Source organism: Eptesicus fuscus, chromosome 12 (assembly GCF_027574615.1).
Source record: "Eptesicus fuscus isolate TK198812 chromosome 12, DD_ASM_mEF_20220401, whole genome shotgun sequence".
Classification (NCBI taxonomy): Eukaryota; Metazoa; Chordata; class Mammalia; order Chiroptera; family Vespertilionidae; genus Eptesicus; species Eptesicus fuscus.
The window spans coordinates 37,352,215-37,628,307 of record NC_072484.1 but is presented as its reverse complement, the minus strand read 5'-3'; the positions used below and the strand labels follow the sequence as shown (position 1 = coordinate 37,628,307).

At 45.6% G+C, this 276,093-nt stretch overlaps 2 protein-coding genes across 2 annotated transcripts; both read right to left on the bottom strand.

Moving 5' to 3' along the window:
• Positions 1 to 23,596: 23,596 nt before the first annotated feature.
• VSTM2L (V-set and transmembrane domain containing 2 like) lies at positions 23,597 to 55,971 on the bottom strand. Its single transcript, XM_008149633.3, has 4 exons — positions 55,851 to 55,971; positions 35,825 to 35,994; positions 34,199 to 34,249; positions 23,597 to 23,869 (listed from the first exon to the last, which is right to left on the bottom strand). The coding sequence occupies exons 1-4, from the start codon at positions 55,969 to 55,971 to the stop codon at positions 23,597 to 23,599; spliced, it is 615 nt and encodes a 204-aa protein (XP_008147855.2).
• Positions 55,972 to 80,671: 24,700 nt separating this feature from the next.
• CTNNBL1 (catenin beta like 1) lies at positions 80,672 to 259,839 on the bottom strand. Its single transcript, XM_028157740.2, has 16 exons — positions 259,693 to 259,839; positions 217,110 to 217,298; positions 211,569 to 211,675; positions 197,505 to 197,644; positions 188,238 to 188,335; positions 177,929 to 178,022; positions 174,214 to 174,305; positions 166,984 to 167,056; positions 166,689 to 166,747; positions 165,103 to 165,251; positions 143,041 to 143,222; positions 105,989 to 106,086; positions 103,506 to 103,586; positions 89,800 to 89,937; positions 89,487 to 89,559; positions 80,672 to 80,857 (listed from the first exon to the last, which is right to left on the bottom strand). Exons 1-16 carry the CDS (start codon positions 259,720 to 259,722, stop codon positions 80,769 to 80,771), a joined length of 1,692 nt encoding a protein of 563 aa, XP_028013541.2. The 5' UTR covers positions 259,723 to 259,839; the 3' UTR covers positions 80,672 to 80,768.
• Between the last annotated feature and the right edge of the window lie 16,254 nt (positions 259,840 to 276,093).

Genomic DNA, 276,093 nt, shown 5'->3' with positions numbered 1-276,093 from the left:
TCTAGCAGCTAGGTTCTAGCTGACTTCCCCAGGAACTTAGGTAATCCCCACGCCCCAAAAACCCAGAAGGCGGTCGGCATGGGGACACACTGCAGCAAGGATCCCCAGCCAGAGCCGGAGAGGCCGCCGCATTTCCTTTGAGGGCAGTGGGATGTCCGGCTTGGGTCCAGGTGGCAGCAGCCTGGCTTCTGGTCTGGGGGACCCTCCCTCTCTTTGCACCTCACTTCTCCCTCCTGCAAAGAAGAACTGAGCCCGAGGGAGAGTGATTAACCTTTTGGGATTCTGGGCCCCTTCAGGAAGCTGATGAAACGTGAGGACCCACTCCGCAGAAACATTCCTCCTCGTCCTGCGTCACTCCCAGAGGGCACCGCATCCCCCGAGGCTGCAGTCGCGCACCATCTCCTCATCTCCTGGGTCTGCTTGGCTGACCTCACAAAATCCTGTGTACAATTCCAGAGACTGCATGTATGACCCTGCAGGGACCCCAAGTTAAGAACCCCTGAAAGAGAACCATTCTTCCAGTTTTAAAATCCTGGGATTTTTTGCCGAAACCGGTTTGGCTCAGTGGATAGAGCGTCGGCCTGCGGACTGAAGGGTCCCAGGTTCGATTCCGGTCAAGGGCATGTACATTGGTTGCGGGCACATCCCCGGTGGGGGGTGTGCAGGAGGCAGCTGGTCGATGTTTCTCTCTCATTGATGTTTCTAGCTCTCTATCCCTCTCCCTTCCTCTCTGTAAAAAAATCAATTAAAATATATTTAAAAAAAAAAAAAATCCTGGGATTTTTTTTCCTTTGGAAGAGGGGGAAATGCCCTCTAATTGAGGAGATTGTAAAGGGATTGACAGCATTGTTCCTAATTCCACCGGGCCACAGTGGGAGCTAATTCAATCGCTAGGTCCTCACAGGTGCGCAGAAGGGTCAGAGGTGGCGCCTTCTGTGGCACATTAACCAGCTCCCGGTGGGATTAACGCAGCTGCCTTCCCAGGCGCCTGGGTGTGGCGGCGGGCGTGCACCGAGAGGCAGGGGCATGCACACCCGTCCTGTGCCTCGGTGGCACTGGGCCCGGGGAAGCTCCAGGAGAGAATCCGCGTGGGAGGGTTCGCGTGCTGTTCCAGAAACCCGTCCCTTCCTCAGAGTTAAGACATCCCGAGTTGCGTTTGGACTCCTGCAGGCAGATTGTTGCACTTGATTAAAAAAACCTAATTAGAGTGCCTCTCCGGTTATTATATTCGGGCAACTTTAATTTCAAACCTGTCCAGCTGATGCAGTGCCGTCCTCATTAACGGAGGCCTCGCAAAGTGGCCGTTTCCCCTGTTAAAGCCTGCCGGTGCGGTGAGGGGTCCTTCACTCAGGTTTGGCTGGAGGAGGCGTGAACAGGGGAGGGACTGATAGGTACTAAGGGCCTTGAATTTCGGGTTGGGATGTTCGAGGTCTGGCCTGCAGGCAGTGAATCTGGAGGATCCGGGAAAGTGGAGAGCTGGGTACAGGCGTCCTGGGAAGGGTTGGGTGTGGTCCTCAGGAGGCGCCCTGTGGTGGAAGGAACATGGATGATCTAGAATTCATCCGACCTGGGGGTGACTTCTGACGGTGTGACCTTGGGCGACTCCCTTCACTTCATTTTTCCATCTCTCAAGAGGAGTTGCCGCCTCTGCCTCTTGGGGTGGCTGCCTCGGGAGGAATACCTGCGGTAGTGTCTATAGAGTCTCTAGCAAAGGGCCTGGGGCTCTGATCACGTGTATTTCTTCCTCCCTCCGATCCCACTGCCCATGGCTTTGTTGGGGATGCAATGCACGTACCTCCAGACAGTTACAGCTGAGGAAGTGGATGGTTAAGTCTCAAAACTACCCAGGAACTAGGGGGCCAGTGGCGGGGGGGGGTGGGGAGGGGGAGGGCGGGGAGACAGCAGAGGAGGAGGTGAGATCGTGGTAGGACAAGCAGACTTCGATAGGCAGAGAAGGTACAGGGCATTCCAGACACGGAAAAAATAGCACGCCCAGAGGCTCCCGGGCATACCTGCCAGTATCTGTGCTCGTCATAACTGCTTCAGTTGCAACTGACAGGAGACCCAACTCAAACTGGCTTGAGCAAAAAGAAATGTCTTGGCCTCACAACCAAAAGGCCCCGCTGGCTCCCGGTCCCACAGCCGTCTCCGTCTTTTGATTCTGCTTTCCCCAGAGTCGGCTGTCTGCTCTCCCAGCCTGCCTCTGTGAGTGTCAGAGATGGCACCCTGGTTCCAGGCTCCTGTTCGTTCCGTTAACCTAGGAGGGTGTGCACGCCCCCCGGACAGCTCCAGCTCAGGTCCCGGACCCGCTCTCCGCAGCTCGGCTGGTTCTCTGCCCGCCCTGCACCAAGCCTGGTGCGCTGCCGGCACACTTCCTCTGGAGATGGCCAGCTGGTGAATATTTTGGGCTTTGCAGGCCAGAGGGTCTGTCTGGCATGTTCTGCTTTGATTTTTTTTTCCAACATTTTTTTAAAAAATTATTTTTAGCCTAAGGGCAGGATGGCATTTTTTTGCGTTAGTTTTGGGGGACCCCTAATCTACAGCATTCTCATAGGCAGGCCTGGGGGCAGGTGGGCAGGTCAGCTCACCCAAACTATAAAGAGCTGGGGCGGGGGGGGGGGGGGGGCGGGGATTGGCATCCCCCAAGAGGTAGCGTTGTGTTTGGTTACCAGGAACAGAGATGCTGGGTAGGGAGGGGCAAACATGACAGGCATCCATCCACCCCCCGAAATTTATGGGGTGAAACAGGGAGGTGTCCTGGCAGTCTGGGAGGGTGTGTGTTAGAGATTAGAGGCCACATTCACAGAGGGCCTCAACTGCCCATCGGGGGGACCCCGGCCTGAAGAGATCAGGGCGTGGCCTCGGAAGGTTCTTAAACAGATGAGTCGAGTACTGGAGCCGCGTTTTAAGAATATCCATCTCGTGGCGGCAAACCGGAGACACCGGAGAGATTGGAAGGGAGAGAGACTGGCGAAGAAAATGTGCTTCCCGAAAGTCCCAGGACGAGAAAATGTACCTCTTCCATCAGCCCCAAACTGTTTGACATGCCGTGGTTCATGGGCAACTTGAGGCACATAAGTATGTTCTTTAAAGTTTAAAAGTAAGAAGTGAGATGAATGGAACCTCTGACGAGGCTTCCTCCGGCTGGAGGCGGAGAGCCGAGAGGCCCTGGAAATAACTGTTCGCAGCTCCAGCGGGCGGTGGGCGGCGTGGGGTCCCTCTGGCTTTGTGTGCCTTACCCCAGCCTGGGACGGGCCTGATTGGAAGCAAAGTGCCCATACCGCCTTTCCTCCCGCGTGAGGAATCGCGGCCAAATTTCAGAAAATAATTCTGAGTGATGGCTGCCTCTCTCGAAGCGTTGATTGCTTTATAACTGGCATTCTCCTCTCTGCGCCCCCCGCTCCCCGCCACCACTGAAGTTTGGAGCCAGCAGCTTTTCAAATTACGCCTGAAAAGCAGCCTGATTTCCCACAGGAATCATCTCCTAGATTAGGAGCTGTTCTACCTTTTCCGACAGTTTTACCCAGAGTACAAAGCCTGTCTGCAAAGGGCAGGAGGGAGCAGTGCGTCCTCCCTTCAAAGCCTTCAGCACAAACCATTTATGAAAACGTCTCTCATGGCCGCCGCGGGGGCCGCCAGCTTTCGCAGCCGGAAAGGGTTAAACAGCACTGATGAATGGCTGCCGCCGCCACCCCATTCCGGTTTCCTTCCTTATGTAATTTGCCATTCTTCTTGCACAACAGCTCCTGGGTCTCAACCTGCTCTCTCAATCAGTACCCTCACGTCCTCAGCTTCCTCCCACACAGGCGGGCTCAGACGTAAGGAAAGGAAGGACCTTTCAGAATCTCTGAGGCTGTTTCCAAGGGAAAGGATGTCGGAGGGGGTGGGGGAGGGGGGCAGTCATGGAGAAGAGTCAGAAGTTTTTCTTCTTGAAATGAAACATGTTGCCTTAGCCAGTGTGGCTCAGTGGATAGAGCGTTGGCCTGTGGACTGAAGGGTCCCGGGTTTGATTCTGGTCAAGGGCACATGCCTGGCTTGATCCCCAGTAGGGTGCATGCAGGAGGCAGGCGATCAGTGCTTCTCTCTCATCATTGATGTTTCTATCTCTCCCTCTCCCTTCTTCTCTGAAATCAATAAAAATATATTTTAAAAAAAGAGAAATGAAACATGTTGCATTCCCCAAGGCAGAGGTGCAGAGTAGACAGACCTCAGTGCACCCCACCTCCCCTTCATCCCACCTTCGCACCCTTTCTCCCCTTATGGGCCCACCCGGGGCTCACACATTTCACTCAGGACACTGCTCAGTTCCCTGGAAGAGGCCAGGAAGCCAGGAGTGGGAATCACACCGCGCCACGGCTCACAGATGACCTTGGGCACTGCCTCCCCTCCTCGGCCCGTTTCCCTGTCTGCTAGGGGAAGGGTTTGAACAAAGAGTCTCCCAGCATGTCCCACCGCCTTAAACATCTGTGATTGGATGATAGCGTTGGCAAATAGGTGGGGAAATGGGTGTGTAAATTGGTACAAGCTCCTTAGAGGTCAGTTGGCAGTAACTGTCAAATTTAAATGTGCAAGCCTTCCCACCAGCAATTCTGCCTCTAAGAATTTAATACTCACGCATGCAGTAAGATCACACGCATGGGCAATTCACCGCAACGTTGTTTTTTACAGAAACTCACAAATGTTGAATGCCCAGTCTGTGCATTAATACCTCAAGAGACTGGAATCAAAAGATAGGAAATAACCTCATCATAGGACTTAGACATGCACCCAGATGAGACTGAAACCCTCCCCACACCATCCCCACCGCCCAACACAGAAATTCTCTACTGAAGAATGGACATCAGCAGTCATGAATGCTACTGTTGACTATTTCCTAAAACTAAATGTGGAATTTAAAAGAAAGCTGCAGCAGGTGTTGGGAGTGAGGAGGGATGGTCTGTTTAAATGAACTACAGGGTGGGGCAAAAGTGGGTTTACAGTTGTTTGTTTGGAAAATAATACAATAATCTATATTATTCTATATATATAAAAGGCTAAGTGACCATCGCATCTGAAACAATCGAATGGACAACCAAACAGGCTGTGCAGGGCAACCAGGCCAGCAGGGGGGTTAGTGAGGGGCGACCAAATGACTGAGCAGCAGGCTGCATGGGGCTACCAGGCCCACAGGGGGGGCAGTTGGAGGCAACCAGACCTGCAGGGGGTGCAATAAGGGGTGACCAGGCCGGCGGGGGGGGCACTAAGGGGCAACCAGGCCTGCAGGGGGTGGGGAGGGAGGGCAGTTGGGGGCAACTACGCCTGCAGAGGGGGTAGTTGGGGGTGACCAGGCCAGCGGGCGGGGGGGGCAGTTAAGTGCAATCGGGCAGGCAGGCAGGTGAGCAGTTAGGAGCCAGTAGTCCCAGATTGTGAGAGGGATGTTCCAGATTGGAGAGGGTGCAGGCTGGGCTGATGGGGACCTCCCCACCCCCCCCCCAAGCACGAATTTCGTGCACCAGGCCTCCCCGCCCCCCCAAGCATGAATTTCATGCACCAGAAATAATAATACAAGAATAAACTATATTTTCAGTACTTACAACTATAAACCTATATTTGCCCCACTCTGTATGTTACGTCCATATAACAAAATGAATAAAACAGCAATGGCTCTCAGAACTTACAGTGCACATACCCTTGGACTCAGCAATCCTGCTTTTAGGAATTTCCCTGTCCGTGTGCAAAGACGATGAACAAAATGTTCATTGAAGCATTGTTTGCATTAATAAAAGATTGAAAACAGCCGAAAGGTCCATCCAGACAGGCCTGGCTAATTAAGTGCCTTACTAACGTGTAGTGTGCCATGTAACCTTTAAAAAGAAAGAGCTAGCTCTCTGTGTATATATATTATTAAAGAAACAGTAGCAAGCAGAACAATGCTACTATTTATGGGGAGCAGGGGAACATTGTGTGTGGAATTTCTCTTAAAGAACGACCAAGTGGCAGCCTCTAGGAAGAGTAACAGGACCAGTGATGAGAAGTCTTTTCACATAATACCCTTTATGCTTATTTTTAGCCATATACATGTGTAACTTACAAAATTGTTTGTTATTAAATAAAAGCATTTGTGAGTCTAAAATTCTATGGTAAACACATTTTGATGTTAGGAGCCTAACATCATCTGTTCCCCTCACCTGTGCTTTGCATTTCTCAAAGAGAACTAGGGATGGGGGGAAGGGAGCCCTAATTACTTAATCCAGATAAGCACAGAGGATGCCCTTCAGGGGTTGGGTTGTGTGCTATGTAGGCGGCCACCCCCTGGCCCCCGTATGCATGCAGGGAGATGATCTCCCACTCATGCCCTAGCTCATCTGAGCCTCAAAGGCTTTCCTGACTGCCCAGGCAGAATTCAGGGATCCTACTAAGTGCCCTCTGTTCAGCTCCTGCCACAGCTGTCTGGGGCTACAGCTTTTTCCCCTGCGGAGGGGTCAAATTCATACTTGCATCTTCAGCACCTTGGACAGCGCTATGACTTGCACTTTCCTCTCATTAGGATGACTGACCTATCTATCCATTGATGTGCCCAGAGGCATCAGGTAAAGAGGCAAAGTTAGGATTCGAACCTGAGGCTGCTGACATCACATGATGAGTCACATGACCAGTTACATTAGGACAACAGAATCTAAAATAGGCGTGTTGGAAACTTCAACCGGCATTTTTTCCAGGCTTTCCATGTGCCAGGCCCAGAGACAAAAGGACATAAGTGCTGCCTCCTAGTGATGGGGAAAATAAGACATTTGGCGGGGGGGGGTGGGGGGGGGTTGTAATATGAATCTGTGCCAGTAACCTAATGTACATTCTTGATAGCCTATAATTAAGTCACTGCCCCTTTCTCCACAATCTGGTCTTTCAAGACCTGTTTACCACCTAAATACTCCCATTTTACAGAGGCCATAAACCATGAACAATACACAACCCCCAGAGGAGGTTATCAGTGCTGGTGCCAGGCCAGGCCTTTAGGTGTGGTCTCACGGCCCCATCCCAACACATGGGGCTTTTTGCAAAGCCTGTGAAAGGTCCGGAAGCCCCATCCATATTTGGGGGACAAAGAAACCAAAGGGTATAAAGGAAGAGCTTCCTCCATATTGGTTTGCTCAGGATTTGGAGAGGAACAGTCTACCCCGAGTCACTACTAGTACATGCGAAACATCTGAAAATAAATGGGTTTTTCCTGTATCTCCAAGTACCCCTGTGTATTTTTTGGTCGCCTGGTAAATTCTGTCACACTAGGAGCTCGGCTCAGAGGAGAGCTAGCCAAGACAAGTCATCCTGAGGAGGCCGTGATGAAGTCTGTATCGGAAGGAGGACGGGAGCAGCAGTTAAGAGCACACCCTCTGGAGATGCCAGCCTGGGTGAGAACCCTGCCCCTGCTGCTATGGGCAAGTCTCTTCATCGCTCTGAGACGTGGTGAAATGGGAATAGAAATCATCTCTCCCTGAGAGCAGGGTGCGAATTAGGCTAATAAAGTGCTAGACAGACGCAGGGCCCAGCCCCTGGGCTGTGCTCTATAGGGGTTGGCCATCACCATGAAGACGATGAGGTTGAACTGAGAGGAGACTAAGGCTTCTGGAGGAGAATCCATCCAAGCTAGCTTTGCAATGTCTGCTCATTACACACGGAGGGAAGGGTTCCTCCGGGCAGAGGGAACAGAGCGTACAGAGGCTCATACTATAGGTTCAGGGTGTTTTTCACATCAATGGGAGGTGGGGACAGGTGACTGAAGAAAAGGTGAGGCGTCAGGGAGGGAGGCTGGTCTATTCAATGCCCCAAAGGTGTGTGCTGTGCAGGCGGCCACCCCATAGCCCCCATTAGAGGGAGCTACACAGCTCCCTCTAACCTTCACGACTAGCCATGAAATTGAATATTGTGCCCATTTCACAGGGCTCTACCTCCAGTGGACACTTACTAGGTGCCTGAGGAACGGGCTGGTAGCACTGCCCTGGGGAAGTTGCTCTCTGGGGCTTTTCTGTGGGGCCCTGGTTGGATGGAGGGCGGAGCTCACCCTTACCAGACCACTGCCAAGTCCTCCCAGAGGTGAAGTACATGGGCTCTGAAGGAAGGCAGACTGCCTTTGTCCTTTACCACACTTACCAGCCCTGTGACCTGGGCAAGTCAATTTCCTCATCTGAAGAATGGGGATAATAGTCGCTCACCCCTGTAGAATTTTGGGGAGGGCTCAATGATTTAATGCAGGGGAAAAAGCACTGAGCACTGAGGCCAGTATGTAGTTAGTGCTCGCGCAAAGGTGGCTGTTGCATTTCTGCAGAGCACCAGGTCCCTGGGAACAGGATGAGTAAGACCCACCTGATGGAGCACCGACCGGGGAGAGCAACCATCTCTGTCTCAAGGATCAGAGACAGCTTCCTGGAGGAGGCTGCTCAGCATGAGGAGGAGAAAAGGCCCTGGGCAAGTGCCTCTTCTCTCTAAACTTCTGTTTCCACACTGCAGATGCAGATAATAATAATGGCTGCCTGGTTTGTCTTGGTACTTGGAGTCAATGAGCTAAAATGCAAGGTGAGGGTGAGCACACGTGGTCTGCGAGCCTCCTCTAAACATGGGCTGCCTATAAGGAGAGTGGAACCTGTTGTTAAAATCAATAGAGTTCAAGACAGTGGTCAGATTTCTGGTGGGGCTGCCGGGTAGCAACCATCTCAAGGCAGACCCCGACGGGCTATGCGCAAGGTAATACCAAGGTGTGCCCTAACTGGTGTGGCTCAGTGGATAGAGCGTCGGCCTGCGGACTGAAAGGTCCCAGGTTCGATTCCGGTCAAGGGCATGTACATTGGTTGCGGGCACATCCCCGGTGGGGGGTGTGCAGGAGGCAGCTGGTCGATGTTTCTCTCTCATCAATGTTTCTAGCTCTCTAGCCCTCTTCCTTCCTCTCTGTAAAAAATCAATAAAATATAGGTTTAAAAAAATTTTTTAAAAAAAAAAAGTAATACCAAGGTGTGAGCTGACACTCCTGGCTGCCAGCTCCCTCTAACCTTCACCACTAGCCATGAAATGGAAGATTGTGCCCATTTCACAGGGACAGAAACAGAGCTCAGAGAGCTGAAGAGGCAGGTTCCTAAGATCCTGCTTTGAGGGAGGACTGGGGTCCTAGGCCAGGCTATTCTCAGCTTGTGAGTACGGGCTTTGCTGACTTCCGGCAAGTCTCTACAAAAGAGGGGGTGAGGCCCTTGAATTTACACTCCAGTGTGGGAGGCCAGACTTTCCTGAAAAACATTTTCATTTACTAATGGATTTAATGAGTGCAGAACTTCCTGCTTTAAACAAACAAGTGATTAGCATTGACTACAGACTTGAAAGTGGATCCTAATGAATTGCTAATTAGCCTCCTCCTCCTGGGGTCCTTCGCTGGTAAATTCCCTCTCTGGCTACTGGGAGTCTTAGGCAGTCTGACTGGAATTCATTCATTCATTTATTCATTCACTTAAACATGCATTTCTTGAAGACCTACTATGTGTCGCTGTGAACAAGACAAACAAGGTCACTTACTCAGTCTCATGGGGAAGACAGTGTTAATTAACTAACCTCACAAACATAGAATAACACACTTATAGGACAGGAAGCTGGGACCTCATGCAACAGGACTTGAGTGGGGGTATGGTGTCCCTCAGAGAAGGGTACCTAAAGGAAGGGATGTTTGAGCCAAGATCTAAAGAATAAGTAGGAATTAACTAGTTAAAAATGGATGGGAAAGAGTAGAAGAGTATTTCAGACACACAGAACAATACATGCACAGTCCTGTGGTGGGAGGGGGCAGGGTGGGCCTGAGGAGAAGGAAGAAGCCAGTGTAAGAGGTATGTAAGGTGTGTGTGTGTGTGTGTGTGTGTGGGGTGTGTGTGTGTGTGTGTGTGTGTGTGTGTGTGTGTGTGTGGTGTGGTGTGTGTGTGTGTGTGTGTGTGGTGTGTGTGGTGTGTGGTGTATGTGTGTATGTGTGTGTGTGTGTGTATGGTGTGTGTGTGTATGGTGTGTGTGTGTATGGTGTGTGTGTATGGTGTGTGGTGTGTGTGTGGTGTGTGTGTGTGTGTGTGGTGTGTGGAGTGTGTGTGTGTGGTGTGTGTGGTGTGGTGTGTGTGTGTGTGTGGTGTGGTGTGGTGTGTGTGGTGTGTGTGGGTGTGTGTGTGTGTGTGTGTGTGTGTGTGGTGTGTGGAGTGTGTGTGTGTGGTGTGTGTGGTGTGTGTGTGGTGTGTGTGGTGTGTGTGTGTGTGGTGTGTGTGTGTGTGGTGTGTGTGTGTGTGGTGTGTGTGGTGTGTGTGGTGTGTGTGGTATGTGGTGTGTGGTGTGTGTGTGTGTGTGTGTGGTGTGTGTGGTGTGTGTGGGGTGGTGTGTGTGGGGTGTGGGGTGTGTGGTGTGTGTGTGTGTATGTGTGTGGTGTGTGTGTGTGGTGTGTGGTATGTGGTGTGGTGTGTGTGTGTGTGTGTGTGTATGTGGTGTGTGTGGTATGTGGTGTGTGGTGTGTGGTGTTGTGTGTGTGTGTGGTGTGTGTGGTGTGTGGGGTGTGTGGTGTGTGTGTGGTGTGTGTGGGGTGTGGGGTGTGTGTGTGTGTGTGTGTGTGTGTGTGTGTGTGTGTGTGAGAGAGAGAGAGATGAGGCCGGGGGGAGGGGGATAAGGATGCTGGGCTTACTCTTCTGTAGCAGACAATGCTGAGTACCCAGCCATATCCTTCAGTTCTTACCACCTCAATGTGCTCCAGCCAACTTCCAGCCGCCTCGTGTTTGCATCTCTTGGCCTGAGGACTTTCTCAAGTACAGAAGGCCTCTGTCTCCATACTTGGCAGGCCTAGTGCGTTCTAGTACCTGGAAGCAGCCCTCAGCCAATGACTGATGAATGTGGTGCTCCCCACCCGCTGGCTGAATGACTGACTGCTGCTCTACACTGGCTCCCAGCGATCCCTGGAAGGCTGGAGCCCACGTTCACAATGCTCACTTGCCTGACCACACACACTTTCCCTGTCTCACGTCCCACTTCCCTGCCAAGTAAACTGCTTGCCCTTAAACCTTTGTCCCAGCATTGCTTCTGGAGGAACCCGTGCTCAAACATCCTTTACCCCGGTTGCCCTTGTCTGAACCTCTTCCCCTCTCTCATTCGCTTCCCCCTGCAGAGTGTGGAACCCGTGGACTATGGTAGCCCAGCCAGGCTCTGCCTGGCATAGCCCCTTTCTTGTACTCCGCCTCCGTTAATGGGGCAGTGCTGTCCGATACAACTTCCTTCAGTGATGGACATGTTCTTTATCGGCTCCATTCAATATAGTATCCGCCAGCCACGGTGTCTACTGAGCACTTGAAATGTGGCTAATACTAGTATAAATGGGGAAGTAAATATTTATTTATGTTATTAATTTAAATTTAAATACATGCATGTGGCTAGTGGCTACCATGTTGGACATACAGCTCTGAGACATGCACATCCCCTGCTAAGTTTCCTGGAGCCCAAGCCTGAAGGACAGTGGGAAGGGCAGCTGAGTGAGCCCAGCTCTTTGCACCAGCTCAGCCACAGGGCTCACCAGAGCTTCCTCAGTAGATGACCCAGAAGGTAGCCACCCGGTCCCAGGGAGGTCAGCAGTGTGGGCTGGTCTGCAGAGCCCATCATTACCCCCCCCCCCGCCTTCTGTGCATGCATCGTCCTTCAGCTGCTCCCCACGCCTGTAGCTGGAGCAGACAGCCTTGAGGGAGGGGCTGGGTGGGTGGCTGATTTGCGTGGCCCTGAGGGAGACAATGGCTGTGGCCGGGTAGTGAATTGAAAGGTTCTCTCTGGAATAGTATATTGAGCTCTACGTGCCTAGAGTTTAAGACAAATCAGGCTAACTGTACGGCCTATTAGAAGTGATCCAATATCTCTCCTCCCCTTCTTCTAAGTAAAAGAACCCCGGTACTTATCTAGTCACACAACTGGTCAGAATAAAAGCCACATTTTCCTGTCTCCCTTGCAGCTACAGTGACTGAGTTCTGGCCCATGATAGTTAAGCAGAAATGATCTTCAACTTCAAGCACATAGCCTTAAAGAGAAGGTGTGTGCCCTTCTCTCCTTTCTTCTCCTTCCTGCTCACTGAAATGCAGACCCAGTGCCGGGAGGTAGCGTGGCCATCTTGAGCTGGAGAGAGAAGCCAGGCTGAAGGGGTAGTTGACCTCAGAGTAATGGGGTAGAAATGCCAACTCGTCTCAAACAAGGGTCTTGTGAAATTTAGGAAAGGAGAAAACAGCTCAAAAAAAACTTCCTTTGGTTAACTAAAGTGCAGTAAGTCCAAACTTTGACTCAAGCCTTATAAGCTGTTACAGTTTGTCAGAGACAGATCTTTATTCATTGATTCATTTATTGAGTGTGTGCCTGGAGCCAAGACCTGGGCTAGGCATTGGGGATGCAGGAGTAAACAGGACACTGAGAGTCTGTGTCCTCATGGAGCCTCCATTACCGTTCCTGACGTTTCACAGCTCAGTGCACATTCTAAAGTGTTTTTACAGTCACCTCCGGTTAAGGTGGCACTGAGTTTATGCTCTAAAAATCCTGCTCCTCAACTAGAACTCTTATTGCAGATGGGAATGCCAAAGGATACCGCCCCTTTGTCAAACAACTTGGAAGTTTCTCATAAAGTTAAACTTACCGTACTGCCCAGCAACCCCACTCTTATGTATTTATCCTAAATAAATGAAAACATGTCCACACAAAGACTTGTATATGCATGTTCATGGCCGAGTTGTATACATAGCCTTAAATTAGAAACAACGCAAATGTTCACTTATAGAAGAACAGATATTGTGATGTATCCACACCACAAAATACTACTCAGCAGTAAAAAATGGAATGAAGTATTGGCACACCCAATGTGGATAAATCTCAGAATCACGAGGTTTAGTGTGAGAAGCCAGACACAAAAGAGTATATACTGTCTGATGCAATTTCTATGAAATTGTAGGAAAGGCAAAACTAATCTATCAAAAGCAGATCCGTGGTGACACGGGGGTGGAGTTTGGGAAAGGGGATTGGTAGCCAAGGGGCAGAGGGAAGTTGGGAGGTTGATGAAAGTTTTCTTTTCTTGGTTGCAATGTTGATTACTATATTCTCTAATAATTGACAAATATGCAAATTGACCATACCTCCGACATACCCACAAGCCACGCCCACAAGCCATGCCCACCATCCAATCAGAGTGAGTATGCAAATTAACCCAAACCAAGATGGCTACAGCCACAGAGAGCAAGGTTTCCTAGGTAACAGAGGAAGCCAAGCTTTCCGCCTGCCCTAGCCAGGCCTAAGCCTCCACTCAAGCTACAAAGTTTCAATTATAGAAGGTAAACAAATTCAAACAAATGGCGGCAGAATGGAGCTTGAGAGAGCAGGCCAGAGTTGCCGCCGGCAACAGGGGAAGCAAAACTTTTCGCACACCCTGGCCAGGCCCACCTGCTTAAGGCAACAAAGTTTCAATTATAACCCCAACACAAATGGCTGTGGGCCTTGGAGGGAGCCCCAGGCTTGGCTCTGCTCCAGGCTACAAAGTTTCAATTGTAGAAGGAAAATAAATTCCAGATACCAGGGCCTGCGCTTGCGTTGCCAGGGGGCGTGGCTGGCCTGCAAACCACCACAGGCCCCTCGCTCAGGCCGCCCCACACCCTAAGGGAAACCCCACCTGATCCGGGATGCCCTTCAGGGCAAACCAGCTGGCCCCCACCCCTGTACCAGGCCTCTATCCTATCTAATAAAAGAGTACTATGCAGATTGATCATCACTGCAACACACAATATAGCTGCCCCCATGTGGTCAAAGATCCTGCCCCCATGTGGACACAAGATGGCCACCACAAGATGGCCAGCAGGAGAGGGCAGTTGGGAGGCACCTGGCCTGCAAGGGCGGGCAGTTGAGAGGGACCAAGCCTGCAAGGGAGGGCAGTTGGAAGTGATCAACCCTGCAGGAGAGGGCAGTTAGGGGTGACCAGGCCGGCAGAGGAGGGAAGTTGGGGGCAAACAGGCTGGCAGCAGAGTGGTTTAGGGGGTAATCAGGCTGGCAGGCAGAAGTGGTTAGGGGCAATCAGGAAGGCAGGCAGGCAAGCAGTTGGGAGCCAGCAGTCCTGGATTGTGAGAGGGATGTCCGACTGTCCGGGCAGTCGGACATCCCTCAAGGGGTCCCATATTGGAGAAGGTACAGGCTTGGCTGAGGGACAACCCCCCTCCGTGCACGAATTCCGTGCACCGGGCCTCTAGTATATTTATAAAAAAAAATTTGAAGTACACTTAAAACTGGTGCTTTTATTGTTTATAAATAATACCTCAATAAAAACTGGCATAAGAAAAATTAATCAGATTGTCATGAATTGTGGAGAAAAATAACCTCTGTTCATACACTGCAATATTAGGTAAGTTATATGTTTTTTGTTTTGTTTTGTTTTTATTGATTTCAGAGAGGAAGAGAGAGGGAGAGAGAGCTAGAAACATCAATGATGAGAGAGAATCATTGATTGGCTATCTCCTGCATGCCCACTACTGGGGATGTGCCCTTGATTGGAATTGAACCCAGGACTCTTCAGTCCGCAGGCCAACGCTCTATCCACTGAGCCAAACCAGCTAGGGCAAGTTATATGTTTAAATCCTATCTAATAAAAGAGAAATATGCAAATTGACTGTCACTCCAACACACAAGATGGCCACCCCATGTGGTCAAAGATGGCCACCCCCATGTGGACACAAGATGGCCACCACAAGATGGCTGGCAGGGGAGGGCAGTTGTGGGCGATCAGGTGAGCAGGGGAGGGCAGTTGGGGAGACCAGGCCTTCAGGGGAGGGCAGTTGAGGGGGGATCAGGCCTTCAGGGGAGGGCAGTTGGGAGAGACCAGGCCTGCAGGGGAGGACAGTTGGGGGAGACCATATCTGCAGGGGAGGGCAGTTGGGGGGAACCAGGCCAGCAGGGGAGAGCAGTTAGGAATGACCAGGCTGGCAGGGGAGGGCAGTTAGGGGCAATCGGGCTGGCAGGGGAGTGGTTAGGGGGTGATCAGGCTGGCAGGCAGGCGAGCAATTGGGAGCCAGCAGTCCTGGATTGTGAGAGGGATGTCCCAGATTGGAGAGGGTGCAGGCTGGGCTGAGGGACAAACCCTCCCCCCCAATACATGAATTTTGTGCACTGGGCCTCTAGTAAATAAATAAAACTGTATAGCCACGCTCACAAACATGATCAACTTCTCTTGGGAATAGAAAGGGAACAGACACATGAAGTAAAAGGAGGCTGAAGCCCCAGGCCTGCCAGGCTCTGGGTCTGAAAACAGGCAGAAGTGACCAGGAATTCACATTCTGCAGTCAATAGGGAGCATAAGGATTCTTTGAGAACTGGAGGTCTAGTGTCAGACTCACTGCTTGAAACCATATCTTAGGTAAATGGGAGCAGATGCAGGTCTGGCAATTGGGACCTGAATCAAGCCACCTTGATTCATTAACTGCCCCTGGGACATCTCTGATATCACCCAAAACTGGGAATCCTGAGCAGCCAATAGGAAGCCTGGTTTGGGACTAGGGTCCTGAGGGCCTGGGTTCAGACAAGTGCAAAGAAAGCAAGTGGACAGAACAATTCCTCTTCAACATAATCCTGTAAAACAAAATTCTAAAGCATGTGAAGAAAACTGACACCAAGAGAGACAGCCAAAAACTCAACTCTTAACAGATGAGTTCACTTGTGATAAGTGCAAACAATAGAGCAATCTGGGAATGACCTCAACACAAGTTTAAGACCCTAACAAAAGTAAAGAAAGGAGTGAGTTGTAAAAGAAAACAGTCACGAAATAAAAGTAGGTATTAACTATTGATGTGAAAAAGAAACCATGAGAAATCCTAAAAATGAAAAGTATCATTCTTGAAGTGAATTCAAATAGGACAAACTCTAAAGCAGACACAGTTGAAGAAACAGTTAGTGAATTGAAAGATATTCCTGAGTAATTCACCCAGAAAGCAACACAGAGAGATAAAGAAACGGAAAGTATGAAAGAGCAGTTAAGACGTGGTGAGCAGATTGAAAAATTGCAACATATATGTAATAGAAATTCCAGGACAGAATAAAAATGTAATGGGGATATAATATCCATTGTGCAATATTCAGATGATGGCTGAGAATATTTTAGGACCAAAAAGGAAGTCCTGAGATGGAAAACACTTTCCATGTGCTAAACAAGATGATTAAAAATAAATCTGAGCCAGAAACATTGTAATGACAGAGCAGAATGTCAAAGATAACGAGAAAAATCTCGAGTTACAAGAAAAGAAAATTGCCTACAAAGGAATGCCAATTGAAATGACAGGTTTCTCATCAATAGCAATGGATGACAGAGACAGAGAAGTAATACTCTGAACAGGCAAAGGGAAAGTTACAATTAACCTACCTCAATACACAGGTAGATGAACAGTGAAAAAAAAACAAAAAACAAATTACAGACATTTTCAGACTTGCATAGATTAAGAGAGTTTTCCACTCCTACCTTCACTGAAAGAATTACCAAAGTATATACTTCAGCAAAAGGGAAAATAAAAGAAGAAAAAATTAAGTACAGAAATTGGCCAAATATATTGGTAAATCTAATTAATGTCTGACTATATAAATATGATTTTTTGTGATAAATAGTGGAACTAAAATTCAAAACAATAATAAGGAAGATGGGATGGGGCAGTTCAGTTGGTAGTTACATAGTGTTAAAAGTGTTGTCTTATAAAGAGGAAAATAGAGATACTGAATAACTTTATATTGTTAGGAAAATACATAGTTAAGTACTTTAATATTAAAAAATTAAAATGAAATCACTGAAAGAAATGTGATTTACGACCTTCAAATCACTTTTGGGAAGGAAAAGGGGTGGGGTGCTAAAGAACATTATCTATCAAAAGTCAAGAAAGAAAGAAAAGGTAACCACATGTGCTTCCGCCACCCCAAAAAGAAATCTCATGGTAATATAAAACACAATGCACACACACACGAAAAATAAGATTATAGGAAATAAGTCCAAATAAATCACTAATCACAATAAATATAAATGGATTAAACTTACCTATTAAAGACAGAGACTATCAGATGAGATCTTTTTAAAAATCAAAATTCAGCTATAAGCTGTGTAAAGAGATATGCCTAAAACAATGACACAGAAATGTTGCAGATAGACAGAAAAGATATCCCAGTTGAATACTAACTAAAGAAAATTTGTCTAACAACGTTAATCTAAGGTAAAATAGAACATAATATGAAAAGCACTGCTAGGGATAAAGTGAGCCAATATATTTCATTATGTCGAAACCAAGAATCACACCAAGAAGTCGAAAAGTCATGAACTTAAAGCCTTTCCTAGCATTTGGATGGAGTCCTTTTGCAGCTACATTTACTCAAGGATTGATGACTAATCAACTTGAATGTTCTTGCAGGCATGAGTCCCTTAATGTGGAAAAGGATGAGGCATGAAGGAAAAAGAAGATTAAAAAATAAGGTTGCTTACTAAATTATTAACCACAATGCTACAGGCTAAATCAACATAACTGCAACCAGGACGATAAAGGCCCAGCATACCCTAAATCACTTGGGGTACATTTGCATATTAAATTAGAACATTTAATAGCTGTAGCCTAGAAAATGGCCTTTATTAAAACGTACCCACAGTTAGCACTTTCAGATACCAAACCCATGTGGGTGCAAATGCAACTCAGCAATCCTGACCTCATTTGGGGGGTGGGGAGCAAGGGGGCATGGCAAGAGTCAGGGCAGTGAGAGGGCTGAGTTTCAGGTGAAAGAGAAATGGGAGATTCAAGAAACCTGGGACATTTGACAAAAACCACATTTGATGACCTTGTAGACAAAAAAGAGAAATGAGCTGGATGAGGTGCAATTAGGTAAATTTGTCTTGGGCCTCAAAGGGCAGCTGATTAATAGATGCTGTTAAGCAGGAGAGAGTTCTTAATTACAGAGTTCTATAACCCAGGCTTAAATACTGGGTCCCTCATTTATTTACCAGCTGGGTGACCTTGGGAAGTTTTTTTGTTTTTTTTATTTCTCTGGGCACCAGTCACCCCAGAAATAGATAACTGCCTATTTCAAGGCTTCTTATGATAATTAAATGAGATAACTCATTAAAGTTCTTGGCACATAGCCCTGGCCAGTGTGGCTCAGATGGTTGGGCATCATCCCATGCACTGAGAGATTGCCAGTTCGATTCCCAGTCAGGGCACATGTCTAGGTTGCAGGCTCAATCCCTGGTAGGGAACATGCAGAAGACAGCTGATTGATGTTTCTCTCTCTCTCCCTCTCTCTCTCCCTTGCTCTCTCTCTAGAAATTATTTTAAAAAAATTTTTTTTTTTTAAAAAGGCCTTAGCACATATATTAAGCACTCCTCAAGTGATGCTTCCCATTCTATAGAATGAGAGTTTAGGATCCATAGATATAAAGGTTTTCAAAGTTTTGGCAACAATAGAGTTCAACAGTATGAAAAAGCACTTTGTAATTTAGGCTGAAATAATAGGAACAAACTGTTGACATTGAGGGAGGAAGGTGATAGCTCTATTCTGCTTAGCACTAATCAAACTCCATCTTGAGCAGTGGTTTCATTTTGGGGAGCCATGTTTCGAGAGGGACCTAGACCAGAGGTTCTCAAACTGTGGTCCCCAAGACCAGCAGCATCAGCGTCCTATAGGAATTTCTTAGAAATGCAATTTATCGGGACCACTCCGGCCCTACTGAATGAATCTAAATCTGTGGGGGTGAGACCTAGAAATGTGTTTTAACAAGTTAATGTTAACAACCATCAGCATGATTCTGATGCATGCTAAAGTCTGAGAGCCACTGACCTAGATAGACATACACGTTAGGGGGAGATAAAGGTCTCCAAACCATGGCTGTTGAGTCTAGTTGAAGGATCTGAAGATGTTCAGCCTCAAGGAAAGAAGATCTGACCAGTCCAAATAAGGATCAGATGGCAGGAGGAGCTGGGTGGTTTCCCCATGTCAGTCCAATGACACTTAGGTCAAGCGCGGAGAGCTTCGGGCGGGAAACTAGCAGAGTGGACGAGAGAAGGTGCTCTTGGCTGCAAGTAAATGACAGCTGATCCAATGGGCCTAAATCATAAGGGGCCTATTGACCAGAGGAGTCCAGAGGTAGGGAGGTTCCCTATCCGGCTAATACACCAGGTCAGCTACATCCTCAAGGACCAGGCGTTTCCTGTCCCTCCTTTCTGCATCTCAGTTGGATCAGCTTCTCTCCTTCCGGTTGCCCAGTGGTGGAAGAACTTCCCAGGTCTCCTGCTCATACAGTAAGAGGCAGAGGAAGAAAGTAAGTCTTCCTTGTCTCTCCCTTTAAGGAACCTTTCCCAGGAGGGACGCCCCTCTCTCTCCAGCAGATGTCCCCTGGCATCTCATTGTGAATTTGACACCCCAGGTCACCTGACACTTCCTAAGCTGGTCCCAGGCTGGGATCCTGGAATTGCTGATACTGGCTTAGACCAGGGCTCATCCACCATATCTGTCCCATGGACCCCTTCCACAGTCTGGCCAAACCTACAGACCCTTCTCAGCATAGTGTCTTTAACGGCATAAGACAAAAGGATAGGGTTACAAAACAAACCAATTGTATTGAAATATGGTTTTCAAAATGTATTTCTTAAAGTGTGATACAGGAATAAACTCGCTTCTTTATTAGCACATTAAACAACAAAACCCAGAGGCAGATCTAATAACAACCGTAAATTGAAGTTGTGATGAGTGTCAACAGCGTTCTGAGATCCCTGGAATAACTGTTCTGTGATGTGGAGGTATCTGTGCTTTCACTTGGTGACAAATCACAAGTTACTGCTAATGCTGCTGTGGTTTGCTGCTTACATTCACGATACAAGGAAATGCTACATTTCAGTGGGAGGCTAGTGAAAACAAAGTAGCTTCCCCTCCCTCCCCGCTTCTTGCAGGTTTTCGAATCCCACGCATTTCTTCCGCCACCCTTGGTTGGGGTTTTCTGTGGACTTCACAGTAAGAGCCCCTAGCTTAGATTCATCAAGATTCACACTCCGGGGCTGGGAGTGGGCAAGTCTTTTCTAAGACAAGTGGTCTTTTCAAAGGAGTGTGAATACCTAAGCTAAATCACAACCCAAAACAGAAGTACCCACTGGGTGTAGGAGGAGGGTGGGGGAGTAAGGTGGAGGAGGGGTGGGGTGGGCCTGGCTCCAGGGTCTGCTCCATGCATGTCAGCGAGGGCTGCCTTCAGAGGGAGAACGCTTCTCATCACCCGAGGAAGAGACCTCGTCCATGGGAGGCAGACACCAGATGGGGCCCATACCAGGATTGCCACCAACCTCGGCCTCTTCCATTTCCCCCATTTTATTTTCTTTTGTTTCCTGGTTGGTTTTCTTTAAATATTTATATGCATACCAAGTGATAGATAGAATACTTGCCCTTGACAAATATTCAGCCTACTGGGCTCCTCCTGCTATCCCACTTCTTAGAAGCAACCACAGCTCAACTTGGTGGGTGTCTTTTCAGACAACTTGCCGTGCACACGTGCCATCCCAGCAGCTCACACACTTCCTTTGCAGAGAAACTGGTTGGCAGAGCAGGTTCCTGGGCCCTGCCCTCTCCCACGCTGGTGAATGTGAACTTAGCTCACCGCGCCCCTTAAATTCTGCAAGGAAACCCGAAGGGTCAGGGAGGGGAGGTGGGCCTAACATCGCATTCCTCGCAAGTGGCACAGCTGAAATTTCAATGCATGTCTATCACACCCCAACATCCAGGCTCTAAATGCCATCCGTAGCTGTTGGCTTCCAGAGCTATACACGAAGGTGACTAAAATAAGCATCGGTCCAGAAATGTGTTTTTTTTTAAGGGGTGGAGTGGGCATACTCCTAGAACCTGGCTTGGAAGGTGCCCACTTGAGATGGGCATTCACACTGAAGTGTTTGGGTGCCTCAGCAATAAGTCTTGAGTATCTTAAAACATTCACAGGAGACTCCAACCGGCTACTCACATGCCAGCACTGGAAACAGGAGGCATTACATTCAGGTAAAAGATGTCCTCTAGGAGTTTATATAACTTAACATCGTCCTGGAGATATTGGGGACCATGCTTGTCGAGTAAAGGCTGGCTGCTGACCCGAGAGGACCACAGGTCAGAGAGCATCTAGCCCTGGGATGCCTGGGTTCTGCAACAGGCTCAGAGCCCCGCCCGCATCCTAGCCTGGTGTGTTCATTTCCTCCTCCACCCATTCATCCATTCACCATCCTCCAACCCACCCTTCTCTGAACCTGTTTCCTCATCTGAAAACCAAGGATATAAGCCTCCCTTCAGGGCTGTGGCGATCAGCACAGGGCCTGGGGCACACAGCGCTCCTCCCACATCACCCACCGTTTCAACAGCTCCCAGTCCCCGCCCTGGAGGGGGAGGCTCCTTCAGTCTGGCTGCCAGGAAGCTCGGAGACAGGCAGGGCCCTGCTCATCGGCTCATCGTGGGTGGTACCTGTGGTCTCTGCACAATGGGACCAGCTGGCCACACTGGCGACCAGGGCTTGACCTGAGAGCCCCAGAGGGACACGCCTTCAGGCAGATTCTCAGCCCCACCACGGTGGGTGGGACCTCCCACTGGAATGAACCCAGGGGAGTCCAAAGCGCCGGGCATGATGGGAGAGTTCAATACCTCACGGGAGAAAAACGAAATCCCTGAAGTGCAGTCAATGTGCCCAGCCCTCCGACCTGGCAAACCCACCCGAGAATCTCAGGCTCATGTGCCTCAGGAGACACGGTGGTAGCACTCAGACGGGAACAGGTTCTTGTCGGCAGCAGAATGGATACATAAGTTGATGCATTGTGGGATGTTCCTGCAGTGGAATGCTACACAGCAATAAAAATGGGCAAATCACAGACACGTGACAACACGGACGAATCTCACAAACACAGTGGTGCATCAAGAATAGAGATGGTAGGATTCCATGTATAGAAAGTTCAAAAAGACAGGCAACACTCAGCTATCGTGCTGAAGATGACATGCATATAGGTAGTGAAACTGTAAAAATAACAATTAATATGGTGACCTTAAGAGTCAGGGTGTTACTTACCTGAGAGAGAGGGGAGGGGCTGTGATCAGTGGGCCTGACCCGGGGGTTCTGTTCTGGGGTGCGGCTTGGGGGCAGTGGCTCGCCCTTGTTTGCTTTATAATTTACTTATTCACAAAACAGTGTAAACAAGTCTCATGCGCTCTTCTTTACTTGCGATTACTTCAAAATCTAAGAATAATTCAAGTGCCCGGTGCTGGACAAAGGCTGGTTTTCCTTCGCCCTCTCCCTGTGCGCCTACCAGCTCTGGTTCCGTGCTTGGGAGGAGAAAGCGGAAGTGAGGAAATGCTGAGGGAGGCGTGGGTGTGAGCTGGGAACCCCTCCCTCTGTCCCCTCCCCCTCCCCTGCTGTACTGCTCCCAGACACAGATGCCCCGTAAAGACACTGCCCAGAGGTTTTCTTAAACCACTTTATTCAGGTTGGCTGGTAGTTACGGATTGAACCATGTATATAGGGTTACCCCCCCACCCCCACCCCACCCCCCAGGGCAAAGCCCTTGGCCTCTCCCACATCCCCCAGGCCACTGCTGAGGGGTGGCCAGAGGTTAGAGCCAGTTCTGAGGGGGTGCTGGGCCCAATAGAAATATTTACACATCACCAGGGGTGGGAGTCCCCCCTGATCAGGAATTGTGAGGGGATTGGTACTGGGGTCCCTGGGGTCCCAACAGCCCCAGGCCCTTGGGTGGGCTTGGCATGGACCCTAAGAGAGAGGGCTGGGACATTGGGAGCTGGCAGAGGGGGCTCCTGGGAGAGCCTCAAAGACCCTCAAAGGAGTCCTGCTGGTGCAAAACTCTGCACGGGGCCATGGAGTCAGAGGGCTAAGGCCCTCTCCATGAAGGGGCAGAGATTCCTGGTCCCCCCCCTCCCTAGAGGGTGGGACAGGGAGCCTTTTCTTAGGTACAAGGAGGCTGAACACGAATGACCCACCAGGAGGCGGTGGGGTGTCTCCCTTTCCTCCCAGGGTCCCTATGAGTGACCCCAACAGGCCACAGCCCCAGAGCAAGGCTCTCCTGGGGGCTCTTGGCTCCTCTCTTCCCCAGGGGAGAGGCCCTAGCTCTACTCAGAGATTCAAGTCCAAATCTGGGGAGGGGTTGCTGTCCACATCCCCAGGCTCAAGTGGGGGATAGTGGAAAGGAGGGAGAGTAAGGCTGGGAGGCCTGGCTAGGGACAGGACTGGGGGACAAGCAAGCAAAGCGAAACACTGGACTCCACTGAAGCTGGTGGCCAAAGGGGGCAGCCTGCCCCAGCCCCGCCCCCATGTTTGGAGTAGTTGTCCCCTTGGCGCCCAAGGCTACCTCCTCCGAGCCAGGTCAGGCCACCGCGCGCGAATCTGAAAAGGAAGGGCTGAGTGGGGCTTGCATGCTGAGCAAAGGGGTGGTGGTCGGAGGGCCTACGTGGTGGCCACAGGTCTCAGGGATGGGGAGGCGGCTGGACCAGGCAGTCCCGTCCCCACGGTCCAGCAGCTCCTCATGCACTCTGTACAGCCTAGGAGCGCGGGCGGGCACGCGGCGGGGTAAGCGTCCGTCTAGAGGCTGCAGGCCTCCTCGTCCACAGACCGCTTCCGCAGCTCCTTGCCCGGCTTGGGGGGAGGCGGGGCGGGCGCGGCGGGCGGGGCTTCGGGCAGATGCAGGACCGAGTTCTCCCCGGGCTGCACCCGCAGGTAGGCCTTGACCTTGTGGTGCCGGGCCTTGCCGTCGCTGAAATCGATGACCCGGCACTCGTAGGTGCCTTCGTCTGTGGGCTTCACCCGGGACAGGCGCAGCTTGTGGGAGATGTTACTGCCCACCACTTTGACCACCTGAGGGCGACAGAGAGACCGTGACCTGGCCTTGGGGCAGCGGGAAGACAAAGAGAGTCAGCCCACTGCTAGGGTGGGGCCCCAGAGACACTCGCACCAGGGCACAGGGAGTTCAATAGCAAAAAATAGAAGCACCTTAAATGCCTATCCGCAGAACAGACACCTAAGCGGAAGTCAGTTCATTACATGGAACACGGCACAACAGTTAAAAGGAATACCCCTAGAGCCAGGCATGTCGCAGCTCAGTGACACGCAGGAAGTGAGATCTCATTGCAAAACTCCTACCATTTCTGCACATGAACACATGAAAACACTGTATTCTGGTTTTGGAGACTTGTGTGTGTACAAGTTTAAAATACACAGCAGGGAACACTGGCCTCATAGCAGAGGCTGCCTTGAGGATGCAGCCCAGGGGAGGGCTGTGAACCTGGGGTGGACTGCAAAGTGAGTTCTTAGCTTAGTCCAAAATGTCTTATTTAAAAATAAATAAATAAATAAATACAGCCTGGCCTACGTGGCCCAGTGGTTGAGCATCGACCTATGAACCAGGAGGTCATGGTTCAATTCTAGGTCAGGGCATAGGCACAGGTTGCAGGCTCAATCCGCTCGATGATTTTCTCTCACCATTGATGTTTCTATCTCTCTCTTCCTTTCCTTTCCTCTCTGAAATCAATAAAAATATATATTTTTAAAAACACAGGCTGATCACCAATGTATGAGCATTTCAATAATTGTTCATCCCTGTTGGGGTGAACAGAATGAGTGTCTGGGATATTCGGCTTTTTGTTTATGCCTTTGATTGGGATTTTAAATTTTATTTTAAAATTGAATTTTAACTTATACACAGCAAAGTGCACACTTGGTAAAATTTTAAAAGTGCACACAAGTGTTTCCTTGTGCAACCACCAACCAGGGCAAGGCAGGACCATTTGTAACCCTAGAGCGCACCCTTGTGGCCCTTCCTCACCAATGTTCCCCCCGTGGGGTGAACTGCTACTCTGACTCCTATCACTATAGTTCGGGTCAGCCTGTTCTTGAACTCTTTCGTGTGCAGCTTCTTTCACACAACATAGGATCAGCGAGATTCTCCATGTTCTTGCATGTCTATGTTTGTTCTTTTTCATTGCTGTGTAGTATTCCATCATGCGATCACTGGGAAAGCTAGGTGAAGGATATAAGAGACGGTTTTTGCAACTTCCTGTGAGTCTATAATTCAAAATTTAGAAAGTTAGAAAAAGGGAGGGGGGTGAGCCTGTGGAGAGGAGGGTAATGGTGAGCGGGGCTTTCATCCTTCCCTGCCCCTTATTACTTAGACCCTTCCCTGCCCCACCTCCAAACGCCCCCACCCCACCTAGGCAGAACATTGGCGATCAGTTCACACTGCCAGCTGGTGACCCCCTTCCCAGTGATCTCACCCCCTCTCACATACAGGCTCTCCAGGCTCAGGTGGGAGCTGCATAGGCTCCAGACCTGGGGCCCTGGCACTGAGCCCCACTGGCCCCCTCAGCTGGTCGGTTCTCGCCAGGCCCCAACTCCTGGAGGGGGAAGCCCCTGCTGATCACCCACACAGTAAGGAGGCCAGGATGAGAAGGAGGACAGTCTCTGACGGGGTTCATTCACTCTGCAGACGTGTTTCAGAGACTATGCTGGGCACTCACACATGTAGCTTCCAATCATCTCACTAGTCTGCTCTGGCCTCCCTGGTCCCTTCTCACCTCCTCCCAAATGTTAAGCTCTTTCTGACCCCAGGGCCTTTGCATAGGCTGGTTTCCCTGCCTGGGTGCTCTGCCCCATCTCTCTTCACCTACGTGACTCCCATTCATTCCCGAACATCACCTCCTCCAAGAAGCCTTCCATCACAACTCTGCTTGTTTCCTTCACAGCAGTCATCACAATTTGAGAACCATTTGTCTGTTGATTTGTTTTTAATTGATTTGTCTGTTGATTTGTTTTTCTCTCTGGCTCAACTATAAATTCCATGAAGACAGGAATATCTATTTTGTTCATCTTAGTGACCATCACAGGGCCTGGTACCCTGTAAATAATAATAATAAATTGCTGGATGAATGGACTCACTATAGTTCCTTCTTTCTCCAAATGAAGTGGTACCCAGGCTTGCTAACTTGAGGTCACATACACACAATTCTACCCACTTTACAGATGGTGAGACTAAGGCTCCAGAAGGAGGAGTGACTCTCCCACGGGCACTGAATCAGTGAGTGGCAGAGCTAGGAGCTGAACCCAGGCCTGACTCCATGCATTCTATCCCTCAAAACGGTGTGACAGGCCCACACAGGGTCACCAGGAGCTGGCAGGGCCATGGTGAGGGGGGTGCTTCCCAGGCTCCGGAAGGGAAGAGGGCAGGTGGGCAGCAGCAGGGAGCCTGCCCATCCTCCCTGATTCCGAGCACTGTGGCTGGCCATCATCCCCAGGAAGCGGGGAAAATGTGGGCTGTGGCACGGCAGGAGGCACGAGGTGGGCCGTGGGCCACAGACAGAACTTCCCAACAGCAAGCCGTGGGGAACCTTCCAGCAGCCCTCCTGGTGTGGGGGCCAGGCTGGGCCCCGCTGGAGGCTGTCAGCCCTGCTGATTCCGTCACCTCTGGCCAAGGGCAGCCAGAGGTCCTCTGGCCCTGCCATGCTCTCGGGGAGTGAGGGGATGCTGTTGCAAATGCGCAGCGGGAAATGAATTACCTCAACATCTGTTTCCCTCACGGATATTAATTATCCTTCATTTGTCAACCCTACAAGGCGCTAATGGAGTAATAATGCGAAGCGCTGGGAGCAGCCGCTCCTAGGGAGGGAGCACGGAGCGCGGCCACCCCTCAGCCCACCCTCCCTCACCCAGGGCGCCAAGGCTGGGACGGGCTCCCTCCTCCCCCGGCTCCCTCCCGCCCTGTCACCCCTCTGCCAGCAAACACGTGTGGCTTTCAGAAGCTCTTCCCCAGCCCCTCCTCCCCCGCCCCAGAGGAGGAGGGGAACCGAGCACACGTAGGGGTGCTGGAGGCTGGGCTCTGATCCTGACAGTCAAGGCACCCTGGCCCTGGTTTTCTTGGGCTAGATCATCCATTCACTGGACTCACATTCATCAAGCGCCCCCTCCGAGCAATGCCCGCAGGGGCTCACGGTCACAGGGAGGATCCAGACCTCACTCCTGTCATCCAGCCCCGCAGTAAGCGGGCGTCTAATAGGCCAGAGGACACACACACACTGCTCCCTCCCCGCCCCGGGGATCTGTGCCAAATACTGAGAACGGGAACAGTGATCGTGGTGCTGGCAGCTAGTGTTTATGGAGTGCGTGGTCCCTGTGAGATGATGTGCTAAAGCGTCACACATCTTATCTAAACCTCGAGATAACTCCGTGATGCAGGCACTTCGGAAATACCCCACATACCCATTGTAGGAGTCAGGAAACCGAGGCTCAGAGAGGTGGGGTGCTTGGCCCAAGGCCCCAGCTGATGAGAGAAACCAGGCCTTAAACACAGCTCTGGGGAGCCTCCCAGCACCAGGGAACCTCAGGTCTGTCTTTTCACCCCTGCCCCACCTCATTCCCCAGGCCCCCAACCCTCCATGCTTTAGGGGGGCCCAGCCTTCTCTCAGAGACAGCCTGTGAGGGACCCCATCATCCAGCCCTGCTTCCTGGGGGTGGCAGAAGCAGCCTGTTGGATCTCATCATTCACAAATTGGGCAGAAAATCCTGCGGCCCAGACGTCCAATGAGACTGAAGAGGCCAGGAGAAGAGACCCTCACACGGCCGCGTGGCTGTAAATCATAATCACTGCAGCACAGGCATCGACAGGCCCTAGTGGTGCAATTAAGCACCTAATTATGCTGAAAGAAACAAGGCGAGTCCACACCGTGACCAGGCTCAGCCTCTCCCCTGCTCGCCTGCGGCCCAGGCCTTTCCAGGCGCGGCAGGGCCCCTGGGCCCTCCGGCAGACAGGCTGGCATTTTCTCCTGAGCACCGTCAATTTGGGTCCCGGGTGCCAGACCTTTCCTACCTGTGGCCTCATGGCTGAGGCCTAAGAGGGATGTGGTGGCCCCGGGAGGTGCTGGGGTGGGGAACAGGGGTCAGATGGTCCCTGTCCCGGGCCCGCTCCTGCTCAGAGCTCTGCCACTCCCGGGCCTCCATCAGCAACACCCAGCCACTCCACCAGCCTGCCGGCACGTTCAGAACCCAACTCAGGGTCTCCCCAAATCCGGGCCTGAGAAAGCCTCACCCCCTGAAGCCTGACCTCCCAAGTCATATTCCCAACGCTGCTTCCACACTCAGGCGCAGTCCATCTCCAAATCCCATTGATCGCTCCTCTGAACATCACTGGGCCCCTCTCCGTCCCTCCAGGATCCAGATCCTCGTGCACTGGCCAGAGCAAGGCCCCAGCTTGTCTCGTCTGGGTCATCACCCCAGCCTCCTCCCGGGTCCCTGAGGAGCCACTCTGGCCTCTTCCAACCTGTTCTCTCATGACAGCCAGACAGATCTTTTCAAAATGCCCCCAACTTAGAATCCTTCCTTCGACTGCTCCCTGAAGTGACTGTCAGGAGGGGGAGCACTTTGGGGTCTCATCCCTGCCTCTCCTCAGCCACACCAGCCCCCAATCGTTCCTCCAACACGCACAGCCAGAGAAGTTCCCTTTTCTGCTAGTCAAGTCCTCTATGCTTCAGTGCTCATCTCAAACGGCACCTCCTCCAGGAAGTCCTCCAGGCCCCCCCAGTCTAGGTCAGGTCCTGTTACTGGCTCAGACTCCCATGCAGCTCTCCTCCTCACTGTGATGATCACAATTGTCGTTTGATTTTTCATCGTGTGATTACTGGGTTAACATCCATCTCCCACACTGACTGGGAGCACCCTGAGGGCTTGGGTGTGTGTGACCATGGCCTTCACAGAGGCATCTTCATGGCCCTCAACTGCAGCCTGGCTGCTCTACGGATGTTTCACGGGATTCCCAGGATGGATGTGATACTGTTGTAATTAGCCTAGTTATTAATAACAGGAAAGGAGCAAAGGGAAGGCCAACTATTATAGGCATGTCATTTGGGCAGCTTCGCCAGGAAGCTACAACTTTACACCCCCCCAGGGGAAGGGGACGGGAAGATAGACGCATGCCCAGTAAAGTGGGGGTGACATCAGGAATGTACTTGTCTGTCAGTCACATCTGGGGACAGGTCATTGGCCAGAATGGGCATGGCCACTGCAAGGGTGTGAAATTTGAGATATTTAATCCCCTAAACCCGTGGTGGGCAAACTGCGGCTCGCGAGCCACATGCGGCTCTTTGGCCCCTTGAGTGTGGCTCTTCCACAAAATACCACGGCCTGGAAGAGTCTATTTTGAAGAATTGACATTAGAAGAAGTTTAAGTTTAAAAAATTTGGCTCTCAAAAGAAATTTCAATCCTTGTAGTGTTGATATTTGGCTCTGTTGACTAATGAGTTTGCCGACCACGGCCCTAAACACATGCTTCCTGGCATTCTCCCGTGTGGCCCACAGCCATGTGGACCCCACACACAATGGACGAATGGACCGTACCTAGCCTGACGCTGGGCTGGACCCGGAGGCCACATGGAACAGAAACTCTGGACACCGGCTTTGCTTCTAGCTCTACCGAAGCCCCCGCTGCACTTCCTCTATGACTGGGCTAAGGGGAATGGGACTTTGGAAACCCAGGGGTGTCATTTCACACGAATAAAAATAACTCATCCTCCCGTGTGAGTCTCAGAAAATTCTTTTTCTGGAGATACTGTAAGGACTCCACCCCAGCACTCAGGGGGGAGAGGGATACCTCAACTTCCCCGGGAACAGATGGAGTGATTTTTGCCTCCACATGAGTCTCGCCTCGCCTTCCTTGCAGACTGCAGGACTTGATGCCTATGTGTGCTGCGAGTTACTGCAGGAATTTCAAGAAAAGATAGAAATGCCTACAGCAGAAAATGAAGTCACAGGGCACCGTGACCCACCCTTGGCCTGATAACGCAGACTTGGTGGACTGCTCCCGGCCCCCACCCCGAACCCCACCCGTGCGGCACCCACAGGTGCACCACCGTGGGGGACAGCCAGGCAGGGCAGGAGGGGCTTGACCTGCAGGCCGCTTGGGTGATCTGACAAACACAGCTGCCTCTTCACGAACCAATGATGGAGATTCTCGGTGGGGCTGCAGAGTGCTTCCTGAGGCCTCTGGGGCTGTTCCTGGCTTTGGGGGTTTGGCTGGGGGGGGGGGTGGGGGGCAGGTTAGGATGAGTGGGCCAGAGCACTAAGCCACATGTACACGGGGCCTGGGCTTCCCATGGCTCTTTCAGACGGAGCAGGTGACATGAACTGAGTCTACAGCACAAACAGCTTCAGTTAGGCCAGTGGTCGGCAAACCGCGGCTCGCGAGCCACATGCGGCTCTTTGGCCCCTTGAGTGTTCTAACGCCACTTCTTCAAAATAGACTCGCCCAGGCCGAAAACCGACTTCTGCGCATGGGCCACGAAGTTTCAGTCGCACTGTCCGTGCGCGCCCGCACGTGGTATTTTGTGGGAAGAGCCACACTCAAGGGGCCAAAGAGCCGCATGTGGCTCGCGAGCGCGGTTTGCCGACCACTGAGTTAGGCGGAAGGAGGAGCTACGGGTGATGAAGGCAGCTGGGCCCACTGGGAACAAAGGTGTGCATGGAGAACTTCACCTCATCTCCAAGTTAGGAAGTTGGGAACCATCTCTACTTGCAAACCTGGTTAAGGGGAAATTAACCTAAAGTGTAAAACAAAGAACTTCAATTAGATCAAAAGAAAAACTTCCAGAACTTGAAAATGGCCGATAAGCAGGAGGATTTGCCTGAACCACAGGAATGAGACTCCGATGGTGGCAAACCACCCAGGGAGATGTTTTTAAGGCCAGAGCTCCTCCCCAGACCCCTAGCTAAGTGAGATAATTCATGGGAAGCACTCAGCATGGCTCCTGACATGCTAAGCACTCAATGAATGGTAACTGCATCATCATCATCATCATTATCATCATCATTATTATTACTATCTTATCCCAGGTGCCTGTCCTCCCACCCACATAAGCGATCCCTTGGTTCCCCTCCGATTTCCTGCAGAAAAGCTGGGCCTCTTTCACCGCTCCAACCCCCTTTTGTGGAGGCAAAAATCACAGTGTGCTGGGAATAGGAATCTGTGATTTACAAATTCATGTTGTTTCCACTCTAGTAACCACAGTCATTCACACGGCCATATCCATAGGACTTTACAGTTTCCAAAGTGTTTGCATGTAGGTGTCGGACATCAGTGAGGGGGAAAGGGAGGCGCAGGGAGGTGGTAGAGCTGGAGCCAGGACTCAGCTCCCGGGACCTCAGTGCTGGTCCCAGTGTGTCCTCACAATCCGCACCCTCCCCGGCCCCCCCCTCAGTACAGCTCCTCTGCACCCTCCGAGGGTTACCATGCGGCCCCCACAGGTCCCTGAGCACCATCAAGCCCCCGGAAGCTAACTGTACTTCCTCCTTCAGAACCCCAAGGCTACCCAGCCGGTAGACTGCATTGTTTGGCTCCCATGGTGTTTCCAAAAATCAAATTAGGTCCCAATAGTTAAAAATCAGGAGATATTGCCATGGCCGGGTTGACTCTGTGGTTAGAGTGTTGGCCTGTGGACCAAAGGGTCTTGGGTTCAATTCCCAGTCAAGGACACATCCCTGGGTTTCAGGTTCAATCCCTAGCCCCAGTTGGAGCACCTGCAGGGGGCAACCAATGATGTCTCTCTCACATCAATATTTCTCTCTCTCCTCCTCCCTCTCTCTCTCTCTTGCCCGCCCCCCCCCCCAGCCTCCCTCCCTTCCACTCTCTGAAAATCAATGGGAAAAAAATATCCTCAGGTAAGGATTAACAACAACAACAACAAAATCAGGAGATATTCCACTAAAATTGGGATTTTTAGAAGACATGGAACTGTTGGGCCGGAACAGCGCCTGGGTTCTGCTGGACTTGAAGGAGTGAAGCCCTGCATGAGTCGTTCACTCCTTCACATCACCTGTACACATACATGTCCTGGCATGGGATGCATGTCACGTTGGTGTGTCCATGTGTCAAAATCTGTCTGGGTTTATGCCCCCATTGGCCTGAGGGTGTGTATGTATGTGTAACAGTCATTTGATAATTTTTTTAAAGAATAGTTTATCGATTTTTAGAGAGATAGGAAAGGAGAGGGAGAGAGAGAGAGAGAGAAACATCAATGTGAGGGTATAACATCGATTAGCTGCCTCCTGCATGCCCCCTACCGGGATCAAGCCCAAAAACCGTGGCATGTGCCCTGACAGGAAATCAAATCAGCAACCTTTTGGCGCACAGGATGATGCCCAACCAACTGAGCCACACCGGCCAGGCACGGTGCTAGGCTCTGGAACTGTAACAGTGAATCAGGCAGGCACAGTTCAGCCCTACTGTCTCCAGGGGGAGTCACAGGAATGGATAATTACAAAAGGAAATGCAGCCAGCAGGGGAATGGAAGGTGCCCGCTGAGTCACAGGGTCAAGGGAGGCTTCCTGACTTCAGCGCTAAAGGAAGAGAGAGGAACAGACAGGGACTGGCCAGTGAGAAGGCAGAAAGGCAGCAGGGTTGGGAGGGGCAGGGGAGCCAGGTCAAGCAAGATGAGACAGCCCAGAGGGTGAGCAGGGAACCCAGGGCCTCGAAGGCGACAGGGAAAGTCCTAGCTTCTCCTAGACTGCAGGAAACCCGGGTGGGCATCTACTGATGGTGCCGCCAACTAAATGTCCATGTATTTAAGAGCAGTCACGTGTGTGACGCTGTCTGCAGGAGGAGCAGTCTGTGAGACCCCAACCAGACCCCGAGAGCCCCAGCTGGAGCGGGAAATCAGGGGCCAAGGTCGGGGGAGAGTGGTTGCGCAATCACTCTGAGCACGTTTATTTTATTATCTAATTAGCATCTTTGCATTCTCCTCACGTGGGTCCAGCAGCCTCTAATTCTAATCCTCTAAAATCAATTAGATTATTCTCTCCTTTGCCTGAGATGCTCCTTAAACCCCAAACAAAATCATAGGAGAGAGAATTGTGATAAGCGGGGGGTATATAAATATACAGAGATCTCTACCTGCCTGGACTTATCAGGTGGTGTTTGAGCAAGAAGCATATGGATGTGCCCTTGGCAGAGAGGGTGAGGGTGAGGGGCCGGGGGATGAGGGTGAGGGTGAGGGGGAACCAGCATCCACCCTACACCGGAAAGGGCTCAAATTTCTAGACCCTCAACTCTGAAAGGCCCTGCAGCAAACAGCCCAAATGATGCTTTTACGGCCCTCTCCTCCCAGGCCTCCTGCCTCTTCTCTGCCACCCCATCCCTCCCAGTGCCTGCTCGACACTGTGACTTCTGCTGTGGCTCTTCGGTGCGTCTGTGTCTAGTCACCTTTGGGGTCCCGAGATCCCCAAGTCATTGAAAAGTTGTGGAAGAAGCAGCAGAAGAACGAACTTGGAGGCCACTCCCCACGCGTACACACCCATACCCTGAGCACCTGCACTTTCTGAGTGTGTTGGTGTGGGCTTCTGGCTTCCTGCCAGGATGACCTCCTGCCCCAAGCGCAATCCCAGCCTGGTCTCATGGCCACATGGATCCCCAGGCTGTCCCTTCTGCTCAGTCCCTTTCGCCTCCTTTCTCAATTCTGCCTGCCTCTCCCGGGCCCCTCTTTGGGTGCCCCTCCACCACAAAAAACGGTCCCTCTCTCTGGGTCCCCACGTCCCTGGGCTCCAGCACAGTCTACAGACAAGGCACTGGAGTCAGCTCAGTCACACCATGCCCTCTAGCAAGTCTCTAGGCCTCAGTTGCCCCACCTGCAAAATGGGTGAGTGCTTGTCCTTCCCCATGGAGGTGTAGCCATGAAGAAACGAGTCAATGCATCAAAGGCCTAGCCAGCCCTCAAATCCTTCGGCACAGCTCCCCCACCCGCCTCACCCCAGGAGCCAGGGGACCCAAGTGACCGTGAGAGGCTGCGGCCGTCAGTCGTGATGGGCCGAAAAAAGCCAGCTCAGTCTCACTAGGCCCTGTTGGTTCCCCAAATAAAAAATGCTGCTGAGACAGACATGAAGCATCAGGGACGCACACAGCCTTGGTTCCCGACAGGAGAGAATACGTCTTCTCTTCCCCTGTCATTTTTTGTGCCTGTCATTCAATGAACTTGAAAAATCTCCAGCTTTTAAAAAACAGATCAGAGCCATTCCCCCCCCACCCCCCACCCCCTCTGTTTTTCTTCTTCTCCATCCTCTTGCCCAAGCTCCCTGCAGTACTGGACCAAAAATTTTTTTTAAATTACAGCTGTGTCCTCCATTAGAGCCCTTGTGAGAAGTCATTATAGAACTCACACTTATTTTGGTCGCGTCCTTCCCTGCGTCTTCCTGCTGAGATGCTTTTAGCTGTTGGGAGCAGGAGGGGCGGAGAAAGCAGAGAGAAGCCATTAGCACCACTGGGCGGGGGTTCGGACAACAGCTAAGATTCTAGCAGCAGGTGAACTCCGGGGACCCTGGGATCCAGCGCTGGGGGTCCCTCAGCTCTGTGTCCACTCAGGGAGTGGAAGTGAGTCAGTAAAACCGGCTGTATCTGGGGATAAATGGGGTGGGTACGCGTGAAGGCAGACCGTGAGTCTGCGCGGTGTGCCTGTCTGTACACCTGTGTCTGTGTCTGTGCCTGGGTTGTATTTTCAGGTGTCACACACATGAGTGAGTGTCTGCAGCAGACGCTGTCGGAGCCCTGCCCACAAGCTGTTCCCTGAAAGCTGGCCCGGAGGGACCCAGTTGCAAAGACCAGCACCTCGGCCTCAGGGCTCTCTCTGAGCACTGGAGTCCTGTAAGCCTGTGTGGCGGGGAGCCGACACTCCCAGGAGCAGGACAGAGCTTAATACACATTTGTAACTATGTGAGAGGCTCTCCCCTGAACCTGCAAGAATGTGTGACCACCCCCATGTGTGCACAGGGAGGTGAGTGAATGTACGTGTTCATATGTGAGTGGGTGGGCAGAGAGGGTGTGTTTGCATATTATTTGCGTATATACAAATGTGAGAATAAAAGAGTTTCAGCTTGGGTTCCCCCAGATGCAGCCCCAAGACAAAGACTTGAGTGCAAGTAGTTTATCAGGAGGGGATCCCAGGAAACATCAGTAGGGGAGTGAGTGAGGGGGACAAGAAAGGGAGGAAGTCAGTAATGGGTGCATCAAGCCAGTACCCACCGTGGGCAACTGGAACTTACTCCCCCTGGGCACCTCAGGGAGAGAGCACAGACCTCTTCATTTATGCCAGCTGAGGGGCGGGGGCGCTGGGGGACTGACCTCCAGCTCCTGTGCTCACGGCGGAGTGCTGCTCCGGCCGGCCTCGCTGACAGCAGGCTCTGTGGTCCACAGAAAACCCTCAGACAGAGGCACGGGGTTGGCTGTTGGCAGTGGGCCTGGTGGCAGGGGGTGGTGTATGCCCGGGTGTGTGGGCAGGGACATCAACAGCATCTGGTCCCGTGGCGGGCACATATGAACGTGTCGGTGCGTGGAGGCAAATGCATGCACGGAGGCGGGCCGCCGGGGTGTGCCTGCATGTGTGTGGAAGGGGGCATGCCTGGTGCTCGTGAACTCGGCAACAGCGTCTGCCGTGTTCGCAGGGGCCTTTCCAACACAGCTGTCCATGCAGCTCGGAGAAGTGGCGGGAGGTGAGTCAGATCACCTGGAGCCAGCTTCTGGGCCCCTGCCTCAGTTTCCCCACCTGTACACAGAAGTATAGCTGCCGTGGCTGCACTCTGTGCTCTATGGAGGGCTCTCTGGTGGTGCCCATCCCAAGTGCTCAGCCTGGCTCTGCCTCCTGCCGGAAAACAAGCCTCCATTTCAGGAAGAAGGGGGGTGGGGGTTGGGGGGAGAGGTGAGTGCTGCAGAGACAGAGCGGGAGCCCAGACCCCTCAGAAGAGATGAGGGGCAGAGACACCCCACCCGGGGCCGGGTTCTGGGCGGAGTACCTGGTTCGTGGCCCACGCCTGCTTGTCGGTCCAGTCCCTGTGGCTCCGCACGTACCACCACTGGATCTCCAGCGAGTAGGAGGGGGAGCCGCTGCCGCGGAAGGAGCAGGCCATCTCCACGTCCTCGCCCGTCCGCGCCGTCATGTCGTGGGGCGTCTCTGTGAACAGGGCTGTGCGAAGAAACGGGGGAGGAGTAGCCGGAGCTCAGGAAACCGGGGCCGCGGGCACAGCGCCGGTGGGTGGGCGAGGGGGAGAGGTGGGAGCCGCCAGGCCTGTGGGTGGGGCCCCTGGAGAAGTCAGCGAGGGGTGTGCAGCAGCAGCTGGCAAGACGGGGCATGAAGGACTTGGCCTAGGGCCCCGAGTGCCCCACTGGAGCCCGGCTTCTGTCCCAGAGCCGGTGGCACCACCAGAGACTCTCGCAGGGAGCAGTGGGTAGAGGAGGCTGGGTTGCAAGGTGTGAGCAAGGAGGCGGGGAGGCCGGGAAGGAAGCTGCCCGTCTCATCAATTCCTCCAGATTTCTCCGGGCGGCTGCACCCCAGTCCCCTCCGGGTTATTCCCAGCCCCAGTGCTCAGTGCAGCGGTCACCCAGGAATGCTGCCTCCAGCGGCCCTCCCGCCCGGCCCCATCTTGCCACTGCAGCCCTCGGGGCCCCACCCAGCAGGGCAGAAACACAAGTGGAAGGAAAGGCTGAGATGGGCTTCCTTGGGTGGGGGTGGGGCTCCATCAGGGGGACCTGGGGAGGGGGGCCTCCACCCACCTCATTCAGTCTCCCTCTGGCCACCGGTCTGCCCAAACTAACAGAAAACTCGGACCCTGGGCCACCAGTTCCTTTCACTGATGCAGAGCTCAGAGAGGGCAGTGTCTGGCCTGGGACTGCTCAGCAGCCAGGGGTCACAAGGTCAGGCCCCAAGTCCGTGGCCAGCCCTCTCACCCTCAAAAGCCCTGGTGGGCCCCCCACAGCCACCTCTCCCCTCAAATCCCAGCAATGGTCACAGAGAGGACTGTCCAACAGGCAGAAACACGTTCGAGGCACACAGAACTTTTAAGTTTCTAGAAGCCACATTTAAAGAAAGGTATTTTTTTAAACAGGAGAAATGAATTTTAATAATGTATTTTAGTTAACCCAAAATATCCAAAATATTATTTCAAATAATAAAAATAATTAATGAGATAGTTTACATTCTTTTGTTTTGCTAAGTCTTGTAAATCCAGTGTGTGTTTTACACGACCACACGCATCTCAGCTTAGACCAGGCACACTGCCGGTGCTCGGTGCTCGGTGCTCGGTGCTCGGGCCACCTACGCTGGCATCCCAGCAGGGGGTGCTCCGTGCCGGCCTCCGCTCCTCCCCCTCACAGGGCCCCATTGCTGAGGCGGCAGCCGTGGCCCAGTGCCACGGAGTGACCCTCCCAAGGCCACGCTTAGAGTTTCGATTTGAACCCAGGCGTGTCTGACTCCCAAGACCCTTCTCATCCCATGAATTCAAATTATTTTTGGTTGTAGAGCTCTTTTTCCTTAAAGAGAAACCATCTGAAGTGGCCAACCTTCCAGGCTCCTGTGGGGCCAGAGCGGGTCTGTTTGGTTCTGAGAGCAAGGCCTGGGCAGGCACAGAGGAGACGTGCCACCCAGCCTGAGGCCACCTAGGAACTGCCTAGGTGGGGTGAGGTGGGGTGGGGGAGGGCCCCTCAGGAGGTGGTGCCCAGGCAGTCCTGAGTCAGGAGTGGGCAGGGGTGGCTTTTGGTCAGAAGACAGAGAGAGAGTCTGGCTCCAAGACCTCTGGGGCCAGGTGAGTTGGCTGTGGGTGTGGGCTCTGGTCCTAGATTCTCTCTGATCCCCTGGGACCCTCCTAGGAACTGCCTAGGTGGGGTGGGGTGGGGTGGGGAAGGGCCCCTCAGGATCCATTGGCTCCAACCTTAGTGATGAAGGGGGCAGGATGTCTTCAGGACAAGTGGAGAAACTGAGGCTCTGGGCAGTGGATGGCATATCTGAGTCTTCCTGTTCACCGGCGGCAACATGAAGACCTGTTCCAGGCACCTCCCCGAGGACCCACCACCGGGACCCTTCACTCGGGGAGAAGTCGTGTATTTGAGAAAGCACGGCGAGCGCTGGACTGGGAGCCGGGAATGGAGAACTGAGCCTGTGTCTGCCAAAGACTTGCTGTGTGACTTTGGGAGAAGCTTTCCTCCTCTCTGAGCCTCAATGGGGATTAGAATTCATGGATGGAGATCCCCACCAGCTCAGACAATCTGAGGGATGGGTCACTGCTGCTTGGGGGGAGGGGAGCTGGAGGGAGGAGGAGGTGGGATGCCAGCCGGGCCCTGAAGGACGGGTGGCAGAGGCAAGAAGAAAGGGAGTGTTTGAGCCAAGGCAACAGGAAGAGAAAGCCAGAGGCCTTTAAAAAAAAAAAAAAAAAAGCACAACATTCATTGAGCATCCTAGCACCAGGCAGACACGGTCTCTAATCCACTCACTCCTGTTCGACAGATGAGGAAAACGAGGCTCAGAAAGATGACATGACTTGCCCAAGATTCACAGAACTGGGTTTTGAACCTACATCTGACCAGCAGTTGTGACCGAGACCCAGGGATAAATCAGCCTCAGAATCTGGTCCGAATTCTCAGGTGAAATTCAGCTGCCAGGCTCCACCCTTCTGCATCCTCTTCCTAACTGACAAGGGCAGCCCAGTTCCTCCCACCTCCCCCGGAAGTGGCAGCTCTAACTGGCGAGAGGGTCTTGCTCCCTCTCCTAACCCTGTGAGTGGAAACATCCTATCGGCACCAGAAACTGGCCGGTGACCCGCCCTGATTCTGATGATGATGATGCAATAACAAACTCTAATAAATTCGGAGTCCCTGGTTTGTGGCAGGCACGGAGCCAAGCCCTTTGCACACATTTCTCATGTTCCCACCAACATGCTAAGGAGCAGGTGTGGTCATTATGATGCCCATTTCCAGGTGGGAAGACTGAGGCTCAGAGAGGTTCAGAGTGAGTAGGTAGTTACATCTGCACCCAGTTCTAGAGGGCTCTAGAGTGGAAGCCAGTAATTTCTAGAACTTGCTCCTGCAGCTCTTTTTCCCGATCCCCCACCCCCACCTCCTCCCTCCAGCCACCCAGACCCCCCAATCTCCACAGAAGCATCCCTGCTGAGTTTAGGACATAAAATCCATGTCTCCTCTTTGACTTCCGCCTGTCCCTGAGCCCTCCTCCCTGCCAGGTGACTCCTCACAGCCAGCCCCTGGGGAGGCGGGTATAATTATAGATTTTTTAGAAGGACACAATTGTGTTCTGCAGCCCCAGGGCCCGAGCAGGGCTGGGCTTGCTGGGAAGACAATTAAAACCACTGTCGGCAAATTAGGGTTCTTCAGGAAAAGGCTTGATTGTATGCAACATCTTCCTTTCTGCTTTTAATTGGGGGGGGGGGGGGGGGGTATTTAATACCCCCAGACCTGGTTATCAGGGCATCACCAGCAGGAAAGAGCTTGTGGCCCTAGCGCAGCCCCTCAGTTTGGCTTCTGGAAAGGCAGGGGTGACCTTCTTACCCGCCCTTCAAGAGCAGGGCCCTGACCTTCTTCCGAACCTCCCAGACCCTAGAATACCTAGGGCTTTGCCTTCAGGTCTGGGTTCAAATCCTGTTTCCTCTACCCCCCAGCTGTGTGACCGGACAAGCCCGTCTACCTCTCTGAGCCTCAGATTCTTTAGCGCATAAAGTAGAGAATGAGGGGACGAAGGGGAGGATTTCACAAGGCAACATACGCCTCATGCACATAGTAGGTGCTCAAGAAACAGCACTGCTTTCTCTCGCCTTCTAGCTCAAAATTCTCTCCCAAGAAAGATTTTAACGATGCCTCTTTGTAGCCTCATTAGATTATGCAGTGGACACAACATCTGTATTTCTTTCACACCCGGGCCCCACAGCCTCTCATACATCAGTCCTGTATCCCCTCAGCTTCCTCATTCCTCCCCCAAGCAACCAGTGGGACTCACTAGGCCCCAAAGGGGTTTGTTGGACAAAGGCAGTCCCAGCTCAGGCCCCAGCTCCCTCTGTCTCTGAGTTCAGATTCCTCATCACAGACCCTCTGGTTCAGCCTCAAATCTCCTTTCCCTCTGCACCGTCTTCCCTGCTGTTCCAGTCTTCAAAGCTCTGGTTTGAGGCTGCTTCCTCCAGGAAGCCTGCAGGAGTTAGACCCCAGCCCACCCATCAATCTCTGCCAGAGTGAGAGCAGGGGGACTAGTGGGCGGGGCAGCACCTGGGCAGGGGAACCAAGGCGGAGCGGGAGCGGGAGAGAGGAAGGGGAAGCGAGCAGAGAGAGCCAGTGTGCCCTGTGGGCCCTTGGTTACCCCCCCCCCCCCCGCCCAGGCCCTCCTTGGTGTCCCCGGAGTCTCCGAGTCCTCCCCTCCCTGCCCCCCCAGAAAGTGTTAGAGGAAGAGACTGAGTGTCTCTCTCTCCCCGTCCCCTGGGAGCTTCCCCAGGACAGGGCCCCTGCACTGTCCAGCATGGAGCAGGCACGTAGGAGGTGCTATTAGGCATTTGTTGAATAAATAAAGAAATAGCCCGACTGCATGGCTCAGTGGTTGAGCGTCGACCTATGAACCAGGAGGTCACGGTTCGATTCCCAGTCAGGGCACATGCCTGGGTTGCAGGCTCAAACCCCAGTGTGGGGCGTGCAGGAGGCAGCCGATCAATGATTCTCTCTCATCATTGATGTTTCTATCGCTCCCTCTCCCTTTCTGTCTGAAATAAATAAAAAATATATTTTAAAAAGAAAGTGAGAGAGGTCAGACAGAAACCCAGAGAACTTAAGTTAGAGACTGTAAGAGAAAGAAAACAAAAAAGATAGACATCATTCATTCATTCATGCAACATTTATTGGGCACCTACCCTTTGCCAGACTAGTTTTCGGGGAGACTGCACTCATAAGAGGAGGGACGGGGACAGACATATGGGCACAGGCAACCCGGGAGGTCCTGATGAGGTCCCAGCAGGACAGCCCCTCCTCACCCTCCCTCCTTGTGGCCCTCACGACCATTGGTGCCCAAGCTGGCTTGGCCCACATGGGCCCAGCCGAGGGGGTGCCCAGCCAAACTGATAGGCAAGCTGGCAGCTCCCCAGAGGGCCCATAAAGTTGTCATGTGACGTGCAACCAAGAATGAAATGGGAACGAACAAATGGCGGCCGTGCAGGAAGGGCCGTGGCTGCTGTGCCGGCCGCTCCCCACCCGGTCCAACCTTGCGGTCCATGGACCAGCCCCATCAACCCTGTGGGCCATCTTTCTGAGCGGAGGCCCCCAAGCCTGATCCCACAAAACCCTCACAGCAACCCGCGGGGCAGGGGTCACTGTCCCGTTACTACAGGTGGAGAAACGGAGGCTCAGAGAACCTGGGGGCCGGCGTGGCCAGTCCCCTGCCCCGGTGCGGAAGGAAGGAAACCCGCCTCTGTGCCGGGCACCGGACACAGGGCCCACTCCATCCTCCCAAAGACCTTATGAGGTGGCTCTATTTTAAAAAATGTGTTTTATTGCCGAAACCGGTTTGGCTCAGTGGATAGAGCGTCGGTCTGCGGACTGAAGGGTCCCAGGTTCGATTCCGGTCAAGGGCATGTACATTGGTTGCGGGCACATCCCTGGTGTTTCTAGCTCTCTATCCCTCTCCCTTCCTCTCTGTGGAAAATCAATAAAATATATTTTTTAAAAAATGTGTTTTATTGATTTTTTAAGAGAAAGGAAGGGAGAGGGAGGGAGAGAGAGGCATCGACGTGAGAGGGAAACATCGATCCATTGCCTCCTTCCCGCACCCCGAACAGCATGAGATGACACTCAAGCCACTGAGCCACACCGGCCAGGGCCCGCGGTCCTCTTCATGGTCAGCCCCATTTCACGGGAGGACCAAGGCTCAGAGAGGATGTGTTGGTGCCTGACGTCGCACAGCACGAAGGAACAAAGTCAGATTTCAACCCCAAGGCGGACCACAAAGTTTCCCAGCCAAAACCTGAGTCCCCTCTAAGCTCCTGCCCCCCTTCAGCAGTAAAAAGTGCGACCCCGTGGGGGCCATTTCCAGAGCCTGCCTGCTCTGTGCCCTGCGCAGCTGGGTGCTGGGGCTGGCAGCGTGTGGCCACCTTAACGCCCAGTGGGAGGCAGGATGGGCGAAGGGCCACAGAGGGGGTGTTCAATGACACCCAGCTCCCCGGGAATCTCACTGCACCCCTGAAATCAGGAGAGGTAAACGTCCATCTGGGAAGAACCTAGATAAGCGGATGGAAAAGCCCCCAGGGGCTGAGAAGGCGGGCCACAGCCAGAGCCCCACCCCTCCCCCCCAGGGATGGGTGCAGCGTGACTGCCCTCGATGGGCCAGGGGAGGCACTGAGCGTTCTCTTTGTTCCCTCCTGGGCCCTGGCAGGCTGCCTGCAGCAAGAGGAATCGAGGTTGTGAGTCGATGAAAGGTTGTTTCATCTTGGAGTGGACACATTTCCTCTTCTCCCGAAGCGGAGAGGGAGGCGTTGTGTACAAAAGCCTGCAGAGCTGCAGTGCTGAGTGGAGACACGCTGGTCTCGGCAGGCAGCAGAAGCTCGGGGGAATGGCCCCCCCACTGGGCCAGGCTCCGTGCTGCTGGGCTTCCGAAAGGCTCAGACCAGGCCCTGCCCCTCAAGGAGCCCACAGTCCCCCGGAGACACACGCCAGGGACTGCTGTGTGGACAGCGAATGGCTGGGACTGAACCCAGACCCTCAGTTGTCCAGGGCGTGCCCCAGTCACACAGCCGTGCAGGTGCCAGTGCTCGGAGGGGCCACGGCCAGCCTATGTGTGCCTGGAGAGTCAGGGAAGGCTTCTCGGAGGAGGGGGCATGCTTGAACTTGAGTGGGGTCTGAACAATCAGGGGGGGAACTCAGAACAGGAAAGGACCTACCAGAGAGAGGGCTTCCCAAGTTCATCCTTTTGGGGGCCACCCTCACAGTCTCTGCAGAATTCCTGTACCACCTGCACTGTCATTTACTTGATGTTTATTTTCAAAGCCTCTTTCCCTTTTTACTTAAAAAAAATTCAGCTTAAAAGGAGACTTTTATTACTGTCATAAACAGAAAATCAGCATCACTTGCCATAAATAGAGGGTAAGTGTAAAAATAAACACTATGAAAACCGAACAGCGTTTGTAAATTCTAGCCAGGGAAGGTTGTTTATTGGAGGCTGCAAGCCTCAATCTCCGTTTCTCTCATTAACAAGGGAGACGGGCGAGAGTGAGGTGTCAAATTCAAAGCAGCAGGGAGCAGACTTTCTTCTTGAGGAGAGGGGTTTGGATGCAGGTCCTGCTGAAGGCGGACACCAGCGGGCAGCCACCTCCACCACCACCCCCTCCACCACCGGCTCTGGCTCCCTCGGCCACCGGGAAGGAAGCCTTCCCAGCCACTCACCTACCAGAATCCTACCGAGTCTTCCCGTCTGGCTGGCGTCTGGCTGGCGGCGCCACACCCTTCTGACTCCCCATACGGTTCCCTGTGCCTTCACGCGGTGAGGACTAACACCTACGTTAGGAGCCAGGAGGTCCGAATGTGTGCTCGCAGGATGAAGGAACAAAGGAATGAATGGAGGACGCCCTTATGGCACTTCCCGAGGCACTGATTTCCCTCCCCCAAACGGGAAAGAACATTATTTTCGTCTTAAGACAAACATGAATATATTATGGAACACAATACAGACTTTATGAATTTTAAATGAGATAGGAGACATCAAAGAAACGCTGGCCCCGGTGGGAGCTGTTTACTCTTCTACATGGGGCGCAACCTTCTCCCCCCTCACCCCACAATCGGGGCCTCCTGACCCACACAATCAGAGATCTTGTTCATGGGGTCCTCAGACCATGCTCTGTGCACAGGAGTGTTGCTGTGTGGGCTTAAGGGGGAAGGGACCAGGAGGAAAGAGAGGGAACGGGGAGGGTGGAGCCCAGGGTTAACAGGTGAGGATGCTCACCTGTAAGTGGCAGCTCGCCCTGACTTGCTGTGTGGCTTCGTGTCCGTTGCTTCACTTCTCTGAGCTTTGGGTCCCACGTGTGTCGTGGCTTAAAGGCTTATTGTGAGGATGAAATGAACTAATACACGTGAGGAGCCTGTTTCAGGGTTTGGGGCACAGTGGCGCCTCAGGACCTGGTGGCACGAGTCCCTGCTGAGATCTAGACACACACAGGCACCGTCACTCCGGGGGGGCCCCTGCTCAGCCCAATAAAAATTAAAACAGCTGACATTTTTGAGCATCAACTATGCACTAAGTACAGTACCTGGTGATGGTGTGTCTCAATTTCCTCATCTGTAAAACGGGGATAATGATAACTACCTCAGAGGGTTGTTGTAAGGATGAGATGTGTTAAGATTTATAAAGTGGACTGCTGGGCACAGAGTGTATGCTATAGAGGTGTTTCCTTATTTAGTTAGTTCCAATTGAAGTGAAATACACATAACATAAAATTAACCATTTTAAAGTAATAAATCAGTGGCATTTAGTGCATTCATAGCATTGTATAACCATCCCCCTCCATCTTGTCCCAAAACATTTCATCCCCCCCCCCCCCCCCCCGCTCCCGTCCCCATTAAGCAGTCACTCCCCAACCCCTGGCGACCACCAGTCTGCCTCCTGTCGCTACGGAGTTGCCCGTGCTGGACAGTTCACATAAATGGAATCATAAAGTCTATGGTCTTTCGGGATTGGCTTTTTTCACTTAGCATAATGTTTTGGAGGTTCATCCACATTGTAGCACATATCATATTTCATTCCTTTTTATAGAATTGTTTCTTGAACAAAATGAAATCTCTCACTGAATCCCCCCCGCAAAAAAACCTGGAAAGTAGCCACTATCCTCATTCTCTTTACAGGTGGGGAAACTGAGACACAGAGAGGGAGGGGACCTGCCACAGCCAGGAGGGCAGTGCTGGCCCCTGGGGCTGGGGGCAGGGTGCCTCCCAAGGCCACGGGCACAGGTGGCGGGAGACGGCAGTGGAACTGCCAATCCAGGAAGATTGGAGGAGAGTGAGAATATCCTGGCACTTGCAGGAGTGCGGGAGTTGAGCAGGTTTCCCCCGTGGAATTCCCGCCTCCGCTCCCCACACGTCTGAGCTACAGGGAGGAAAAGGGTTTGGGAGGGAGAGAGGCAAGTGTGGGAATGTGCAGGGATCCGGGGGAGGGGGAAGGCACACAGGCCCCTCTCCTCATCCTCACCCGCACATCCTGCCAAGTCAGTGGGCGAGCCCATGGCACCGATGGCTAGTGAGGCTCAGAGAGGCTGCGTGGGGCCAGGATTGGAGCCCATGCGTGTCTGACCCCAAAGCCCAGGCATGTACTCGTCCAGGCTGCCTGCCAGAGGCAGAGAGGGGGCGAACAGAGGAAGCAAAGGAGGATGCATCAGCCACAGGGATAAGCAGGTGTCCCAGAACCCCAGAAAGGAGCACCCCCCGATCCACTGAGGAGAAAGGAAAGTGAGAGATGTGGGGAGGCACCCTGGGTGACGCCACGGGGGACAGAGCAGAAGGGGAGAGGCAGAGATGAGGGCACCAGAAAGCCAGGTGCAGAGACCAGGAGGAGGGGAGAACTGAGGCAGATCCCAGGGATGCTCCCAGAAGGCACGGGCAGAGAGCAGAGTGGCCACGCTGCCCTTCCCTGCCAGACCTGGCCCGCGTGGAGCCCCTCCCCCTCCCGCCCCGGTGTGCTTGGGAAGCCTCAAGGTTGCAGCAGTAAATAGGCGGGCCCAGGCTGAGCCAGATTTGAACCCCAACTACACTTTCTCGTGGTGGGCCAACCTCTGAGCCTCAGTTTCCTCATCTGTAAAATGGGTGCTCTGGGGACTCACCAGGCTCATACATTCCTGTGTCTGTCACAACAGTGGGCTCCGTGGAGCATTATCATGGTGGTGATGACCAGGCTGCTATTCATGCTGCCTCTCCCTGGGAGGTCTTACTCCAGCTTCCGGCCCCAAAGCTCCCACCTCCCTTTCCTAACCTAGAAGACTAGCCTGGCCTTTTCAAACGCAAAGACTTATTCTAGGACTAGTTGAAGGGTTCTGCCCCTCCCCAGGGCCTTTGCACTTACTGTTTCCTCTGCTTGGGAGGGGATTTAACAGCAGCAGCAGCAGAGCAGGGTGGGGCTTGGGCACCCAGCACCTAGCTGGAGTTCAGGGACGGCTCCTGGGGTCTCTAGGGGCATAAAGAGACCAGCTGGTGCGTCTCAGAGCCCCTGCTCCAGCAGCCTCCCGTCAGCTGACAGCCAGCCTGCCCTCCCCCTCCCTTGCCTCTGCCTGCCTGGGACCATTAGTGCTGCTTCGTTTTGAGCGCTATTTCCACTGCCATGCGCTCTGGCCGCCGGCCTCCATTAGGGACCCTTTCTCTGGCCGATGACAGCCAGCAAACAGCTCCCCAGTGAGCTGGCCGTAATTGCTGCCGCCTCTGAGGCTGGAAATGATTTTTTTAAAACCTCACAAAGCAAAACAGACACTCTGCCCCTGCTCTTGCCTTCCCTGCCCTCAGCGGGGAACCAAGCCTGAGGGTTCTAAGAAAGGGGGGTCAATCAAGACCCCCAACTCCAAGAGACACCTTTACCATGCCGGGCTGGGAGAAAACAAAGTTTGGGCTTTGCCCCCTTGCTCTGAACTAGGTGTGGGGCCCCTGGCCCGCTGTACCTCTCTAGGCCTCAGTTTCCCCTCTGCAAGATGGGTATGTTGATGGACGCCTGGGCTGCCTCAAGGGGTGGTCATGAGGAGGCTCTGACAGGAGGTCATGGGCCTCTCTGAGGAGCTACACGAAGCATGAAGGAGAGAGTGAGAAGGCAGGGGAGGTCGGAAGAGAGGCTGCCAGGGGAGGAAAATGCTCGGGAAAAGGCCCCGAGGAGGAGGGAGCTGGGGGTGCTCAAGCACTAGGCAGGGCACCGGTGTTCTGTACACCCAGGCACACTACACACCCACGATTCCATCATCCCCTGACACTGCGGCCAGCCCAGCATCCTGAGCCCACAAACTCAGCCCCTTCCCCAGGGAGCAGCTCCTCCTCTGGCAGCCGCTCCACCCTCCAAGGCCCTTGCCACTCTCCACTTACACGGCCACACCCACCCAAACACCAGCCACACCTTTCCCTCCCCACTCAGGAACCTTCTGAGGCTTCCCCTGCCCTGGAGATCAAGACCAGGCTCTACGGTCGGCTTTGCCAGATACATTCGACTCTCCAAATGAAGCCCCTGCCAGACCCAGGCAGTCAGGCCAGGCTCTCAGCCCTGGAGGTCCCTTGGATACTGGCTGAGAAAGAGCCCACCTCCCCCAGGAAGTCTTCCATGACTGCACCAGGACACAGCAACCATTCTCCCTGGAAACCTGCAGGGACCTCCCTTGGGATGACTCACCTTCCCATGCATTTCCTGGGCTCTCACCTCTGGTTTTCTGTCCTCCATTGTCGCTCCCGAACACCCACCCGCTGAAGAGACTCATTCACCAAGGGCTCGCTGGGGAAAGTGAATGAAGCTTCTTTCCAGGGGCTGCCCCAGGTCACGTGAGACAAATATGGGGGAAGGGAAGGTTCCAGGTCGACGCCTCCCCTGCTGCACACCTGCCCTGTGTCTTGGGGCCAGCCCTGGCTCCTCTCTGGGCCTCAGTTTCCCCCCTGGTGAAATGAAGGCTGCTTCTCCTGAGGACCACAGGTGGGCTATGGCACCTCGGCAAAACAAGGTGGTATTTTTTCCGAGGAAACGATCCAGTTTTCATCAGATTGTCAAGAGGACTGTGTTCTCCAACATAGTTAGGAACCACTGGTCTACACGAGTTCCAGTGTCCCTTGTAGCGCCATCATTTGGTCGACTGAGTGCCTGCCATGGCACTTCTATTCACTTCATTCATTCAACTGATATTTCTTGAGTGCCTTGTCCGTGTGGAAGTCATTAGATATACAGAATATATGTATGTATAATCCGAGATGTCATCTGAAGAGAGGTGTGTGCGTGCGTGTGTGTGTGAGCGTGTGTGTGAGTGTGAGTGTGTGTGTGTGTGTGTGTGTGTGTGTGTGTGCAGAGAGGCAGAGAAAGGGAGGACAGAGGTGAGAAGAGGGAGGGAAATGGATACAGCAGACACAGAGAAAGGAACAAAGAAAGATTTAAAGACAAAGATAGAGAGCAAAAGAGGAAGAGACAAAGAGAGAGAGAGAAAGGGGGGGGGGAGAGAGAGAGCGAGAGAAAGAGAGATTGAGAGAGAGAGAGAGAGAGACCCAGATAAAGATAGAGAGAAACCATGGGAGAGAGAGAATGAGGGACAGCAGAGCATTTGCCACAGATGGGCACTGTCAGCCCCCCTAATTGATAGCTCTGAGTGAGGCCCCCCTCTCCCAGCTCCAGATGCTCCCAGAGCCTCTATGCTCTGTCCCAAGGGCAACAGCTTGCGGGGGGCGGGGGGTGGGGGGGGCAGGGCAGGGAGGCTGGCATTGTAGCAAAGGCTACTGGGCAGAGGAAACCAGCCTGGCCAGGACGCTCAAGGACCACCCAGGCTCGTTCCCACCCAAACACACTCGCTCCACACATTCGCTCAGACAAAAACGCCAGCCCCTCCTAGAACACCCAGGCGGGTGCACCCAGGGTCGCACGCATGGCCCCGGGTCCCACCACTCCACACCCACTGAGACTGTGCGGGACTTAGATCTAGGAGCCTAGACTCTCGGACCCTTGCTCTTTCCGCCAGGCCCAGGCCTTCTCAGCATGTTGGCAGTGTGAACCCTGAGAGGATCCGGTGAAGCCAGAGCGCGCTCCGGAACAAAGCACCTGCCCACACACCCACCTGCTTGGCAGCCAGGAGCGGACAGATGAGCGGCCGAGAGCTCCAACTCTGAGTCCCACAAGCTGGGCTGAAGCCTGGCTTTGCCATTCAACATCTGTGTGCCCTCGGGCAAGTGGCATCGCCCCCAGAAGCCTCAGTGCCCTCCTCTGTAGAATGGGAGTGCCCTCCTCATAAGGCCGAAGGGGATTACATGAGAGGGGGGAGGGGAAGGGGTAGGCACCGAACATGCTCGATGAGCGCTGGCTGGTATTTCAGTTCACAGACCCCCGAGGGCCACTGAGAGCTGAGCGCCAAGTGCTGGATGGAATTATGTGCCACCACCGGCCCCACCCTCACATGCTGATTGGAGGACAAAGGATGGGGCTTGGAGCTTGGGCGAACTCAGCATGGTTCTGGTGGGGAAACTGAGGCCCAGGGAGGAGCAAGGACCTGCCAGCCACCCAGAAGGTGGAGTAGGGGAGGGTGGATGAAAAACCAGGGTCCATTTCCCGGCCTTCACGCTAGCACTTTACCTCGGAGCTGAAATGAAGTCACAAAGGAGTTGCTGCGCCCACGCCTGCACACGGGACGGCAAAGGGCCCCACCCCGCCTCCTCCCGTGTGGGAGGCCAGGCATCCTCCGCCCACGTGGGCCTTATCCCAGCACCATCACCGAATTGCTGTGTGGCAGACAGAGCTCTATTAAGCTCTCACTGTGTTCTGGCTCCTGCCCACTTCACCAGTTTGGGCTCCTTTGGGAAATAAAGCAGGAACCCCCTTTGTAACATCTCCAACTAATAACTGGTGGGGTCCAGCATGCGTGCGCTCTGTGATGAGCAGTTCACTACTGAAGACCCTCACTGCCCGGGGCTGAGTGCCCTTCTCCGGGCTGAGCTTCATCTCTGCTACTTAGCAGAATTTATGGATATATTTTTATAGGTTTAGTTGAGCAAGACACTTATCTGTCTTCTTCACTGATATGTCTCCAGTGGCTTACAGAGCCTGGTACACGGCAGGCACTCAGTCAATGTTTGTTGAATGAATGAATGAATGAACGAATGAATGATTAAACTTCCAATTCATGGCAGCAGCCCCTGGTCGGCCAGTGGTTCCCCGTCTGAGAAGTAGGGAGCATGAGGTGGGAGGGGTGGCCTGTGGGCCAGCACGTCCCCAGTCCTGTCATTCCCGCACGTGACGTGCCTGTGTACCACCTGTACTCTTATGACCTTAATGTTTTCCTATAAACTAACCCACTATTTTTTAATATCCCCATTACCGTCATTCTAAGCAATCATATCCGTGAAATCACAGCTTTAATGTGCTGGTTATCTTTTTCTAATCTACATTAAAATAGATGCATAACTATTACCACAGAAGAGGAGTGTTTGGATTCTGCCTAAAATCATCTCTCCGGGAGGACCCGATCTCGCTGAGGGTCCCCGGGGGACGTGAAGAAGGGTTTCAACTCGGGCTGGTAGAGAGGTGGATTTCTTCCCCTAGTGAGACCGCCACCCTTTTGCTGATGGGAGAGTCTCATCAGGGTCTGAGAGCGGGGGACACACCCTGGAACCCCGTTCCCGGCCAGGCTATAGCATCTCATGCACCCCAGGGGCTGGGCCTGCTCTGCCAACCGCAAGGTGGAACCAGCCTTACCCACCCCAGACGTCCTTGCCATGGGCAGTAGGATGAGGAAGGGTCCCAATCTTGTGGTTTTTCTACTAAAAAACCTGGATTCCTTATGAAATTAAAATTACGTGTATTAACTTGGAATGAGCAAACGTTTAAGAATTCTGACCTCAGACCTCTGCCTTGTGCTTCTTGCCATCTGTTCACTCCCTGCCGCCTCCCTGTGCTGGGCATTGTCGTGGGTGCCAGGACACCAGGGACCCTTGACCTGCCCCTGCCCGGGAGCCCCCAGTCATTACAATGCGGAGGCGGGGAGGGTGAGAGGGCCCAGGTTCTGGCCCTTGTGTGCCCAGCTGGCCCCAAATTCCCTTGGAGGCTCACCCTTGCCACCATCCCATCAGTAACGGCTTTGTCCCCTAAAGTTCGAAGTCATGGCCAAGCGCCTGGAGGTGGGCTTGCTTCATGCAGCCACCTTGCCCCTCCTCCCACACCCCGCCTCATGTGGGTGCTTCTGTCTCTGTCACATCTCCTCCCCCCTCCCCACCCCTTTGCTTCTCTCAGCCTCCAGGGCAGCTGTAAGGTCACTGGGGCAGCGTTTTGGTGGAGGTTGGCCGCTGCTGCTCCCCTCCCTCACCCAGTGCAGAATGTGGAGGTCACCATGGTCCTTGGCCCTTCCCCTGTCCCTCCTTCTCTCTGGGGCCTCACCAGCACGGTAAGCACGCACGCTGGACCACATTCCTGGGTTCAGATTCAGGCTCCTACACTTGCTCCGTGCATGACCTCGAGCAAGCCTTTCAACCTCCCCTCCAGGAAAAGTCCTCCCTCTTAGGTTTCTTTCGAGGATCCTATGAGATAAGGCCATTTAAGGCCCCCCCATGACACTCAAACATTTGCTTCCATGTATTTCCCTCCCAATTTGTACAGACTCGGATAAGGTGATTCCAAAAGTCAAATACCTCCCAGGAAATTTCGGGGAAATGCTCTCTTGCCCACGGCCTCGGTCTTCCCCGCTGTGAAAGGGGTTGAGGAAGATGGTTCAAGGCGCCTTGCTGGCTGGGTCTGAGCCTTGGTGATTCATTCCAAGTGCTCCACCTCCTGCCCTGGCAGCTGGTGGGTTGGAAGGGACCACTCTCAACCCTGACCTTTCCAACACCCACCCTTTGTAGGAGATTTCCCCAACACCCCCGCTGTCACCATGGTGATGAGCCGAATTCCCCATCCTGCTGGCCACCCGCAGTTCCCCTCGCTCGGGGAAAGGCCGCAGGAGCCGCTGATAGGCAAGGTGTCAAAGCCAATTGGTGTGACGGACTTGGGGAAAACCGCTTGTGAGGGCCAATTCCCCAAAGTATGCCAGGAAACCCTCAGCCCAAGGCAGAGTGTTTACGGGCGTAATTGATAGAATAATCACTAACACCCAAGACAACGGCGGACACATTCTGAACATCATAACCTTCGGAAGACAGTATTCAATTTTCTCCGTCTCCCAGCCACCAAACTAGCCAGCTTACTGACGGCGAGATACCAACAGTTCTCGAGGAACACGAGAAAGCCAGAGCCATTTTTCAGTACACAGGCTGTTTGCCAAATGGCCCAGTGGCTCCCACCCCTCCCCCAGCACCCCACTGCTCCCTCCTGGCAACAGAGAGAACCTCAGGACAGTGATTCACTCAATGGACAAAGCACCCGGCCAAGTCAGGATCTTTGTCTGCATTGGGGTGCATTAATAATTGAAGGTGCTGGCCTAGGTGTGTGTGTGTGTGTGTGTGTGTGTGTGTGTGTGTGTGTGTGTGGCAGGGCGGGGTGGGAGGATGGGTGTTTGTTGCAGTATAAGGCTCCCTGAGGCTCCTCTCAGGATCTACATACCTCCTCCAGCCTGGACCTCTCCCTCTCTTGCAAAACCAGACCAAACCTTCAGCTCCTGGCACCCGGCAATTTCCTGCCCCCTATTGTGTGAATACTTAAGACAGTGGCTCCCAAACTCCAGGCTGCAGGAGAATCATCTGGGAAGTTTATTAAAATGCAGGTTCCAGGGTTCCATAAACAATCATTTTGGCCAATGGGCCTGGGGAAACCCTGGATCTGCATTTAATAAACTCTCTGGGTGATTCCAAGGCAGGGGGTCTGCAAAGATCCTCACAAAGACCTCCTGCCGGGCCCCCGCCTTGGGCAAGCTCTGGAAAGATGACTTGGTCTAACTTGCCCGTGGCCTCAGCAAGATCCTGTCACCTTTCTGGTTCCTCTTGGGGGAACCCACTGCCTTACCAGTCCTCTAGGGAGCTGGAAGGGGGTGTGCTTGGTAGGGACGGTGCCGGGGAACAAGTCTTGTCACATGACCTGCCAAGCCCACCTTAAGGCTGTCCTGAAGCAGGCAGGCCCAGACCTGCCAGGCACACCTTTAACCTAGGCACAGCCCTCCAGCTCTCTGTATAAACTCAGCGACCTTGGGCAAGTCACTGGTCCTCTCTGAACCTCAAGATCCTCTTATGTCCAACACCAGCCTTCCGTGAATAATGTCAGCATTAGTGACTTAACACTGGCAGGATTTGGCAGCCACTAGCATACAGTAGGTGTTTCATAAATGTTAGTTCCCTTTCCTCCCACCCCTACTGTGCTCATGGCAGTGAGCTAACCCTCTTTGATAAGGAAAAAATCAAGATAGCTGCTATTTACTGAGCAGACACTGACGGTACCACCCCGGCCTCCAAAGTCCTAATGCCTCCCTAAAAGGCATGACCGTTCATGCCCCAATTCATTCTTCATGCCTTCAAAAAGCTCTCTGCGAAGTGGGCTGAAGGGAGGCAACAAGGAGATGGGAAGCGAGACAGATGTCCTTGAGGACCCGTCTGACCACGGGCTCTCCCTGTGACAAGCCCTAGGTCGGGCAGGCAGAAGGCGCTCGCTGGGCTGCCGGGCTCGGCTCGGATTGAGCTGGAGAGGTAAGCGGCCAGCAAGCAGTCGGAGTCAGTGGGCCTCTCCCCAGGAGCCCCTGCTTGCAGCCTCCACCCCCACACCAGACATGGAGACACCTTCCTAACCCGGCCACATTTCCTGAATCAGCTGAGGACATGCGGAGCCCAGGAATAATGAAACGATCAGGCTCCAATCTGCTAAACAGCAATTTCTGGGCTTTTTCAGCACACACAGCTTTTATCAAATTGGTATTCTCCTCCTGAACACAAATGGCTTATTAGACATGACCCACTTATTCACCGCGTCTCACTACCATTAATAACAGTTTCTTTTTGTGATTAAGTGAGTGGCTCCAAACCCTCCCTATGGTGGCGGGCGCCTGGCCCCGCAGAGGGGCAGCCGTGTGGGCTCCTCGGCAGCCACTACTTGGTGACTTTGAACCTTGCGATGCTGGGGAAAGGCAGTCTGGCCCCTGCAGAGTTGCCTGGCCTCCTCGTTTCTTGAGAGACAAAAGGAGCCCCAAAGGGGTGACTCACTTGCCCAGAGCCACATCGGCAGTGGGTGAGAAAAGTCCGGTTCCCCAGCAGTCTGCCGCGACCTTTCCATCTAGCCCCGCCCCCCCTCTGGGCCACATAGCTGACCTTTCCAGGGTTCAGAGGGACATTACAGCTGGTGGACAGAGCTGTGCCCCTAAGCACACCTGGCACCAGTGGTCAGGTGGAAAGTGCCACACAAAGGACAAATCCCGCTTCCCTATAGGGGACCACCTCTGGAACTCAGAGTGAGAGTGGCACCCAGGTCCTTGGGGTCTGGTGCCTCAGGGACAGGTGACCATAAACCTCAGAGCCCCAGTCCTCAGATCTCTCCGGACTGCAAACTCAGGAAAGCCCTTCCTTGGAAAACCCTCCCCGAGTAAGTTTCAACCTTGCCAAGGAAATGAGCGGAGCAAGGAGGGGAGCGGAAGGAGGAATTCCCAGTTTCCCTTGAATGGGAGGGAATCTGACAGGGAGATGAATGTCCTGGAAAAAGCGCTGTCTTTTCCGACAGACCCTGGGGCCAGTCCCAGCTCAGCCACTCATTCACTGTGTGACCTTGGGCCAGTCCCGTCTCCTCTCTGAGCCTTGGCTTCTCCATCTGTAAACTGAGGGTTAGAATAACCGTTCTCCTATTGACCATTGCTCCAAACAGATCGGTAGAAATTAGATGAGGGATATGAAGGGTGCATAAATGATACACAGAGCAGTCACTATCAAACCTGGTAAGGCAGAGAGGGTGCAGGGAGTCATAGCTGTCAAAAAAGAGACACCCCAAGAAGAGCTCTGGAAGCCCCCACACCCTCTGGAGAATCCCACTCCTGCGTCACACCCCAGTCCAGCCAAAGCTGTCTCTCATTAGCTATCCCCACCCCCACACGTCCCAGAGCTTACTCTTCCCCATAAGAATAAATCACCCAGTTCTCTGCCTTTTGTGCAAACCTCCCCCCAGCCCTGAGCGTACAGTGCCCAGCACTGATGCTGCAGCTTCCCCCACCAGATTGGGGGCCTCTGCAGGGAAGGAATGGATGGAGGAAGGGTCTCCATTTTACCTGCACTCTGGTGGCCCCATACAACAGCCTGCCTCTCAGGGGACAGGGGCCCCCCACAGCTGCCGCCTTAGATGATCTAACTCTGCTGCCAACTTGGATTCCTCCGGGGCTAGAAAGAGCTCTGACACTTAGGCAACTAGTGCTGGGAATGCTTGCTCCCCAGCTCCCGCGGCTGGAGTTGATTTCCCACATTTCAGTCCTCCGAGGCAGAGGATAATGGTGAGTCGTGGTACCCTATGGAGGGATGGCAGGGCTCCCTGCCCACCCCCAGAGGCAGACAAAAACATCTGGCTGGTATCCTTTTTCCTCGTCTATGCCTTTGGCTGGAAGCAGCAATCCCAACTATTCCAGTGTCTTTGAGGGGCTCCCACCAAGCCTCCGTCCCTGGGATACACCCACCCCACAGGGGCAGATGCAGCCCAGGCTACCCGTTCTCTAGAGGCAGAGTCTCCCTCCCTCCCCGCCCCCACCCCCAGATTTCCCAGTGGCATAAGGGACAAGGGAAGAGAGGGAGGGGACAGGGCAGCTGTGGGGTTACACCCACAAAGGGGAAAGGCAGATGGGCAGGAGAGGTGGATGAGCAAAGTGTGTTCACAAGTGTGTATGTGTATTTGCCAGTATGTCTGCGGGCGGGCGGGCAGGCAGGCAAGAGTTGTGCAGAGTGTGTGAGCCCGAATGCCAGCTGGCAGGGTGTGAGCCTCACAGCACAGTGCCTGATGTGTGTGTGGAGTGGGCATAAGTGTGAGTGCTTATGAGTGAGGAGGGGAACTGAGAAGGTGTCTGGAGATGTGTGAGGGTAGGTGTTGTGAGTGTGAGAAAGCAGTGAGTGTGGCTCTGAGCGTGCCTCTGGCTGTGGATCGTGGAGATCGTGGAGGTGTGTGTATCAGCGAGAGTGGGTGTGTGGGGGGGGGAGGAAGGGGCTCTCCGCGAGAGCCGGATCCTGGGTGCGCACGGGGTGCCCCCTCCTCTGCAGGAATGGCCAGAGTGCGGGAGTGGGGGGTAGGTCCGTGGACCCAGCAGAGGGCGCCTGGGACTCCCGCCACGGCCAGCGCGGGTTCGAGCCTGGGGCGCGCCAAGTTGGAGCGCGCAGCCAGGGTGGGGTTTGGTGGGGGAAGTCCGCCGGGGGGGCGGGGGGAGGCGACGAACTCACCGTGGCCGGAGACGTGGTTGTCCCAGGGCGCGTGGCCGGCGGGCCGCGTGGCGCCGCCGAGTTGCAGGAAAAGTGCCAGGTAGTGGAGGGCGCCCAGCGCCACCGCGAGCGGGGCTCCCATGGTGCGCGCTCGGGCCAGGGGCGCCGCCGCCTCACATCGGGGCTCAGGAGACCGCAGACCCTGCGCCCGCCGTCCCCTGCCGGGTGCGGCCTGGCTGCCCGGCTGCGACCTCTGCCCCTTGCCCGCTGAACCCGACCCGACCCGGCTCCAGCCCTCGCCCGGCTCCGGCCCAGCCCCAGCTGCTGGTAGCGAGCGCACGCCCAGCCGGCCGCCTCCGACTGCGGGACTCTTCCCTTCCGCGGAAGGCCACTGTGCGCGGCTCGCCGCCGCACCCCCTCCTTCCCACTCCTCCCTCCCGCCCCGAGGAGGCGGTGGCGGAGGGATCTGCCGCTTGATTTATCATCAAAGTTTTGCCCAGGCTGGAATTTTTAAAGCGGTACCCTCAACTTTCCCCGCCCCAGAGCACAGGTAGGGGGCGGGATGGGGTGGAGGAAGCCACCCCAGGGACCCGGTTCCCTCAAAACATAAAACCACTGGCTTCAGCAGCAGAAATACTATCCAGCGGGATAAGAAAGGAAACCAATCCACCTGCCGCCAGACCCAGCGCGCAGAGGGACTCCTCAACTTTGCTAGCAGGACGGTGCCGGGTCAGGGGGGCAGGTCGGGGTGGAGGTGACAGTGAGGTAGGGTAGAAATCAGGGCCAGAGCCCAAGAGACCTGGTGATAGTCCTGCCGCAGCCTTTGGAATCCTGTGTGATCGTGTCCGGGTGTCCACCCCTGTCAGAATCTCTTGGTCTTCATCTGAGAAATGGAAATAATAGCTACCTCCAGAGGTCGTGGTGAGGATTTACGAAAACGTGTGTCTAAAGCACTTAGCATAATGCCACCGTCATGGTAGGAGCTCAATACTTATCGTTGTTGTTGTTCCCCTCCCTGGGACTCAGTTTTCCTGTCTGTATAATAGGAGTGAGGTAGGCCAGCTGCTGGGGCTCCTTCTAACAGAATTGCTGGGCTCCGTGCAGTGGATTGGATCACTCCCTTCTGGACTCCAGGGCTCCCTTCCTAGGACGACTGGCCTAATGGAATATTAGGGCGGGGAGAGGGGATAGCTAGCGAAGCCACTCTCATTAAACAAGAGCAGGAATCCAACTAGATCCTCTCATCCCTTCCCTGACCGGTTTTCTGGGGCTGTTGTGAGAGACTTTCAGTACAGACACACGGGTGGACTTATGGCCCCATCTAAAAAATGAGGAAGCACATTAATTAGAGAAGTGTCTTTTCCGAGGTCCTACGGTGCGTCTGGGGCGAGGTAAGTCCCTCCTTCGCTCATCCTTTGTCCTTTTCCAGGCCGCTCTGCTGAGGTTTCAGCACCACGGAGGAGGACAGCGCCAGCCCAGCAGCCAGCCTTTAGGCCTCTCGGACTGGACTGATGCGAGAATTCAGCACTGTGGACAGAGCTATCGATTTCCCCACCAGCCCTCGCGGAGTTCAGCACCGCAGATGCGCCCCGCTCTCCCTTCCAGATCACAGGCGTATCCTGCGGATAGCCTTGTGGACAGCGCCCCAAGTTTGAGAATGGCGTTAGAACCCTAGGGACAGCCCCCCGCCGCTCTGTCTTTACTCTGTCCTCTCACTCTCCCTTCTAATGTTATGACGGGCAGACACCCGATGGGGCCTGTGGCCGCCAGCAAATATCCAGTTCATCCAAAAACTAGCCAGCCTCCTGAAGTGTCGTGCACTTACAAGTAATGTTTCAACACAACTGACGGCCCCCACAGGACCAGCGGCGCCGCGCTGTTTCAGCACCATAGACAGGTCCTGGCCGTTTTAACCAGCGTCTGGAGCCCACATTCACTAGAGGAAATGGCCGGTTTTGTTGTTGTTGTTTGTTTTTCCGAATTGATTTACTAATCGCTTCCTTCCCACACAGGAGTGTCATGGATTCTACAAAAGCGGTTTTTCATTCATTAATTCATTTGAGCCCCGCTCCCAACGCAAAGGACTCCATCGCCCCCATTATAAAGATGAAGAAACTAAGAATCGTGAAGATCACATAGCAGTGCGAGATTGATACTAGGACTCTTTTAATTCCTGCCTGAAACGTGTCCAGAAGAATGTGGTGGCAAAACTGGCGCTCACATTCAGGCCTTTCTTCTCACAAACCACAGATTGGGGGTGAGGAGGGTGGTGTTAAGAAAGAAGACAGGGAGAGAGAGGAGATTAGAAGAGAGAAGAGAAAACAAAGTGATTGCCTGGGGGCTGCAGCGGCAGGAGGCCAGGAACCCACTGGCTGACCTTCAGGAGTCCTTTCTCCTCATAGTCTGGGACAGGGCTAAACCCAGGAACCTCTAAGATTCCTTCAAGGACAGACCTCCAGGGATTTTATGACTTTGAAAAGGCTCATGCTGTAATGGCTTGGCTCAAACCCCTCCGATGGCCTTGTTTATTTGAGAAATCCTGACTTCTTTAGTTTGCATTCAAGGTTCCAGATTCACCTCCTGCATATACGTTCTGCTCCAGGCACAATTCCCTCCATGTTCCCTCCCTGAACAAGCCCTAACTTCAGCATGTCCTTACCCTTCCTAGTGCTTCTCCTCTGCTTGCATGCATGCCTTCTCTCCTATCTAGCTGAGTCCCCACTGGCCACGGTCCAGCCTGAGTCTTCCGCAGAAAGTAATGCCTGCTGCCTTCTCCTAGTCTCTGGGCCTCTGTTGGCCCATCACTGTCTACTCAGCACTATGCTAAGAACTTTAATTACCGTATCTCACTTATACTTCAGAACAACCAGGTCATATAGTGTGATTATAAGTGTGGACTCTAGTTTTAAAGCCTGCCACTTGCTAGCTATGTGACCTTAGACAACTTACTTAGCCTTTCTGTGCCTGAGTTTCTCATCTGTAAAACTGAGATAATAATGCCTCTGTCACATGATTATTGTGAATTAAAATGACTTGCTACATGGAAAGGTCTTAGAACAGCCTGACACATAGCAAATTCATGATACATGTTGGCCATTATTATTAATAGATAAGAAAACATGCTCAGAGTGGTTAAGAATCTTGTCCAATGTCACACAGCAAGACAGTTGTAGAGCCGTATATGTTCGATTGCAGGGCCCATGCTCTTCGGCCTAATACCTAAGCACGTCTAGTTCCATGTACTCTCTTTGCAGCTTAGGAAATTAAGACCCAGAGAGGATGAGAGAATTCCTCAGCGTTACACAGCCAACCATGACAAAACTAGATCCAAGTCCTCTGTCTCCCAGTTCACGGCTCCCCCGCTGTACCATTCTGTCCCATCTGCATTTCCTGCAGCACCTAAATTGCTCTTTACAGTTTAGAGATCACATGCACATCCACGATCCAGCACAGGTTGCACAATGAGGTGGGGCAGAGGCTGGATGTGACAGGATGCATCCTCGGCCCGTATTCCTCCCCTGTGTCATCCTGTCTCTTTTCTGCTTCACTGATCCAAGTGCCAACTGCAGGCACTGTGTGCGGAAGCTGGGAGCCTAGTGAAGGCTGGTGGTAAACACAGACTTTCCCGGAAAATAGTCTCTGGGAATTCACTCTTGTCACTCATCTCACTCGGGGAACGCTCCAGGAGATAGTAAGCTTCCCATCCCTGGAGGCAACTGAACAAGCATCCCATGGTCTGGTGCAGACCAGGAGGCAAATATCACGGCTGTTTCCATTACCCAAATGAAGCTCAGAAGGTGAACATCATGCCAAGCACTTCTGTCGGGAAAGATGATCTTTTTAAAGTTCCCCCCAAGCAGGGCCTCTCGCACTGTCCCCTCCTCGGACCCAAGCTCCCTGGAGAGCCCGCACCCTCCCCTGACTCAGGGAGGCCACCCTCCCTTCCCTCCTTGAGAGGTGTCACTTGAGCGCCACGGCTCTGTCAGTGGTAACAGCCGTAAGATTTGTCCTTTTAATCCAGAATCAATAGCAAATTTCATTTAAAAATAAATTAAACCAGGCATTGGAAATCATTCACCGTGTGGGCCAGCACCCTATATAGTGCCGTCTAAATGGCTTCCTTTTGCTCATCTATCAATGCCAAGATGGGGGAAATACCTAAGCTGCCTGATTCATGGAGAAACTACTTAAATGTATCAGCCCCTAACAATGAGCAATGTGAGCCTGGAGTTGCACCTTTTAACACACCAATAACATGTGGAGCACGGCTTCATAGGAGCTTATCAGAGACCCCTCGGTCACTGGCTTGGAGGGAACCCATTTATAAGGGGGAACAATGGCTTCAGTATGTAGCTGCCTAATTTCCAGAATGTATTACTGAGCTCAGAGAAGCAATGGAATCCTATTAAACTCTTATCTGCCATGGGAGGGCTGAAGCCGGCAGGGGAAGCCAGACTTGGTATAGACATGCCCAGAAAACACCAGGGCTGACCCCGGGAGGTGGGGGAACAAGCCCAGAGGGGGTAGGCAGGCGGGGCCCCAGATGTGTGAAAATATGTGCATTAATAGGGCTCCAGTTTCCAGCGATTACGTTTACATCAGTGAATAAAACTTGGCAATAAAACATCGGAGCTTCGTCTCAGACAGCATTCCCTTTTACAGCCTGGTGTATTTCACTCATTATAACAGGAGGCAAGGAGCTTGAGGTGTCCCCATTTCTCCCCCTTTAATTAAATTTCCTAAATTACTGCCCAAGATTTGGATAAAGGGAGAGACTTACGGCTCTGCTAATCGCCATCGCTGCTCCCGCCCCATCACTGGTGGCCCTGACTGTACCAGTTCCAATGTTATTAAAGTGAAATACTGTGGGCATTGCCTGCCGAGGCTCTGGTTTGTAAAAGGAGATGCAACCTCAGGGGAGAAATTGGCTCAGGTTCAGGAAACAGGCTTGGGTTCTAGGACTGGCTTTGCCATCACCTCGCTGTGTGACCTTGGGCAAGTTACTTTTCCTCTCTGAGCCACACAAGCTTCCCTATTCGCCCAAACATCCACCTTGAGGCTGTTGGAATTGATTTGGGGTTGGGGCAGCCCTTGAATACACACTGAAGTGACTAGGGGAGTGTTGAAAGAATATTAATGCTCAGGCCACACCCCAGAAATTCTGACACAATCTGTATGGCCTAGGTTTTTAAAAATTTCCCCAAGAGATCCCAGTGCACAGCTGGGGTTGAACACCACTAGTCTAGGCTCAGAATTTTGAGATGTTAGTGGACTTTAGAAGCTCTAGGAGGCCAGAGGTGCCTGCAGAGGCCAGGTCCCACCCTGGGTTATCTTTCAGCCTGGCTGGGGGAGTATCTGGGAATCTGCCGGCCCTGCATGTACCCACAGTACCCAGGTGCACCTCACGCAGGCATCCACGATGGGCCACAGTGTGGACTCCAACGGGGGCGAGGACAGGGACTCCTCCTCTTGTGTTCCTGGAATTGGGCCAGCCACCTACCCCCGTCTCAGGAATCTCAGGAAACCGAGGACAGCTCAGGAATCCGACCTGTGACCTCCCACCGGGTTTGGGACACTCCTCTCCTCTCATAATGGATTTCTTTGTCCACATCCCCACAAGCTGGGCAGGAGCCCCTGGAGGCCTCTTCAGTCAGGCCCTGTCCCCGTCATATGAGCCTCCAGGTTGTGGCCCTTTTGCCCATGTGGCCCCCCCATCATGCAGACCCAGGTCCTCCATCTGCGTGGATTCTGAGCCTTCATCGGCCCTCTGCCTCCTCAGAACTCGTGGGCCAATGAGGAAGCCTCTGTCGAGGCTGAGGGCTGCGCCTGGGCCAGAGGCCAGGGGGAGGAGGACGTCATTTCAGTCTGGCCGCTGCCCCTGCCCCTGCCCCTGCCCGGCTTCATACCCCCATCAAGACCCCTGGGGTCACTCTGAGGTGTTTTTTTTTTTCTGGATTCTAGCCTGGGTGTGTCACATAGAGTGAAGATTTTGTCTAAAACCTAGAATTTAAAATATCTGTTGTTGTTGTTCTTTTTTTTTTTTTTTTACAGAGAGGAAGGGAGAGGGACAGAGAGCCAGAAACATCGATGAGAGAGAAACATCGATCAGCCGCCTCCTGCACATCCCCCACAGGGGAAGTGCCCACAACCAAGGTACATGCCCTTGACCGGAATCGAACCCGGGACCCTTCAGTCCGCAGGCCGACGCCCTATCCACTGAGCCAAACCGGTTTCAGCTAAAATATCTGTTTTTTTAACAGAGAAGGATCATCACCACTGCCCCTGTTGTACAGAGAGAGAAACTGAGGCCCAGAGAGGGGTGATGACAAGCCTAGGATCTCACAGGGAGGAAACGGCTGAGCCAGGCTCAGGACGAGGGCTCCTGACCCCACGTGAGGTCTTCACGTGTCACTGTCTGGGGAGGGCAGACAGGATCCACTGTCACCTCTGCTGTCAAGCAGCTCTTTCAATTCTGTGGCCTCCCAAAGGGGGCACCTCTCCAAGGTCCAAAGAATCCCTGTAGGCCTTAACTCTCAAATTTGAACGTGAGCCCGTAAATTGTGTTCTACCAAGCCCGGTGACGTGTCCACGTGGCATGTATCCGTGTTGTCCCAGCAAGGAGCCTAATGATAATTCTCATCAAAGGCAATTAATTGCATCAGAGAGACGGGGTTCCTAGGGCCCTTCACCCTGCAAACCGGGTGCTTATTAAACACGACGGGACAGCATGGTCTCTGCCAATTTCAAGGCTCTGCTTGTGAGAGTGTTTTTAAAATCCTGAAATGACTTTAATGGCGTGGTTAATGCCAGTCTAAATATTCTACGACTGTGAGTCATTAGCCAGACCGGCACTGTCCAATAGAAACCAAATGCAAGCCGATGTGTAAGTTTAAATTTTCTTTTTTTTTGTTGTTGTTGTTAAAGAAAAAGCAACAAGTGAAATTAATTTATTAACATATTTCATGTAACCCGATGTACCAAGCGCATTGTCATTTCAATGCGTAGTCAATATAAAACATTATTCATGAGATACTTTACATTCCTTTATGTGCCAGGTTGTCAGAATCCGGTGGGTACTCCACACTGGTGGCACATCTCAATTCAGACTGGGCACATTTCCAGTGTTCCACAGTCACACGCGCTCACCACTACCCTGTGGGCAGGGCAGAGCTAGACCCTTCCAGGTGAGGCCTGGGGCTGGTATCTCCATAGATCCCGCCCAGGAAGAGGGAATGGGCATCTCCTGAACTCTCACTGTGTGCTGGGCTCTGGGATTTGTCTCAATAAATCCCCACAACAGGGCTGGGAGGGAGGGGGTATTCAACCCACCTCATAGCTGAGACACCCAAGGCTCGGAGAGGTGAAGTGACTGGGCTGAAGTCACACAGTGGCTAGAACCAGGGTCCGCTGCCGCAGGCCTCTGCCATCCGTAGGAGCCCTCAGGTGGCGGCGCAGGCCCGAGAGGAACAGGGAGGGGCCAGCCGGGGCGGGGCCTGTCTGCAGAGCACACTCCCTGGGGAGTTATTTCCTTTCCGCTTCTCCCTCTGAGTCGCAACATCTTTTTGAGATTTCCCGCTGCAGAGCTCAGTGAGCACCCAGAAGGGTTCACCCAGCCTCACCCTGAGGTGCGCTGAAGGTGACACAGCAGGTGGCCGCCAGGTGGCCTGTCTGTAGGGCCTCAGCAATTGAACCACAAGGAGGTTCCTTTGTCTCTAAAGGTGTTGTTTGGGGCCCAGACCTCAGCTGGGTGAAGGGGAGAGGGGAGCCCAGCCAACTCCTTCTGTTGGGGTTTGGTTTCCTTCCCCCCCCGTCAGGTGGAGCTGGGAAACAGGCACACCTGGCCCTCCCCAGGCCCCCCACCTGAGTTCCAGGCCACCTCTGGCAGCCATCCCCTCCGACCGCAGCTTTTCCCATCTCTAAGTGGGAGCGTGCAACTTGACCATCGCTGCAGACCCTCCAGTCCAATGCTCTGAAGGAAAGGTGGGACGGTGACTTGACCAAAATACACGATTTCCCACAAAGAGCTTCAGAGACCCAGGCTTTGAAATCAGAGCCGGAGCATTAAACCCAAGGAATGACATTCTAATGGTGAGGTTTCAGGCAAGGATGGGGGCGGGGAAGAGGCTGGGTCAAACTGACCCAGGCTGCTGGGCCCGGATCTTGGCAGAGAGGTTCTCCCAGGGGTTCCTGCTAGAGTGGCAGCACCATTGGGTGTCCGGGGCCTCTCATAGTAATCATTGATTGGCAGAATGTGGGTGGAGGTGCCAAGTAATTATATTTAAATGGCTGGAACCTGCTCCATTCTTTCATGGCGCTCGGCAGGGCCTGTAAATCATGCCACAGCAGCTGAGGAGGGGATCAGTTCCCCTCTGATCCGAGACATCTCCAGAATGCAGCACAGCATCCACGGCGTGCAGAGCCTCCCCACCCCGGGGGAAAGCGGCCTGTGGGAGCAGAAGTGGGTGTGGGGTGCAGGAGGCTGAGCAGAAGCCTGGACCAGAAGCCTCCCCACCCATGAGAAACCAGGTTAAGAGCAGCAAGGCAGCTTCAGAGGGTTTGTTTCCAGGTTTGTGCACGTTTTTCATTTTCCTGTTTATCCACCCATCCTTCCCTCCATCCAATAGTGATCATCTGTCCAATATTTGCTCTTGGTTGGTGTGGTGCAGTGGTGAGAGCACACCCTAACCTGTGTGACCGTGGACAAGTCTCTTCACCTCTCTGGGCCTCGGTCTCCTCATCTGAGAGAAGTGCACCTCTCCTCCGTCTAGCCCCAGGGCTGTTGCAAGAGCGGATGAGATAGAAGCTTGGCACCCATTTAATAAAGAGACACAGTGCCTGTGGCTTTAAACCTATATCTCATTTAAACTGCCCTTGGAGAGGGGCTATAATTATCCCCATTTTATGATGGAGAAACAGAGTGGAGGGGGTGAGGAAACTTAGCTAGAGTCACACATTTGCTTATTCTTGCTAACATCTACCCACGCCTTGTACTTTTCTTCTCATATTCTAGTCCCTGCCTTTCCCCAAAACCCCACCTGCTCGAACAGCTTGCGGGGCGTGGTTCTTCTCCCTGGGTGGGTGGGTGAGCTGTGAGCGGAAGGCGTACACTGGCCTTGTTTGAAGCCAGTCAGGGGTGGGTTTGAATCCAGCCTCATCCCACCCCAGCTGTGTGATCCTTGGAAAGCTACTCAGCCTTTCTGAGCCTTGGTTTCCTCATCTCTAAAGTGGAGATTATAATCCCGATCTTCCTGGGTTTTGTGAAAATTGAGACACGCAGGACCTGGCACACAGTCGAGACTCCATAAATGTTAGCCATTGATTTGTCTTCTCTCTCTCTACCATCATCCATAGCTGCCAGGGACTCTTGACCCCACCTTATTGCACTACCTCATTGCACCAGTGGGGAAACTGAGGCCAAGGAAGGGACTTCCGAGGCCACACCTCCCATGGACGGGCAGAGACAGGCCCAGACCTCGGGGCTGCACCTCCCTCCATCACCGCCCTCCAGCCTGTGCCCTCCTGGCCCCTCTCAGCCAGAGGACCCAGAAGCCCCAGCACTGACCAGGGAGGAGGCTTGAAGGCCCATGTCCCCCAAGAGGCCACCTCTGCCCAAAGGCCAGGAGTGTTACCCATGAGCCCCAGTCCAGCCTTGGCCTCAGCACTTCCTGCATCCAATTGCTGTTTCTGCTTCCCGGGACCCTGGAGTCTGAACGCAGGAATCAGCCAGGAAGTTCCTAAGGATTAGCATTCCTTCCTCAGTGCTACTGTTCCTTCAGCTTGTGCGGTGTGGAAGGCTCCAATGCCCTCTGAACAGGGGCTCTCCCACACACAACCCCCAACTCGAAGAGGCTGGGGAGACAGCCCTGAGTGCATGCTGTGGTCTGGGTTTGGATCCCGATTCTGTCTCTTCCGGCTGTGCCACCTTGGACCCTGTCCCTCGCTGAGCCTCTGTTTCCTCATCTGTAAAATGGGAACAAAAGCATAGCTTATTACCAAGGATTGATGTACGAGTTAAACATCCATCACTCACTAAGGCTCCTGTGGCAGCAAGCGCGGGCCCCTCAGCGAGGGAGCAGTGACTCACTGGCCACCCGCTAGCCAGGGCCCCGCAGGGCCTGCCTTCCTGTGTCACTGGTCTGATTCTGTGGCCGTTCTCCGGGTGCTCGGCCCGGGGCTGGAGAAGCCTGAGCAGGAAGAGAAGCTGAGAGTCAAGTGAGGCCCAGAGCCCGTAGGAGGCTTCCAGCCCCACTGACCTCAATGGGGAGCACACAGCCTCGAGCAAGGGAGGGTGGTCGGCTCTGCTCTGTCCAGCTTGGTCTCCTCCTCCCCTGACACTGACTTGCTGACCAGGGACGGGCATCGGGAAGGGGTTTGGAGCACGCGTTTACAGCTGGGTGAGCTCGTCAGCGGCTGGGAGGACCCCCGAGCCTGGCTCTGGCTCTCAGCAGCCGTGACCCAGGCCTCACTGCCTATAGCCAGCGCCTCCTGAACTGCTCCTGCAGCCCAGCACGCCCCCAACGCAAGTCCTATCTTCCCCTCAAGTCTTGCCCTCCTCACGGCTTCCCCATCTCGAGAGTAGCCCCCATGCATCCACCTACCCTGCACCCCGGGGTCTCATCCCGCCCTGAGCCCTGCCCTCTCATCCCTCTGCCTCTCCCCCTGCAGGCCAGGTCTGCAGCCCCATTTCTCACCCGCTGCGGGATCCTCCTGTTCCCCTCTGCCCCGCCCCCGCCCCATCCCCACAAGAGCCAGAGGGTGCGCTTTTACCAATGCAAATCCGATCATCCCCTTCTGCTTAAAACTCTAAATGGTTTCTGCTGCTTAGAATAAAATCCAAACAGCTTCCTTCTGTGACCTCACCTCCCACGAGCTCCCCCTCACTTTCACTTCCAACCACTTTGCCTTCTGGCGGTTTCTGGAATGTACCACACTCCCTCCCACCACGGCTCCCTTTGCCTGGAGTACCCTCCCACCAGGCCCGGCTCCAGCGCCACTTCCCCGAGGGGCCGGCCCTCCCTGTCACAGGCGCTCACCCCGCACCCCTCTCCTTCCAGCCCTGATGCCCCTGACTGGGCTAGGAGCACCTCAAGGGGGTCTGATCTCCCCCACTCTTTTGTTCTCTGAGCCCAGCACATGCTGGCCTCGTGCATGTCCTTGATGGGGGAGGGGGAGAAGTGATGGAAGAATGAACAGAGTTGTACCCCAGCCTGGGGAAGGAGATGGGGCAGAGCCTGATGGCTGTACTCAGCCACAGGGCGTCCGGGCCCTGCAGGGACACCAGCTCCCTGTGTCTCTCTGGTGTTTCGGTCCCTCTCTGGGCCTCCATTTCCCCAGGAGAATGAGTGAGTTGGGTGAGACCTCTAAGGTTCCTCCCAGCCTGGAGGACTCTGTTCTGGGATGTGAGAGAGGTGGGCAAGTGGCACAGCAGGGCCCTGAAGGTGGGGCTGGAGGGAGTTAGGCAAGGTCTACACAAGGACACACAACCTACAGTCAGAGCTGTCCTGCCGCTGGGCAGGCTGCCTGGGGGCAAGCGGGGAGGAGGGGTGAGCTCACCGTGGCTGGAGGTATGCAAGCAGGGGTGCTGTGGGAAAGGACCCAGAGGCCAGTCGCAGCTTCGCTTCAGCTGTGTGACCTTGGGCAAGTTGGCTCGGCTCTCTGTCTCCCTGAGCACCTAATGTAGAAAACAGAGGTCCAGCGCCGACCTTGCAAGGTTTTGAAAAGATGCACGGGGCCTGGAGCGGTGTGTTTGATAAGCGTCAGCATCTTCCCCAGCCCAGTCTGCACACCCAGGAGAAAAATTCTGGCCAGACACAGGCCAGATCGGCTGCTTCACACCCCCACCGCCCAAGTCCAGCAAGGGCCTGGCCCCCAGCTACAGGGTCTTTTGGGGTGCTCTCCTGGGCCCTTGTTCCGGGGGGCTCTGGCCTTGACCCTGGAGCCTAGGAGAAGGGGCAGGCTTGAGTGGCCTCTTCCCATGCGTTGTGCCCCCTCCAGATCCAGGGGCCTGTGGATTTTCTCTCCTGCCCCCCTCCCTCCTTCTCCTCCTCGCGGGGCGCCCCATCCTTTCCACGCCTCCCAATCACTGCAAACTACCTCATCAATCATGTTCTCTCTAATTAACTTCTAATTTACCTCTTTAGTCAAATCTGTTTACAATCAGAGACAAGAAAACACGAAGCAGCTCGAGGTGCAGATATGCAGACTGGCCCCGGGGATCGCAGGGGATCAATCAACCTTGACCTGGGTGGGAGCCTTGGGCTCCCCTCCCCCAGTGAGGACTGGGGGCTCTAAAGGGCAGGGGCAGAGAGACCACTTGGCCCAGTCAGTGCTCTGGCGCCCAGCAGCCTGGCATCCAGCATCCCTTCCCCCCAAGGGCTTTCCTGCCAGGCCACCCGCCACCCGCCACCCGCCCCAGCCTCCTGCAGATCCCCTCTCTCTGGCCTTCCCGCCTCGCTGGGTGGGCAGCTCTTCACGGGCAGACATCCTGCGCTCTCTGGCTGCGTGGCCTCAGAAAGTGACTGGACGCCTTCTCTTCCCCGTTTGCAAAGTGAGGGGTCAAATGGCCGCGCCCGCCTTGCAGGTGTCAGTAGGAACGGCTTCCCCAGCAGCAGCCGGCCCCGCCGTGCCCGGCCTGGACTCAGCTCAGCCTTGTTTGTTTGGTTTCTGTTTCTGTATTTTGGATGTTTTAAATTTTTAAATGTTGAACATACAGAAAAGTTGCAATCACAGTACAGGATACGCCACCACCTCCAAATGGTTTCGTGGGCATTTTCTAAAACAAAGACGCATTCTTACATAACCACAATACACCCGCCCGAATTGGAAAATTTGTGTTGAAAACATCACTACTGTCTAATCCCAGCCAGGCTGCGCTCAGACCCGGAAAGGGGTGCTGCGGTAACGATCCGGTCTCGCCGGGCTGTGTGTGACATCAATGAGCCGATGCCGGGGAAGCACCGTGATGGAGGGAGTGGGGGCGGGGGAGCTTGTGGAGGGGAGGTGTACTGTCACTGTCGGTGTTAGCGGCGGGAAGCGGGGCTCGGGGGGCCCAGTAACTTGTTCCAGGTCACACGGCATGAGGGCCAGAGTCAGATCTTTGGAGGCAGAACCTCGGGTCGTGGGTGGGTCTCACACTGTCCATTCATCGACTTTTCCCTTAGGCCCCTGGGTTGAGGGACAAGCCAGCGGTGGGAGTGAAAAGCAGGGAGGAAGGAGAGGGGTAATGATTATTAATGGCACAGCAATAATACTACCAATAAGCAATGAGCAAAGTCACCTTACAGAGGCCCGTTGGGGTGGCCTGGAGGAGCTTGGGAAGGGGAGGGTGGAGGGAGGAGCCGCAGGGCCGAGGGAGGGTCCCTGGGCTCTCGGAGGGGCCAGTGAGCCAAGGGGACACAGACCCCCCAGTGGAGAGCTCGGGGCACCTGCCCGGCCCGGCTCCCGGCCTGTCTTGCCCCAGCAGACCCTCCTCTGCACATTTCTCCGCCACTCACTCGCCTAGGCATCCACCCACGGGCTCCCTCCGTTTGCACGGCTCCTCTGCGTGGACGTTCCTCCAGGTCCTGCTCCTTCAGGCCTCCGCTCAGACATCTCCTCAGAGAGGCTTCTAGAACCACCTTATCTCAAGTAGACAGCCCCCCCCCCCCCCCAATCCCCGACACGCACTCTACTCTGCTCTTCATCTGTCACTTGTTTTTTTCCTCCGTCTCACTGGCTCTGTCTGGGATGATATCACTTGATTCTCTTCCTTCGGCCGGGTGGCTGGTGTGTCTGTCTCCCCCTCAGGTGCGCTCTGAGACAGGACTCTTGCTTTGTTCCTTCCTGTCTCCCCGGAGCCCAGCAGGAGATGCTCGGGATGAATTTTGAATTCAGCCGTTTATAGTGTCTGCCTTGGTGCCTGTCCGTGTGGGGGACGCGGAAATGGAAGCAGACAGGGTCCTGCCCTCACCTGCTCACAATCCTGCCCAATACCTAATCGCACCATCTCTCGTGGGTCAGCACGGCCCAGCCTCTGCCCCTGGCACTACCAATGAGACAAATCCTCCGGGACGGCCCTCGGGTGGGGCTGCCGGAGGAGGGGCCATCTTCAAGGCCTGGCCAGCGTGGGCTCCGGGCAGCTGGAGACCTGGAATGACACCTGTTTGCCGGGGCTGGAGAAGGCTCGGCCATGGCTCACTGCTCCCCCCCAGGCGCTGGCGTGTCTTGGAGCCGCAGGCGGGGTGTGTGTGTGTGTGTGTGTGTGTGTGTGTGTGTGTGTGTGAGGCTCACAGGGCTCAGCACAGCTGGCCAGTCCCTTCCCGGAGCCGGGATCCTGTTCACGGACCGGGGGATGCGTCCTGTCCTGAGGCCTCGGGGGACGTGACAGATCTGGCGAAGAGGAGGCTGGGCGGGGCATCTCCGCTGTCTGCTGCACTGTTTGTTCATATTTCTATTTCCCTGCCTGTGTTGCTCGTTCCAGACTGTGTAATTAGGTGTCCAGGGGTGTCTCCGATTCTGTTCCGATAGAATTTGCCTTGTTTAATGGTAACAGGATGGCTGCCTCTGACAGCTGTTTTTCCTAGAAAAAAACAACACAGAGAAGGCTGTTTGGGATGGGGTGAGCTGGAGATGCTGGGAACTGGGCTTCTGGGCTTGAATTTGCCTTCACCCCAGGGCCTGTCCCCTTCCTGGACCTTCGTTTGCCCATTTTGTAAAACGCTTTTAAAAATTGATTTGAGAGAGAGAGAGAGAGAGAGAGAGAGAGAGAGAGAGAGAGAGAGAGAGGACTTACGTACTCATTGGTTGAGTCTTATATGTGCCCTGACTGGGGATTGAATCCACAACCGTGGAATATCAGGATGATGCTCTAACCAACTGAGCTACCGGCCAGGGCTTGCCATTTTTAAAACGAGGAGAGTTGAACCTTGTGATCCCAGCTGTGACTCTGAAACACAGGGGTTGGCTGTATACCTACTGCGTGCACAGTGCCGCAGTGAGGGCTGGCCTGGACTCATGGAAAATCACTCCTTGAGGATGCTGAGAAGACGCATTTAAACCCAAGGTGGCATTTTATTCATTGTATTCTCAATTGTAATTGCCATTTAATTAGGTTAATGATAATTAATAACACTAATAATGTACTGTCCTTTGTCTGCGATGATGACATTGCAGACCCACCAAGCTGATGTGGAGCTGGGCTGAGCCCCCTCCCTCTTCTCATCTTCCTGCATCCCAGCCTCCCAACTCTGTCCCCCGTATCCCATGTGCTTGGCACCCTGGGCTGTGACGGCATCTGTCACAATAACCCCATTAGACCATGAAGTGCTGCAGAGAGTGAGGGACCGGTCCATACCCTTCCCTCACCAAAATAGAGAGGGGATTGGCACAAAGAGGGGACTGATCCATGGAAGGAGAAGTGGGTGGGTGGATGGGTTGGTAGATGAGTGGATACATGAATTAATACTCTGGCTAGAGAAGGTGACCGAGGGAATGGACCCTAGGGGCTCCAACCTCTGCATTCAGACTCCCCATCATCATTTCTCTCTTCTGTTTAAATCCCTCCAGTGGCTTCCTGTTGCCTGTGGAAGAAAATCCAAGCTTCTAACTGTGGCTGACAAGCCTCCATGTGCGCTGGTTCCTGCCCACCTCTGTAGACTCATCCACTCAGTCATATGGCACATCTGGCTGCTCCTCAAATATGTGACTCACATTCCTGCCCCAGGGCCTTTGCACTTGCTGTTTCCTCTGCCTAGAATATGTTCCCAGCTTTCTCTGGCAGTTGCTTCTCTCATCAATCCTGCTCAACTCCAACATTACCTCCTCAGAAAGGCCTTCCCTGACCATCCAGACCAGAGTAGCCACTCTTTCTTCCAGCCACTCTTTTTAAATTTGTTTTTATAGCTCCTGGCACCATCTCAAGCTGCTTTTCTAGATAATCTCTTGCTTGTCTACTTCTGTATCCTTCTGCGTGGAAGGAGCAGGGCAAGGAGCCTGCCTACCTTCTTTGCTGCTCTGTCCCCACAGCCCAGCACAGGGCCTGGAAAACAGCAAGTGCTCAGAAAACATTTGCGGAAGAACTGTTGCAGAGCACCTACTGGGTGGCATGCCCCGTGCTGAGGGCAGCAGCGAAGAACTGATGCAATGCAGCGCCCTTTCCCTCCCACCCTTGGGCAGCTCACAGGGCAGTGGGGAGAAGCAGGCCCCCCAGAAGGCTCGCTGGAGGCCTGGGGAATGCAGGGGCTGGGGCGAAAGAGGATCTGGGGGCCTCAGGGCTGAGGGCAGAGTGTGTGGGTGTCTTGGGGACCTGTGCTTGTCATGCTTCAGCTGGTGGAGGTTGTATCTGCCTTTGTTTCCCCCAAGAGGCTGGGCACCCCCGGGGGGGGGTGTGTGTGTGCTTTGCTCCTGCTTCCCAGAGAGGGTGGTGTCTGGCCCCGAGCAAGTCTAAAGCCGTGAGTAGACTCAGCAAGGGAAGCAATGGGAAGTGGGCAGGTCAGAGGGGAGGACGGCATGGACAAAGGCACTGGGGAGGAAGCATCGGCGAGGGCGGGAGGCAGCGGCTGGACAGTTGCTCAGGCCTCCAGGGCACTGTGGTGCAATCCCAGCCCTTAAAGAGCACTTACTATGCCCAGGCACACTGCCCACTCCTCGTTCCTGAGGAGCCATGGTTTGGGTGTTTGCTGATGGGTGGGCTGATGCGCGTGGGTTTGTTCATTCATCCCGGGAGGCGTAAGTAAAGGCGAATCAGCTCACAGTCTGGTGGAGAAAGTGGCTAAGGAACCGGTAAGGTGAGGCTGTCGGTAGCGATGATGTGACTGCTGCAGTCGGTCCGGCACGGTCTGTGCATCAGCCTGCTGCAGGTCTGGACAGCGACTAGTGCTGTGCAGCACGGTCTCCCCATTTTACAGATGAGAAAACCAAGGCTCAGGGAGGCGAAAGCCTCACCCAGCGCCACACAGCCAGGGAGTAGCAGGGCCAGATTTGAACCCAGGCAGCTTGTCTCAGGGTCCCTGTGCTCAACGTCCGCACGGGCCCACGGGGCCAGCCCGGGGAAGCTCGGCCTGTGTATCTTTTAATCTTCCCCAATTACAGAGAGACTCTGGCACGTAGCTGCTGGAAGCAGGAGCCTGTCCTCGGGCGCTGCTCCCAAGAGAGCTGGCGTGAGACGGGAGGGAAGGCCGCTGGTCTGGCCGCGTCCTGTCGTGGCCCACTTAATGAGCTTAACTGATAACCAGGGGCTCCGGCAGGCAGCCAGCGGGCCTGTCCACTTGGCCGGCCTGTTTTCCCGTCCTCACACCCACTGGCTGAGGGAGGGTGGCCGTGAGGCCGAGGGAGGAGCCTGCGGATCCCCAGTTGTCTGCAGTGCCAGCCGCCAGGCCAGCAGCAGCGACACAGCTGTGTGACCTTGGGCAAATTCCTTGATCTCACTAAGCTTCCTTTTCTTACTTGTACATGGAGGTGAGCATGGCAGCCTTGCAAGATGCTACAGGGATGCAGCCAAGTGCTGGGGACAGCGGCCTTTCGTTCAGAGACTCCCTCACGCATAGTAGGTCCTCAGAACTTCCCATCCCAGTCTTTCAAAGGACTCACGCTGAGAATTTATAGGCTCAAGGAAACAACCCCAGCCTCACCCTACTTGCAAAGACCAGAAGAAGGCTCCTGTGACAGGCCAGAGACCCGGCTGCCACCAGCTGATGGGGTGACTGGGATCCTAGTTCCCTCCGGGCCTCAGTGCTCTCATCTGCACAATGGGATGGAGATAGCCTCCCCGTGCCATTGAACAGAGGTTCAAAGAGATGGTGCCTGTCAAGTGCTTAGGACAGAGCCAGAGCCAGGCATTTAGTTGGGGCTGAATAATGCAGCCGACGCTGGTCATTTCTGAGGGCTGGGTCTGCTGAACTGTCTTATCTTAGGACAGGCACCTACTTTCACGAGGCCTCTGTTTCCTCATTTGTGAAACTGGGCGACTCCAAGGCGTGCTTCCCCCAGCTCTGTTGTTCCAGGGTCGCAGAGTCGGTTACTGCTTCCTCTGAAACCCATCTAATCTGCATCTGGTGGGGAGGCGGTAAAAGTGGAGGCGGGAATTATTGTGCCCACTTCCCAGCTAAGGAGACTGAGGGCCTGGCCAGTCACACCCACGCTGCCTCTTGCCTGTTCAACTTGTGAGGCTGGGCCAGGAAGGCCCAGACTCCCCGGGGCCCCAGGAAGTCCTGGGGAGAAGGGCCTGGGTCTGGGTCTCCAGGGAGTGGAGCTGAGTCTGCTGGGAGAGGAGGCAGGGCCTGAGGGTGGGTGGGCAGATTTATTGCAGCCATTCCTCTCCCCCTGCAGCGCCTGCTTCTAATGAAATTTTACAGCAGGTGGAAATGATACGACTCTGCCAGCCCTAAAAGCACTTCTATTTATTCATTAAAGATATTTATATACTGAGCAGCTCTCTCTGCAGGTCCCACCCGACTCCTGCTGGGCCGGGGATATTGCTCCCGGCCCTTAGTGCTGGGGGAGCTGGGGCCAGGGGCCCCTCCCTGCACCAGGACCCATTGGCACTGCCTCAACACACCCCGAATTCCCTTGTCTGTCTGTGACCTGCTATCTGCTCCTGGCCCAAGGCACCAGTAGCTCCTCCCTGGATGAGTGCACCAGCCACTTCTTGGGTCTCCTGCGTCCACACTGCCCTTCTAGTGTTGCCCTCCATTGAACAATTAAGGGGAACTTTCCAAAATCAGATCGCCTTTCTTCCCTGCTCCAAACTCCTCCGTGGCCCCCTCAAGACCCTGCAAGACGTGGCCCCTGTCCCTCTCCAGTTCCCCCCCCCCCCCCATTCCTGCCTCCCTCTTGGGTCCAGCCAGTGGCTCCTTTTGCCTTTTTGTGGGAGAATGATGGTGCTCTCTCTCTGCCTCAGGACCTTTGCACCTGTGCCTCTGCTTAGAACCTCTTCCCCCAGCTCTTGGGCTGCTCTGTTGCTTAACGTCATTCAGAGCTCAGCTCAAAGGCACCTCATCAGAGAACTTACCAGACCCCAACCTCACCGTTCCCCGTTACCTCGTCTTCACCACTTTGCACGTTGTTTGCTCTTTTATAACACGCAGCATGTGTGTTTACAAACTCATTGTCTTTTAGTCCGTCCCACGGGGATGTGAGCTCATCCACGGCAGGGACAATATCTATGTTGTTCCCCACACAGTTATGGTGGGTGCTCAATAAATGATGGGGTGGGGAGGGCTGATTACCGAGGTACCATGAGCTGGTCCCAGGCCCCGGTCTGTGTGGGAGACCCAGGCTGGCTCCTCAGAGATCCCCTCATTCAGACCCTGATTGAAGCACGAGGATGCAGAGGGTGAGGCTGGCCGGTCCCCTCCCTTCTGCTCCTGGGTGGGCTGGATCACTGAGGCCTGGAGCTGGGCTGGAGCCTCCCACCCACCTCTGGCTGCCCTAAGGCGGTGGCCGTGGTCCTCGCGCAGCTATTCTCAGCGGATCCAGGGTCTGGGCACTTCCTGGATGACTCTGCAAGGCCCGTTCTTGATGAAGCTTCATCATCCACCAGTGAAAACTGTTCCCCTTATGCCCTGCTCACCTCAGATCCAGGGAGGTAACTGATCGGACCCAGGTCCTCAAAGGCCCCGTGCTTTCCCAGGGCCCACCCCTCTGCCTCGAATGACTTCCCACTTCTTGTTCTTGCCATGCATCCTAAGGCACCTGTGACAGTCACTCAAGACACAGGGCCGAAACCGGTTTGGCTCAGTGGATAGAGCGTCGGCCTGCAGACTCAAGGGTCCCAGGTTCGATTCCGGTCAAGATACATCCCCAGTAGGGGGTGTGCAAGAGGCAGCTGATCGATGTTTCTCTCTCATCGATGTTTCTGGCTCTCTATTATCCCTCTCTCTTCCTCTCTGTAAAAAATTAATAAAATATATTAAAAAAAAAAAAGGCACAGTTAGGGCCCTGGCTAGTGTTGCTCAGTGGTTAGAGTGCCATCCCGTGCACGGGGGTGGGGGGGTGGGGGGGGTGGTGGTGCGGCGGGGGGGAAGGTCTCGAGTTTGATTCCCAGTCAAGGGCATGTACCTGGGTTGAGGGTTGGATCCCCAGTCAGGGCACGTGCGGGAGGCAACCGGTCGTTGTTTCTGTCTCACATTGGTGTTTCTCTTTCCTTCCCTCCCTCTCTCTAGAACCGATGTAAAACATGTCCGTGGGTGAGGATTGGAAAAAGAAAGATACAGCTAGGGTGCAGGGTCCTATCTCTCCCGATCCCCCCTGTGTCACGCGGCTTTTGCTCACGGCTCCTGTGAGGCCCCGTTTGGCTGCAGTGGGGAGTTCAAACTGCATCTCAGTCGGGGTGCATGTGCCCAGTTCCTAGCATGGGGCCCGGCACAGGGCAGGTGCTCCGCCCAGGTTTCCTGGGAGGAGGCAGTGCCGTCTAACCTGAGATGAGGGGTGCAGAGGGGGAGGTGCTGGGTGAGCACGGGCTGGGGACGGGGGTGCGGGGGCATGGAGGGAGGAGGTAGGCAAGGACCCTCACTGCAAGGATGCGTGAAATGGCCCCTCCTCCTTGTTATTGTAGAGGGAACAACAGATGTTTCTCGGACTCCCTTCTTCTCACAGGAGAGCGGCCAGGCCACAGCCACGTGACTGCCCGTTCGCAGCCAGGCACCCCCAGGGTCCCCACGCGGGTGAGGAGGGCCCAGCGCCCAGATGGCAGGGAGCAGGGCCCCCAGGCCACGGTGGCTTTAGTCACGAGGCTGACAAAGGGCTGCTTCTCTGGGGCGTCCCGCACCACTCCGCTGAGAGCGTCTGTGCCCCAAACCCCTGCAGCCCCCCGAGCCCCTCCCCCAGCAGTTCAGTGACTCAGGTCAGGGTGGGCTCTGGACCTCGTCTCCTCCTGTTCCACCCCCAGCCCTGCCACTTGGTAAGCCTCTGACCCTCTCCATCTGTGTCCTCATCTGTGAAATGGGTTGATGATAAAAGGAGCCGCACCTCAGAAATGAGGGTTAAATGAGCTGATTTGAGCGAAGAACTTAGCTCATAGGAAGAGCTCAGTATTAGCTCATATGGCACCCACTCGGTAAATTCATGCCTAGGTGACTTCCCTCATAAGAGAAGTGCAAATTTAGATGACGAACAGTTCACACGGCTCCAGAGGAGGGCAGAGAGGAAGGTGGCTCACACCCCGTGCTGGGAGGGGTGACTGGGAAGGAGGCCGAGGTGACAATATTCATGACAATGACACACTCTCTGACTTAGCAATTCTGCTTGGGAATTCAAACTCACACATGTGTGAAATGCCGTTCTATACAAGGATGCTACTGCAGCAGTGTAATAGCCGAAGATGGGAGACAACTAAACGCCCATTAATGCGATTAACTAAATTACGGCACAGCTCGGCCAGTGAGCCCAGCTATTAAAGGAGCGGGGGCCCTTGTGCTTGGCGGATGTAGAGTGAAGGCAGCAAGGTGCAGAAGAGAACATGGCAGGCCACCGTTTGTGTTAAATATATTTTTATTCGCTTGGAAGCAGGTAGGACTTTGAAAGGATGTTGCAGTCATTGCCAGGGTTGTTTCTGAAGGAGGGGCACTGGGTGGCCAGGGGACACGACTGGCGGAGACTTCCACCCTGGCCTCCCTTATGTACCTCCCGAAGTTTATGCCAAGGGCATGTGCTACCTAATCAAGAGAAAGGTGGCTGGAGGGCAGCTCGCCATTTCCAGGCACAGACAGCGAAGGCCCACCGCTGCGATACCACCCACTTCCCGTGTGTGCCAAGGAGCAAGACAGATTGAAAAATGTGGCTCCGCGTGTACCTCTACTGTAGGGTAAGCAAACCTAATCAAGGGGTGTTTGCCTTTAGGAAAGCGAGGTTTGTCTCCCTGTTGACACTAAATTGACGCTGTTGGTCATGGCAGAAGGTGCCACCTGGGCGCTGTGCTGCTGTGGGGGTGACTGAAGGATGCCTCCGAGCTTCCTTGACAACACACTTCGCTCAGATAGAGAAGGATGCAGCCTGCATGCAAATCTCTCTAAATTAGACATGCCCATCTTGTCGCCGCTGAATTCAGGCGTGCGGGCCGGCACAAACGGGGCAGCGAGCTGCCGAGGAAGAAGAAAACGCAATCCTCCTTTCCCCCGTGAAGAATTCTGGATGCAATGCCCGGCGCCACTCGGCTATGGGCACAAGGATGGACATGAAGTGGGGAGCTTGGGAACCCCAAGAATGGCCGACACAGAAGACAAGTTCAGAACCACAAGGCGAGGGCAGCCTGACTGGAGGCAGGCAGTGTCTCGGTGGGCCGCAAGGGGTGGGGCTACACCCTGGAGCCCGTAGGTTAGCAATGAGGATCTTGGCCTCGGTCTTAAAAGCTCCTCTTTGCCGTGTGTGGGTGATTAGAGTTAGAAAGCAGAGGTTTAAGACTTCCCCACATCCTTTCTCCTTGGTCCCCCTGGAACTGTAATCTCTTCGGAATCCTAAGGGATTAAACCTCAGGTTCCCCCCAAACCCTCTTGCCACAAAACCAGTGGAAAGGGGGACCACTTCCTCCTTTGCAAAGTGAGGTGTGAGTTCCAACTTGCTCTCAGCAGAGGGACTTTTTGGTCAAACGAACTCTTAGGAGGTACCCGATATACGAAGCAGGGCCAGGTGAGCCACTTCAGGCAGCGTGGCCTGGAGCCCCCGCCTCCTCCCTCATGCCCCTCCGCCTCGCGTCTCGGCGGCTCTGATGCACTAGCCCAGTGGTCGGCAAACTCATTAGTCAACAGAGCCAATTATCAACAGTACAACAACTGAAATTTCTTTTGCGAGCCCAATTTTTTAAACTTAAACTGCTTCTAATGCCACTTCTTCAAAATAGACTTGCCCAGGCCGTGGTATTTTGTGGAAGAGCCACACTCAAGGGGCCAAAGAGCCCGCATGTGGCTCGCGAGCCGCGGTTTGCCGACCACGGCCCTAGGGAGCCGGGGTGCCGGTGGACCAGCTGGACAGCTGCTGGACACAACTCTGGACGGACAATCAGGTGCCAGCAGTTGCCTCCAGGGACAGGGAGGCCTGGGGGTGGGGCCCGAGGGGAAACTCCTCACTGTGTAACTTTCTGTTAAGGTTTGAACTTCGGTACCAGGTAGAAGCATTACCTGGTTAAAAACAAATAAAATTTAAAAAGAAAATAAAGCTCAAGGGCTGATGATTTCTAAAGTACCAACCTTCGTTCAAAAAGTCCACGATTCTATAGGTTACCTCTAGCCATGCTTTATTCTGTGTGAATTCATTAGCCACTATCCTCAGCGAACAGACTGAGGCGCACGGCAGCCAGTGCCCCGTGACCGCCTTCCCGACGGGGCAGCTGGGGTGGGGGAGGGCTGTGGAGTCAGAGACTCACTCGCTCTGCACAGGGCCTTGTGCAAGTCCTTACCCTCTGAGACCTCAGGCTCGGCCTCAGGAAATTGGGGATAATAGCGCCAGCAGGCTGTTATGCAGGTTAGAAAGAATAGATGGAAAGCAAGTAGCACATAGCAGGTGTTCAATACATAGTAGCTATTACAGTTACAGGAAAGTGAAATAAAAAAAAGCCAACTAAATCCCAATTGTGACTGTGTGGCAATTCTGATTCTGTAATGGGCCTGGAACGCACTCCCGCCACCTCCTGCTGGAACGCATTCCTTGTGGCTCTGACGGGCGCACTGTCCATCTTCCCGCCAGGCTCAACACGGGCACCAGGAGGGCAGGGTCTGTCAGACCCACTGTTCCATGGCCAGCCCATGCTGGGCCGACGCGGGTGCCACCTCATTCGGAGTGCTCTCAGGTAGCTGCCTGGGGCCCTGTCCCTGGGGTTCACTGAGAAGCCAGAGCTGTGGTATCAGCCATGGCACAGCGCAGGGTGGGTGGCGTCCCTGGCCCAAATATTTCATTTTAACGAAATGCAGCTTTTCTTCCATGTCCTCAGGATGAAAGCATCCTAAAGGACTGTGGACTTGTGTGAAGACCAACTCCCTCATAACCCATGTCAAAAGGGTGAAATCCCAATTCTTTTGAAGCCACAGGTGTGAAAGGGAAGGAGAAAGGAATCACCATTTATAATGCACCTACTGTGTGCTCATCAATGCCTGGCATGCTTAGAGGAAGATGCCACCCTCACAAGCATCAAGTGGGTATTAATGACTGCCCCCACTCTGCAGAGGCAGGAAGTGGACTCAGGAAGGTAACGTCACAAATTGCTGCAGCTGGTAAGTGGCACAGCTGGGGTTTGGACCCACGGCCTGTCTACTCTAAATCGTGGCTCTTATCCTGACGCAGGGAGCCACCCAGGAGCTTAACATAACACTAGCGCCTGGGCCACCCTGAGATTCTGATTTCATCGTTTGGGGTGGGACCCAGCACTGATGTGTTTTTTAGTCCCCCGCCGCCCAGAGTGATGCTGAAGTGCGGTCGCGGTCGGGCTCAGAGGCTGTGCTGCGGGCTGCGCTCTCTGTGGCTGGCCTCACCCGCCACAAAGGCCTCCCCAGGGTGCTTCCGCATGAGACCTGGTCCTCATGGGACACATCCAGACTGTGTGTCAGGGAAAAGCCCCAGGGCGGTACTCGTCCATGCCTCCCTCTTCCTCCCCTTCCCAGTTACAGCCTCACCAGAGACAACCACAGGGTAGCCACCATGATCTGAGCTCAGTGGCCTCCCTGGCAGAGTGAGGCCAACCACCGACCTCCTCCGCCGTGTCCGTGGCGGCCGCTGTGAGAGTGCGGGTGAACGTTAGAGGGTACTGCTTTGCTACAAAGAATGCCAGCGCATCGGGGTTTCGTACGTAGCAGAGCAGCTCCCTCGCTGCGATCTATTGAAAGTCAGCCCTCGACACAAGGGTTTGTAAAAAAAAAAAAAAAAGAATGCCAGCCCAGGAATAAAAAAACACTAGTTTAATTTGTCGGAAAGTCACACTGAGCCGAGTAAAAACTGGGAGGAAGGCCCGGAGAGTGTCCCTGCCGCCCGGGGCGGGCCCTAGAAGTTGTCCAGCAGGCCCAGGATGCGCTTCTGCTCGCTCTCCCGGAACTCCGGGCTCCGGCCGTCCCCGATGTTCTCCGCGTACTCTGGAGAGACAAGCACAGATGCAGGTTAGGGGTGAATTCGCGGCGTGGGGTCCATCCTGCTGGGTCACTCCACTCCTTTCCCTGAGTCCCAGCTCCCATGGAGGTGCATGCTGTTCTGATGCCTCCAACAGCCCCAAGGTGGCAGCTGTGCCCAATGCCTTGGTCTGGCATCCTCGGAGAAAAGGGCCAACTCACCTTTCCATGTTCCCATTGCTCTCCCACCACACCCTTCACTCCCAGTACACTCCCAGGGGTCAGGCCAGTGGTTCTCAGGGGGACCCTGACTGGTAGCCTCAGCATCACACAGGAACTTGTCAGAAATGCAATTTGGGGCCCAACCTAGACCTCCTTATTAGGAAACTCGGAGGATGGTCAGTAGTCTGTCTGAACGAGGCTTTGGGAAATGCTGGGGCAGCTCAAGTCTGAGGGCGGCTGTCAGAGGGAGGCCTCACAGAGGCGGGGAGAAGGCCCGAAGGCACTGTGTGTGGGGACATCTGGGAGCGAGTAGCCGAGGGACAGCCCGTGCAGGGGCTCTGACGGGGAGCATGCTTGGTCTGTCTGATGGGGGTGAGCGAGGAGGTCAGGGGAGGGGCCGGACACAGATCCTGTGGGGACTGTGGCCACTGTAAGGGCTTCTGGGTCACCCTCTCCTGTCCTCTCTCCCACTAGGCTGGCGCTTCCCGAAGCTGGGGGCTCTGCTCCCTTTTAGCTGAATTCCCAGCAGAGCCTGGCTGAGAGCCAACTATGGGCCTGGTGTGGTGAGGAAACGGAGCAGCTGATTAGGACTGCTTTCACAGCTGCCCCTGCTCTCCCTTCCAGCAGCCTGAGCTGGAACAATGGAGCCTGCTCTTTAAGAGGCTTTTGCATAATAAAACATCTGCAGATCCCAATCAGACAAAGACCTGGGAGAGCTGAGAGAGCAAGCACCCCTCCCCCTCCCCTGGGCAGGGGGAATAATCTTGCTCCTGCCACGTCTCCATCTTCCCTCCTTCCTCTTTATTACGTTGGACACATGCTGGAAAACGGGGTTGGGATTCAGGCATGTGCCAGCTGTGTGTCTCCCCCCGGAAATCATTCTCTTCTGTTGGGCCCATCCATCACCTCTAACAGCAAATGGTTGTGATGCCTTCTCTTCGGGCCCCTGAAGGAGGGCGGGTGATGGGGAACAGGAACTGGGCTGCGGGAGGAGGCTACGGGGCTGTGTGAGAGGTATCTCTTACTCACATGTGAGTGATCTGGCTGCTGCCCCAGGAGAAGGAGAAATGACCATTACAGCATTTAATGCCCCCAGAGGCATGATCTGGAAGCAAGAGGCTTAATGGACTGAGCTAACACTTTGCTCTCCTAATGTACTCGCAGACCCAGAGGGAGGGAAGCGGAGAAACAGTCTTATCCTTTGGGGCAGTGATTTTCCAAGTGAAGCCAGCTTCCCTGGAGGGGCCTAATCTCTTTCCAGGGGTGCACACAGTAGAGGCAGCCAAAGTGTGCAGCAACCCCTTTTGGAACCACCTCTGCTGAGCTGTGGGAAAGCACAAGCTGCTTCTGCACAGAGTACCTCCCCAACCCCCTGGAGGTAAGCCTCCCACAGCTCCACCTGCCCCGGGAGGGAGGAAACCACAGTCAGCAACCTGTCCTGTGGAAGGGGCTGTGGAGGGAGGCAGTGAGGTGAGGAAGGGGCTGTGGAGGGAGGCAGTGCGGTGAGGAAGGGGCTGTGGAGGGAGGCAGTGCGGTGAGGAAGGGGCTGTGGAGGGAGGCAGTGAGGTGAGGAAGGGGCTGTGGAGGGAGGCAGTGAGGTGAGGAAGGGGCTGTGGAGGGAGGCAGTGAGGTGAGGAAGGGGCTGTGGAGGGAGGCAGTGAGGTGAGGAAGGGGCTGTGGAGGGAGGCAGTGAGGTGAGGAAGGGGCTGTGGAGGGAGGCAGTGCGGTGAGGAAGGGGCTGTGGAGGGAGGCAGTGCGGTGAGGAAGGGGCTGTGGAGGGAGGCAGTGAGGTGAGGAAGGGGCTGTGGAGGGAGGCAGTGAGGTGAGGAAGGGGCTGTGGAGGGAGGCAGTGCGGTGAGGAAGGGGCTGTGGAGGGAGGCAGTGCGGTGAGGAAGGGGCTGTGGAGGGAGGCAGTGAACACTGGTCTGTGCCAGGCATTTGTAATTGCTATCTCAGTTAATCTTTGCAGTAATCCCACAAGACAAAAATGCCATCTCTGTTTACAGATGAGGAAACTGAGACTTACTGGAGCTAAAGCAATTTGCTCACGTCTAGAATGGTAGAGGAGCTGAAATGTAAACCCCAGAACGTGTGTGAGTAGTAAAGAGGCACGTGAAAGCCATCAGGGGTGGAACTGGTTCCCCCTCCACCCCCCCCTCCCCCCTGGCAGGGCTCTCAGAAATGTATGGCACCCCCTCCCCCCGTGTTTCTCCATGCCCCTGGCAGCTGGCATCAACTGTGCACCTCACCTGCTCCTCACCCTCCACTCCTTACCCCTCCTCAGTCTTTGTTTCCAGAGGAGAATACTATTTGGAGCAAATTTTGGTGGTACCAGCTACCTCTGGTTATTATAGCTGCTGCAGCAGTTTATAAATATTGAACAGATTCCTCCCAGAGGTCTTACAAAAGAGTTCTCTTTGGTGTGTGTATGTGAGTGTGAGTGTGAGTGTTGAAAAGAGGAAGAGAGAGCTCAAGAAAAAAAGAGATAGAAGGGAGAGCCACGGGGCGTGGGGGTGTGGGAAGAGTGAGAGAGGACTGGGGAGAGAAGGGAGAGAGAGGAAGAGGATGAGTCGAGGACACATCAACTTCCTCCTGTTTCCCCAGCATTTTCCGATAATAAAGGCTTTGATGGAGCTGAAAAGCAGGAAGCAGTGCTGAATGCATAAATATGAGAGCAAACTTTAGACAGCAGGTTTACTATTCAGACATGGAATATAAGCTGCTCTGTTTATGTTAAGAGGGAGATGGAGGGGCGCCACGGCTGGTGGGTGGGGAAGAACTGTCTTCCAGGGCACAGACTGGGACCTGCGGTCAGGAGCCTGGTTCAGATCCCTGTCCTTAAACTGAAATGCTCACCCTTTAAAAAAATGCAGGAGGAAAGACGGGGGTGCCAATATTTTCACAATGAAAGGCCTTGAAGACATAGGAATAATAACAAAATACAAACTGGGGCCGGAAAGTCCTTCAGGCCCAACAGATTCCTAAGGACGATGATGAACTGGGAAAGTCTAACGCACACCACGAACGCACCCCGCGTTACAGAGCGCATCTCAGGTCTGCTTATCACTGGACTACTCGGATGCTAACCACAGGAAAGGCACCTGATGTCGTCAAGCACTTACTACGCGCCAGCCATCACGCACGCACTTCACACACAGTGAGTACCTCATCTAAAGTCCCACAGCAACCTCTCGGGCAAGTACCCCCATCTTACAGGCGAGGGACCGTGGCTTAGAGAGGGTAACACACAGGCCAAGGCAGTCGTAATCTGCACAAATCACAAGCATATCAACATATGCCACCAAAAGATAAATTCTATCAGCTTCTGCAACTTTGAGATCACAGAGAAAAAGCTCAGGTTACCAACAGCCCCAAATCAATATGGAAATACTTGTTTATGAGCTTCTAAGAGATTTCAAGCCATAAAGAACACAAGCAAATCAAAGGGCCAGCAGCCAATTTCTGAAAGCGGTTTGAAGTCTTCGGCTCAGTCTTCTCGTCACCAGTGGAAGAGTCTGGAGCCAGTAATCCTCCAAGCTTTCCTCTGCACAACAGCCCAGCACCCACACATTCTTCCCACAACTTGCACCCGTGACTAAACACATTTAAGAGGTGGTAGGTAACTCTTGGCACAAGTATTTATACTAACAAGTATGCCCAGGTCACAGGCCCTGCTCCATGTCCAAGGAGAAGACCACTCAGCTTCCGCATCTGCTGTGAGCAGCCCCACCTGACTTAGTTCTCGGCTTCACCGAGACAGAGCGCACAGGGTGGCTGTGAGGGGCTGGGAGGAAGGACTAGGGAGTGAGTGTTTACCGGGCACAGATGAAAATGAGTCCTGGGGGTAGGTGGTGGTGATGGCTGCAATGGTTAAAATGGTAAGTCTTGTATATATTTTACCACAATTTAAAAAAGAAAAGGAGAGTGCCTCCTCTGTGTTGCACGCCAGCCCCTGTTCCTCTCCTGCGGAATTAACTGCCTCCTGATTCCACTCCACACAGCAGCACTGGCTTCATTCTGCTTCGTGTTGTGATGATTTCACTCTGATGGGACTGGGCCTCCTAAGTCTCATTCATGTGTTAGGTGCCCAGCTGGCAGCCTGGGATGCCAACTGGGTGCTCTGTGAAGGTAAACGCCCTTTTTGTTCTCAAAGGCTGGAGTTTACCAGCCAGTCAACAGAGTGTTCCTTCCTGCTGTACGGCTCTGCGTCTGGACCCCGTTCCAACGTGAAGAGTGACTTGGCTAATGTCCTGCCTCCTTTGGCCTCTGCAAGACTCGGTTTCCTTCTCTGCACATGGAGAGTGTAACCTGCTTCTTAGGGTTGTTGTGAGAACCAGAGAATGTGCCACATGAAAAGCCGGCACAGAGGGTGTGCTCGGGAGTGACCCCTCTACCGGCTGTGGTCTACGCCAGCCGCAGGCCAGGCACCAGGAGACAAAAGGCACCTCCTGTGGAGCCCTCAGTCTGATCCCCCTCCTCTAGCGAAGACACCCTCGTCCCTACACGGGCACCACAGGTGCTCAGGCCCAGAGTGGCTACCAGTCCCAGGGAGGCCGGGCTCAGGAAGCACCGAGTAAGCAAGCAATCTGCATAAAGAGGAACTTGACTGAGCCATCAATTATTCCCGGTTCCCTTAGCGCCCCCAACAGATTAGGACAGAGGGAATCTTGAGAAAGGGGACCCAAATACATATCACAGCAAAAGGCCCTGCTGGGCTTGCCTCATCAGCGTTTTCCTGAGACCTCAAGGGATACATCAGCTGTCATCCTGCCAGCAAAACTTAGGAAATATGTAGGCCATAAAATCAAAGAAAGAAGCTTGCATCTAATTAGTATGTTAAAAAAAAAAAAAAGCAGCAACCCAAACTGAAAAACAAAATTAAAATCAAAGAGGACAGACTGATGAGCTGGTTTTCTTTATGAGGCTTTGTGCTTTTTGATGGAATGAAGGGTGGAGGAAGGAGGGGGAGGGAGTGAAGGCTTTTTAAGAGGGGGTTTGAGCGCAGCCCTGCGCCAGCCCCAGGCAGCCTCCCCCCTTCTCCCACCTCACTGCCCAGGGTGCTGCTGCACAGAGGCTGCAAAGACCCACCACAAAGCACTGCACAAGGCCTTCCCTGAGCCGGGGGAGCCAGGGCAGGGGCATGCCAGCAGAAGGGAGGTGGCGAACCCTTGCCTTAACCTTCCATCTGGAGAGAACTTTTTCTTTAGTGGTCACTGTCCTGGGAGGGCCTCTTTGACTGGGCAATGGCATCCAGTTCCCTGGCTTTACATATCATCTCCACACTAATGACTTCAAATTGCCCAAACTAGCATCTGTCTTGAGCCCCAATGAGAATGTGTACTGTCTGCTGCAGTCACTACCTGTACCCCCCAAACCACGTGGACCCAACAGAACTCAAGAGCCTTGCCCAGCAACACTCCCAACCCCACCCAATGCTGCAGCCCTTGCTGGTATGGCTAGAGTCCTTACGAAGACCACTGATGTCCTGTCCTGCCTCGGGGAACCTTTCCCTCGGGATTCATGGCCTGGCCTGTGCCTCCATTACCGCCTCCTTCGCCCCCCCCCCCCCCCGCGCACACTGTTCAAGACTTCCACACAGCACGTATCACGTCACAATTAGAGAATCTTTCCCCACTAGACCGTGAATGCCTCAAGGATAGGGTTCTTGCTCATCCTTCTTTGTATCTCTAGGACTGGATATAGAGCCGGGCACCCAGCAATGATAGCTGAGCAGTTGTGGGAACGTGTATATCATTCAGCTTGAGTTATGGTTGGTCACTTCTACATCTAGGTCCCCCAGGAGACGAAGAACTCCGTGAGGGCAGGTGCTGAGCGATACCTTAGTACCAGTCCGTAGCACTGCTCGCCCTGAGAAGTCTCAGTCAACATTTGCCAATTTAAACTCACAAAAGGTAGGGTTTATTCAGTGATGTTTGAAATATTCGCTGGGTTCCCATTATGTGCCCGGCATTGCCCTGGGTGCTGAGGAGACATGAACAAGCCAACGCCCTGACGTCGTGTAGCGACATGATAAATGTAGGACACACAAAATGAGTAAACAAAGATATAAATAAAAACAATCACAACTGTGGTAAGGGCTAGGAAGGAAGCAAACTGGGTGCTATGATGGGAAACAGCATATGGAGAGAAGTGGATGGATTAAAGATTGAGTTTGGAGGCAGAACAGGCCGCTGACGGTGGGCTGGCTGTGAAGGGTGATGGAGAGAAAACTGAGGGTCTGGACAGAGGAGGGGAAAGAAGGTAACAGGAGAGAGGAACAGGAGTGGGGAAGGAACAAACACGGCTTCTGTGCAGGCCGCTCTCCTGGTCACTTGCCCAGACCCTCTGTCAACAAATATCTATTCAGCCTCCAGTACGTGCCGGCCCTTTAAAAGGCACTGGGGGAACAAACCATGACCGGAACGAGACAAAGGCTGGCTCAGAACTGAAAATTCTGGGTAACCTGAGGTATACTGTTATATGTGTTAGGATTTCAGAAAAAAACATCCACCCACTACGAGTCAGCACCCATTAAAGACCCATTCTTGCTCATATCATTGTTGTGATTACAGGGATGGAGGTGTAGGGAGAAAGTAGAGCTTCGAGTAATAAAAAGTTCTAATTGAACATGTGGGCGTAAAAAGTAAATGGCATTTAAAGGCTGGAGTTGCCAATCACTGCAGCTACACCCTAGGGAGGAGGCGGCATGCCTCTCTGAGCAGTTAATTCATGCGAATGTGACACTGAGAATGAGAAGGGGACACCCAGACAGCCTCCATGGAAGGCAAGATACTGGGCCAGGCTCATGAAGGGGTTCCGCCTTCCCTCTTTCTCTGCGGGAGAAAACAATAGACTCCCAATGCCTCATATTCTCCATCTGCAAAATGGGCACAATCCATTCACCATTCCCACCTGCGTGGGATGGCTGCACAGAGCATGTGATTTCCAATCCCCATGCCTCCACACACACTGTTCCTACCTTCCAGGACTTGCCCCAGCCTCTAAGACCCAGCTCCATGCTACTACTCTCACAAGCTTCCCATGGGATTTTAGCCATGCCTCACTTATAATAATGACGATGATAATTATCACAATATTTCATATTACTCGTTATAGCTAATGTTTACTGAGAACTTATTAAGGGTCAGACGTTCTCCATATATCATCTCACTTAGTCCTCTCATCCATTTTATGAGGTCACAGAGCAACTGGGTAAGTTGCTCGAGGCAACACAGTAAATAGCAGAGCCAGCATTCTGTTCTAGGAGCCAGATCCCATGGTTCTTAACTTCTCTTCACTTTTCATCTCCCACCTGTAATGGGAATTATAAGCCACTTACAGGCAAACCCTTTGAGTACAACTAGCCCAGTGGTCGGCAAACTGCGGCTCTCGAGCCACATGCGGCTCTTTGGCCTCTTGAGTGTGGCTCTTCCACAAAATATCTGTGCGATTGAAACATACAGTGCGATTGAAACTTCTGGCCCATGCGCAGAAGTCGGTTTTCGGCTCTCAAAAGAAATTTCAATCGTTGTACTGTTGATATCTGGCTCTGTTGACTAATGAGTTTGCCGACCACTGATCTAGCCTCATCCCTCATCTTAGAAATGGGCAGAACAAGGGCCAGAGAGAGAAAATGATTTGCCTGCTATTACTCAATCCGTCATGACTCTCTGAAGTCTGGTGTTATCAGTACTATAAAGTCCAATTCGGCCTCCACCGCCATGTGTATTAGTCTGTGCTAAGTGGCTGAGGGTGGGATACATCCCAGAGCTCAGTTCAGGCGGCCTGTCTTGTGACTGAGCCAGCTAAGTCAGGTCCAGCCAAAGATGCAACAGTGTTTGAGGGCCTCCCTGGGGTAGGTGGGGAAGAAGGAAAACTCGCCCGACTGAGCCCTTTCTGTGTGCCAGGCACTAGACTGGACGCTGTCGTGTAGTATCTTCTGAACCCTTGCAAACTTTATTCTGGACCACGCTCCCAGCTGGGGAAGGGCACAGCTCAGACTGGAAGGTAGGCGCACCACCTCAAACTCTCTTCCTTCTGTCCCGTCTAATTCCAAGCATTTCTTGTTACTTTCTTGGGTTATCCCCCTGCCCCAAGAAAGCAATTTCCTTCTACTACATGCAGTTAGGAACGAAATTTTTTCTTTCTTGTTTTATCTTTCTTACAAAACAAACAAGCAAACATTTCCAATCTCTAGTGCTTCTTGTTTGCTACGTGTTTTTTAAATTCTGGAACTGGAGGGTCAGAGGCAGAGAATAACTAGGTTAGTCCATGGTATTCTGACAACGCTGACCTGGACACACAGTGGACTGGACAACACACTAAGGTTGCAGGGCAGAGAATGTTGTGCACCCAATCCCAGGGATATTGACACAGACTCAGAAAGGAAGCACAGAATTCCCCGGAGCCCCAGACACAGCAATGGCCAACTCACCCTTGATGATGTGCCTGACAATTTTGATGGAGCTTCCTCTCATGTTTAAGATCTGATGAACCCTCTGCCGAATCTAGTAAGGAAGGGGAAGAGTGGGAGAGAAAGAAAAAGTATCGTTTGTCCTAGAAGACACCAGAATACACCATATTGAGAGTATTCACCTCACCCCCAACCCTGAAAAGAGTGAAGGCCCACACAGAGTGAAGGAATTCAAGGAGAGTGTGATCCCTTCTTTCTTGGAGAGTCTCTAGCTAGGCAGCTGCTGAGGAAGGAGGCAGCGATGGACAGGCCCACCCAGGGGAGCCCCTCCCACCTGGGGGACGTTGGCATTGCAGATCTCCGCCATGATGTAGCAGATGTGCTGGAGGACAAAGAGGCCTGCGTCCAAGCGCCGGAGGTAGAACTCATCTTCAGAGTCGTTGTCTATGATTTCCCCTCGCCGGACCATGTCCTGAAAATGAATGGACATTGGAAACTGAAGCTGGATGGTGAGCAGCGTGGGAGAGGATAGGGTTCTAGTCTACCCGTAATACACACAAGAATAGCAACTACAACAGCAACAAAAGAAAACCACTCCACCTTGATTTACCTCCTATTATTCTAACATCTTTCTTACGCTCATTGTTAATGGACTAGAGGCCCAGGGAGAAAGGATTAAAGCCCATTTTTTTTTCTATATGATGAGTCAAGGACAAAATGATATCATCTACATATTTAACCTAAAAAAAAAAAAGCTGACAGGGACACAAATCTAAGCTACTTCTCTGTTTCCACTCATTCTTTCCTCTTTGGTTCTGGCCTCCATAAATAACCCCTCTACTAGATATACGTAACGCTCTTTCTCTTCCAAATCTAGTTAAACATAGAGAGGTCCCTCTTCTCCACAACTCTGCCTTGGGACCCTGGTGAAACCAACGGCACAGGTACCCAACTTACGTATGGTATATGTGTTACTTTGGGCTGACATTTTGTCAGATGCAAATTCTGCCAACCTGTCCATTTCCAACACTCATCTAGGCCAGAGCCCTATAAGTGACGGGAGTCTCTTTCCTAAACCTTTGTTACCCCAGGCCTATTAGACTTGCTGTCCCCAAATTGATTCCTCTATAGATTAAAAAACAAAACAAAAAACAACTTCGAGAAATAATTCATATACCATACGATTCACCCACTGAAAGTGTACCATTTAATGGCTACGGGTATATTGAGAGTTGTACAACCATCATCACAGTCATCATCGGACATTTCATCACCCCTTCCTTCCCGTCAGAGCCCCTTATGTAGTGGAGTATGACCACCTCTGCCGAGAGAGCTCTTCTCCCCATCTCAGGGCCTTTACTGCCTTCCAGGGATTCTCAAGCTAGCACTGTTTTTAAACAACCTCTTCCTCAAAGCCTTTCCTGATTATTTAGGGCTAACAACTCCTCCTCCTGTAATTCCTGAGAGCACCCTCGACAAGCTACTTCACGACCTGACCTTCTTGCGCATCATATTCATACTGGTTTCAGCATCACCAACTCCCCGCTTCTATAACTCCCTTTTGTAAAGTAGACTGTGAGCTCTGTGAAAGGAGGGACTGGATTTTGTCTTTGTATCCCAGCTCAGTAAACACCCACGCTGTGAATGAAAGGAAAGACATCCCCGGCTGGGCTGTCAGCTTTCAGAAGGAAGAGCTGGGTGAGGGACTCCTGCACGACTCGCAGACTGTCCCAAGACGACAGGTGCTTAATTCGAGCTCCTGATGACATCTCTCCATTTCTTAATTCTGTCAGGAGTTTTATGGCCATGGTTCCCTTTGACAATTCAGGCTCCTGTCACTGACAGAAGCCCTTGGGACTCTGCTTTCCACTCTCCCAAACTCGAAGGACTTACCGCGGTGATCATCAATCTCCACCAAGAATCCTTCTAGACTATTTAGACGCAGACAATGCACTTTCTTATTTGCCCAGGGGGCCAGCCTGTAGCAACACAAGGCTACTTTTCATCCTGCTCCTAAAGGCCTCTGTCTACGAGGCAAAGGAGGGCTGAGGACTGGCCAGGCTCTGCACCTGCCAGGTCACCACCATGAATTCCGAGCTTCGTTTAGGAGCAAATTCCTTGGTCGTCTGGTAACAGTGTTAATGTCCACGGAGTGGTCATGACTGCGTCCATGAGCTAGCACTGGGCCAGTGTCCAAGGAGTTTAAAAATAGGAGAGCCTCTTTAGTTTCTCACTTACTCATAATCATAATGTCCTGCTCAAGAACTCCTATGTGGCCAGCGGCTGGGGGCACAGGAAGGAAAATTACTCCTGACTTCCACTCATGCAAAAAGCATTTGGTGCTAACAATTTACGTTTCTATAATGCTGTAGAGTTTAAGTGTTATATACATGGTCCTTACTACCAAATTTAAAGAGAGCAGGGAAGGGATTAATCCCATTATACAAATCAGAAGACACACAGAGGGCAAGTTGCTCGTAAGTACATAATTAATGACCAGATACCAGAATATGAACTCCCTGGTTCATCTCTGAGGGAGACATGGATAACATGAAGCAAGTGTTCAGATCCTGGTCTTGCTTAGTGACTGGTGGGCAAGGACACCTTTCTAAGCATTGAGATAAGGCAGAACAAGAAGAAAAATGGAGGTAAGGAGATGTCCTGGTCTTAATCACCAAGGAGCTGAATGTCTGTCTGGGGCGGGACATAGGAAATGACCAAAAAGTAAAGGGATACATACAGTGCACCCACAAGTTACAAATAATTGTAAGTGGTGGGTGCTGATCAGGGCTGGTTAAAAGGTCAAGGCATCTGGGAAGAAGTAACTTGTGGGTAAGGTTTCAAGGCTCCTGAAGGGCAGACAGCCAAATGAATGCCTTAAGAATGAAGGCCTCCCTGAGGCCTTGTGCCAAATGCCTTTTGCTGTTCATAATTTCTGCTCACTAGTCCCCCGCCCACACACACACACACACACACACACACACACAGGCCTGCCCTCCGCTTTCTGGACTCCCCGCCTTTGTTTGTAATGTTGGTATTCTCCCCCCAATTTCTATCATAATAGAAAGCCTAAAATGTGATCTTCCTTACAAAACTTTTCCTAAGATCTTTGAAATATTTTCAAAGAGTTTCAACTGAATGTGATTTCCAATCCTTAAAACTCCCAAGCCTCGGATTGGTACCTCTGTTATGGTACCTCCCAGGGCCTGCTTTGTGACAGCTGTTCACATGTGTGCCTCTTTCCTGTGCTGGCTCCTTGGAACACGAGTTGTGTTTCCCTCACACCTGTGCTCTAGAAAGCACCTTGCATGGCACTTTTTACACAGGGGCCTCTTGGAAAGACTCTGCTAAGCAGGGCTGACAGCAGAAGCTCAGCGCTATTTAATGAGCTGTGCTGCTGACTCGTGTGGATGGGAGAAGGGGAAGCGTCAGGAAACTGTGAGGGACATGGCTTTGAGAGCTCGCTGGTGGGTGGATGAAATGCTGGCCAGAGAAGTGAGACATGACGGGAGCAGACTACACTGTGTAGGAGAAATGTCATGAACAAGAACATGCAAACACCTGTATGATGGACACATGGTGTAAAGCATTGAGAGGCAGGCAGGGGCCACAATAGCAATCTATGTGAGAAGTAGATCAGATGGGGAAAAGGAGAGGAGAGGGGAGGGGAGGAGAATAAAGGGGAGAGAAGAGAAGGGGAGAGGAAGGAAGTGGAAGGGAGAAGAGATGAATTCCTTAGAGGTGTGCAAACATGGGAACTTGGAGTGGAACACATTCATTCACCTACCTAGAGAAAGATATCCTGAACACCTAACTATGGCCCAGGTATTATTTTCCATTGCTTACTGCACACTGGGCATTGTATGAGGCAGCCTGAATAATAACCATTGCTCCCACTGCCTATCTACCAGGAGGAGCAGCTCGTGTTTACTGGGGGCTTATCAAGTGTCAGGCTAGTGCTCAGTGCTTCTCATATATTTACTCCTTTTCTTCTCACAAGTATTGGGAGGTAAGGATTATTATCCTCATTTTAGGTGAGGAAACTGACTCAAGCAGACCAACCCCCTCAAGGCTAATGGGTGGTGGACCTGGGATTCCAACCTGAGTCTGTGCTCTTTTCACACTACCATGTTTGTGCAGGTACAGACTTTAGAGCTGTCTAGAGAACAAAGGAAGATGCTAAATAAGAGTGGTAGGAAGGCTTAAGAATGAAGCTTAGTGAAATTAAGTTTTTCCAATTAGGTCAGAAATGCCCCTGATGAGTTTTCCTTTTTCACACTCTTCCCCACAATCTGATCTCCTTTTAACCAGGTGGGTACATACTGTACTTTCCTGTTTCTCTAAATACTGTCACCTAGACAGGATGGGCTCAAGAGAGCAATGCCAAACCCCATTTTTCCTTTCTTCAGAACTTCAACTCTGACAACGTTCAAGTCGACATTCTACTTTTAGACACAGGGCCACATGATTTGAAAGTGAAATTTTAAAATGTAGATCTGAGATACAACTATAGCTCATCCCAAGAAAGGCATCACTGCTGCGCTGAACACGCACAAGATGAAACAGAGATTGGTTTCTAAGACGAAGTTTCTGCCCTGACAGTTTTAGAAGCATCACAGAAACCAACAGACAGAGAAGGTGGCTGCTGTCAGGATAGCACCTTATCTAGCCTGTTACAACTCCGTGCTATGGAATATTTACTGTTTGGTGGAAGTGTGCACTCTGTGTTTAAAGGGAAATAGCCAAAGAAGCAGGATTATTATGTGTCATTCTGGTGGAAAATAAGAAAGTTTGGGTACAGCCTTTTTTTCTTTTTCTTTTTTTAGATTTTAACTAACTTTTAGAGAGAGAGGAAGGGAGAGGGAGAGAGAGAAACATCGATGTGAGAAACATCCATTGGCTGCCTCTTGCATGGCCCCTACCTGGGATAGAGCCTGAAACCTGGGAACCTGCCCTGACTGGGACTCAAACCAGCAACCTTTAAGTGCGTGGGATGACACCCAACCAACTGAGCCACACCAGTCAGGGCTCGGTACAGTTCTTTTAGGAACATCTTCTCAAGTTCTGGTCGTTTTAAAAAGGAGTGGGATGGCATGTCACCTTTATTATCCACTCCTGTCTTATTATGTGTGGATAGGGACAACTTATAACTTGATTAATAAATTTTTGGCCCCTTTTCTGGGTTTCTAATACACTAGATAACAAATTGATCTTGGGATAAGGACTTGACATGGCTCGCTGGATCTCTGGGTATGAGAAAGTGGAACTGGACACCTGAAAAAACTCCTCAGGATATTGGAGACTCCAAAATGGCTGTCAGTACAGATCAAATCATGACCATCTAGCTAGGACTGTCTTTGGAGAAATAGTATTAAAGTAATATAAAAGTTCTAGGAACTAAAAAATAAATCATCACAAACTTCTACACCCCATTACTTCCCTTATGAAAGGTTCCAGAAGAACTAAAGGACTCTGCTCCAGAACACTCTGGTGGTTATGCACTAGTAATGTACAAGTGGACTTGCTTCACTGGTGGCAGGGAGGAACTCCCCCATAGTGCCGGAATTATTGGGATAAACCTCATAAATGATTCAACCTGTTTCTGCTCAATTGGCTGAAGCAGTGACAGGCAGCCCGGACCCATTGGTTGCCCGGTTCCATGTCCACTGAATATAAAACGGAAACAGTGGCAACTATCCAAGTGGAAGGCTTTGCTGGTTACAGATTACTCCAATAATGTAATTTGAACTGAATGCGTAGAAAATTATCAATTTGTCCTGCAGACTCTTCTAAACAGGAGTATTTTTCTGTGTTGAATATAGCTAGTTATGCCAGACTCTACATAGTTAAATATTTTTGATTATGAGGCTAGTCATAGAGAAAACAAAAATTAGGGTTAAAAATAGGAGTTAAAGAATAATGTAGAAAACCCAGGACCCTCTATCTTTCTTAATACCCACAGGTAGAATGGAGCATCAAGCAAATGGGATCAGAACCCAGCTCTAATGCTAACTTACTAGTGTCCAAGGTAAAGTCATTCAACTTTTCTTGGCCTCAGCTTCTTTGTTTGGAAATAAGAAGCCTGATCTGGATCAGGACAGAGAAATAGGGTTCACTCTGAAGGTCAACTCTAATCTACTGTAATGGTTGTAGAGTACTACACTGGAAAAGGGCGGTAAAGCTGAGCTGGAGTTCAATGGGGAGGAGCGATGAAATCGATTAGCAATGTCTGCACTGACCGCAGGATGGGAAGTGGTAGTGAGCTTCACATTTGTCTTCCCTAATCTGGTGCTCTTGAAAGTTCCTTTAGCTTTGATAACCTGTGACAAATCCAGGACTGAAGCACTTCCATAACCAAATGAAATGGATTTCTGCCTATATACATGTATATGGATAGACTGAAGCTGTTGACTGACAGGGCTCCCAGATCTTTAGAAGTACAGCTATGAGAAATGCCTCCAGTAGGAGACAAGAACTGTCACCTCAATAGGACATGATGGTCAGCACAATTAGATCATCTTTTTGTCAATAAATTAAACTTCCCTGCAAGAAAGAGTCAACATCTGGATCTGCTGTTACATCACACAGGCAATTTAAAAACAATGTGGGCATGTAAATCAGGTGCTCTTAAAATGCAAATATGATTAATGGAGAGTAAAGAGAAATTCCAAAATTCCAGTACCTCCTAAAGTATTGTAAACATGTCTTACTTTAAAATTTCAGAGTGAAAATTTATATATACGCTGAATTGTATATGAAATAATACAGAAGAGTTAAGATTTAAAGGGACTCTTCCACAAATTAATTCACTCAACTCTCACCTTTGAGAAGAGTGAAGGTGACTGTCTTTGTGAAGCAATGACAACTCAACATGCACGTACAGCATTCTCTACTTTCCCAAGCAGCGTATCTGCATTAACCTTACTTGCCGTGTATGCCCTGTGTTGGGTATGTACAGCAAATATCATTTTCAGATTTCACAGACGGAAAAATTGAGACAGGTGTTAAATGACTGTCACTGAGTTTTGGTTAGAGATTTGAGTGGAACACGATTTCTAGTCCAAGACCTTTTTCTATTAGTCCTTTCACTCTGGCAAGAGATGGGCAGCAAAAATGGAACAATACCAATAGCAAAATTTCCTGTATCTTTACTGTGTGCCCGGCACTGTGCTAAGCACTTCCGTGGACCTTTCATTTTTCCTTAAACCCTAAAAGGTAAGAACTATGACTATTTCTACTTTTCAAACGGGAAACTGAGGCTTTATTAAAGACAGGAAATTTCACAAAGCTCATGGTTTGAGTAAGTGTTGGGAGATGAGATAAAAACCCACACAACTTTGGCTCTAAACTTGTGATCCTATCCACAGTTCAAAGAAGGAAAAAGCCTTTGTTTTATAGACCTTCTTCAGTATTATCTTACCAGCAAAAGGATGGGATTTTTTTCTTTATGCCACATCTGGGGACTACTCAAATGAACAGCATTAAATGTAAGGTCATCTACCTTCTTAGCCTGTATTTTCCTTATTAAAGCTAAGAAACTTTTTAAAAAAGGGAGGGGAGAGGGGAATCTGTAACTAGACCAGCAAATTGCACGTGCAATTTGGAAGAGTTTAAAAAAAAAAAAGAGATACTCTGAAAGGTTTTGTTTTGTTCATTCCATAAGAGAGGAGTAGAATAAAAACTTAGATGGTAATTCAGTGAATGGCACATTAAGTAGAACAGATTGCAATTCGCAGTAGCATAAGCCTGTTTGGGGGCTGCTAAAACAAACAGATTCATCTCCAAAGATACACAAGGAGGTGGTATGTGTGGCATCAAGGTGCCATTACTACAGGGTTGTGTGTGCTTTCCCCTCCCCCAGCTACATCCTCACTTTAAATGTTAATCTGTCTTCCAGAGCAGTATCAAATCCCCACCTTTCCACGGCTTCTTTCTCTCAGCAGGCAAGTCACAGGCCTCCGAATGAGCATGTGGATGCCATTTCTAATCTGCCCTGTCAGGCAGCAGAGCTGCCCCTGGCTGATGGAAGGAGACAGTCATAAAAGCAGCTGCTATGAAGCCAATAGGAATCCCTCTCACCTTAATAAGAGGGGACATGACTCAGAGCCCCAACAGGGGTCACAGTTACTGTCTGCAGTCATGAGCAAGAATTGCCCCACCATTTAGAAAAGGCCAATTTCTTTTTTTCTTCCAAATCAAGAGAAAATTTAAACCATGGAAGAGACATGTAAGTAGAGATGAGGGAGGCACAAACACCAGCAAAACAAAATCTCCCTCCAAGAGCTTCTAAAATAGGGCAGACTGTTAGAGAGAATGATCCTAGAGACTGCAGGTCATTTTCCACCGGGGCAATCAAGGCTGGAGAAAGAGTAAAAGGGATTTATTTATTGACTATTTTTGGAGAACACCGAGCTAACTGACAGCAGCTCTCACAAGAATCTGAGGATCTCAGGCCAGAGCTTTGTCGCCAAAGGAGAGACTGACTACATGTTAGGCTGGCCTCAACACATGACCATGCGCCGGGTTTTTACAAACACCTGCATTAATCTTCAAAATAACACTCTCAAATAAAGTTATCATGAAAACTAGAGCACACACAGGATGATACATTTCCAAAAAGAATAGAGTTCTTGTGTGGCAGAGCTGGGATTTAACCCAGGGCTCATGTCCCTTTCATGTTATCATAATGCCTCCATCACAGGTGTGTCTTTAATTTCTAAGTTTACTAAAAAGCAACTGAAGAAACAACTACCCAGACTTCTCATAATATAAACCAGCCTTGAAAGAACCAGGCCTTCCATGAGTCTGTAGGGGAGAGACTAGGAACCCCACTGAAGAGGACAGAAAGGATGAAAACAGCAAAACAGTGCTGAGACCACAGTACAAGGTAAGTGGCAAAGGCGTCCAACCTCCCATCTATAGAAAGGATGACTGTGACTGAGAAGGGGAGAGGTAGGGGCAGGGAGGCAGGAGAGAGAGGGCAAATGGCCCTGTGGCAGAATCTGTGGGTGTCTGGAGAGGGAAGCAGGAGAGGACAAGCACCATGTCACCCCTCCCGCACCGTCCCTGGCCTCTTCTAGCTGTAAGCTGTGTTCTGGCAAATTCACGGCCTGAGAAGTCTGGGAACCACTGGTTTAAAGAACAGCTGAGAGGAACTCTCAGCAGGATTCTCTTTTTGTAAGCTTGCCCCAGAGCTTCCAGAGTGGTTAGCAGAAGAATCAATGGCAGCCTCACACTTCCATTGTGGGCATACTCACCACCTAGTGCTTCAGGATCACCTACCCCACACTTTCATTCCTGCGCGTTCCCTGTTTTTTATACAAATGTCTGAGTTTCAAATGCTAAGGAAATAGTCAAAGTCTGTTTTAGACATTAAGTCCTGTGGATACTCTTTCATTACATGGAATCCATCTTTCTCTTTCCAGGATGAAGCCTGGAATAATTTAACTGTGGCAAAATTAGCATGCAATTTGTAAGTCATTATGGTGCAAAGTATGTGGTAAGAACACTTTATTGAATAAACCTGCTGAGAATAATTTTCCCAGGAACTAAAAAAGGGAAAACCCTCTCTCCAAGGCTCTGCTCCCTCTTTTAAAATGCCTGCCTATATAATTATGTCTTTCTCCTGACAACCAGAAGCCAGGCACCTCTGAACATTTAACCAACAGAAGCCAGAAGGAACCAAGGAGTCAGGATATCGTCCTTGGTATTTCCTGTTGTATGGGGATTCCGGTGAAATCTGCTGAGCCAAGTATCCTAGATATTTACAGATCACAGAGAACTGCTGCTCACTCATGCCTTTTAAAAGTTCAAGTCACCAATTAAAAAAAAATTCTTAAAAAAATAAAAAGCCCTGGCCAGTGTGGCTCAGGTGGTTGGGCATAATTCCATGCGCCAAAAGGTTGCCGGCTCAATTCCCAGCCAGGGCACGTGCTTGGGGTTACGGCTCGATCCCATTAGGGGATGTGCAGGAGGCAGGTGATGTTTCTCTCTCTCCATCTTCCTTCCTCCCTCTAAAACTGAATTTAAAAAAATCTTTAAGAGTCTCATGCTCTACCGACTGAGCTAGCCGGGCACTTCTTAAAAAAAATCTTTAAAAGTCAGGTCAAATATTGTTAACCAGGAACCCCAAGAGTATGTCTGTTAGGGGCAGAAAAATAATATTGGGGACTAGCTATTAATTATAAGAATTATTAATCATACTCTCTTAACCGTGATTGTTTTGTTGGAATTAAAGAAAGCATATTTTAACCTGGCTGGGAGTTGTAAGCCCGGGACCTGGGGACAGGGGTGCTACTTTCTTATGGAGATCATGGAAAACCTTTCTGAGGAGGTGACAGTTAGGTTGAGACTTGATGGCTGGAGGAAGCACCAGCAGGAGCAGAGCCAGGGCAGAAGGGAGAGCAAATGCAAAGGCTATAAGGCAGGAATGCAGTGCACGGTGGCAGGAGAAGGAAGAAGTAGGGAGAGCTCAGATCAAGCAAAATCTCGCAGTACTTGGGAAGAAAATGTGTGTGTATGTGGAGGGGTGGTGGTGCAAATGGTCCGTATCAAGAAAATGAAAGGTTCTCTGGCCACCCCTCCATGCCAGGCCCTTTCACGTGTGTGATATCTATGCCACTAATCCCTACATATGTAATTCCTTAAAGCACACAGTTGGGACATATGCCTTAAAATTAAAACACCAGTAAGGAAGAAAAGAAGGCTGGGGCAGTTAGGCTATTTGTCCACAGCCGGAGAACCAGACTAAGCCTGGCTCCAAAGGCTAGCCAAACTCTCCTCCGACACCTTCTGCTCCTGGAACTTAACTTAGCTCTTGCCCCCAAACTTAACTTGCCTTCCCAGTGCCCCTCCTTGGCTCCTGTTTTCTCTAGATTGGAAATGCCCTAATGTCTCTACCTTTTAAGGTTCAGCTCGAATCTCGCCTCCTCCACAAACTGCTAAGGGTGACTCTACGTGCAGGTGACTTCTCCCAGCTCCCTGGATACCTCTAGCCCTCAGCACCACTCCTGGGGTCCATGCTTTTATTGGCACTTTCACCTTCCTCCCCCCACCAGTGCCAAGCCCAGGGCCTGGCACAAAGCAGTTGCTTAAGAAACATCTGCCGAATGACTGGATTCTCTCCAGTGAATCTTGGTCAACAGCAAACCATGAACACTTGCCCTGTACCCATGGAAGTCTGAAGTTTACAGGGAACAGGATGGCTCTGAGACACTAAAAATGTCAATACCCGATTCCCATTATCTAAGATTTGTTGTTGTTGTTGACTTGGCAAAATATGTGAGATATTTATTACTGATCTGTCAATGTCATCAAATGCCTGAGAAATAAGCATTCAATATAAGTCAACAAATATTTGCCCAGTTCCCAATGGGTGTAAGACACCCAAGTTTAATGGAGGTGGGATGGAGTGAGGCGATCCATCGTTTATGACTTAACTGAGAAGAGTGCATGAAGGAGAGGTGAAAATGAGGTCGTTTGTTCTAAGTCACTTTACACCGTGAGGCGGCTTCATCTGCCAGGATGGAGCCCGAGTGCTGGCAGAAAGCACTGCTCACAAATGCATCCCTCGCCCCCACCCGCCCGTCTCTCTGAGCAACACGGAGGTTGCTGAGTGCTAATGGCCTTGGAATGTTTGCCTTGCCCAGCAAAACGGCCTTGGCATCCAGGAGACAGATGTTTGTCAGGGAATGGCAGGGGCCTGGTGCCTGTGGCACACACACGCTCCATGAGCGCTGGGGAGAGTGGCTGCAGAGATTACTCTCTGTCAGTGCGCATCAATTTCACACCCTCTTCAATGCTGATAATAGATAATCTTGTGGGAAGCAGGCCAAGTTTCCTAACAGCTACAGGCAAGCTGCAACCTGACGGCCAAAAGCTTACCTGGTCCCCTCAAAAAAAAAAAAAAAGAAAAAAAGCAAAAGCCTATTTTGGTTTCCTTTCAAACGAAGCATCTGATGGTACCAGCACTCTGGTCTGCTAGAGCGACTCCTCTGGGAACCTGGCAAGGAGGATGCTCTTAGGAAAGGACTGCCTGGCTTACTTAAAGTTACACAAGAATTCTAAAGGAAGCTGGGAAAATCTAGCAACAGCAGCAGCTCTCAGTTACTGAGCAAGGTACTTTATATACCATACTTAGTCTTCATAACAATACTGAAAGGGAGATGTTATTTCCATTTTACAGATGAGAAAACCAAAGCTCAGAGAGGTCAACACATTTGTCCAGGGTCTCAGAGCTAGAAAGTGGCAGAGCAGAAATTCACATCTACTCGGCTGCTGCTCCTCTCCGTAGAAGGCTGCTTAGTCACCAATCAACAGCTCTTAGTGCTCTTGATCCATTCCATTTTTAAAAAATAGCAGTTACCAAAGGATGTTCACCTGAACCTGAGGGAAAACATTAAGCTGGAGGGATCTTAGAAATTGCCTTTGCTGATACCGTGTTATGGTAAGAAACCGGGGCTACATGAGGCTCGGTGACAAGGCATGGCTAGGCAGTGGTTTAGAGGTGGTGGTACCTGTACTAAACGTCTAGGTCTCCTGGCTCCCAGGTGCTCCTCTGCCACCCCTGAAAAATCTCCGTCAGCAGATAACATGGGGGAGTCCCCCAGACCTGTTGTTCCAGCTATTTCCTTACAAAAGTCTAGGGAAATTTCAATTCGTTTCTAATTATCATTCAGACAAAGAGAAAGAATGTATTACTCCATCACTTTAATGATCACTAAGTGTCCATCATGTACAAGTTACTGCAAAGGGAATAAATGATGGAAAAGGAGAGCTTAATCAAAGAACAAAGAGGGGGTGGGCGTGTGGAATGAAAGGACTATGTGTGGGACATGCTAGAGCCTGAAGTCCAGCCTCAGAATTTAGAGCCTTTGCCTTTTCTCTTGTAGTAGCATCACTGCATAAAAGAATAAAGTCCCAGCCAATCAATCCAAAGTCTGAGGACTCACTAGGCCTAGGGAGCATGGGGAAATCTCAGTTGCCTGTCTACTGGTATTCATACATGAAGGTGTCTTTCGCGAAAGGAGAGGCAAAGAGAAAAGGGCACAGACAGTCTTTGCCAGCCCTGGTCTCTCACCCTGGCCCGCAGCCCAGCTGAACTGCCCAGCATAGACGGAGGCGGGCGCTGAAACGGCTCCTCCACCAGGGAGGTTCAAACGCCAAGTGGATCTTTAAGGCGAGAAGTAAAAAGAGAATGGAGCGATACAGCAAATCAAGATCACAAGGAAGATGAGGTCTATTTCAGACTTTGAAAAAAAGCAAGAAAAGGATCATTATGCAATGTGACCAAAGACTAAGGAATGTGAATATTAAATATGAATCGAACATTAAAAATATTCAAAATATGAATCGAACATTAAAACAGATATGAAAACCTGCCCTCATTAAGGAGCCAGATGAGAAAGCTACAGAGGCCAGAGATAGCAGAGAACAAAATGGAAGCAGGTAAGTAACACAGGAGGTAGGATAACACCATAGTAAGCAAAGCCCCACAGGGAAAAAGACTAGCAGGTTTCATTTCCCTCAGCAACCATTAGCGTAAGAAAATTAGGGTCAGTTGTGTAGAACCGGTGTGGGTTTTGCTGAAACACACCTGAGCTTCCCTTTTCGAGTCTCCAGCTTTTCATCTCTGGATCCAACAACCTCGCAGTCTCCTTTCAGCTCTTACAACCTGTGATCACCCTTCCTTCAATGCTTCCCTGTGACCACAGACACCAGAGGGTGTGTGCATCAGCACGCGCTGCCAAAGTGGTGCAAGTCCCAGCAGTGTACTTGGGTTGACTTTCTAAGAGAAGCTCTTGTCAAGGGTATTAGAACGATCCCCCAGACTCGGGCCAGACCTGGCTCAATCCCACACAGCCTTCCTCCTGCAGGACTTTCACTCCTTTCAGAGGAGCTCCACTCTTGCAAGATGTTAGATGACATAGGAAGGCAGACGGCACCTTAGCCCTTCCTGTCCTGCGGGTAAATATAAGGTGCGCAGGGGACCCAAACGGAGTGCAAGCCAGCAGCTGGCGAAAGACAGGCAGGGATACGTACATGCTTTTCCCCTTCAATCTTCTTGTCGGCCACCTGCATTGCATCCAGATATTTAAAATGCAACTCCATCAGTCTGTCAACCTGAAAGAGAGATATTCCACAGGCATGAGTGAGAAGGAAAGAGAATGCCAAGGCAAAAGGAAGGGGGAGCTCTGATTCATCTCTGTCACTCCTTATAAAGGGAGATCCCCTCTACCACTCCTACATGGGAGATCAGCTTTGCTTATGGACACATCAGGAATGGATTAAAGAGCTGCACCGAACAAAGCAACACAGTCCCATTCCTCAAAGAACGCGATGCATCCCCAGCCTTTCGAGGACTCCAATGAATTCAAGTTGTTAAAAACAAACAAATAAATAAAACTTCAAACCCCTTCGTGCAAAGGGAAGGAGCTTGAAGTTACATACTTGATATTCACTTAGAACTTTACAGAAAAATTTTTTCCCCGAACTGAAACCTTTCATGTTCAGATTCTGCCCCAGAGCTGATCTTTTTTTAAAAAGGTCTGAGTAAAATTTCTTTTAGTTGCTTTTGAGTCAGAAAAGAGTGCAAGAAAAACTCCTTCAGCAACTTAAAAAGAGCCTGATTTTTGCTCAGTTTAAACTTAACAAAAGTCATGCTTCAAACATGGCCTGAGGAACACTCAGTAGGTCTGAAAAAGTTTCCTTTTTCCCTAAGACTTCTGAAAGATTGAAGGAATACCATGAAGCCAGCCTAGATTTCTAACCCATCTTTTCACTAGGTTGGCAACCAGGTGTTTACCCAGGAGCTGTTAATGGTTAATGGCCGAAGTTGCTTCAACATGGCATCAGAGAGTCCAGGAAGACTGTGCCCAAACCCTCTCTGGAAAACAATGATGGATCTAAGATCTTAGATATATTTTTATGTCTATTATTTCCTTAGGCCTTACAAAAACCTGACAAGGTAGGCAGAGAAGATCGATTACAACCCTAATTTCAAAGGTGAGGAAACTGAAGCACAGACATTAAATGTCAGCAAGGTGACAAGATTGCTAAGATGTTCTGTGCCCTGACCTGATGGCCTTTTCACCATGCTACACTGCTAGTGAGAGAAGAAAAAATGGTTAGAGGTAGGCTCAAAGAGACAGTCTTAAAATCTCTCCAAAGTGGGGGGAAAATGTAGCCTTATCTTGGACATAGGAAAGAAAATTATTTTAAGTTAAAAAGGGGTTTTTGCCTGGCTGGTGTGGCTCAGAGGTTGAGGTAAAAATTAAGGACCAAAGCCTCCCCTTTTTTTCTTTTTCTTTTTTAATGTGTGTGTGTGTTTTTTTTTAAATGGATTTCAGAGAGAGGAAGGGAGAGGGAGAGAAAGATAGAAACATCAATGTTGAGAATCATTGATTGACTGCCTCCTGCACACCCCCTACTAGGATCGAACCTACAACCCAGACATGTGCCCTGATGGGGAATCGAACCGTGCTCTCCTGGTTCATGGGTCGATGCTCAACCTCTGAGCCACACCAGCCAGGCAAAAACCCCTTTTTAACTTAAAATAATTTTCTTTCCCATGTCCAAGGTAAGGCTACATTTTCCCTCCACTTTGGAGAGATTTTAGACTGTCTCTTTGAGCCTACCTCTAACCATTTTTTCTTCTCTCACTAGCAGTGTAGCATGGTGAAAAGGCCATGGGGGAATCACCTACTTATGTCTAGTATGATAAAAGTCCACAGGCTTTCTGGACTTAGGCAGCCTGAATTCGAATCTTAGTTCTGTTTTTTAACTGGGTGATCTTGGGTAAGTCATATAATGTCTCTAAGTGTCAATTTCCTTACATGCAAATGTGAATAATAATGTATTACCCAATCCTAGTAGTCACCCACTAAATGGTTGTTCTTATTACTCTTAAAACACGTATGGTTTGGCATGCTAGATAACTATAAAATATTTACTTAATCTCATTTACACAGTCAGTCCCCTATTCCTTAGCCCATCTAGAATAGGCTCTATCATTTCTTTTAGCATCATCTTCATTTTCATTACCACCACCTACTAAGACTTCATTTGATCTTCATTTCATTGACTCTTCAAGATGGGTATCAATGTTTTCATTTTAAAGCCAAGGAAAATGAGGCTCAGAGTAGCACACATCTCAAAAGTGGCAAAACCAGTCTCAAATCCATACATCTGAATCCAAAGTGCATGCTCTCAGTCACACTGCTATGTCTCTCCCCACCCTCCCCACCCCCAATCCTATTGTAATCCACTCTCGTGGGGTCTAAAAACCCCCTTAAAGTGCTAACTGATACTACCCTATGGTGTTACTATTCCCAGGGGAATGCATTTGGAGATGAAAGGCAGAATAACCAGACAAACCTTTCTCATCCAAAGCAATGGGGCCCAGATGCTGGAGAAGGTATTTCAGGGCAGGAACAATCAACCCAGCACCCTTCAGACTGCATCAGGTAAGAGCCCTTCTATCACCAGTGGTCTGGTCCCATTTTTGCAGTCCAATAAGCACCCACCTTCTCACTGTCATTTTCAGTGAATTTATTCAGCAGCCGGGTTCGCTGTTGCCCTCTCAGGTTCCGTAGGAGGGAAGCCAGGATCGAACAGACATGCTCTGGGTTGGGAAGGAGGAAAGAAAACATGCTGTGGTCAGAGCAGTAATTATTACCTCTTCAGGCTTGGTCTGGTTCTATTGAAGGGAGTAAGGAGGACTTCCCTGACTGCTGCTATTGATTAATAAGACAAGAACCTAAAGTGTGTCATTGGAAACTGAACTGATCTTCACGTACTGCACGGAAATGTATTCAAAAGGGATGATACCTTCAAGGCCAACTTGAACAAATGCATCAAAACTAAGTTAGAATCTCTATTCGGCCTGGAATTAATTGATTTTTATTGTCCACAACAGAACTTCAAACTAATCCCCCCTTTACAGAAATAACCTGTAGACAGAGTATGAATACTGGCCATGAGATGAGCATATAATGAATAAATAAGACATGTTTATCATATTCTCAAATTACTTATCACTTTCCCGAGTAAATAAATATCCCAGAATTAAATAAGAAATATGATAGGGCCCCAGTGCAACCATTTACATTCTGGTGCAGCTGAAACCCCCACTTTAGGCTGAAAGCAGCTGGACAGCAAGTAGTTCAAAAACGGTAATAACGCTTTTTGAGTTCACATAACCCATGGGCTTTATTATGAGATACTATTCTTCTACCCCTGGGAAGAAGAGGGTAATTGAAGGGTATACTAAGGCTTCAGCTGTAAAGAGATTCTTTTCTTTAAAAAGAATTTTTTAAAATCAAGAATAATGACCTTGGAAAGGAAGTGGCAAAAGTCTACTCATGGAAAAATGGCCAAGTTTGTTTTGAAATAAAATGCACATGGTGTGGACAATACTATAAATATTCTATTTGATAAGTGACTGAAGGGCATCTTCAAATGCCAAAGTTACCTTGAGTTTTCTCAAAAATCACTTGACTATTAACTAAAGTCACAAGTAAGCATTCTTATTGTAGCATAGATAACATTTTGTATTTGTTTTATTTCCTCACTTGTATCAGAAGCATTCCCCACCTCTTCATTTCCCCATTGTCTTAATGCTGGAGTTATTTAGTCCTTAGACTATTTTCTACCCACATTCACTTCCATGGGGATCTCATTTAGCCCCATGGCTTTAAAAACCATTTACATGCTGACAACTCCCAAATTTGTTTCTATAATTCAGTCCTATTCTCTGGATGCAGACTCATACATTCAACTGCCTGCCTGCTCTATCTATTTGGTTGTCCAAGATCCTTTAAACTGAACATGTCCCAAACCAAGCTTTCGATCTTCCTCCTCAAACTTGTTCCGTGGTCTTTCCCATCTAGTTAATGGCAGCCAGGTTCTCCAGTTTCTCAAGCCAGAAACAGTAAAGATATTCTTAATTCTCTTTTGTCACATGAACCACAGGAAACTTTGTCAGCTTTACCTTCAAATTATATCCAGAATCCCATCTCTTCTTACTAAGGCCCCACAGTCACTACTCTGGTCCATACCACCATCATCTCTTGCTTGGAATATTCAACAGCCTATTTGTGGGTCTCTCTCTGTTTCCACTCTTGCCCTCTTTGGCCTAATCTCCATAAAGGAGTCAGAATGATCCTTTTTAAACCTAAAGTTGAATCCCATCATTCTTCTGCTTAAATACCTTCCAATGGCTCCTTCACTCGCTCAGCCTAAATGCTGTTTCTAATGCCAGGCATGCTCCCCGAGCCTCCGCACTTGCTATTTCCTCTGCCTGAAATGCTCCTCACCGGATTACCTGCATGGCCTAATCTTCAAGTCTACTTTTACTCAACTGTCATCTCCTCAACGAGGCTTTCCTTTGACTACCCTATTTAAAAATGCAATGCCCAACATTATCTATTCCCAAGTCTTATCTCTTCTCTTTTTCTTTAGCATGCATTATCTTCTAAAATACTATGTTTACTTATTTATTTTGTTCACTGCCTCTCTTCAATTAGAATATAAGCTCCACAAAGGCAGGGATTTTAGTCTGTTTCGGTTATTGCTATATCCGAGGTCCTAAAACAATGCCTGGCACATAGTAGGTACTTTGAAAAATACTTGCTGCATGAATGGGAAGAAAGCAGGCTCTCGATACAAGTTTTTGGTGGTGGTGGTATGGGGGTGGGGGGAGGGCGCGAACAGAACAAACCAACCAACCATTCTTGAATTCTGGATACCTGTCAAATGCCTTCAAAGAGCTTTCACCCTTTTGTATATTTTTTGCATTTGAGATTAGTGGAGCTACAATTTTCAATAAAACGAGAGGCCCAGTGCAAGAAATTCGTGCATGGGTGTGGTCCCTAGGCCTGGCCGGCAATCAAAGCACAAGCATCTGGTATGGAAGGGCAGGTCCCAGCTGGCCTCTGCGTGCCCCCCTCCACTTGAGTCACGGCGCCTGAGTCCCTAAGCGGAGATGTGGTGAACGCAGCCAGATGTCCCAGGCCAGGGCACAGCATGGGCCTCTGAGCCGCCCAATGGCGCTGCACAGAAGCTGGGCGGGCAGCACGCTCTCTTCTGTAGTCTTGGCGGCTGCGGCCTGACTCACCCGGAAGACACTGCGTGGGTGTGGGGCGGGGTCCTTGCAGGCACCTAAGGGAGGGAGGGGGGCTTCCCTGGCAGGTGAGCCCTGGCCTCCTGGGGGAGGGTAGCAGGGGGAGTGAGAGCGAGCTCAGCGGACACCCCACATTCTCACTGCACCTCCATCCCAGTCGCCCCCGTCCAGGTAGCCGGCGAGAGGTCGCAGTGAGTCACCAATGCCCGTCATGTTCCGCGCCACTCCTTGGTGGTCAGCGCACGTCATAGCCAGTGGTCGAACGACCACCCGAGGGGACAATTTGCACATTAGGCTTTTATTGGATAACTCTAATCAGTAGATACAATTTTTTAAGTATAAAGTTTTTCTTAAAATATATCTTCATAAGACCCAATATCTTTCAACTTTGGTGTAACGCTGGGATCGAGGTGGTGTAATCTCCATCTTGAACAAAAGGAAGGGAGCAGGGAATAGGGAGTAGGGTGGGGTGAGGGTAGAAGGTGGAGTGGACAGAACAGGCCCTGTTTTCACAGGAAGGTAAACAACATCATGAACCCAGGGTAAGATCAGTGAACCAAGACAGCTCAGTACAAGGCGAGAAAGTAAGATAAGAAAGGGAGGCCTTTGAGGTACATGTCAGGGAAAGTCCTCTGACCTCTGTATGCCAAGGAGAGAAGACTAGATAGAGGAAGAAGGAGTGGGGGATACATCAGTTCTGCAATTTGGGGCCAAGCCAAGTTAGATATGGCTCTGATTTCTTGAGCTGGTGAACAGATGCAGGACAGGCCATAATAAATGCAGTGAATTCTAACAAGCTCAGTTCTGAAACTTTGAAATTAGCATGACAACTGGTAACAATTTCCATGAATATACAGGACAATCTGACAAACATAGAGGAAGAAAGTTCTCATAGATTATCTGGGCCAAGTCTCTCATTGTATAGGTAAAAATATTGAGGCCCACAGAGAAGTGACTTGTATGCACAGCTAATTGGTGAAAGAGGTTGAACTAAAACTTCAGATTACTCAGTCAATCATTTACTAACCACTTTTTTCTGTGCCAGGCAAGCACTCAGTGCTCAGGGCCCCGGAACAAACAACACAGTATCCCTAACCTTAAGGTACTCTTTATTTAGTGGGGTAAACAAAATCATACCTGGTAATTTCAGTGCAGTGTGACAAGTTCCTTCCGTGAGGTAGGCATAGGAGACTTGAGGGGCACAGAATAGGGATATCTGACCTAGATGGATTCCCACTGGAGGTGACAAACAAGCAAAACCCAGCCATGGCCAATGGCTAGGCAAAGAGGAGAGAGCATTCCAGGCAGAAGGAACAATATATGCAAAGGCCAGTGTGGATGGAGTGTCACATACAAGGGGTTGAGTGGGGAGGGGAGCGAAGGGCAGTAAGATGGGCAAAGGCCAAATCATGAAGAAAAGTGACAAGAATCCACCGACAAATTTTAAGCTGTAGAGAGACAAGATTCTGAGTTTACACCAATCCTGGCAACTATACTAGTATTCCTTTTAGAGATCAGGATCAGGAAAATGTTTTCTTCCTGATGAATTTTTTGTACTTCTTATTAGGGTTCCCTTTTTACCTTGGCTATTAGAAAACTCAACCACAGGAAGCAATTTCTTATTGATGCCCTCTATCCTCTACCAATGCATTTTAAAATAAAAGCAATGGTAAAACCAAACTATACAAAAAGTTATAAAATAGACTCAACAAATACTTATTGAGCATCTACTAATATATTTCTTTTCCCATACTCCTCTCACTACCCCATTCCTCTCTCCCAAGTAAAATAACCTACAAAAGTATACTGTGTACATTTTCAGAGAAGAAAGTTATAATATATATATTTTCCATATATTCTGTACTATATCTTTCCATATCAGCACACACTTTTTTTTTTTTTTAAAGCTATCTATAATTCCACTGAATCTTGTCATAATTTAACTTGTGCCTCAATCTTTGGCATTTTAGGTGGTTTCCAGTTTTTGGTTGTATTGTTTTTGCTATTAGAAACAATGCTGCAATAAATATTCAAGTACACAATTTTGGCAACTTTTGCATGTATATTCTTAGGGTAAATCCCTAGCAGTGGAATTGGTGAGTCAAAAGGTACTGATATATAGAATGTTAAAAGACACTAATACTTCCACTCTCTCTGTCTTCCCAAAAGGCTGTATCAATGATGTTTCCACTCCACACATAGAATAGAAAGAATAGAAATATGGAAGAGTGTGTGTGTGTGTGTATTTGTTTTCCCATATCCTCACTCAGATTGAACATTATTCAACTTAGAAATTATGACAACCTGATGGGTGAAAAACAGGATCTTCTTTTGATTAGCATGTTTTTGTTCTTGTCATGAATAAGGTTAAGCACCTTTTGTAATGTTTACTGACCATTTGTATTGCTTTCTGTGTGAATTGCCTGGCCTTATCTTTTGCCAATTTATATATTTCTATGAGCCCCTTATAAATTAAGAATATTACTCTTTTGTCATATATATTGCAAATATTTTCGTTAGACATTTGTCTTTTGACAAATTCATATTCAAAGCTAAGATTTAGTACCACCATATTGTTTTGCTGTGAGCTGCTTCAAATTCTTATTTGAAAGTAAGTAGGGCACAGTAATAACTTCACCATTTTTATTGTGTATCTATGACAGTAGGCTTATTTGAGTCTGTATACAATTTTCCCATTGTTTCCCAATCCTCACTACTAAGCAAGAGAAAGGTACTATTCTCATCTCTAGTCTATAAATGTAGAGTCCAAAGCTGAGAGAAGTTTTTAAGTTATGTAAGTCATCATGTCCTTGAGTAAGTGGTATGAGCTTAGACTTGAACCCAAGTTGTCTGACTCTGAACTGTAAGCTTTTCATACTATATTACATGCTTCATACATATAAAAGGTAATCATCAAATCTTTTAAAGGAAAAGAGACCAGAAACTACACCATGCAAAGTCTGAAAACCTGCTTCATGCGGGGCTCACTGTGTCCAAAAGATAGGCACTATGTAAATTTAAAAAATATTAAACAGTTTAATGAAAAGAAAATGAAGCAAAAGGCCATATGGAGTAGGATGTCAATAACAACCTCCCTCTCTCTTTTACTGAATTACTCTTTCCAGAAGCAATTTCTACCAGAGTCCAAATAAAGAAGAGACTTTGGGTTTTAGGCAGTTCCACAAATACTGAACTTCTCAATCATTTTCTCTTTTAATCTTGCTGATTAAAAAAGATGAAAAAAAGCTGGAAAGAAGGTTTTTTATATACCTCAACAAGTCAGGGAGTGGGGCACAGAGAGGGGATCGGAGGAGCTGTAATTCTCAAAAGGAAAATGTAATATACAGAAGAATCCGTTTTAGGGGGGCACTAGATCATATTAGCATGTATTTCCATAGCTTATCCCAGCCTGGAGCAGGAGATACCTTAATCAATTGCAGTGGTATTCTAAGAGCAAAGGTCATTTACCTATTTGTTTGGGATTTTAAGTAAAGTACAGCTTGTCAACTTCAGGAGACCTGAAGCTGCCTATGTTCCTTCCATCTCTGGGTGTTAGGGGTGGCCATTCATCACCAGTGCCTGCCAGATAGGAAAACACTTCAGCCACCCCAAGTTTTATACACACACACACACACACACACACACACACACACTCACACACACACACACACACACACTCACACACTCACAGTTTCATTAGCCACTAATAAATGTAGCTTCCCTAGGAACAGATTTCAGCCCAAGGTGGTGTCAATTTTTCAAGCACCAAAAAGATGGGGAGAGCTGCTGGCATAGAGAGCAGGAGAGATAACAGGTTTATCTGCTGGCCAACACTGCTCAGCTACTCTGTCATTTCGACAGGATAAAATGGAGGTGAAGGATAGCTATGGAGTAGTCAACACAGACCAGGTACACGTAGTGGCTCCACTGCAGAGAATAACCTCTCCGGCAGGCCCAGGAAGAGCAGAACACGAACACACACCACCACCACCACCACCACCACCACCACCACCACCACCACCAATCCACACTCCCTTCAGAGAGGGAAGGCCAAGAAAGTCTACATTTTCAAGTCACTAGGTAGGGAGGTAGAGGCCTTGGTAGAGTATTAGAGAGAAAGTCCTGAAATTGTGCCAGTGTGAACCCCTGCCTGCTGCGTGCCATGCTCAGTAGTCAAACAACCGGCTGATTAGTGAAACTGCCTAAGGAGGTGGCTCTGGTCCACTCTTCCCCCAACTCAAATCTCTTCAGGGCCTCTTAAGGGTAATTAGCAATGGGTTAGACCCCTGGTTATATGCTAAAAAGTTGATTCTCTAGGGTCAGTTAAGAGTTCTGTAATTTCAGAGCAGGGAGGAGAACTAGAAATCTTAGAATTCAACTTCTCCAGAGTTCTGAGTATAGAAACAATAGCCCTGATAAAGGATGTTATTTTCTTTGGGTCAAAAGTAACTTTGTGGGCCACTGGAATCTAGATCTACTGACAGACACTTTTGAGAATCTGATGGACCCTACGCGTGCTATCTCTTCCAAAATATATATACTAATGTAACATTTCCATGAAGTTTCAGAGTGTTCCATTTTGGGGAAGGCTCCTTGGTTAAGAATCCATGACCTGTATACCCAGATCGGAGGTCTTTCCAGAGTAGCACAACTAGACTGGCAGTCACTCCAACCAGTCTCTGTGTGTACCTTTTTTTAAAATTAAGAATCGCATGGATTAGAATTTCCCATCCCATTCTTTAAAAAAGTATGGTCCAACCCATATATTTGCTGTCTACAAGAGACCCACCGCAGAACAAAGTACTCACATAGACTGATAGTGAAGGGATGGAAAAAAAATTTTGAGGCAAATGGAAATGAAAAATAAATAAATAAATAAAAATGCTGAGATAGCAATACTGACAATATAGACCTGAAAGTGAAGGCCATAATAAGTGATAAGGAGGGCCACTTACTAATACTAAAGGGAGCAATTCAACATATATGCACCCAATACAGGAGCACCCAAATACATAAAAAAACTTCTGGAAGATATCAAAGGAGAGATTGAGAGCAACACAATCATAGTAGAGGACTTTAATACCTCATTGACACCACTGGACAAATCCTCTAAACAAAAAATTAGCTAAAAGAAACAGCAATCCTAAATGACTCACTAGATCAGATGGAATTAATTGACATCTTCAGAACATTCCACTCCAAAGCTAAAGAATATACATTCTTCTCAAGTGCACATGGGACATTTTCAAAGATAGACCACATATTGGGACACAGGCAAAGACTCTTCAAATTCAAGACGATAGAAATCATATCAAGCATCTTCTCAGATCACAATGGCATAAAATTAGAAATCAACTACAATAAAAACAATAAAGAAAATTAAACACTTGGAGGCTAAATAGCATGCTATTAAGCAATGATTGGATTACCAAAGAAATCAAAGAAGAATTAAAAAGCATCCTGGAAACAAATGACAATGAAAACACAACAATCCAAAATCTATGGGACACAGTGAAAGCAGTCCTGAGAGGGAAGTTCATAGCTCTACCGGCCTACCTAAAAAACAAAACAAAACAAAACAAAAACACAAGAAAAAATGGTAATAAATTACCTAACCCTACAACTTAAAGAATTAGAAAGAGAGAGCAATAGGAAAAGCCCAGAGGAAGCAGAAGAAAGGAAATAATAAAGATCAGAGCGGAAATAAATGACACACACACACACACACCCCCCGATACAAAAGATCAACAAAACCAAGAGCTGGTTCTTTGAAAGGATAAACAAGATTGATGAACCTATAGCCAGGCTCATCAAGAAACAGAGAGGACCCAAATAAACAAAATCAGAAATGGAAGAGGTGAAGTTACAACCGACCCCACAGACATACAAAGGATTGTAAAAAAATACTACGAACAACTCTACTCCAACAAACCAGACAACCTAGAAGAAATGGACATATTCTTAGAAAAATACAAGCTTCCAAAACTCAATCAGGAAGAATAAAAAAACCTGAACAGACCAATCACTACTGATGAAGTTGAAATAGTAATAAAAAAAACTTCCAGCAAACAAAAGCCCTGGTTTGGATGGCTTCACAGGGGAGTCTTAACAAACATTCAAAGAAGAATTAAAACCTAACCTCCTCAGACTATCCCAAAAAATTCAAGAGAAGGAACACTTCCAAGCTCTTTCTATGAAGCCAGCGTTACCCTAATCCCAAAACCATATAAAGACACCATAAAGAAAGAGAATTACAGGATATCCCTGATGAATATAGATGCTAAAATCCTCAACAAAATTCTAGCAAATCGGATCCAGCATTACATTAGAAAGATCATACACCATGACCAAGTGGGATTTATACCAGGGATGCAAGGCTGGTATAATATCCGCAAATCAGTAAATGTGATATATCACATAAACAGAGACAAAAATCATATAATCATATCAATTGATGCAGAAAAAGCATTTGACAAAATCCAACACCCTTTCTTCAGTCCACAGGCCAACGCTCTATCCACTGAGCCAAACTGGCTAGGGCCCAACACCCTTTCTTGATAAAAACTCTCAGCAACGTGGGAATAGAGGCATCATACCTCAACATAATAAAAGCCTTATATGACAAACGTACAGTCAACATCATACTCAACGGGCAAAAACTAAAACCATTTCCCCTAAGAACAGAAACAAGACAGGGATGTCCACTTTCACCACTCCTGTTCCACATAGTACTGGAAGTGCTAGCCATAGCACTCAGACAAGAAGAAGAAATAGAAGGCATCCAAATTAGAAAAGAAGAAGTAAAACTGTCATTATTTGCAGATGACATGATATTGTAAACAGAAAACCTTAAAGACTCCATCAAGAAACTACTAGACTTAGTAAATGAATTTGGCAATGTAGCAGAATACAAAATTAACACCCCAAAATCTATGGCTTTTTTATACACCAACTAGAGGCCCGGTGCATAAATTTGTGCATGGGTGGGGTCTGGCCGGCCCCGCCCCTGATGGGGGGCGGTTTGTGGGGCAACCAGTGGGGGTGGTGACTGGGGGGAGGGGCCACAGGCGGTTGGCTGGCCGGCCCTGCCCCCTGATCGAACTCCTGGTCGAGGGTACAATTTGAATATTAGCCTTTTATTATATAGGAGGATAATGAACTCACAGAGAGAGAAACTGAAAAAACAATTCCATTGACTATTGTAACAAAAAAAAACCCCCACTAAGATACTTAGGAATAAACTTACCTAAAGAGGTAAAAGACCTATACTCAGAAAACTACAGGACATTGAAAAAATAGAGGAAGACATAAACAAATGGAAGAATATACCATGTTCATGGATTGATAGAATCAACATCATTAAAATGTCCATACTACCCAAAGCAATCTATAGATTCAATGCAATCCCCATTAAAATACCAACAGCATATTTCACAGACTTAGAACAAATTTTTCAAAAATTCATATGGAATAAAAAAAGACCCTGAATAGCTGCAGCAATCCTGAGAAAGAGGAACAAAGTTGGAGGGATCACAATACCAAATACTAAGCTATATTACAAAGCCACTATTCTCAGAACTGCCTAGTACTGGCACAAAAACAGACATATAGACCAATGAAACAGAACAGAGAACCCAGAAATCGACCCCAACCATTATGCTCAGTTAATATTTGAGAAAGGAGGCAAGAGCATACAATGGAGTCAAGACAATCTCTTCAATAAATGGTGTTGGAAAAATTGGACAGATACATACAAAAAAATGAAACTAGACTACCAACTTACACCACACACAAAAAAAACCTCAAAATGGATAAAAGACTTAAACATAAGACGGGAAACCATAAAAATCTTAGAAGAATCCATAGGCAGCAAAATAGCAGACATATGTTGTAGCAGTATCTTTACCAATACAGCTCCTAAGACAATGGAAACTAAGGACAAAATAAACAAATGGAACTACATCAAAATAAAAAGCGTCTGCACAGCAAAAGAAACCATCAACAAAACAAGAAAGCCCACTACATAGGAGAACATATTTGCCAATGTTATTTCCAACAAGGGTTTAATCTCCAAAATTTATAGGGAACTCATACAACTTAACTAAAGGAAGATAAACAATCCAGTCAAAAAATGGGCAAAGGACCTAAATAGACATTTTTCAAAAGAGGACATACAGAAGGCCAAGAGACATATGAAAACATGCTCAAAGTCACAAATCATCCAAGAGGTGCCAATCACACTTGTCAGAAAGGCTATCATCAACAAATCAACAAACGACAAGTGTTGGCGAGGATGTGGGGAAAAAAGAACCCTCATGCACTGCTGGTGGGAATGCAGACTGGTGCAGCCACTCTGGAAAACAGTAGGGAGTTGCCTAAGAAAATTAAAAATGGAACTCTCATTTGACCAGTAATCCCACTCCTACGAATATATCTCAAGGAATCAGAAACACCAATCAACAAGGATATATGCACCTCTATGTTCATAGCAGTACAATTTACAATAGCTGAGATTTGGAAACAGCCTAAGTGCCCATCAGCAGATGAGTGGATTAAAAAACAATGGAACATTATGCTGCTGTAAAAAAGAAGGAACTCTTACCATTTGCAACAGCATGGATGGACCGAGAGAGCATTATGCTAAGTGAAATAAGCCAGGTGGAGAAAGATAAATATCACATGATCTCATTCATTTGTGAAATCTAATGAACAACATAAACTGATGAACAAAAATAGATCCAGAGACATAGAAGCATCGAACAGACTGTCCGACCTCAGAGGGAAAGCAGGGGAGGAGGTGGGGGGGCGGGTAAGAGAGCAACCAAATGACTTGTATGCATGCATATAAGCATAACCCATGGACACAGACAGCAGAGGAGTGAGGGCGTGTGCGGGGGGTGGGAGGGTGGGAGGGTGAGAGTGGCCGGGGAGAGGTCAATGGGGGGAAAAGGAGACATATGTATTATTTTAAACAACAAAGAATTAAAAAAAGAAAAGTACAGTCCAAGTTCCAATAGGTTAATACTGCCTCTCTCTGTGAGGAGAGCTACTTATGCATAAACAGGCTTGTTTACAACTCAGCCTGTCAGTGTCCCATTGCTGAGAAAGACATGGGGATACACTGAGAGGATTAACTCCTAAATCACCAACTAGTGAATTAATTAACCTTATGCGGAACTTTAGAATGAGATAGACTTGGAGTCAAATCTTGCTTCTGGCACTTAGTAGCTGATTAGACTAACCATGATTAATCTGAGTCTCAGTTTTCTTATTTATAAAAGGGGCTATCTGTTCCATCTATGAAGTCCATTGTATCATATGAGATATGTGCATAGTAAACACTCAACAGATATTAGTTTGAGATCTGCTGTACTAAAAGAGTATCGAAAGAGTCTCTCTCACCTATGTACCTATCATAGATCACCTATAATCTAACTCCTTCCATATTGCACTCTGATCACATGTCCACCACTGAACATGTTTCGGTCTGCCTGGGTCATCTTAACTAGCTCCTACTGAGAAACATAGGAATTAAGCCCTGGCCAGGTAGCTCAGTTTGTTAGAGCATCATCCCTATATGCTAAGGTTGCAGGTTTGATCCCTGGTCAAGGCACATAGAAGAATCAACCAATAAATGTATCAATAAGTGGAAAAACAAATTGATGCTTCTCTCTCTCCCTCTCATATAAAATTTTTAATTAAAAAAAGAAATATAGGAATTTAGATTGCTTTACTTTCTTAGCTGATAAAGCTATTTTCTATAATCCTAAAATGGGACAAGACCAACTTCACTCAGACTTCTTCTTCTCACAGTAAATTAAAATATTGTGCTTATGTATGGTTGCTTATAAACCCAAACAATACAAGATTCTGGAAGACCTGCAGACAGCACTGAGGTGGGTAGTGGCTATTTACTAGTAGGCTAAAGGACACAGCACAGCTAAGCAAAGATGATCTTACATAAATGTACTTGGCCATGGTAATCATTTGCCTTTTGATCTTGCTGCAAGAACTGAAAGCATAGCACATGTTCTGTAAAGGAAGTGAAAAATACCTTCTCCTTTATTAGTTTTATAACCACAGGACAATTAATTACAGGGTATGAGATGGTACATATAGCAACCACTCCTTTTTTTTTTTTTTTTTTTAAATATATTTTATTGATTTTTACAGGGAGGAAGGGAGAGGGATAGAGAGCTTGAAACGTCGATGAGAGAGAAACATCGACCAGCTGCCTCCCGCACACCCCCAATGGGGATCTGCCCGCAACCAAGGTATATGCCCTTGACCGGAATCGAACCCGGGACCTTCCAGTCCGCAGGCCGACGCTCTATCCACTGAGCCAAACCGGTTTCGGCAGCAACCACTCCTTTACTTGAACTTCTGAGTACCTCTTATGTACAAAGTACCAAGGACTGCAGAGATGAGAGAAGACGGTCCACTTTAGAGAAGCTTGTTGTCTTATGAGTAGGGCTAAGAAATACACAGCTACAATAAAGTACATAATTAACTGGCATATGGGATATGCATAGCACATACGTGAAGGGCCTCTAATCAGCTGGGGATTGAGTAGGAAAAATGAGGGAATGGGTAGGGGTGGCTAAACAGATTAAAAATTAGAAAGTCAGAGCTGGATTTATTACATGGACAGGTGAGTGGCCGTGAGCTCTCAGCTCTAAGTTTTTGTTAGTAAAGTTGGTAGACATATAGAAGCCAAGATGTTGGGTTCTCTGGGCACATTTAATTCTGAAGCATAGACCTGGACCATATATTCCTGAAGTCAGGGATAAATGGAATACTACTACATTAACAAGTCCCCCAAGGTGGGTAGTGGGATAGGAGGTAAGGAAGAGAGGGACGAAGGTGACAAGGTGCACAGTAACAATCTCTAAATGTGACGTCCCCATCCTCTGTGCCAAGTGAAGTGGCTCCAGATTCCAGAGATAGCCTGCTTGCATCTCTGTAGAAGTGCTGGTCCCATAAGATAGGGAAGATTACATTTACCACAAAGGAAGAGGAGGCACCAGCAAGCTGAGCTGGGTCACAGTATAAAGCCTCTAGGAATCTTTGGCAGAGAAACTGACACTGAATCATCCATTTCTACTAATAATAGCCTAGGGCCATCACGACTGGATGGACGACCGAACACCTGGGTCCTGGTGGCGGCGGAAGAAGTCAAGCCTGGGTCCCAGCAGCAGCGGCAGCGGTGGGAGTCAGGCCTGTGTTCCGGCGGCGGCGGTGGAAGTCAGGCCTGGGTCCATCACCAGTTAGAAGGCATCTCAGGGTGAGGACCATCACCTCAGCTAGAACTCAAGATGGTCACCTGGTCTGGCCTGGCCCCAGTACCAACCTCCTCTCTCCTCAGCCCTCCCCACAGCTGGTGCTTGCTGCAGCTCCGTGTGCCTTACTTAACCACCCCTCCGTCCCCTGTTCCTACAAAGGAGGCTGCATCTTTGTATGTTATATTCATATAAACTTTGTAATGTTTTGGAAAAACAAACAAACTAAAAACTAAACGATGACCAAGAGAATGCTGTAGTCAACATCCGGAGTCCAGCTCAGGAGAACAGAGAGAAGGGAGAATTCCCTAAGTTGGCCAATGCGAAGATATTTCTGAGTGACTGCCTGGCGTGTGACAGTTGTGTGACTGCAGAAGAAGGAGTTCAAGTTTCTCAGCAGAACACCAAGGACTTCTCCCGTGTTCTGAACCTTTGCTTTGGTTTTTAGAATTCCCTGCTCCCCATCTGTCGGCTCCCACCCTCTGAGGGGCACTGTCATCGTCACATGGGTGCAACTGGAATATTGTATCTCTAGAGGATTGCCCCAATGTATGTATCCTTTTATCTGATGATGCAAAAATCCCAAAGAACAAGAATGGAGATAGTCTACTGTCCTTTAGGCTTAAAAAACACCTCGAAAGTGTCCTGCGAAGAGCTGAGGCTTGGTTCTGTTCATACACCTCAGAGATTGGATGAATAAATGGCCCGGTTTGGCCCTGACTTTACCCACTTGTGTTACTCTTAAAGGTGTCTTTGCCACAATGTGAATTAACTGCCACCTTTTGGAATAGGGGCTCATACGAAAGTCTGCATTCCCAACTTTTCTTGAAACAGATCTATGTTCTGCAGCTGTGGCCACCGTCCTGAGACCAGGTCCTGTCACTGGGAATCAGGGGGCCCTGGAGTGGGAAACCCCCCCGCCCCATGCCCTTTTACATTCAGGGATTGAGCTGAACTCACTTTGGGGGAGGCCTGGCAAGGGTGACAGGTGTCACAGATGGAAGGATGGAGAATGGAGAGGCAGACTCTCTGCTCGGTTCCTCCATGGGTGGGGTCAGGCAGATGAAGGCCAGCCAGCCCTATAATTGGGTGAGATAGCGTCCTCTGTGTCCACCTCTCACCCCGTGGGCCCCACCACTCCCCTCAGCTCCGGGCAGCCCTCTGTGTTCCACGACAGCACGCTCTGCCCTTACATGCTGCTCGTCCTAAATGAGAAGGAAGAGAGCAGTTGGCCCACAGACAACTACACAGAAAGATAGGGCTCACGGCTGGCGAGCAGTGGCAGTGGCGGGAGCCTCTCCTGCCTCCATGGCAGCGCTAAGGAGCAGTGAGCCGAGTGGTAAGGAGCAGCGAGCAGGCGGGCGGTAAGGAGCGAGGGGTCCCGGACTGTGAGAGGGATTTCCAACTGTTGGGAACGGGCCTAAGCTGGCAGATGGACATCCCCTGAGAGGTCCCAGACTGTGAGAGGGTACAGGCCAGGCTGAGGGACACCCCCCCAGTGCACGAATTTCATGCACCGGGCCTCTAGTTTATTCATAAAACAGAATCCTACAAGGTATAAGATAAGTGTTTGGGGACAGAAACAATCAGACACTGATCCTGCCCCCACAGGTGCTTGAGGTCTATTCCATCTAAAATTACGTGACAGAAGGGGATAGTGAAAGGGAAAGGCAGACACTACTGATGGAGAAATACTCTCCCAGGCTGAGGGTCTGGGAAGACTGGTAGGCAAGGTGGCACTTGAATTGAACCTTGAAGAAGAGAAAAGGCAAGAGGAGAGCCTTGAAGAGAGAAAGAGCCATGGAAAGAAGGATATTCCAAGTAAATGGACAAACTTGAAGCAGAGGCATTAATCTGGAATACACAAGGAATGAACCGAGAAATGAAAGAGGTAAGTGTGAAGGGAGGGAAGGGAGAATAAAGGTAATGAGACTGGAAAGGTGGAGGAAGGGTGCAGATATAATATAAATGCTGGACTATGGGAAGTGGACCCTAACCAAATCCTGATGGCCTGGCATTTAGACACTGGCCCAGCCTGGCTGGTTGGTAAATGAATTCAGGGCCTTTCTGCCCACACAACTTCAGAGACCTCCAGCAGCCCAAATGGTTACTATATATATATATATATATATATATATATATATATATATATTTCAGTCTGAGTTCTATTCTTAGTAAAGAAATGGTCCCTGCACTTCAACCATCAGACCCATGTCTTGGCAAGATTTTGCAGGGCTACTTGAATTCAAGGTCACGCTGCAAAGCTACTTTTGTTTCCACGGAACATCTAAGGCTATCAGCTCTTTTGTTTTAAGGAAATCACACAGCAGTGGTCTTCTCTCATTTCTAAAATTAAACCATCTCTTTTTTATTGATGCCTACCCCCCCTTCCCCACCCCCACCCCCGCCCCGAGCACCCTAGATAGACAGACATCCTGCTTTCTGGTAAGACTCTAGATGTGAACAGGATATTTAAAATACCCTAATTATATCGATCTTGACTTCAGCAGTGGTGTGTTAGAATACAGAATAATGTGTTCCATGCCTGGCACTGGCAACTGAAGGAGCAGGAGGCCCTGTCAAATCAAGCCTTAACATCACACTCCTCTGCCTTTATTATTATTTTTCCCTTTTTACATTTCATTATAATGGACATCTGCCTGACAGGAAATGTGGTAACCCAAAAAGAGTCACGCATGTGTGCTCAGCCACTCCAGCTGAATATTGATGCAAGTCAAATCAAATGCTCTTCTCAAGACAGATGGATCTGTGTATCTATAAATAGCCCCTTTAACACATACACAAAATACATATATTCCTATTCTTACCAACATTTACCAAATACTGAGCATGCAGCAAGCCCTGGGTTAGATAATGGGGACTTAAAGAGGCAATAGTTACTGTAAACCTACTATGTGCCTATGTATGCTTTATACATGTTGCATAATTTAATTCTCACAACAATCCTATGAACAAGTTCTATTATTCTCCTTATTTTACAGATAAGAAACTAGAGATTCAGCTGAGAAAATAAACTTGCCTCCCAGGTTTCACAGCTAAAAAGCAACTATTAGTTCTACTATAGTAAAACTTGATTATTTTCCTCAAGTGTTAAAAACACCCAAAAAGTGTGTGTGTGTGTGTGTGTGTGTGTGTGTGTGTGTGTGTATATATATATATATATATATATATATATATATATATATATAAAATGACATTCAACCACTAGTTCTGCAAATAAAATCATGAAATAGTCATTTGATCAGGTTTTCAAAATAACGAATGCCTGAGGACTGTGGGGTGGTTAAGTTCTCCCACGCTGCTGCACACATAGGCACATAATAGGTTTGCAGTCCTGAAATCACTCTGCTACATGGCTCTCCCCAGCAGACGGTAAACTCCTCAAAGGCAGGGCCCACATCTTATTCATCTCTACATCTTCAATATCTAGTCCTGTGACAGGAGTTTAACCACTACTAAATCTGACATCCTAAAAACACTGTGGTACGAGTTAGCTGTGGGAGCTTTGAACGACCCCCGAGAGAGGGTCTGGAAGAGTCAAATTCTGAATAATGAAAAGGAATTTATCAGAAAGTCAAAGTGGGAATGGCATTGAATAATGAAAAGTAATTTATCAGAAAGTCAAAGTGGGAATGGCATTCCAGACAAAAAACAAGAGGTTTAAAGGTTTGGAGACACAAAGGAGCACAACATAGGAAAGGCTACAGGGTGTGCGAGGGAATGGAAGAGGTGGGATGGAAATAAGAACCTTGTTCATTCAACTGAAGAGTCTGGACTTTATATGTACAGGAATGTGTACTGAAGAAGCAGAGTCAGATCTAGATGGTAAGAGAAGCATATGCACATACACAATATACTGCATCTGGGTATATGTAACAGTGAATTAATTCTCCCTAAGCAAAAACTGAAACAGTTAATGATCTTTCAGAAAGAAGTCCAGTTTCCTTGCCCCCTTCTCAAGGGAAAAAGGGAAGTATGACATAAAGAACATTAGAGTAGAGTTAAACTTTGAGGAAAATCTTTTATGTGACTCTGAATTGGTCTCTTCTCCACCCACTCTCTGGGCCTCAAAATCCTTGTTTCTAAAAAATGAGAAGTGGCCTGGATGATTTATAAGATCCTCTCTGAATTCAATGATAAGATTCTAGTTATCAAAAAAAGATGTGAACAATTATGTAATGACCTAGCAATTCCACTCCTAGGTATTTACTTTAGAGATAATGAAAACATATGACTACAACTTGTACAACAATGTACATTGCAGCTCTGTTCATAATGGCCAAAAACTTAAAAAAATAGTTGGTCAATAGGAAAAATATATCGGTAAATATTTTTTGGACTACTACTTGGTAAGGAAAAAGAACAAACTACTGATGCATACAATACAGATGAATCTCAAAAACAGAAAGCTTTTCCCCAAAAGAATAAACACAGTATGAGTCCACTCGTGAGGTTCTAGACGAGGTTAACCTAATCTGTGGTGAAAGACTCGGAAGAACGGCTACCTTTGTGAGGTGGGGGATGAACTGACTCGGGAAGGGCATGAGGATAATTCTGGGTGGGATAGAGCATGTATTTGTCCAAACTCATCAAATAGTGCACTCAAGATCTGCACATTTCACTCAATGCAATTTTATTTTAAGAACTGAACTCTAGGTTAATGATATTCATGTTTAAGGGTGAAGTGTTCTGATGTCTGCAACTTCACGCATTAAAAAATAAAATGGATGGATGAGAGAGTGACAAAGCAAATATGATAAAATGTTAACTGCAGAATCTAGGTGGTGGATACATAAGCATTTGTTATATAGTTCTTTCAACTTTTCTGTTTGTTTGAAAATTTTCGTAAGAAAATGTTGGGAGGAAGAAGGCTAATAAAAAAAAAAAAGAATGAGAGATGTGAGCTTGGAATTTAAATGATGGAGATTCCTGAAGGCTATTTTTTCAAAGGTAGATTTTAATATGTCTGTTGTTTAAAATTTTGAATGTATTTTCCTTTGAAATAGGCACACTGAAACCTATTTAACCTAAAATATAGCCAAAATTAATTCAGTATTCTCAATTTTCAGTTGCAATGAGATTCCACAAACACTGTTTAAACACCTACTGGATGCAAAGCAATATGATAGGTGTTGCTTTTGGTTGACTTATTTCACAGTTTCCATGGGATTTTCCCCCTCCTTTCAGAGTTCCAGCAGCACTATGGATTTAAGAAAGTGTTTACATGCTATCTTAACTAACTTACAGCCCTGTATGGTGGGAAAATGTGCCTTGCAGCAAGAAAGAGATATGTATGCTCAAGAAAAACTTTCTACTACATAGTTATTCTCCAAGAGTGCAGAGAGAAAAGAACAGAATGATTGATGTGGCATCTAACATTCCCTCTCAGGGCTTGAGCCAAAAGCATGAAGTTCCTTAGGTCAAGTGTTCATATATCAAGGAAGGCCCATATCTCAGATGGGTTGAAAGAGAGATCCATGAAGCTTTAAGTACCTGCCATGTGCGTACACAACCATCTCCAGTAGAAAGTGATTCCGATCTAGTTTTCTCTGGCTCCTACAATGTGAACCAACTCCATCACTCCAGTGTGACCTGGGGAACGGTGCTGGTTCTGGGGAGCGCCCATGAAGAATGAGCTAGCACCAAGGACTTCAGGGACTTTGAGAAGGCCTGGCCAAACTCTGACTGAGACAGATGTATACCAAGTGGCAGCATTCTGACTAGCTGAGACTGCCAGCTTCCTATCCAATTTCTCCTCTTATTTATTACTAATAGAATTCATATTTATTTGGTAATATGTCCAGCTTAAAAAGAAAAAAACAACAACAAAAACTGCAAGCTTCCCTTATCATATGACCTACATGTAGGTATGACTGTGTGACCAACCCCAGGTCAGAGATTTAAGATGAAATGGTATTTGGTATTTGGGACTTATAGGAGGCGACATGTCCCCTTCTGCCCTACCCCTTCCTCTTTTTGTTTTCCTGTTGTTGGAATATAGACATAATAACTGGGACTCTAGTAGCCATCTGAAATCATGAGGCAATCTTGAAAATTGAAGCTGGTTACTTTAGTAGGTGCTTGCAGTACATGAGAAGCAAACATCCCTGACCCTGTGATAAGGGTGGTAGAATAGAATGACAGAAGGAACCCGGGCTCCTGATGACAAGGTGAAGCTGCCAGTCTAGTCCTGCTGACCTCTGGGCTTATTTTACGTGCAAGAGAAATAAACCTCTATGTGCTCTTATTTTGTTTAAAACAGGATTGTTTCCAAGTCTCTATTACCAGCAGTCAACTGAAATTCCTAACTGATACACTCTTCCAGTAAATTCTTTCCTAGGAAATCCAAAGAGAAACTTTGCACTCTGAGCATTCAGGTATTTACCCCAAGAAAGCTGTGTACAATCTCCCTTGTCTTTGGACCAGCCAAATCCCAGGAGGAAGTCTTAGAACCAGGAATAGCTGCTGGGGAAAGGCACATTCCTTTCTTTTTACCCAGCTGTGTCAAAGGGCTTCCTTCCAACACTTTCCCCTTAGATTCTGGAGAACCTGGCTGGAATGACAGCATTTTTATTAACCCCCTCCCCGTTGTGATGGCGGAAATAACTGCCTGGAGTTTCAGCACCTGTTTTACCTCTGCATCCCCACCAATACTCACATTCCCAGCACCCACACCCCGCAATGCTCTGAGAAACTGGTATGAGACAGCCCGGGGTTTCTGGCCACCTGACTGAGTCCTTTGGTGAGTCCCTTTGATGAAGACAGCTGTACATCAGGTGGGGCTGGTCAGTTTACTTTCCTATAGCATAGCACTTTTAGGAGTATTTCATTTAAATTGATTTAAAAAGACTCTGTGGCCTAGAAGCTCTTTCTCAGGGGTTGAAAGCATATTATATACTCTCCTCTCACCACCCATGCCCAACAACAACAACAAAACATAAAAGAGTATTCAGATCCTAAAATGAGACAATCACCCTGAATATTTATACTGTGATTTTATTTTTTCAAAGCATTCTTTTCAATTAGCTTACTGTTTTCTCAAATAGTCCTAAAATGTTTCAAAAGCAATGACACAGTTCTTACCTAGATCTGGATACACCTAAGGTTAATGACAAATGCCAGAATTCTTGCACACTCTCAGTGATTTCGCTGCTATTCCAATTTCCCACTTTCCAAGTATCAACCTGCCTTGACGCAGGAGAGCTGATCATTACAGACCCAAAGCAAGGGAGGTGTTTTCACACTCCTCTGAAAGCCATCCCTGGGTGTCTGTTTTAGATTAGAAATTCAGTTCAGAAATGAAAGACAGAAGAAAAAGAAAGAAAGAGAGAGAGAAAGAGAGAAAGAGAGAAAGAGAGAAAGAGAGAAAGAAAGAAGAAAGAAAGAAGAAAGAAAGAAAGAAAGAAAGAAAGAAAGAAAGAAAGAAAGAAAGAAAGAAAGAAAGAAAGAAAGAAAAGCCTGTTTCCAGGCTGTTCGGGGAATGATCTAAACCTACCTGCTCACTGCTTTCATCTCACCCACCAGTCCTGCCTGTGCACTCTTCAAACAGCCACGGTGTCCTCCTCCTATTCTTCCTACATTTAGCAGCAAAGTCTCCTTTAAAGTGCCACAGCCTCACCAACTGTTGAGTTCCACACACTTCCTCCAGACTCCAGGGTTTCAGCTGATTTCTACATAAACCAGCAAAACCTTCTTGAAGACCCAAAGGAGCCTTATGTTCATTTTCTTGAAGCCTGACTTCTTACCCCTTCTTCCCTCAGCGACACAGTGAAAGGACAAAAGGAATTTCCCTACTGCACTAACATAGCTCTTTCATTTCTGGTTTAAGACTAATGAATTAAGTAAGCCATTATATAATCTTGTGCACACAAAAACTACTAGAAAAACACACAGTCAGCCCCATGAAAATGCTTCAGGATCATATTCTAACAGGATCAGACTCGTAATCAGGAGAGAAAAGAATCTGGTTAATCCTAAAAAACACACTGCATTTGTGAAGAACGTTTCCATGCTCTGTTTTACTAACAGGATATAATTACCAATTAGCAAATATGTGAAGTACTTTGCCATCATCCTTTTCTCACAAGCTAACCTTTCCAATACACCCAGCACAACCATTTTACAGCTGTACAAATAAAGAACTAAGAGCCTGAGAAATCTACATGCCATTACCAATGGGACTTTATTAAGAGGGAAAAAACATCTATTAGTGTTACATGCCAGACTACTGTGCTTCACATACAAATTCTCAATATTCATGACCACCTCTGGAGTAGATTATACTATTTACAGATGAGAAAAGATAAGGACCAGAAGGTTATGTGTTTTACCCAAGTTCTCAGAGCTAGTAAGAGCCAGAGACTGATCCAACTCCCAGGCCAGCTTCCTTTCCACGGCCCAAGTCGGCCTTTCTAGTGGTGAACTCAATTTACTAGCACCCAAGTTTCCAGGGTTGTGAGAAATAAGCATAGAGCCATTTTGAACAAAGCTATAAACTGAAACGCCAAAGTCCCTTTGCGTTATACAAAACAGATGGTTTCTGGAAAAAACTGACTTCAAAGTAATTTCTGTGAAACAAATCCTACTTGTCTACCATTATGGAATTCAAAATGCATTCCCAAAGAAAGAATTCCCCTGCCTGCTTCATCATAAATATTTGGTAAAGGGGAATGGTGAGCAGCCTTGGCAGATGCTGGGCGTGGCTGCAAGTCAGCAGCAGCGTGTCCTTGCTGGGGGTGGTGCTCCAGAACTCCCCTCAGCCTGGCCACAGGCTCCGCCCTTCTCAGAGAGAGACCCCCACCAGGACCACAGGAATTCCTCCCATGCCTGGGAGGCCTCTAACACCACGTGGTAGCTCCTAGATTCTATGTGTAGTAGAGTGGGATGCACATAGGCACAGGGATCAGAAAATAGAGATTTTATTCTCCAGAATGATACTAATAAGCACAGCAATAATCAGAAAGGTAGTCTTCTTTTCTTGGACTCAGTTTCCCCAACTGTCTATCAAAGAGTCCTCTCAGCTCTCAACATCTATAAACGCTTCCATTTATGTCAGTGGTTGTCAATGTGGGGGAGGGAGAGGAAGACTCCTTTCTTGTTCACTTGGAACAGTCTTACTCACTTTCAATTTTCTAGTCTTCCTAATCTCCTCAGGGAAGATTTCCAAGGCTCTCCCAAGTAGACTGGAAGCCTACTTATTCCTTCATGACCTCCAATTGCAACTTGTACCTACCTCCTTTATCACCTTTGTATTGTAATCATTATTTGCATGCTGTATCCCCACCTTAGGGTGGGACCTGAGGTGGCCCATGGGTGCCTCCCCGATCTAACACCTTGCTTGGCATCATTAGGTGTTCAATAAATACTGGCTGAAGACTGAAGAGTGGGTGGACTCATGGCAGAAGTCAGCTGAGGTTTCCTTCAGGCTACCTTACAGACAAGAGTTCTACAGAGACTTTCTAACGACAACTAGTTCTGGGTGAACTCTTCAAGACGAGCCTCTTATGTCATCAGGATGTGTTCAGATATGGGCACCTCTCATTTTAAAGCTTAACCTTTTGCACTTGGATGTCGAGTGTGACTCGACACAGTTAGCATTGGTAGCAGCTCATATGTCGAGCCACACTCGACACGTAGTTTCACCGCGGGGGGAAGGGGGATTTTTGTCTATTTTTCCAGTATCTTTTCTTGTTTTCATTAGCATGAAAGGACAAGTAAAATGTAAATGCCGTCTCAACTGATGCCAAAAAAGAAAAAATGAAAAACCGATAACGCATGTGAAATTTATTAGGAAACTAGTACATGATCTTGTTGGAGAATTCAGAGATGGTACACTAACTTCCAGGGGTAGATTATTATCCACTAACTTAGAGCAACGTTTAGAAGGAAAGCTCCATATAATCACACCTCACCCTAACAAAAAACACAAAGATTGTGTTGTTTGTTCTAACAGAAAAATCAAAGGAGGAAGAAGAGAGACAATTTCTATTTGCGAAACATGTGAATGTAAACCAGGTCTTCATGTGGGTGAATGTTTCAAAAAATATCACACCATGAAAAATTATAGAGATTAAAATTACTCTTTGAATGTATCAATAATGTGAAATATAAAAAAATCCAAATAAATAAGTTTGTATGAAAAGAAACTCAGTTTTTTATTCTACTGCTGCGCTTTGTAAAATCTGGGGTATTTAAAAAATTATATCCCGAGTAGAATAAAGGAATCGAGAAAAAAGCAAGTGAGTGCAAAGGGTTAATCCTAAGCTCATTACTTGTGAAATGCCTAGCCTAAGACTTTGACAGAGATAAGACATGCTGGGAATACACATTTCCAGAGCTACCTCTTAAATAAAGTCCATCCTCCCCCAGGTGTGTTAGAAAGAGAGGGGAAGAGGGCTAACAGTTGTTACGCAAGTACTATATGCTACAATAAATGAGAGAGGCAGACATCAATATTCTATGTTATAAATCCCGTCTACTCAAAGTGTGGCCAGAGGACCAGCAGTGGCAGTCACCTGGGAGCACGTTAGAAATGCACAGTTTCAGCCCTCACCCCAGACTTAGTGAAGCAGAATCTGCATTTTAATCGATCCCCAGGTGATTTGTTTGCAATATAAACACGGAGAAACACTGTTATAGATGAGGGATCTGGGGTCCATGATCTAATGAAGCTAATGAAGGGGCCTAAGGTTACCCAGCAAAGGTATAAACGAGGATTTGAACTCAAGTCTGAAAGGCATGTTCTGAAAGGCTGTGCTTGTCCCACTACACTGCTTTTAAGAACCATGACAACCTTATAGCTTAGAAAAATACATCTACCTTAATATAAAATATACAGTTGACTCTTGAACAACACAGGGATTAGGGACCTGACCGCCTCCCGCAGTCTAAAATCCATGTATAACTGTTGACTCCCCCCAAATTTAACTACTAATAGCCTCCTGCTGATCGAAGCCTTACTGATAATATAAACAGTTGATTAACACATATTTGCAGATTATATTATATACTGTATCTTACAATAAAATAAGCCAGAGAAAAGAAAATGTTAAGAAAATCATAAGAGAAAATATATTTACAGTATTTATTGAAAAAAGAAATCCATGTATAAGTGGCCCTTCACAGTTCAAACCTGTGTTATTCAAGGGTTAACTGTACAGAAAATTGTTCTAATTAAGTTCAGTATTTCAAAAAGTTAGATTGAAGTCATATATTTAAAAAAAAATTCTCACATGCCACATTACCAAATACCTAAAAACCTGGTTTTGAGCTTTCCTGTCCTGCCATGCTAGTATTATAAATCTTCCTATTTTAGTAGAAGAAAAAAAACTAACATTACCAGATTATTGCTTTGGTGGTTAAAAGCCATTTAACTTTTTGGTTTTCAGATGTCTCCTTGAGAGACTGAAGCACAGTATCAAGAACTTGGGCTTTAGGTTCTAGCAGACATTAAACTGTGTGCACAATTTGAGAAAGTACTTAACTTCTTTGGGGCTGTTTCCTCAGTATTAAAACAGGCTAATGATACCCCACACTACGCTGATGTTTTGAATAATGACATCATGTATATAATGGAACACAGCAAATCTTCTATAATAATAAAAGCGTAATATGCTAATTAGACCAGAAGTCCTTCCGGACAAAGCCGAGGCTGCGAGGGAAGCCCGGGTCCTGGGTGCCTGCTGGTGGCCGGAGGGAAGCCGGTGCTGGCAGCCGGGGGAAGGAAGGCTTACTCTTGCATGAATTTCGTGCATTGGGCCTCTAGTAGTAAATAAATATGAGACACTATCACTGCTATCAACATCAACAGTAACCTTGACTGGCTGACACATCATCAGGAAAATTAGCCTGGCAACGAGGCTAGCAAACATTGTTATTCTACAAGTTTGCCAGCCAGCAGGGATACTTAACAGAAACATGATTTATTAGTAATCAATAACATTTAAGAAAGTTGTAGGCATATTTTTCAGTGATTATCAAAATGATACGCTTAATTTATTTTATGGTAACCCTGCAGCAAATAGGGAATAAATTAACAATAATTTTCTTTCTACTTTGGAGCCAGGGCTTGGAAGAAAAATATTATAAGGAAAAAAATGCAAGAAATGTATACGAGACGGGAAAACTCAAAATGTGATACACACCACCACCATATTGTACACGTGCATAATTTTATAGTATACAAAGCACTTTCCCCATACATTAGTTTATCCAATTCTCATACACTGTGAAATATTATTGTCTCCGTCTTAAAGGTGGGGAAACTGAGGTTCAGAGAGAGTAAATGACTTGTTCAGTCACAGACCCTGAGCATAAATTATGGCAGAAACACAGACCCAAATCTTCTGAACCCAGCTGGGTTTCCTTTCCACTAGACTGCTTGTGGAATTTAGTTACTGTACTATCTCGCAACAAAGGTGCTCAGCTGCAGAAAACCACGCCCATGACAGTTCACAACAAGGTCCTGCAGCCCCATCCCCAGTGGTGACCGTCCCTGCCCAACACACACATCTTTTAATGGGCTGGCATCTGAAAGAGAAAAGAGCTACTTCTCTTGAACCTGCTACCTGAGAATAATTTCTGTTTGGGGATCCGTTGTTTGGCTACCAGAAAAGAATGTTTAACATCTTTCCAGCCTCCTTCTTATGCTAATTACAGCTCATCGGCATCTGGACACCCACAAGCAAAATCAATCTGACTATAGAAGCAAGCCAAAGACATTTTCTTACCATAAAAAACAAACAAACAAGTATGACTGTGACATGATTAAATACACAGAACATTTTCCCAGCAACCTGCAGGCTGCTGCACATAAAAATCACAGCCAATATCACAAGAGTCCAGGAAGGTGGACTAACAATCTCACACATGTAATTGTATTCTTTATGAGCAGTGAAATGTAGACAAGTTTATACGCTCCCACATTATATCTACTGTTAGACGCCAAAAAGTACTCAAAAGAAATACCATCGAAAGGCATCTTCACTTCCCCTTATACTACAACCAAATGAACTTAGCTTTCAGTCCATACCTCATTTCCTTATCATCCTCAAGTTCCAGCACATTCACAATACTTGGAAGAGCCAACATCACTATCCAAGCACAGCTCACCTTTTCAAACTATCAAGTCTGCAACCTGATCATTTAACCTTGAATTTCGTGAATTTCGTGCATTGGGCCTCTAACAACAGAGTCTAACTTCTTAACTGTATTAAAAGACTCACCACCGCTGACAAATGTGTCCAAGACAGTGTGAGTAAAAACAGGCTACAAAATACTGTATTCCAGTTATAAAAAATTACATGCACACATATACAACTCCCACCCCTAACACAGATGTTTGAATGGATGGTGTTTACGATGTTTTCTGTAATTAATTCTGGGAGGTGAGACTGTCCCACCATCCTTGTTCACATGCTTAAATTTTCTACATTAGTCTATTATAAAAAGCAATAATGCTATTTTTAACAAGCCTCCCCCAAAGACCCACCATGTCAAGATCTTCCCTTGGCTCAGAGAGAAAGTAATAAGGATGCCTACCAAGATTTGTGTTCTGAACATTCTGACCAGTAGCCTCAAAACTAGCTGAGCAACAGGATCTGGAGCTTTTTAAAAATATAAATGCTCAGAGTCCCCAGGCCTCAGAATTTCTGGAGGCGGGGCCCAGGTATTTGTATTTTGTCAAAGCTCTTCAAGTGATAGTTATCAGTCAGGGTTGAAAACTACAGATTTATGCCTCATTCTCAAGAGAGGACCAACAGAAGGAGAAAATAGGCGAGTGCTGAGTGAAGTGTTTAACTAAAGGCAAGAAACTGCACCCTAGCCAGGTAGCTCAGTTGGTTAGAGCGTCGTCCTGATACATCAAGGTTTCAGGTTTGATACCCCATCAGGGCACAGATAAGAGGCAACCAATGAATGTGTGAATGGGTGGAACAGCGAATCTCTCCCTCTCTCTCAAATCAATAAATAAAAAATAAAAATAAAGGCAGACAATTGCAAGGTAACCAGATGGAAAGAGAAACTGAGGCTGAAGCGGTGCTGAGCTTCAAGTGTAAGAGACCACGAGGAGAGAGAAGGCTGTCAGTGGACAGACACACCCTAAAGGTGGAACCCAAGAAGAAAAAAAGTGTGGCAGGGCAAAACATTTCAGACTAAGAGATAGAAGTTATTTATAAAGTACTGGGGGGCAGGACTTATTGATAACCTGAAGAAACTGAATAGGAAAAAGATACCAAGCAGTTTAAATTAGGCCTACTACTGGTGGGCAGCCTTGAATTTATGAAAAAAAGGAGGAGGAAGGGAGAGGAGAAGGAGAAGGAGAAGGAGGAGGAGGAGGAGGAGGAAGAGGAAGAGCAGGAGGAGGGAGAACAGTTTGTGGAAAAATCCTGGGTTAAAATCCTAGTAAGACCATATGCTAGCTCTGTGATCTTCAGAAAATGACTGTTTCTCTATGCCTCAATGTTCCCACCTATAAAATGTGGGTAATAATACGCAGCTCACAGGATTATTGTAAGGATTAGATGAGGTGAGATAGTGAATGTAAAAGCCTATCAGAGTGCTCAGAACTAAAAAAGCTCCCAAATAGAAACACTGGAAGCATATTCCAGTAAAGTTTATGTGTTGCATTTTAATAAACCAGGGCCCACAGTTAATTACTGCCTGGTCCCTAAGTTATTTCCTCATTTTGGCACCACCTAAAAATGCTGGAGAAATAACCTAGGAAAGTTTGGCTTTTTCTCTACTGTTGCTTCTACATTCCTGGTATTTGTTTTACTTCTATAAAGAAGATACATTGCATACTAAACTATTTCTATAAAATTTAATCAAGATTATAAATGAAAACTAACAGTCATATTGACAAAATAATAAATGTACCAGTGAAAAATCCTATATCCAAAATAAGAATTCAGCTAATGCTGTCACTAAAGAACTAAGTTTCTACCTGGCAAAATGAAAACCACAGAAGAAAGAAAAGAAGTGATAAATGTCTCTCCTTCACCCTCTCTACATAGGCCCTCAAAATCAAAATTGAATTTGTTCCAAATTAGCTGAAATAGTCAAAATAACTAAAATTAGTACTATATGTGTGACCTGTAAAACTTTGGGAGAGTCCTTTTTTGAATACATAATAAAACAAAACTAAAAAACAGCAATAACTACCAATATTAATGAATGCTTACTATGTTCCTAAGCATCATACATATATAACTCAGTCAATTCTCACAACAGTTCTACAGGGTATCAGAGGTACTACTCCATGAAAGCTTAATAATACACAGATCCACCAAAATTATGCAGACTGGTGGAACTGGACATTCTGAGCCCGCGTCCCAGATAACTATATTTTAAACAAGGTCCCAGATGATTCTGATGGGCAGCTAGGTTTAAGGCAGTCTGTCTCTTCCAACTTTTATTTTACACATGCTGGTTTTTGTTTTCACTTGACAGTCATACACCCGGGTAACTCAGACCTAAGATTTGGCTCAAAAGCCACATTTCTATGTAGAACCGTTTCTAGTCTCCAACTGTTCTATCACCACCCAGACTAGATTAGTAGCCCTTCCTTTGTGCTCCCACAGTGTTTCACACTTTCTTCTACCTTTTCATCTTGTGATATAAATGCAGGTTTCTATGTCTGTCTACTGAGCTGGACTGTGAGCTTGTTTACCTTTCATCTACAGCACCAAGACTGTCACAAAAAGGGTTAGTGATTTGCTTAATTAAAAAGAAAAAAGAATGAAGCTTCACTGACCCACCTTTAAGACCCTATCCATAGAAATAAACTCTGTAAGAGTGAGAACTAGAAGAGTCTGGTATCTCATTCAAGTGATGGATTTTAACAGGGTCTAGCATTACCAGGGTTACCACTAAGGGTTCAGGTTATAGGCCATCATGATAACTAGTGGCTATCCCATTTCCCTGGTAGCTTATGACCCAGCCTGTCTGCATATGGAGCCCTGGTCCACAACTGGGCTTCACACCCACAGAAGTCAATGAGTTTGATCCTACATATAAACATGAGAACTGAGAGAGACAGGGATGCCTCCTGTTGAAAGAAGGCTGCTAGGCAGTAACTATATTACTATTTACTGAATGTCCACATGATAAAGACTATATGTAGTATGCTGATGATCATTATTCTTCACACAACTCTTTAAGAAAGGATTTTATCAGGCTTGTTGATTAAAGAGCAATTCAAGGTCAAGAAAGAATAACTCACCCAAGGCCACCAGCTAGTTTGGGGGCAGGTCTGTCTGTCTACAAAGACAATCCTCCTTCCACGACTCTGTGCTGCCCCCGGATACCAACCAGGAGATCACTGGAGCCACTAAGGCATTGGAAGAAGCTTTAGAAGCAAACCTAGGCTTAAATTCTGCTTCTGTCATTCATTTGCTAAAAGGTCTTTAGTAATGAAAAAGTCCCTGAGATTTATCTGTAAAAAGATAGAAATGCCTAATTCAAACAGTAGGTGCATTTGGAAAGCCCTGAGTGTATTGGTAGATGCCCAATAGACGTGAGTTGGCCATTATTAGCCTGTTTCCCCACTCCTCCTTGCAAAAGAGAATATCAGTTTCTTCCAGAATGGCAAATACACCCTCAGTTTCACTGTCTTCCTCGTTGACAAACAACTAAGCTGTGTTCTACTAGGGAAAGAAAGGCCTGAGGGTAAATTCTTAATATGATGGAACCAGTTAGCAAACCAGATGTGCAACACTCAAAATCATCCCCTCAAGCCTGATGAGGAACCCCCAAATCTAAACACATTGTTATTTCAGCATCCCTACATTTTGTCATCTGAGGTCAGGAATGAGACAAGCAGCTAGAGGGAGAGAAAGGGAATTGATCCTGAATCTGTTCAATTATAAGGTTTTCAAATAGTAACAAAAAGAACAGCAAGACATTTCCACCCTTGTTTTAACATAAGGTGCCTGTTAGTACATGACTTAATATCATTCTTAAAATTAAATACTGTTCACTCTTCACTTGCTCATTGTTCTGACCACTATAACCAACCCTTTATGATTTTTAAGCTTGGAGAATACAAAAAGAGGGGGCAGATCTTTGAATTCTCTGTTTACAGGTGATATGGAGGAGAAGTGGGGATCCAGGGCTCCCTGGTGTATCCTCTCTGGGGAAGCTTTTTGTCTTACATGCCACAAAGGACTGGCAGGCATGTTTACAGTCCACCTCTTATGAATGGCAGATTCAGGGAAGGAAAGCATTTCTTCAGGCGAATACTTCTAAAATTACCAACAGAATACAAAGAAGAGGAACACAAGAAACACATCCTCATTGCAGTCACTAATATTAGATAAGCACTTTATCTGTATTATTTCACTTAACCCTTATGAGATAGATTCAGTATTATCCCAATTTTACAATTGAGGAAATACAGGCTCAGAGAGGTTAAGCAGCTTTCCCAAAATCACAAAGCTAGTAAATGCAGAAGACACCAACCCAAGTCTTGTCTTCATTCAAAACCCATGTTCTTAATTATCCATCTATCTCTCTCTATACAAGTCTAATATGTTAATTGTCCCTCTGACTGTTCAACCAGTCACTATAATGCACACTGACCACCAGGGGGCAGACGCTTCAACTGGTAGGTTAGCTTGCTGCTGTGGTCCGGCCAATCGGGACTGGGTGAGATGGACCGGACATGCTCTGGAGTCCTCCTGCGGTCCCTCCCCAGCCCTGATCATGCACCAGTGGGTGCCTTGACCTGGCTTGTGCCCTCTCAGGACCCCTTGAGGGATATTAGAGAGCCGGTTTTGGCCCAATCCCTGCAGGCCAGGCTGAGGGACCCCACCAGTGCATGAATCTGTGCACCGGGCCTCTAGTATCACATATTTGTTAAACATGCCTTAGCTCTACCCCCTCTGCCACTCCCATCATTAGTATAAGAATGAAATACTATTTATTTTTCAAGAAACACTCTTTTCTTAAGCCTTCCCAGAATCCCTAGAAGCCTGGGCTTCCACAACCTCTAGTATAGCATTTAGTATAGTATGATGTCTGAGGTCAGTATTAAAAGAATGATTCATAATAAACTAACATTTATCAATCCCCACACTATGTTAGACTTACACAATAATAATAATTCTCAATAATCCAAAAAGGGTGGTATTAATCCTATTCTTATAGATGAATAAACAAACATGTATTGAACATTACTATGGGACAGATGCTATGGTCTTATGGGAGAACCATAAACAAGTTAACATGGTAAGAGTCCTTTGAATTTCACAATGCTCTTAACTATAGGCATGTGTCTCAATCTTGGTTGTAGATGGTACAGAGGTATTAAATAAACACATTCAACCAATGCTTACTGATCACCTACCATGCACCAAGCACTGTGAAAGACACTAGAAATGCCTAACAATAATTTCTCTAAATCATTTGCCATATAATTTGTGCAATTTGAAAGAATAAGAGTCCCTACTACCATGATGACCTGCCCTGGGTCAAAGCACTAAGGTTAGAACCAAGGTATTCTAATCAAGAACTTTTGACTTCATCAACAATCCAGAGAAGAGATCAAGCTAGTTTGGCTGGACTCAAAAGAGCAAATACTATAGCATGACTTTGTGAAACGAGTGTGAGATTTGTGATCAGAAGCTTAGTGTCTAAATCTTAGTTTAGCTACTTACCCACTATATGACTTGAAGTCATGATCTCCTTGAGTCTTACAATTTCCTCATCTTCAGAATGAGAAATAACATCAACCTTATGGAAATGTTATGTGAAGACAACTGACCATATCAAATGCACTGGTAGGTTGAAAAATTCTACTGTCCTTTGGTTTAACCGAAGTCATCATTTCCCTTCTACCAGAAGTATCTTTTTCTCCAAGCATTCCTGTTCTCTCGTACCCTTTAATAATGAAGTACTCTTTTCTGGCAAGTCTTTGTAGTTGCTAATATGATTTTTTGGTAACTATTTGCAAAATTGTTTCCTTCCCTTCCTTAAATTATAAATTTATTGAGGGCTGGGAGTGCCTCTCTAATTTGAGTGGTGACATGCAGGATGGACTCTGAGAGGACAAGAGAATTGGGAGACTAAAGCGAGAGAGACTTATTAAAGCTACAGTAATAGTTCACGAGAGGTGATAAGTACAGTCAGTGGCAACAGAGAGGACTGATTCAAGAGTTTTTTTATAAGGTAAAATTCATAGGACTTAAGATCAATTACATGTGGGGAATATTAGAGTTAAGATGGTGCACTGATTTTTGCTATGGGTGGTGAAGTGGAGAGTAGTGACATTTACCAGGATAAGGAAACAGAGGAGACTTGGGCAATGAAGGAATGAGTATGGCTTTGAAAGAGTTGAGTTTGAGTATCTGATGGGGTTGTCTGCTGGTTTGTTAGCTGTGCCAACTAGAGCTTAGGAAAGATACAAGGTTGAAGATTTGGGAATCAATGGCAAAGAGATAGAAGTTAACTACCTCTCAGGTAGTAGGTGAGATCACCTAAGAAGAGAGAAGAAAAGAAAAAAAGAACAGGCAGAGAAAAAGGATCTGGAGATGGAACACTAGGAAAGAGCTTTCCCCCAGAACAGGGATTCTATTTTGTTCCCCTTCTCTTTGGGACCTGTCACATACTAAGTCTTGGTTGAATTTTGGACATAGCAGGAGCCCCCAATAAAAGCTGCCCCAAACAATGACTTACCTGTGCTGATTAAGTTCCCTTCTTTACTAACTGCAGGGAAGGTTTTGCCATTTCCCTTTGTAGGTGGTGGGAGTTTTGGTCTGCATTTCCTCACTGTTAGGGAGTCCAAGAAGCACCGGCAACTACTAGTACATGTTACCTGACATGTGGAGTCCACCAGAATCACAATTCTTTGCAGATGACAGAATGGTATTCTTTAATGCACTAACCTGTCATCAACTGCTGTCCTTGTTCATAAGGTAAAATGTGTGCACATGCTCAGCATGCACACTATACACCTACACACTGCTTGGTAGCTCACCTCCTTAAAGCTTATAACAGCCTCCAGGGGAACCATGTTAAAACAGCGCAATTAACTAGAACTGCTACAAACTCAATAACTCACCTACCTAATGAAGCAATATAAGAAAAATTGTACCTATTTTAATAAGAATCTTAAAAGGAGACAAGAAGTAAAGGTCAAATGCCATTTCTGGATCCCAGCTCTTTTCTTCTCTCTCCTATTCTGAAGCAGTTAATACCAAGAAGACAATATATACTATGCTATTCTTTATAAAACCAAAGAGGCAGCCAATCATGCTATTGCACACAAGGGCAAATTATTTCTTTCCAACCCATCCCCCAAGCTAAATGCCTTCCCTGATCTACTTCTGAAGGTTTTATTATGCAAACCTGAATGGATTTCAATTACAATAATTCTTTTCCTTCCCTACCCCAACTCACAAGAGGAATTAAATTACTAGCAATTCTGGGTTATAAGGACAGTTTTTGCTTCTTCCTTCCTCTCTAGTCACCTTAATCAAAAAGTTCTCCTCTCTCAACCTCTTCGTTGGTTTTAGAAACACAGGTGCTTCTGTGCCACCTCACTATTTTGCTTCTAAACAAACTGGGTAAAAGACCACTCACCAGGCGTATGACTGACAACCATCAATCTGAACTGAAGTCCACTGCATTGATGTTAACCTTGCAGGGTTCTAAGGAGAGTTCCAAACCCATGTCTGTCCTCACTGAGCAGTCTTTTGGGAAAGTGGTGTTCATTCATGCAGTCAATGAACATTTACTGTGCATCCACCACATGCCAAGCACCAGGCTGGGCCCTTGGACTTAGAGGTGGAAAGGCCATTCGTTCCAAAATCGTAAAGGCTATGAAGGCAAAGTCTGGAGACCAAAACTACGCTTAATAGGAGGCTCTATTCTAGTCCAGGGTCTTATGATATGCCTTCCTGAGAAAGTGACAGCAAAACCAAGGACCTGAAGGATGACTAAAAGGCAGACAGAAAAAGTTGTTACAGATTGAGGAAAGAGCATGGTGGAAGCCTCGGGCCTGGAATGAGCTGGTCATGTCTATAAATACTCCTGATAGCTGAGGCTATTGTGCTCTAGCTTAGCATACAAAGCTGACCAGCACACAGAGAGTAAGCCAAAGGACAAGACAGAACAAAGAAATATTGCACAATGTGCCCTGCCCCGCTCTGCCTTTGTTCTCTACCTTCATGGCATGAGTGAGGACCAGTTTGCCAGGAGAAGGAGCAGCTAGCTGGGACCTCCAGCAAGAGGTTCACTTCTCTCTGGGTGCTGGTGTATTCAGGATGCAGAACTCATCCTCACCAGTCATTACGGTCCAAACATGCCTTCCAGGAGCTGTCTTACCAAGCCATTGCCCTCACTAATATAATGTTATCAATTCCTAATGCGGTACTCTAGAGCAAATGTACTGCTACCAGCATTCAACCAGGCACATTTTTTCAGTAGGGAAACAGCTGCTCACTGAATCAGTCACTTCTCCTCTTCTCAGTACCATGCACACAGAGCAAGAAGCCAGCTAAGGGCCGTTTTCCTTCTCTTCCTTCAAGCATGCCCAAGATGCGGCACCCGGTCTCTCACTTGAACCCAGCAGGTCAGCCACAGCACAGTCTTTGAGGAGCTTCCTGGATTACAGGACAAGACTAACTAACAATAGGCAATAGGGCCTGTGCCTGAGAGTCTTAAGGTGCAGATATCAGTTTCTAGTTAACTAATCTAGTTTCCTCATTTTATGGACCAAGAAGGAAAATACAGTCTGGTAAAGTTAAATAAAGGGTCACACAGTTAGTTAGAACCACAGCCTGATTCATTTCTCAGCTGATTTCCTAAAAAAACCCACAAAAAACCATCTACTTGATAGGTTGTTGAGTCTAAATAAGAGAGTCCAGAGCACAGCAACATAAGGACTGTGGCAGGTTTTCACAGAATGATGACTGTCTCCAAAATTTTCTCCTAGATCTCCAAGACCATCTATTCCCTCTCCCATGGCCTCATTTTGCTGAAATTTGATAGGAAAAAAAAAAAAAAAAAAAAGGCCAGCAATAGAACTGTTTACGGCTGATAAACATGCTTACGTCTGGTGATTGGTCAAAACCAATCTGAGGTGAACTGAACTCTGCTTGTTCTAGATCTCTAGTTCACACACAGTGTTTTGCACCGCCAGTCCTCCCCCTTGCCAGACTTCCTGTTGTCTCTGGAGAGTTGATCTAATCAGAGAAGTTATCATTGGAAGCTACTACTAAAGACAGTCACATCACTTTCCCTTAAGCCACTGCAGTTGGAAAACACCAGGCCACGTAAATTTGAGAAAGAAAACTTTTATCTAAGAGAATGAGCAATGCAAAAGGTCCTTCAGATACCAACGCCAATTCTATTAATCACTATGAAAAAAAAAATCACCCAAAGCATGGAACAAATGTTAACTTTGACAAGACAACCAAATTAGTCAGCCAATCAGCTCCATCATACCCCTCCTTAACTCTCCCCACACTTTAAAATAACCATCCAACCATGTGAATTCCCTAGTATAAGCGTCTGTTAGCCTCCAACCGAACTGTCAATGCTCATAAATCCCTGGCTTCCAGATTGTACTGCGGCTATTTATTGGGGGGAGGGATGCAGCAGGCACTAGACAATAGCAAGAAGAGATTGGCCTAGCGGTAACTACTCTGGTTACAGCATCGCAATTCATGGCAGCATTTTGCTGGGAGTATGCACCATCAGGGAGGAGAAACATAAAAAGGGGAATCTAGGCTGTAAATAGTTTATTTCGGCAATTCCTGATGTTAGCTGAATCATACTTTAATACAGAAATACATGAAAGCACCACTCCGGAGGTGACATGTGTTGCCATCTCATTACTCTTTTCAAAAGTGTCTTCCATCAGAGAGACACCTTGCTACAAATTATAGTGAAGAAAACAAAACCTGCACGCAGAGACTTATTAACAGGCCAGGAGGAAATGGAGCCACCAGGATTCGAGCAAAGGCCATCAGAGATCTGGGGTCTCTGGGTTGCTTTTCCATGCATGGAAAATGTAAAAAAATAGAAAAGAAGAAGGTAGTATTCTTCAGTTAAGAGTCTACTCCTCAAATGCACATCAGAGTTTTAAAAGTAGCTCTTATTTCCACCATTTCTCCTAATGCACCTAAATTAATCTGAGTTTTCCAGTGAATCCTACCTTCATGTTCCTTCTCAGTGGTTCCCACTTTCTTAATCTTCTTCGGAGATTTCATAAAGAGGGGAAAGATGGTTCGTAAGCCAAGAATGTCAACAAACTTATGGCAATTGTCTGTGCCCTCGGGCCCAATCATGGCATGGTCCAGCACTTTCAGGGCACTGCTCCTCGAAATCTTCTTTTCTCTGGGAACAAAAGAGGTTTCATATAAAGCATTTCATAAGGATGTTCTAGTCTTAAAAAAAAAAAAAGTGTATTTACTACAGTACTCATTATCATGGGGGAAAAAAAAAAACCAATTTAAATGTACACCAATAAGAAAATTATTACATTATGGTACATCTACACAGAATACTACGCACTTGTTAATAATTAGGAGAATCTGTAATATCATGAACAACTTTATAAGATCAGAATGATAAGCATAAAAGGTAATACATTTAAAATTCTATATGAAGCCATTACCTCAATTATGTGGAAAAATATGCATTAAAAACTGGCAAAAATAGATAAAAATGCTAACAGAAATTATTTCAAGGTAGTAGAATTATGGATCACTATTATTCCTTTTTCTTTCTTTTTAACGGCTGTATCAATATATAATTCACATACCATATAATTCAACCACTTAAAATGTACAATCAAATGGATTTTGGTATACTAACTGCTATGTTCAACCATTGCCACAGTCAATTATAGAACATTTTCATTACCCTGACAGGAAATCCCCTACCCTTTAACTGTCACTCCCCCTCTCCCCCCCAATCTCATCCCAGCCCTAAGCAACCACTAATCTATTTTCTATCTCTATGGATTTACTTATTCTGGACATTTTAAGTAAATGGTATCATAAAATATGTGGACTTTTGTGACTGGCTTCATTCACCTAGCATAATGTTCTCAAGGTTCATCCAGGTTGTAGCATGTATCAGTGCTTCATTCTTTTCTATGGCTGAATAACAGTTCATCGTATGGATATGCCACAATTTGTCTAACCATTCATCCATTAATGGACCTTTAGGGTGCTTCTATCTTTTGGCTATTATGAGTAATGCTATCAACATTTGTGTATAAGTTTTTGTATGGACATATGTTTTCATTTCTCTTAGGTGTATGTATACCTAGGAGTGGAATTGCTGGAGTATATGGTTAATTCTACGTTTAACCTTCTGAGGAACTGTCAAACTGTTTTCCAAAGTGGCTGAACTATTTTACATTCCTACCAGTAATGTACAATGTTCTGATTTCTTCACATCCATGCCAACACATATCAACTGACTTTTTGGTTCTAGCCATCCTTGTGTGTGTGAAGTGGTATCTCATTGTAGTTTTGGTTTACAGTTCCCTCATAACTAATGATGTCAAGCATCTTTTCTTTTGGTATTGGCCATTTGTATATCTTCTTTGGAGAAATGTCTATTCAGAACCTCTGCCTACTTTTTAATCAGTTTAATTATCTTTATTACTGAGTTGTAAGAGTTGTTTATTCTGGATACAAGACCCTTAACTTAAGTTATTTACAAAGATATTTCTCTTCACTCTAGGAACTGTCCTTTCACTTTCTTGATAATGTCTTTGAAGCACAAAAGTTTTTTAATTTTGATGAAGTTCAAGTTACCTATTTTTTCTTTTGTTGCTCACACTTTTCACATGACAAATCCAATGTCATGGAAATTTACATGTTTTCTCCAAAGAGTTTAATAGTTTTAATTCTTACATTTAGTCTGTGATTCATTTTGAGTTAATTTTTGTTTGTGGTGTGAGGTAAGGGTCCAACTTCATTCATTTACATGTGGCTATCCAATTGTCTGTTCCAGCACTATTGTTGAAGAAAATATTCTTTCCCCATTCAATGGCCTTGGTATTCTTGTTGAAGTCAGCTGGCCATAGACAAATAGCTTTATATTTGAATTCTCAATTATATTCTATTAATTTATGCCAGTATCACAATGTCTTAATTACCACTACTTTGTAGTTTTTAAAATTGGGTACTCTTCTTTTTCAATATGGTTTGGTAATTTCTGGTCCCCTGTAATTCAAAACTAATTGTAAGATCAGCTTGTTAATTTCTACAATGAAGTCATTGTGATTCTTACAGGGATTATGCTGAATTTTTAGATTACTTTGGGGAGTACTGTCAATTTAACAATATTAAATCTTCTGGTCCATGAATATGAAATGGTTTTCTTCTTATTAGATCTTCTTTAATTTCTTTCAACAATATTTTATAGTTTTCAGAGCATAAATTTTATACTTCTTTTGTTAAATTTACTCCTTTGTATTTTATTCTTGATGATATTATAAATGGAATTGTTTTCTTAGTTTTACTTGTGGGTTGTTCATTGCAAGTGTATAGAGATTCAATTGATTTTTGTATATTAACCTTATATCCTGCAACCTTGCTAAACTTGTTTATTAGTTTCAATACGTTTTTAGTGGATTCCTTAGGATTTTCTATATATAAGATCATGTCATTCGCAAACAGAGGTAGTTCTACTTCTTCCAAAAAAGCTCCCTTCTATTCCTAGTTTAAGTCTTTTTATCATGAAAGGTGTTGGGTTTTTGTCAAATGTTTTTTCTGCATCTTATTATTCCCTTTTCCTATTTTTCGGTATCTTTCATTTTTCCATAATGAACACTCGGTACTTTTTAGAATTAGAAAAGATAAACTATTTTCAAGAAAAAACAAAGGTAATTCCCCCACCCACCCACCCATGAATCCATAGGTCACAGAATAATCCTGCCACTGGCTACTACTCTTAGAGATACTTCTCAAAGGATTATCATTTTCCATAACCTTACACTGTTTTCTTTAACACTCTTTGAGGTAGAGCGGAGTAAGTCAGTCCTTTTTATATTTTAGTATAGTTGGTAAATCAACCAACCAAGTCAATATTCAATGTTTACCGAGCCCCTACTCAGTATTGTGGTGAGCACAAGAGAAAAACAAAAATTAAGATATGGTTTCTGCTTTCAAAAACATTTAATCTACAAATATTGAATGGATACCTCTTTTGGGAATAGGACATATCAAGTCCCAGTTCTCATGAGCTTAATTCTTACTGCAGGAGACAAATGGAAAATCAAGATATTGATAGTGGTTAAGTGTCATGGAAATAAAGCAATGTGAAAGAATGACTGGAGAGGATTTTTAATTTAGGTAATTAAAGAAGGCCTCTTAAAGGGTAACATTTGTATTGAGATCTGAGTGATGTGATGAATTTGTCATACATATTTTAGGGGCAAAACATTAAAAGCAGAAGGAACAGCCAATACAAACGTCCTAAGGCAGAAATAAGCTGGCATGGCAAACACACACACACAAAACAAACAAACAAACAAACAACAAAAAAACCCCCCACACAAAAGGCTGGCATGCTTGAAGAATACCGAGGAGCAGTGTTCTGCTGAGATCAGAGACAGAAACATGAGCCATGCCTTGTAGTCTTGTAGGACACAAGACAGCCTCCAACGAAAGAACTGATTCTAGGAGCTAAAAGACACTTCTACATGTTTGTTCTGAGACTATTATGTGTTAGGGAAGAAGAGAGAGATAGAGATAGAGGTAGAGAGAGAGAGAAATGAGAATACGTATTTGGGGGAATATGGGAAAAAACAGATACATATGCAAATATTTGAAAAGAGATGAGAAAATAAGAGGAGTAAAAGGCTACTCATTAGTAAAGATAAGAGAATCCATCAGCTTGAGAGAAAAGCTAGGGTAAAATTTTAAAAAATTATTATTTTAAATAATATTGTTAATGTAGACGGTCAGCTGGAGTGCTGGGAGTCTCCCCCATTGGTCAAGATGGCCCAGGGGGAGGTTCTTACATCAAATGTGCAAAAGGATGAATGGGTAGAACCCGAGTGCACCAAAAGCCAGAAAGATGGATAGGGCCCCCGCATGCCAATATGGATAATTTAATCATATTTTTATGGTGTTAAAAAGCCAATGGTAATGAAGAGACTAAAGATAAAAAAGGGGAGAACTAACTGATAGAACTAGGCAACTGGTCAGTCAGGCAATGGAAGGCAAGCCTGGTAAAAAAAGGTGGTAGTAACATAACCCAAATCCCTTCATCCAATTTATTACATGAAAGCCAAAGAAAAGCAATCAGAAATAACATCCCTTTGAATAGTCTTTAGTGGAAGAAGCACTATGAAAACACTGCACTATTCAAGTGTTAACAGTGCAATCCTGGGTCAGACAAGCCAGTCAGGATTGAGTTCCAATGAGTGAAGGAAAGGAGAGTAGGTAAAAAGCTTGCCAACAGTACCTGTTGGTGGCAAGACCATCCTTGTTTACCTGAGACTGTTCCATTTTTAGCACTCAAAGTACCAGATCCCAGGAAAACCCTCAGTTCTGGGCAAACTGAGACAATCTGTCATCCCACTTGGTGCCAATCTCAAATACCAAGGATGTATTGTGACTATTCCTACCCTTATTCCCCTTGCTGTGGGATCAACAAGAGCAATCCACAGATACTCACTTATGACATTCAATCCAACTACTGAGTTTAAAAGAAAAAAAGAGGCTACTGCTAAGCACCTGCCTTTGTGCAACAGGCACTACACTAGCTGTTAAGAATTATAAGCTCCCTGTCTTTAAGCAATTAAAGGACAGATAAATAAAAATAATTTCAAAAGCTTGAAGCAGTGAAAATTAAGTCCAAGGAGGTGGGAGGTGGAGATAGTTAACTTTATCAGGGAGAAGTCAGTGAAGGTGATATCTGAACTGAGTCTGAAGAATGAGTATTTGCCAGGCAGAGAAGAGAGAGCAATGACATTGGTGGCAGTGGTGGGTAAAAATCATCTGCAAAAGGTACAGAAGGCCTGTAAGAGCATGCCACCTGAGGGAACAAGAACTCGTTTTGAATGACTGGTGGTGGGAGATGACTGAGGCGGTGGGCAGGAACTAGATGTGCTACCAGGAGCCTGAGTTCCATGCCACAGATGTTGAGAAGCCATGAAATGTTTAAGAAAAGGAGGGCATCAGATGGATACATTTCAGATAGCTTAATCTGGCAGCAGTGTGATAAAGGGATGTAGAGCTTTGGGTAGGGAGGACAGTAACAACAGGGTAAGTGAAAAATGACAAAGGGCTCAGCCAGTGTGGCTCAGTGGTTGAGCACTGACACATGAAAAAAGAAGTCACTGGTTTGATTCCCAGTCAGGGCACATGCCCTGGTTTCGGGCTTGATCCCCACTCAGTAAGGGGCATGCAGGAGGAAGCCGACCAATGATTTTTCTCTCTTATCGATGTTTCTATTTCTTTTTCCCTCTCACTTCACCTCTCCCTAAAGATCAATGAAAACATATTTAAAACAATGACAAAGCGTTCTGACAATGGTCGGGGTATGAAAAAGGCGTATTTGTGAAACATAAAGTCTTAAGTATCAGGAGCAGAGTAAACAAGGCTCCAAATTCAGCAGGTTTGGTTTTTTGCATCAAGATGAAATTCTAAGAGGAAACTAGACAAAAAATGTTATTTGCTTTTACTTAGCTGGACTTTAGCAATCTACTTTATAAACTTGAATTACAAAGGTTATGATTATGACAGATAGTCATGTGAGCAGAAATTAGGAAACTAAGGTACAATATCCTTATTGTTTAGACACTCAGGAAAAGGCCTCTTGAAATGAATGACGGCCATGTAACAGGGCAACTTCAGTTACCGTTCAGCATACATTCAAACCATTTCAAAAATAACATGCAATTGTTTGAAATCCTGAAGGCAAAGAACTCTGGTTTAGTCAAGTCTTTTTTTCATGCCTAAGCAAATTCAACAAACAAAAGATTTTAAAAGTAAAACCCTTCTTCAGATAGGCAGTGTAAGACACGTTTAAAGGGGGGCAGTAATTGCATATTGATCACCATTTAGGCAAGCTGCATGGAGGTGAACTTTGGAATATTCATTGGGCTTAAATTCAGGCTTTTAGCAATCAATAGCTGTTTGGCCTGACTTTCTTGGGTTGACTTTATTTGAAATATTTATTCTGCTGGAGGACAAGTAGTTTATCTTAGTCTTGTCTGGGTTCATCAGGTTGTCGATCATGCCAGGACCAATGTGAATGCAAAAGCCTCCATAAATGTGGATGGTTGTGGGAAATAACTGGGAGTCATCTACTGCTCCCATTCTGCCAAAGTGAACCTTCTGATGAGGAGGAGGGGTGGGGAACGGGAAGTCAGCTTATTCTTCTATATTATACAAAAAACACTTTTGCAATGAACGTGCATTCTGAGTATAATTTTTTGTTCATTTGTTCTTTCATCAAATATTTACAAGGTACTTAACATGTGCCAGATATTAAGTTGAGGATGTAGAGACAGTCACAGCTCACATTTCTGAGGAGCTCAGTTCACAGGGGAGACAGATATGCAGACAATAAATATGATGAGAGTAGCCAAGTATTACAGCGAGGTGTTTAAAAAGTAGAATGTGAACACCAGAAGGGGGGCTGACTATCTGAGTCGAGGAGGCCTCACAAGGAGATGATGCCTGAATCATGCTTCACTGAATGTCTTTCCTGTACAAGCAAAAAGGAAAAAGCTATTTCAAGCAAAAGGAAACAACTGCACATGCAAAGACACGAATAAGGATGGAACATTCAGGGAAGTGGTGCATGGTACTACTTGAATAGAAAGAGCAAGAGGGCAGCAGCAAAGCATGGAACCTGCTGATCTTGTGCATTAGAAAGATTACACTTGCCACAGTGAGTTGAGTTGGACAATACTGGGGTGGGGAGGGATCCCAGGGAAGCAGAAGAAAGAGAACATATATAAGAGGCAGAGAGACTGGTAAAAAAAGGCAAAGTGATAGTAGACTAGGAGTGAAAAGGACTGAGTTCAGATTGAACCTGAGGTGCCTATGAGACATGACAATGATGTCCAACTTTTTATGAGTCTGAAGTCTAGGAATGAGATTAAAAATAGGGGGAAATTTGGAAGAATCATTAAATTTATGGAGAGTAAGTAACTGAATCAATGGTATGAATAAGACCACTCTAAAAGAGTACAGAAAATATGTACAAAAGAGGGGTGGAACCCTGGAGGAAACTTATTTGGAGAACAAAAGACACAGTGAAGCATAAAGTAATCCTGGCAAGAAACTTAGATAATGCCATGAGATCATTTTATCTTGATTTCCAATGTACATGATAAAGTTCACTGCCTTTTAGCTTCCAAAATATAAGATTACTTTCTAGGATCCAGGATTTCTATGAATTAAGATAGCTTCAAACTACAGTGCCTAAAGAACACAGGTGCTCTGGGAGATGCTAAGGGATATTCCATCATTAAAATAGAATAATGGTGGTCTTCTATATTGCTGGAAACAATTTTTCAAATTTTAATTTCTATTCCCACTCATTTTTAAAAAACTGCTGATACCAATTACTACTTGACTTATCTATACCAGGAAACAAAACAAGTATGTATAAAACAAAGGTTAAATTTTTGGTTTCTAGTACTAGGGTAGGCTAGATATGCAGAAAAACCACTCATAGCATGGCTAAGTCGACAGTAAAGTAAGACAAACAATCAATGACCAAAAATAAAGAACCCTAGAGAGCACAGGTTGGCAAGCTTTATGTAAAAGGCCAAAGTATTTTAGATTTCACAGGCCATACAGTCTCTGTGGCACCTTTCTCTTTGTGTGTGTTTTTATACAAGGGTGGGCAAAAGTAGGTTTACATTTGTATTATTGTATTATTATTAACTAGAGGCCTGGTGCACGAAATTCGTGCACTGGGGAAGGGTTATCCCTCAGCCCAGCCTGCACCCTCTCCAATCTGGGACCCCTGTGGGATCGGGCCTAAACTGGCAGTCGGACATGCCTCTCACAATTTGGGACTGCTGGCTCTCAACTGCTCACCTGCCTGCCTGCCTGATTGCCCCTAACCGCTTCTGCCAGCCAGCCTGATCACCCCGTAAGCACTCCCCTGCCAGCCTGATCAATGCCTAACTGCTCCCCTGCCGGCCCAATTGCCCCCAACTGCCCTCCCCTGCAGGCCTGGTCACCCCTAACTGCCCTCCCCTGCAGGCCTGGTTGCCCCCAACTGCCCTCCCCTGCCGGCCTGGTCCCCCCCCCCCCCAACTGCCCTCCCCTGCAGGCCTGGTTGCTCCCAACTGCCCTCCCCTGCAGGCCTGGTCGCCCCTAACTGCCCTCCCTGCAGGCCCGGTCACCCTCAACTGCCCTCCCTTGCTGGCCTGGTCGCCCACAACTGCCCTCTCTTGCTGGCTTGGTTGCCCCTAACTGCCCTCCTCTGCTGGCATGATCGCCCACAACTGCCCTCCCCTGCCGGCTATCTTGTGGCGGCCATCTTGTGTCCACATGGGGGCAGCCATCTTGTGTGAGGGTGTGACGGTCAATTTGCAGATTACCGCTTTATTATATAGGATTATTGTATTATTAATTTGTATCATAGTTATCCACCCTATATATAAGTTAAAACCTTTAAGATATAAACACCATTCTTAGCTTGTAGGCCATAGAGAAGCAGGACTCAGCCAGATTTGGCCCACAGGCCTTAGATGGTTTCTAGGCCTTTATTAGTTGCCAATCCCTAATAAAGAAGATAAACAAAGCCCAAATTTGGTTCTTTAAAAAGACCAATAAAATTTAAAAATCTTTACCAACAGTGATCAAGAAAAAAAGAAAAAGAACAAATAAGCAATAATGGAAATTAATAGAAGGAGAGAAAACTGTAGATACAGTGGACATTAAGAACAACTGAACATAAGGAGTAATTTAATGCCAATCTTGAAAAATAGATGAGACGGACAAATTCCTAGAAATATGTAAATTTCCCTACTTGATTCAAGAAAAATAAAAAAGATTTTCTAAATGGATCTATAACCATTCAAAAACCAGAATCAATAATTAAAAATCTTCTTTCAAAGAAAACCCACTATTAAGTTCTACCAAACATGCAAGAGGGAAATAATTCCAGTTTTACCCAAACTCTTAAAGAAAACCGAAAAATAAGGAACACTATTCAATTAATTTAATAAAGCTTACAAACAAACAAACAAAATGCTCTGATACCAAAATCTTTTAGAAAGTAAAATTACAGACCCACCTCATGCCTAAATATAGATTTAAAATTTATAAAGAAAATACAGAATCCTAGAAAACATATAAAAAGATGGGCTTATCCCAGGAATGCAAGGTTAGTTCAACAGCAGAAAATCCATTAATGCAATTTTCACTATATTTTCATATAAAAAACATCTCAATAAATACAGAAAAAAACATTTGATAATATGATAGATTAAATCCATGATATGAGAAAGAGAAAAAAATGTTCTTAATCTGATAAGTGTTATCAACAAAAAACTTGCATTCCCTTTAACTCCAGGGAAAGACAAGTTAGCTCTTTATCACTATTCCTATTCAATACTGCACTAGAGACCATTGCTAGTTAAATTTAAACATATGCAAATTAACAAATTATTAAAATGAAATGTGACAAAAAATAATCTAGTTCCCAACTATTCCCTAAAAGAGGCATATAACCAGTACTTGCTACTAAAAGTTTAACAACTAGCTCTCCAGGAAAAAAGTGCTGATTTGTTGTTTGCCAATTTACATGGGGTAAATACGCCCACCATAACTGATTTCAAGTTACCAACGTGATGTTACTAAACATAGTACTGGAAAGAGATGTGTACAATCAGCTCTCATGAGTTATATGACCCAGCTTAAACACATCACTGCTTATAAATCCCTCCTTCCAACAAAGACATCAGAGTTGGCCATATGACTTTTTATGGCCAATAAAATATGAATGTAAGTAATATATGTGTTTTTAGAGGGGAAGTTTTTAAGACTTAGCGAATCATTTAGTCTTTTTTCTCTGCCATGAGAGAGGCATGTCCCATTAAACACTGCTCCTTCAGCCTCAATCCCAAAAGAAGATATGGAGCAGAGCTTCAGGTGGCTGGTGATGAATGCACCAAGAGTAAAAACTAAACATTTGTAATTTAAAGTCCTTTAGATGTTGGGGGTGTTATCCCAACAAAACCTGACTGGCACATTACATAGCAAAGTTGCTTAATAAAAGATCAATACACAAAAGTTAGTTGCATTACTATCAATCAGCAATAGATAGTCAGAAAAATAGTTTAGAAAGTATGTTTAGAAGTATATAATATACTGCTAAACTTCCACTTTGGGCCTAATGGATTTATATCCATTCCTCTGCCTAAATAAATGAACAAACAGAAGGACAAAAGATACAAAACTATCGTTTTCAGATGCCTAACATCAGGCAGCACAGTACAGTGATTCCAGAGAGAGAGGAAACACATGAAATGGGCTCAACTGCTTGAAGAGAGTTTCTAGGCTCAGGACAGGGAGAGCCTGGGGAGACCAATGTGGCCATATGCACAGGACAGAGTACCAGAACCAAGAGCTGCACAGAGGGTCCCCTTCAAGTGGTCAGCTGAATACTGACTAGAACATGCGCGTGAGGAAGCTAAGGCTGAAAGAAGGGGAAACCATCCCGAGAGCTCACTGAGGGCTAAGAATATTTTGTGTGCCCAGCAGTTGCAGTGGGAAAACCTTGTGAACTCTGTTCGTCAGGGAGAGTACTCAGAAGGGTATTGCTTCAGTCATGGGGCAAAATGGGCCATAGACTCAGTTTTGAACTCAAAACTAGTTCAAACTAGTATAACTACATCTTGGAATAAATCTCAATAATATTTATAAGGATATTAAAATCCAGCATTCAAGATAAAATTAATAATATCTGAATTTCAGTAAAAAATTATCAGGCATTCAATGGGGGAGGAAAATATTACCCATAAAGAAGGAAACAAATCATTAGTAAAAATAACATGGATGACAGAAGATAAGAACATTGAAACAGTTATTATAACCACATTTGATATGTTCAAGAAGGTAAAGAAAAGCTTTAGCATGTTAACTGGAAACAGGGAATATATAAAAAGACCCAAGTTGAACATCTCGAGAAGACAAATATAATGTTCTGATGAAAAATACACTGAGATTAACTGCAGATTACACATTGCAGAAGAAAAGAGTGAGTTTGAATATACAACAATAGAAACAGAAAGAAAAAAGGCTGAAGAAAATGAATAGATCACCAGTGAGCTATGGTTGGACAATTTCAAACAGCCTCATACACATTTAATTGAAATTCCTGAAAAGAGGATGGGGGCAGAAAATATATTTGAAAATTTTCCACATATGATGAAAACTATAAACCTACAGATCCAAGAAGCTCAATAACAAACACCAAACATAATAGACATGAAGATAACTACATCAGGTATCACATCATAAAACTATTCAAAATCAATAATACAGAGAAAATTCCAAAAACATCTGGGAAAAAAGGGGACATATTACATACGGGAGAACAAATATAAAAGTAACAGCAGACTTCTCATTGCAAACTAAGCAATCCAGATGACAGTGGAGTAACACTCAAAGAATACTGAAAGGGGAAAAAACCCTATTAACCTAGTAGGTAAAAATATTGTTCAAAGATGAAGGCAAATGCTTTTGCAAACACAGACAAGCTGACAGAAGTCATCACCAATTTCATACAAGAAATGTTGAAGGGAATAATCTGGGAAGAAGAAAACTGATACCAGATGGAGATCTGAATCTGCACAAAGCCATGAAGACCACTGGCAATGGCAAATAGCTAGATCTGCATAAAAAAAAAACTTTTTCTTACTGAAAAGAAATCTTTAAAAGTTAACTGACCACTTAAACAAAAAGAACGATAAAGAGATTTATAACATCCATAAAAGTAAAATGTATAACAACTGCAACACAAAGACCAGCAGGGAAAAATGGAAATTTATTGTTGTGAGGTTCTTACACTATAGATGAAATGGTATAATACATACTACTTGAAGACAGACTGTTATAAGTTAAAGATGCATACTATAAGCCTTAAAACAACCACTAAAAAGGAGAAGAGAAAGAGCTAAATAAGTCCCCTAAGAAATAAACATGGAATAAAAAATATTGTGAAACTCATCAAATTGTACGTTAGCACTGGAATGATGACTAGCAATGAAGCCTGACGAAAGGACTCAGACAGGTCCAACACCGTATCCTGCCAGGTTACCTTACTTCAGCATAATCGGCTTTCTCAGCCACAGTACTTCCTCATTTACGAAGAGGTAACACCAGCCTAGAGAGCTGTTGGGAGGATTATTTTGTGTTTTTGAAGCATTTTTCTGGTTCTTAGAGAACAGGTGCAAACTACTATTACTCATCTAAGAGAGAATACTAATATTCAGTAAGTGGGGAAAGGGAATGCTTGTTGGACAAACAACAAGCAAGATCTACGCGTGCAGCTTAGAGCACAGACTGTATAGAGCCCCATCAGGAAGCACAGCTGACTTCTAAAAGATCTGCGTTATTATTCTGCTTTTGCAGTGGAATCCTGGAAACTGAATGTCAGAATAAAAGGCTCTAGCTCTTAAAAACAATAACAACAAAACCCTGTAAAGGATCACAAGAATAAAAATGCAATAGAGTTTGTACCTTCATATGTTCATTATGAACAAAACGACTATAGAAAAAGGTAAAGTCCAAGGGAATGAAATGTCAAGGTTAAAAAAAATTCCCCAGCTCTAGCCGGTTTGGCTTAGTGGATAGAGCGTCAGCCTGTGGACCAAAGGGGGCCAGTTTCCATTCCGGTCAAGGGCATGTACCTTGTTTGCAGGCTCCTCCCCAGCCTGGACCCTGGATGGGGCTCCTGTGGGAGGCAACCAATCGATGTGTTTCTCTCACATCGATATTTCTGTCTTTCCCTCTCTCTTCCTCTCTCCCTGAAAATCAATGGAAAAATATCCTCAGGTGAGGATTAAAAAAAAAAAAAATTTCCCCAGTCTGCACTACCTACCTATATATGTTGTGGTACAAGCTCATAGCCCAGAATTGGGCCTGCAAACTTACTTTGCAGATGGTATCCCATACTATTTTATTTGTTTCCTTTGTCAGAGACACTTTGCTTTAGCGCAAAGAAAATCTTACTGAAAACCCTCAGAGAAAAAAAAAAAAGGTGGTTCCTGAAATGACTGTGTCTATATACCCCTCTAACCCTCTCTCTTTTGCCTATACAGTTAATAACCAAGATAGGTTCACTGTATTTCTGCTATACAATCCCCAAGCTGCATTTGTACATATCCCTTGGGACCAAGGTGGTCTCTTCTCTTTCGAACTGGAACAGGGTTTTACAACAGAAGTAATAAGTTTCATGTCAACATTTCAAGGAAACTGACAATGTAATTCTTGTGTCTCCCACTGGCTTTGTTTCTTAAAGAACAATGAACCATTTGATACAAGGACATACAGTTAAAAAGTGCTTTGTGGTGGCAAGAAGTAAATTATTTGGAGAACAGGCTATAATTAAACCTGATATATTGGAATCTTGTATTTGCAGCAGCCATGTTACCAGAGAGACATCTGTTACCAGGAACATGGAAATGGCAAACTAGTCTCAATCCAGGGGACAATAAGGGCATTTTGGTAGCTCAGCTCTCATTTCCTGCTAAATGCTAAAATGGCCATTCTCCTATAACAGCAATTTTCACCCTTTTTCATCTCAGGGCACACATAAATTACTAAAATTCTGTGGCACACCAAAAATGATTTTTTTGCCAATCTGACAAAAATAAGATATCTCAGCTTCATTCACACCAGACAGCTATTGTTGTGTTGGCTGTTGTCGTTCTTTTATTTGACCATCTAAGGGAAAAGAGGTCAGTGCCCCTGTTAATCAGGTATTACGTTTTAAAAATTCTTGCAGCACACTAGTTGAAAGTCGCTACCCTGTAAGCATAATTTAGTCTTATTTCTATGAACTGTACTCTCTGAATCTAATCACTGTTAAGCTGCACAGTAAATTGTGACTTTCTTAAATTTTATTTTTCTCTCAGCTAACCCTGACTACAAAATCATCACGTGATTTATATTCAAATCTTAACTGTTCTGCTGCTAGCCAAGGGCCATCCAAACATCCTCTCTGCACCCTAAGTCTTGGCTCTCAAATCAAAAGAATGAGGTCAACCTCCCTGACACAAAAGGAGCAGTACTTTCTCCATCAGAAACTCTGGTTCTCTCTTCCTTTCAGTATATAGCCCTACACTGACCAAGAGATTCTGCACCTCATTTTTTCTCTTTCTTTGTTGAAACACTATGGTTAAATAAATAATTCCCTTTTTGGAGGTTCCTATACTCTAAGATGGTTACCTACTGCTTTTTTCATAGCATGAGTTCCATTTCTAAATTGCACCTCAACAATCTTTTCTTTTTCCCCAAAATGTCTTTATCTGTCCTTTGGCAGAGAGAGAAAAACAAAACAAACCAATAGCTTTTCCCCCTTTATTGATTCTGTCAAGCACTGTGAAATCCAGACACTCTTAACACAGGAATGAAAAAAGTCACCTGACAACTAAACTAACACCTAGGCGGCAGGGTAAATAGAGGGGAAAGGCTGTGAAGTAAGGGCACAGAGGTACTAGACCCCCAAACAAGCCCCAGAAACTAAAGCTGAGAAACTACAAATCCATGAAGGACTTCTTTGAACCTTGAGTGCAAAAGTTACACACAAGACATTAAAACCTAAACCACAGTTCTGAAATACCTAGGAGGATCATGGAGGCAGAGAGCCAAGAGGTTCACGTGTCCCAAAGGGAAATAAACTGAAGTGTGGCCACTTGGTTGGCTTCTCTTCCACAGCCTAGTGGGGGCACACACCAGATAGGGCAGTGAGCCCAGGACTAGAGCCGATGCCTGGCTTCCCCTGAGCCTTCAAGATCACAGTCAGCCTATGACCTGTTTTGTGTTCTTCATGCATTAAAAAGTTTGACAGGAAAAAACAGGACTAAATATCTTCAGACAAGAGATTGAGTTCTCAGCTGTATGGCTTTTAATAAGTCACTCCTCATTCTTTAAGTCTATCTATAAGATTTGCCAGAAATTCTATGTCTCAATGATTCTAAACAGCAAAAATGTTTCTCAGATTTTCCTCAGAAAGTATTTACTGGGTACCTAATGTGTATATGTTGCTAGGTACAGAGATACAAGAGGAAGAAAACCTGATCTCTGTTCTCAGGAGTCTTACGGTACAGTCAGAGACAAACAGATGTTTACCACAGAAATAAGCAAAAGATGCTAGAACCTAATCCTCAAAATTTAGGAGTGGTGGTGGAATAAGGATAGGACTAGGAGAAGTGACATACGGGCAGAGGCTTCTTAAAGAAGTTTAGCCTAAACATTAAGGGTGAGTCACCCAGAGGAAATAATGAAATGTGTTCAGGAATCTAAACTAGTTTGGTTTCGAGAGTAGAATGTGAACATGTGGAAAAGGGAGATGAGAAGACCATAGGAGAACTAGGCAAAGCTCAGATGCTGAAGGGACATGATACCACGTCACATGTTCATAGACAAAGAAGTAATGTCACTTTAAAAAAAAAAGTCAATTTCACTAACAGAAAAGAAATAGAAAGAATAATTTCCATAGTTCCACGGAAAAAGGAAAATGAGGAAAGAACTAAAATACAAGGCAAACAAAATAAAACCATCAAGGAAACCATAAGAACAAAATAAACCGACAATAAAAGGGCCAAACATAAGAAACAAATTATATTCAAATGTCCATGGAATAATTACAAAAAATAACCATCTATGAGATGACAAAGTCTCAAATTCAGAAAAGTAGGTATTTTTCAGCCTATATTTTCTGTTAATGTAACAAGAAAACAAAACTTTGCCACTTGGAAATATGTGATGAAGCTGAGCAATTGTAAGAGAACATTTTTAACCTTAAATATCTTTATTTTTAAATAAGAGAATTATTTTGAAAAGCATTAGCTGTTCAACTCAGAGCTTTTTTACAAAAGGAAACACAATAAGTGGAAAGTAGAAAGAAAAAAAAATGTACAAAAGGCAGAAAAAGAAAAAAAAAAAGCCTGGGAAAGCAAAAAGTACACAAACACAACACCAAACCAAAAGCTAAAACAATCCCAGTCACTTGTAACAAATGTGATTGAGAAAAAAAGCAGAGAAATTTAAATACATAACATTGGGAATTATAAAAGGGACACAAAGTAAGAAAACAAAAAAGAGGAAATGAAATAAAAGAAATGGAAAAGAATTATAATACAAGGACAATTTATATTAATAAACTTTAAAGTCTGTATGAAACTAAAAAATTTCTAGAAAACTATAAAATATCAAATTGTCTGAAGAAAAACTAGAACAAAAATAAAAGAAATAAAAAAACATAAATGAAGAAATATATCATGTTCATGGATTGGAAAACATTATTATTACAAAGATATCCATTCTTCCCAAAATAATCTATAGATTCAATGCAATTCCAATAAAAATCCCAGCAGTGTTTTTCTAGAAATTGACCAGCTGGGTAGAAAAAGTAACTAAGGAATTAGAATAGTTAAACCAATCTTTAAAAAATATTGTAAGATGATCCACGCCACATGATTTCAAGACTTACCGCTAAAGCTATAATATCATAACAGTATGGTGATGGCAAAAAGATACATTAATAAATAGAGTAAAACAAAAAGAACAGAAATAGACCCACAAAGATCTAAGATAAATTGATAGCTGACAAAGGTATAAAAGCATTTAATGGAACATGGATAATCTTTGCAATAAATAATGCCAGAACTGGACACCTATAAGCAAAAAGAATAAATAAAACTATAGTTGGTAGTTAGATAGGTATAGGCAGAGTAGGAATGATAGCCTGAAGGTCACCAGGGTGGAAAGCCCTGGGCACCTAGCAATGGGCAAATTGGGCTGGGACCTCACCCCCAGGGTGACCTTTCTGCCCCTAGCATATTTCTGGTCATGCAGTTTGGACCCTCTGACATATCGTATCGCTAGTCATGTGGTAGACCCCCTTAGAAGAGGAACAATGCTGAAGACAAGCCTCATATGTCTCATACAAGGACAAAAGATGACCAATAAGTCAGCCTAAAGAAGTAATTAGCCCCTCCCACCTAGCCCTCCTGCTAGAGGAGGAACTCTTGCCAACATCCCAGGACAGTACTTTCAGCCGCTTGCTGGATTCTTTTATTTCTCGTGTACTTTCTCTTTGCTTGCTGAATAAACTTTCTCCTTCGATTTGAGTTCCTTAAGCTCTGAATTCTTCTCTTAGCCAAATTCAAGTACTAAGGTCTAACATCTGCCACTAACAACATCAAGAACCTCAACTCATACTCACAGCATATACAAAAATTAACTTAAAATGGATCATAGACAAAGAAATGTAAAACCTAAAACTGAGACGTTGTAGAAGAAAACACAGAAGAAATGCTTTTACACCTTGGGTTAGGCAAACAGAGTTTATATATAATACCGAAGGCATAATTCATAAAACAAAAAATTTATAAATTAGACTTCCTCGAAGTCAAACTTTTGCTCTTTAAAAGACACTAAAAATAAAAAGGCAAGCCACAGACTAGGATAAAAATATTTCCAAAATATGTACCTGACAAAGATTTGTGTCTAGAATAAACCACACTTAAAACTCAGTAAGACAACCCAAATAAAAAAATAGACAAAAGATTTGAACATAAGTTTGATTTTAGTAAAAAGATGTAAGAAAGGTCAATGTATATATGAAAAGATGCTCAACATCACTAGTTATCAGGTATATGCAAATTAAAACTACAATACATACTCATTCAAATGGCTAAAATTAAAGGCTGACAATGCCAAGTGGTTGAAGAGGATATGGAGCAATTAGAATTCTCATGACTTGCTAGTAGAAATATAAAATAATACAATCACTTCGGAAAACAGCTTGGTAGTTTCTAACAGTAAACTTACATTGGAAACAATCCAAATGTCCTTGAACAGGTTAATAAACAAATTGATATAATGGAATGCAGAAATATAATAGAATACTATCAAGCACAAAAAAGAAACAAACTACTGATATATGCAAAATGAATGAATCTCAAAAACAATTTAGGTGAAATAAGTTAAAAACACACACATACATACTGTATGATTCTATCTATATGAAATTCTAGAATGACAGTGGTTGCCTGGGGCCAGACATGAACTGGTAGGAACTAACTGCAAAAGGGATTAAGTGAATTTTGGGGGGCAAGAGGGTGATAAAAAACTATCTATATATGCATATTTAATATGGTAGCCACTAGTCACATGTAGTTATTGAGCATCTAAATGAGGCTAATGAAACTAAGGAGCTAAAATTTAAATTTAATTTAAATAAATTTAAGTTTAAATTTAAAAATTGATACTTGATTCAGTTATTGGGACACACTGAAGAAATTTAGGTATAGAAATCTACTTTTTCAATTGTACATTTTATGGAATATAACTATAAATATAAATCAAGTACTTTAATGGAAATTTAGCATTTGGATTGAAATGTAAATGTACAATACACACTGGGTTTCAAAGACAGTATAAAAAATAAATGTAAAATGGCTCAATAATATCTTTATTGACTGTATGTTAAAATGGTTATTTTTAATATAGTGGGTTAAATAAAATAATTATTAAAATTAGTTGTGTTTAACCTTTTTATCATGGCTCCTACAAAATATAAGACTACATATCTCACTCATATCAGATTTCTATTGGAGAATGCTGTTCTATATCTTCATTGTGGTGAGAACAAAGGTATATAAACCTGTCAAAATTAAAACTGTACACTTAAAATGGGTGTGTTTTAATGTATATAAATTATGCTTCAATAAAATTGACAAAAACATTAAGTTGGGTAGTATATGTGTGTGTAATAATGTGTGTACATAAATAACTATCTTGTTGATAATCTTTATCAAAAATCAGAAGTGTTAAAAAAATTCATAGGATAGAGACATGCAAAATTAACTGTTCCTTTTAATAGTTAAGAAATTAAATTATATTACAGTGGCCTCCCTCATTAGATATTGGCATCCCTCACTAGATACTGAATTTCTTGAAGGTAGGAATCCTATCTTGTTCATCATCTCTGTATAAGCCTAGCACTTAACAAAAGTTAATATAGTACTTTATCAATGTTTTAATAACTGCAGAAATGTTCTAGACACTTTATATATAGTCACAAAATCCATGCAAATATGGCATTGTTCCTCCCATTTTTCAGATGAAAAAACTAAGGGTCAGAAGTCAGAAAAGCTATAGTAATCTTACCAAATATCCAGAACAAGTAAGTAAAAAAGCTATGTTTCAAACCTGTATTCACCTCAACTCCAAAGCCCCTTCTTCTGAGATAGGGTATGTGATGAAACTATAACCAATAAGGGCTACAGGACCGTCAAAGAGATAGTAAGACCAATCCCCAAAGGATTTATGGCTTAGAACCTACAGACACCAGCTTGATCCAACATGGCAACTAATATAATCTTATGATGACCTCAAGCCTCATTATATACTCATTGTAATACATTCACATAGTAAATGACACACCCCTTGTGCCATGATAAATGGAAAGCCCATAGAAGGAACCAAAATGGCCTACAGGGCTTTCTGAGAAGTCTCCACCTCTGTCCCGGGAAAGATACTGAATATTCCTCCCCCTTATTGAATGCCCTACCCCTCAATTAAATGAGCCTCAATAAAAATAAATAAATCCCACTAGGAAGGGGCTGCTCTGTCTGTGGAATAGCTCACTCTGTGTCTCGTTGCTTCAGTAAAAAAGCTCTCTTTCACTTTAAATTCTATGTTGGCTTGCATTTGGATTCTTTTCTGTGGAAAGCCAAGAATCCACAGTGTGTTGTGAACCCTTGGGTCCCCAGACCCCCAATATGCCTGTATCGCTTCCATGCTATACTACGCTGCCACCTTCCCAGGTGCGCATTTCGTAACTGATGAATGCCTGAATCAAAGTAAAAATCAGCAGTAGGGGCAATGGAGCCATAGAAATTTTCCTGAACTTTTAGTGTTACAGCTTCCCTAGTCTTCAATAGGCTCTCTCTAACAAAGAACAATTTGGCAGATCTTGCTAGATCAGAAGGACAAATCTAGTAGAAAAAAATTCCCTCCCAATTAAACTTTCCACTTGAGAGTCAGAAGAAGAAAAATAACATAGAATGAAGAGCATAGAAAAGAGAAAAAAGGAAATGCTGAATCTGCTAATATAGCTAATTAATGCAGAAGAATTAATCTAACAGTAACTTCAGCATTCAAAAATGAAAAGTTAGGAGATCCTAGAGAGTTCGTTTCTAAGTCTTTGGAGCTTCTTTTTAATTAGGCTCCCAGAATCTCAGCATTCCTGTTTGAATAATCCATATTTCTAGTTATTTATTCAGCTCCCCACTGCTGCACATTACCAAGCCATATGCTACAGGAATACATCACTTCATATTTACACTCAACCATCCAAAGACACTGGCAGTTCAGACCTTTAAGAAGCTTAGGGAAAAGTCCCTGCAGAGTGTAGTTTTAAGGTTAGAAAGCCCAGGAAGCCAAATGCATCTTCTTTATTGCTATTTGCTTGAGAGAAGGTTGGTCATTTCAACAAAAGAACAGGCAATTAGAAGGGTAAAGGAGATAAGCAAACAAAAGACTCAAGAGAGGAAAGCTAGCAGAAATCACCTGAACACTAAAGGCCTCTGAATAATTTCAATGCCCCCTCTGCATTTTAAAATAAAAATTTTAAAGCAATTCAAGAAAGGAAGATTTTCAATCAGTCTAGGGTATGATACACACTGGACAAATGAAGAGGTCTACTGTGCCCCCAGCCTTTAAAGCGAAAGTATTTTAGAAATATATATCTTGATAATATTAAATACAAAAGCAATTTTAAGCACAAAATGGTCACTGTAGAATTTTTTATAATAGCAAAACATTAAAAGTAACTTATATCAACAATAAAATACTAAGTAAGCTACATTCCCTGAGAGTCCATTATGCAGGTATTGAAAACTCTCATGAAGATTATGTCACGGCATGGAAAACAGCATGTCAAGTTTAAAAAGAAACAGAATAGAAAATTACATGTGTGGCAGGCCTAAAAAGCTGTTAAAAACAAGAAACCAATTACATTAAAAAAAAAAAAAAAAAAAGAATAGGGTATACAACCAAAGTTGGGTTGTATTTGGGTAATGAGTTTTTTGTGTTTTTTTCCTTGAAGGTAAGAATCCTGTCATACTCAAAATAGTATCATACTAGTGTTTAAAAGCAGTATATTCTAAATTGTATTTTATTGGTATATATTCGATTTATAAAAATATTTTGTCAAATAAATAATTTAAGAGAGTTTTCAGTATATGGGAGTAGAATTTTCAAGACAATAGACTATGGCTCAATTTCATAAAGAATAATTCAATAATGACTAGAGTCTTCCAACCATGCAAACATGATCTAGTATCCCTCAATTTAGGAAACTGTTCCTTGACCCTCCACCACACTCTAGTTATTATCCCCCCTCCCTATCTCTCTCCTCCTTTTCAAAAGAGTTATGGATATAAGATACTTCCCATTTACTTCCAACTTTAGGATTCTGTGAAATATGCTAACATGATACCCACTTTAAATATTTTAAGAAATCAGAACATAAATAATAAAGAAAAGTTCTAAAACCGTCTTGCACATTTTCTTATCTCTGATGCTAGCCACATAGCACATGCACAATTCATCACTGAAAATAATATATATTGAAAATTATAAATATGAATGATAGTCTACTGTCAATAATAAAATATAAACAAATGTATGGCATAGATAGGTCTATATGGAATATTAAAAAATTGGGCTCAGTTTAGAAATTAATAAATGTTTAGAAGTTTTAGATTTCCCCAAAAACTAACATTATGAGAAGGAGAAAAAAGACATTTCCCTTCAATGGAGTGGTCATATTACCAACGGACAAAATAGAGCAAAAAGACCAAGATACTTTTATTTGCCCATTCTCACTTTAGAAAAGACGACTCACACCCCTGAAGACTTTATGATTTATATATCTAAGAGGAAGCTCAAGGGAATAAAAAACCATAACTATATGTCCTTTAATTTAGGCTAAAAGACAGGAGTTGGGCAAAAAGTATGAGAGCTAGGAGGTAACATACCTGAGCATGAGATTCATCAGCTGAAGACCCTCGCCCTTCAGGAAGCGCTCACGATTGGAACTGAGCATTAGGCAGGAACAGAGCGAATCAAACAGATTCTCCATCATCTCCTGTTCCTCCGCAGTGCTAGGATTGTGTCTTTTAAATACCTGCCAAGCAAAGACATCAGAAAGCACAGCCCCTAAGAGAATGTCTTTTCATCAGCCAGCATTCAACAATTTCTAAAGCCTGCCTGTCATGATAACACCACAGTAGTGGGAACAAAAGCTTATCAAACAAAATTCTCATTAGTGTCTATTAAAGAAAAACTGGGCTTTCTGATTCACAGGTATTAAATAAATGGTTGTCAGTTCACACAAAAAAAAAAAAAAATCAACTGACCATTGGGTCTATGAGTGGTTGATAGTTTCAAAGAGGCAGAGTTTATAAAAAAAATTATTTTACTGTGAAATAGAATACAAATATAGAAAACCCTAAAATAGTTAAATGAATAAGGTGAGCACCCCTGAAACCACCATCCAACTCAAGAAACTTTTCCAGTTATCCCCAAAGCCCTCCACTGGCTCAACCCAACCACAACTCCTTCCTTCCCCTTCTAAAAAACAACTCCAATACAGAAGGGCAAATATTGGCTCAATATAAGGAAGAGTTTTCTAACCATCAGGGCTAATGAACTGCCTCGAACAGCAGCTATGGCTCTAAGTCATGGGAACAGCTTAAAGCAAAAGTTTTGTCTTTGCCAGAGAGATATGTGGCATATTAAGGGGAAAGCCTCTTAACAGTATCTGCATACCCATACAGTCTATTCCAAAATGATCAATAACCTTGCAGGAACAAGACTAAGCACCTTCCCAGAATTGAAAACAGATTCACATTTCAAAACTCCATTTTTGGGGGTGGAGGCCAAGCCACTCAGGCTGCTGGCACCAAGAGGGAAGCTGTATGCAAACTGACATCTCAGACACTCCCAACACTCTCAAGATTTTATCCAAATGATCTATTTTCAGTCCTGTTTTTGGAATAGCACAGATGAGATTTGTTAGAAGAAATCTTAACAGTGTTTTCAGAATGCCAGCAGAACAACATTTCAAGTGGATTTACATTTCTTACAATGAACAAATGGCAATTTCCAATTTCTTATTCATCCTTCCCTTGTCTGTGACCTCTACCCCACTGCCCTGGAAGCTGTATTCCTTGAACTTATTTGGAAAATGAACAGACTCTATTTCAGTGGCAGAATAAAAGGAAAGGAAGTGAATAATCTTGGGAATGGGTCAACTAAAAATAACTTGGTATTCATAGCCCCCACACATACACTTAAGCAGGAAGCACCTTTTTTGAATTGATAAATATCAAAAGAGACCAAGAAAATCCATATGAGATACACAGTGATAGCTGATCATAAAAAACAAATGACTAAGAAAAGGAGGCAAATCATGTACCTCCACTGTAACCTCAAACCTAACAACAGACTCCACATGCTTTGCATCACATGGCTTATTCCTTCCCACAATTTCCAGCTCCACCTCCCATTTAAAGCAGGCCATGTATCCTCATGGCAGACAGGAAGCATAAGAATTACTCACGGATAACTGCTGAAGAAGCACATCGATTCCATCCAGCTCCCCAAGCAATTCCCTGTTTTCTAAAAGGGGAAAAAATAGAGGAAGAAAAAAAATGAAGCTAACTGTCAGATTTTACAGCCGTCTAACACTGATACATCAGCAAACAAAATCAATACAGCTTGACAGAGTACAAAAGCTGCACAGAGAGCGAGAGGGAGAGCAAGGGGATGCCAAAGGCAAAAGAGCTTGCTGTCATGATCTGAAACAAGCCTAGCTCCTATCCTAACAGAATATCAATACTGAGAGGGAGCCTCACCATCATTGTCCTGGAGCAATATGGCCAGCACTTCACTACAATACAGTTTGTTGGCATCGAAAGGCATCTTTGCCTATAAGGAAATAGGAGAAATGAGAAAAACAAACAAACAAACCAACATTATGGGGCCCTGTTTCCCTCCCCAGCATGAATTTTTCACAAGTACTAGAACCTGAGTTACAGAAAAATAGAAGTTAGAAAGGGAAAAGGCAGGTTAAGAGTAAAAAAAAAAAAAAAAGTCTGCCTCTGCTCTCAAGAACTACATAATAAAACCATAAACGACAGATGAACACAGTCTCTCACATTCCTAATGCCCAGGTATGAATGTCACCACCTCTGGGAGGCCTTCCCAGATGCCCCAATTTGAGTCCAGAGACTACTGTCTAGCACATACTACGTACTCAAAATGTGAACTAGATGAGTAATTGAAATTTTTGAACTTTAAGACTAAACCCTTATCATAAAGCTTTGTTCACGAGTTATAATGATAAAATTAGGCTGTAAATTAGCTGACACATTAGAGAAGTTGAAAAGAAAGAAGTTCATATTTAGATTAGTTGAGTGTATTTATAACAAAGTAGTGCCTTTGGATTTTTTAATGTTTAAAATTTAATTTGAAATCATAAACCTATCTGCTTGTGTGCCATAATCTGCCTACTATTTAAAAAGGAAACCACATTAAATATGCAGAAATGTGTTAATATTTTAACACCCAAATTGCTACCCACAATTCTTTGCCTGCTGCATGCGCTGCTACTTGGAGTTCCAGGGGGCACACATCTACTGCAGAGACTCTTTTTCATGGCCGTCCACATTGCTGCTTCAGTAGCGAGACTCAAATCTCTCATCATTAACAATGCCCTTCGGATAAAGGTGCAGAGAGGACCAAGCCTCATCAATGTCTTTTTATTTACTGTACCCTTGATCCTTAAAATGCAGGAACATAGACAACAACTGCTAATCAGCAGCAGCCTTGCTACCTCTCCAGGTTTTTTGAAATGACAAATAATTCTTGTATCTGGAAAGGACAGGGGAAGTGTTTATCTTGAAGCTAACACTTCTATCACCTTAGCGCCATTCACAGTTCTGTTTGGACATTGATTTTGTACTTAAGAAGGAAGAGTGGCCCTTAATGAAGCAATGCCAGCATCTTTTCAGTTTTCTGTGCACGTCTCCCTCGTCAAGCCTAAGTGCACCCCACAGGGTTTCAGGAGGCTGACCAGGTATGACCCATCTTAGATTAAAAGATCTGTAAATGCAAGGACTTACGTGTGCTGACTGCAAGGTATGCTCCCTGGGCAAGCTTAAGGCCTTGTTTCAAGAAATTCAGTATAAGAGCCAGGGTTTAAATGAAATTTGTGGCATGTTTCACTTTAAGGAAAACAGTTTTATAAAAATCAAACCACAAAAGTGAAAAGCCAAGGGGTGAACATGGCCATAAGAATCAAGAATCTGCCAATAGAATTACTTACTCAAATTATTTAAGTTACAAGTATTGCCATTTTAAAAGATTTAAGCCACACAACTGATATGCTTTTCAAGGGTCAGGGTTCTTGTTTAAAACAAGATACACTTAACTGAAAGAAGCCCTAAGAATCAGGCCACTAGAACAATAGCCTTTCCATGATTCCAATGCCTCTCTTACCCTTTATTTGATTTTATAAACGCCTGTCTCCAAGGTAGTGGATAGATTTTCTTTTTCCCCAACAAATATTTATTGGGCATCTGCTATATGCAAGACAAAGAATTGAACATGACAGCAAATAGAGGTGAATTTGACATAAACATGAACGTTGTCTGTTAAGGCATTAAATTATGGTACTGAATTAATATTAATTTTATCAAGTAATACAGTAACATTAAGAAAAGGACATGACTCTGGGATCAGACATACCTAGGTTTGACTAATGAGCATGCACTACCTATGTGGCACAAAGTCTGCAGTTCCCAAACTGCATGTCGAGGTACCTGGTGTTATACTGAACTCACAGGGGCACCATAGGATATTTTCAATTTCCAAGGAAAGCACAGTGACATTTAACATCTGCTCAACACTACATTAACTACTAGCTCCAGGTGCATTTCTTTTCATGACATCCAATCGTTCTGTATTTGGGTTTTGGTGGTTGCCATGATAAAAGAACTGTGTGAAATAGGAAAGAGGGTGGTGGTATTCAATCTGATTCCAAGGTTTCAGAAGTTGTACAGAACTGAAAAGGCACACACATCTATCAGTAAGTAACTGTGGTATTTAAGAATTAAATAAAAAATATTGTCTTTTAATTCATGTGTATTATTTTTTCAAATGGCACTAAAATGTTAAGACATAAATATGTATTATCAAACTGTCCGCACCTAACTACTTAATACATGGGACAGTTATATCCTTTTTGGCACAGGGATGCTATAAAAACAAAAGTCTGAGACACTAATGGCACCACGAACTGAGAATGGGCATCTATGACCCAAAGTAACATTTCTTGGTCCCAAGTTTCCTTATCTGTAAAATGGAAATAATAAAATAACATCTCTTGGGGGAGTTACTGTGAGAATTAAACAAGATATGGAAGTATCTAACAATAGGTACTAAAAGTTTTTCTGATGACTGGAATCAGAAATATCCACATTAGAATCTCAGCTCTAACGATTACCTGTCATTTGATCTTGGCCAAATTACTCTGCCTCTCTAACTCACTTTCTCTCATGTTAAGTAAAAACAAATCATAATTTTCTCTTGAGGTGATTAAATAAACTAGTATATACTTAATAGGCACCCAACAGCTGAGTTCCCCTCTATTGAGAATTCCTGATTCCCCCCAGAAAATCTGCAGCTTTTGCCGTGTATCACTTCAAGGAGTTTCCAATTTGCCCTAAAGTAAACAAAAATTAAAAAAAAAAATCAAAATCTAACTTCATCACTTTTTTCTTAAAATATAGGTCCTTTGATTGAAAAACTGGCATGAAGGAGTAATGAGAAAGTCAAACTGATTGGGCCAGGCATTCTCAAACTACGGCCCGTGGGCCACATGCGGGTGTTTTTGCCATTTTGTTTTTTTACTTCAAAATAAGATATGTGCAGTGTGCATAGGAATTTGTTCATAGTTTTTTTTTTAAACTATAGTCTGGCCCTCCAACAGTCTGAGGGACAGTGAACTGGCCCCCTGTTTAAAAAGTTTGAGGACCCTTGGATTAGGCCCTTCAACTCCCAACGCTGAGCCCTGCAATGCTTCAGCCCCTGAAAGGGATGCTTTTGGAAAACAGCCTGGTAAGAGGAGGAGGCTTTAAAGCTAGCAAGGCCCGGCTGTCACAGGCTCTCCCACATACTTCCCGTGGGGTTTAGACAAGGTATCTCCTCTCTGGGATTCTTCCCTCATCTGTAAACGGGATAGCAGCACTTACTTGGAGAGTTGTTTATGAGGATCAGAAATAAACTAGTACATATTGTACAGTACATACAGTACATACAGTACTGAATAACCCTTTGTACACTAAGGTGACCAGATTTTAACAATGGTAAAGTGGGACACCATTGACCGGGGGACGAGAGGGGGTTCTTGATTAAAAATTTGGTCTATATGGAGCAACAAAAATTTTCATAGAACGCAAAAATAGTATTGTAATATGTTTTTTTAAATTTCAACATAAGTACAATTTACAAATATAATAAACAAAAAATTATGTATAGTATTATTTTATTCTTTGGCATATTTCTCATTTGAGTGAATTTTTTTAGTAGATTGCTGTCGTTGTTTAAAAGGTCATGAATTTGCCGTAACGTAAGTCGTAAGTGTCACTTTCAAGGCCGGCGCTAGACTTTTTGCCGCCACTATAAAATATAAATAATACGAGTACTGTCTGCTAAATTCAAGAAAATTTATGTATTTATGAAATAAATAAATAAATTACTTACCTAAATTATCTGAATAGCTGATTTGTAATGACATCACTTATTTAACTAGCTTACTAGCACTCAGTACGATGTGTATCATCTGAGAGACAGTTACAAAATGTTTTCGTCGTTGCCAATCCCAAAAAATGCCATTGTTCATTAAGTCCAAACAATGGTGGTCGAATTCTAACAACTGATCAACAATGCGAACTTTGATAAGCAGTTCTCGATAATCAGTTCTCAACAATTATTTGTTATTATTAAAGTTTAACATTATAAAATTAACAAAAATAATATAAAACTCATATCCTGGCTAAATAGCCACATGGCCGCCGAAAACCGTATATTCCCTTCCCGTTCTCCCGCCGTTCCCTAGCTTGTCGTGCATTCTTTCCAAAAATTGGGACTTCTTTAAAACGCCGCGGGACGCAGGACAAATTGTTAAAAATCGGGACTGTCCCACCAAAAGCGGGACGTCTGGTCATCTAATTGTACACGTTAAATTGCCAATGTACAACACTCACATGGGACAGGGAAAACTTAGTGGTGTAAGTGATGATGATGAAGATGACAGCCAAATATTTTAAACTGATAGAAAAGAAATAAACGATGGGCTAGGTGGGGAAAAGGGAGAATAATCTTTAATGTCTAGCCAAAGAGATGACAGCCTCCAAGCTTGCAAATACCAAACTGCCAAATTAAGAGGGCATTTAGTCAAAATTAGAAGGAAGGAGAATTCATTTAGCAGCCACAGTCCCTTGGATTTGGCAAAGTAAACCAATGGGACTTGGAACTTCTGGGGCTCTCTTCTATCCAGGAGCCTGGTGATGCTAAACCTTTCAGCTGTCAGAGTAATTACAAAGTCAAGCACAAGTTTGTACTCAGCATGCACTAGGCCTTGAATAAAATTAAACTTCACCTTTCTGGAGCTGCTGCTTTTTTGGAAAGTACAAAACAATTATGCTACCACCCGCAGCCAGAAGCTTCAGGTTATTTCTGCAGCTCACCTCTGGTGCTTGGAACACATGGGGCAGGTTCAGACACATCTACAGCCCTGTACAACTGTCAAAGCAGACTGTCGCGTGTAAACTGCCAACTCTTGGTCATCGAGGCTAAGGACCTAGCATTAACCAGTTGTACATGTTGTATAATAAAGCCAATACTCAATTCATTAGCTCATTTGCTGAATGTTGCAATGTTTTTAAAGCAATGATTTAATTGAGAAACAAAAGGGGAATCTTAATTTTGTTTCTTTAGGAAAAATAAATAAAATTTGGGGGTTTTGGTATCATTTTCAATAGTATATGATATCCTAAGGAATTTGTATTCCCCATGGAAAAATACGCTGTGCTGCAGTATCTCTCACACTACTGTTATTTGCTTACCTGCTAAACCATTTAATGCAATCATCTGCAATGGATTTCATCCTCATTAGTACAAATTAGTGATTTCATTTAGTGGATGAAGAAATCCAAGCATATCTTTATATATTACTAGGTGACCAATTCAAAATAGAGACTCATCAATGTGCTACACACTTAACATTATTCAAGGACTACTGAATAAATATACATGATCAGTAAAATAGCATGGCTTTACCAAGTAATGTAAACAAATAATCTAGGATGCTGGTTCTTAGATGTCAGCATGTATCAGAATCACTTGGATGTTAAGATAGGTTGCTGGCTCTGTCCTAAGATTCAGGGGGTCTAGTGGGATGGGTTCAAGAATGTGTATTTCTCTTTTTTAAGGGAAAGTTATTCTTTTTTTAAAATTTTTATTTATTTTCTTCATTGATTAAGGTATTACATATGTGTCCTTATCCCCTTATTGCCCCCCACCCCACCCCTGCTCATGCCCTCACCCCCCTAGTGTCTGTGTCCATTGGTTATGCTTATATGCATGCATACAAGTCCTTTGATTGATCTCTCCCCCTTCCCCCACCCTAAGAATGTGTATTTCTGCCCAGCCACCATGGCTCAGTGGTTGAGTGCTGACTTATGAACTGAGAAGTCATGGTTCAATTTCTGGTCAAGGCACATGCCCTAGTTGTGGGCTCAATCCCCAGTGTGGAGCGTGCAGGAGGCAGCCGATTAATTATTCTCTCTCATAATTGATGTTTCTCTCTCCCCTCTCCCTTCCTCTATAAAATCAATAAAAATATATATTTTTAAAATTTAAAAAAAAAAGAATACACATTTCTAACAAGCTGCCAGGTGATTCGGATGTTCCTGGTCAGGATGCACACCCTGAAAACAATTGGGAGAAGATGCAAATATGATAGAAACTCAGTCCTTGCTCTTAAGGAGCTTAAAGGTATTTGGAGTAAGACAATGAGCACAATAATAAAATTCAAGTCTGCCAAGTGATGAAGAAAAGATGCTCCATGAAGGTAAGTGTCACACAGTTATGGGTATATAACTGGGAGAACCCAGATCTGCTAACCTCCACTGGAGAACCAGTAGGGAGAAAGTAAAATGGTTGCTATTCAGGAAAGAAAGATGGCAGTATGGGCTTGGGGCGGGGGTGGGGGTGATGCTAGGGAAACGGTGCATAAAGGAGTCTGGATGCTTGGATTTTAATTTTAGCTCTATGAATTTGGGCAAGGCACTTGATCTCTATAAGTATCAACTCTTAATTTTTTATCTGCAATAGAACTTAATACAATTCCTTCCAATTCTAAAAATGATGGGAGAATACATGAAAGAGTAGGGATTTAAGCTGGTTAATGAACAGTGTATATAATCTAAATATGAAAAAGATAGGAGTCATTCCTGGTGGAAGGAGGAGCATTAGCAAAGACAAATACAGAAGTCGAAATAATTTTGACCTTTGCAGAGCAGGGGATAGGTAAAAGAGATGTCTGAAAGATAATAAGGCCAATGTTTCAAAACTGAGAAATGGAAGGGTCAGACAGGCCAGGTTAAGGGGCTTTAAAAAATACTATATATTTCTATTTGTGAAACACACACACACACACCCCTATATGTGCACAACAAATTTCTGGAAGGATAGATAAAATACTGTTTGCTAAGAGTGGCTGCTTCTGGGAGATGGAACTAGAAGACTTTTACCTTCAGTTTTATGCCCTCTGTATCACATGCATTTGTTTGTATTTCTACAACAAGTTTGTAATATTTTCAGAGGTATTAAAGTATTTTTAAACTGTTTTCTTTTAAAACAAACAAAAGAGGAGAAATAAAGAGTTCATAAGTCGGCACTCAAAAAATTCTCAAACTAGATCCTACAAGCCTGGGGATAACAATCAATGCCAGAGACCCAGCATGTGCCAGGCTCACAGAAGAGAAGTCTGACCTGCCTTCCCACAAAGCCAAACTTACCTTCAGCCTCTTCAACAGCCACTGCAGAAGACCCTGCTGGGCAGCCTCTGTACACATCTCCGGCCGGAACTCAGCCATGTTTTCCACAATAGCTGAAGGGAGACAGACACCAGTCGTTTGGGAAGACAACTTTGTTCCATCTGCAACAAGCCTGCTTCCCATGGCAGGCATTTTATTCCTCTTCCTACTTCTCTGTATTCCTCCCAGCCAGATGATGTGTTGTCATTTTTAGATTAACCAGGGAGATGTTATGGGTTTTTTTTCTTCAAGTTATAAGTAAAAGTTATAACTGAAAATGATGGAGTTCACAAAAGGAGTGATAGACTTTCTGTGCTAACAGGGAAAAACACTAGAGCAGAACACACAGAAGGGTGGATCTTTACCTACAAAGACCCTGAGTCCTCATTGTACTAGAATCCAAGAGACTATGACTAAAGAGACAGAGCCTTCATAAAGACCTTAGGAAAAAAATCAGAAGATGGTGAACTCAGAGTCTCTTCCTTTCCTGTTTCATCCACTTTCAGTTCTCTTTGCCTGTACTGCAAAGGAACCAAGCATAATCTTAATTGAAAAAAATAATGTGCATAGAGGGGAAAGGCCATGCTGGCAGAGGGAACTGTCTGATACTCAGAAAGAAACATAATTGGTCCCATTCTCTTCAAAAACAGCCAAATTGCTGCTTAATAAAGAAATTAAAAATTAGGAGGCCAAAAAAGTTATTGCATAACAATAATACTAAAAAGGGGGCATTTAAAAAAATCACCTATAGTCCCCTTCTAACACATCCAATGCTTTCATTTCATTTCCTTTAGGACCTCTTTCACCCTGTATCCCAGAGTATCCTATCTAATAAAAGAGTAACATACAAATTGACCATCACTCCAACACACAAGATGGCTGCCCCTATGTGATCAAAGATCCTGCCCCCATGTAGTCAAAGATGGCTGCCCCCATGTGGACACAAGATGGCCACCACAAGATGGCCAGCAGGGGAGGTAGTTGGGAGGGACCAGGTCTGCAAGGGAGGGCAGTTGTGGGCGATCAGGCCAGCAGGGGAGGACATTTGGGAGGGACCAGGCCTGCAAGGGAGGGCAGTTGGGGGCAATTAAGCCTGTAGGGGAGGGCAGTTAGGGGTGACCAAGCTGGCAGAGGAGGGAAGTTGGGGGCGACCGGGCCTGCAGGGAAGGCCAGTTGGGGGGGGGACCCAGGCCTGTAGGGGAGAGCAGTTGGCGGGGGGGGGGAGGCCTGCAGGGGAGGGCAGTTGGGAGGGACCAGGCCTGCAGGGGAGGGCAGTTAGGGGTGACCAGGCCTGCAGTGGAGGGCAGTTAGGGGTGACCAGGCCTTCAGGGGAGGGCAGGTAGGGATGACCAGGCCTGCAGGGGAGGGCAGTTAGGGGCAAACAGGCTGGCTGGGGAATGGTTAGGGGGTGATCAGGCTGGCAGGCAGAAGCAGTTAGGGGCAATCAGGAAGGCAGGCAGGCGAGCAGTTGGGAAGCAGCAGTCCTGGATTGTGAGAGGGATGTCCGACTGCCCGTTTAGGCCCGATCCTACCAGGATCGGGCCTAAACGAGCAGTCGGACATCCCTCGAGGGGTCCCAGATTGGTGAGGGTGCAGGCTGGGCTGAGGGACACCCCCCCCACCCCCCCTCCCCACCCCCCATGCACGAATTTCGTGCACCGGGCCTCTGGTGTTATTATAAAGCAGATAGAATTCTGTGTTCTCCAAGCACAATGCTTGTAGGAGAAAGGGTTGAAGAAATCAACACACCCCTTATCTTCTTCCTCACTCCTTTGTCCATGTCAATCTTCAAGTTAAAGTACTAGTATAATAGGGCAGCCTTGGCTGGTGTGGTTCAGTGGGTAGAGCTTCAGGCATGTACCTGGGGTTGCAGGTTCAATCCCTGGCCCTGGTCAGGGCTCATACAGGAGGCAGCCAATCGATATGTCTCTCTCACATCAATGTTCTCTCTCCCCCTCCCTTCTTCCCTTCCACTCTCTCTAAAAACCAATGGAAAAAATATCCTAGGGTGAGGATTAACAAAAACAAAAAGAATAACTGGGAAGCCCCCTCAGGAAGTGGGACACAAAGCCTTGGGAGCAGAGTAGCAACCAGACCCCTGAGAGATGATCATTATAATACCTTAAATTACTTTCTCACATTTTCTAAGAAAATCAACTCATTCATATTAATCAACTCATTCTTATTCTTCTGCTTATATTTTAGATGGTTTCCTATTGCCCATTAGAATAAAATCCATATTTTGCAAGGTCTTCCATAATCTGGACAAATTTACTCCACTGGTCGTATCTCCCACTGCTACAGTGCATTTGTTCTTTCCCCAAAGCTCAGGCCCATTCACAGCTTTGCAAATGCTACTCCCCTGCCCAAGGATCCTTGTCACATTTCTGTCAAAATGTACCGGTCTTCATATTCAGCCCCAGTACTACTTGCTCCTATACAGCAATTTAGAGGCTCTTCCTCTTCACTTCCGGAGTGCTCTCCACTAACTCCTATTTAATCATCTGTCATCCTCTATTACCTTTCCCTTTCTGTTCCAGGCCACCCCATCAGCCGGCCTAATTCCTTTTTAATCTGCCCCAGTGCCTAGCACAGTGCCTGACAAACGTCAGGTGCTCAATAAGGGAGGGAGGGATGACTTTGCTGAGCTATTGGTAGGTGACCAAGCTGAAAGTAGACAGATTTCTACAGATTGCCAGGCTGGTACTTTTTCCATTACATCAGGCCCTTTTAATTAACAGTCAGTTAAGACTTTGATAAGCTTTCCATTCAGCAAAATTCAGCATTAGGCTAACAGATGGCAATGCTAAATTCTGGCTGTAGACTAGGACCAGCCCCCAAATTACTGATTATTGTGTTCTCTCTCCTCTTACTCCCTAGGTACTCCCTTCTTCCTCCTTCTTTATGATAATCTTCACGAAAGAGAGTATAAAACTACAAGAGAAATCTGTGCCAGACACAAAAGAGCTGAGAGAAAATCTAATCTCATCAAACTTTCTGCTGCTGCTGGGCCTCGTTCATTTCTCAAGCTCTACTTACAGATATGTCACTTATGGCTTTATTCGACAGCGACTAGTGATAAAGAGGACTACCCAAAAGCATGATTTTAAATAGGCTATTGGTTTGGCAACTATACAGGGTGGAAGACTGGGAAGGTGTAGGAGGGAAATCCTGCAGAGGAATTTACTTCAATGGACACATAATAAAGGGGCAGCCAAGTTAATGGCAATATTGCAACCTGCAGTTTATACGGCAAACTGCACATAAGAAAAGGAAGAAACACTAACTCTTTTTCAAATAAAATGTCCTATAAAGATACACAGTTGATCAAAAGGTTGTATTTCCAGTGAAGGGAAGAAAAACCAACATAAGAAGACTAAAAAATTGTGTTTGTTTTTTTAAAAATATATATATTTTCATAGACTTCATCTTAACTTTTGGAGGCAAGCACCTGCTAAAAGAAGCCAGCGGTTTGCAGGAAGGTGCATTTCTGCTTTTATTACCTGCAAGCCAAACCAAAGCTGCAGTTATATGAAATTTACACAAGGGTCTTCATTTCTGAAGAGGCAGTTTGGGAGCAGACGGAAAGAAAACACTACTGCTGTGGACTCTATTATGAAGGAGGAAGGGAAATGAGCACCAAGCCCCAAAACAAACACAAAGAAACTCGGAGAATGCTGGCTGCCCTTGCCCTTACCCAGAGTGTTGTGCACGCCGTCCGCCTCCTCTTTCACAGACTCATCCAGGCGCTCCAGATTCTGCACGAGCAGTGCTACCACTTGTCCGTCCACCTTCAGCCATGGGGAAGCAAAAGGAGAGAGGGATACATGTCACAAAATAGTACTCACTTCTCTACTGAAGGAACAACGTAAATAACTAGCCGCCTATGGTTTAGTGCGTGCTCTCCCATCCCATTATCCTTGAGCCGTGAAGTGACTCTGAGGCAGGCATCATTCTTCCCAACTTAAGACTGAAGCTTAAGGAGACCAAGTAAAATTCAAGGTTACAAAGTGATGAGTGACAGTACTAGTACACTTGAACCCTGGCCTGCTGAAATCAAGTTCAGAGTTCTTTCTACCTTCCTGTGGTATTTAAAGCACCTTCCAAAAATGCCATCTGAAGTCAGGTCAACAGTTCACTTAAGTCAAAGCATGCTTCTAGGCCATAGGACCAAGAGAGGTTTAGTTGATAGGTTACTAGCCATCCTTTTTAGTGGCCTCAAAATTTAGGGTTAAACTCAAAACATTCCTAACTTCCCATGCTAAGCTTTTATGAAACTATTACTTCTGATGAATTTCTAATTTCTTTTTGAAAAGAGTATTAATAAAATGCCTTATATTGATATTATATAAGTAAGCAATTATATTTCTCTCATAATTAGATTCACACAACTCTTAGAAGAACCTTTCAGTAGCCACATCATACAACTGATATTCAAGAGATGAATGACTTAGCCAAGCCCACACAGCTACTGAGCAGTGAAACCAAAAGCAAAACCAAGCTCCCTTCTTAGGTGAAATAATGCTTATACTACTTCACACTACCTTCTGGCACAATTTTAGGTTTGGGGGAGACTGCCCTCCAGGTAACCCTGAGGCAAAATAAGAAGGGGCAACTAAGAAAATACCTAATCTTCAAGAAGTGATTACATATCTGGTAATACATTTCTAAGTAGTAGCCAATAAGTAAACCTGTACAGGAAGATAAGATCTCTCTCGTTGCCTCAGTTTCCTCACTAGGGCATGAAAATAAGTTGTAAAGATTAAGTGAATATATGTGGCATGCCTTACCCTGGGTCTGGGTCAAAAATTAAGGTGAGAGTTAGAATCTAGCCCTTTATCCATTCTTATACCCGAGTATTCACCGCTCACCTCCCACGGGCTAAGAAAAACTCAAGTTCTTGGAAGGCAGGCACCTCGTCTTCATTCATCTTGGTATACTCTTCAAAGCCTAGTGCAAGGCTATACCTAGCAGACGCTCAGTAAGTTTTGCTGAATTTAAATCAATTGATAAAACACTTCTCCATTTACTCTCATGTAACCATCACAGCTTTTATAGGTGAGAAAACCAAGATCCAGAAAAGTTAATTAGCCTGGCCAAAGTCATAAAGCTTGTGGCAGAAGTGACCAGCTCTGGGACCCTACTTTTCCCCTTCATATGCTATAACTTTGGTGAGGGAAAAAGAAAGGAGAGAGAAGGAAACAGTCTCATTCAACTGACCCTTCCTGAGCTGTATAAGGCACACTACAGACACAATGCAAACTGAGCCTGAGGATGAAACAATGGCAACAGAGATGGATCTTGAAATAAGACCTGTACTCTTTCTCAGTGAGACTTAAGGGAAACATCTGGACTGGGGAGAGGGGGGCTGAAATTATTGACTAATTTGCAATACCTGAATCACAAATGAAGTAGATTTTTTTCTAGAATCTCCTTTATGCCCTGGTATGAGGAACAATGTAAAACACTAGCTGCATATTTGAGGGGATACTGATGCCAAAATTGAGAGCACCCATAAATACAAGGAAGAGCTGTTTTCCCCTCTTATATGAAGGATATACACAAACTTGCTCTCAACTAGCAGAACTAGCAAAAGCTTCATCAAAGAAATCCACTGCAATGTTTTCCTTAATTAATTGGACAATTTGGGCATGTGAAAGAAAACAGAAAAACATCTGGGGGAAAAAGATGAACCATGTCACAATTTGTTTTTCCCTAAATCACCCTGATTGACTTATAATCTCCCTGAGTCCTAAAGCAGCAGACACTGCAGCTCCACCGGGTATCACACTGCTTGTCAGTTCTGCAAACTGCCTCACCAGGTTCAGTCGCCTACTGCTCTTTATCTGCACTACGGCCCTCCCTTTCCTTGGTTCTTAGTTATGTTTCCCATCTCTGCTGTCTAGAAAGTGGTGGGGACAGTGGTAGTAAGCAACACATTCAAATCCCGGGACTGAATGGTTATGGAAAATGGGTGTCTGGCCAGAGGAAAATTTTTTTTGCTTGCCACACAAATCTAACTTCTAACAGAGAGACTTTTTAAGCTTGCAAAGTGTGAAACTTTATGTTTAGCGGGGTTAAATGCAAGTTTATCTGATTGCAGGAAGGTCAAAGCCATCAAAACACATTTAGCGCAGAAACCCTTGGAAAAATATTTATATTATGCATAGCTCTGGATATCACCTAGTAAGAAACATAAATTAGCATTCTGTTTTACTCCCTCTAACCCCTTGGTTCTACCACCTTCATGCCTATTTTTTGGAACTGTGACTAAGCCTGAAACTAAAAACAAATCCTGCTTAGGGATTGAAACATTAAAGGTTGTTCAGCCAGAGCAACCATAGCCTTGGAAATCATAACTGTTTAAGCCTGATGTTTTCTGATAAGTTCCTGGTTATTTCTGCTTATTACCAGGTCTCCCCAACAATATTGCAGCAGGCCCTACTGAGATAAATTTCAAGGGCATGATCAGACATCCTTTTCCACTTGACCAGAAAGAATGGATACAAGAGAAAAGGAGGAAATAAAAAAGGGACAAACAAGGTTGGAAGGAATCATTTCATATCTTGTACAATCTGCCAATAGGCTTTCTCAAGAGGTTAACTGGAGTTTTTCTACTGAGTAAGAGTTCTGGAAATTTCATATTTTAAAAACAATACCCTCTTTCCCCCCCCCCCCCCACACACACACACATACCGACACTGAATCTTGATTAAGCAATAAGTTTTAAGTAAAAATATAATAATACTAGAGGCCCGGTGCACGAAATTCGTGCATGGAGGGGGGTTGTCCCTCAGCCCAGCCTGTACCCTCTCCAATCTGGGATCCCTCTCACAATCCAGGACTGCTGGCTCCCAACTGCTTGCCTGCCTGCCTTCCTGATTGCCCCTAACCGCTTCTGCCTGCCAGCCTGATCACCCCCTAACCACTCCGCTGCCAGCCTGTTTGCCCCCAACTTCCCTCCTCTGCCAGCCTGGTCACCCCTAACTGCCCTCTCCTGCAGGGTTGATCACCTCCAACTGCCCTCCCTTGCAGTCCTGGTCCCTTTCAACTGCCCTCCCTTGCAGGCCGGGTGCCTCCCAACTGCCCTCTCCTCCTGGCCATCTTGTGGTGGCCATCTTGTGTCCACATGGGGGCAGGATCTTTGACCACATGGGGCAGCTATATTGTGTGTTGCAGTGATGATCAATCTGCATATTACTCTTTTATTAGATAGGATAGAGGCCTGGTACGGGGGTGGGGGCCAGCTGGTTTGCCCTGAAGGGTGTCCCCGATCAGGGTGGGGTTCCCTTGGGGCATGGGGCGGCCTGAGCGAGGGGCCTGTGGTGGTTTGCAGGCCAGCCACGGCCCCTGGCAACCCAAGCGGAGGCCCTGGCATCTGGAATTTATTTTCCTTCTACAATTGAAACTTTGTAGCCTGGAGCGGAGCCAAGCCTGGGGCTCCCTCTGTGGCCGGCAGCCATTTCTGTTGGGGTTATAATTGAAACTTTGTTGCCTTAAGTGGGTGGGCCCGTCCAGGGTGTGCAGAAAGCTTTGCTTCCCCTGTTGCCGGGGACAACCATGGCCTGCTCTCTCAAGCTTCGTTCTGCCGCAATTTCTGTTTGAATTTGTTTACCTTCTATAATTGAAACTTTGTAGCTTGAGTGGAGGCTTAGGCCTGGCAAGGGCAGGCAGAAAGCTTGGCTCCTCTGTTACCTAGGAAACCTTGCTCTCTGTGGCTGTAGCCATCTTGGTTGGGTTAATTTGCATACTCGCTCTGATTGGATGGTGGGCGTGGCTTGTGGGTATCGGGAGGTGTGGTCAATTTGCATATTTGTCTATTATTAGGTAGGATTGTCATAATCAAAATTTATCCTGTTGCAACCTACCTAATAATATTTTAATTTCCATTCTTGCCCCTCCAATCCATTATCCACACAGTTGTCAAGAGTGGTCTTTTTATTTATTTACTAGAGGCCTGGTGCACAAAATTCGTGCACGGGGGTGGGGGGTGTCCCTCAGCCCAGCCTACACCCTCTCTAATCTGGGACCCCTTAGGGGATGTCCAACTGCCGGTTTATGCCTGATCCCTGTAGGCCTAAACTGGCAGTTGGACATCCCTCTCACAATCCGGGACTGCTGGCTCCTAACTACTTACCTGCCGGCCTGCCTGATTGCCCCTAACCACTCTGCCTGCCAGCCTGATAGTCCCCTAACTGCTCCCCTACTGGCCTGATTGATGCCTAACTGCTCCCCTGCCGGCATGATCGTCCCCAACTGTCCTACCCTGCTGGCCTGGTTGCCTCCAACTGCCCTCCCCTGCTGGCCCGATCGCCCCCAACCGTCTTCCCCTGGCGGCCTGATTGCCCCCAACTGCCCTCCCCTCCTGGCCCGATAGCCCCCAACTGCCTTCCTCTGTGGGGCTGAGGGGACTGGGGGACTGAGGCTGGATGAGGCAGGGCTGAGGGGACTGGGGGACTGAGGCTGGATGAGGCAGGGCTGAGGGGACTGGGGGACTGAGGCTGGATGAGGCAGGGCTGAGGGGACTGGGGGACTGAATCTGGATGAAGCGGGGCTAAGGGGACTGGGGGACTCCGGCTAGATGAGGCGCGTGACACCTGCCACCATCTTGTGGCTGTGGGTACCGCCATCTTGTGAGGGTGCGGCAGTCAATTAGCATATTCCCTCTTTATTGGCCATGGGCACCACCATCTTTGTGAGGTCGTGATGGTCAATTAGCATATTCCCTCTTTATTAGATAGGATTTGTTTGTTTATTTTATTAATCCTCACCCAAGTATATTTTTTTACATTGATTTTTAGACAGAGTGGAAAGGAGGGAGGGAGAGGAAAGGAGAGAGAAATATCGATGTGAGAGAGACACATCGATTGGTTGCCTCCTGCACGTGCCTTGACAGGGGCCAGAGATCCCCTTGACTGGGAGTCGAACCAGAGACCCTTGGGTGCATGGGCTGACATTCTAACCACTGAGAAACACTAGCCAGGGCAATACTGATCTTTTAAAAATGTTAGGTCTGACTATGTTACTACTCCCTGCTTGTGATCCTCCAATTACTCCCCTTCACACTGGCAATTCCACCCAAACTTACTACCAAGGCCTACAAACCCCAGAGTGGCCTGGCCCTGACTGTGCTCTTTCTCCTCATCCCAGCTGTGTGCTAACAGTACAGGCCTTTTTTCTGTTCCTCAACTATGTCAAGCTCATTCCTGCCTTAGGGCCTTTACACTTGTCCCATCTTGCCTTGGTCATTCTGATGGCTGTTTTCTTCCTGTCGTTCAGAACTCAGGCCTTTCCCGACTACCTAATCCAATGTGATTTTCCAGTCACGCTACATCACATCATTCTATTTTAATTCTCTATGTAACAGAGAATCACTACCTGTTTCTTGTTTACTTACCGTTTCTCCCTGCACTAGAATATGAGCTCCAAAAAGCACACTTTGTTCACTGCTATATAGCCAGTTCATAGAATTGAGAATATACCAAGCACTCTATAAACATTTAGTGAATGAATGAGCAAATGAATTTTGCTTGGGAGCAAATACAGATAAAGGTGAGGCTGTTAACATAAATGGAAAGGGACAAACATGACAGAATCCAGAAATTTATATAAGTGCCCTTAGAGCAGTGGTTCCCAACCTTTTTTTTGGCCATGCCCCACCTAAGCATCTCTAAATCCTGGTTGCCCGCCCCCCCGGGACATATAATTATTATTATTCAAAAAGTGAACTCCTATTCACGGGGAGGAAGCCTAAAAGGCCACTAACTTGGTCTAAACAAGCTTCCAAAGAACATGGCATCCATGAAAGAGAAAAATAAATGACAGCTGAAGTACTGAGGAAGAAATTACTAAGAAATTGTTAAATAATAATATGAAGTGATATGAAAAAGTAGCAAATAATGTTTCAAAACATATAATAGAGAACTGAAATACATAAATATGTCACAATATATATTTATATACTGTATATGAGGCCCCTAGAACCATAAGAAATGCAAAAATTCACTGTTAATAACTCATTCTCGAATTGCCTCCCTTAAAAACAAAATTGCCCCCCCTGTGGGGCGTGTGCCCCACTTTGGGAACCACTGTCTTAAAGGAACCCAAAACCTGCCAACCTGAACAGCAACCTGCATGGACAACCAGCAAACACCAAACCAACACAGGCCTTCAAATGAAGTTGGGTTAATTGAGAGCAAAACTGGGTACAGCGAGCAGTCCCCTGGCTCTCAACATCAAAGCCACTTTGATTAAACTAATCTTTGTTTATTTCTTTGTTTTTGTTAATCCTCACCTGAGGACTAATTTTTCTAACAATTTTCTTAGAGAGAGTGGAAGGGAAGGAGGGAGAGGGAGAGAGAAATATCAATGTGAGAGAGACACATCAATCGGTTGCCTCCCACATCCACCCTGGCCCGGGGTGGAGATCCTGCAACCTAGGTACATGCCCTTGACCAGAAACTGAACCCAAGACCTCTTGGTCTGCGGGCTGATACTCTAACTACTGGTAAAACCAGCCAGGGCTTATTAAAGTCTTTATAGAAAATGGTGGCTCCCAGCCACCCTGACCAGCTTCCCGGGCCAGCCACATTTCCACCTCCTCTGGCTGTGACCCCTCCAACCACCCCGACATTAAAGCCTCCCCACAGAGGCCAATACCTGCAGCACTGCTGTCCCTCCTGACTCCTCCCCAGCAGAAGTGATTGCTCCTTCCTCATTTCCAGAGAGGCTTGAATCTCTCACAACCATTCTTAATATACTGCCTTGTGTTATCACTTATTTCAACCTTTTGTAAAAAACTAAACCTCTATCCTACCATGTCTTATCTAGGCCCACACCCTTCAAATGGTTTTTCTTTTGTGTTTTGTTTTGTTTTAAGTATTTGTTCTAAATGCTTTTTGAATATCTGTTGAAATGAAAAAAAATGTTTGTGGTAGATGTTGACATTTACTAAGTATTTCATATGTGACTTTATGAAGATAATGCTCAACATTTATTGGGTGTTTATACTGTGCCAGGCTCTGTTCTAAACCATATCAATATCTCATTTATTCCCACTTCAGCCCTGTGCAATAGGCACTACTACTGTTATCCCCATTTTACAGAAGAAACTGAGTACAAAAGGTTAGGTAACTTTCCCAAGAACACACAGCTGGTAAGTGACAGAGCTGCCACTCCTGTGACAGGGATCACAATTCAGGGAAGACAAGCTTATAAACAGATGTCTATAAGCCAAGGTGACAAGTGCCAAGATGTACAAAGTGCTAGGGGAACACAAATCCTGCTGAGGTGATGAGTCTGGACAAAAAACCACTCAGAAGAGAAGAGATAAGGTTTAAGTTAGGCTTTAAAGGATGAGCAGGTGTATTGCTGGTAGCCCAGGAAAAGCAAGGCTTACCAAACTGAGACATATGTGAGCAAAGGCCTGGGACTGCCAAGCACAAGCAAGATTTAGGACTAGCAAGTAGAAAAATGACTGTAATTTAATCACAACTCTCAAGAAGTCCAAAATCTTTTTCAGAGGTATGCCAGAGAATTGCCATCAAGGCAAATATACTTGCATTTACTACTCTTCAGAAAAGAGTCTATTTCCCAGGCTACCACGTCAACTTGTTATAAAGCACAAATATTCACCTTTTGCATAAGTCATAGCAATGGGTGTGTACCAAATTTTAAACTCCAAAGATGCCCAAGAATGCCAGGACAGCACTCTCTGCCCACACAAATGTGCTCTTCTATTGCTTAGGACTTCCAACTGGGAAAAAGACCAAGGCAATAACTGCAAACTGCACACCACAATAAATTCTGCTACATGCCCTCTAGCCTCTGCTCATGCAATTCCAGGCCTCTGATATTGGCCCCAAATTAAAACTGCGAAGACAACTCAACCCTTATAATATGAGAATACTTATCAAACATCTTCCTGAATGCAGCACAAGGGCAGAAAAAAAATGGAAGACCACCCACTGATTCTGCTCTCTAATATTTACTGATGGCTTCTGACTGGCTGCAAACAAATAATATATGGGAGTCTAGGAATGTTCCATTGTTTGTGATTCACACCAGCCTGACCATTATAAAGCTATAAAAGTCAAAATCTCAATATAATAAAAAAAACACACAACTAAACAAAACAAACAGAACACCCTGTGTAGCAGCTATGTAATGGCTCCCCAGACTGAGAATGAACTGTTTCTTCCCAACAAACAATAAAATCTTCAAGGTCCAGCGTTTGTCGGCGGGCTTGGCAACACAGAAAACACAAAGAGAGCTTTTGTGTGAACTGCTGTTTCTGAGCGTGTTTTACAGGCAGCAGGCAGGCTGGCCGTTCCTCTCTCGTCTCCTCTATTCACACAGGCAAAGGATGGTAATTAAAGCCAGCCCAGGGACCAAGCAGGAAGGCTCATTCAGGGCCACTGTAATTAACCTCTAGAAGGTAAGACTGCACAAATGACACTGTGGAGACACAGTGAAGGAGCAAGTACCACAGCCTTCCTTCTGATGCGCCTCAAAACAAAAGGACACCCCACATCATGCTCTTCTTTCTGAAGAAAAATAAAGTTCCTGAATTCCACAAAAGTGGAAGTTTGCTCTAGGAAGAAAGAAAATGGCAATAGAAATTTTCATCACACTAAGTCACAAATGGCCCTGCTGGACTCCAGCCTTGCTCTTTATAAGAGAGTTCTTCATATCCAATGGGTTCACAACCCCTTCATTCACACCAAATGCCAGCAGTGAGCACGGAGCGGGAAATTTCTAGCGTCAAGAACCTTGAGGGAGAAAGGGTGAGAAAGGGGTGGGCAGTGTAACAATGAGATCTCAGAATCCCTTGGGACTCCAATCCCAACCATTCTGATTCAGTAGGTCTTAGACTGGGCCAGAAAGTGGTCTAACAAGCATGCCAAATGAACCTAGTACAAGTTGGCTGCAGAGACCTGTGATAAACTCTGCAAACTGTATCAAAACCAGCACTGACTTCCTACCTGACAGAAAAGATGAGACAACGGAAAGGAAGGAAAATCAGCCGAGCCCTGAGGAGGGTGACAGCTCGGTGGGTGGACAGAAATCCACGGAAAGTATCATGGTAAGAGGCTGGACGAGACTCACTTCTGCCACTGGCCAGCTGTGGTGCCTTTTCAGCCTCTGAGCCCTCTCTGATCACAGGAGAGAGAAGGAAACTGGTGTGGTGGGAAAGGACTGTGGTGGGATCGGAAGATGCTGGCTCTAATCTCAGCTGTTGCAGGGACTAGCAGAATAGCCCAGAGAAAGCCTTCGTCTTTCTATCTGGGGTTCCTCACGTGTAAATGAGGCGATGGGTCTATTGGTTCACCTCACATATAAACTCACTTTGGCTGCTGCCTGGAACAATAGCTGAGGCAGATTCAGATTTTTGCCAAGGCTCCACCAAAACGAATGCCTAAATCAGCTGGCCCTGTCTTCTACAGGCAGGGCTGCAACTCTGGCCTGGGTGAGCCAGTAGGTTTGTTCTTTTTTTTAACATTCTCCAAATCCCTGTCTATGAAATAAGTAATAATGATACCTGTTCTACCCTCGTTTGGAATTATGAAGGCCAGAGGAGAAAAGAAACATCCACGAAAACTCTTTGTAAAAAGGTCAGTAGCAACACAGTTGAGTGTAGAGGAACAGGAACATGGAGTCAAAGAGAACAGAGGTTCAAATCCCAGCTGAGTGACTATAGGCAAGTTGTTTTGTCTCTCTATGCCTCAATTTCATAGCTGTAAAGGGGAATAACAGAATAATACCCATCTGAGAGGATATGGTGAGGACCACATAGTGATATTTCATAAATGTTAGGCCTCTATAACCCCTTCCCTAACATAGTTCCAAAGAACAAAGTATCCCATAGACTGCATTTCTACTTTTTTACTCTCCTCACCTAGTCCAGCCTTGCCTCAGAGCTCTACCTGATATCCAGATGACAGTGGCGTTGATGATGTCAACACCTCACACAAGCCTGCAAAACCCCAGAGGGATGTGCAACTTACCAGAGCATCAATGAGTACTTCTGCTCCCTCTTCACTCTCATGGAGGGTGTCTATATCTGTTAATTCCTGAAGCAAATCAACCACAGCTATGGACACATGTGAAAAATGTTAAGGTCATCACTGAAATCCTACCGGCATTTTACTAAAACATTTGGTTCCCTCCCGTTTCCTTCTCAACGGCTTCATCACTGTTTACCTTTAACACACTCTGGTTTTATTAACATCTCTTCAACAAGGTTCTACTCACAGAGGGTGTTCAATAAATGTTGTTAACTGACAGTCTCTTTCCTATGTTGCCTTCCTGGCAACTTATTTCATAGGTTCACTGTATTTTTAAAAATTTCAAATATGATCACTTGGAGGTTGCCTTTCCAGTGAAAAACACCCTTAGCCTTATCTCATAATTTAAATTCTTGGAACTCAGTATAATCTTAACTACCTTGTACAGTTCACCTTCAAAGGCAGTAATGATTTCTAAGATGACATGGTTGGTATCTTCAGAGACCAAGGCATGACCAAATATATTTAATATGTAAAGGGAAGGATTTACACTGGGCCGTGCTAGTGTAGACCCCACCATCCTCCCTTTTCCTCAAATACCACGCTGCTTTGGACATAAAAGAAATGTAAACAATGAAAGTTGAACATGAGGCAAAAATGGAGAAAAAGAGGGACATATAAGTGAATGAAAACATGAAGCAGAGGAAAAAGAAGTTATGTTTGGAAACTGGAAGCCAGAACTAAACTAAGTTTCTCTTCCCTCACCTTGGAGAGACAGACAGACAGACAGACAGACACACACACACACACACACACACACACACACACACACACACCTTGCTTAATCAACCCACATTTACTGAATGCCTATGATGAATAATGCACTGTGACTATGACAAAGGCAAATTTATTCTTCATTCTGGGCCTCAGTTTCCTCACCATAAAATGAAAACATTAGATAATTAGAGATATTTAAAAAATTATACACCACAGGGAATTACTAACATGTAACAAATGAAGAATACAGAAACATTAACTGCAGATGTCTTGAAAAAGCAGCAATCAACTTGAACTGGGAAATCAAGAATTGATATTTAAAACAGAGTAGTCAGAAAACTGGCAACTAAAAAGATGAGGGCAGGAAAACAGAAATAAAAGCAGAGAGATTAGAATGTACGAGATTAGAATGTACAAAGGCATATAGAGGAGAAGAAATGGAATAGGAGGGAGAGATAAAAGCTTAATGATACTATATAAAATAACAGTATTTTGAAAGGCTAACCTAACAGCTGTGTGCAGAAGGCACGAAAGCATTATGAATGTTAGGGGTGGGCAAATGGGAGGCAGTTGGGGGGCGTATGGGTGAGGGGTGGGAAGAGCAACACCTGAAGGAAGAACAGCTGTTCCAAAGCTACAACAACAAAAGAGTCCAGATATGAGACAACAGGGTCAGAATCAAGGCAGTTTCACTAGAACTAAAAGAAAAAAACAAGATACAGGGCATCCTATCTAATAAAGAGAGAATATATGCTAATTGACCCTCACACCATCACAAAGATGGCAGCACCCACAGCCAATAAGGAGGGAATATGCTAATTGACTACCCTGCCCTCAAAGATGGTGGTGCCCACAGCCACAAGATGGCAGCACCCAGTCCCCTCAGCCCTGCCGGGGCGGCAGGCACACAGCAAGGCCGGGCCCCCCCCTAGGTGCGCCTGCCTCTGGAGTCCCCCAGTCCCCTTAGCCCCCCAGTGGCCTCGGATGGTGGCTGCCCAGCTGCCCAGGTCTGGCCCAAGGTGCAGGCAAGCCTTGGATGGCGGCTGCCCAGCCGCCCAAGGCTCAGGTAACCAGGGCCGGCCGAGGCTTGCACTGCTGGCAGTGGCAGCAGCAGAGGTATGATGGGGCGTCGCCTTCTCCTGATCGCTAGTTCGCCTCCCGCCCCTGAGGGCTCCCAGACTGTGAGAGGGGGCAGGCCTGGCTGAGGGACTCCCCCTCCAGTGAATGAATTTTCATGCACCGGGCCTCTAGTATTAACGATAATGACAGAACTTGCTAACTGCCAACTGACATTCTAGGTATTTCATGAACATCTTTTGCTGGGGGGAAAATTATTTGAAGGTTCATTTTATTCATCAATAACTGACCAGCTGACCGTCATGAATAAGTAATTAAGGTTCCTGTGTCTTATTCTTTCACTCTTTTTTAGAAAAAATATATTTTATTGATTTTTTACAGAGAGGAAGAGAGAGGGATAGAGAGTTAGAAACATCGATGAGAGAGAAACATCGATCAGCTGCCTCTTGCACACCCCCTACTAGGGATGTGCCCGCAACCAAGGTACATGCCCTTGACTGGAATTGAACCTGGGACCCTTGAGTCCGCAGGCCGATGCTCTATCCACTGAGCCAAACCAGTTTCGGCTTATTCTTTCACTCTTTAAAGTCATATTTGCCCCAAACATAGGTGTGCTATAAAACTTAATGTGACCCAGTCAGCGAGGCTCAATAGTTGAGCATTGACTCATGAACCAGGAGGTCCCGGTTTGAGTCTCGGTCAGGGCTCATGTCTGGGTTGTGGGCTCAATCCTCAGTAGAGGTGTGTAGGAGGCATCCAATTAATGATTCTCTATCATTGTTTATGTTTCTACCTCTCTCTCCCTTCCTCTCTGAAACCAATAAAAATAGTTTTAAAAGAAAAAAAAATGACAATGGCTGTGGTTTTATATAGAAATATGATAAATGTCTAACTTTTACCAAGCAAAGTTTTTTCTTATAATATTCCAGTGTACAGGGGTGGGCAAAAGTAGGTTTATAGTTGTTCATATGGAAAATAATTAATAAAAAATACTAGAATAAACTGTGTTTCACATACAACTGTGTATATCTCCTTATCTACTCTCCTGCCTCAGTTGAAAAGTCAAATAATAAATGAGTTACCAGCTATCAGATCTGGTAAACATTTCATCAATCCTATCATTAACTAATTTGACATAAATTCCCAACTTTCACCAAATAGCATTTCAGCAAGGCAGTAATGAGTCCAAAAGTGTCATCATCAACTCCTGGGTAATGACATTTGAAGGTCATTTGAAGACCAGAAAGAGGAGTAAGAAAGGAAACTACAGATAGACAGATGAATCCTCAATGTTGAGAAAATTCAGCATGGCCTGCCACCCATCCAGCATTTCTTCACAAGCAGACTCTGGGCATGGGTGATAGGTTTTCCCCCTGTAGTTACAATTTCATTTCACGAGGTAAAAGGCTCTCCGGTCCAAGTATAATAGGAAAACAGAGAGCCTGTCTCTCGGTGAATTGCTAAAACACAGTTTTTGATAGCCTATTTTGTCATGTCAGTAGAAAGACCACCCAACTTACTCCCTTTGTACCTGTCCACTACTGGGACAATAAGCTAGTATAATAAGAAGTGAAGTCGAAAAAACCAGCGGGGCACAAATGGTCCATAACACAATGGCTCCTGGAAAAAGAGGATTGTCTACTTCCATTTTTTGGCTCTAGGTATTTATTTTCAGGCCTGATCCCAAATAGAGTCCTGGTATAGAAACTGAACATTAACCTTATTAGTCTCCTATGAGATGTGTTCATAAGGAATGTTGTTTTGTGTGTGTTTTTAAGATAAAGAGGAACAAGACATAGTAAGCAGGTAGCTTTTTTAAAAAGTCATTTCAAAAAGGCTTCCTTAAGAAAAATGAACCAGGATAGATTCAGAGTATATAATTGATTTAATAGAATAAGGGGCTTTCTAAAAAAAAAAAATTCTTTTATTCCTAGACTAGAATAGTGATTAGATATAACTCAATTAATCCAGGTGAATTTCAAAATACAGACAAAATGTTTGTTGTTTTTTTTTCTCCTTTGAAACAGCTGGCAGAGCTAGCTAAAATAAAGCTGGACTCTTAATTCCATCCCAATCCTAGATCAAGAACTAGTATGAGGGAGAAAATGCACTCATTCAATATTTGTTACGTACCTAGTAAATGTTAGTGGGCACTGTCATGCTACAGGGAAAATGTCCAAAGCAAGCTACACCCCCCTGCTTTGGGACACAGAATTGATCTAAAGCTCATAAACAAAATTAAAAATTACATTAACAGGTCCTTTTCCTAGATTGCCATTTTGGCACTTTTTACCTAATCTGATTTTCTTCTGAGCACATTTAAATGGCTCAAAACACACACACACAGACACACACACACAAATGGGTGGCTTATCAGTACAAATTATCAGAGAAGTTAGACTATCTATAAGAAAAAGAAGTAAATTCTTTTCAATGTATGTAACTTAGATTCTGGAAATATTGAGATGAGACTATCTCCTAGCAAAAACAACAGCCCGAGATACACAAGTCTTGTTAGACAGCCCTTACAGGAAAGCACTGGAGTAACAGCCAGCTCCCTTCCCAGTCCAATTAGAAGAAAGCCCTTAGGAGGCTCAAACCTTTCCCAGCCTTACTCCTGCTCATTAACACTGGGACTCTAACACAGGCACCCCTGACTACTGTACACACCCTCTGCGATAATATGGTGTGTGGTGTGTCCCAGTCAGGTTGTAACACTTTAGCATTCTCAGACCCAAATGCACAAGTTCAATTGATCTCTGATAGTCTAAAAAAAGTCTTTCTGCTCATTGTTTTCCAAATCCCAAGGTAATTCTTCACAAAACCACCAGAACAACTTTGCAAGTCCTATGGGCTTTCTAGAATTTGAGAAAACTAAGCAGTGATTTAGAAAAGGATTCCAGACAAAAGGGAGCTTTCCCATCAGCACCAATGATCTACTTGGTGCTAACAAATTTCTCCCTTCTGCCTGTTAGTGAACAGTCCACTGTACTGAAGCCTTAGTTAACATTACAATGAGACCTCTGAATAACAAGTGGATGGAGAGAAAGCAGACTTTGAATAAACTAAGTTTAGATCACTGCATTCTTCCTTTTATTTTTTATTAAAGAACTAGAGGCCCGGTGCATGAAATTCATGCACTGGGGTGGTGTCCCTCAGTCCAGCCTGCACCCTCTCCAATCTGGGACATCCCTCTCACAATCCGGGACTGCTGGCTCCTAACCACTTGCCTGCCTGGCTGCCTTCTTGCCCCTAACCACTCTGCCTGCCAGCCTGATCACCCCCTAACCGCTCCCCTGCCCACCTGATTGACACCTAACTGCTCCCCTGCCAACATGATTGACACCTAACTGCTCCCCTGATGGCCTGGTCACCCCCAACTGCCCTCCCCTACAGGCCTGGTCACCCCCAACTGCCCTCCCCTGCTGGCCATCTTGTGACAACGTGGGGGTGGCCATCTTGTGACACGAGGGCATGAGGGTCAATTTGCATATTAACTATTATATAGGATAGGGCACTTAGCTAGTCATAATCAGTAGTCATAATTTTTTTTAAATGGACATGATATCCAATGTGTAGTGACTACATGAGCAGCTAGAAAGGGCATGTCAGCTTCCAGTAAGTGAGGAATGGCAATTTCCATTGCCAAGGTAGAGAACATGAAAATAAACTTGAAAAGCACTCAAATCTCCACATCTATCAAAAGCTTGCCAATCTCCAATTCCAATTCCCTAATCACCCCTACGCCAAAGATGACCCACACCTTTCAGAATACCAATGGCATTTCTTGAGCATAACACTCCAAGGGCACTTACCACCACACATAGCTATCGACTGAAGCTACTATTTCTTATTTCCCTAATAGAACCTAACAGAGCTTATCATACTAAGGAAGAACCCAGTAAATGCCGTGATCTACAACAGGACTTTAGGAAGGATTCCACTGACTTGTCACTTAAATTGAGAACAAAGCAGATGCCATACAAAAATAGGATACTTATTGGTAACTTAGAGGGTTTTTTTGTGTGTGTGTTTTTGTTTGTTTGTTTTTTGGTGGTGGTAGCAGAAGGGGTACTCAGCCACCATCTGGGGTTTTATCTTCTCCTTGTTTTATTCCTCCTTGTTCCTTCAGGCAAACTGAGTAAATTTGGCTTAAACTAGGCCATAAAAACTTTGTTTCCAATACCTTAAGAAAATATTTTTAAATGTACCTTTGGTTTTATTTTTCTGCAGAAACACTCCAAAAGGTTCGCAAAAAGGGGGCTCTGAACTTGTTTAAATGATTTATTTTAAAGAAAAAAATGTGCCGAAACCGGTTTGGCTCAGTGGATAGAGCGTCGGTCTGCGGACTGAGGGGTCCCGGGTTCGATTCTGGTCAAGGGCACGTACATTGGTTGCGGGCACATCCCCGGTGGGGGGATGTGCAGGGGGCAGCTGGTCGATGTTTATCTCTCATCAATGTTTCTAGCTCTCTATCCCTCTCCCTTCCTCTCTGTGAAAAATCAATAAAACATATTTAAAAAAATAAATAAAGGAAAAAATGTTGTAAAAAGCATTATCTCTAAAAGGCAGCAGCTGTTGGACCCCACCTAATGTATTTGGAGTGACTCTTCAACACTGTGTGTGGGGTGTGCCCTCTCTCCCTCCCCTCACCCCCAGAGGTGCGCTTCACAGACCAGAATTCCACTCTGCAGCCAAATGATGGCTGGGCTCCTACCTCTCCAGGGGGGAGATGTGCTCAGAAGCGCTGACAGGCCCTCACCAGTGGCAGTGATGCAGAGCGCCAGAATAAACTCTGAAGCTGCTTCTCACGGTTGAGAGGACAAGGTGCAAGCTGTTTTCTCACATCCTCTGTCTCTTAAGGTTACAATAAACCAGCCTCTGATCCAATTAAAATCCCTATAGTGTATGTTTTCTCGAGAAGGACAAAGCAAAGATGACCTGTGCTTGCTGGAAAGATAACCAGCCATGTATGGTCTTGGTTGATAAATGAAGAGTTAAAAAGATTAAAAATTTAAGTCATGACTGCCATGAAATTGTTTATTCATGGTAAGGTGTTTCGGGCAGTTATGGCTGTATAACAGTAAATTGTTAACAAGCGTTTCCTAAAGAAAAATTTCCATTACAGATGACAGATAAGGCAAGAAACAGAGTGCAATGCTGCCGAGATCAACATTCCAACTGATAGAGGATTCGTTGGATGCAAGTCAAGAGGTCTACCCTTTCTTGAAACTTCTTTTAAGAGAAGTTGTACTTTGAGGAGGATGACATTTATCCTAATTGCTGCATCTCATTAAAATTAGGTAATTTAAAATTTTCAAATGAACTTAAATTTGATGTAGGGCATAATTAAAAATCAGATTTTAGAAAATATCACTAGGGCAGAAGGGTGAAGGTTGTACACAAGAGGGGGAAAAGTACAGTGTAGTTCTCAGAGAGCAGGAGGGAATGGCAGCTGTCATAGTTATTACAGGGGGACTTGTTTTTTTCCTTTTGAAAGACCAGAACATTACAACTTGCAACAGCTGTGCCCTTGCCTTTCCCAAGTATGCTGATGAGCAGCACTTCTTGTGTGTCTTCTCCTCAGCAGGAATCAGGCTGGTGAATCAGCAAAGTGTTAGTATCTTCGAAAGCTGCTACTATTATTTTGAGTTAGCAGGCATATTCAAAAAGAATGAGAGCTATGTTTCCAGAGACAACACAGGTGATTTCTGTATTAATACGCAAGATAATGAATGAATCACTGCAACTCTGTCAGGGACATAATAAATCCTACAGGGAAGAGACTCAGTGCACTAGAAAGAACAATGGACTGGAAATCAGGGGCCTGGAGTGCCAGCCTCAACCTCAACAATTAGCTATCCAACATCGGGACCTCAGACTTGTCACGAAATAAAGAGGCACTAGACTAAGTCATCTCTAAGGTCTGCTCCGATTCTGAAAAATCTACCCTTCTGTGGAGGTGAATTGAAATGTAAAGTCACAACTAGAATTCTTAGTTACTAACTCTGTAAGGAGCAGTTAGCACCTCGAATAGAGCTAATCATATGTAGATAATCAATAAATGCTTACTGACTGATGCTGTTGGAGTATCCAGTATAGCCTATGGTTCCTCGAGGTCTAGCACAGTGCCTGGTACATAATAAGTACTCAAAGCATGTCTACATGCTATTGAATTCATAAGACCCTGCACTGAGCTCGCCAAGAAACAAGCTAATTGACTAGGGTTCTTATACAATGCAGAACTCTGCAAAGAACCCTGGGGAACACTCATCAATCTTGGGACTGACACAGCGATTCTTAATACTGTCTAACATTACATGAAATATCAGAAATGGCTTAAGATCACCCTTCAAGAAGCCTGCATTAAAATTATTCACTGATTTATTTCTATGAGAATTATCAAGCAGGAAAGAACCTAGTCAGACATGCTCTCAGGAGAGAGATTACCAGAAAGATGAAAATAACATGAAGCAGCAGCAGATTCCCCATGAATATCACTCAAGCAGACTAACTACATTTGTCTCTCACCTTCGAAAATCTGGATTCTAACAGAACAACTATTAGAAGGGAATTTCCTTTAATGAACATAACTCCAACCACAGGCCTATGAAAAACCTTTTGCACTAAAGCAGTTGCACATCAGATAGCAAAGACAAAGTATAAAATAGCTTTCAAAGTCATGATTCAGATTCAGTTAAAAGTAACATTTCCTAAGTATCTACTATATATGAGTAACTACTTAGCACTTATATGATCTCCTTTAATCCTCTAAATAATACTGAAAGGCAAAAGTTAACTCCATTTTTTTGCAGTTGAGAATACTAAAGGCTAGAGGGGCACCAAATTTCACTCAAAAAATGAAACTAAAAGTTAAACCTAGATTGTCTATTTAGGTCTAAAGCTGATTCTATAAATACTAAATGTTTTTGTGCACCTGGCCTTTAAGAAATTGGAAATATATAAGTGGACAAAACATAAAATCCCTGTCTTCCCCAACATTCCAATGTGCTTTCCATCATAGTTTACTACATTCTCTAGTCTCAACTCCACTGGGGGATCTGCTAACAGACTGATGTCTAGACCAAAAATTTAAATGCTGTCTGGGCTTGCCTCTCTAATGGGCCTCCAAATCAAGATCCCGGAAAATTAATGCTGTTAATGTATGAACAGATACATCACGATGAATTCTAGTACTATTAAGAGCAAATAGAACAATTAAGGCTTGCCCAAGATTTATTTTCATAAACCAGATTTTCAAATGAGTAAAGAGCAGCATGTGTTTCAAGATGGGAGATAATTGGACTGGAAATAGAATATCAGACGTGACAGCAGAGACAGACAGGAGAAGAGAGTAAGCAGCACTCCCCTGCCATGTCAGCCTTCCTAGTGAAGACAGATCTGAAAGGATATCTGTGTTATCGTGTCCGAGCAACCCGAGAAGAGACTGGACAGCATTCAGCTCCACTAGGAGGTGGTACAGGTCTGGCATGGTGGCTACCACATGCATCTCCTGGATGATGTCATTTAGGTCCAGCTCAGATTCCATAAACCTAGGAGGGAAAAACAAGACAGCATCATTGAAAGGAAAGAAGTACTATCAGCACTGACGAGCAAACAGCCACACTATCCAGACAGACAATCTGTCAAAGTGTCTACAACAGACCAACCAAGAAGGACACTCATCCAAACATCATACTGTCACATAATTTCCTTGGGAAATCGATTTCCTCATTACAAAAATCAATCTTGGATTCAGATCTCATTACAGGATTCCCTTACTCTTGCAGTCACAAGCTGCCTTTTAGAGGCTCCTAAAGCATTTTGCAGCTTTAAATGATCTGCCCACCAGTCCTATGGATTAGCTAACATTACCCCTTGGCGTGGCAATTCTGTTGCCCCGAACATAGTTATCTTACTAATCTAAAAAGGGTTTTCTTACTTGCCACTTCAGATCAAGGGCCAATTACTTCCCTCACCCAAAGGAAGACACTGAGATTCTGCTGCCATTCTAAAATGGCAAGTAAGAGAAACTCCCCAACCCTCACATCCCTTCCAGTGAGCTGATTAAGAGGTAGATTCCAAAGTAAAGCAGATATAGGCTCTGGCATCCTATAATCACCACCATACTTTACGTAGCACTAGTGGCCCAGTGCACGAAATTTGTGCACGGGTGGGGGTGTGTGTGTCCCTCAGCCCGAACTGCACCCTCTCCAATCTGGGACCCCTTGAAGGATGTCCGACTGCTGGTTTATAGGGATCGGGCCTCAACTGGCAGACAGACATCCCTCTCACAATCCGGGACTGCTGGCTCCTAACTGCTCACCTGCCTGCCTGATTGATTGCCCCTAACCACTCTGCCTGCTGGCTTGCTCACCCCCAACTGCCCCGCGCCCCCCCCCCCCAGCTGGCCTGCTTGCCCCCACCTACCTTCCCCACTGGCCTGCTTGCCCCTAAATGCCCGCCTGCTGGCCTGCTCACCCCAAACTGTCCCCCCCTGCTATCCTGATCACCTCCAACTGACCCCCACTGACGTCCTGCTCGCCACCAACTGGGCCCCCTGCTGGTTTGCTTACCCCCAACGGCCCCGCCCCCCACCAGCCTGATCACTCACAACTGCCGTCCCATCCTGGCCTGATCACCCACAACTGCCCTCCCCTCTTGGCCTCTAACCGCCTCTACCTCGGCCCCACCACCATGGCTTTGTCCAGAACATCTAACATGCTAATTAGACACCACCCAGTCTAATTAGCATGTTACCCTTTTATTAATATAGATAGAGGCCTGGTGCACGGGTGGGGGCCAGTTAGTTTGCCCTGAAGGGTGTCCGGGATCAGGGTGGGGGTTCCCTTGGGGCGTGGGGCAGCCTGGGTGAGGGGCTGAGGGCTGTTTTCAGGCTGGTCAAGCCCCCCAGTGGGGACCCTCACCCCAAGGGGGTGTGGCCAGCTTGGATGAAGAGCTGAGGGCTGTTTTCAGGCTGGCCATGCCCCCCGGTGATCCAGGCTCCCAGCCCCTCCTTTTTTTCTTTTTCCTTTTTCAGCACCTCCTTGAGCGGTGGAGGCCAGGACTGGCTGGAAGCAGGTATCTGGGATTTATTTATCTTCTATAATTGAAACTTTGTAGCCTTGAGCGGAGGTCAGGGCCAGCCAGGGTGGGTGGGAAGCTTGGCTTCCTCCATCACTGGGGGCAACCCAAGCCTCCTGCTCGCTCCAGCTCCGTGGCTGCCGCCATCTTTGTTGGGTTAATTTGCATGCTCGCTCCTGATTGGCTGGTGGGCGTGGTTGGTGGGTGTAGCAGAGTTACGGTCAATTTGCATGTTTCTCTTTTATTAGTGTAGATGATATTTTACTCACATGTCCACACCCGAACATTTAAACAGACCTATGCCCAGGCACTTAGAACAAAACTGCTCTGTATTTGCGTCCACATGCCCCGACCTCCATGTTTTACATATAAGGAATTCCCACTAAGTCTTTTGATGAATAAGACAGGAAGTTTTGTTGTGAAAAGGAAATGAGCTAATCCATGCAAAGCAACTGAATAATACCCGACTGACAGTGATTGAGAGGAATGGGTGGTCAACAGACCCTGAAACCAGACTTCCTGGGTTTAAACCTGACCTAGGCACTTAGCCTCTCCGTTTCTTCATCTGTAAATGGGATAATAAATTAGCCTATCTCATAGGGATACTATAAAGAGTAAATGAATAAGTAGATATAAAGCACTTAAAATTGCATATGTCTGCTCTCATTTCTCTTCCTCCTCCACCTCTTACTACTATTACCATTATTATGTCGATCTTCCCTGCTAGAGTGTAAGCTTCTTAAATATAGGAAGTATATATTTTGTCTCTATATATCCACAGGTGCCTGCTTAATTGAATGAGGCCACAAAGGAAAGGAACACAAGCAGGGACTCTTGAAGTCATGAAGTACTCATCAACTTCCAGAAGCTGAAAGGCTAAGCAAATACCACCCCTCCAGAAACCTGGATTCTGTAAGGAACAAAATCTGGAGACTATAACTCTTTAACATGACCATATTTTAGACAATAATCCCCATTACTATTTTTAATCATAACAGAAATCCTACATTTTATTATTAACCAGAATGATCATTGGTAATATTCTGATATATTTAATTCATGATTTTTTTACTCAACCCATACCCTTCCCCCCAACACTAAAGTAGTCTACACAGTATACACTGAGTGGCCAGATTATTATGATCTCTGAACACATACTAATCTGGCCACTCAGTGTACTTGAGTACCTCATTTATTTGATATCAAAGATACTATAAATCGTGCACCTGATCAGTTTTCCCCTTTGCACTAGCTGATAGAAAGCTCAGGGCAAATAGGTGGTTGATCTCCAGCAAAAGTCTAGAATACTTTTGGTACCCATTTGAGATACAAATACAATGAGTAGCCAGATTATTATGTGTTCAGAGATCATAATAATCTGGCCACTCAGTGTATAAATATATATATATTAGAGGCCTGGTGCATGAATTCGTGCATGGGTGGGGTCTGGCCAGCCTGGCCAGGGGGAGGGGACATGGGTGGTTGGCCAGCCTGCGTGCTGGTCCAACTCCTGGTCGAGGGGACAATTTGCATATTAGCCTTTTATTATATAGGATATACACTGAGTGGCCAGATTATTATGCGTTCAGAGATCATAATAATCTGGCCACTCTATATAGTTGTATATTCAATTTTTGCTATTGTTAACACAGGCGGAATAATTCCCCTTATCATTAAACACTGTTTTACAGCAGGAAAAGCCAGTATCCGACACTGCTGTCAGTCTTTCTCCTTCTCCCATGGCACTACCCCTCACTCAGCACAGTACTCTTCCCTGTTGAGCCCAGACATGACTTCTCAACATAGCATTCCAAAAAGAGACTACCAATCAATCACAGAGGGAGTGTAGGAGATAAGGCCTATCTGAAACTCCTGTCCTAAATAATACATTTTTAAAAGCTGCATGGTATTCCTTTGTGGAGATGTACCATAATTTATTTTACCCTTTGTCAGACATTCAGGTGGTCTCCAATTTTCTCCCTATACCAAATGACACTATGATGCATGTATTCACAATTATTGTGTTGAGATAAATTCCCAGGAAGGAAAGTATCAAGTCAAAGAGTATGCATACCTTAGCAGATTTTGATATATTATTTAAGAAAGGTACCAATAGTGTATAAAATACCTGTTTCCTTCATCCTCTTAAGAAAGTATTTAAAATGCATTTAAAATCTCCTCCAATTTGAAATAGGAAATTAAAATTTTCTTTTTTATTGTTGATACTATTACAGATGTCTCCCATTCTCCCCTTCTTTGCCCACCTCCATCCAGCTCCCACAACCCCTCCCCTGACCTTCACCACTCTGTTGTCTGTATGCATGGGTTATGCACAGATGTTCTTTGGCTACACTCTTTACCTTCTTTTATCCAGTTGCCCCCACCCTCTTTCCCTCTGACCTCTGTCAGTCTGTTCCATGTATCCATGCCTCTGGTTCTATTTTGGTTGTCAATTTATTTTGTTCATTAGATTCCAAATGAGATCATGTGATAACTTTCTCTGACTGGCTTATTTCGCTTAGCATAATATAATTTCCAAGTCCATCCATGCTGTCACAAAGGATAAGAATCCCCTCTTTTTCACAGCTGCGTAGTACTCCACTGTGCAAATGTACCACAGGAGATAGAAAATTTAACTTATTTTTTATTTACATTTCTGATACTACTATTTAAGATGGCTCAAATTTTGTTAATGTTTATTAGCTATTTGTATTTCTTCTTTGCCTATTTTATTTTTTAAATAATTCTTTGTTGAAAGTATTACATATGTCCCCTTTTCCCCCTTATGATCGCCTCCAGCCTCCTCCACCCCCCATCTTCTTTACCCACTTTATATCAGGTACTCATCTTATTTATTCATTTATAAGCACTCTATATATTAAGAAAATTAATTATCTTATATACTGGGGGGGAAAAAAACAAGAGAAAAATATTTGCCCTTTAATTAGTACATTGTGCTTTATCACATACGGGTTTTAAAAGTTTAGTCAAATCTTTGCCTTTATAAACTCTATTTTACATGTATCCTGAGCAAGGTTTTTTTTCTATGTTAATATCAGATATATTTTATGGTCTACTTTTATGTATTGTTATGTTTATACATATTTAAATGTTTAGGAGTAAATAAATCTGAAATTTATTTTAGCATACGATATAGGGCAAAGATCTAACTTTATTTTCTGCAAATGTTTGTCCTATTGCCCCAATACCATAATCTATGCTTTTTCCACAGATTTGAAGAAATGCCATCTCCACCATACACTAAATTTTATTCAAATTTCTTTCATTGACCCCTGCTCCCCCCACTCGCCCCTCCCAAGCCTTTGCCACACTATCGTCTGTGTCCATGGGCTATGCCAGTGGTCGGCAAACTCATTAGTCAACAGAGTCAAATATCAACAATACAACGATGGAAATTTCTTTTGAGAGCCAAATTTTTTAAACTTAAACTTCTTCTAACGCCACTTCTTCAAAATAGACTCGCCCAGGCCGTGGTATTTTGTGGAAGAGCCACACTCAAGGGGCCAAAGAGCCACATGTGGCTCACGAGCTGCAGTTTGCCGACCATGTGGCTATGCATATAAGTTTGCCAGTTTAATCTCTCTCCCCCACATGCCTCTCACCCCCAACCCCACATTCCCTCTGAAATTCATCAGTCTATTCATGGTTCTATGTCTCTGGATCTATATTGTTTATCAGTTTATTTTGTTCATTAGATTCCAAATATCAGTGAGATCATGAGATACTTACCTTTCTCTGACTGGCTTATTTTGCTTAGCATAATACTCTCCAGGTCCATCCGTGCTGTTGCAAATGGTGAGAGTGCCTCTTTTTTATTGCTGCATAGTATTCCATTGTGGTAAACGAACCACAGCCTTTTTATCCACATATCTGCTGATGGGCACTTGGGCTGTTTCCAAATCTTAGCTGTTGTAAATTGCACTGCTATGAATATAGAGGTGCATACATTCTTTCTGAGTGCTGTTTGGGGTTTCTTAGGATATATTCCTAGAAGTGGGATTACTGGGTCAAATGGCAGTTCCATTTTATATTTCTTGAGGAAACTCCATACAGTTTTCCATAATGGCTGCACCAGTCTGCATGCCCACCAGCAGTGTACTAGGGTTCTCTTTTCTCTACATCCTTGCCAACACTTGTCATTTGTTGATCTGTTGATGATAGTCATTCTGACAGGTGTGAGGTGATACTTCATTGTTGTTTTAATTTGTATCTCTTGGATAATTAGTGACTTCGAGCATTTTTTTCATGTTTCTTGGCCTTCTGAATGTCCCACTTTGAGAAGTGTCTATTTAGGTCCTTTGCCCATTTATTAATTGGATTGTTTGTCTTCCTTTTGTTAAGTTGTATGAGTTCTTTATATATTTTGGAAATTAACCCCTTATCAGATATATTATTGGCAAATATGTTCTCCCATGCAGTAGGCTCTCTTTTCACTTTGTTGATGGTTTCTTTTGCTGTGTAGAAGCTTTTTTATTTTGATGTAGTCCCATCTGTTTATTTTCTCCTTAGTTTCTTTTGCCCTAGGAGATCTACCAGTAAACATATTGCTATGAGAGATGTTTGAGATATTACTGCAAAGATTTTTATGGTTTCACAATTAACATTTAGGTCTTTTATCCATTTTGAGTTTACTCATGTGTATGGTGTGAGTTGGTGGTCTAGTTTCATTTTTTTGAATGTACCTGTCCAGTTTTCAAAATACCATTTATTGAAGAGACTTTTACTCCATTGTATGCTCTTGCCTCCTTTGTCAAATATTAATTGAGCATAATGGCTTGGGTCAATTTCTGGGTTCTGTTCCATTGGTCTATATACCTGTTCTTGTGCCAGTACCAGGCTGTTTTGAGTACAGTGGCTTTGTAGTATAATTTCATATCTGGTATTGTGATTCCTCCAACTATGTTCTTCTTTCTCAAGATTGCTATTCGGGGTCATTTCTGGTTCCATATAAATTTTTGGAGTTTTTTTTTTTTCTAGATCTGTGAAATATGCCGTTGGTGTTTTAACAGGGATTGTAATAAATCTATAGATTGCTTTGGGTAGTATTAGACATTTTAATGATGTTAAGTCTATCAAGTCATGAACATGGTATTTTCTTCCACTTGTTTATATCTTCCTCTATCTCTTTTTTCAATATCCTGTAGTTGTCTGAGTACAGGTCTTTTATCTCCTTGGTTAAGTTTATTCCCAAGTATCTTAATTTTTTGTTGCAATGGTAAATGGGGTTGTTTGTTTTGTTTTGTTTTTTGTTTTTTAGTTTTTCTTTCTTAGAGTTCATTATTGGTGTATAAAAATGCCATCAGCCCTAACTGGTTTGGCTCAGTGGATAAAGCGTCGGCCTGCGGACTGAAGGGTCCCAGGTTCGATTCTGGCTAAGGGCATGTACCTTGGTTGCGGGCACATCCCCAGTAGGGGGGTGTGCAGGAGGCAGCTGATTGATGTTTCTCTCTCATTGATGTTTCTAACTCTCCATCCCTCTCCCTTCCTCTTTGTAAAAAAAAATCAATAAATATATATATATTTTTTTAAATTAAAATGCCATCAATTTCTGGGTGTTAATTTTGTATCCTGCTATGTTGCCAAATTCATTTATTAAATCTAGTAGTTTTTTGGTGGAACTTTAGGGCTTTCTACGTATAATGTCATGTCATCTGTCAATAATGACAGTTTTACTTCATCCTTTCCAATTTGGATGCCTTTTATTTCTTCTTCTTGTCTGAGGGCTGAGGTTCCTATATTGAATAATAGTGGTGAAAGCGGACATTCCTGTATTGTTCCTGATCTTAGGGGAAATGGTTTTCGTTTTTGCCCATTGAACATGATGTTGGCTGTAGGTTTGTCATATATGGCCTTTATTATGTTGAGGTATGATCCCTCTATTCCCACTTTGCTGAGAATTTTTATCAAAAAGGGGTGTTGGATTTTGTCAAATGCTTTTTCTGCACCAATTGATATGATCATGTGATTTTTGTCTTCCAATTTGCTTATGTGATGTGTCACATTTATTGATTTGTGAATATTGTACCAGCCTTGCATCCCCGGGATAAACCCCACTTGGTCATAGCATCCTACACTGAATTTTAATGTGTACTCTAATCTGTTTATGGGCTTTGCGCTGCATTTCATTGCTTTGTCTGCAAATTCTTGAGCCAGGATCACACTTCCATATTGTTACAGTATTTTTTATGTCCGTTATTGCAAAACACTTTCTTGCTAGTCTTCTTTTTCAATGCTTCCTTGTTTATTCTCACCTGCTTATTATTCCAAGTACATTCAAAATTATTTTTGTAAAGATTCCCCCTCCATCCATACTAATTTTTTTAAGGCTTCTTTCACTGTGCTTACAAATATTCCACCATTTTACACTGTCTCCTAAAGTGTGGAAGTCAAATCAGGAGAATCATTCAGATATTCCATGGGGTAGTAGATCTATATAATCTTTGAACCAAATGGGCTCAACAAACCTCTAAGAGTTATTTGCCTTAAATGGGTAGTTCTTTTAAAAAAATATGATTTCTGAAGAGTAACTGGACATAAAGATTTTTACAGCTCACCAGGAAGAACTAACAAGGGAGATTGAGCACTAAATAGTAATAAGCAAAATGATGTTGAGTACAAGGAACGATTTGGGGACTTGGGTGGTAATGAATGAATGTCAGCCCAGAGAGAAGCCTCTGGTGGTATCCTACAGGGCTTGATCCTTAGGCCTGTTTATATCAACTATATTATTTTCTAATCAATAACTTGAATGAAGGTATATAAATAGCAACTTAACAAATGTCAAATAACACAAAGTTTACAGAGAATATGAATACAGCGCTGAAAGAATCAATTCAAAAGTTCCTGATGGGCCAAATCTAACAGGAGAAAATTATCTAGGATCCACACAGAGAGCTGCACTGAACCAAAAAGTCAGATTACAAATGCATGGGGTGGGAACGACATAATTTAATAAGAGCAGTTGTGTAGAACTTGATGGTTTTAGTCAACTGTAACAGCAATACAAATCAGACCATGAGACAGCTATGCCAGGACAGAGACTACTCATTCAATTCTGGACACCCAACACTGGACACATTCCCGGGTCCACAGTTCAGCAGATGCCTTCCAAATGAAGGAGCAGAGGAAAGTAGCTGCCACAAAGGCTACTGTGGTTTCAGGCTGCTTAAAAGAAGGCAATACAGAGTTAACATGTTGATTATATGACCCTGAAGTTCTGTGACATCTCTTATGGAAGCCATACTTTAGGAGGGATATAGACACTAATTTGGGAAAACAACTACGATTATAAGTTGTCTAGATATCCTCTCACCTAAGAATTTGTTGAAATTCTTTTTCATTCTGAGTTTAAGTCTTAAAGAGTCACAAGTGCCAAATGATGAAAAGATTTCTTTGAAAAGTTAGATACTTGTCACTGGGGGTAATTAATAAAGGGTAATATAATAAAAAATTAAGAATTAGAAGGGAGAATGGACTTTACCTTCCAACTTTGAAATTCTTCTAAATCTGCAATCAGCCCAATGTTTTTAAGTTTAGAAAGTCAAAAATTATCAAAACAAAAAACAAGCAGAAACTCAAATGACAGCAGAGAAACATCATAAACATACCACTGGGGTCCAGTGTTATATGAGTAACAAGATAATAGTGGAAAATGCCTGGACTTGAGAATGATATAGACTTGGGTCACACTCCCAGCCACACAAGTTACTGACTGTGTAACCATGAACAGTATGTCAACAAGTATTTACTGGGCACACACTAGGTACCAGTCACTGCTAGGTACCGAGGATATAACAGATAATAAAATAATCCTAGTTGCTGTCCTCATAGAGCCCCTAGCCTAGTACAAATTTAACAATCTATTACATACAACTTCTTGTAAGGATTTGGTGTTGTCCAAGAAAAGACATTAGAACACAGATCACGGGACCCCCACCTCGTCAAGGGACACAGAGAATAGCAACTAACCTATCTCTAAACCTCAGCTTCCTTAATTTTCCTGGCTGAATTACAGTGAGGATTTAATGAGATAAAAAATATAATGTGCCTAATGATAGTTGGCACATAATAGGTGCTCAACAAATCTAGGTACCCTCAAGTTTGCTATGCTATAACAAAGAATATTTTCTTCTCTTTTTGTCAACGAAGTATAAGCCTACTCATTTAAAGCACATACTACAACATTTGTAGAGACTGTCTAGGAAGTAAGCATACAGTCAGTAATGGATGACTCACAGCTGGGGGAATGGGTCAAGTTAGAGGCAATGGGAAAGCAACACAGCAATCTATTAAAACAGTAACCCAGGCTGAGATGGGGTCATTGATTCCATCTGGGATGGCAGAGAATATTCTGCTAGTCTGCCATGTGCATTTGTTTCAGATCAGCAGGATATTCTCTTTCAACTGAAATAGCGAAGATTAGCAAATGACCAGCAAGGTTCAAACATACCAGAAAAACCACAGAAATTGGTGAGTCCTCCTGCAAACACAAGACCAGCAGTCAATGCATAGAGGACATGATGCTTCTTCCACCCAACTAAATCAGCATTTCTCAAAGTGTGGTCCTGGGTGGGGGTAGGAGATGGTTGGAGATCCTTTTAGGGGGTCTACAAGATCAAAACTATTTTCACAGTAATTCCAAAGTATTAAAAGTATGTCTTGTTTTATTGAGTTTTGCTTTATTGAGCTTAACAGATACTGCATTTTTTACAAAAACAGATACTGCATTTTTTACAAAGTAGAGATTTGTGGTAACCCTCCATCAAGCAAGTCCACTGGCACCATTTTTCCAACAGCATTTGCTCACTTCGTGTCTCTGTACCACATTTTGGTAATTCTTGCAATATTTCAAACTTTTTCATTATTATTATATATGACATGGTGATCTTTGATCAGTGATCTTCGCTATTACTAGAGCAAGACCCTCCACCAGCAAAAAGATTATAATTCGCTCAAGGCTCAGATGATGGATAGCATTTTTTAGCAATAAAGTACTTTTAAATTAAGGTATGTACATTATCGTTTTAGATATAATGCTGCTACATACTTAAGTAGTATAGGACAGTGTAAATATAACTTTTATATGTGCTAGGAAACCAAAATATTCTTGTGACTCGCTTTATTGCAATATCCACTTTACTACAAACCTGCGATCTCTGAGGTTTGCCTATTTTGCCTTTTTCACTTTCAATCTCTCAGGAGTGAACATTGGAGTTTTCAACAGGGCTACAGAAGACGTGATTATATCATTGCCCTGATGCCTAATAAAATGTGTGCTTGTGTATTCTAGAATTTTCTAAGATAAGCACTTTGGGGTGTACTCATAATTGAAGAGTGCAAAGGGGTCTTGAGATTAAAAACTTTGAGAACCACTATACTAAATAATTCTGCCTCCGCAACAATGAAAAAGGAGAATACTAATGGGCTTACTAGGGAAACAGCACACTCCACTCAATGCGATATTTGGCAGAAAGATTACAGTGCAAGGTAGAGGTTGCATAAAGAGAACTGTCAATTGACTATGAAATGCAGCCAAATGAAGAGAAGCATTTTGGGGTTATGCAATCAAAATGACAATTGCATATATGGGAAAATATATTTGAATGTTCCTGATCTCAACCGGAAAGTTTCATTCAAATATGTTCAAGCTATTTTCATCTTAATTGCACCTTGCTGGTTTAGAGAATTATAAAATACACTGCATCAATAAGAATTCAAAAATTCAAGGTTAAAACACAATGTAGTTTCCTAGCCAATTTTAAAATGTTCAGATTTAAAAACTAAAATAGTATATAAATTTTTTCTGAATAGAAAACACTGTTAAGTCTTTAAAAAATAAAATTTTAAAACCAGTTTATGAGATGTAATACTAGAGCATCTGTGGCACCTAAGATGTGGTACACAACCTGCAGAAACTCACTGCTCTAAATTGACAGAAGTATACCTACCAAGTAGGCAAAGGCACTAGCACTCCAAGAAGTAAATTGGATTGCTTAAATTTCCAGAGTTATCAACCCAGGGCACAGCTTCCTCATAACGTATCCGTGGATTCCAGGCAATAAGAATGTAATAAAGATTACATCAACTATCTAATATTTCATGTTTATTGAGCACCTATAGTATGGCAGGTACTGTGTTAGGAATTAGAAACAGAAACAAACAAGGCACAGTCTGTCTCCTCAAAGGACACAGAATCTAATGCAGGAAGACCACTGAGTAAAGAAATAATAAAACAAATGGCAAAGATGGTAAAGACTGGTCACATTCATTATGGCCAAAAAAATAGGGAAAGAGACCTGCTTGTGGGAGAATAAAAGAATACAGTGGGGAATTCGGCAATAGTTATCCAAGTTTAAAATGTACATACCCTTCAACCTGGGAATTCAACATTTATCCTATAGAAATACATTTTATACTAAGGCACATGTACACAAAGGTTCACTACAGCACTGTTCATAAAAGCCAATATTTAAAATAACCAAATGTCTATAATAGATAAATAATAAGTAAATCATGGTATCTATAAACCGTGAAATACTACAACCAGTCACAAAAAAAATAAGTATGCATATATGAACATGAAAAGATCTCCTGTTATGTAATAAAAAAAAATCCAGATGCAGAATATGTATAGTATAATTTAGGTAAGAAAAAATATTTGCATTTTTACACATATATGTAAATAATTATATGAAAAATAATCTGAAAGGATATTCACAGAAATGTTCACAGGGCTATCTCTAGGTACGGGAATGGAAGAGGGGGTCAGTGCAGTGAAGGAGGACATGCATTTTTTATGCTACTTATGCACTTTTGGTATTTTTTACAATGACAATCAATTCATGTGTTACTTGTGTAATCAGAAACACACACACACACACACACAGGGTGCAGAATGACAAGTGCTACTGTATGGTGAAGGTCAGCACAAAACTCAACAGGACTCTCGTGCTGGGAAAGCTGAGCTGCAATCTTACTGCAAAGAGGGCTATGGTCCTAGGTCCAGTAACCAGGTTCTTCCCTCTCTACTCTCCTTACCTAAAGCACATTAGCCTTACCAGGTTGCCATGAGGACTTGATGACCTCTGACATCTCTGTGCCTTTGTTCACACTAGTCACACTGCTTGGCATGCCTTTCCTGCCTATTAAAATCAAAATCATTCTACAAGGCCAACTCAAATACCACCTCTTCTGTGAAGCCCTTAATAGCCCCCAACTTGGTATTCACTGTTTCTTCCTCTATGCTCCCACAACACTCTGTTTGTATCTCTTTTAAGGTATGTTTCCTTCTACTATGCATTTATAGCGAGTGTGCCTAATAACCTATAAACGTGAGTGCAAAGACTATACTATCCAACTCTTAGTTCCCTACAGGCCTTGGACATACTAAGATGCATTAAAAGTATACGTCCCAGGAGGGAGACAGGGAGCGAGGGGTTATATTAAAATCTGTATAAATATAAAAATCCCTTTAATTAGGACTCAAGACTGACTGAGAGATACCAGACTCCTCATTACAGTACTTCACAGTGCACTGAGGAGCCAATATAGTAACTATCGTATTAACTATAATTTCATAAGTATGTACTAAATACCAGGTACTGATCCAAACACTTCCAATTATTTTCACTTAATCTTCACAATTCTGTAAAGGGGGTATTATTTCTTTATACAGATGAGACACACCTGAGGCTAAAAAAGGAAAAGTGACTTATTCAAGGTCATGTGGGAGTCACATCCATATTTGCCTAACCCCAAAGCCTCTGACATTTTCTCAACAGTAAAGCTATCACTAATAGCAGCCAAGGTCAGTTTTCTTTGGGCCTTGAGAAGGATAATGAAGAGAGTTAACATAACAGGCCTGATCTTTAGAAGGGCCTGGTTCCAGGCTGGCATCTGAAGCTTTAGCTTTTGAAAAGTTCCCTATGTGATAAGGTTGTTTTGCCCACCTTTCTTCAGAGAGTCTGGAATTCTGGTAGTTGTTGTTGGCAGAGAATGGCTACATGACTCGTCCTCATTAAATACTTTAGACCCAGAATCTCACACGGGCTTGTCTGGACAGAGACACTACATGCATGTTTTCACTGCTGGAGAAAGGATCATGTCCACCTGACCCCACTCAGTGGGAGGGAGAAAGCATAGGAAATCTATACATGAGTTTCTCCAGACTCTGCCTGATGTATCTTTTCCCCTTGCTGATCTGGTTATATACCCTCAGTACCACTGACTCTGAGTCCTGTGAGTCCTTCTAGTGATTTTCCAAACATGTGGGTCGTCCTGGGACTCCTAACCCAAATCACAAAACCAAAGCAGACAAAACAAGCAAAAAAAAAAAAACCCCAAAAAACAAAAAACACCTCAGATGAGCCTTACTTCTCTGGATTGTCTGGAAACTTGATCCGCAACTCTTGGTTTTTGTATGATCTTTTTTCAAATGTAAGGATCATTTTCTTCACTGAGCTTTCATCCAATGGTTCCTCCTGGTATAAAGGGACAAATGCAACAATTCTCATTCACTAATCATTACTTCTTTCATTGGTCCTTACATGCTATTCTGCCACTCACCTTTCTGGGTTAAATGTACAGAAAATACTTTATCTCCCCCACCAGAATGAGGATTAAGGGTCTACATCACATGCTACTTTGTATCACTTTGTGTGTCTCACATCTAGCACAGGAAGTTTAGTTTAAGATTTAGTCAACAGCCAAAACCGGTTTGGCTCAGTGGATAGAGCATTAGTCTGCGGACTCAAGGGTCCCAGGTTCGATTCTGGTCAAGGGCATGTACCTTGGTTGTGGGCACATCCCCAGTAGGGGGGTGTGCAGGAGGCAGCTAATCGATGTTTCTCTCTCATCGATGTTTCTAGCTCTCTATCCCTCTCTCTTCCTCTCTGTAAAAATTCAATAAAATATATTTTTAAAAAAAAGATTTAGTCAACAAATATTTCTTGAGCATATTCTATGACTTGGAGTAAGCAACCATATTAGTTACTATTTATCTTGTCCTCCTTCGTTGTACAGGTAAGATAACACTCAGTGATTTAAAAGAACTTGTTCAGTAACAGCGGCCTTAAATCTTTTCCCTATACAAGGAAGGGGTCAGCAAACTATAGTCCACCAGCCAAATCCAAGTCTCCGCCTATTTTTGTATAGACCTTAAGTAGGGCTGTTAATTAGCAATAGTCATGGTTTTTCTTTCACATTACTATCTGCTCCTTACTGGCTGCTGAGATGGGAATCAGACAGGTTCTTGGAATCCAGATATAACATCAAAAATTAGAGAAGCTCAGAAGAAACATTTAAAAACTAGTAGACTACACAGTGTTTTTCTTACTTCATACACTAGAGAGGTTTGACGGTTTTCTTACCTTTATATCTACAAAGGTATATACATTTTTAAAAGATGGAATCATTTCCCCCAAGAAATCTACACTAAAAATTTCAGAAATGTAGTCTCCTCAGTTTATTTTCCAGTTTAATGTAATGTGCTGCATTACACTCTGCCTAACACTCTCCCAACTCTCAGCTTCATAGCTTTGTAGTCATTGACCATAACTCACACCTAAAGGTAAAGAAATTGCTATTAAGTGACCCTGAAATAGATCCTTTTGAAAAGCCCTGAATCATCCCATAATTTTGTAAGTACACTAAAAAATGCTAGCTATTATTTTGTTAAATTTGATATGCATATATTAGGTTTTAAGTGGAAGATACCTCTAATTTCATTTTGGGTATGACACATTTCTTAGATTTTTATCAATGACTCTTGGACCCTCACCTCAGGTAGTCTATTGGACCCCAGCCCCTCCCCAGTGTCTACAGCTTAAAGAGAAGTTCCCCGACATGGTAAAAACTGAAGTTAGTGCCCTGGCTCAGCTGACACTCAGAGCCTAGCTTCACTATTTACTAGCCACAATGCAATGTTACTTTGCTGACTATAATCCTTAAACGCTCACCAAGTCTACCTCTTAAGGCTTTCCTGAATTCATCCACTTGGCACCCTATCTATAATAATAAAAGCGTAACATGCTAATTAGACCAGACAGCTGAATGACCTTCTGGATGTCATTCCAGACGTCCTTCCAGACGAAGCTGCCACAGCAGGGGCTGAGGCAGAGGCGGTTAGGGGCAATTAGGCAGGCAGGTGAGCAGTTAGGGGTGATCAGGCAGGCAGGCAGAGGTGGTTAGGGGCAATCAGGCAGGCAGGCAGAGTGGTTAGGGGCAATCAGGCAGGCAGGCAGAGATGTTAGGGGCAATCAGGCAGGCAGGCAGGCAGGCGAGCGGTTAGGAGCCAGCAGTCCCGGATTGCGAGAGGGTGCAGGCCAAGCTGAGGGACACACCCTTTCCACCCATGCATAAATTTTGTGCACTGGGCCTCTAGTCCTATACAATAAAAGCCTAATATGCTACGTGTCTGGTCAGCCATTCAACCAATCAAAGCGTAATATGCTAATGATATGCTAAGGCCACTCAACCACTCACTATGATGTGCACTGACCACCAGGCGACAGACAGTCGACTAGTCGCTATGACATGCACTGACCACCAGGAGGCAGACAGTCAACCGGTCGCTATGATGTGCACTGATCACCAGGGGGCAGACACTCTAACCGGTAGGTTAGCTTGCTGCTGGGGTCTGGCCAATCGGGACTGAGAGAGATGGGCCAGACACGCCCTGGACCCCTCCCGCGGTCCCTCCCCAGCTGGCCAACCTCCCAGGTCCCTCCCAGACCCAATCATGCACTGGTGGGGTCCCTTGGCCTGGCCTGCACCCTCACGTAATCTGGGACCCCTTGGGGATGTTGGAGAGCTGGCTTCAGCCAAATCCTGCAGGCCAGGCTGAGGAACCCCACTGGTGCACAAATTCATGCACCGGGCCTCTAGTTTAGATTAAAATTCCAATCCTTCACATGACATACAGGATGGGGCAAAAGTAGGTGTACAGTTGTGAGTATGCAAAACATTTTATTCTTGTATTATTTATTAATTATTTTCCATATGAACAAACTGTAAGCCTACTTTTGCCTCACCCTTTATGTAAGGAAGGTCTGGCATGATCTCGCCCAGGTAACCTGTTCACCCAAAACAAGGGAATATAGCCCTGTTGGGGGACCATGTCTACTTGTCTAGTTCCCCTCACAGTGCCTGGCATCCAGTGAAGATCTGCTGAAGGAAGAAGAAAGATGTATCTTCTAAGGTCAGAGAAATGTTCTAAAGAAATGAGGTACTTAAAATGGTTTTATAAACTATATGACACTATCTTGATATAAGCTGTTTTTTTCTATTAGTAATAAGCATGATGTACCTAAACATACCACTAGGATTTAACTAAAATAATCCAAATTTCTAGGAAAGAGTTAAATCAAGCAAATTCAACATCCACTACTCTTCTTTCCCTTGGCTAACATCTTGCCTGCCCTGTAGGAAAAAAAACCTATTAGTGTTAATACGGCTCTCATAGGATTCCCGGCCTTAGCCTCTCCAAGGTTTGGCTTCCCTCCTTTAATTTCTCTCCAACACTAGAGGAAACTGAATTATCAGTCTTAGTCATCAGCTACAGCAGAACCTCCAATAGCTCAACGTCAGGAACCAGAGGGAGACTTCAGAAAGATGAATGCTGGTGATGTAGCACAAAAAGGACAATAATATTTTACAAGTTCACGTGACTTAACAGGGCAAACATCACTTGCTTTTCATCAAATGGGACTTTGGTGGCAGTGAGAAAATAACTCTTGAACTTGTAGCCTTCCATGTGTCATTTTTACAAAGCGATCTTTTTCCCTGTCCCTTAACAGAAGGGCTGGTCTCACATTACATTTCTGTCTCTCAGGCTAGAAACCACTTACCCATGACAGCTACTATCCTAATCCTCCAGTACAAGCCTTGCCCTACACAGGAATTACACCTGCCAATTAACTGCTGCTGCAGCGCTTACAGATTGAGCAGAAGCTAGTAAGAAAGGAGGGAGAGAGGGAAGTGATGGAGGGATGGAAGAAGGGAGGGACGGAGGGACGGAGGAATGGAGGGATGGAGGGATGGAGGGATGGAGGGATGGAGGGAGGTTATGCTATACACACTGACTGTCTAAAAGCCTGGTAGGGCTGCTGCCCTCAGAGAGGAAATTTGGGACTGTTTCCCCACCACAGATTTCCAAAGTGTCACCATCTTTTAGGGGCAGACCCCTGAATTAGCTCTGATATAAATGCTAATGAGAGTTATTATCATAACACAGTAAAAACCTTGGTGAAATATGAATCAATTTTTTTCCCTCTTAGATTCACACTCCAGCTTCATTTTTTAAATCCAAACTTAGCATCATGTCTTTGAGGGAACCAAAAACCAGCTGGCTCTTAAGAATCTATTTCCATAATTCATATTGAACAAAATGCCAGAATGAAATAACATACAAGTTAACACTTAAGGATTTAAAAAGACACAAAGGCATGGTCATTTCATTTTTAATCGCTGATATTTTACCTCTACCCTTTTCAGCTTCGTTCTTTTATTCATTCAATAAATATTTATTAAGGGTCTACCAAGAGCTAGGCATTGCTCTTGAGTGCTCTGAGCTGTGAACAAAACAGAGCCAGTCCCTGGTTTCACAGGAGGCCAGGAGGGGACAGCAAGTGAGTAAACAAACAGAAATTTCAGATCCTGGTAAATGCTGTGAAGAGAACGCACAGAATAAAGTGATAACAGAATGAGAGAATGACTTGCGGGGCCACCTCAGAGACAGGAAAGACTTCTCCAAGGAGGAAACACCAGAACTAAGACCTGAATGAGAGGAAACCAGCCATGCAAAGAGTGGTTCTTCATTAGGGCAAGAAGAGCATTCCAACAGAGGGCACAGAAAAAGGTCCAGAGGCAGGAAGGAGTGCAAAGGAATCTTGAGGCAAAGCAATTGAATGGCATCTCTTTCCCTAAACTGTGTTTCTTCAGTAACACCTAAATACCTAATCCCTTAGCTCCCCCGAACTTCTCCACTTTTACTACTTTGCTAATGCTATTTCAACTTCCTGAAAAGCCCATCTTCCACTTGTTCGATAAAGTTCTACTCTTCTTTCGAAGACTATTAACTACATTTAAAAATGGAAGCACCTACTATGTGTCCTTAGTATGGTCTAGAAAGCCTCCCTGACCCCTGTGTGTCCTCAGTATGGTCTAGAACAGCGGTCGCCAACCGGTGGTCCGTGGACTACTGGTGGTCCATGAGTTCGGAAAGGTTAGCGGCCGCTGGTTTAAGGAAACCTTTGGAGCAGCAGTCGCCAACCAGTGGTCCGTGAGGTCCTAAAGGTTGGCGACTGCTGGTCTAGAAAGCCTCCTTGACCCTCTACAGTCAATACCAGTCTTGACCCTCTACAGTCAATACCAGTAGCCCCACAGTTCAGTGCTTGGGCCTTGATTATAACACATAATCCAGAATAATGTTAAAACGCTATCTGTGCCCTAGCTGGTTTGCCTCAGTGGATAGAGCATTGGCCTGCAGACTAGAGGGTCCCGGGTTCGATTCCGGTCAAGGGCATATCCTTGGGTTGCGGGCTTGATCCCCAATGAGGGGTGTGCAGGAGGCAGCCGATCAATGATTCTCTTTCATCATTGATGTTTCAATCTCTCTCTCCCTCTTTCTTCCTTTCTGAAATCAATAAAAATATAAAACACACACACACACACACATACACACACACACACACACACACTCTATCTGTAATGTTCTTTACACTTTTCAAATGCTTCCCCAACTCCATTATCCCACTTAACCTTCATGTCAACACTGTGAAATAAGTATTCTTAACCCCATTTTATAGATTAAGCTAGGGAGGTCAGAAAAGGTATAAATTTGACCCAAAATTACACTCTATAGAAACTATGTCAGGGCCAGCCATCTCAGCAACCAGCCCACTTCTGCCACCTTACCTCTTCCTCTTCCTCCTCACCCTCTCTGTCAATAATCTGAAGCAGCCTTTTTTTGTCATCATCTGCTTCTTCTACCACAGTCATTTCCTCTTCCCGAAAGCGGCCACGTTCTCGAGTACCAGCTTGTTTCCGACGCATTTTCAGCTCTTCCTCTTCATCATCCCGGGGACGTTTTGTGCCCCTGTTGGGCTGAGAAAGAGAAAAAATAAACACAGGATTTTAGAGTTGGAAAAGATGAGGAAAGGCATACATAGCAAATATTCTAACGCTTTCAAGAATTCCCCAACTGAAAAGCACCACACCATACAATTTCTGCCACAAAATACCTCTAAGAGGAATTATTCAAATACTTAACGGTTCTATAAATACATGATTAAAGTCACCTATAAAGTAGCTGGCCTTTTTTTTTTTTTTTTACAGAATTTATTCAATATGCAAAGTTTCACCACTTCACAAAGGTTCCTATGCGTACAGAAATCATAGGGAAGAGAACCACTTTGAGATGGGGACACTACTTTGTAGGTGACTTTAATACATATAAATCACCAATCCCTTAGCACATAGTTTTAATTCATGTCTAAAAAAGATTACAGTCACTCAGAGTAGTTCAGAGAATATTACATGTATAACTTCCAAGGGTCTACTGCACTCCAAATTCCTACTTTACACAAGAGGAGAGTAAGGCCCAGAGGTCAAGTTTTATCCAAGGTCATAAAACCAGCAGTAGCACTGAAAACAGAATTGGCACTTCCTGACCTCTAGTCCTGGGCTTTCCCTTGTACTGGTGAGACCTCATTTGCCTTTAACACTGCAATTCATGGAGTTCTTATGGCTGCCTTCCACTAAATTGGAATAAAACAGGGCACTACTGAAATGGGCTTCCTAGTTGAGGAGAAACAACACTGCAATAGACATTAAGCAGCCTGATGACTCCATTCAGCTCAAGTTACGGCTGGTACAACTTTGGCCTTCTCCTTTACCCTCTCTAAGCCTTAGTTTCCTCATCTGCAAATGGAGATAACCCTTTTCCCTATGAACTTCAAAAAGATACTTCTGTGTGTGTGTTTACTATTTATTTTATATTTTTCTAGCTTTACTGAGATATAATTGACTATAGTACTGTGTAAGTTTAAGGTGTACAACAGGATGATGACTCACATACATATACAAAATGACTGCCACAATAAGGTTAGTTAACACCTTCATCACCTCATATAATTACCAGTTTTTTTTGTGTGTGTGTTTTGGAGGGGGGGGGGTGACATTTAAGTACTCTCTTAGCAACTTTCAAATATACAATACAGAACTGTTAACTATAGTCATTAGATTCCCAAAACATATTCGTGAAATTTGTACCAAAAGGTGGAAGAACTCTAAACTATAATAGTACTACACAAATGTAAACATTTTTACTATGAGGTAATACACATGATTCTGTCTTCCCCAACATAAAACATTTGCATTAGGCTCCTCAAGTAAGCTTTTCTTTATCTGTTATAATAACCAACTTACAGTAGGTGTGATATGGTATGCTGTGTCTTTTTTAAATTATTTTATTGTTGAAAATATTACATATGATCCCCTTCCCCGCCCCCCGCATTCACCCCTTCTAGCGCACACCCGCTCCCAGCCCCAAGCCTTCACCACCCTATGGTACGCTATTTCCAAAGAAAATAGAAGGTCACATTCATTGCCAGCTTGCTAAGTTGTTTGGTAATGATAGACAAATTTCTATTATACATGCTACATATCTCACTGTGACTTATAACCCATACTGTTACTGAAATCTACTATCCCAGTGATGCAAAGTCATCCCCTGCTATATTCATGTACCCTGCTGGTTCCACATACCAGGTGCTTCAATAAGTTTAAGCATATGACATTACTTAGAAAACTCACATTAGACAATTTGGTTTGCGGGGTACCACCTGCTAATTTTCACTCTGTTCCTAGTCTCCTTGAGATAGATTATCATTTCATATGATCACATCCTATTTCCATAAATATAAAAATTGATTATCATCATTATTTTAAAAAAGAAAAAAGAAATCAACTTGCCAGTAAACATGGACTACAAGAAAAATAAGGTGGTGGTTTTCATGTGAGAAGGGGAAAGAAAGGTAGCTTGATCCTCAAAGAGAGCAGGCTCCAAACTAGAAATCTGTAGTTCCCCAGCAGGTAAGGAACTTCAGCCCCAGGGAGCACTAATTCTTTCAGGCTCATAAAACAAGCCCTGCTGTGATTCTGATTAGCATGAGCCTGCTGCAGCAGCCAAGTCAAAGCATGAGTTCTACAGTTCTCCCCAGAAAGGAGATTTCTGTATTGTTTATTGCTGAGGGCAGAGAGAACAGGTAGTGGACCACAGTTAAAAGGAGAAAGCCAAATAATGCCACAGTTAAGATGCAAAATAGAAAGAAACTGGCTATGTCTCTTTTGAACACATCTGCCAATCCACTTCTTTAAAACAAACATTTCAGAGATCGGGAGGAGTTTCATTTTTACCTCTAATAATTTCCACTGAAATAGCACTTTCCTTCTGCAGAACTTAAAGCACCTACTTTAATCTTCACTATGTCTCTGGGGAAGAGAAGTAGTTACCAGTTCTATTTTATAAGCAGAGGGACAGGATGCCGGAGAGCCTTTAATAAACTCTTGCAAAGACAACCTGGCGCCTTCTGAAAGTTGAACCTGATCTCTGGGTTCTTGCTAATCAACCCTGATTCCCTGAGACAGATCTGAGGAACTTTCAGGCAAGAACATATACCCATAAAAATAAGTTATACAAGACCTTGGCTGAGTTAACGTAGTATTTTTTAAACCATTCATTCAATAAATAATTTATTAAACAATTCCAAGGCTTGAAGGGTCCTCAAGTAACCCACGGGCCCAGCAGCAGTCCCAGGCTTCCTCTAGGGCAGTGGTCGGCAAACTCATTAGTTACAGAGCCAAATATCAATAGTACAACGATTGAAATTTCTTTTGAGAGCCGAAAACCGACTTCTGCGCATGGGCCACAAAGTTTTCATCGCACTGTACGTGCGCGCCCGCACGTGGTATTTTGTGGAAGAGCCACACTCAAGGGGCCAAAGAGCCGTATGTGGCTCGCGAGCCGCGGATTGCCGACCACTGCTCTAGGGTAATGCCTAAGTGGGGACACAAGGACAGACAGGGCCAGTATGGATTCTTGAGACAAGAACAGCTTTGTTGATCTTTATGAATAGTCTAAGCACACATCTCTAACAGGGCAACCTTTAGGTTCTCCAACTGTTTTTCCAACTCCATTCCCCCTCACACAGGGTATTTATTCAGCTTTCGCTCTTCTCAGGACAACTCTGTGGCAGAGGAGAGCGAACCCATTAGGATGCTCGGTTATGGCTCCTTCACCAACATATCACTTTCCTCTTCAAGAGATGGGTAAGCCGTTCAAAAGCACTGACACATTTTATTTCACCACTTTTCTCTCCCAAGGCAAAATTTTAAGAACTTCTGTTCTTTACTTCTCAACCCTCAACTGTCTCTTTTCTAGATACTAACACTCCAAATAGAGAGGTTCCTACTTATTTCTGAAATTTGACCACTCTAAATAATAAAGATTAGGATTCATTTCTTTAACAAGTATTTATTAAGTGTCAACTATGTATAAGTTGGGGCACTGCAGACATAAGTGTAAATAAGACAAACACTGCTTTGCAATCTAGGTCTGTCCGATCAAAATATAATGCAGATTATAGAGGTAATTTTAAATTTTTTAGTAGCCACATTTAAAAAAAATAAAAAGAAACAGGTGAAATTAATTTTAATAATATATTTTATTTAATGCAGTATGTACAAAATATTATCATTTCAACATGTATAAAAAACTACTAATGTGATATTTTACATCCTTTTTATTCATATTATGTCTTTAGAATTCGGTAGACATATTTTATATTTATGATGGGTGTATTGCCACACAGATGGAGCCCCATTTCATGAGCCCAGCAGCCATATGTAGCTAGTGGCTACCATACTGGACAGTACAGGTCCAGGTGATTTTCATCTGAGGGGTTCCTGTCCCTAAATAAAGACAAAATGGAACTGTCTTTCCAGCAACACTGAATGAAATCGGGATTCATAAAAGCAAAAGTCGTTTGTGAAAGGCCCCCACTAAAAACTGTGAAGCTAACAATACCCTGACCCAGAAAGAAACTTCTAGATTATATTTATCAATATTCACCACTGAGAGAGTGATCAGTTATACAATAGAAAGCAAGAATGTGTAAGCAGGAAAGAACCTCAGAGCTGTCAAACTGATTTCCTACAGAAGAGCCCAAGGGCCCGAATCTAGAAAGGGAATATAACACTCACAGTCTGACGCAGAGGTCAACAGCTCAGGCCCAAGCTCTCCTGTGTCTTACACAACCAATCCCAAAAGGATTAAGCCATTCTTACCAGTCACCTTTGGAGATTAACTTGTTTTGGTATCTGAAAGGTATATGGAATCCCTCAAGATGAAGGAATGACAAAAGAAACTGTGCTTAATAAAGTCATTTCTCTGCTTCTGCTTCTACAGGACTAGAGAAAAAAAGATTAACTCTTAACTTCTGATGTGCCAGAACAGCAGCCTTTAAGAACTATTACAATCTTCCACATTCCCTGCCTTACTCCCACTAGGTGGTGAGCGGTATAAGTGCTCACTAAGCATTGCCACCATCCCACCACACAGCTGGTAGCCTTTCTAGGATACATAAAGGATTCCCACTTGCTCAAAGCGTATAGTAAGCTTCAAGATTATATATATGATGCCTTTACTTTCCAAACTCTTAATGCCTATTGTGTGTGTGAGAGAGTGTGATGGATGGTTACACACACACACACACACACACACACACACACACACATACAAGTGTGAGTAAAAGTAGGTTTATAGTTGTAACAAAAATAAATACAATAATTAAAAAAAATAACAATATAAGAATAAACTCTGTGTTTTGCACACTCACAACTGTAAACCTACTTTTGGCATCCCCTGTATATATACCATCCATTCCCTGAAAACAAAAATCAGAACAACTCCATGAAATCTTTGAAAGAGTTAAAAAATTAAATAAGCAATCTGCCTAGGATACTCCCTGTGTACCTAGACAATATCCAACCTAAGCTTTAGGTTTCATTTTTCCCTCTCTCCCTATTTTTTTTTTTAATTAAAAAGCAGTGAGAGGCTGTAGCTATAATGAGGGGCTGTGGGAACATGCAGTTATATTGGGCTCAAAGTAATGTACCATAGGAAGAGGCTACATCACCAGAATGAATCCTAAATTAAAACTCCACTATGAAACCAACTCTATTTCCTCTAAGCATGCAATCTATATTATCACATTTATAGTCTGTCTCGACCTCAATTAGACTTGAGGGTGGAGGGGAGGAAAGGGACTTCTATAATGGTATCATTATGATAAATTATGAAAACACACAGTGCAATTATTAATGTAAAGAGCACATTTGTACCAGGATATAACAGTGTAGATGTGTGCTGTGGGGGGAGCATCTAAATATAGCTCAATATTCCATGTTACCTGGCTAAGAAAGGGGGTAATTTTCATAAAATGTACTTTCACATTAATAGAAGAAAAATTTGTTCAATTCTATTAAGGAAATAGAAAAAGTCAAAGTAAATCTTCTATATCCTTATAATAAACTATAAATTCTTTACCCTGGACCAAAAACCTCAGACAACTTCAGAAGAGCCTTCCAAGTGGAGGCATGAAGAGCTATTTCCTAAATATCAAACAATAATAAAGATTTTCAACTAAAAAAAATAATATAGTTTATCCCTCTTTGTATAGGTATAGGGAAATCTGAGCCCAGTGAGTTTAAGCAACGGTGGGGTGCCCAATAGTACAAGACCTCTAATTCCCAATACAGTGCTTTCCCTTATCCACCATACTAACTAGACATTCCTAACCTGTTTGCAATGGTGATATCATGCATGAACAATGAGTTTGGAGTCAGATTTTCCTAAATGCAAATCTGGTCCCTCTAATTTAGCAGCCCTGGAAAGTAACTTACCTTCTTTTGAGTTTTCTCAATCTATAAACTGGAAACAATAGCCACTTTCACACAGACATTTATGTATATACTATGCCCGGTGCACAAATTCATGCACAGGTGGGGTATCCATGGAGGTGGGGGTGGGGGCCGGGACACAATCGGCCCTCTGGAGGGGGCGGTGGGATGCCCTTGCTGGTCTGGGATCCGAATCCGTCCTGCTGAGGTTCGCACAGGTTGTCGGGAGCCACCTGGCAGCCACTTTTATATCCTTTCTTCCTTACGGAGCATCTAGGGAGGGGAAGCAGCTGCAGTGCCTGAGGCCGACTTCCAGGAGGCCAGTGGTGCTGGTCCATCAGTGCCTGGCCCATTCTCTGGAGACTGGACCTGCAGGACTACTGAAGGAGTGAGTGGCTGCTGCTGGGCCAGTGGGCTGCCGGGATGGGTCAGTCAGCTGAGCAGCGCTCCCACTGTGGGAGCGCACTGACCACCGGGGGCAGCTCCTGCGTTGAATGTCTGCCCCCTGGTGGTCAGTGCATGTCATAGCGACTGGTTGACCAGTCGTTCTGGTCGTTCAGTCCTAACGGTCACTTAGGCTTTTATATATATAGATATATGTATGCACACAAGGAGTAATGTTTCTAAAGTGCGAGTAGTGTGGCCCAAAACAATACATGTAGTTTTCTACCTCTTTGGAACATCCAATTCAAAATCAAAGAGCCTCAAGGTCCAAAAGGGTGTTTACCATTCATAGATTTTAAAATGAGGGTGCGGTTTGGCTCAGTGGATCGAGTGTTGGCCTGCAGACTAAAGGGTCCTGGGTTCAATTCCAGTCAAGGGCACATATCTCCTTGTGCAGGCTCCTCCCGGCCCCAGGCCCTGGTCAGGGTTTGTGCAGGAGGCAACCAATCGATGTGCTTCTCTAACATCGATGTTTCTCTCTGTCTTTCCCTCTCTCTTCCACTCTCCCTAAAAAAAATCAAAGGAAAAATATCCTCGGGTGAGGATTAACAAAAAACAAAACAAACAAATAAAATGAGGGTCCTTTTTTTACTGTCAAAATATTTGACAGACCTCACCTCCTGCTGCACTTTTTAGAACGCAATATTGAGAAAAGATACAATGACAACAAACAAATGCAGTACTATCTATTTGGTAATACTTTTCATTGAATCTGTGTTTGTAACACCCACATTTATGAGAGGGGGATGGAGATACTGATTTTGAGAGAGATGTTGGCAATTTACTACCTTTGAGATTGAGATTCATTCTACAGAAAATTCTTTTGTACATCTGGATTCACATCGTCTTACAGTAATTCGGAGGCACTTGAGACATTTCAGACTTTAGGAATCCTTGATCTGACCCAATCACCTATCTGAGGTGTGAATCCCCTTTAAAACATCTCTTCTACACACAGGCTGGGGTTTTCCAAACATTTCCAGAGACCAGAAACTTAATTTCCTCCCTAAATTATGTCCCCTCTATCTTTGGATCACTCAGTTCATTAAATTGAGGAGAAACCTTTCAACTTACAATTTCTTCTCTGGTCCCTAATCTTTCTCCTTAAAGTGAAATAAGACAGGTTAGTCTCACCCTTACATTATTTCTTTCTTCCTCTCTCACTGCCTTTTCTTTTTCAGAATAAACACTTTCAATATGGGGGAAGGCATGCAATAGAGGAGGGAGTTTATACATAATTAAATTCCTTCCTACCATTATTTGGGGATTTCATCATTTTAAAGCTTTCTGATGTCTCTTAAGATAATCAGACCTATGAATGTCACAAGCCCAAGCCTATAGGATTGATCTAACCAATTTGAAATGCTCAGAATCATCTGCTGTTAACCTTGCCTGATTATATTTTGTCAGAATAAAAGGGAGTTTTCAAACATTAATTTTTACCAAACGGTAGTGAGTGGCCTGACCCAGAAGTTACAGATGAGCTGCAGTAATGAGTTTTCCCTTGCCTTTTCTGGCTGCACATTCACTGGTGACATTTTACAACTAAGACTTCTAGCTCAATCAATATTTGCAGGCATGAAACCTGCCAAAGTTAACATCAGGGATCCCTTGCAAATTTGCTTAAGGCACCAGAACTGAAAAAAGCTCACAATCTCTAATACTATAACTACCATCAGCCAAAGTTCATAACTAGGGATCAAAGTCATCAGACACAGAATATTCTAACCCATTTCAAAGGATTGATATGATGATAAAGGGGCCCTGTGTAAACTACAAAGTGCTGTACCAATGTAAGGAATTATAATCATACTTTTAAGAAATATCCTAGTGAAAATTTCAGATATCATATATAATTATGTATTATGCCTCTACAACACTTAAGACATTAAAAAAAAAATCAATGAATCATGGCAATATAGTACCTTTTTTTCTGGAAGAAAAACCACATGCCCCAAATTCCTCAAAATCTCAAAGCCTCATTTACTTAATTACCAATAAAAAAAGTATAAGTACTGAGACCACAATAATTACTGAAATATGTGGGTTTTATCAATATCCACAATGGGGAGGAGAGGTGGAATCAATGTATTAAAAATTAAAATCACCAACAGTTTCACTTATGATTCACAATCTAATTGGCTGATAAATAAAATGGATATGATTTATGATTTAAATGACTAGTCATGAAGACTCTACTTAATCAATTTTCCTACCAAAAAAATTCTTACTCCTTGTTAAAGCCTGAATATATATTCATATCACCTCCAAAGGGTGTGTAGGTTTCTTTTTTAGAAGTATAAGCTATACTTTAGCATCCATGATTTACTTTGACATCGTCTCTGATTAATTCTGAAGCTATATCAGAAAGCTAAATATTGATTTGGTTTCTTTATTTATCAAGGCTAACAGAGGCACGGGTAAAATTTTAGAAATAAACTACCTCCATTTTAGGAGACTTATGAATGTTTTGTCAGCTACATCAGAACCATTATCTTTCATTCACTCACTCAGGAAGTGTTTACTGACCTAACAGAACTTGAACATATTATGTACTGGAGGGAATATTAGACATGAGCCCGAAAACAATAACAGAATTACACTGATCTAAAACAATAACAGAATTACACTGATCTAAAACAATAACAATTACACTGATCTAAAAGAAGCAACATAGTACAATGCAAAGAACAGCAGACCAATAATCAGAAAAATCAGGGTTCTGGTGAATCACTTAAGAGTCACATGATGTTAGCTAAGTCATTTAAAAAATTACTTGCCCTGGCTGGTGTTGCTCAGTGGTTAAAGTGTCAGTCCACATACCGAAGGGTTGCGGGTTTGACTTCCAGTCAAAGGCACATACCTGGGTTGTGGGTTCACACCCCAGTCCCCATGGGGGCACATGCAGGAGGCAACCAGTTGATGTGTCTTTCCCCCATCCATTTTTCTCTCTTCCTCTTTCTCTCCCTCCCTCTCCAGCTCTCTCTTTCTCTCTTTCCGTCCTTCCCTCTCTTCCACTCTTTCTGAAAAGCAATGGAAAAAATATCCTCAGGTGAGGATTAACAAAAAAATATTTTTTTGATGACTTGCACTTTGAAAAGAAAACAGAGCCTAAGATTCAATTTCTCTTAATGATTGCCAAATGCAAAGTCCTATATATATATATATATACAACAGACTTTCAGAATTGCTTAAAATCAACTTTTGACAAGGAATATAATCACAATTATAATAAAAAAGAAAAAAATACTGAGTCATCCATAAGCATACTAAAAGGGACCCAACCTAACTAGAAATCATGGAAATGCACATGAAAACTCCAAATAACCAAAACAATATTGAGAAAGAAAAATAAAGCTGAAGGATTAAAACATATGGTATTGGCATAAAAAACAGACACATGGATCAATAGAACAGAGTAGAGAGCCCAGAAATAAACCCACACATATAAGGTCAAATAATTTACAACAAAGGAGATAAGAATATACAATAAAGAACAGTATCCTCAATAAATGGTGATAGGAAAATTGGACAACTACATGCAAAAGAATGAAACTAGACCACTATCTTATACCATACACTAAAATCTACTCAAAATGGATTAAAGAGAATGTAAGATTTGAAGTCATAAAACTCCTAGAAAAAAAACGTATGTGGTAAGCTTCTTGACAAAGATCTTAATGATGATTTTTTTTTATTTAACACCAAAATAAAAAATAAACCAGTGAAACTACATCAAATTAAAAAGTTTGTGCAAAACAAAGGACACTATCAACAAAATGAAAAGTCAGCCTACTGATTGGAAGAAAATATTTGCAAATCATGTATCTGAAAAGGGCCTAATATCTAAAATATGTAAAGAACTCATGCAACTCAATAGCAAACAAATAATCTAATTTTTTAAATGGGCAGAAGATCTAAATAGACATTTTTCCAAAGAAGACATTCACATGGCCAAGAGGTATGTGAAAAGATACTGTACATCATTAATCATCAGGGAAATGCAAGTCGAAACATTTTAAGATTATCACTTCACACCTGTTAGAATGGCTATTACCAAAAAGACTAGAAATAACAAGTGTTGGTTAGGATGTGGAGAAAAGAGAACACTTGTGCACTGTTGGTAGGAATGTAAATTAGCGTAGCCACTATGGAAAATAGTATGGAGGTTTTTTAAGCAATTAAAAATAGAATTACATGATCCAGCAATACCACTTCTGGGTATTTATCCAAAGAAAATGAAAACATAACTTGAAAGATGCATGTACTCCCATGTTTATTGCAGCATTATCTCCAACAGCCAAGATATGGAAAGAACTTAAGTGCCCACTGATGGATGAATGAAGAAAGAAATTGTCACACACACACACACACATACACACACACACACACACACACACACACACACGGATATTATTGAGCCATAAAAGAGTGAAATCTTCCCATTTGCAAAACATGCATGGACTTCGAGGGCATTATACTAAATGAAATAAATCAGACAGAGAAAGACAAATACTATATGACATCTCTTATATGTGAAATCTTATATATATGTATCTATGTCTATATCTAATCTATATATAGAGAGAAATATATTTATACCTATAAATATAAAAAAAAGAGCTCATAAATACAGACAACAGATTCATGGTTGCCAGAGGTGGATAACTGTCTTTAAGTAAATTAAATCTTCAAAAAGTAATTAGAGAAATGCACATAAAAACCATTAGATATAATCAGGTTGACAAAAATAAAAAAAATTAAAATCTGACAATACCATATGTTGTTGAGGATATGGAGAAATAGGAACTGTTAAAACTCTCTTGAGTGGAAGGAGTAGAAATGGGTACTGAATGGAAGAAGTGAAAATGAGTACAGAACTAATTTGTGATACCTAATAACACTTAAGAAACATACAGGTTATGACTATCCCAACAATTCTACCCCTAGGTACAATTATTAGAGTAATTCTCAGACATATATACAAGGAAATACTTAACAAATGTTCACTGGAGCATATTTGTAATGAGAAAAAAGAAAAGAAATTTTCAAATATCAATGGATGCATACTAAGTGGTAATAGTAAAAAAATGTATGGCAATAATAATCACCAATTTCAAGATAATAACTACTTCTAAGAAGGATAACAAAGAAATTGGATTAGGGAGGGATATATAATAAAAAGGGATTAGGGGAGGGTATCAGGAGACTTCAACTCTATTTATAATATTTTATTTAAAAAGATCTAACTTAAATTTGGCAAAAAGATATGCTTATGCACCTACCTAGGGGGGAGAAAAGGAGAACACTAGAAGCTAGCAGTTATCATACAGAACAAGTCATGCCCAGTTGGTTGTAATCCCTTGTTATTGTTACTGCTGATTTAAGGTGAGGGGTTTACAATACTTGTTATGTACCTTTATCTCATCAAGACATTTCACAAAGTTACTCAAGCAGGAACATGGAGAAATATGGATGAATGGTAGTACAGATAGGTATATCCATAACTGGTTGAACCAAAGAGTATGAGCAATTAGAAACCTTTGTTTAAAGTCAAAATAACCCTAGCTAATAAAAGAGTAATATGCAAATTAACCATCACTCCGCGACACCCACAAGCCGTGCCCACCAGCCCATCGGAGCGAGTATGCAAATTAACCTCAACCAAGATGGCCGAGGCCAGAGAGAACAGGAAGGAGGCTTGGGTTTCCCTGGCAATTGAGGAAGCCAAGCTTTCCACACACCCTGGCGGGCCCAGGCCTCCACTCAAGGGTACAAAGTTTCAATTAGAGAAGGTAAATAAATTCTAACAGAAATGGTGGCAGCCACTGAGCTGGAAGAGCAGGAGGCTAGGGTTGCCCCGGGCGATGGAGGAAGCCAAGCTTCTGCAGCCCTGGCCAGCTCAGGCCTTCACTCCAGGCTACAAAGTTTCAATTATAGAAGATACATAAATTCCAACAGAAATGGCTGTCGCCATGGAGCAAGCAGGAGGCTTGGCTCCGCTCCAGGCTACAAAGTTTCAATTGTAGAAGATAAATAAATTCCAGATACCAGGGCCTCCGCTTGGGTCGCCAGGGGCATGGCTGGCCTGCAAACCACCACAGGCCCCTCGCCCAGGCTGCCCCACGCCCCAAGGGAACCCCCACCCTGATCCAGGACACCCTTCAGGGCAAACCAGCTGGCCCCCACCCATGCACCAGGCCTCTATCCTATCTAATAAAAGAGTAATATGCAGAATGACCATCACTCCAACACACAAGATGGCTGCCCCCATGTGGTCAAAGATCCTGCCCCCATGTGGACATAAGATGGCCACCACAAGATGGCCAGCAGGGGAGGGCAGTTGGGAGGGACCAGGCCTGCAAGGGAAGGCAGTTGTGGGTGATCAAGCCAGCAGGGGAGGGCAGTTGGGAGGCACCAGGCCTGCAAGGGAGGGCAGTTGAGAGGGACCAGGCCTACAAGGGAGGGCAGTTGGGGGCGATCAACCCTGCAGGGGAGGACAGTTAGAGGTGACCAGGCCAGCAGAGGAGGGAAGTTGGTGGCAAACAGGCTGGCAGGGGAGCAGTTAGACATCCATCAGGCTGGCATGGGAATGGTTAGGGGGTGATCAGGCTGGCAGGCAGAAGCGGTTAGGGGCAATCAGGAAGGCAGACAGGCGAGCAGTTGGGAGCCAGCAGTCTTGGATTGTGAGAAGGATGTCCGACTGCCCGTTTAGACCCAATCCCGGTGGTTCTAAATAAACAAACAAAAGATTAAAAATAAAAGACATTACAATCTAGATAATGCATGAACAGGATAGTAAAGGGTCTGAAAACCTTGCTATGGGGAAAATCAATAAGGGAGTCAGAGAAGATTCGAAAAGGGACCCAGGAGTTATTTAAATGATTCCTTGGAACTGGGTAAATACATCTAGTGCTACCATGAATAGCAGCTCACTTTCCTTTCCCCCTTCATTCCAGCTAGAGAGATCCTACTCAAGCCTTAAGCCCCAGCTCAAAGGTCATCTTCTCTAAGAGTCTTCCAAATACTCCACTAAGACCTCTGAACTTCCTCAGCAGTATATATCACACCATACCTCTATCAGCACACAATACAAGTAGGAACCCTGGGATCTGACCTTTGTTTCTAACACCTTAGTTCCTAACAGTGCCCAGCTCACAGCAGGCACTTACCCTATGTTGCTAAATCACCGAGAAACAACAGAGAACAGCTACACCAAGGAACTACCCAGGAATCATAATTCTGTTAGCAAATGTATATAATCCTAATATATATAGAGCTAAGTGGTGTCATGACCAAACGGGCGACCAGTCACCATGAAGTGCATGGAGCACAACTCAGTTCCCCGTTTCCCCCAGCCTCCAAGCCGCTCACCATGAGCAGGGGCTGGCGATGGGACTAGGGACTGTTGAGCGGCGGTGGCGGGCTGCTTCGCGGGGTGGCCGTGAGCTTAGCAGAGCAATCACCCAGGCGGCAGCGAGTTTCGCGAAGCAGTCGCGGGGCGGGGGGAGTTTCGCAGAGCGTCCAGCGACAAGCTTCGCAGGGCAGTTGAGGGGCGGGGGAGCCTCGCAGAGCAGTCAGGGGCTGCAAGCATTGGAGCGTCCCAGGGCGGGGAGCTTCACGTAGCATCGCAGGGCGGCAGAGGCCATGTGACGGAAGCCAGGCTAGGCCTAGGGACCCTAACTGCACACGATTTCATGCGCGCTGGGCCTCTAGTGTGTACATATTTTCAGAGTTCCCTGGGTCACTAGGGTGACTGCAGCCACACAGAATTCATCTGTTCTATAACTATATATTTAATGACTTTATGCCATCCTGGGCTACGTTCTATACAGGGGTGGGCAACAGTAGGTTTACCGTTGTATGTGAAATAAAGTTTATTCTTATATTAATATTTATTAACTAGTAGCCCTGCGCACGAATCCGTGCACCAGTAGCTCGCCAGTAGCTCACTGCCGCCCTCCAGTAGCTCTCCGCCCGCTGCCCCACCCTCCTATAGCTCCCTCCCGCCCCTCCCCCATAGCTTGCTGCCCTGCCCCCTCCTGTAGCTCTCAGCTGCCCGCTAGTAGCTCACTGCCCCAACCTCCTGCTGATCTGTAATCCAATTATTACACCGTCAGTCGTTACACTTCATGGTGTAACGACCATTTGCATGTTATATCTTTATTATATAGGATTACTAGAGGCCCAGTGCACAACATTCATGCACTAGGGGTTGGGGGATCCCTCAGCCCAGCCTGCGCCCTCTCACAGTCCAGGAGCCCTCGGGGGGATGTTTGACTGACAGCTTGGAAGCGGGCCTAAGCCGTCAGTCCGACCCTTAGTGCTGCCACGGAGACGGGAGAGGTTCCTGCCACCACCAATGCACTCACCAGCTGTAAGCCTGGCTTCTGGCTGAGCAGCGCTCCCCCGGTGGAAGCGCACTGACCATCAGATCCTGCATTGAGTGTCTGCCCCCTGGTGGTCAGTGTGCGTCACAGTGACCGGTATTTCCACTGTTGGGCCGAAACCAGCTCTCCGACATCCCCCGAGGAGTCCAGAATTACAAGAGGGCGCAGGCCAGGCTGAGGGACCCACTGGTGCACAATGGGGGCCGGGGAGGAACCCGGGAGGTTGGCCAGCTGGGGAGGGACCACAGGAGGGCTCCAGGGCGTGTCCAGCCCATCTCGCTCCGTCCCGATCAGCCAGACCCCAGCAGCAAGCTAACCTATCTGTCGGAGCGTCTGCCCCCTGGTGGTCAGTGCACATCACAGCAAGCGCTTGAGCGGCCTTAGCATATCATTAGCACATTACGCTTTGATTGCTTGAGTGGCCGACTGGACAACCAGACACTTAGGATATTAGGCTTTTATTACATAGGGTTGTGTTACTTTCCATATGGACAACTTTTGCCACCCTGTATATAGCTTAGTAAATTTTCTAATGGTGGCACCAAGTGATATTCAGAGAGTAAGAACAGTAAAATTCAGATTCAGACAAAGAATATCAGTATAAACTCATAATTTACAGATGAATAAACTAAGATTCAAGGAAGTGGCTAGACTTGAGCCTGAAGCCATAGAACTGGGTCTGAAATCTAACTCTCACTTTTGCAAGGAGCAGTATATACAACCTCCAGATCCCTTTCCTTAGTTACAACTTCAAAAACTATCATTTCAAAGGCATAATTTGCATAATCTCTTCCTGCTGCCATCATCTTTCAACCAACATTAAAACACCTACTTCTTTTCTGCCCATGCCTTTAGCCAGGAAAACTCCTTTCTGTAGTTGCTTCTTGCTCACTTGGAAGTTCCCTGCCCAGAAGAGCTTAGTGTCATCTGTCTATTCAGGGGTCCTCAAACTTTTTAAACAGGGGACCAGTTCACTGTCCCTCAGACCATTGGAGGGCCGGACTATAGTTTTAAAAAAACTATGAACAAATTCCTATGCACACTGCACATATCTTATTTTGAAGTAAAAAAACAAAACGGCAAAAATACCCGCATGTGGCCCGCGGGCCGTAGTTTGAGGACACCTGGACTCTATATGGAGATTTCAGTAAGAACTCCCTCCTCCAGAACATTTGGTGAACCTGCCATTAACACCAGCCAATGTTTAATCTTTAAACATCAAATAACAGATTAATGTGGCAAAGCTCTTTTAAATTATTTGTTGTTTTAAACCAAGTCTCAGATACTAGAAACTCACTTTTTATTCAGGGTGACACAAAAATGTTAGATACATTTTAAGTGTATGTCACAGAGGTTGGGTGGGGTGAGGGGTAGTGTATTCTCAGAAACCAGCAGACCCACACAGTGGTTTTGCAAATTACATGTCATACCTGTTACACATAATTATGCAGACAGAGAAGTTTCCAGACAGCAGAATATTGCTTCTAGCAATGGACGATTTCATTAAGACTAAAGTGGGGCAAGGAAATCTTTAATTACTTTTCCTATAAGTTGCCTCTGAGGTCATCACCAAGATTCAAAACTGCATTCCTCTTTCAGAGGAGTGGATTCGGGAAAGGGTGCATACTAGCAGGAAGACAGATAGAAAATTAAAGAGAAAAGTGAAGATGCATTGAAAAAATGAGAAGAGAGAATGAATGATCTGGGGCTGAATAAGTGAGAGCCAGATCATAAATGAGACATTAATCATTTTATTCATTTACAAAATTTAGGTCTTTCACAATTACTTATTAACTCTTTAATGGTAAAGACATGGTTTTGATCTCAGGAGCCTAGGAGGACATTAACTATTACCCTTATTTCTTTTAAAGCTTAAAACTTATTCTCATAAGTCTGTCACAAAATAGCTGCCACATTTATTTCAAGGAAGACAACTCACATGAAACTTTACCTTGAGTATCTTGTTAAAAAGAATATTTTTCAACATTATGGATAACACTCGAGAGTCTGAAAACAGAGCATGACATTATGAGATACTTTCTTGCAGTTGAGTCCTGATTTACCTATCTCTCAGCTTGACTAAAGTATCTGGTGTTATGGCCTCAATACATGCCTGTTGATGAGTCCATCAAAAACAATGAAAAGAGATGGTTTCATGTCTGCTTTTGTCTAAGATGCACTTTATTACCCTCAACTCAAAGGTTTTACTATTTCTGGAAGCTTTATAAACCCTAAAATTAGCAAAATATCTCCATTCCAAATAAAGACAAGGATGATGAATGAATTATTCTTAGAGTCAGAAATATTTCCTCCACATAGCAAACAGAACTGGGACCACTGACCACATGGAGTATGATCAAAAGGAATTCTCTGATAGCCTAGGTCAGTGGTCTGCAAACTACGGCTCGCAAGCCACATGCGGCTCTTTGGCTCCTTGAGTGTGGCTCTTCCACAAAATACCACGGCCTGGGCGAGTCTATTTTGAAGAAGTGGCATTAGAAGAAGTTTAAGTTTAAAAAATTTGGCTCTCAAAAGAAATTTCAATCGTTGTACTGTTGATATTTGGCTCTGTTGACTAATGAGTTTGCCAACCACTGGCCTAGGTAAATGCCTCTTGCCCACCTACAAATTCCCCCTACAAGCTCTATCCCCACTACTACAATGCTCTGTCAGGGATACTATAAAATTGACTTAAAAGTGATTTTAAACTAATAGTTGTTCACTTTAAGAACATTTAAGGATACTCAATTTCCTAGCAACAGCATCTAGTAGACCAGATAAGGCAAAACATTTATCTTGCTGGACAGGAAGAAACTCTACCAAAGGTTAAGATAATTAAATAAGCGCTTAAATAAATAAATAAATAAATAAATAAATAAATAAAATAATTGTCTTGAAACATCTCCCCTTCCCCCCCGCCCCCTTTTGAAGATTTCTTGGAAGCTTGGCGGGATTGCGTGATAAAAAAAAAAAAATCTTAAGAATTGGCTGCCTTAAACAAAAGCATCTTAAACAGTGCAATGGCAACTGTTTTTTTACATGATGCAAAAACATTATCACATGTTATGATAGCTTTACTTTCTGATAAAGGAAAGTAAATTTTCATAAGCAGGCTTCCTCTGTGAGTGAATCTCCAGTCAGTTACCAACTCATAGAGAGCCATCAAGGCAGACTACCTATTAGCTGTCAATTTAGAATGACTCCAGAAAGCTAGCCCCAGAGCTCCACTGATATCTTTTCAACAACCTCTTAATCTTGTTTATAACACCTGTGTTAAAGCAGCCTGACATCAATCCTACTCACTTGTCTCAGACTGAAATTACTCAGAAACTTCAGAATCCTGGTAAACATACCAAAAAACATAGAGATGCACTGGCTGAAAAACCCTGTACACGAGGGAATTCTGCCAGCCACCTCTTTCTAAACCATGCTGCATAAGCAAGCCAGGATGGGCCTCAATAGGCAACATCAGATATAAATCTCACAAAGAGCTTCCTGGGAGGCACTGAGGTCAGAGAAATCACAGGGTTTAAAGAAAGCATAAAGTATTCCTCCTACAGCTTCCTTACCAAGTGGTTATCCAAGCTACATGGTAACAATTATCATTAACTGTGTGCTTATTATGTGCCAGCAATTTAAATTTCATTATCTTTTTAATCTGCTTATTCCATTCCCTTTTTCTTCAAGTGAGGAAATCAAGGCTCAGGTGGCTTGCTTAGCAAATTGCCAAAGGTCAAAGAGCTAGAAAATAGTGGAGGTGGAAACACTGCCAGTCAGTCTAAGCCTAAAGCTCTGGCTCTTTCCCCTACATCATACTACCACCATGTGACTGGGAAATCATCCTGCCTTAACCGGTTTCTGTCCTTACTACAGATCTGTTTCCCAAAGCTACTTAAACTTAAGAAAACTTTTAGCAGCTCTATTACTTTCCTTTTTAGAAACCCATGTGTGTCCCAGTCTATAAAAAACATAAAGCACGTAAGAAAATGATGCTAGCCCGGCCAGTGTGGCTCAGTGGTTGAGTGTCAACCTGTGAATCAGGAGGTCGCAGTTTGATTCCCCATCAAGGCACATGCAGGCTCAGGAGGCAGCCGACCTGATGATTCTCATCATGGATGTTTCTGCCTCTCTCAAATCAATAAAAAAATATTTTTAAAATAATAAAAGAAAATGATGCTAAGCCAGTCCCATCAACAGGGGAGCATGGTACAGTGAGAAGAAAATGGACTTTTGTACTCAGACACCTAAGTCTGTTACTAATGCATTGTGTGACCTTGAGCAAACCATTGTCTCATGGTTTGGAAATGCCCTCTTAGTGAAGTGCCTAACCCAGAAAAAGTACTTAATAAATGTTAAATAAAATAAAAAAAACTACACTAATAAAAGAGAAACATGCAAATTAACCATCACTCTGCTACACCCACCAACCAATCAGGAGGGAATATGAACTAGAAGGCCAAAGACGGTGGCCGCCCAGCTGCTCCAGGCTCGGAGTGGCTGGGCGGGGCAGGATGCCTGCTATGAGAGGGAGGGTAGGGGCCAAAGGGATCTACAGGAGGGGCACTCTGGCCGCAGCGAAGACTAAGACTGCAGACTCGGAAATCTGCAGCGAAGATGAAGACTCTGGTCTGAGTCTGCAGCGAAGACAAAGGCAGCAGACTCTGGCCGGATCGAAGGCCTGGGTCCCGGGTGCTGGAAGCCAAGGGAAGGAAGGTCTATTGCATGAATCTCTTCGTGCAACGGGCCTCTAGTATCAAACAGAAATGGACATGCCAGATACAAACAATACAAAATAAAAACTAATCTTGTTTTTTGTATTAGCTTATTTTTTTCCTGTAAGGCTGGGTACAGAGAAAACAGCAATTAGGGCCCACAGTACACTTGCAGTAAATCTTTGGGAAATAAATGAATCAATCTATCTTTTGCTTTAGAGTCAGAGACAACCAACTCAGTCTTTAAAAAAAAAAAAAAAGCCAATCAACACTCAGGTTACTACAGTGTTGGAACTAAGCTTTTATGAGGATCACTTTCTGTTATGTAAGACAAGTTTCACCCAACCCAGTGTTTCCTATGACTAGGGCCACTATCATTCACAAACCCAGTTTAATCTACTCTGTGTGAAGAAAGAAGAGGTAAGAAAGGGAAGGCAACTGCAGAGGTGCTAAGTCTCAACATAATAAGATACCTAGAAGAGACCTAATTCAGCACCTGATCACTGATTCACTGCTTTATTCTTTCATCCCTCATTCTTTCCTTTCTTTGGTCAAGAGACATTTATTGAGCATTTACTGTACAGCAGGCACTGATCTGGTCACTGCCTTTGAGGAACATAGTCCACTGGGAAGAAAGATATTTAATCAAATAATTCCAATAAAGAATTGTTGGGAAAGACAGTATCATGGCATGCAGTATTTCAAAGGCCCACTCAGCCGAAACCGGTTTGGCTCAGTGGATAGAGCGTCGGCCTGCGGACTCCAGGGTCCCGGGTTCGATTCCGGTCAAGGCATGTACCTTGGTTGCGGGCACATCCCCAGTAGGGGGTGTGCAAGAGGCAGCTGATCGATGTTTCTCTCTCATCAATGTTTCTGGCTCTCTATCCCTCTCTCTTCCTCTCTGTAAAAAATCAGTAAAAAAAATAAATAAATAAATAAATTAAAAAATCAAAGGCCCACTCAACCACATAAGATGATCCTGGGGCCTGGAATACTTCCTTATCAAGAGATAAGGAGTTTACAGAGGCTGCGCCAGGCTTATCACCTTGTTTGGGAATATCTTTCCCTGTTTCAGGTTCAAGGAGTATCCCTGTTTCTTTGTTCTGCTTAAGCTTGTATGTCAATGACCCTCAGGCCTTCTACTGCAAGAGAGGAGGGTATATGCAGGCCAAATAGCTGCAGGGAGGAGGAAAGGGTGTTAGCCACAAGAGACCACTGCCCACCACTGAAGCTGATTTTGCTATATCTCTTTTCTATGTGTCAAGTACTATTCCATCCAGTGCTTGACCATGTTGTGTTTCCCTTGGCAATTCCAATACCAATATGCAGTGGGCAGAAGTATTGAGTCCTCCCCTGGGATTGGTAACTAATACCCAGTATTCTGCTCCCATGGGTTTGATAACCAGGGCATGGTGTTCTGCTGGACAAGAATGATATACATGGTAGACTGAGGCAAGTTCAAGGTAGGGTGATGGTAGCCTTCTGCTGCATTCTACTCTAGGTTATTTCTCCTTTTAGCTAGATCCAGCCACCGGAGTCCTCTTTAGGAAAAAGATTCTACCATCTGCTTCCTAGAATCTCTGGGCAAGTTACTAAACCTCTGTGAACTTCCTTTCCTCATCTATAAAATGGGATTAAGAACACTGACTTCCCAGGGTTACCTTTGGGATGAGATAGAATAACATACAAATCAAAAAGCACAATACCCAGCTTTCAGTGGGCTTTAATACCTGGTAGTTCCCAGCCGTTTGTTTTGTTCTTTTTGGCTGGGTGACATAGGGAGGAGAATACACATATTATTTTATTTCATTTTAAAATATGACAATTTCTATAAGCTACTCTATGAGCTGCCTTTCATTCATTTCAAATCAGGAATATACCATCCCTATAAGTAACCCCCTTCTCCCACAAACAAAGATAATCTGTCCATTAAAGGCAAATCTGCCATTAATGCACAAGCAATCTTTCAAGCCCAGATGCACACCTAACTCCCAATATTATCCCGTTGGGCTCAGTGTCATGGTCCTGAAAAAAGCTATATTCACCGCACTCAGCAATCGACAATTCACATGGTCAGAAGTGCCTCTGCTTCACACAATGTGAACCATGGCTAAAAATTACTTTTTTAATTAAAATGAGACTTCACCTCTTACTGACAATCATAACTAGAACATCAAGTTGAATATCAGACCAGTTAACCAGTTTCCATCTTGCTTTAATGGTGGTTTTAAGCACACAGAGAGGGTGAAGGAAAATTATTAAACAAAATGTTTAATCTTCTAATTATAGGATATTGCAATCTTCATTATGGAATCCCCGTGCGATCACTGACACAAGTCATGTTAGCCAGAAGGCAGAAACCATATCTTTTTTCATTCTCCCCATTGAGCCTTCTGTGTCCTTGTAAATTCTGTGGGGGTAAAAAAAATCTTTGGCAAAAAAAATAAAAGAGGTAAAATATTCAGAATTTCTGTTTCCCCGAGTTCATTATGCTGAGTGAGGTGTAAGGATCCCCAATAGAAGCCAGAGGGACAATATTCAGTGACTTTACACTGGCAGGCTGAGCAGCCTGAGGGCTTCTGAAACTCTAAAGTCTTGTAAAAACTGCCCAACTCAGGTGCTGCTTAAACAATTCTTTTTACTTGCTGAAAAGTCCTGTCATCAGTGGTAAGAGATGCACTGAGAATTAGGGTGGTGCCCACCAATGGCACCTCTGGTGAGAAGGAAATCTGTTCCTCTGCAGATATGCTTGTACCACTGCTAATTTGTGTTATCTCTGCCAGCTCAGATCTCTATGTGCTAACTCAGGAGAGAAAGTCTCTGCCAACCAACTCTGACAAGTCTGATGGTAGAACTCCCACTGGAGAATCAGCAAAGACAGCAAAGGCAGGCAGGCAATTATTCCCTTTCATTAGGAAAAGTTCTTTTTAAGTCTGTTTTTTTAATTTTGAAAACAAAAAGTAGCCAGTCACAGCCACTGCTCACTGCTGTCACTTATACAATTGGCAAAAAATGAAATCACCCCTAAGCCAAGTGAAAAAGATATCCTGGAAGTAACCAGAAATGGTTGTGCCCCTTTAATTACCCACTGTAATGTAAAACCAGGCATGAAGAGGATGGCCACAGCAGATCTGGACAAAACAGCAGTGATATTTAATCATCAGTCCAGAACATCTGCAACTGTTTTGCAGAAGCACATAAAATTTATGGATTCCAAAGCTTCCTACAAGTTACCAGGTGCTGAGGGTCAGTTGCATTGTCCTCAGGTCCACCAGGGGCTGCCTGCTTCATTCTCTCCAGGCCAGGGTGCTCAACAAAAGGCACGATGCCCACATTTTCTGTGCCAAGCCTGGCACTCGGATAGTGTTGCTTCTTGATTAAGCCAGAACACAGATTAAATGTTTAGAACTGGGAGGTTCTGAAAACAACCCAGGCAGGAAAGCAATTATCCTAGGGAGAGCACAAGCGTCAGCTGCAGCCTCTGCAGCACAAAGGTGAATTCTATGCCGCCTTGAACAACGCTGACCAGATTGCTCCCCTCCAATCTCTTCTCTGTTCCACAGATGCAGTGATCTTTTAAAACATAAACCAAATGTATCACTCCACAGCCTAAAACCCCTAATGGCTTCCTGCTGTACTGAAAATAAAATAAAAATGTTAGGGTTTCCCCTCCTCCCCACAGCTGACCTTTCTGTCCTTATCTCAACTGCCCCCTCCTCCCTCAACATGCTCGAGTCACACCTGCCTCAAACATCACAAGCTTATTCTCACATCTTGTATTGGTTTTTCCCATTGCTATTCCCTCAGCATTTCATATGCCTGGATCTTTCTTATTCAATTCTCACTCAAATGTTACCTCCTGCGAGGCCTTCTAGAACATTCTGATGTTCCCCCAAACTTCTATTACATCAGCCCCCCCCCCCAGCATATCCCTATTTGAATATCTTGTTTTTGTTTATCTAGTATTTGTTTGCTTGTGTCAGTGTTCTTATTAATTTGTATTTGTTTTCTTTGTTTACTGTCTGTCTTGCCTCTCTGGATATAAGTTCCATAACACAAGGAACTGTGACTGTCCTGTGCACCACTCTATTCCCAATGTCTAATATAACATCTTGCATTTAGTAGGCATTTAATAAACATTTGTTGAATAATTAAAGAATGGAAGGTTCAATATGGATCACTAATCCAAATAAAATTTACTAACCTTTGAAAATCTGGATGGGCACACAGCCTGACTGTGAGCATATGTCATAAGGCCCTATAAACATTGGTTGGCTATTTGCCAACCCCCGTAGAATGACTAGGAAATAACAGTAAAGGGAGACAAGACAAAAATGGAGACCTTGTAGACTCCCAACACTGTAGAACTGAAAACTCTGCAAGCCTCTTGGGTAGGGTCTTGCCCAAACTGTTCTTTCACAGGAAGATCAGATGGGCCGGCAATGGTGATTACCCACGGGCTGAGACAAAAGATTGGGTCTTAAAGATCCAATTAAGGCAGGACTACACCAAATGAGGCACACTATATGAGGTAGGTCCAGTCCCAGCCAGCAATGTCCTTGGATGAGGCTGTGTAGTTGGGAACCAGAGAGAAGATACATACTAAGTCTAAAAGAAACTGGTGTGTGTGTGGGGGGGGGGGGGGGGGAGGGAGGGAGAGAGGGAGAGGGAGAGGGAGAGGAGAGAGAGAGAGAGAGAGAGAGAGAGAGAGAGAGCGCGAGAGAGCTCGCGCGCACACGCGGGCGCGCACTTTGGGAGGAGAGTGGGGAAGGAGAAATAGGAAATAGAGCAAAGAGGGAGCCAACAGCCAAACACAAGACAGGAACTGGGCAGAGGCATGAGCAAGTCAGAAATAAGCACACAGAGTCTTGGGTGATTGCTATAACCCAGATTTCATGGGCTAGTGGGCGTGTGAATTTATTTATAAGACTAGCTTAAAGATATAGGGTCAAGCAATCAGACAGGTAAATGGCTCCCCTCCAGAAAAATAAGCAGCCATACAAAAAAAGAGGCCCTCCATAGAAAACCAGGTTGAGCCCCTATTTGTGCTAGTTTCTCCTGAAAGACTCATTAGTGGGCAATAGTAATTATTCAGATATTCTTCAGTCCCCAAGAGCTAATAGTAGGCAAAAAGATGCTAGAAGAAATGCTAGATGAGAAATGAAGACAAGTTACACTAGCACCATGGTCTGCAAACTGCGGCTCACAAACCACATGCAGCTCTTTGGCCCCTTGAGTGTGGCTCTATCCACAAAATACCACGGCCTGGGCGAGTCTATTTTGAAGAAGTGGCGTTAGAAGAAGTTTAAATTTAAAAAATTTGGCTCTCAAAAGAAATTTCAATCGTTGTACTGTTGATATTTGGCTCTGTTGACTAATGAGTTTGCCGACCACTGCACTAGCATGATTTCTAGTATTTACAGGCTTCAGTATCTAATAAAAGAGCCCTAAAGTTTTACAGTTCATCCAAAGATGACCAAGAATACTAATTCCTCATTTATTCAACAATCTTAGCTTTTAATGGCACCACTAAAAGAAAGCAAAAAATGCCTCAAAGGATACATAAAATCCTATAAAACAAACAACACTAAGGAGTGACAGCTGGCATCAAAGAGAAGATGAAAAAAAAAAAAAAACACTATAAAAATTGGCACAAAAACACAAAATCTCTCTAACACTCCAAGTGTTTTAATGCGGGATTAAAAGCTTTCCATACATCAAAAGGTCACAATTAACACGTGCTCATAATAATGATCCTGAGACAACAGTGTCATCTATTGAGAAAGGCAAGAATGTCTTATGTTTTAGAAAGAACTCCACACAAGATGAAAAATTCAAGTTTTGAATATGTCAAGGGGGAGGCAGCATGGCATGTTCATGAAGAAGAAAAAAAAACAAAAAAACACTGCTCTGAATCCCATTTTATTGCCAAGTAGTTGGGATTCCAAGGTAAGTCACTTTCCTCTCTGTGCTCAGCCTTCCCCATCTGTAAAAAGAGGCTGGGATAAATAATTTCTAGGTCCTTCTTGTTCCAGCCCACCTGTAAGCTTCAGTTATCTGGAAAATCTGTTTATGAGGAACACCACATTTTCCAAAGACAAAAGAGGATAAAAGATAAAAGAGGAGTTAGTACAATTCAAGACAACCTATATCACCCTTTTAAAAAAGAACCTCATTATGGGTTTCTTTCAGCTATAACCCCCAATTCATCAATGGTAATGTCTTTTTCTTGTCCTCTTTTATTGCTGAGTTGCAGCATTCTGTTGATTCTTTGGCATCTCCACTTTCCCCTGTCCAACAGTTATTCCTGGCTAGAGCCCCTACTCCATGTTTCAGCTTCTCTATCAACAATTATGTAACCTGGAAATGCTCAAGTTTCTCTTATCATGAATATGAGAAGCTATTAGCTAGTCCTATGGAAGCATTAATGTTCAAAGAAGCTGGTAAAAGATAACAGGACAAACTATAGCTACAATTCTTTTCTTTTTATCCAAAGCTGCAAAGAAAATAGCATTCCAACACTGCTAGGGGCTAATTCCAGCAGGTCATAATAAATGCAATAAGTTCATCAAAAGGTTGGTGAACCTTGAGGCTTCAGCAGGGCTGAAGGTACATGTTATTGCCTACTGCCAGACAGCTGAGGGCATTTCCCCAAACCTGAAAATCTACATGTTATTACCTGCTGCTAGACAAACAGCTGACAGCTGAAGGCAGTTCCCCCAACCTGATAATCTTAGTGTTTACCAAACTTTACCTTTGATATATATATCTACTTTGCTATAGGCCAAAATGTGTGAATAAAAAGCCCTGGGTCCAGAGATTCAGAGAGAACTTAGTTACTAAAGCTAAGCTCCATCTGACTCCCCCATGCATTCCAAATTTATATTTCATGTCTAGTCTCTTTATTAATTTACTTGCAGCCCTTCTCCAGATTCCTGAACCCTTCTAGATGCTGAGAAACAACCGGCACAACACGATACACCAATAGAGGATGGATATCCTGTTAATGTTTAAGTCTATTAAAGGTCCCAAAAGTAACCTTAAACTCAGTTCCTCTTAAATGGAGAGAGGGGAGTCAAGTAAAAAATGCAATCAATCCTCAATTTTTTGTATTAACAGAATGAGCACATGAATATAGTTAGCCACATGCAGAGAGAAGCATCATAATATTCTGTGCTTGATTTTAAATCCTTCTAGGTTCAATGACTTTGAACATTGATGGGTAGTTGAAAAGAAGTCTACAGAGCCAAAGTAGATAATCTGCTTACAGGCAACTGATAATATAAAATGAGCTAAGAGATGAAAATGTATTGTAGTTGTTTCACTAGATCTTTTTGATGAACTTGGGATGAAGATAATCTAGTTTCTATTTATCAACCCACAATGGAGCTGAGGTCCTAAAATTTAGGTCAACACTTTCAGATCAGTCACTCCTTGAATTCCATGAAAAGGAAAATGGTTTTGAACTATTCAGCTGAAATACTAGAATCAAATAGCTGACCTTGGAGAAGGTAAGAATACCTTTTCCTAAGGCCAATTTCTCTATAGCTACACAAGACTCAGACCAAAACCAACCACTTCCTTCAGGAACTTTAGGGGAGGAGGAGGAAGAAAAAGAAAGGATTAATTTGTAAATGAGATTCCTGATTCTAGAAAAGAGGGAAAATGAGATATCTGAGTGATATTAAAGAGACCTTTTCTCTTTAATCGATGTTTCTCTCTCTCTCTCTCTCTCTCTCTCTCTCTCTCTCTCTCTCTCTCTCTCAAAACCAATTTAAAAAAACATAAGAGACCTGGAGAAAGGGATTACTGCATTGATGACATAATTCTTGATATCAATGACTGCTAACTGTGGTGGAAGAGGATGTGCTTTAATCTATTAAAAACAGTTCTATACTATGGCATATGTGGGTGACAAACTGTTCTCATTTCCTTTTACAGAATTCTAAACCTTAACCTCCAAGGGAACCAATGACCTTGGGAATACTAAGGCAGCTTTGTAGAATTCAAAAAAAACATTTTTTGGAGGGTTACAGCATATGCACTGTTTGTAATTATCCTATATAATAAAAGGCTAATATGCAAATTGTCCCCTTGACTGGGAGTTTGACCAGGGAGCAGGGCCAGCCAACTGTCCACAGCCCCTACCCCCGACTGGGGCGGGCCAGCCGAACCCCACCTATGCATGAACTCATGCACCAGGCCTCTAGTATCAATAATAAAAATCAAGAGATAACATTTACTGGGCACTTGCTATGTGTCAGGCGCTATACTAGTGAGCACTACCCATACTATGCTCACTTAATCCTGTATTTTAAAAAGATGTTAAGATAAACCCAGCTGGTACAGCTCGGTGGTTGAGCATTAACCTATGATTCAGGAGGCCATGGTTTGATTCCTTGTCAGGGCACATGCCCAGGTTGCAGCTTGATCCCTAGTAGGGGGTGTAGGTGTGCAGGAGGTAAACAATCAATGATTCTCTCTTATCATTAATGTTTCTCTCTCTCTCCCCTTTCCTCTCTGAAATCAATAAGACTATATAATATAAAAGACGGTGCGATGAGATAACACTATTATATAATCTCCATTCTAAAGTTGAAGACCTGAGGCTTAAAGAGATTAACTGAGCCAAGATCACATAACTTGCAACCAACAGAGGAAGATTTCAAACACAGGCAGTTGGCCCAGAGTTTGTGTTCATACACGACATTAAACATTAAATGAAGATGCCTAATGGGCACGCTCAGAACGTCATGTGCTTGGAATTATTTTCTCCAACAATGCTGAAGAAATTATTTTCTTCAAGTTATTTTGAACCATCCACATTCTCCAATGTAGTCATTTTTATACATGAAAACTTCTCTATTGGGGCAAGCCTTATAAATCCAATCCCCAATTTAAACAATAACCACCTAGTGAGAGACTGAAGAAAGGTAAGGTTGTCTCATTCTTCCTCAAGTTCACTTCCAAAATTAGGCATCTCAATAAGACCTATCTCCAAGAAAGCTGAAATAGGTAGGACTGAAGAGTGTCCCATCAAAGAAGAGTGTTCTGTTGGTCTATGAAGAAGATAAACCCACATTCACTATGCCAATATGAAATCCACAAAGGTAAAAAGTAAGACCAACTAGAAAGCTACTTATTTGACCAAGTCCCATGAGTCTAAAGTAAGATGATGGCGCTTCAAAGAGAAAGGAAGGGACAGGAGACTGCTGAAGAAACAACTCCTCTGCAAAGCCTTCCCAACTTCCCAGAGGCAGAGCTGCTCCTGCCTCTGTGCCACCACATCTGGCTCACACCTCTGTAAACAGCACTGACACTGCGTACCGGCTTATCAGTTTTGAAATCTGTGGGATGCTCCCACTAGTGTATAAGCCTCACAAGAGCAAGAACTGTGACTTAATCATCTTCAACTCCTGACAACTTGATTCCTGAGAGAGGAACTAGTCCTCGGCTTATGAGCTTGCATGATCCATGAGGAAAAGAACCATGCCTTTCAATCGTGGAGCCCTTTCATCTTTGAGAAATAGCTCCAAGGCTTCTTCAAGTCTACTGAACAGAGACAGCCCTGACTAAAATGAAAAATTGTTGGTAGGTGGTGGGGTAGGTGGAGAGATGCAGAGAATTATGTGATACCAGAACATCTGGCCAGAATGTTCAGTAAACACATGAAAGTCAAATCAGAGCCAGTGAACTAAGAGTTGTCTACATAAAGGTGCTGAAAGACAGAAGACAAAAGAATGTATGAGTCAAGAAAATCTTTGGCCTTAAAGAGGGCATTGACAACTAACAAGAACGAAAGTGTTAGACATTCTACAAAATAATTGACTAGTCAAAAAATGTCAAGGTCATATAAGACAAAGAAAATGACAATTAAATGCATCTGAGATCCTGGATAGGATCCCAGAACAGAAAAAGAACATTAGCGGAAAAACTGGTGACATTTGAGTTAAGTCTGTAGTTTAGTATGTTACTGGTATATAAATGTTAATTCCCTGGTTTTGATCATTGTACTATGGTTATAAAATATGTTAACTTTATGGGATGCTGAGTGAGGAGTATACGAAAACCGTTTCCTATAAGTTTAAAATTAGTTCAAAATAAAAAAAAATGTTAATGTAGGTTTTATAGCAAGAGTAGCAAGACATAATGAGGAAGAGGAGAACAATTCAGAAGCTGAAGTAAAAGATTTGAATCAAACTTTCTTGATGTCTACCATGAAAGCAAAGATACAAGTCAGCAAGCAAATGAATTTTCCAAAAGGGGCAAATAACCAGAACATATTTGAAGGCATGTACTAGTTATTCACTCAACGATTATTAAACACCCATTATTAGGCATCTATTATGGGAAAGACACTGCTAGGTGCTGGTCCCTGCCTCTAAGTTCACTGTCTCGTGTACAAGGAAACGATACATATGTGTTTTGTGAGTATAAAAGAATACACTAGGGAAAAGAGAGAGGATAAAAAGGTTAAAGGGAGGAAATGAACATAAAAAAATCACTCAGGAGATAAAACAGAAAACACCCTGAAGTGGGAATAGCTTTTTTATCTGTTATTGATAGTCTCACAACTAACAAAAAGTAACTTCAAAAAGCACTAAACTGTCATGCAAAAAGCCTATTTCACAATGCTATAAAATAATACCAGCTTTATAAGTAAAATAAGGCAACCAATGAATGAAAAATATTTGAGCACAAAGTGTTCAGCCCTCCAATGTTTCTTAAACGCACACCATTGTGAGAGAGAGAGAGAGAGAGAGAGAGAGAAGCTCAATTACAAACTGCACTACTTTAAGAGAAAGAGGCAGATAATAACAAATGCAACTGCTAAACAAACAAGAAAAAATGCTTATTAAAGCAAATTTGAACTAACTTTATATACCTAATAGATTAATGAGGAAAATTAAATTATGACAACCAGTAATATCAAGTGCAGTAAAACCAGAACACACACTGCTCTTAGCACTGTAAACTGATAAAGGATTAATTCCATATGAGCACTATGTATTGCTTAACATAATTACATCTAAAGTGACCCCATCATCTCCTGCCACTCCCCTCATTTACTCAATGCTCTGAACATTTCACTCCCATGCTTTTGCTCTCACTAATCCAAGTCAAGAATGATTTTCCTCAACTCCTTATTGCCCCACAGAATTCCTATTCATTCAAAACTGAGATTCCAATGTCATCTCCCTTTTCTTCAATGACCAAACCAAATCCATTCCCACCAATACATCCCCTCTCCAGGCATATCCAATCATTCCTTCTATTGTGCTTTATTCACACAGTTAGATGTTAAAATGTCTGTCTTGCTCCTTAAATTATGAATTCTTTAAGGTCCAGACAATCCTACCTTATAATAAAGAAACATGCAAATTGACTGCACCTCCGCTACGCCCACAGCCAATCAGAGCGAACAAGATGGCGGTTAATTTGCATATGCAGGCGCTGAGCGGCCTGGGTCCAGGAAACATCCTCTGGACCCAGGCCGCTCCTAGCCTGTAGGCCCGTGCTTAGGTCCTGAGTGGCAGGGGTCCCAGAACGCCCCCTGGCCACTCAGAGCCTATGGGTGTAGGCACCAAGCAACCTGGCAGGCTGAACATCACGCCCCCAGCGGCTTGCAAAGGCTCCTGCACAAAGCGGCGGTTTAGTGCCACGCCCCCAGCCAGGCGCCCAGGACCAGGGGCTGCTGCTGGCCTTCTGGGTTTGCTGAGACCCTGGCAGCCACCGCTGCATGCTGCCCAGGGTCCCTGCATGCCCCCACCCTGGGGCCCATGGTGGGGCTGGCTGCTGGCCTTGGGGCGTTTGGAGACGGGGATGTTCCCGCCCTGCCCCAGAGGCTTTCCAAGCTCCAGCACCAAGTGGCAGATTGTGTCCACGCCCCCAGCCTAGCACCCTCCACAGGGGGATGGCTGCTGGCCTCTGGGGTGTGCGGAGACCCCAGCAGCCACCACCAGGGGACAAGGATACGCCCCTAGCCCAGTGGACACAACCCAGGGGCTGCATGAGCTGCAGAGGATACACCTTTTTTAAAAAAAATTTTATTGATTTTTTTTTTTTTTTTTACAGAGAAGAGGGGAGAGGGATAGACAGTCAGAAATATCAATGAGAGAGAAACATCCATTAGCTGCCTCCTGCACACTCCCCACTGGGGATATGCCTCCAACCAAGGTACATGCCCTTAACAGGAATCAAACCTGGGACCCTTCAGTCTGCAAGCCCACGGTCTATCCACGGAGCCAAACCATTTTGAGAGTAAATACCTTTTCTGACAACTCATTGGCTAAGCTCCCCGTAGGCCACCAATTGCAGTGTTCTTGGTAATTTGGGTTATAAGAATCCAAGAAGGTAATCTAGGGTTTTTCCACCACACTCTTGAAGGAAAAAATGAAGGTCCCTTGAGGGGCCACAGATTGGAGAGACTGCAGGCTGGGCTGAGGGACAACACCCCCCGCTACCCCCCTCCCCGCCGTGCACGAATTTCGTGCACCGGGCCTCTAGTGTCTTAATAATTTTAGTACATGTAATACTTAGCACAGAATATGGCACACAGTAATTACTAAGGACAGATAGGAGGGGAAAATGCCACATGACTAAAGAAATTCACCACAATATTATCTCCAAGGCTAAAAAACTGAAAACCACCTACATACTCAATTTAGGGGAAAAGGGTCAGTCTCTCATCAAAAAAATACAAACATCTATATATATAAAAGCCCAAGTGACCGTTAAACTGGTAGCCATGATGTGCATGACCACCAGGGGTCAGACGCTCACCCCACAGGCATGGAAACATGGCACAGACTGATGAATCTCAGAGGGAAGGAGGCAAGGGGGAGGGTGGGAAGAGATTCCAAAGATCTTATATGCCTACTAGAAGCCCAGTGCACAGATTCGTGCACCTGTGGGGTCCCTCGGCCTGGCCTGCACCCTCTCGCAATCTGGGACCCCTCGGGGGATATAAGACTGCCAGTTTTGGCCCGATCCCTGAAGGCCAGGTCAAGAGACCCCACCGGTGCACAAATCCATGCACTGGGCCTCTAGTTAATAATAACATAAAGACTATGTAGAGTCCTGGCCAGTGTGGTTCAGTTGGTTGGGCAGAGTTCTGTGCACCAAAAGATTGCCCACTCCATTCCCAGTCAGGGTACATGCCCAGAATGCAGGCTTGATCCCCGGTAGGGGATGTGCAGGAGGCAGCCAATCAATGTTTAACTCTCACATTGATGTCTGTCTCTCTCTCACTCTCTCTCTCTTAAAATCAATTAAAATATTTTTTAACAAAGACTATATGTAGGAGAAACCAAGATGGCGGCATAGGTTAAACACCTAACCTGCAGCCGGGCACAACAATTTCAAAGGCACAACTAGAGGTCAGAACGGACATCGTCCAGAACTACAGGAGAGCTGGCGGACTGAAATGCCCACAGCTGGGGGGAAGTAGAAGGCCACGGGGACAATCGGGGGAGCCGTAAAAGCCTGAGGTATGGAGAAACGGGCGGAGACAGGAGCACGCGCGCCTGCAGGGAGGACGGAGCCGGAGAGGAAGGGGCGGCTGACCGGCGTTCACTGGCAGGAAGGAGATAAAGGCTCCGGAGTGCGCTAAGTGCCGGCTCCGACTGCACTGAGCGCCAGTTCCGGGCGAAACCCTGGGAAGCCAGGCGCAGGCTGGGGGAATGAATCTGGGCTGTGGGGCGCAGGCACAGAGGAGCGGCGGAAGGCAGAGTTCCAGAGGCGCGCACGGGAAAGGGCGCAAAGGACGGACTGTTGCCTGCGCCACTGAACTGCCCTAGCGGGAAGGAGACATAAGCTCAGGACCGTGCTGAACCCCAGTTCCGACTGCACTGAACCCCAGTTCCGGGCGAAACCCTGGGAAGCCAGGCGCACCCCGGGTGGAATGAATTTGGGCTGTGGTGGCGGAGGCACAGAGAAGCAGCGGCTCCAGACGCGCGCACTGGAAGGCGCGCAGAGGACGGACTTTTGCCTGCGCCACTGGGTGGCCCTGCTGGGAAGGAGACAGGGGCGCCAGACTGCGCTGAGACCCAGTTCCAACTACACTGAAACCCAGTTCCAGGCGAGAATCTGGGAGTCCAGATTCATTAGGGGAGGGACTGGACTGTTTGGCAGTGGGCGAAACTCCAGGGCGCGTTTCTCTCAGAGGTGTTTGCAAGGAATACAGAGGGACACAGACGCAGGAGCCTCATAGGGCGGGGCTGACAGGAAGCCAAGGTTGTAGGCTCCACCCTGTAGCTCCGCCCCAGCCAAGCTGAGCAGAAGCTTTTTCCTGCTGAGTGCCTCAGGTAGTGGCTGACCCACACTACATTGGAGACCCAGAAACGAGGGCATCTAGTGGTTGGTGTGAGATGACACCAGATTTCAACCACTCGCATAAGGGAGGCATTCTAGAGGCAGACTCAGTGAGCGCCAAGGCATTGCTGCATCAAGACCCGGCCCACAAACATGTCTCCTGCACAGCAACTCTTCCTATATAGACAAAGAGGGTCCTCACGGCCAATTGGCCTGGAGGACAATTCCTCCCAGTGACACCAACAACAATCAAGACTTAACTGTACAAAGGAGGACCAAGATGGAGACATAGGGCGGCAGCCTGATCGTTGCCTACCACAACAATATTGAGACTACGACGGGAGAGCAGAGCAGACACCAGCCAGAACCACCGGGGGGCTGGCTGAGCAGATGCTCTACAACTAGAATAAAAGAGAGGGGTACGCAGGATGATGCTGATGCCGGTGACCCAAAGTCCACACTTTAAGAACTATGGCTCAGGCGACACAATGGCGGCCTGGAACGTGCTCAGCGCAGTTCCCCCGGCGGTCTCCGGCTGAGGGGACGGCTCCACTCGCTGCCGAGCACAGACAGACGAGCCCCTGGGAGACATGGGGTGGGAGACTCCGTGCTTGCTGACCTCCGAGTCCTTCAAGAATCTCAATGCCCCGAAGCGGCCAGGTGCGCACACTCGGCGACCGGCCACCGTTGCAGACCCAAGGGCCGACGCAGCGACACCGCACCAGCCCACCGCCGTGCACCAGGCACACTGGAGCCTTGCCGAGCCCGCCGCCCAACGAGTTCTGCGGCAGCCGCCCTGGAGCTCTGAGAAAATGACCGAAGGAATTGCTGAGAGGGAATTGACCAACAGGAATTGGGATCAAGAAGACGAAACCCCGCTGAGACCCGAGTCCAGGCGAGGCTGCGAGCCCCTGGGCTCAGATGTGGTCACACGCCTCTGGGTCTAGGTGAGGCCTCACGCCCCTGGGTTTGGGTGAGGCCACGCGCCCCTGGGTCCAGGTGAAGCTGGATTCCGGGTTCGGGTGAGGCCATGTGCCCCTGGGTCCGGGTGAATCTGAACCCTGGGTCCGGGTGAGGCCGTGGGCCCCTGGATCCGGGTAAGGCTGGGTCCCGAGTCCGGGTGAGGCCGTGCGCCCCTGGATCCGGGTGAGACCACGCGTCTGAGAGAGGTAACGTGCCCCTGGGTCCGGGTGAGGCCATGTGCCCCTGGGTCCGGGTGAAGCTGAACCATGGGTCCGGGTGAGGCCGTGGGCCCCTGGATCCGGGTAAGGCTGGGTCCCGAGTCCGGGTGAGGCCGTGCGCCCCTGGATCCGGGTGAGACCACGCGACCAGGGGTCTGAGAGAGGTAACGCGCCCCTGGGTCCGGGTGGCTTCGTGCACCTAGGTCCAGGTGAGGCCACGCACCCCTAGGTCCGGGCGAGACCATGTGTCCCTGGATCCAGGTGGGGCCTCGTGCACCTAGGCCCAGGTGGGGCCGCGTGCCCCTGGGTCTGGGGGAGGCCAGGCGTCCCTGGGTCTGGGTGAGACCGTGTGTCCCTGGATCCGGGTGAGGCCTCGTGCGCCTAGGCCCGGGTGAGGCCACGTGCCCCTGGGTCTGGGAGAGGCCAAGCGTCCCTGGGTCCGGGTGAGACCATGTGTCCCTGGATCCGGGTGAGGCCTCGTGCACCTAGGCCCGGGTGAGGCCACGTGCCCATGGGTCTGGGGGAGGCCAAGCGCGCCTGGGTCCGGGTGAGACCATGTGTACCTGGATCCGGGTGAGGCCTCGTGCACCTAGGTCCAGGTGAGGCCACGTGCCCCTGGGTCTGAGAGAGGCCACGCACCCCTGGGTCCAGGCGAGACCATGTGTCCCTGGATCCGGGTGAGGCCTCGTGCACCTAGGCCCGGGTGAGGCCACGTGCCCCTGGGTCTGGGAGAGGCCACGCGCCCCTGGGTCCGGGCGAGACCATGTGTTCCTGGATCCGGGTGAGGCCTCGTGCACCTAGGCCCGGGTGAGGCCACGTGCCCCTGGGGCTGGGAGAGGCCAAGCGTCCCTGGGTCCGGGTGAGACCATGTGTCCCTGGATCTGGGTGAGGCCTCATGCGCCGAGGCCCGGGTGAGGCCACGTGCCCCTGGGTCTGGGAGAGGCCAAGCGTCCCTGGGTCCGGGTGAGACCATGTGTCCCTAGATCCGGGTGAGGCCACGTGCCCCTTAGTCCGGGTGAAGCCGTGCCCCTGGGTCCGGCTGAGACCAAACCAGAGGGAGTCGGACCTCCGTTACCACCATTTGTCCACCATCCAGAGCTGAGGGGTCAGTGCTGACATGTACACATAAGGAACTGGTGGACATTGAAATTGGGTCTCAAAAGAACTGTTGGTCCAGAAAGAAACTCACTACAGACTGATTCATTTGTCTGTCAGCATAACTATTATTGCTTGTCTCACATTCAGTTCTCATAAGTATATATCTAGTGACATATGATCTCGCTCATCTAGGGGAAATGATGAACAACATAGACTGAGGAACAAGAACAGAACCAGAAGCAAGGAGGCATCGATCGGACTATCGGGCCTCAGAGGGAGGATAGGGGAGGGTGGGGGGAGGGGGAGAGTTCAACCAAAGGACTTGTATGCATGCATATGAGCCTATCCAACGGTTCAGTTCAACAGGGAGTTGGGGCATGCGTGGGGAGGGGGGGGATGGGAATGGGGGGATGAGGACAAATATGTGACACCTTAATCAATAAAGAAATTTAAAAAGAAAAAAAAAAAGACTATATGTAGAAACACAGGAAATATTTCTGACAATGTTAAATTGAAAATATAACACAAGAGCATTTGAGATCTTGGTTCCCCAGCATATGTCATCAGTTTGGCCCAAATAAAAGTATAAAAATAAAATAAAATATAACACAAAATAGTATATACACAATAGTTATAGCCTGCAAAATACCTAAGGACTGTGGGAATATAAAAATATTTATTAGATTAGGGTATTAGTTTTCCTTTTCTCAAATACTTCATTTTAATACTGGTGTTGTTGGTGTATTGTTATTAAGAATTTTTATTGCAAAAAGGATAAATAATAAGGGGAAAGGAGCATGATTATAGATTCCCATAAGCACCTGCCATCCAAGGAAATGCTATAATATCACTGATAGGTGACAAGAGTAGTGGGTGTCTGCAATACTGTCAAAACCAAGGGTCTCTGACCCCAATCTGCCTCAAACAGAATATTTCTCATGTCACAAAGGAAGTCATTCCCAGTGAGCCAACCTGCACTAAATGCGAAGTCCTTATTGCAAAACTTTGGATGTAAGAACTTTTTCCAGACATCTGTGAAATTAGTATTAATGAGAACACCCTGGAGTTTATATGTGCAGCAGAAACTTCTCAGCCAAGGAACTGCTGGGCACACTTCTTGATGAGATGTCTAAGCCTGAAGGCATCAAAAAAGTACATTTCCATATTGGGAACTTAGCTGGTTTCCTCTTTAAGACTTTTTCCAACACCTCCTGTCCACATTATAATTCTCCTGTCTTCTCAAATGAATAGTTAACATATGTCAAGGATATAAGGCATATACAGAGAGGCCCTTACTGCCTAACTCGATTACTAGAAAAACCAATCTCCGCAGAAAATAGGAATCTTCCCACCAAGTTGCCTGGAAAATTAAATTTAGTGAGCACACTAAAAATGTTAAATACTTTTAATAAACATTTTTTGACATTACATATTTTCTTTGCTTACCTGTGCCTCTAAATTTTAGGAAAGAGCCAGAAGTTATATAGCTGATTCCCCTCATTTTATAGGTGATTTTATAAGAGATTTTAAAAAATCATGTACAGAGATGAGAAATGACTTGTCCTGAATTACTCAGATAAGTAATGATAAAGGTAGGATTAAAACTTAAATCTTCCAGATTTTCAGTCCTGTTTCAGTCTACTACATCAAGCTTTTTTATACCTTGAAATCTCTAAAGCTCTTGGTCAAAATAATTAGTATCACAGAATTTTAAAGCTAGAAGGGACCTCAGAGAGACTTACTTAATCCCCTCATTAGGCATGTGAGGAAACTGAGGCCCAGGAAGATTAAGTGATTGCTCTCAATATCTTGGATGGCAGGGAAAAAGTATAATTTAAGCTAAAAAAAAAAACCACAAACTAATGGCCATGAAAAGGGAGGAGAATGTCTCAGCTGGAGAAAAAATGTTTTTAATGTAGACCGTTCTAGACCAGGGGATCTCAAATGTGGTCCCTGGATCAATAGGTTCACATCACCCGGGATCTTGTTAGAAATGCAAATTTTAAGGTCCCATGGGAGACTTACTGAATCAAACTCTGGTGGTGGGGATATTCAAACCAGACATCTTGTTCCCACATGTCCCTGAGAAATGAACGTTAGTGGTAATGTTGATAACTATAATCAGTGACACTTAAAATGTGCGCATTCTTCTATCTGTGTGCCATACTTCAGTTTTGTTTTGTTTTTAATTTTTAAAAAGCTAAAAACAAAATGGAAAACTAGATTTGGGTATTCAGTAGGTTTTAGTTCCACCTCCACTCCTTACTGGCTCTTAACCTTGCCAGGTAGGTTGACCTCTCTAGCTCGAGTTTCCTTTTCTATTAAAACAAAAGGTAGGTATGCCAAGAGACATGTTGAGAATTAAATGTAAGAATTTATCTGAAAGCACTTTAGCTCAGCATCTGGCACAGAACAGACAAACAGTACAGCACAGTGTTTAGGAACTTCACCAATAAGATAGTTTACTTTTTGTACCTCATCTATGCAACAGGGATTAAAAATAGCACCTTCCTCATAGGGTTGTTATAAGAATTTAGAGAGATAATATAGGTAAGTAGGCATCTTTCATATGTACAAAGTGCTACTGTTTTCAAAGAGTTTCTGTATCCATTAACTCGTAGATGATCTTCATGACTTCCACAAAAGGATGCTGTGATTGAATGGTTACAGATTAGATTCTAGACAGTACTATCCTTTAGCAACAGGAGTGTACATGGATCTTTCAGAAAGGAAAATGCATGAATCGTCTAGGTTGGGAGTGAACAGAGATAGAAATAAGGAGATCAGGATTCTGCTTTCAACTTAGCCACTATCTTGGCCCATAACCTCAGGGAAGTCCCTTTACCAAAATGTGTTCACTTTTCATCTGCAAACAAGTTGCTTGAATGAGATTATCTATAACATCTCTCAAAATGAAATTCAAACTCCTTATCATGGTCCACAGAAAGGCCTACATTTTCCAACACCTCCTATCATCTGCCAACTCCAGCCTCATCACCTGCCATTCTCCTGCTCACTCACCATCGAAGCTCTTTTTGATCCTCCAACTGGCTGCACCATCTTCTACCTCATAGCCTATATAGTTGCTGTTCCCTCTGCCATGATCATTCTGCCCTTTCCACAAGATTGGCTCCTTCTCAGCCTTCATTCCTTTAATGTCCATTTCGCAGAGAGTCCTTTCCGGACCATAATATCTATATATATAAAACCCTAATATGCAAATAGACTGAACAACCGAACAACCAGTTGCTATGATGTGCACTGACCATCAGGGGGAGCACGCGGAACATAGCAGGTGTCACCTGCAGCGGGATGGTGGAGCAGGTGAACTGGGGGTGCCAGACCAAGGCAGGGTGCCGGTTGCTGTCATCAGGGCGAGCCTCTGGTGGTTACTGAAAATTCTTTGCTCCCGTGTGCCACGATCCCGCCGGGCGCTTGCACCTGCTGCCAGCGCCAGCAGCGGGTGCGAGTGGGGTCGGTGCTAGAGCCGCCACTCACACCTGCTTCCAGCACCTAGAGCCGGCCCCGATGGCTCTGTGCCATCATCCGGTGCAAACAGCAGCTGCTGGCCCTGATCACCCCTGAGGGCTTCTCCACCCCCCACCCCCGCTCCTGAGGGGCAATCAGGGCAGCAGCAGCTGCTCACACCCGCAGCTGGCGCTGGCCCCAATAACTCCACGCTGTCAGGATGTGCGAGCAGGGCCAGCACTGTCAGGCAGCGGAAGCAGGGCTGCCGGCAGACAGGGGACTAGGACCGTGGCAGGGGGGCCAGGCAGGGGCATGGAGAATGGGCTGAGACCCACCCCTGTGCCCACCACAGCCTCGTGGCCCACAGTTCCTTTCAAGGTGCATGAATTCGTGCACTGGACCCCTAGTCTAAAATAATAGGTCCTGTCTCCCACTCCCAGAGGTTACTTTCTTTAGCAGCACTGTCCAATAAAAATATTCTGAAAGCCACAAAAAGCCAAATATATAACTTTAAATTTTCTAATTGCCACAATAAGTTTTTAAAGTGACATTAATTTTAATAATATATTTTCTTTAAGCCAATATATACTAAGTATTATCATTCCAACATGTAATCAATAAAAAATTATTAATGTATTTTTAATTCATTTTTTCATACTAAATATTGAAAATACAGTGTGTATTTTACACATATATCATATCCCAATTTGAACTATCCACATTTCAACGGTTGACAGTCACATGTGCCCAGTGGCTACCATACTGAACAGCACAGTTCTTTAGTATTACCTGCATACTCTTCAAAGCACTTATCACAATCTGAATTCTTATTTACTCACTTATTTTGTTACTTTCCCACCAGACTATAAGCTCCACAAAAGCAAGAACCTTGTCTGTTTGGTTCAATAATTATTTGTTGAGCAAATGAACGAACCTCTTCTAGCTTTAATATTCCATGAGTCAATGTCTAGCCATTCTATCACCCAAACAGACATACTCATTCAACAGCATTCCTATTTCCTTCCTTCTTTCAATTACTGTCTTAAAAAGAGAAATATTTTGGCTTTACCTCTCTGTGTAGTTTCTAAGGTCAGTTCTTTGTGTAGTGGCTGAGGTAGTGGCACGAATATAATTGCTAACATTTATTGAATGTTTACCATTTGACAAGTATTGGTCTAAGCTTCATAAGAGACCTATGTGGTAGGTATCAACATTGCCCCTCCCCTCCCATTTACAGATGAGGAAACCAAGGCATAGACGGGTTAAGCATTTTGTTCAAGGTTATACCTTGAACAAAATGGTTGGAATCTGTTATGAGCAAAACAGATTCCAGGCAACATGGGGCTCCAGACCCATGACTCTCAATTACCTATTCTTTATACTGCAGAGCTGGTCCAGTACAAAAATGAGGCAAGCTAAATGTGTTATTTTAGTAGCCAAATTAAAAGATGAGTAGCTACATTAAAAAGTAAACTGAGCCAGGCTGGTGAGGCTCAGTGATTGAGCCTCAACCTGTAAACTAGGAGGTCTCAGATTGGTTTCAGTCCAGGCTTCGGGCTTGGTCCCCAGTGTGAGGCATGCAGGGCAAGGGAGGGGTGGGGGGAGAGACAGTCAGTGGTCTCTCTCATCATTGAGTTTCTATCTCTCTATACCTCTCCCTCTCTGCAGTCAATAAAATATATATATTTTTAAAAGTAAACAGAGCCCAGCTGGTGTGACTCAGTGGTTGAGCGTCAACCCACGAACCAGGAGGTCAGGGTTCGATTCCCAGGGAGGGCATATGTCTGGGTTGTGGGCTCAATCCCCAGTAGGGGGTGTGAAGAAGGCAGCTGATCCCATGATTCTCTCTCATCATTGATGTTTCTCTCTCTCCCTCTCTCTGAAATCAATAATTTTTTAAAGTAAATAAACAGGTAAATTTTATTTTAAATATATTGTATTTCAGCCATTATCCATAATGATCTCTTAATCAGCATGATCTATAATCAATGTCATTAATAAGATTAATAGGATGATGTAGTCAATACAAAAACTCGTTTCATACTGAATCTCCAAAACCCGGTGTGATTTTACACTTAACAGTGTTTCTCAATTCAGACTAGTCCCATTTCAAGTATTCAATAGCCATATGTGGCTAGTGGCTACAATACTGAACAGAACAGCTCTACTGCCTCTCACAAGGAGCCTCTTTAGAAAGCCAAAAGACGGAGGAAAATGTTAAGCTGAGAGCCAGGAGACCTCAGCTCTACTCCCAGCTTTTACTCGTTGAGTGACTCTGGGTAAGTCCTTTCCGTCCTCCGGGCCACCGGTTCCCCACAAGAACCCTGAGCCAGGGGGACAGGAAGATTGTGGGGGTCCATCCCATGTTAGTATTCCAAACATTTCCCAACATCTGCAGTTAATATGGGCACAGCTTTCTACACCTTAAAATCAACTTTCACACCCATTAGTTGACATAGTGTTCAAACAACGCTACTACATAGTTATTACTCTCTCCATTTTATACATACAAAACCTGAGGCTCAAAGAGGATGAAAGAACTTGTCCAAAAGCCCCGCAGCCAGTCAGTGGAGAAGCTGGGGCTCAAATGCAAGGACCAGCGCTCTCCCCCCACCACAAACTCAATGACTGGGGAAGAAGAGAGTGAAGGGGGTGGTTGAAGGGGACCGGGCCCAAGGGTAGGGTGAGGAGTCGCCCAGACGAGTAGAAAAGGGGCTCGAGCCTTGGAAAGGAATAAATGGAAAGAGCACAGGAGGGTCTCGAGAGGGAGTGAAGTGAAATAAGAGGCTCGGACCTCGGTGGCATGAGAAGTGAGGGGACCCGGGCCCGGGACTTGGGGTGAGGAAAGGTGAGATGAAGGGACTCTGGTTCTGCGACCTGCCACACGTATTCGGATAAGGGTACGGCGCCCCAGCTCTCCCGTCCCTCCTACCTGGTAGCTGAGAAGTTCGCCCACGTCCATGCTTCCAGGCGCAGCTAACACTGATAACTCTGGTTCCTTGCCTCCACTCACAACCAAGCCGTGGAGCCCTTCAGCAGCTCTGCAGCCACACTGCCGAAAAGCGCCGTGAGCGGGGTCGCAGAGCCAATGAGGTAAAGGGTGCGCGACGCACGAGCCAGCCACACTGCGGTTAAAGGCGGTGCTGCCGTAAAGCGCGCTGCATTTGTGACAGCGCTGCTTCCGCCCGGAGCCTGAGGGGGCGGGGAAAGGGGCGGAGACTTGAAGGAGGGCGGTGCCTTGAGAGGCAAGACTTTAGGAAACACGATTTATTGCGCACTTCCTAAGGGCAGGGCGGGATGCAGGGGCTTCCCAGGAACAGATCTCTCTTGTTCCTTCCAGTGACCTAGGCAATTTTATCCTCATTTCACAGACAAGGAAGCTAAGTTATAGAACTGCACTGTCCAGTACTATACTTACCAACCACACGTGGCTAATGAGAACTTGACGGGTTTGCTCAGTGGATAGAGCGTCAGCCGGGGTACTGAAGGGTCCCTGGTTTGATTCCTGGTCAAGGGCACATGCCCGGGTTTCGGGCTCAATCCCCAGTATGGGACATGCAGGAGATGAGCCGATCAATGGTTTTCTCTCATCATTGGTGTTTCTATCTCTTCCTCTCTGAAATCAATAAAAATATATTTAGGAAAAAAAATTTTTTTTTAAGAGAACTTGAAATATGGCTAGATTGAATTGAAATGTGCCATAAGGTAAATAAAATGCACACTGGATTTTTAAGACTTCTATTGATTACATATTGAAGTGATATTTTGAGTCAAATAAAATTATAAACTTAATTTCACACGTTTCTTTATCCTTTTAAGTGTGTTTGGTAGAAAATGTAAACTACATAGGTGGCTCTCTTTTGTGGCTTGCTACCATTGTGTTTTTGTTGAATAGTGCTGGCTCAGAAAGTATATTGCCCAAGGCTATACAACTATGACTGGCTGAAAAACTGTTGGTGATCAGATTTCCCTCTTTGGGCTTCTGTTTATTCATTTATGCAAGACCTGGTAGAAACTGGGTGATCTTATTTAAACCCAAAAAGCATAAAAAGGTTTTCTGTAGAAGAAAGTTGACCATCATTGGGAAAGAATAACTCAAAGAGAGCATCTGAGCTCCTGTGACTTGAATTAGTCTCTATCTTCAAAGGGTGTTAAGCCTATCCCTTACTCCCCTTAGCCATTAGCCATCTGTCCTTCAAGTTTATATTTGTCTTAGTCTTTCAGGCTGTTGGGGCTGGGGGGCAGGGATCATACACTGGGTGGCTTATAAACAACAAATTTATTTCTCACAGTTCTGGAGGGTAGGAAGTTCAAGATCAAGGCCCTGGCAGATTCGTTGTCAGATGTGGGCATGCTTTGTAGTTCCTAAATGTGCCTTGGAACTGTGTCCTCCCATGGCAGAAGGAGGTGAGGGAGCTTTCTTCTGCCTCTTATAAAAGCACTAATCCCATTCATAAGGGCTCCACCTTATGACCCAATCACCTCCCAAGGCCCCACTTCCTAATACCATCACCTTGAACACTAGAAATTCAACTTATGAATTTTGGGAGGACACACATATTCAGACCATAGCAATATTTATAATCATCCTCCCCAGCCCATCTTTACTATATCCAGTTACACAAAAATTATTTTTATTCCTCAAAGTGCCAAATCCTCTCCTTTTCTGTCAGGCCACTAGCCCCACTCCTCATCCAATTCTTTCTCATTCTTCAGGTCTCAAATGTCACTTTCTTAGAGTAGCTCAACTCACCTTCAGTCTGAGTAAGCAACCCCTCCTCATTATTTTCTTTCTTAGCACCTCCTCTACTGCACATGTCTGCTTTTGTAATTTGTACTTAATGGTTGATTATTTGTTTATTGACAGCCTCATTTACTGGACTCAGAGTCCATGAGAGCAGGAGTTATATATGTCATGTTCACCATTAAACCCTATTACAGAAAGCCTCGTACAGTGCCTGACAGAGTAGAGAGTTTTCTCAATGAGTCTTGTGTAAGGTGACCAGATTTTAACATTGGTAAAACGGGACACCATTGACCGGGGGGGGGGGGGGGGGGGGGGGGGGGGTTGGTTCTTTTTTTTTTTAAATATATTTTATTGATTTTTTACAGAGGAAGAGAGAGGGATAGAGTTAGAAACATCGATGAGAGAGAAACATCGATCAGCTGCCTCTTGCACACACCCTACTGTACATGCCCTTGACCGGAATCGAACCTGGGACCCTTGAGTCCGCAGGCCGATGCTCTATCCACTGAGCCAAAAATTTGGTCTATATTGTAATTGCTTTTGGTTTTTTTAATAAAAGGAAATTCACTTCTTAGAGCATCATTGAATTTGCATCCTCTTTTCTTACTCATTATGTTAAAAATCTAAAAAAAATAATTTAAAATTATATTATAAATTATTATATACATATTGCTTAAAAACACAGTAAGTAGGTACATAATTACATGAACATATTTTATTGTTAGTTTATAAATTAAATTAATTTGATTGTTATAAAGTAACTAAATTTTAAAAATTATTTTAATCCTATTTTCTTTCTAAATAATAATAATAATAACTTGTATTATTTTTCCTCTGAATTTGCCGTAACGTAAGTCGTAAGTGTCACTTTCAAGGCCGGTGCTAGACTCTTTGCCGCCACTATAAAATATAAATAATACTGTCTGCTAAATTCAAGAAAATTTACGTATTTATGAAATAAATAAATAAATTACTTACCTAAATTATCTGAATAGCTGATTTGTAATGACATCACTTGTTTAACTAGCTTACTAGCACCCAGTATGATGTGTATCGTCTGAGAGACAGTTACAAAATGTTTCGTCGTTGCCAATCCCAAAAAATGCCATTGTTTATTAAGTCCAAACAATGGTAGTTGAATTCTAACAACTGATCAACAATGCGAACTTTGATAAGCAGTTCTAGATAATCAGTTCTCAACAATTATTTGTTATTATTAAAGTTTAACATTATAAAATTAACAAAAATAATATAAAACTCATATCCTGGCTAAATAGCCACATGGCCGCCGAAAACCATATATTCCCTTCCCATTCTCCCGCCGTTCCCTAGCTTGTCGTGCATTCTTTCCAAAAATCGGGACTTTTTTAAAATGCCACGGGACGCAGGACAAATTGTTAAAAAGCGGGACTGTCCCGCCAAAAGCGGGACGTCTGGTCACCTTAGTTTTGTGGGTCATGATAAGGAAACTGAATTTCATACTGAGATTAATGTTTAGTATCATTGTTTAGTATCATTGGGATGATACTAAACATTTTAAACAGAGTTTTGTGATTAGGTTAAGAATCACCTATGCACTCTGCTTTGAACGGAGTTATTTCAGTGTCTTTTCTCCTCCTACTTAGCTGTAAGTATGGACTTTGCCTTGTTCAGGGCGTCAGGATAGAGAAATGGTGGTAGTGTGCCCTTCAGAATTGTGTACCCTTTAGAACTATGTCCTAGTTCTTGCTATGGTGGAGCCAGCTTGCAAGACAGGCTTGCAAGAGCCTATAGTTAAATTTTCAGGAAATTTGCAAATAGATTTACATCCGTGTAGTTGCTTAAAATGAGCCATAGTGGAAATGCTACAAATCAGATTTTTTTTTTTCCAGTGGTTCTAGTCAAAGTCCCAACACATCTATCTGAGTGCCCTTGGGCAAGTTACTTTCTCTCTAAATTGCAGTTTCTTCATCTGTAAGGTATTCAACAATTATTTACCAATTGCCTACTCAATGCCAGACACAATTCTAGGCTCTGAGGATTTATTTTTTGAAATATATTTTTATTGATTTCAGAGAGGGAGAGGGAGAGATAGAAACATCAATGATGAGAGAAAATCATTCATTCATTGGCTGCCTCCTGTACCCCCACTGGAGATCAAGCCTCCAACTTGGGCATGTGCCCCCACCCCAATGGGGAATCGAACCCTGACCTCCTGGTTCATAGTTTGATGCTCAACCACTGGCCGGGCTGTGCTATTCCAACTTTAAAGATGAGGAAGTAGAAGTTTAGAAGAGCTATGTATATGCTCAGTGAAATAAGTCAGACAGAAAAAGATAAATGCCATATGATCTCACTTACATGTGGAATCTAAACAAAATAAACAAACAACAACAAAAACAGGCTCATGGATATAGAGAACAGATTGGTGGTTGCCTGAGACAGGAATGGGAGGTGGGCAAAATGGATGAATGAGGTAAAAAAGGTACAAATTTTAGTTTAAAATGAATAAATCATGGGGATATAATGTACAACATGGTGACTATAGTTAGTAACATTGCATTGACTATTTGAAAGTAGCTAAGGGAGTGAGTGTATCTTGAAAGTTCTCATCACAAGAAAAAATATTTTTAACTATGTATGGTGATGAATATTAACTCAACTTATTGTGGTGATCATTTTGCAATATATACAAATATAAAACATCATGTTGTCTACCTGAAGCTTATATAATGTTATGTCAATTATACCTCAAAATAAAAAACTAACAAGTGGGAGGGGGCAGATGGAGAAGAGCTATGTGCTATGCACCAAGCAGTCCAAAATCATGTGATGATGATGATGCTAATTTTAGAATGGCATCCAGGAGAGAGATGGGAGAAGGGCACCACCCAAGAGATCAGCCACTGAGCTGTAACCTTTAAAAAAAAATGTATTGTGGAAGAATTATCCCTTCCAGAATGTTTTTAAATAGCTATGAGCTGCCTAAGTTCCTTAAACTTCAAGATTTTGGTGCTTCAAGATGTAATCAGAGTCGCTTCCTACATCTTTCAATGCCCCAGTAAATTATTTATTGGAACAGTCTTTTAAAAAATACACACAAAAACACTCATAAAGTATATTTATCACCAATATTGAGCTCCTACCCTGCAATCATGAGCTGATTGGAAACATATGACAGTGTGAAGACTTCTTGACTCCTATATTTAGGCTCTGAATGAATGGGGAAGGGTGACAGGGTGGGCAGTGGAAAGGGATATGTTTTCTGGGGAGCAGAATGCAATTTCTGGGGTTCAGGAGAAGTCCCTATTCCCTCTGCCTCACATTTCCAAAATTCAGGTTCCTGAATCCTCTCTAATATAATATTTTTAAATAGTTTTGAAAACTGAAATGTAGAGAGTTTAGTTACTGCCCACAGTCATCGAGTTAGTAACTGAAAATACTCTAATCCAAGCCCATCTGACTATGCATTTCACAGGAGGGATTTGGGCTCAGTTAACCTTTCAAACAGTACTAACACTTATGATTCAGGCACAGATGATTATTGAATGCTAAAGAGTAATTATTTCTCCCAGCAGGCACTAGTCTAATGAGGTATGAGGAGAATTTATGTTCTTAAATACACTGTGAGGCAAATAAGAACTCAACAGTTATAGATATGCAATGAAAATGAATTATTTAGGGGGGGTTGGGAGGAGTGATAATAGAATTGGATTAGGTTTTTTAAAGTCCTAATCTTTAAAAATACACATAGGAAATAATAGGATGATTGGAATTTGCTTCAAAATAACCCAAGGTGGGGGCAGGTGTGGGTATGGGTAGCAATTGTTGAAGCTGGGTGATAGAGACATTGGAGCTCATGTTATTATTTTCCTGCAACAAGATGGCAGCCACCGTTCCAAGCACAACATCAAGAAGAGTAAGAGGCATCATCTTACCCTGAGGCTTTCTCTTAGGAGGAAGGGAGAAGGAAAAGAGGATGTGGGTGGGGACCAACTGTGTCCATTGCACAATGAAAGGATTCTGTGATCAAATGTGTGGGGCTAGAAAAGTCATGAAAACTGGCTCACAGTGGCTCATTCATAAGAATGCAATGATTTTCATAAACCCCTAATTCTGAGGGGCTCCCCTCATCAGTGCCCCACACCAATGATCTTCATGAGTCAGACCATCCAGAGATGCTTTCATAGTAAGGACTGGAGAGAACTATTTATGCAACCACTAATTGGGGGTCAGTGAAAAGACAATGGTCAAGACCACTTTGAGCTTGGGAAGTCAACAGTGAGCTGAAGCAGCTTAGCACTAAGGATGTGTATTAGTAATTTGTTATTGCTCTGTAACAAGTTACTCCAAGACATAGCAGCTTAAAATAACAATGAACATTTATTATCTCATACAGTTCCTGTGGACTGAGAATTTGGAAGCTGCTTAGCAGGATAATTCTGGATCAAGATCTCTTTTGATTGTAGTCAAGATGTCAATCACTTCCAAGGTAGCTCATTAACATGCCTGCAGGTCGAAATTATTTGGGGGGTTAGGGGGGGTGTGATACTATCATTGGATTAGGTTATATGCTGCCTCTTTGCCAGAGACCACAATTCCTGGCCATGCAGATCTCTCTATCTGGCTGCCTGAGTGTTCTCATAATATGGTGGCTGGCTTCCCCTAGAGCAGATGATCTAAGAGAGATCCGAGTAGAAGCCACAAGTGTTTTGTGGCCTAGTCTCAGAGGTCACTGTCCATCATTTCTGCAAGATGCTACAGGTTGAACAGAACAAACCTATTCATTAACGCTGGGAAGCGAGATTCACTGGATCTATCTTGGGAGTGGAGCCTCCAATCCCAGGCAAGCTTTCAGACGACTGCAACCCCAGCTTATAACTTGACTGCAACCTCACGAGACATGAGGAGCCAGAATCACCCATCCAACTTCCTAATCCATAGAAACGGTGAGATAAGAAATGCTTTGGTATTTTAACCTTCTATGTTTTTAGGTAATTTGTTATGCAGCAATAGATACACAAATTCGAAGCAGGTTAGGTACCAAAGAGTGACATTCTCATCCTTAGTAGCTACTGTGACCTATTGATAAATTGAGCATTTGATTAATACCCATTAGACTCCCTGAACCATTCCCGGCAGATATCAATGAAGACAGAGAATGGTCCCATACCCAAAATCCACTGCAGGAGCAGCTGCTAAATTTACACTTTCTCATAGAGCAGTGGTTCTCAACCTTTCTAATGCCGCGACCCTTTAATACAGTTCCTCATGTTGTGGTGACCCCCAACCATAAAATTATTTTCGTTGCTACTTCATAACTGTAATTTTGCTACTGTTATGAATCGTAATGTAAATATCTGTGTTTTCCGATGGTCTTAGGCGACCCTGATAGCGGTTCTCAACCTGTTGCGACCCACAGGTTGAGAACCACTGCTGTAGAGCCTAAGACCATCGGAAAACACAGATATTTACATTACAATTCATAACAATAGCAAAATTACAGTTATGAAGTAGCAACGAAAATAATTTTATGGTTGGGGGTCACCACAACATGAGGAACTGTATTAAAGGGTCGCGGCATTAGAAAGGTTGAGAACCACTGTCATAGAGGATCACAGTGCACATCAGTATATTAAAAGCTCCAAGCAGTCCTGTAGGGGGAAACCTGTTTAATTTTGTTTTCCAAGTCCATTTGACCACAGAAGCCATTTTTCATGTAATGCCTAGTAATATCCCATAGAAGCAGAGTATGAGAAACACAGTCTAAGAAAGACTGGTCTTTGTCAACCTCTTCAGAAGTTTCAGAAAATTCTCTACTCCAAGTGCAATCTCAAATTTTTGCTTTAAAAAAAAATCTATACGTGTCCATGTATATATTTAAAAGACCTAAATTTTTCTAAGCCTGACATCCGGAGCAATAAGTGATGTCACAATGACATTAACAGTCTCTGACTCAGAGCTTCCACCTGCACCAGTGGAAGCCCCAGCTCTCATAAACGACTGAGTGCTTTCTGGGTGTGCACATGACCATGTGTGCATATACCTGGCTGGGCCTCTCAAGGGATCCTCTGCTCTGGCCTCTTCCTTGGCACCTACTGCCCCCAAGTCACCTGAAGGGGAGCCTCGCCCCACCCCTGCCACCCTGACCCAGGCATTGCAATCGGGCACTCCAGAAGCTGAAAGGACCCTGAAGGTCCCATGGCCTCCTGCTTGGGTCCTCACAGCATTAGAGCCAGACTGTGGGATACAGGCATCTCTCCTCAGTGCTGAGTGGCACTGTCACCTGGACCCCAAAGTGGTTCTGTTTATACCCTGCATTCACCTCGTACATCCACAGCATCGCTCCCTCTGAGAGTCAGACTTTATTCCTGAGTCAGAGCAGGGATGATCAGAGAGCCACTGGCCTGAGGGAGTTGGAGGCTCCAAGATGGACCCCATGAATCTCCCTTCCTGGTATTCACGCCCTATGTAGATCAGATTGTAGACACTGTCATGTCCTCCCAATTCCCCATCTATCCTCAGGTGGCCACATACAAAAATTCCACCCCCACCATTGCTCACTTCCCCTTCTACTCTCCTTCTTCCTGTTCCTTTCCTTCCTCTTCCTCATCACCCCATCACCCCACCCATCAGATTCTAAGCTGGGGCCCTCTCTCTGAATCTTACATGAAGAAGATGCAGAGGCTCTGAAACTGCATGTTAGTGATGGTGGTCTCTGAGCAATGGGCTTTGAGTGGCTTTAATTTTCTTCTTTCTGTTTATTTGTATTTCCTCAACTTCTATCCTGAAAAAAGCTGTATAACTATCTATAGAGGTAATAAAATAAAACTAATTTTTATCTCCATGCTGTTTATTAAAGTTATTTATAATGCCACATCTTGGGCTTTGTAAAATTACATAGATCTGTCCCCTTTGGATGCACACTGCCCCCCCCCTCCTCCCCAACACATCTCTAATCATCCTATTTCTCTCCATGATAAACAACCACTGTTGGTATTTTAGAAATAGGTTTTACAGAGCTTGTTACAGTTTATATTTATGTTGTATGTTTTTATTTATACCTCCACATTATTCCAGAAAGGATTTGAGGTGGCTTACATCATACATAAAACATAGCAAGGTAGCATAAATTAAAAGAAGGTGTAAGGAAAAGAAAAACGTGGAGAAGGGAATAAAACAGAGATAGGAATGAAGCTAATGCAAAAATGCCTGCACAGAGTCCTGGTGGCTTGCTCTGAGGAGGCCACTAGTTGGTTTTAAGCCACTAACTGGCAAATATAAAAACAGGAACTTGCCCATTATATAATTGGTCCCTTCTACTCCAACTACCTCATCTACTGGTTTCAAATTGTGATCCTGTGGAACACTTTCGTGAACTGGGCCCAGCTGTTCTAAAATCCAGTTGTAGGGGCCTGGTAGCTGTGGGCCAATTCATGGGGGGAAGGGTTCATAGGTATACTTACCTTCATTTGTAATTATTTCCCAGTTATTTTCCCCAACTTTAGCAGCTGCTTTCACTTTTTAGCGGAGCCTACTGCAAGATGGCATTTGCTTTTAGCACAAAATTATATATTTACCCATTTGAAAATTAATTTGTCACTGTTTTGCTGCAGGAAAGACAATATTTCAAACTATTTCTCCACCATCTGAAAAAGTTGGGGGACACCTAGTTTGTGCTGTCCGTCACGATTCAATTGAACAGCCATGTTTGAGCCCCTATAACATACCAAGCACTGTGCTAGATGCTGTAAAAGATTTTAAAATGAGTACAGTAAAGCACATGTCTTCCAGAAACTTACAATATAGTGGAGGAGACTCATGCATTTTGATTTGATTTTTTTGTCACCCTGTGATTTATTTTTGAACTACTTTTTTTCCCTAGGTTCTTAACATAAAGGCTGCGGAATCAAGACTACTCACTGTACTCATTCAACAAATATTTATTAAAGACCTACTAAGTGGAAAGCAGCATCAGTTACATTTTGTACATGTTCTGAAGTCAGAATCCCGGCTCTGCCACATCTGGCTGGGCAACCCTGGGCAAGTCACTTCATCTCTCTCTGAGCCTCTTTTCTGTCACCTGTAAAATGTGTGTGAAAATAGTATATTAATCAAAGTAATCTAACTGCTGTAATAAACACACAACAAAATGGACATTTCTTTCTTGCTTGTAAAATAGTCCAATGTGGATGGTTTGGCATGTGGCCTTCCTTCCACACCCTGACTCAGGCATCTGGGTTCTTTTCACTTTGTGGCTTCACTATCCCCTGGGGCTTTGAAGACCCAGCCTGGGAGATGGTACTGGGCTGCCGAGAGATCTGAAGGCTGTATAGGAATCGTGTAGGTGGCGTGGGAGAACCAGGCAGCAGGGTCAGCATGTACAAAGGTCCTGTAGTGAGAGAAAGCCCATCAGAGGAACAGAGAGAAGGCCGAGATGGCTGGTCCCCAGGAAGTGAGGGAGCAAGTGGGCTAAGGTGAGGCAGTGAAGGTGGGCAGCCCACTGAGACCTTATAGAATGAAGACCAGAATTTGGGTCCTTACTCCAAAGAGCAAAGGGAAGCCATCAGGGGGCTTTAAGTTAAGAAATGCAATGTGCTATCAGTGCTTCCCACCCATATGGCCTTGCCCTGACATTTTAGTGTACAGTGGGCAGCTGCAAATGCTACCAACTGGACCTGTAGCGTCCAGATTTAAATCTCAGACCACAGAAACAGGCTTTGCTTGCCTGTGGAGCAGGCAGAGGTGCCAGAGGTTTAACAACCCTTCCTTGCCTTCCATCCCCCCGACTCCACACAGCCCCCAGCCTTATAGAACTTAGTAGATAAACACCCCGCTCCCTCACTCCTCAGGTGAGATCACTCTGACCCACGAGTTGTTCACTGGCTCCCAGAGGTCCCCAGTGGGATCAAGTCCCAGGTGCCCACAGTGCAAACAGTCTGCTGACTGACTCCCTTCCCTTCCCTGACTTTCTTTCCCACTCCCCTGCCTGTGTTTCCAGGAATCACTCTCCAAATAAACTCTGTACCTCTGAATCCTCACCTCAGGCTTTTAGGAGATCCCAACTAAGATAGTATATCATGAGGATAATGGATTTGCAGGCAGCAGGGGAGAGGAGGGGAGACCAGTTGTCGAGGCAGAAGATGCTGCGGCTTGAACTGAAGAATGCTGGGCTCGGTGGAAGTGGAGGTAAAAATCGTCAGAGCCAAGCTGTACAGCGGATGTGCAGGAAAAGGAGGAGGGCGGTGTGCAGGCTGCCTCCTGGGCTCTGTCCTCCCTGGAACGGAGGGCAAGGGGAAAGGTCAAGATTACATATGTTAATGTTTTTGTGCATGTCACAGAACAGCTTGTAACCACCAGATTTTCTAAAACTCTCTGCTGTCTTCTTGCCCTGCCTTGACTCATCAGATTCTGGAACAACATAGCTGCCTTTATCCAGGGAAGCTTGCGTTTTCTCCTGCAGGGCAGGATCCAATAACAGTATTCTCATCCAATAAAGGAGGGTGGCGCACAGGGACAAAATATTGAATTAAAAACAATACCAGAACTGCTGAGCTGGCTCCAACCCCTGACCTGCCTGCGCGTGCCTTTGCTCTGCAAACTAGTAACAGGAGCCCCAGGGAAATACGCTCCAGGAGAGCAGAGAGGACGGGAGGGAGGACGAGGGAAGCAAACTCTTTGCCACAGTTGGCTGAGCCAACGCTGGAGAGCAAGGATTCGGCTTCCAGAAATCCAGACCTGAGCTGTCAGCCCTGGCCTTGGACCTATCTCCATGAAGCTACCTTGGACGAAGAACTCTGAGATCAGGCATTCTTGGGTTTGCAGCCTGCTGCTACCGCACTGGCTGACTCCCTGACCTTGAGTGAGTCCCTACATACTCTGAACTTCAGCTTCCTTTGTTCACTGGCTCCCAGAGGTCCCCAGTGGGACAAGCCCCCGGCAACCACAGTGCATCCTGCTTGATAACCCCTCGACTGGCTGTCTTCCCTTCCCATCTTGCCGTCATTGCTTCTGCTTTCCTTGTTCTCTCTCACATTACATCCTGACTCCATGCACATCGTGGGAAGCATGACTATCTGTAGCATCCAGATTTAAATCCCACAATTTGTACCTTGGAAAGATGTGTTGTTCCAAGGCCCAGCACAGGCCAGCACGGTGCTTAGTGCTTATTTAATCCTAACAACTACTCTGTTCCCATCTTACAGATAATGAAACCAAGGCTCAGAGAAGTTAGGTAACTTGCCCAGGGCCACACAGACATGTGTAGCCAGATTTCAGGTGAAATGGTGTAAGCCTTTTAACGTTCCCTATTAACTATTGCATACTACACTCCTTTATATAAGAAATCCGCCATTTTCAAAGTGTTGGGGATCCCTGTGCCAGTAGGGAAGGGGTGCCACTCTCCCTTTGGTCTTTCCTTATTATAGCATCCAATCTCCTACCTTACTATGTTCTCTCTCTTCTTCCACATGTTCATCCCGGCCCCCCCACCCCCCCCCACACACAACTCTTCACTTCTTTCCTCTAAACCAGGGGTGGGGAACATCCAGCCCACGGGCCATATGAGGCCCACGAAATCATTTGGTCTGGTCCTGCCAAGGCATTAGGGGTGAGTTAATTAAGTGTCTGACCAAATACAGCAGGCTAATTTTTAAGTCAATAATTTTGTATGGCCCGGGAATGATGTTATAAATACCCAAGTGGCCCTTGGCAGAAAAAAAGGTTCCCTACCCCGGCTAACCTTCACCAGTCCAAATTACAAATTCCTGTCCTTGGCCCTGGGCCAGCAGCTTCCCCCACCACATCACCACCTTCCAGCCACCGCAATTGACGTCGTAGTGTTTGCTGACATCCATGCTCTCACCTGCCCCCAAGAAGGCTTATCAAGGTATTCTCCAACCCCAACAGTTGTTTTCAGAAATAATACTGACGCCCCCTATTAAGGTGATCAACATGTCTCCACCATATTTCAAAAGCCTAAAGCTCAGATGTGGTCCAGAATGGAGCTAGGAGTTTGGCAGTTTTAAGTATTGGGGCTGTTGAGGCCGAGCCATGGAAATGAATGAGGTCACCTAGGGAGAGCGAGTAGGGTGAGAAGGGCAGAAGCCATGCCAGGGCCTCTGGGATAGGTTCAGACTCCTGGCTGAGGATGAGAATTGGAAAAAAGGAGGTGATTACACAAATCCATTGTGCCACCTGCTTCTCACTACTGTGAAGGACCTTGAGATGCAGAATAACTTAGTTGCTTGAGATGTGAAAGGTCCAAGCAGCCACGGCCAAGGGGGAAAGTCCCCTATGTAGGTCCATCTATGGTTGACCTACGGCTGCAGAACCTGAACCCAATCCATGATAACTCCTGCCAGAGGATGGATGTTATGCTCTGGCTCCAGCACGTCCCTTCTCCTCCTCCAGGTTCAGGAATGCAGTTCCAAGGCCAGGACACCTACATAACCACCAGTGCTATGGAAACTGGATTTGGGTGAGTGGGGATCAGATGAGTCTAATCGTAAGGGGAGAATGGGGTGAGGGCAGAGGTTTCCACAGCGGCCAAAAATTCAAAAATGGTAACAATAGCCACCACTGGTATGATGCATTGAGTACTTACTATGCAGCCTGCACTGTGCTAAGCAGCCCTTTTTGTGCAATTTTTTTTTTATCATCAAAGCCCTATGATGTATTCTTTTCATTCCCAAGAATTGAATCTCACAGACATTAAATGACTTGCCCAAGGTCACATGAGGCCCTGTCACCATCCATCCCCCGGAGGACAGGAGCTCACCGCCCACAAATAAAGTTATGACAAACATCCCCAACCCATTCTTTCGGCCCTCGCCTCCCTAGGAAGCAGCTAAGCTGGGACTTGAACCCACTCTGTCTCTCAGCTTTATCTCTTCCCCAAGCCTGAGTGTGAAAACAATCATTCGCCTTGGCAGCCTTTTTACCTCTTGTATCAGTCAGAATGCTTTGAGCTGGAAAAAAAAAAAATCATCAACTTAGCTGATTAACAATGAGAAAAATGTATCAACTCAAAGATTAGGTTCCAAGGTATGATTGCTGCAGGGTCATTAATTCAGCAGCTCAATGGTGTCACTTCCATCTTCTCTCTGTGTCATCATTAGTGTGTTAGTTCGCCCACCTGTCATGAGACGGCTGTCACTCCTCTAGGCATCAGGTACAGAGGAGACCACATCCTGCAAAAAAGAGGGACTTTCTCTTTCTCAGAACAAAAAAAAAAAACCTTTCCCAGAATCCCGTGAGTAAACATTCCTTATACTGTATCTCATTGGTTAGAATTGTTCCCATTCCTGTTTCCAAACCAGTCACTCACCAGGGCAGTGGAAACTTCATGAACGGCTTGATAAAGCCCGTGGCCATTGGATAAAGCCAAGCCCTTGGCCCAATCTGGGAGAAAGAGGGCAGAGACTGGCTTGGGGTAAGCAAACAAAAATGTATGCTACTCTCTCTCTTCTCTTTCCAATCCCTAATATCTTCTTTCTCTACTAGTTAACATTTTATTCACCCTTCAAGAATCAACTCAAATATCACCTCTTCTGGGCAGTCCTCCCTGATTTCCCCCCATTAGGTTAATTGCACTCTTCGCTGTGCTTCCTGGGAACTTCCACATGCTACTTATGTGGTCTTCATTACATTGTTATAGAGAGAGGTCAGGCTATACAGTAAGTGGACCCAGGCTCAAATCCCAGGCCGGTTACTTCCTCAGCTTCCTCATCTGTAAAAGTATACATTTCCTTTTAGGCGTTTTTGAGGATTAAGGCAGCTGGCAATGTGTCCTGAAAGGAAGGGAGGGAGGAAAAAAAGAAACTATCAGGCTGGACTAGGCAAAACTCAACTCTCAGCAAGAAAAGCAAAAGTCATTCCAAGGTGCCAACCACCCGGCCCCCTTTCCCTGAAGCTCCCCTCTCCCTGGTTTTCCCCAGAAAGTCATTTTTCATCCCCAAAGTCATTTGGCTTAGAGAGAAGGGGGAGATGCAGTGGCAGGGTCTGTACTGTGCCTGCCCTGTCGCCATCCATCACCCGGCGGACAGGAGCTCACCTCCCACAAATAAAGTTATGACAAGCGTCCCCAACCCATTCTTTCAGCCATAGCCTCCCTGTTTCCATCATCTCTGACATTATAAGCCATCAGCCAAGCTGTTTGTCACGCCTCTGACAGGGTCTTCGCATCTCCGGCAGGAGGGCTGTGCTAAGGTATGGCTGGACTCGAGGGGGGATGTCCCACCCCCACCTGTCATTAGTGACCTCGAGCTATTTCACATGTGTGCTCAGAAAGGGTTTTGGCCGCAAGGGGCGGGGGCCCAGAGGTGGAGCAGAACCGAAGGGGAATTGAACATTCGTGACTATCCCTACTGTGCCGGAACCAGCCACAAAGAACCAGGCACAGTCCTTGCCCTTGAGCAGGGCCCAGCAGGGGAGTGGGAAACAAGCCATGTCAACAGACCCAGTGGCAGCACAACTGTGGCAGAGGTAGTCTAGGGGGCTGTGAGAGCACAGAGAAGGGTAGGAACACAGGGAAGGCTTCCTGGAGGAGGTGTCATTTGAGCTAAGACCTGCAGGACAAAGAGGAGTAAGTTGAAAGGGGGCAGTTTGAGTGATTCCTTGAAAGGTCCCCTCTTTTCTCTGCAGGCTTGTCTACTTGTAAGCCTCAAATGTCAGAGTGGAGTGGAGGTTTGGGGAAGGGAAGAGAATCATATGCCAGGCAAATGGGATAGCATATGCAAAGGTCGTGTATTAGCTTCCCAGGGTTGTCATAACAAATTTCCACATCAAGCTGGTGACTCAAAACAACAGAAATGTATTCTCTCACAGTTCTGGAGGCTAGAATTCCAAGATCCAGGATCAGCAGAGCTGGTGCTTTTTGGAGGTTCTGAGAGAACCGTTCCATGCCTTTTCCCTAGCTTGCCTTTTCCCTAGCTTGCAGTGGCTGTGGGCAAGCCTTGCTGGGCCTTGGCTTACAGATTCACCACTCCAATCTCTGCCACTGCTCTCTGTTTTTACCTGGCCTCCCCCTCTGTGTCTCTATCTCAAATCTCTTCCTTTCTCCTATAAGGACACCTGTGATGGGATTTAGAGCCTACTCTAAATCCAGGATGATCTCACATCAAGATCTTTAATTACATTTACAGAGACCCTATTTTTATTTTTAAAGACGCTATTTTTAAATAAAGGATTAGGACTTGGAGATATATATATATATATAGGCATTATGCATCCCAGTGCAGACCCAGTACAGAGGCTAGAAAGTATGGCATACGCAGGGGACAGAGAGAGGCTAAATGTGGCTAGAACAGTGAAGAATTGAACATTGAAGTTCAGATCTCATCTCTGCCACCCATCAGCCAGATGACCTAGACAAAGTCCCTTAACCTCTCTGAGTCTCAATCTGCTCATGTGCAATGTGAATTGCCCTCTGGACCTCTGAGGACTCTGATGAAGGTGAAATGCAGTCATTCTATTAAAGGGCCAGCTCCTCATTGGGAGTATATCCATCAGAAATCTTTTGGTTGCAAGAGACAGAAACCACTGTTCTAGCCACACTGGCCCAAGCAAAAAGAGGATGTATTAGCCAAAGAGCCCAGGAATAGAACT

What these genes read in the sequence shown, in the direction of transcription:
- CTNNBL1 (XM_028157740.2), bottom strand. Translation starts at nt 259,722, where the DNA reads ATGGACGTGGGCGAACTTCTCAGCTACCAG. An exon ending in GTGAGGAGGAAGAGGAAGAG is followed by an intron (nt 211,676 to 217,109) that starts GTAAGGTGGCAG and finishes CCTTTATACCAG; the next exon opens with GAGGAACCATTGGATGAAAG. An exon ending in GCAATGCCAACGTCCCCCAG is followed by an intron (nt 89,560 to 89,799) that starts GTGGGAGGGGCT and finishes CTTCCTTACTAG; the next exon opens with ATTCGGCAGAGGGTTCATCA.
- VSTM2L (XM_008149633.3), bottom strand. Translation starts at nt 55,971, where the DNA reads ATGGGAGCCCCGCTCGCGGTGGCGCTGGGCGCCCTCCACTACCTGGCA. An exon ending in AGGCGTGGGCCACGAACCAG is followed by an intron (nt 34,250 to 35,824) that starts GTACTCCGCCCA and finishes TGCTCCCAACAG; the next exon opens with CTAAAAGCATCTCAGCAGGA. An exon ending in AGGACGCGACCAAAATAAGT is followed by an intron (nt 23,870 to 34,198) that starts GTGAGTTCTATA and finishes TGTCGCCCTCAG; the next exon opens with GTGGTCAAAGTGGTGGGCAG.